This window comes from Peromyscus maniculatus, chromosome 7 (genome assembly GCF_049852395.1).
Source record: "Peromyscus maniculatus bairdii isolate BWxNUB_F1_BW_parent chromosome 7, HU_Pman_BW_mat_3.1, whole genome shotgun sequence".
Taxonomy (NCBI): domain Eukaryota; kingdom Metazoa; phylum Chordata; class Mammalia; order Rodentia; family Cricetidae; genus Peromyscus; species Peromyscus maniculatus.
This window is the reverse complement of record NC_134858.1, coordinates 38,643,288-38,913,757: the sequence shown is the minus strand read 5'-3', so window position 1 is coordinate 38,913,757 and position 270,470 is coordinate 38,643,288. Positions and strand designations below refer to the sequence as shown.

The following is a 270,470-nucleotide window of genomic DNA, read 5'->3' as shown; positions in this document are numbered from 1 at the left end:
GAACCAGCTGTGAAGAAAATACAATAACGGAGAGAATTATAAAGAAAAAAATCCCCATTCCTAAAATCAGAGACACAGTGGCAACATCTTGGGAATGGGCATAGAGTCTTTGCAGCAGCAGACAGCTGTCATATGCAACAGAGTCTGATGGTCATTCCCCTGAGATTGCTGTCCCCATCACAGGCCTCCTTTTCCATATCTACATCCCACCAAGGACACAAGCTGCAGAAAGAGGTGTTTATTTTATCAATCAATAAAATAAATTAATGTCAAGCAAGTTAAGGCACTTTTTCCTCCCTCCAAGTTTAAGCTGATAGAAGAGAGAAAAATGAAATTTCCTTTCTTCCTCACGGGGGTTTGAAAAACAGATAAGTTCAGTCCTCACCTCTCATCGAGGACACTTCTCTTTGCAACAGTCAGAGACCATTATAGAAAACTACAACCAACCAAAAGGCAGAACTGTGGAGCCCACTCCCAATGGAAAAATCTGTAATATAAACTCTTGCACGTAAGGCTCAGGGTCAGTGCAGAAGCGGGGGGCGGGGAGGTTGTGAGAGCCAGAGGATCAGGGGACTCACCGTAGCAATGTCAGAGTTTTCATACCCATAAAGTCTCACCAACACGACTGCCTAAACATGAGCCGAACAAGGACAACAACCATAGACATGTTAATGTGCGTGGGGAGAGGGGCCAGGGAGCATCAACTCTTGCCTAGGGAGCTGCAGACAACTGGGATGCTGGGAGCAGGAGAGAGTCTTCCCCAGGGAGGAGCACACCAATTGGTTATTCAACACCAAATGATCAACTCTGAAAATATATAAATACACATACAAGTATCATTATACAGACTGAGCAGGTTGTACTTAGGTGTTTGGAATATGCTTATATACGTGCATATACATATATGTGTGTGTGTACCTATGTATGTAACAATGATCTTAATAAAAAGAGGCCATGGATTTGAAAGAGAGCAAGGAGGGGTACATGAGAGGGCCTTAAAGGGCGGGGAGGGAGGGGGGAACTGATGTAATTCTAGTAATCTCAAAAAATGAAAGAAAAATTCAAACCTTACATGCACCATTTTTGTTTTGACTTTGATTTTTTTCAATGACGGTAACTCTCAAGCCATAGGTCTGTGCATGGTTGGCAGGCACTGAGCTGCTGGGTAACAGCCACAACCGATGGCTTTTCAGTTAAGAGATGGGGGGAAAAGCCTTTCAAGTGGGAGCACGATATTCTCTCTCTCTCTCTCTCTCTCTCTCTCTCTCTCTCTCTCTCTCTCTCTCTCTCTCTCTCTCTGTCTCTCTGTCTCTCTCTCTCTCTCTCTCTCTCTCTCTGTCTCTGTCTCTCTCTCTCTCTCTCTCTCTCTCCCTCTCCCTCTCTCTCTCACTCTCCCTCTCTCTTTCTGTCTCTCTGTCTCTCTGTGTCTCTCTCTCTCTCTCTGTCTCTCTGTCTCTCTCTCTCTCTCTCTCTCTCTCTCTCTCTCTCTCTCTCTCTCTCACCTCCCTTCCTCAAATCGCTTTGTTCTCAAGTTCAGGACAAACAACACGGCTTGTTGCCGTGTTTCCCAAGTCACAGATACATCCTGATAACTTCCACACTGTGGTCCGAACGGATGCCCCTGTTTAGACTTCTGATGGGACAGGCTGGAAAGCCAGCTCTCTCTCTTGCTTTCCGTTCCTGTTTCCCCCACAGCTGATGTTGACAGCCTGTGGTTTTTCTCTCAGTGGATGTGCCAATGACACCTCTCTCACGCCTCTCTGGTTTTGCAATATCATCTCTGAAATGGAGAATGATTCCCGCCTCGCACTCTGAAAGGGAAACTCATGTATACGGTGTGACCTACAACTCTGAACTCCAACATTTGTGCCAGTGGGGCTGGAGAGATGGCTCAGTGGTTAAAAGCACTGGCTGCTCATCCAGAAGACCTGAGTTGGATTCCCAGCATCCAAAAGTGGCTCACAACCACCTGTAACTCCAGTTTCAGAAGATCTGATACTTCCTCGAGAACAGCTATACAGTTAAAAAGAAAATCTATTCTATTTCAGGGGTAAACACAGTCTTAGGAATCTGTAGCTGTTGCTTTAAACAAACTGAACTGGAGACGGAAAGGCTGAGGACCCAGTAGGTGCTCCGTTGCTCAGTCCATGAGGCAATCTGCTGAATGTGGTTGATTTTAATACTGGGGAAGGAAGTTCTCCATAGCAGGATACCTCAGTAACAGGACAAATGAATTTGCCAGCAACATTGAGGGCAAGCAGGCAAAGAGCTACAGCATGGCAGGGAACCAGGTTTGTTAATACTCTGGTCAATGTTAGTTGACCTGGAAAATACGAGAGCAAGTTGTTAAAATCCACTCCCCTGGGCAGTAGAGAATGATGGAAAGATTGGGGCAGTGGTTGCCACTCTGGGAGATGGACAGATGCATGCAGGTATGTGCTGAAAACCAGATTGCCTCTCTGTGCTATGAGAATAGCTTCTCTGGGATGTATGAAGACTACAAATAGGCTCAATGGATCTATACTATGGGGAAGGGCGCCATCACATGATACACCACAGTCAGGTTAAAGCCTAACATGGAACCCAAACTCCTGTCTGCTAGTCACATCGGCAGGGATTTCGGAGTAAAACCAGTTGGAGACATAAGACATGGGGAGAAGTCACTAAATGCCATCTTGTTGTTCTGGGACTGATAGCTGAGCACCTGACAATCCCAGAAGGTTGTTTAAGAGAGGAGGAGGACAGATGCTCAGTTTTGAAAACGTTAGCTAGGAAATAATTAATTGTGAATTAATCACAACTGTTTATATATTGCCTGTAATTGTATTCAGGTGCTCTGTAACTGTTTTGGCTTTTGAATAATAATATTCCTAGGATAGCTATTGCAAGCACTTGGACTCCATTGCTGATGTCTGGCCTAGATCTGTAAGGGTGCTAAGACAATATTAGAGGGTTTTTCCGAGTTCATACAGATGAGTGAGCTTGTCTAAAGTGTTAGGGCAAAAATACCACCTCTTACTTCAGTAAAATTAATTATGCTAGCCAACAAAGCCTCGCAAATTTGTCATATAAGTTAGCGGTTTAAAAATATATATATATATATCTCATAACAACTAAGCCAGACAAGCCAATCCCCATGTCGGTCACCTCTTTTCTAATTATCACTAAAGCATGACTAAGCTGGGTGAAGCATGGCTCAGAGGGAACATTAAAATCTCAGACATTAACCATGAGAACGAGAATGGAACTGAATTCTCTAAGCTGGGGCAATGGCCTGAAGACATTCCAGGTTTTCAAGAGGATTATCAAGGATGAGGAGAATTGAAGCAGTGTCTGAAGGCCAAGGGAGGGCCTTGGAGCAATGGTGTCACATGATAAGGAACCTTAAGTAAAGCAGTCCAGTTCCACTGTCTTAAAGGCCCAGAGAAACAGAGACCAATAGTGACTGAGCATAGGAACCCTATTTCACACATGAGGGAAAGAAAGGTGGGTAATGAACAAATGGAAAGGAAGAGATTTTTGTGGGAGCCCACAAAGGTTTCCTAGTTGGATCTGAGCTTGCTTTACACAGCAGGGCTGCGTTAGAGGACGGCTTGACCATGGGCATGGTCACCAGGTGTCTGAGATGGTCTGCACTTGGCTGTGCTGGGAGGAAGTCTTTTGCTCCATTCCTTGGCATTCCTTTAAAAAGCCCTTTAGTAGAGACAGAAGGGGCAGGGGGATTAGGATTCAGGCCCTGAGCTATCCTGTGTTTCTTTCTCTATATATACTTCTATCTACACATTCTCACTTCTCCCTTCTAGGAGTACCCTGGGCGGGGGGAGAAGAAGCCGGTCTCCCTCAATTTTTAACTCAAAAGAGGGAGAAGGGGCGAGAAAGCACCTTATCCGGTGTTTTAGATATCCATATGTATTCATGATACCTAGGTTATTGTCATGCATGCAGTTGAGGATGAAGAACTGTAGCTTGGGGTCTAGAGAAATGACTCAGAAGTTAAGAACTCATATTACCCCTACAGAGGACCTGAGTTTGGTTCCTAGAACCCAGAGTGGCATAGCACACAATATGCTGTGACTCCAGCTCCAGGAGATCTGGCCCTCTTCTGGCCTCTGCAGGTACCTGCGCTCATGTGCACATACCACACACACAGCACACACATATGCACCATTTTTAAAATGAAATAAATCTTTTTAAAAGAACTATAGTTTAAGTTGATGACAGATGGAAGAAAAATATTTGGTGATTGAAATGCCTTGAAGGAATAACGAGCCTTTCCTCATTTTCCTTCAATTATGCATCCTCCCTGTCCCCACAAGAACAGAATTGGCCATGAAAGATATCATATCTCAAGCTGCTTTGGGTAACAATATCTTGACTTGGGTAGGAATGGGGATGAGGGTGTTGGCAGCTTTGAAACTCTTAAGGATACATATGTCCCTGCTATCATTTTATTCTTGATCTGTTTCCCATCCTCCCCCCTCCCACCCACCCTCCACCCCTCAACCCCACCCCCACCCAACCCTCCGTTTACCATCTTTGAGTTGCATCTTGTTAGAAAATTCATAATTTAGGGAAGACAGTTACCAATAATAAGGTTTTTTTTATTGTGGTAAACTATTTGCTACCTAAGTACTTCTCAACACGCAGTTCAGCAGTAAGTGTATCTGTATTGCTGTGCAACCGATTTCCAGAAGTTTGCCAACTTTCAAAACAGAAACTTTATTCCTTTGACAACCGCCCCCCCATTCCTTTCTCCCCCAGTCTCTAGCAAAGCAGCGACCTTTTTCCTCTCTGTCTCCATGAACTTGACGATGTTTATGTATTACACATATGTGGAATCACAAAATAACAGAGCTTTTGTGACTGGCTTATTTCATTTAACACGGTGACCTTAAGGTTTATACGGGTTGTAGCTTGTGAATGGATTCCCTCATTTTTAAAGGTCAAATAACACTCTACTGGTTGTTATTTATTTATTTATACATTGATGGATATTTGGTGTTGTTTCCACCTCTGGGCTACTAGGAGTAATAATACTCCTATGGATACAGGTGTGCATATATTTCTTCAAGGTCTTATCTTCAATACTATTGGAGCAAATATTCTGAAATATGCTTCTAGATTATGTTGTAATTGAAACAAAAGTTTTTTTTTTAACACTATAAGAGTCATCCTGATGGGTGAGAGGCATTGGTCTATTTATTCTTCATTTGTAGACTAATTGGGAATGAAATATCTCTTCCTTTAATAGGAACTGGGGGTATAAATGAGACCCTTCAGAGAGTCCTCAAGAAAGGCAGAAACTGGGCAGTGGTTGCACATGTCCTTAATCCCAGCACTCCAGAGACAGATGCAGGCAGATCTCTGTGAGTTCGAGGCCAGCTGGGTACAGAGTGAGTTCCAGGATAGCCAGAGCTACACAAATAAATCCTGTCTCAAAAAGAAAAAGAAAGAAAGAAAGAAAGAAAGAAAGAAAGAAAGAAAGAAAGAAAGAAAGAAAGAAAGAAAGAAAGAAGAGAGAGAGAGAGAGAGAGAAAGAAAGAAAGAAAGAAAGAAAGAAAGAAAGAAAGAAAGAAAGAAAGAAAGAAAGAAAGAGGGGGAGGGAAGAAGGAAAGGAAGGAAGGAAGGAGAGAAAGAAAGAGAGAAAGAAAGAAAGAAAGGAAGGAAGGAAGGAAGGAAGGAAGGAAAGAAGAAAGGCAGAGGCACTCCATTGGTTCCTAACCTTACAGCCAGATTCAAATTTCTTACCCTAAAGCCCTAAGAGACTTGGTCCCACTACCTGTCAAACATCACTTCCCGCTATACCTTTCCGTTGTTATGATGGTTAATGCTGATGGTCAGTTTGATGGGCTCTGGAATCACCTAACAGGCAAACTACCCTTGTGAGTGGCTATTTAGATTAGATTAGCCTCTGAGGATAGCTGGGGTTTGGGGGTGATCTTGATTAGGTCACTGAGGTAGGAAGACCCACGCTGAAGGAGGGCAGCACTACTCCCTGGGCATGGATGGGTTCTGTACCGCATCAAAAGCAGGAGCTAGCTGAGTCTGAACTTCAGACGTCATGTGACCACCTTCCTCGAGCTCCTGTACTCTTCTTCATTTCCCCACCGTGGACTGCAGCTTTGAACCGGGAACACTTCTTTAAGTTGCTTTTGTCAGTTATTTGTTTTTCTTCACAACGGGAAAAGTAACCCTCACTGGAGGAGTCTGGAGGAGGGCCACCGTTTTCTCTGCAGCTCCTGGGGTACAACTGATGAGTCTTTACACTTGCTGTTCCTTTGGCTGGAGTGGCCCCACAAATCCACGTGGCTTGCTTTTTCTTACAGACTTCCATCCCTTGATATCCTATCTGCAACAGTTTGTCCAAACATCATATGAACTATAACAAGTCACCCCCTTCTCATACACACATATTTAACTTTTTGCCCTGATACGCCTTTTAAATTCATAATACTAACCAATTAATGTACCTTTTTTTTTTTTTTTTAAGGCAGGGTCTTGCTATGTAGCTCTGGCTGGCTGGGAACTTTGCTATCTAGACCAAGTTGGCCTTGAGTTCACAAAGGCCTGCCTCTGCTTCTGGAGTCCTGGGATTAAAGGTGTGAACCACCACACCTGGCTTAATGTATTATCTTTGTATACATGTGCATATATACACAGCAAGCAGGAAAACGTTGCATGAAGGCAAGAATTTATGCAATTTCTGAATGCATAAGAGTGTTTAGAACATGACAGATGCCCAACATATATCTGTTGAATGAATGAACGAATGAATGCATAATTCAAATAAAAACACATTCTGTCTTATTCTTTTTCTGTTCTTCTGTTCAAACTAAGAATTTTCAATGGATGAGAGAAACCTGTCTGCCACTGAGACACAGAGAACTGGTGTGCAAGAGGTTGTAACCCAAACCCAGTGTTTCTCCTGGGCAAACAGCACCTTCATCCACACTCCTTTTTCCTAATCTGCACACTCAGGGTACCAGAAAGTTCCATCATGTCAGCCTCTAAGACATATAGCGCTGTCCTTGTCCAGGCCTGTAGCCTGGTAGCCACTCTTCCCTTGACTCCTAACTGCTCTCCTCTCTTCTGTTCTTGACACAGCCTTACCCAGTTTGCATGCAGCAGCCAGAGAGAGATTGAACAAGCTAGCCAAGAGCAAACTGCTATGCTGCCTAAAAGTCCTCCAGTGGCTGACATACATTTCACATCATAGTCTCCGGAGCGCTGTTCAGCCCAGTCCTTCCCATCCTTCCCATCATCACTTTCAACTCATCCTTTGTCATTCTCACTTTGCCCCTGTGTTCAAGCCCCACTAGTATGTGTATAATGTTTTGGGACCCTGAGTTCATTCTGGCCTAAAACTTTCCTACCTGCTTCCTCCTGCCCCCCTTTGTAGACCATTCTCTGTGTGCTGGCCCAAATGCCACCTCATTACAAAGCCATCTGTGTTGGTTTGAATGAGAAGAGCTCCCATAGGCTCATATGTTTGAATGCTTGGTGGGTCCCTTTAGTGGAACTGATTGGGGAGGATTAGGAGGTGTGGCCTTCTAGAGTAGGTGTGTCCTTGTTGGAGGAGGTGTGATACTGGGGGTGGGCTTTGAGGTTTCAAAAGCCCACACCAGGCTTCGTTCCTCTCTCTGTCTGCAAAGTAGGGGTCAGATGTGAGTGCTCAGCTCCTGCTCCAGTGTCATGCCAGCCTGTCATCATGCTTCCCACCATGATGGTCATGGACTAATGCTCTGAAACTCTAAGCAAGCCTCCAGTTACCTTCTTCTTCTTCTTCTTCTTCTTCTTCTTCTTCTTCTTCTTCTTCTTCTTCTTCTTCTTCTTCTTCTTCATCATCATTATTTTTTTTTTGAGAGTTGCTTTGGTAATGGTGTCTCTTCACAGGAATAGAACAGTAACCAAGACATCATCAGTTATGGTCTGAAAATGGAATGTCTCTGTTAAAATTTAAATATAAAATGCCCCTTACAGGTTCCCAGTTTCCCAGCTGGTAATACTACTTTTAGGAGATTTAGAAATTTCTGCAGGAAGTGATCACTATGGGGACACCTTTGAAGGTCATCCCTGGCCTCCAGTGTCTCCTCCTTTGCTTCCCTATTGCAGGAAGGGAGGAAGTTTTGCTGTACCACCGTCCTTGCCGCCATGATGTTCTGCCTAAGTGCATGGGGCTAACCAACCGTGAAATGGACCCTTCAGAACCAGGAGCTGAATGAGCCCCGCCCCTCTTTAGGTGGTCTGGTTGGGTATTTGTCACTGTGACCAGAAATCTTAGAGAAGCATTGCATAACCTCTAGTGTAGCGTAGCTTCACCCTGCTCTTCCTTCCTTCCTTCCTTCCTTCCTTCCTTCCTTCCTTCCTTCCTTCCTTCCTTCCTCTTCTTATTCTTTCTTTCTTTCTTCTGTTTTTTCTTCAAGACAGGGTTCCTCTGTATAGCCTTGGCTGTCCTGGAACTCAGTCTGTAGACCACACTGGCCTCGAACTCACAGAGATCGGCCTGCTTCTGCAGCCAAGTGCTGGGATTAAAGGTGTGCCCCACCAAATGCCCAGCCCTCTTTATTCTTTCTGTTTTCCTCCCTTCTTTCAGTCTTTTTCTTTCTCTTTTCTTTTCCTTCCTTTGTTTTTATTTTCCTTATCAAAATTTATTTTATTTTCTGTCGTTGGGCATTTTTCTTTCACTAACGTGGCCATTTCAAATGATGTCTTTAGACAGCATCTACTGTGTGCCTCTTACTCTGGTATGATTGTTTCCCTAGGATGGCCCTAGAGAGAGAATTACGAGTAGAGATGGCACCTTTTTGTGGCTTTAAGGGGTTGTCCTTAATCCGCATCTATTTTTCATGTTTCTACACACATTGCTATGTGTCTGGGCTCTGGCATTCAGCACAGGTGAAGAAGCCAGTGGTCCCCAGTGAATCCCCCTCACAGGCTGCCAGGGAGTTCAGCGACTCAGGTACTACCCAGAATTCAGAGGTTCTCTTGGCATCCCGGGAGTGATCTGCAACATCCTCCCCTTGATGAATATTTTCACCAGGAATCCAGATGGGGCCAGTCCCTTGGCTGTTAGCTGAGAGTCTGTTCTGGTTCAAGGGCTATTTGATCTTTAAATTTCTAGAAAATTGGGTTTTACCTGGGTTCATATTTTATCCTCCTCAAGTGCCTCTGCTCACCGTGATCTCAGAGTCCTCTTCCTTCTCCCCTTCAGGTATAATCTCTCACTCTATTTCTATTATGGCTTCATGCTCTGCAGAGAATGGTATGATCTACATTATCCAACTGTGCACAAGCTTGCTCCCAAACTCCCAGTGAGCCTCTGATGCTTCTCACTAGATAATGTACCTTGTGGTCCCTCAGCTCTGAACAGGCTCACACCATAGAGACTTAAGAGCAGACTTAAACTGGGGACATGTAGGATCTTATTTCTGGGAGAAAAAGTTGTCTAGAGGAGTGAAGCAGAATAGGTGCTGGTGCAAGGTGTGGGTGCAGCCTTTGTTGTGGGTGGGTGCTATGAACAAATGCAGTGGGAAGCAGCCCAACACATAGTCCATAGGCTGGGTCCTCACCAGCCACATCCCAGGGCCTGGGTACTTCACTGTGCTTGTTACCTGGCCGCCTTGCTGGGAACTCCCATCAGCCTGGAGCCCTTGGCCCAGTTCCACACTGCAAGGGCCTTAGCGGGTGTTCCAGGACATGGGTTTGCAGATACCACCCTCCACAGTCTGTGTCCGCCTGCCATTTTCTACCCCACCACCCTGTTTGTGTCTTCAGGAACTTCACAACCAGTAATTAGCATACTTAGTTGCCTACCTGCCTACTGTCTGTTCCCACAAGGAGGGTGTAGGCCCCTAAAGTGGTATTTACATCTCATTGTTTGTTAGGATAGCCTAAAATCTTAGATATTACTCATAGTTATATGTTTATAGACAATAAAATGAATAGGCAGACAGATTGATGGATGAATCAATGAGTGAAGAATTATTTGTGTGCATAGAGATGTCTTATCTTGGTATGGGTTGAGTACTTCTTGTTCAAAATACTTAGGGCCATCATATTTGAGATGTTAGACTTTTTAATATAGGTAATGAGCTTATGTTCGACACAAGTCTAAATAGAAGATTCGTATGTAACTTTTACATATAGCCAGAGGGTAATTTTACATAATAGTTTTAGTGATTTTTTTTGCATGAAACTTATTTTCATAATATGTAATTTTCCATTAACACTGTCATTTTGTCACTCAAAGGGTTTCAGATATTGGAGCATTTCGGGTTTCAGATTCTTGCATTAGGGTCACTCAACCTGTGGCATCTGCTGTTGAACCCGATAAGAATGAGGTGAAAACAAAAGGCGGGCATAACTATTGAGATCTGAAGCCCTGTGTCACTTCACATGGGGCCCACTCACCGGCATCTTGTTCATTCTTTCCAGAAAAGCACAGAATTAGCAGGGGCTGTGAAGATGATCTGCACTCCTTCAGTTTCTCTCCTTGTTCAGAACAGAAAAACAAGTTGAGCAGAGGACATGTGAGCATGGACACACACAGTTGATTGATAGGTAAGTTGTAACTGGACTGTAAGAACTTCCCCTAAGCAGCAGCATCCCTAAAAGAGTTTGTGATGACATCGCTGTGTTTAACTACCGCTCCTTGAACAGCCTTTTCTAGGTTGGTAAACAAAACAAGGAGGCTCACAATCTTAGTCCGTGGGAGTCCCACTCCGGGCAGGCTGTGCTTCATATGCCCTTTGCCTGAGAACTTTTTATAAAACCCTGAATGTGCAGGTGTATAAAATAGGTATGCAAATTAAACATTTGCTGATAATAATGACAACAAATCACAACAAAGTGTACTTTAAAAAAATTCTGTGATACATGATTTTATCACTAAAATCAAGATAATAATGAGATACATAGGCTTGCTTTATTGATACACAAAGAATGAAATCTTGGCTGAACATTTGACACTGCAAGATGCAGGGCATCATCAACATTTGTCAGAGCTAATCAATATTGTGATATAATTATTGCCAGTGATGAGAACACCACTTTGAAAAATACATAGTACAAAAAACAGAAATGTGTTTAGGGCCACTTCAGAAACTGTCAGAAATTCCATCCTAATCTGAAGCTAAAATTCATTTAATATTTTTTCTTATGAAATTCATGTCATCAATTTTTAGTACCAAGCAATCTAACTCAAACAACCAGAGAGGTAGCAATTTGATGCATCTTGAGGAATGATCGTAGGAAAGTATTAAAAGTCTTTGTTTTCAGTAGTTAAGTCATTAGGTTTCTATGACAACAGAAAATCTGACATGTTCAGTAAAAGGATTGCCATTCACAACAGAAAATAATCTTGGATCTGAGCTTGGGTGTTTCTGGCATCATTCTTTGGTGTACGCCATATGAGGGCCAGCACAGTGCAGAGTCAGAGTGTCATGTGGGAACCAAGGCGACAGTGACATCATGTGATGCAGCCCAGCCAATGTAACACCCGAGAGCATCATAGATTGGATTTTGAATTAAATTTTTTGTGTCTGAGAATAGCGAAACCTTTCACTGTTGCCAAACTTTTATAACCCCCACCTCTTTTCAATTTGTGACCCCATATAGGGTTAAGGGCCTACAGTTTAAGAAGTGGGAGCCCACAGGATCAGTGCATAAGGAGGAAAGCTCCCAGGACTTCCCATGAGGTTACTCGGGCAACCATTTGTGGGTAGTCAATCCAGAAGGGGGAACTGAGTAGAAGAAGAGAGGTTGATGTTAGGAGCATGAAGCCACAGAGTCTCAGAAGGTCTTGAACATGATTTAATTCTTTTCTCCTTTCCAAACTAGGGAATGCATGCACCTTGGGAGAGACAGACAGATTGACATCTACAAACAAAGAAAGGAAGACATACAATTCAGGACTGGGTGAAGAAGCATGCCTGTGGGTCAGTCATTTCAATCGGGACTGTGGAAGAATGAAAGCCTCTATGTGTAGTAGCAGTAGCTTATAAAAGAGGAGGCTAGGGAATTTGTCCTCTCTTCCACAGCCAGCAATAATTGTTTCTTGTTTCTCCTCCTCTAATCCTTCAATCTTATCCTTTAATCAGACTCTGTTCTTTGGGGACAAAAAAGTCAATGCCAGTCTGGGAATAGTGGTGGATATTTATAATCCCAGCACTCAAGAAGTTGAGGCAGGAAGATCATTGTGAGGTCAAGGCCAGCCTAGGATATTATATAGTGGGTACTAGGCCAGTCAGTACTGAATATCAAAATTCCATTTCACACACACACAAATTAGCCACAACATAATGAAATGATGGAAGGAAGGAGGGAGGGAGGGAGAGAGGGAGGGAGGGAGGGAGAGAGGGAGGAAGGAAGGAAGGAAGGAAGGAAGGAAGGAAGGAAGGAAAGAAAGAAATATCTGTCCTGTATGTCTTAGCACAGACAGAACAAAAAGGACTTTATGCCACCTCTCACATCCCATTTAATTTTCATTGTGTGTTTAGAGCCCTGTGTGGATAGTTCTGAAACATACCCCAGGCTGAGTGGGGATGACCAATTAACACTGTCAATCATGGATGAGGGATGCCTAGTTAGCACTGTCAATCACAGGTAAAGGCAGGAGCCATGACTAAATGGTGCACCAAATATCTATGGCATGAGGCAGAGTGAATCCATTTCAATTCTTCAGCACTTGCTTCAGTATCATTTGCAGCTTCAGTTTCATTTCTAATTTCGAATGGAGGGCTCTGTCTTCTGGAAAACAATTTCAGATGTCAACAAAATGAGAAAGATATTTCATAGACTCAGTAGTTTCTACAATTATGTCACTCAGCAAACAAATATGCTTCAAAGGCTTGGCTAGCATCCTTAAGAGGTCTGAACACATATTTCTCTTCCTTCCACGGTTCCTTCCTTCTTTTATTTTCTTTTTGTTTTGTTCTTTGAATTTTTTTTTAAATAGGGTTTTGCTGGGCATGGTGTCTCATACTTTTAATACCAGGACTTTGGAGACAGAGGCATTAGGAGACAGAGGTATATGGGTCTTTCTGAGTTCAAGGCCAGCCTGGTGTAGATAGCAACATCTAGGACATCCAGGGCTATAGAGAGAGACCCTGTCTCAAAAACCAAAGCAGTAAATAATAAATAAAAACAGAGTCTTTTTAGGTATGATAGAATGACCTGCAAATTATGACCCTCCTGACTCCTCTTCTGAGTGCGGGGATAACCAGTGTGCATTACCCTGCCCAGGAAGAATTCTCTGTTTATCTTTTACCCACAGATCCTGTTTATATGTAAGAGAAGCTAGGCTATTAAAAGTGAACTTGCTTCCTGATAGCTAGTAAACAGTGGTACCAGAATTACGCAGTGACAAATTTCAGGAACTCACATTACACTAAGGATGCAGGGATGCATCCTTTGTGCCCTGCCCACTTTCTCTCATCTGTGATGCTAATGTACAGCCCACATTGTAACACATGCCAGATAAATGCTCACCACTGGAAAAAACCTTTGGCCCATCTTTTGTCTTTTCTTTTGAGACAGAAGAATCTTGACATGAAAATCAAGGGTGCAGAGACACATTCATATCCTAAGACTCACGAAACTTCCATTTGTGAACCTGAGTGAAACTGTATCCACAGCTCTTGCATATATGATGAAAAAATGCACAATCAGATCTAGGAGGGACTGGTCAAGAAAGACCTCCTGAAAGGACTAATTCCAAATTAGGTTCCTGAACGATCCAACGGGAGTGGGGGAAAGATTCTGAGAATAGGAACATGAGATTCTGGTTCACAAGTGCAGTTGTTCTAGCTTTTCAGATGAACTGAGTATGTAAATGTCTTTGAACCTGAGAAGCCATATAAAGAAATCACTTTTCATTTCCTGAAGAAATTCTATTATGCTCTGTTTAAATGACCAAAACTCCAGGGGGCCTGCAAAAGATTATTAAAGAGAAATTGGTCATTAAATTGAAGCTCTCTCGTAGATGAATTTAAAAATGGAGCTGTCAAATCCCTCACTGAAAACTAAAGGGTTGTCATAGAACCATCACAGAGGAATTCTGACTGCTACAGTGCGGCTTCTTTTTCTTCTGTCTTTGTGGTTTTGGCCTCGAACAGATTGGGGGACTGAGAGTATGAACAAACACATATGGCAAACACCATGATGTGACTTCTGGTGAAACGCTGTGTCTCACAGGTGTCTCTTTAGCCACCAGCTGAGAAGGCAGAAAGGCAGGCTGGTGAGGTGCAATTGAGTTACCCAGTTTTCAAAATAATTTTTCATTCATTCTTTGACATTTTTATATGTATATACAACATATTTTGTTCTCACCCTCACCCCCTAATACTCCCTCCAGCTCTCCCAGCAACTTCATTTTCTATTACTATTGCTGTTGCTAATTGACCCCCTGAGTCCAGTTAGTTCTGACCACACGTGCATGGGTATAGAACCACCATGGGGTCATGGGTAACCTCCCAAAGAAAAGTGACGTTCCCTCCCCCAATAGCTACCAACTGCCAAGAGCTCCTCCAAAAGGGATGGGGTCTTGGGACCTACTTGTCCATTCATGCTGTGGATATTGTTCTATATAAATAAAACACTGGTGGCCAGTGACGAGGCAGGAAGTAGGTGGGACAAGGAGAGAGGAGAATTCTGGGAAGTGGAAGGCTGAGGAGAGAGACACTGCAGCCACCGCCAGGACAAGCAGCAAGTGAAGATGCTGGGAAGCCACCAGCCACGTGGCAAGGTATAGATTTATAAAAATGGGTTAATATAAGATAAAAGAACAGTTAGCAGGAAGCCTGCCACGGCCATACAGTTTATAAGTGATATAAGCGTCTGAGTGATTATTTTATAAGTGGATTGTGGGACTGCTGGGCTTGGGGAACCTGGAGAGAAGCCCTCCAGCAACAAATGGCGCCCAACGGCTCGAGTTTCCACCTTAAACCTGAGAATATTTAATAACCAATTCTAAACAGAGCCAAAACCAGGTTCCTGCTTCTTGTCTCATATGAGCAGCTAGACGCCGCAAAATGCAGGTTTGAACACTGGCGGGTTCCTGGCGTGTGCGTGTGGCGGGAATGAGGGGTCTGCCAGAGGCACATTATGCTGTGTAGTAGATTTAGTCTTTACTAGTATTTTTTTTAAAAAAGGTTTCTGGGCTACATGCTGCTTTGATAAAAGCTTAGACCCACTATTTCTGAGACTTGATGACTCCCAGAGCTGGCGGAAAACGTACCACTGCCATGTTGGGAAGCTGAAGTGGGCGGAGCCAGCAGCCACAGCGCTGTTTCAGGCTTAGAAGGATGCAGTTTAAACCAACAGGCTCACAAAAAGACTGATTCAGATAACATCGTTTACAATGTGTGTAAAATATACGTAGGCTTGAAAGAGACAAAAAAATTAATGTAAAAAGCCACGTAAAGATGAATATTACACAGACAATCTGGATTGTGTTGTCTTTGGGATTTTTAACTGCAAAAAAACATTTGATCAAAAAAGATGTTGAATTAAACCAATATGTATATTTTAAAGGTAACTTGACTTCAAAATTTAGATTTAAGGATATGTTACTTTGGAAAAGAGGTTTTGCTTTTGTTTCCACAGAAAGCCAGAGACTGTGGATTTGTTCCAGATTAAGATACATCAGGTTTCACCAGCCAAGACCCCCTGAAAGGTCTCCGATGACACCATGGCCCAGATGATCCAACATCCAGAGCGGTTTCAAGGCAACTGGTTCACACAATACAGCCTCAAGGACTACCCCATAGGCTTAAAATTTTCTTTGCTTCCCCATAAGATACAGCGCCCCCCTCCAGCAGGAAGTAGTAAGAGATGCTACGCCCAAATTCCCAAATATACCAAGCTGGCTTTAGAGGTGGAATTGGCTCACTCCCCCTCTAAACCCAGACATATTGCTTTAAAAAAAAAATGGTTAAGAGATTCTTGTGTCCCAAATCAGAAGAGCCCTCTGGTGTGGGACAGAGAAAAACCAATATTTTTATTTAAAATAGGTTGATTATAAATGTGATCTCTTTCTAAAAAAGAAAAGGGGATATGATATAGATATATAGGAGGATATAGAGATGATAAGATAAAAGGATAGATTAATCAACCTACTTTTAAAGAACAACTTGTTTAAAATGTTTTACATTGGTATAGATTTTAGTTTATGCTTAAAATGTTTTACATTGGTATAAATTTTAGTTTATTGATACAAACTTGAAGTTAATTTTGTTGTACTGTATATATATATTTCTATTCTTGTTTGAGGTATTATGTTTATGTAACTCATTTAAAATTGTAATGGATAATTAAAATAGGTTAATAATTAGTCATTTATGATAATCATATTTGTAACCATGTTAGTTAAGTCTTCTAGGTATACATAGATATATTTCAGATAGATAGGTAATCTTCAAACACTTCATAGACCTAGAGAATATGGCATTTAAATAACTTAAAATTCTGTTGATGTGAGACACAATTGCTCCTGGCTGCACCAATTGATCCCGAGAGAATGTTGGGCTTCTAAGACATTTCCATTTGGAAGTTTGTCTTTTGGGCACAAAATGGCCTACTGGGCAAAGAACTGCCCTTGCCTTGATGGCTGACAGTACAAATGCAATGCTGTCCTTTCTGGACAAGCGGGACACAAGAAAAGTGACCACTGTACTCTGCCAAGACAGGGTAAGATGGTCTCTCAAAATTCCTGCTTCTGAAAATGGTCTGTCAGATATTCTAGGCCTGTAGCCAATCTGAATGCACCAACAATGCTGAGAAACATTAGGTGACTGTCCAGGCTGCCAGCTGTCTTGGTCTACTCTTACAAGATTCCCGAAAGTTGCTTGCATCCATCTACCATTTCTCAGGTACCATTATGTTCCTTCTCAGGTCTTTGATGTGGTTGAAAACTAGATAGTTGTAATTTCCTCAGTTATGATAAAAGATAAGTTAGATATAAAACCTTAAACTCACAAATATAAGATAGATAGGACATCTTCTTTAATATTGTAACTATAATTCTTCCTCGGTAATTGTTTTGTTATATATAATTTTACCATGTTAAAGTTAAAACCTTCCTTTTTTAAAAAAAAAAAAAGAAAAAAGGGCAAGTGCTGTGGATATTGTTCTATATAAATAAAACACTGGTGGCCAGTGACGAGGCAGGAAGTAGGTGGGACAAGGAGAGAGGAGAATTCTGGGAAGCGGAAGGCTGAGGAGAGAGACACTGCAGCCACCGCCAGGACAAGCAGCAAGTGAAGATGCTGGGAAGCCACCAGCCACGTGGCAAGGTATAGATTTATAAAAATGGGTTAATATAAGATAAAAGAACAGTTAGCAGGAAGCCTGCCACGGCCATACAGTTTATAAGTGATATAAGCGTCTGAGTGATTATTTTATAAGTGGATTGTGGGACTGCTGGGCTTGGGGAACCTGGAGAGAAGCCCTCCAGCAACACATTCATACTGGGATTTTGACCAACTTGATCTTGTCCAAGTCTTATTTAGGCAACTATACCTGCTGTGTGTTTATGCGTGCATCAGCCATACCACATCTGGAAGACAGCATTTTGCAGCTCTCCTCTCCATCTTCCATCCCTTCTATTCTTTCCATCAACTTTTCCTCCATGTTCCCTGAGCCTTGGATGGGAGGATGGGAGGAGATTGATACAGATGACTCATCTGGACTGAGCACTCGCAGTCACTTATTCTTAGTATTTTGACCAGTTATGATTCTGCATTAACCACTACTCACTGCAAAAAGGAGCTTCTCTGGCCAAGGCTAAGATCGGACAAATCTATGAACATCAGACAAACATAAATATTAAGAATATAGTTTGGCGATGTGTCCATTTAGTAAAACAACATCAGGAGGCTTCTCCCTGGGACCTATGAGTCCCCCATGTCATGTGCGCTTGTCGTGGGTTTATGATACTAGGTACAAAATCCCTCCCTTTGGAGCAGACTTCAAGTCCCACCAGAAAGCACCTGGTTGCCCTCCTCGCAGGCATGCCGCTGCTTCCTCAGCAGGCTCCTCTTTCCTGGCAGATTGGTGTTGTAGCCCGCAGAGTCCAGTGCTGATTAAGATCACTGCTGCTTTTCTCCCTCGGCGGTCTGCACAGCACCTTCCAGCACTATGAAAGCTAGACATCAGGGAGAGAACTTCCCAGTCAGTTTGAGATTCCATCCTTAAACATTTAAGTCTAGATTGCAGCATCTAGGTGGATCATCATCATTCACTATGAAGTGCAGAGAGTTCTGAAAGGATGATCCCCAAGCTATCCATAATGCCCGAGATGATGTTGAACTCCTTTCCCAAACAGACTTCCTATACCAGACTTCACAGATGTGAAAATGGTTCAGTTGAAGAGTTTAGAAAAGTACTCTGCTCAGACAGAGCTGTTTGTTAAGTCTTCCTGTTCGGTGCCTTCTGCCCACACCCTGTGGTAGCCTGAGCATTGGTCTCCAGCTGACCAATCAGAACATGTCATCCTACTGGAAGTAGAAAGATGGACATGCAGCACCAGCGGAGTCTCCTTTGGGGGTTGATAAGTAGAGCAATGGCTGGGGATAGAAGACTCTCTGTTTTTCTATTTCTATAAAGATGCCACAAGCCAGGAATAACCTGGGATCATCCGTGATGGCATATGGAAAAAACATCTCTGTGGAACAACAGAATTAGGTGCTTATGTGACCAAGAGGTGACAGTTTTGTGTTATACTTTGAACCTCTGGATGCAGCCAAGCCTGAAGTCAGTCACTTCTGAGGCCTCTTGATGATTTAAGCTGACAAACTCCCTTTATCCCTTAACCTAGTCTTAGTCCTAGTTTTCCTATCTGAAGGACTAATACCGAGGGAAGGGAATGGGAGAAATCAAGCCTTGTGCCTATTCAAGGTCACGTGTTTCTGAGGACCATCTAAACGCGGTTGGTAGATTGCCGAGGCATTCAGGGGGCATTGCTCATGGACACCCAGTCCTGTGTTTCTAGCCACTTATCTTCCATCTCAGTTTTGTTAGGCTTCTTCCTTTAACCTTGCCTTCTTCAGCTTCCTCATCCAATCCTTTTTTTCTCTTGGAATCCATCATCCTCCCTAGAGAAATAATCTGACTTCAGTCCTGTGGTTTGCTCCTGTAGACTAGACACCACACCACCAGCCTTCATGGGATGGCAGGGGCTTTACTCAAACACCCAGAATGCTTCTCTGCAGCTCCAACAAAGGCCCTAGTACCAGGGTCTCTTGACTCCCCAGAATAGGAGGCAATTAGGTATCTCTTCTAAGGAACGGGAAGTGATTGGTAAGAGAGAAATCCTTCACTATGTACCACAGAAGCCCTCTGTTCTGAGCCACAGGCCTCAAAATCAAAGATTAATTCAGTCATGAAAACATTTATCTGATCTAAATAAGAAATTCATATTCTCTATTATCGTGAATTTGACACCAGAGAACAGTAATTCTGACTCATTTTTAAAAGAAAACATTTATGCCTTCACTGTCCTGAGTTATCATCCAATCAAATGGACATTAAATCTCTAAATTAACAGAGAATCAAGAGCTCCAGGCTCACTTCTGCTTTCTGTCTCTGAGGTGGGGCGAAGGGGAGAGGCTGGATTAGGAAGCATGGCTTCAGCTGCTCTTCCACTGTGCTTAAAAGATAGGGATGCTCCCATGTAAGAGTGTAAGAAATAAAATATTTAGGGAAAGTTACTTAAAATAGCGTTTGGTCATAAGCTGACCTGATGCTAAAAATCAGAAATTAAACCAGGCATGTACTCAAGAAGGTTTTCCCAAAAAACGTCCAAGAGGAAATCAGAAGGTAGTTTGAGAAGTGACTAAGAATCAAGAATCATTTTTTAATTAGGTAGAAATGGATCAAATTGGGTATTTATACTGAAATATTACTTGCATATTAACTGACACCCATGCAGCTTGTAACTATGTGCCAGCAACTTTTTTAGATCCTTTAAAATATTAACCCACTAAATCTATGAGATAATTCAGAGTATGCTATTATTTTAAGCATTTTGCTAGTAGCAACACCATCAAGAACATCAGATGCTGAGCCAAAGGGTAGGCAGGAACATGTTATTTGTAAAGGACATATCTGATATCATATGGTTGTCCAAACACTGCAAAGAATTTGTAGACTCAATGATAAAAATGTCAAGAGCTCAACTAAAAAATGGGCAAAAGATCTAAACAGACACCTTACCAAAGCTGATAAGCAGACGGCAGATGTGCTTGAAAAGGTGCCCATGTTACCAGGAGGCTGTAAATTAAAACTAACAGCAATAATGACAGGTAACACTTTTCAAACGCTTACTGTATTCACGCTGTATGAATCTCATTTAGCCTCCACAACACAGAGAACAAGGAGGTGCTATTGTACCACCTGAACAGTCTGTGTCTCCGATGTATTCAGTTGTTTGTTCCTGGATATTTATACTAAAACTAAAACCCAAAGTCAAAACATCATTGTTAGTTGTCATACATGTATGAAACTGACAAGAAACAAGTAAGTAATGGGGGAAGGGAAATGAGAGCCTTATTTAGAAATCAATTACACTAATAAACTCAGGCAAACGTGAGCTCAGCACATCTCATGGCCTCCTGTTCAGATCTTGCAATTTGTTTTACCCTGTGTTCCAATAAGACTTGGTGCTTGGCAAGTGCATGCCAAGAGGCAAATGCATTGCAAGCCAGGATCATCGCAGTTAATCCAAGCATGTTGGAAACTAAGAAGGGGCTGAACGTTATCTGGGGATTGTGCATTAGACAGGACGAACTGTTCATTGCAAAGTAGTCATCAAAGCTTGGGCAGATATGATGCTAACAATTTCTAAATGACCACTTGCTGGATGATGGTTAGGATGTATGGTATCATAAGACCATAAATCCCTCCTGGGAGAACAATGTCAATCATCCTTGGTTTGGGGAGAATGGCCCTACTACCATGCTGTGTGCTGTTCAAAGCAATGCTTGTACACTGTATGACAGAAATCACAGGTACCAATCACAGCAGGGCCCAAATCCCAGTAGCAATAGTAATTGCTTTCCCTGTGACTTCTGAAGTCTGTAAGAACCGCAGACAGAAGAATCAATAGCAGCGACAAACTGTTCAGTTGATCCCAGGTACATGACTATTTTATGGAGAAGAAAAACCAAGACTTGAAGAGATTAAGTAACTTTCCAGGGCGCACAGTTAAGATTTGTGTCTCCGTGTGTCTAAGCTAAAAGCCTGTGCTCTGAATTACTGCACTCTAATCTATTAATATTTAGTTACTTTCAATAATTCACTATTTCAATACAGCTTTCGTTTTACATTCTTACACAATGGAGCAAAAAAGCAAGTGTGTCTAATAGCTATGTATATTTAACAAGGGTATTATCCAGGTACCACCATCCATGTAAGAGAGCTTATTCACACTGGAGACAGAGAACCCAGGGACAACCAAAGAGCTTGTGAAAGTTCCCTTTGCAACAGTTCACACCGATGAAGCTGTGGGGCAAGGTCATAGCCAGGATAGAAACTTGTTTTTAGGGACAGTTACTCAGAATTTAACTTTAATGCTGTCAGTCTTGCAGGTGACTATTACTGAAGGGTTCTGAGGGCTGGTGACGTAGTTCAGTTGGTAGAGTGCTTGCCTACATAAAACTGGGTAGGGTTAGTGGCACATTCCTGGAATCTCAGCAATAAGGAGGTGGAGGTTAGAGGATCAGAAGTTCAAGGTCGTTCTTGGCTACATAGTAATTTGAGGCCAGTCATTGCTTCATGAAATCCCACCTCAAAAAGAAGGTGTTCCTCAATCGAGTGTACAATCAGGTATTTTAGGAAGCATTTGATGGGCATGGTGATGCACACTTGAAACCTCAGCATTTAGGAGGTAGAAGCAGGAAGATCAGGACTTCATTACTGTTTTTGGCTATGTTGGGAGTTTAAGGTCATCTTGGGCTACATGATACTCTGCATCCAAAGAGCATGGGAAATATACAATGACCGGGCACTATTCAGAGCCAGTCATTAGAGCTAAGAGGGGATATCTGTCCAGAGGAGCATAACCCAAGAGAAGTTGAAGCCATTAGAAAGGGGACTTAGCTAATCTCTGACCATCTGAAAGGAAGGAAGCTAGGGAAAGAACCACCCTGCTCTCCTGGTCACACTATGGCTCCCTACCAGTGCCTCCAATAGACCACAGTCAACCAGAAGTCAGTGCTCCTGGGATCCCAGTGATGCAGCTGGTTCAGCCTCCTCCAACACAGGTGGTGACGGAAAAGGATAAAGACCATGTTACAGGCAAAAGGGCAATGCCCATGGAATTGATGGTAGCTCAGGTAGTTAGATCCTTGATCTAGCTCATGGTTCTGGCAAGCCTCTCCAAGTGTAGTCCAGTACCAACTTAAGCATTTGATCAGTGGGACTCTTGTAATTCTCTCTCAATCCCTCTCTGTCCATGATATTGAAAGAGGCCTCTTAAGCAAATGGACCAGCCCACAGGTTTGGTCTCCTCTATGGTCTTGCTTTGACGGCCTCTCCCAGTCCAAACTCAAGTTCAGCATTTGTACCTGGCCCTGACTTCTAGGGTTGTTCTGCTGTTTAAGCAGAACATTCTGCAGCAGGCTCACTGAAGTTACAGACGATGGCCATATGACAGGGTTCCTGTTTCTGGGCTTTTGCAAGCCTAGGTGGTTGTTGTGTAAGAAACGGGAAGAGATGATTGAGCCTGTGTGTTTATTCAGAGCATCAGGTGAGGAGAAGTGTCAGCATGTTGGCCAAGTTCACAGTTCTCTTTAATTCCTTCTAAAACCCTTGACACTTCAGTTAGGCACAAACGCCTTCACCTGCATAGAGTCACATGGGTCTCGCCTTGATTAAAACATGCAATGGCAATGCTTTGCCCATCCACGTGCTTCCAGAAAATAGCCCGTGAACCACTTCTTGACTCTAGCAAAATAAACTTCTCCCTGTTCTTCTTCTGTACCCGTGACTGTCTTACTGGACAACCACTAAATACAGAAACATGAAAACCCACAACACAGGCCCTTCTTGTCCAAAAGCCTGACCCTCATCCTAGAGAAGAGACAGGGAGAAAGGAGAAATGAGTTCCTGCAAGTTCTCAATATACTAGATGTGGTTTTCGTCTTTTTTTAAAATCCAAAATGTTGGAGACTACTCTGAAAATTCAGCTAATGTTTCCAGCTTCTATTTCTCATGTTGTTCTGATCTGTCCCTTGGGCTTTCCTTGGCTAGGACCACAACTTCATGTTACGGTATGCCCTGTGGGCTGCTGTGTTGGCTCCTTAATGAGGATATATCTCTTTAAGGAACCATTGCTTCTTATCTTTTCCTCTCCCCTCATTAATATTCCACCAAACTACAGGCTATAGAGACCTGACTGACCTTGGACAATCAGAAGATGTGCTGGAATGTGTCAAATTTGTATGTGGTCATTTGGCATGCTCCTCCTGCCACTGAAATGGTTAGGTACCAAGGCTGAAGTTGATCACCAGTGATAACACAGGATTAAGCAGGAAGAATGCCCTGGCTGAAGATGTGAGAAACACTGGCAGGTCACTGCAAGGGCTATGGAAAGGAGTGTTGGAGCTTGGGCTGCTTGACCAACTTCAAACCAAGAGATAGGGCACAGTGCCTTTGCTAATTTCTTTCTGAGACAGGGAATAGCCTAGTGATTCTGGTTGTTGAGTTTGGAGTTAAACACACATGGAAATGGGACTCAGTTCTATTACTCACTAGGTAGGAAATACTGAGTGAGCACTCTAGTTAACCTCTTACAGAGTTCTAATGTAGATTAAGTAAGATTAATGGACACAAAGTATTTAGCATAGAATATGATGTGATAGGAAGCCCTCAGTAAATACATGCCTCTCCATTTAGTCCTGGGTTTTATCCATTCTATTCTTTCAAGCCTCATGTCCATGAAATCCACACAAATCCATTCTCTAGCAATGATTGACTGAGCAAAGTTCCATCCCATCCAGTCCCAGGGTTGCAAGATTCCAACTCTATACAAATTGGAAAGTCTCAACTCTTTCTTCTTCTGTCTGCTGGAAATGGGATTTTCAACTTTATTCTAAGTAACAGGATTTCCACAGGAGAATGCCATAAGTCAGACCCTGTCATTGGCTGCATGTTGTGTAGAAGGAGACGTAGATGCTACTGCTGGTGGCTTGAATGTTTGCATTCCTTCTTCAAGCCTGGAGTTACTTGCTCAAAGAGCTAGAGCATCTCTGAGTTTGAGGGACTCTTAGCATCATTTAGCCGAAGATCAATGCTGGGCACACAGGTAAACCTAGCATGGGGTAGAACTCCAATTTAACCAGAGGAGTATATAGGGAAATGTATGGGTGCCCATGACTTTTCCTTAGAGCCTTCAGGGAAGGGCAGAAATTAATGTGAAGTGGGGGTGAGAGAATGTTGACAATGGAAATGTGCAAACATCCTATGTTCTAAGATATGGGAACAAAGAAGGGCTAAGGGCCTGGGCTTCAGAGGGGAAATAATGTAATTTTAAACAAGAAAGCTTCAGATGGGTCTGGAGAGATGGCTCAGTGGTTAAGAGCATGCACTGCTCTTCCAAAGGGCCATAGTTTGGTTCCTGGCACCCACATCAGGTGGCTCACAACTACCTGTAGCTTCAACTCCAGGGGATCCAGGTCCTCTAGCTCCAGGGACTTCTGCACATACCCCCACAACAGTCACACATAATTAAAAACAGTCCCCTCTATAAAAAAGAAAACTTTAGGCAAAAAAAAAGAAATATATTTTAAAATAGTTGTAAGTTTGTGTGTACGTATATATGAGTATGCATATGTGAGTATGTATGTATAATGAGGTGGGTACTTATATGTAGGCACTTGGGTCAAAGTTACACATACATATTGATGTATGTGGTGGGAAGAGGTAAACTCTGATGTCTTTCTCAATCATTTCTGTAGGTGGACTTTTCTTTCCTGCCTAACAGTTCCCAAATAAACAAAAGGGGGACTTAATTATAAATGCTTGGCCAATAGCTCAGGCTTGTTACTAGCTGACTTTCATATTTTAAATTAACCCGTTTCTATTCATGTATGTGCTACCATGTAGCTCATGGCTTGTTAACTCATTTTGTACATGCCCTTCTCCCTCTGTATCTGGCTGGCAACTCCTGAGCCCTTCTTCTTCCCAGTGCCCTTCTAGACTGGCTCTCATGGCCAACCTCTTCCTGCCCAGCTATAGGCCAGTCAGCTCTTTATCAACCAATACATATTTACAGTGTATGAAGATCATTCCTCAGCACATTTATCGTCTTACTTATTTATCTATCCATCTCTATATTTATCTATTTATTTATGAGACAGGGTCTTTCACTGAATCAGGAGCTCACCAATTGGCAAGACAGGCTGGTCAGCAAGCCCCAGGGACCCTCCTGTCTTCGTGTCCCTGGTGCCATATGATAAACATGAGCTTCCACACCAGCTTTTGACATGGGAGCTGAAGAGCCAAGTTCAGGCTCTTTGGCTGCTCTAGCAAGCACTTTAACAACTGAGCCATCTCCCCATCTCCCATTTCAAGGGTTTAGTAACACAAAGTTCCCACTGTGAGAGCTGAGTTCTCTGAAGCAGAAGGCAGCTTTGTTTTGTTAGTTCAGGATCCTGCATATTTAAAATCTCAAAAGTCCTGGTGTTTTCAGTTACTTAATTTGAACTTTCAATCTGAGCCTCCCAACAATATTTCTGAGAAGCATTAACTTAGTCCAGAAGCTTACGTGCTTAGGGACAAGATGGCATAAGCGGCCACTCCTTTTATTCTTTTATCTATTTTAAATTAACTTTTAGCTGAAATGTGATGACACACGGGGAGATACACAGACCTGAAGTATATCATTCTTTGAGTTGAATGATAGACTAGTGTTTCCAATGGCATAATCAGAAGGTAGAAAATTGGGCTGGTGAAATGGCCAGGTCGGTAGAGACACCTGCCACCAAGCCTGAGGTCCTGAGTTTGATCCCCAAGACGCACGTGGTTGAAGGAGAGAACCAACTCTTGCAAGCTATCTTTGGACCTTCACGTGCATACCATGCCTGCCCCCATACACACACTAGATAATTAAATAAATAAATGTTTTTAAAACTACATCATCCAGAAAATTCTTCCACAGCATTCTCTGGTTAGTAGGCCTCCCTCCACCCTCTGCCAGGCAGCTGTGATCCTGATTTTTCATTCCCATAGATGAGATCTGCATGTTGGATTTCACATAAATGAAGTGATTGGTATGTGTTCTCTTGTGTGTCTGTTTTTTTTTTATTTTTTTATAAATACACTAAACATAGTATTTCTGAGATCCATCTATGTTGCATATTTAAATAATTTGTTCCTTTTGTGGTTGGACAATGTCTCTTTGTATGAAAATACCTCAGTTTGTTTTTCCATTCTCCTCTTGTGAATGAACATTTGTCTTGTTTCCAAAGCTGAGCTTTGGGAAAGAGAGCTACAGTGGACATTCTTATGCAGGATTTTTGGTAGACATACGATTTCATTTATCGTATAAATCCTGAATCATAAAGTAGACTAATAATATTTATATGAAAATGCCGGTTTGGGCCTGGAGCTGCAGCTCAATTGGTGGAATGATTGCTTAATGCACGCACAAGTTTTGATCCTCAGCTCTGCGTGAGTCAGAACGGTGGTCCAAGCCTGTGGTTCCCAGTCATCCTTGGCCACAGGAGACCCTGTCTCAAAAGAACCAAAAAGAAAAAAAGTTAAGTAAGAAAGAAAGGAAAGAAGGAAGGGAAAGGAAAAAAAGAAAGGAAAAAAAGGAGGGCAGAAAACGCAAGCTTTCCAAGTGCCTGAACAATTCTGTGTTTTTCACCATCAGTGTATGAAGATTCAGCTGCTCTTCGGCTCCTCCAACATTTGGCATTGTCGAGTTTTCAAGTTCTATTGTTACCCGTCCAGTGGGTGTGTAGCAACAGCCATTGTGGTTTTGACTTGCATTTCCCTGATAACCAACAATGCTGAGCATCATTTTTATGCACTGTTTGGCTGAGTGAGTCTTCTCCTTTGTAAAGTGTTTACTTGATTCTTTTGCCTATTAAAAAACACTTTGTAGGTTATTCAGACTTTCTGTTTGTGAGTATGCTGGCACTATGGAGACAGTTTCCAGCTTGAAGTCAGACATGTGGGGATGTGTGTATTGACTCTGTGTGTGCATGGGGTGTGTGCAAGCCAGAGGTCAGTGTAGGGTATTTCCCATAGTCATTCGACCTCATTTTTTTGAGACTGGGTTTTTCTCTTAATCCGGAACTCACTTATTGGCTAGACTGACTGGCTACTGAGTTTCAGAGATGCACTTGTCTCTTCCTCTCCAGTTTTCAGATGCCAACACACCTGCCTGGACTTTCCTGGGGGGCTGTGCTTTTGAACACACAGCCTCATGCTTGCGTGACAAGCACTTTCCTGAGTCTCTCCAGCCCTATCTGTATGTCTTTTACAAACAGCCCAATGTCTCTGATCTTCAGCAACTTTGCTCATGAATGAAAATAATTTCTATCACGCAGGCTCGCTTTGAGAGTCTAAGAGAACATATAGGAAGCACTGACCCCAATTCAGGTGTCTGCACGTTGTTGATATTTAAAAGAAACTTTCTTTTAAACTTAAAGTCAGTAGTTTTTATGAATGATTAAATGGGACAGTGGAGTTGTCTCTGCCTCCTCTGCTCTTAGGTTAAAAGTCTCAAGTTCTTCAAGAGTGTCATACATTCTTATTTCTAGACATTGCTGCCATCCTTATATAGTATAGGCTGGTCTCAAACTCATTACGATCCTCCTACCTCATCCTTCCAAGTGCTGGGATGACAGGCAGGAGCCAGCATTTCCAGTCTAGCTCTTATCTCTGAGGCTAGGGGAGTTGTGCTATTTTACACATGTCCATGCAATGGAACAGTGTGTCTTCACTACGGTTTTGACAGGCATTAAGCCTTGAATACTTCTGAATTTACTGAGAGCTCGTTTCTAATGTTCACCCAGCCAATTAGCTAGCCCCTAATGAAGATCATTCTCTATATTGTTATGCCGATTGTAAAAAAAAAAAATCGCTTGTATTGATTGAGATTAGGATACCCAAAGCACTTGTAATAGCTACTTAGGAGTGTGGGCTGTCTTATCTAGCTGACCACAGTGGAGGCATGAATTCCTTATTTGGCTAAATGGCTCCTTTAGGGTGATGCCTAAACTAACACAATGTTATCTAACTGTCGGTGTTAAAGTAGATTCTGGGTATCAGAACTGAAGGCATGAATAATCCCATTCTGGGAATGCCCACTTTCCCACTCATTTTCCAGTTTCAGTGATGCTGGAAGCCTTTCCTTGTTCACAGTTGCCTTACTGTCTGTGATTGACTTTTAAATGCTTTGTTCTAAGCAGTACTGTGTGCGTGTGTATAAATTCTCTATAACCCACACTGAAGGCAGACAACTAACAAGTAAAGGCCCTCATGAGGAATGCATGTTCTTAGGTGTGATCAGCGTGTGAAGCATCTTGGACAGGAATCCGTGCTGGACAGGAGAACATTGGCTATCACAAACCAAGCCTGAACTGTGATCAGTATAAAGGATACCAGAAATTTTCTTTCCATTGGTGAAATCAATGCTGTTTAAGAAGTGTGGCTACCAGGAATGGGTTTGCATGAATGAAACCCATGATTCTAAGGAGTACGGCTGGAGGATGGGATGGCTCAGTGGTTAAGAGCACTGACTGCTTTTCTAGAGGACCTGGATTTGATTCCTAGCACCCACATGGCAGCTCACAGATATCTGTAACTCCAGTTCGAGGGGATCTGATGCCCTCTTCCGGCCTCTGAAAATATCAGAAATGGATGTGACACACAGCCATACATTCAGGCAAAATGCCCATATATATAAAGTAAATAAAATAAGAATAAACCAAATTTATTCAGCAGGCCTGGCAGGCTCAGTCCTTTAGAGCATACACACAGGGTAGAGTTCTTCGGGTCTTTTGTCCCATGCTTAATAAGAAACTGAGGCTGGTTTGTCTTAAAGTTCCAGGAATCCTGTTCTTGGAGCATTATTGCATCTGCCTGCAACCCAGGTTTTCCTAAGAAACATGAAGAAGAGAGTTAATCTGTTCTACACAGACTGTGGTGTTCATGCCTGTGTCTGTTTGCTGGTGTGTGTGTGTGTGTGTGTGTGTGTGTGTGTGTGTGTGTGTGTGCCCCCGTTTAAAACTAGTTTTCTCTTTTGTGTGTGTGTGTGGCTGGGGGCAGGGTGGTTATTAAAGAAAGTGCTGGGAATGAGCTCAGGGCCTTGTGAATGTTAGGCATGTCTTCTACTACTGAATTGCACTCCTTTGCCCCTCCATTAGATTTCTTTTTTGTTCTTTTTGTTTACAGAAACCTATTGCCTGGTATTGAGGTCGAAGAAAACACAAACAAACCCAACTAAAAATCTGCCAGTCACTGAATGGTCAAATTGATGTAACAACTATATCTAAGCTGAACTTCGCAACCAACCCTAGGTATTATTCATTGAACAAGTTGTCTATGCAAGGCTTAGATTTAAACCTCAAGGTGTCTAATCTCATGTTATCTTTTAAAACTGCAGAGGTAGTTTATTCATTTTCCAGATGAAGAAAAGTAGGGTCCTGGGATGAGACAGCTGGTCCAGAGAGAACTGGGATAAAATCCAGGTGACCTGCCTCCTGGATGTCAGGCCTCTAATATCCTGTAATACCATTGCTCTTATAGATTAAGTCCTCTCGACCTCTTGTTCTGTTTTCAGTGAGGAAATGATCCTTGGAAGATGAAATTATAAGGAGGAAGAGGGGAGGATGTGTGGATTAGATCTGATTGACGTTAGTGGGCAAGAAAAAAAAATGAGGACACAGTGGGTGTCCCCCTGCTGGGAGTCTCACAGGGCAGATGGGGGAGCAGGAACCACACACCGTGCTGTGCTCGGCAGACTGTGAAGTGTTCCATGGCGTCATTATCACAGAATAGCAGCCTTTTAGAATTAAGAATAGTCCTAATTTGCACTTCGTTGGGTTTTTCATTTACATAATGTTAGAATGCAAAGAAAATTCATACACAAAACCCACTGCTAATTTAGCACCGAAGTTCTTGTTTAAATACACGCTAAAAAGGAATGCATTTTTCCACTTACCCATCAACGGAGAAGGCCGGCCAGTTTGCTCGTCCGGGTGTGGCAGTCAAACCCCAAATGAGATTATATAGGCCTCTGAGCTGGACTGTTGGTACGATCCAAACCCTAATCGCTGTTTCAATAATTTATTTGGCATAGAGGACTTAATGTCATTTATTTAAGGGCTCTGAGGAAATGTATTCTTTTCTGCAGGTCCTCATTAGAGGCGCTTGCAGCTTTCAGTCTAGTGGGATGACGGGTTTTAACAGGTGTTAATTCAGCTGATGACACCGTGTAAAATTGCCAGGGTGATGGATTTGGAGATGGCAGATGTCTGATCAGTCTGCAGCACACTCTGGTAGATTATGTGCAAGGTAAACAGGTGACACCCTGTGTTCTAGCTGAGGATGGACTGGAGCGGCATCACCGGGAGGGTGCTGGTGCCCCCGGCAGCAGGCCCCACTCTAGCTAATTTCTTTCTTCCCCTTCCTCACCCACACCCTCTACTCCTAAAAACTTTCCTTTTTCTTTTCAGAAACCAAAAATAGCTTCCTGTTTCCTCTTGGAGTATTGCAGTGCTCCCTCCCCGCCTCCCCGCCATGATATACCTGAAATCCCTACTCCAAGGTCGGATGCATCAGGGATAGGCATTGAATTCAGGGCTTTGCACACACTGGACAAGCACCACGACCAATGAGATATGGCCCCAGCCCTTTGTATATCTTTTGTTTTGAGATGACACCTCACTAAAATTGCCCAGGCCGACCTTGAACTTTCAATCTAAGATCTTAGAGCTCTGGAACCTGGGGGTGTAACTCGGTCAGCTGAGAGCACTTACCCATCATGCACCAGGCTCTAGATTTAATACTCAGTACTTCAAGACTCATAGTAGAGCTCTTTCTGGTTTCACATATTTCTGTTAGTCTTGTATTTATCTCTCTTTAAGTCCCTTGCAGGTGCTGTCTATATATATCTGTGTGGACATTTGTACCTTATCAAGTGGCAGATAGTGTGTAGGACATACATGGAAGTACCTTGCAGCAAAAGAACTCATCTTTGACCAGGCTGACTCACTCTGCTCAGGAAAAAGCAAATGCTTCCTCTTTCTAAAAGGTCGAGAGGTTGCATGCTGGCACAAACACGCTTGTGATGCAGGGCTGGAGAGGCTGAGGCAGGAGGATCTCAAGTTCAAAGCCACACTGCAAGACCTTATCTCAGGAAAAAGAAAATTTTCAAAAATCTAGTTCTTGGATGAATAAGAACAAAGCGTAATGTCATATGTGTATGGAAATGTCAGAACCAAACCTGTCAATTAACTGAAAAAGTCAAGCCAAAAAAAAAAAAAAAAAAAACAGTTGATTTTTCTAACGTAGCCATCTCGCTAGAGGAAGGCCAGCACTCAGTGGCAGCTTTCGAAACCCGGGTACTCCCTCACAGGGCTTGAACACTGGAGAACAAATCCCCCCTTAAATGAGTCTTCTAGAAAGTTGGAGAAAACAGGATTGGACAGATGGATCTCTCAGGATTGAACATGGGAGCATGAGAGGACCAAATGACTCAGCATTGCACCTGAGGTGACAGCTGTGATCTGCACAGGAGACCTTGCTGAGGGCTGAGAGGACGGGGATACTCACTGGCTCGTTCTGCCCTGGCGGTTTTGCTGCTACTGCAGTGGATGGTAAGGAAGGCAGTAGAGCTGATGGCCTCTGGCTCACGGTGTTCAACATCTTGTGACTCTCAGAGAAAGACTTCAGATCGCCAGGTTTCTGGCTGGTGTCTCAGGAACCAATGTTAAGGGAGGGGAGGCTTACTCAAGTAAGGAGGGGAAAGGCAGGAAATCCTATGAATGGTAAGAATTTTCCTGGACTAGCATTGACTCCCATTTTCTGGCTTTTCTATGGGGCTTTTCCGGAGGTGTCGCATGCATCACACCCACAGGCAATTTTGCAAGGCTAATGACATGGAAATGTTATTATAATGAAGCTGAGGGCAGTTAGCTGGCTTGACATGAGCTTGTGTCTTCACTGGCGAACAGTCACGTGACACTTCGCTGCAGTACAGCCCTGTGGTGGTGGCCTCAGCCCCTCCATACTGTGCTCTTAGCTTGAATTTTTCCCTGCGCCTATGTAGCCGCCCTGTTTCCTGTGTCCTTTTTTCTAGGACTTGAAACCCCAGCTCTTCCCTTGGTAAGGAGGCTCTCAGCCTTGTTTGTAAGCCCCAGAGAACCTGGGTTTGAATCTGTTCCCTAGTACATGTGCGTTAACAGCCCCGTGTAATTGTAAATCAAGTGCTCTGTCCTCTCCTTTCTGTCTAAAATGGGAGTGGCCGTAATACCGGCTTTGACTCTGTTGAAAGAGTTACAGTGGGTTACAATGGAGCGCATCCTCACGCAAATGTGAACTACTGCTTTGCAAAGGCGAGTTACCTCTATTTCCAGAAGCCTCTTTATGAACTTAGTGTATTCAAAGGTGAGAACTTAAGCTGCTCACTGTGTTCTAAATGTTTCTGTATCCTAAACTTTGTTGATTATCCTGGGCTTCGCCTCTTTATGTGTCTGTATCTTTATTTAATTTTGCTTGCTTGTTTTGAGACAGGGTCTCCCTGCGTAGCTCAGGCTTGCCTCTGAAGCAGAGGTGCTGGGATTACAGGCATGTGCCATCAAGCCCAGCAACACTGGCCACATACCCCGCCATCACCACCAAAGGTGGACGGTGGTGTCATTTCTGCTCCCCATTCATTTGTATGGGTCTGTTGGAGAGCAGAATAGGAAACTCTCAATATGGCAACCAGGCATGCCGAGTGCTTTGGACCGGAAGGCTGAAAAAGCCTGAGAAGCAGCCTGAGCACCAAGGTCTTGCTGACTTCTGTCCCCAGCCCCCACTTTATTTACAGAAGCTAGAAAGGAGCCTTCAGTGAGGTTCCCATATCTGACCGAGGGAAGTTACTCAATAAGAACTCAAGCACTTGTCTTTAGCACCCTTGCTGGATTCTCACCAAGCAATAACCACACAAGAACAGTCCATCAGTCCATTGCACCAGTTCTGGGAAATGCTAGCTAGGGCTCTAGCGCTGCAGAACAAGAACTTCCTTGGCTGGCTGCTTCCTCCACCCCTCTTTCATATAACCTTGGCCATCACCTCCCAGAGTCTACAGGCCCCTGTTCTCTTCCGAAGCTCAGAGGGGTGGGCTAGACAAACATGGAATCCGCCCCTTCTTTGAGTCTTGGATTTTGTGTGGCTCCCATGGCAAGTGCACACTGTGAGTCTGTGTATCTCTTCTGCTACTTGGACTATTGTCAGTTCCTTTCTTAGGCCTTCAAAACTGAACCTTCACAGGGTAAAAGGGCAGCTCCCTCTGCCTCCGTAAGTTCTAGGTCACTGAGCACATCCATGTGCCAGGAGTTTGCTGGACGCAGACTGTAGACGTGATTAACATGGGCTGATGTCACACCTCCTGCTGCTTGAGTCTTAAGACAAAAATGGAGTAAAGTAACCTGACCGGAGAGAAAATGACAAAACCTACATACAGGAGAGGAGAATGGAGCTCTAGAGGCAGGAAAACTACTCGCCTAGGTACAGAGGGGGGCTTCTCTGAAAAGTAAAGGATGGATAAAGCAGGCTAGCCTGGGCCCAGGGAGGAGAGAGGGCACTCACAAAGGCCACCAGGTAGGAAAGGCATCAAATATATTTTCAGGGTTCCCACCCCTGCCTTTGTCTTTACAGCTGTCATTATTGCTGTTTTAAAATTCCTCCTTTCCTGTCTTCCTTCCCTTCTTCCTTTCCCCCTGGGGAGTCAGGGTCTTGTGCATTTTAGTGAATTCTCAATCCACGTGGATATCAGAGAACAACTTGTCAGAGGAGTTTGGTTGTTTCTATCTGCCAGCTGGATCCTAGGGATCGAACTCAGATCCCCAGGCTTGGCTGCAAGCACCTTTCCCTGCTGCACCATCTTGAAGGCCCCATGCACATTGATGCTGTCTAGCACCAAAGCAAGTCCATGGTTAGGGCAGAGGGGCTAGAATACTGCCTCTCCTCTATCCATCGTCCTGAAGGGATGGAGGACAGAGCAAGTCCCTGGTTAGGGCAGAGGGGCTAGAATACTGCCTCCCTCAGCGATAGCCCTACAGGGATGGAGGAAGTGGAGACTCCTTTTCAACCTAGATCTGTTTCTGAAGTCAGGAGTAACACCCTCCTCATATTGCACAATTCAGCTCTGACTCCTGTTTTGGGTGAACTTGCTGTATGGCTGTTCCTGTCTCACATTCTCATAGGGGTCTGGAAGGTAGAGTGGTCAGGACTAGAGGGTCTCTTTGACTGGGACAAAAAAAAAATCCAAAAACCAAAAACCAAAACCATGTAGTAATTTACTGCTATGCCAGAGCCCCAGTGCAGGCCTCTGATGCTGCCTGAACAGTCTTTTCTCTGTGGGGATTTCACAGCTATTTAACACAGCCCATCTCATCTGGTACTGTAACTGTTTAGAGAGGTAGGTAAGAATTAAGATCTTTATTTTATAGAAGAGAAAAACGGAAGCTCCAGGGAGGGCGTTCGGCCCAGTTCCCATAGCTAGAAAGTTGGGCCTTTGACTCAAAATTCAGTCTGCTTTCTCTCCACAGTGCCCTGTGGCTCTGCAGCCCACAGTCTCTCAGGGTGCCGATTATCCACCTGAGAATGGCGAGGGATGTAGATAATGACTGGAGAGGAGGGCGTTCAAGGAGTAAATCAACTGTGCTTGAGCATTCTTGCCAGTTTTATAGCATTGAAATTGCAAACCCAAATTACAACGAGCAAGTAGCTGGTCTTGCCTTACTAATCCTTCCATGCAAACGGCCACCCGAAGCTCAAAGCCAGCAGTTCACAGGAACGGACGGCGTCTCCCTCTTCCACACAACACTGAGAAGACACCTGTCTTTGTTTTCTGTGGAGATGCTAGCTCACAGAAGACTCTTCTCATCAAATATAGGTTGGAAAACAGCTAGCAATGAAATCACACGCAGGGTGTCCTAACCGTAGGCCGTTCCCTTAGCTTTCTACTGGGAGTCAAAGGGGGCAGAAGTGCTGAAGACCCTTGGGTGGGTTCACATCTGGTGACGTGATACTGAGGAGGTAGGGCTGGTTTTAATGGGCCATGGGAGGTGGCCATGGTTCAGTGGCTTTGTGGGGCGAGCTAGGTGGCTCAACGAAGATGTCAAGTTGTATAACAGAAGGACAAACATCTGACCAGGGGCGAGAGGGGAGAGCGGGTGTTTGGAAGGCTGCAGAGCCTGAGCCGGAAGGTCTTCTCAGCAAGTCTCCTATAGAATGCAGCAGGGCAGTGGAACGCTGGATTTATGGAGGTGAAGAAACATTGGCCTTCTTTCCCTTTTCTCTGCTCCTGTAACAGAGGCTAGGAGACATAGAAAGAGCTGAGTTTGGGGCTCATGGTTACGGAGGCAGGCAAGACCATGAACATGGTGCTGGTACCTGCTCAGCTTCTATGAGGGCTTTCTGCGCCTTTAACTCACATGGGAAGCAGGACTAGCCACTGCTTGGGGAAGAGCCCAAACAAGAAGCTGGCCTTGCTTTTTGAGGACTGACTTAAGCTTAAAGCTCAACCGCTCTACCAACTGCTCTTGGGAGAACAAACCGAGTCCACTGAGAAGCGGCAAATCCCTCTCAGTGGTATAACCCACCCTTCAAGGCACCCACCTCCTGCCGCCATCACCGTGCCAATACATTTCAACCTGGGGACAAACCCAGTTCATCTCGTGACAGGTTTTGGCAGGTTGTCAACGGAGGCCTTGGTCGGAGGAAGGGGCTAGACTAAGCTAACTAGAAGGAATTTGAGTGACAGGTGAACGAGAGACAGAGCCAAGCTGCTGGCTTGTTGAAGAGGCAGAAAGTTAGGAGTGGGAGCTGAGGGACCAATGGTTTCAGCCGCTTTGCTCTGCCTTCGGTCATCTCAATAGCCAGGACCTGAGTCCAGAGAGACATGGGATGAAATACAGGGTAATACTTAGCTGCTCCCACCAACTGGAAAACAAAAACAAAACAAAACAAAACAAAACAAAACAAAACAAAACAAAAAAACAGTACAAAAGCAGTCACAGAAAATCCGGCTCTTGAAGCTGCTTTTAGGGTGCATTGAAAGGGAACCTCTTCTTCTCCTCAGGCATCTGCCCCCTCCTGAACAGGTATAATCTTTACAGCCTTTACAATTAGCAGTGTCGGCTGAAGGGACTGGTAGATACAATTATCTTGCCCCTGAGAGTGCCTCAGTGCTGGGACACCTTGGGGGACTCAGAGCAGGAGTCTGCGGTGGGGCCCTGGGCGATGCCTAGGCATCCATGCATGCAGGGCCATACTGCAAAACTGTGTCATAGTTCAGCTGGCGCAAGTTCCTGGTGGGGTGCAGCCCAGGTTTCACTGCTGTGCAGGGTGTTTGTCTGTTATGCTCTGCTGGATGCAGGGATAGTTTAGCTTGATCAAGGGCGGTCTGAGCTGCGGCCACTTCAAGTACATTTCTGTGCCACAGTTGAAACCCTGCAAGTTTCACAACCGGGCAGGTTCATCTCGACTCTTGGTGGCGGTGTGCTCGGGGCTAATTCTGTGATTTGCTGCTCGCCATTGGAGGTGGGCATGGAGCCAAGGCCCAGGAAGGTGGTCCAGTGGCTGCACAGGGGGCGGAGATTGGAGGCGGTTTAGGGTGCTTAGGGTACCCCCAGGAATCCGTGGAGTAGCTAACTCACTCCGAGAAAATGGAGCACAGCGTCCACACAATTCTTCACTGCGGCAGGGAGGGCGAGGTGTGCTCGCCGGGGACCACGGTGCCCAGAGGCCGGCGCTCCCTGCCTTGACTTCCCCATCCCAGGGGGCGGGGCCGCAGTCGCAGCGAGCGAAGAAAGTGCGCGAAGGGGACGCGCTGCGAGCGCACACGTGACGGCGCGGCGCCGAGCGAGCGGGACCCGGCGGCGGCGGTGGCCGTGGCAGCGGTGGCGGGCGCAGCAAAGCGGCCCGGGCGGCTTGGAGCCCCGGGAGCGGCGCGCGCGGCCCCGGCTCTGGCCCGGCGCTGTCCCGGCGCGCGCTGCACATTCTCTCCTGGCGGCGGCGCCACCTGCGGGAGCGTTCGCCTGAACATGGCGACACGGAGCAGCAGGAGGGAGTCGCGACTCCCTTTCCTATTTGCCCTGGTCGCGCTGCTGCCCCCCGGAGCTCTCGGCGGGGGCTGGACGCAGAGATTGTACGGTGGCCGCGTGCCCTTGCCCCAGGACCGGGGCTTCTTCGTGGTGCAGGGCGACCCGCGCGAGCTGCGGCTGGGGACGCACGGGGATGCCTGGGGGGCGAGCCCCGCGGCCGGGAAGCCACTCAGGACGCGGCGGAGCGCTGCTCAGCAGCCCCAGCCCATCCAGGTGTATGGACAGGTGAGCACTTCTGCAAGCCGCCTCCTTCCAGCCCTTTCCTCTCCCAGCACTTCCTCGCCCCCGCACCCATCCTTTGCAGCCGCTTCCCAGGTGCAGGCGCCGCTTGGGGACTTCCCGGCTGGCATGTGTTTCTTTCTCTCTCTCTCTTTCCTTTTTCTTCTCTTTCTCCCCTACATCACATGAGTACATCCGTCAACACTCGGGTCGCACAGACCTTTTCCTTCTTCCTGTCGATTTTCACAAACATATTCCAGGTAACTCGAAGAGTGCAGCGCCTCTTTCCCCCAGGCTGTATGCAGACAGAGCAGTGTAGTTTCCAGCAGGTCTCGAAGGGGTACAGCATCGTTTTTACATCTGGTTAAAAACGGGCACCCCCCTACACACACACACACACACACACACACACACACACACACACACACACACACACACCATCCTTTGGCAACGGGGACGAGAACCTGCAGCTGTAAAGCACTTACACAGAATTGCAGAGGGCTTTCCGTGTTTACCCGTGTGAACCCCAATAAAGATGGGCAACTCTCAAAGCCCCACGATTGTTCCCTGTGTACCAGGTAGATGTGTGCGTGTGTGCTTGTGCATGTGTGTGTGTAAGGCTCGTGGGAGTGTGGCTTACCATCCTACCCCCTTTCTTTCCCACCACTAAAGGTTATGACTTTATTTTAGATAAGAATTATCTCTTACGACACTCGGGGATTTGAAAGGGCTGAAATTTGGTGGACTTTTTATTATTCGTTAAAGGATTAATTTCTGTCCAGGCAATGGGTTTGTTAGGTCATAAGTAACATACATTTCACTCTTACGGCCCCCACTGACTGCTAGGGATGGCAAGCCAAGAGTTTGTCCATTAGTATTAGCAGTGGCAGAATTAATTTACCGGGCGTTATTGTCTCCTGAGAAATTCCCAGTCCTGCGGTTAAGATTGACATCAGCAAAACTAGAAGGTCAGTGGGAGAGAAAAGGTGGACCCAGTGGAGGTGATAAACACGGTCACTTCCCAGAGTGATTGTACCTTTCTAAAGTACGAGTTAAAAGATTAGCCTGGGTTCTGCCCTTCTCCACTGATTTTTGGCCCTGGCAAAGTCTTCCTTCAGGCTATACGTAGAGTTAAATGATCAACTCCCGGAGCCAGAAAGCATCTCATAAAACATGCCACCCTATGGTGTCATGTTTTGGGTGAAGAAATCCAAGCTGGTAAAGGCACGGTGACTAATCCAAGGTCACACAGGCAAGGGCTGCTGGGTGCTTTAGTTCTTGCCTACGTGGTCTCACTGACCTTTGGGTGTTGGGAGTCACCTTGCCAGTCAGTATTCAGTGCTTCCTGAACATCCTCCTTCCAAAATAAAAATGTGTATGGCTCTGTGGATAGAGAGGTGGTGGTGTGTGGGTGGGAGCAGCAGACATCCACCCACCACCAGCCCCTGGGCAGGAATGTATACCAGATGACCTGTAACTGCTTGGGGGTGGGGTGGGGGTGCCAGGCTCAGGCTACTGAAGTCCACCTGCCCTAAACTTCCTTTTTTTTTTTTTTTTTTTTTTTTGTCAGCAAGATTGCTCTTAGAAGGCATGCATGCCAGCATGGAGCTGGTGAGGATGGGTCTCCCCAGCCTGCCTAGCTAGCTAGCTCTACTGTGCTCTTGAGTCAGCAGGCTGAGGGTGGGGGGCGACTCTAGGGGGACCGTCCCTCCAGGAGCTCGGGTCTTCTTAGTTGAAAGAGGCACTTTCTGGTTGATATAATATTCATGTAGGTAGGTGCTGTTTATCTCTTCTTTTCTCCGGGTTTGGTGTGTGAAAATCTCCCCGGGATTTGGAGCAAGCTAGAGATGAATCCTGATCTTGTTGGGAGCGACTCCAAAGCCCGCCTTTTCTTTCATGTCTCCAGGCCAGCCAGACTGGTTCCATTGAAGGGTGCAGATCCAGCCAGCAGTTGAACTCAGAGTGAGGAATTCCCACAGAGCGGCGGGGCGAGGATCCCTTACTGTGCTCCTCCTCGCTGTGGCTGCCTTCCTATGCCCTTGTTCCCTGTTGCCCCAGGTTAATGAAATACAGCATTAACTTTAATTGTTGAGGAGCTGAGTCAGACAGAGGAAGAACTTCATGGTATGGGATTTCTTATCACAAGTTCTGACCTGGTGCAGGAGGCCCTCCGGACTGTAAGCACAGGAGACAGTGGTGGGTGGCTTGGGGCTCTTCTCTGGGTCTCTGGAGTAACTCACATCTATGCGGACTCACCTTTGTAGCAAAGGTGGCTATGTGCCTCCGTTTTTTTCTGGGGCAGATCCAGTTACAAATAGTGCCTCTGCCACCCCCAAATGCATCAGGATGCAGCTGTGCTATTAATTCATAATGCTCTTTTTTTTTTTTTTTTGGTTGTTTGAGACAGGGTTTCTCTCTGTAGTTTTGGTGCCTGTCCTGGATCTCGCTCTATAGACCAGGCTGGCCTCAAACTCACAGAGATCCTCCTGGCTCTGCCTCCCAAGTGCTGGGATTGAAGGCATGGGCCACCACCGCTCGACCATATGCTCATTTTAACTCTTTCCCTGCACTAAGTTTTATAAATTCCCTTCAATTTTTAAACCCAAACAATTACAGTGAGCGGTTGTCTGAAGGGAGTGTGTTTCTCAAAAACAAACAAACAAATAAACAAACAACAACAAATCCATCTGAAGGAGGCAGGAGAGATCATTGTAAATGGACAGGTGGGGACCAGTACACCTGCACCAGCCCTGACCCTGCGGTGGCTGTGTGAGCGAGGCTCTGGGGGCGAAGTGATAGCTGAGGCAGGGGGACTTAGATGCTCTGCAGCTCCTTATCCTTGGACCTTGGTGAGGGTCCAGGGTTACCCAGGAACACTTGTCAGCATTGGAAGCAGAAGCCAGAGAGGTGGCGGGAAGGCCACTAGCCTCAGGGAGGAGAGAAGGAAGGCCTTAGACAGGCAAAGTTTGCCTGAGAAAGGAGTTGTGTTGTCATATCACGTTGGAGTGTCTCTTCCTTTGCCCTCCTGACTCAGGAACTAAAAGGATTTTGTAATTTTGACCATATTCCTTCTTCTTAGGAAGTGTTTCTAATATGGAGTACTGGTTCTGCCATGATCACCCAGAAACACATTTGTAATAGTGGAGACCAATGGACCAGATATTAGGGCTTCTCTACATGAGTTCAAAATGTACAAGGAAAGCCTCCCCCGCCCCCCCCCCCCCAAAAGGTCAAGTTAAAGCTGGGCAGCGGTGGTGCACGCCTTTAATCCCAGCACTTGGGAGGCAGAGGCAGGTGAATCTCTTGAGTTCGAGGCCAGCCTGGGCTACAGAGTGAGCACAACAAGGGCTTACACAGAGAAACCCTGTCTTGAAAAACAAAAACAAAACAAAAACACAAAACAAAACAAAAAAGGTCAAATTAAAGGAGGAAACTAGAGCTTTTAAATTTAAGAATATATAAAAATATATATTTAATTAATTAATTACTTAAAACATGTTTTGAGTAGAGTCTGGCCGTTTAGCCCCAGCTGGCCTGAAACTTACCATGAAGCTCAGGCTGGCCCTTAACTGGTGATCCTCCTGCCCCTGCCTCCAGCATGCTGACATTGCAGGTGTGGATTGCCAAGCCCAGCTTAGTCCATAGTTCTTGCCACACTGACTTCTTATTTATTTATTTATTTATTTATTTATTTATTTATTTATTTATTTATTTATTTTCTTTCTTTCCCTGAGACAGAGTTTCTCTGTGTAGCCCAGGCTGTTCCGGAACTCACTCTGTAGACCAGGTGGAACTTGGAGATCCACCCGCCTCCTCTGCCTCCCAAGTGCTGGGATTAAAGGCATCTGACACCACTCATGTCTCCACCCCCCACGCCTCACCCCCCACCCCTGGTGCCCCGCGGCCTTCTTGCCTGCTCTTTGCCATCACGCTAGTTTTGCCCCCTTCCTCAAAAATCTTCCTCAACTCTTCTCTTTGCACAGAGAACGCTTTTTCAGTTCCCCAATACTCCAGAGTCCCTAGTATTCCCAGCCCTGTGGGAACAGTTCTAAGCTTGCTCCCAGCCCTGCCTTGGGCTCTAATTAATGCTTCATCTTCCTGTGTGCTCCTTTTAAGGCCTGGAGTTGGTCCTTCTCTGTGTTTCACTGCATGGGAGCTCCTTAATAACTATCTGTGGATCAGCGTTCTACCCAGAAGAAGAGGCGTAGAGGGTAGGGAGCACATTAAGTTATATAAAGTCGTGTATAAGGAGGACCACGGGGATCCCACAGACAGACAAACTGCTTTGGTTCACTCCATGGTGCCTAAGCAAATGGCCCGCGGGAGTGTAGCCCTGGTTTTCCTGTGCTATCTGGGAGCTAGTTCGAATAAAGACCTAGGATTCTATTTTTATAGCATCCTCCCTTTTAGGACTCTCATATTGGTTTCTGCTACTGGTATTTTTATTTTTCAGAGGTGGGTGGTGGTGGTGGTGGTGGTGATCCTTTGGAATGAAGCACAAAGCCTAACAAGATTTACAGGTTTATTTTGCTTGCAACAAGCTCTCTGTTCATACTTCTTGCCTTTGAGAGGACAGAGAGGATACAGTGTCCTGATTTGAGACTGAAAACAAAGTGTCCATTACAAAGCAGGGGCCATGGACAAAAGGCCTCCTTTGGGGAGAGAATGCTGTTTGGCTTCAGATCACTCTGGTGTTGATTCTGACACGATAGGCTTCGCTTGGGAAAGAATTGGCTGGCTGATTCTGAAGTTAGGATGCTTGACCTGTGGATGCTTCCAGATAACGTTGAGAAGGGGGCAGCACGTTGGCTGTTACCAGCCGAGTTCTGTGCATGTGAAGACGCAGTTGGCCTCTCGGGTCAGTGAGGGATGTGACCTTGAAAAACCCCTCCTGGTTGTGCCTGTGTCTCTTGCGTCCAGTTCCGGGCTGTGTCTGGCACTGTTTGGCTATTAGTAGCTTGGAGCCTGGAACAGTAGAGGCTTTGAGATGGAAGGAATGGAGGGAAGGAGCCCATGAGGAGAGGCACTGAGGACTGAGGGATGAGACCTCACCGTTTCCTTAGCCTGCAGCCGGTAATGCACGCTAACAGCGCCATTTATAAGAAGGAATGAGTGGTGACAGGTGAATTCTTTCAAGTTCTCATGTGTCACGAGCGAGCCCCTTCTCAGTGGGTAACTATTGTCACCAGGTTTTTGTATATCCTTACAGAAACAGTCTATGTCTATATAACGTGGCTGTACACAGAATCAAGTTATCAGCAGCCTTTTGTTACCTGTAGCCCTTGGTGTCATGAATAATGGGACTAATTTAAACTCTAAAAATATTTGTGGTGTGGTGACCATGGGTAGTCAGATGTTTCCTGAAGTGTCACATATAAAACAGATTGTTACTCTTTTTCTAGGTCAGGTGTAAGGACAGCCCCACCCCCTTTCTCCAGTGTGGGCCAGGAGGGCAGCACTGGGGGGCCCCCTCCAAGCTGGCAGGACATTCAGCAGCCCCTAGAGAAGTGGAACCCCACTTTGTGAAGACATCAGAATAGAGGGACCACATTCCAGATCCTAGCTTTGTACCATCTTTTCTCCGTATTCTGTAAAATGCAGTTAATGGTATGCTTAATAAATTGCTTTAAGACCTGGATCCATGGGGCAGAGCCTAACAACACCGCATATCCCAAGGCAAAGAACAGATGCTGTAGGAACATTGCATCGTCAACTCGAGTCTCCCCCTCCTTAGAGATCTCAGGCATCTTTGTGGCGTCACTGTTTAATCTCAAGGCAGCTGTAGATCAAGCCAGCCCTGTCCAGTCCATTGTAGAGGGATATGGGGCAGACCGGTATTCTGGAAATCACGAAACACCTGAACTAATTTATTTGCCTTTGTATATATTTATCTAGTCTCTCTCTTTCTCTTCAAAAGCATCAGTTTACCTTCTTAATTAAATTTTGCCCAGGTGAATATTAAATGACTTTGCATTCTTTGAGTTGCTGATAGGAGAAATGGCTATATAAATGTATTCAGGGAAAGCCAGTGTGGAGTTTAGAATATTTGACAGTTATGGATAATTGATGGTTGACTACATAGAACTGTATTAAATCTGGGGTGTTACGTGGACCATTCCTTCATTTTTTTTTTTTTTCAGGCTTAAATAAATGGATGGACAGGAGAGTTCACTCTCTTTTGGTTTGAACATGTGGGGATTGATACTTCTCTGGAAATTGTCTGGGGTTTCGGGGAGGAGGTGTTTTCTTTGCTAATGAGAACAGGGGCTTCCTGTGTATTCTCCAGGTAGGCCAGGATCTGCTGGCAGATGGCATATTCAGTCCAGCCACGTACGTTCAGAAATCAATTTCCTCAGTTTAAAATGAGTCACAGTTAATTTCGACCTAATTTATTGGTTTATCGACTTGGGAACCTTAGGCCTTCGAAGAAGTGGCCTGGGTGGCCTTTTAGCATCAAAGCAGCTGATGACGCCAAAAAAGTAAGAAAAACAGGGTGGGCCGCTGGGCGGGGTCAAGGTGTGGCCTGTCTCCTGCTGGGCGGGGTCAAGGTGTGGCCTGTCTCCCGTTACTGTGAGATGCTCGGAGCAGAACTACAAAGACAGGGATTCTCCCTCAACAGTGGAGCGGCCTCCGTGAGAGTGGGACTCGGTAACAGCCGTAACTACAATTGTGAATTAAAGAGTTATTACAAAACGCAGGTACCCACCGGGTGATTGGTAATCGTGTGTGTGTGTGTGTGTGTGTGTGTGTGTGTGTGTGTGTGTGCAGAGTGGTGCTGAGGATTGAACCCAGTGCCTTGTGCACGCCAAGCACATGCTTCTCCGTGAGCTACACCCGCAGCAGCCCTGAGCAGTTGTGAAATACAGTGGTGACTCCTGCCCGGTCAGTGCTGTCAGCAGAGAGCGGTCTGATCCGGTGTGCTGGCCTTGTAACCGATCTTCCAGTGGAACATTGCTGGCTAGGCGATTCTGCGGTGCTGATCCTCATCTGTGTGTGCAGTATGTCTGCGAGGCGTGTGTGTGGCCACTGAACACTTGCACGGAGGCTGGTGTGACTGAAGTGCTGAATGTCTTGTCACCCGATCCTAATGAATTGAAAGCTTAGTAGCCACATGTAGGTCCTGGTTGTGGCTGTCCTTCCTGCCAGCACACCTCTACTGAGTGGAAGGAGGCCTTAGATATCCCAGCTTCTGCTTCACCTGGGAGAGGCGTAGCATAAACAGGGGAAGCGAAAACCAGAACGGAGGCCTTTGAGCGAACCCTCGGTCTTGGAGTTGCAGTGGCTAGGGAGGGCTGCATGGGGCACTGTGGAGGACAGGTGGGTGCTGTGTTCATTTTGGGGGTTTGCCTCTGCACAGTTGCCCTCTTCTGTCAGGCCCTTGGAAGGCTGGCCCTCCAGAAGGACTCCCCCCAGACGTGTGCACCTTCTCTTGTCCTGTGCTTATGCAAAGAGCCCGGGGCTGTCCAGGCTGTGCAGAGGTGTGCAGATCTGACGCGTCCTGCGTAGCAGTGAAATGTAAACAGTGCCTTAACAGTCAGGCTGTCTCTTCGCCCCGCCCTCTGCTTCCTGTACTCTTGTTGACTTACCTCAATGGATCCGGGCCTGTCTTTCATCCCTTCCGCCCTTCAGGCTGGCACAAAGATAAACAATAGAGGCGTGTGGTCTTCATCACTGCGTCTAAAGCTGGCCCTCCTTCCTCGCTGGCCCTTTAACTTAGCATGCCGTTGCTGTTGCTGCCGCTGCAGACTCTTGGCTTGGAAAATCGGGACCCTTCAGGATGATTTATCTCCAGGCCCCTGAATTAGATTAAAAACACAGCTACGAATTCTCAGAAAGGCAGGCTGATGTGATTATATCCCAAATCTGAGTGGCAGACAAGGGCAATAAAAAGATGTACAGATATCAAATACATTTTGTGCCATGTAGAGACCAATGCACTGTGTTACCCCTCCGTTTAAAAAACAAACAAACAAAATGAACAACAACAAAACAACCCGAAGTTGACTACTAGGGCTTTATTTATTGTCAAAGAAGACTTATCTGGTGTGGAGAGCTTTCTCCTCAGACTGCTGATTGAAGGGTGGCCTGGGGAAGGTGGGTGACTAGAGTGAATTTTTATGTGGAGTAAATGGCTAAGGGCCAATGAGGGCTACAGGATGCTAAGGGTAGTGGTGTCTTTCATTTGTAAGCTGAGGAATAGCCCTGATAACACACACACCCTCTCAGGAGCCTTTGCACAAAAGCCGCTTAGGAAAGAAATTGGCGCCAAGTCTCTGACTCTGGATGCTGTTTGGGCCCAGACCCCACAGAACCTGGTCTGTTCACTGAGGTGTTCATGGCAGCTCAGGCTTGACAATCCCGAGAACTGGGAAGGTCAAAGCTGACCTGCGGGGTCCAGGTCCTAGGATTTCAGAAGAAGAAGGGAACCTTGATTCTAGGAAGTGGGGACAGAGCAGAGCTGGGCAAACTATCTGGAATCCAAGGCTGTTTAAAGGAAGTTGAATATTGGAAACCTGTGCCCAATTAATTGAGTAACGTGACACCATCCCTAAAATTTACCTCATTGGTGTATATTTAGTTTCCTGGAAGTCGTTATAAACATCTATCTTGGAGTTAACCGTGCATGGGGTTGAAGTTGGCAAGGTGTGCTAGGGTGGAGGTGACCAAGCCAGAAAAGCATTAGGTGTGGCTGGGCAAAGTTGGGGAGGGGTGACCAGGCTATTAGAACAGCGTTAGTCAGGCAAGCAGGAGAGAGTTGCTGCTAGCTCCTGTCACCAGGCCGAGTCTTTGTTAGTGCCCAGGCCAGCTCCTGTTACTGAGAACTTGGCCTGCCTTGGCTTTCGGGGTTGAGATGCATGTGCCTTGTGGATGAACCATCTTGTTTTCAGTTCTTTTCCAGTGTGGAAAAGCAGCTGCTGGGGAGGCCTTGGGGTCTGTCTTCTGCTCTGGGATGAAAGGTTTACATGCTGTGCCTTTGGGGTGAGGACAGTGTTAGGGATTAGTGTCATCTTAGTGGGAACCTCTTGGGACCTAGACTGTGGGCTTCCCCCAGCTTTCTGAGCGCTGTTGTCAAGCATGGGGGAGGCTGCCTGAAGGTGTCATTGGCCATCAGTTCAAGGGTCAGTGAAGTGTGTGCTGTCTTCCTGCTTGACATGTGTCATGTCTTGCTCTTGGGTTTCTCTTCCAAGCCTGGCGATGCCGATGTTAAGTGTCTACGTGGAGCCATGCTTGTGAAGAATGGCTGCTTTGGGCAGCAAGCTATTTGGATCTGAGAGTAAGTGAGGTTTATGGATGTTGAAGTTTATGAAACACATCCATGGTTTCTATCTTGTTTCTTGCAACAGTCCTGTGGACTTGGGGAGTGTTACTATTCATCTCCATTCCCAGATGAATATCTTGTAGCTCAGAAAGAGAAGCTGCTTCCCCCAGCTTAGACGGCCAGAAAATTGTGGAGGCAAGACCCACAGCAAGCCTTTGACTTGGTTCAAATTTATGGGACACCGTTGCCCCTCATACATAGGTGGGGGTCTTCTTGGGTGGGGATCCTCAGCTTGCTTCCTCTCTCCCTCCGTCCCTCTCTCTCTCCTTCCCTCCCTCCCGCCGTTCTTTCCCTCCCTCCCTCCCTTCCCCCCTCCTCCCTCCCTCCCTCCCTCCCTCCCTCCCTCCCTCCCTCCCTCCTTTCCTCTTTTCCTTTCTTTCTATGAAATCCTTCTGCCTCCTTCCCCTAGAACCCATAGTTCTCATATATAAGCCTCCCTTCCCCTAGGCTTTTCTGGCTACCCTGCTGTTTTAACATTTCAGACACGGCGGAGTTTGGGGCTCTTCAATCCCTGGCTCTTATTCTTCCCTAGGTCTCCGTGTCTCTCTCCTGTCCAAGCCCTCCGTCCCTAATCGCTCCTGTGCCATCTCTGTTTTATTAGCTCTGCCAGGAGGTGCCATTCTCTTCTCCACATGAAGTCAGGGCCCGTGTGACAACTGAGGTTTAAGCACCCATTAAATTTGTTACATGGTGCTTCTTTCCTCGACTAATTTAAGAGAAGCGAGGGAAGACCAACAGGTCCTGCACTTTCCCCGCACCTAGAGTAGCATCTGGTTTACAGTAAATGCTCAATAAACATTTATTGAATGAACAAAGAAAGCAGCTGTTTATAGCAAAGCTGCAGAGTCCAACAGGAGAGTTGGGGAAAGTGGGTGCTGTGGAAGCCCCCCACCCCCCACCAGAGCAGTAGAGGAGTGTAGAAGTGCCTTTAGGGGAAGTGGAAGCAGCAGGATTGAGAGTTCAAGGTCAGCCTGAGCTTCATGGTAGGTTCCAGGGCAGCCTGGGTCGCACCGCTAGACTCTTGTCTCTAAAGGAGTGAATGAATGTCTCTGGGTTTTACAGGGAAATCCTCACAGAAGGCAGGAGAGCATTAGCTTCTGCTGTATAATTCTGGGGACGCTTACTGTGTTTGTGTGCCTGACACTGGGGATCCTGTCACGTCCAAAGGCAGTGTGGAATGTTCCCGTAAGTCTCTCAGAGCAGACCCCCTCCAGTCAGCAGTTGTTAGATGTTCTCCGAGCTTCCTTCTGGTTTTGATGTTTCCATTTTTTTTTTTCCTTACACACTATTAAAGAAAGGGACAGATTGTTTTCCCAGGCTCCTTTTACTCTGGAGCCCTCCTGGAACAAGATGCACCATTATCAGGTGACAGGGTTTGCCTGGAGGGTGTGGCATTTGGCAGTGAATGACAGGTAGGGCTGACGCTGCAAGCCAGTGAGAATGTGGCTATTATCTTTCTGGCATGGTAGGAAGAAAAGCTATCCTTTCTTCCCGCCTTCCCTTCCTCTCTCAATCTTCCCTTCCTCCCTCTCTCCATCACTCCGTCCCATCCATCTATGGCAACCTCATGGCTCTAGTGAGGATGGTTATGAAATGCCAGATTTCAGTTCAAGGTCATTATTTGTTTCCTCATCTACAAAATGGGCAGCATGAATTTGTCAGCTGAGTGGTTAGCAAGTTCTCCTAGTACAGGCTGCATATGGAGCCAGCTCCAAGGTCAAGTGAGTGTGCTGAAGCCATGACCGGGCTGTCTTCAGGGAGCACTCATAAACTGGATTTCAGTTCTCCTGAGGTAGGGAGTCCAGGGAGGGTAATAAGCTTTCTAAATATAGTGGGGACTTGGTCGGAAAAGGGGACACTGGGACCTGATTTGCATACCTCACATTTAGGTCACCTGGTTGGAAAAGCTTGTTGTTGGACATGGGCTGTCCATCTTTGGTTTCCAAGCGCCCCCCTCCCCCATCAGGTACTCGGTGGGGGAAGTTTTAGCTGCTGACTCTATCCTCAGAGTTGAAGGATAAGGTATTTGTTTTATACGTCACTGTTGAATTTTTAAAAATGCTTCCCTGTATTTCACAGTCAGCGAGGCAGAGAACTAAACCAAAGTGCCTTGCTTGTAACACCTCGCAATGCGTTCTAGAAAGAAGCCGTGTAGTGTAGGAGGCATGAGGATGTCAAGCTGGGGTGTCTAGGACATCTTGAGCTTTGTGTTTGGCCAGTGTGAAGGAGGTGATAATGGCGGTAGAAATGAGTGGAGAGAGGTGTGGGGCCATTCCATGAAGCCCCCCCCCCCCCCCCAGTAAGCATCAAAGACCACACAGAATTTAGTGGCTTTCTTGGGAATTCCACATCCTCCCTTCAGACCTGCAACCCCAATTTCTCCCAGAAGCCCTTGGTATGCTCTCAGGTAAGACATGATTAAAGAGCCCACAGGGTGCCTGGCAGCTAACGACCTCAGTGTGTGCTTCCTGGGGATGTGCATCACTCCCTTCATGTAACAGGCCCTTTGCCTCCTCCCTTCTCTTTATAACAACTCAGAGCCTGAGGAGTGGATAGCAGCAGATTCTCCCCCTCCTCTGAATAGTAAGTGAATAATGCAAAGCGAGTCATTGCGTACCTCTGTGGATCACTAGGGCATGGTGGGGGACCAAGGGACAGCCAGAGGGGTGGTGATGTTTGGTAAAGACTTTGAGCTCCGTCAAGGTGTGGGTGGTGACGAGTGCTGGGAGGCTGCTGTGCCAGCCGGGGACAGCAAGGTGGATGAGGATGCTGTGACTCTGCAGATGCTCTTGCGCGGCTTTGAAGGATTGCTCTGGCCCGAGACTCAGACTCCAGCCTGCCTCCTTGATGCCTCATTCTAGCTGCATATTTTGGTAGCATGAGGGTTCACGGTGAGCTGAAAGGAAGCAAGTACTGCTTAGGGGCAGGAGCTCCCAGGTCTTGGATCTGCACTTGAGACTGGAATGTTCTACACAGGTCACAGAAATGCTTTCTTTCAAAAATGAGCTGGAATTTACATGACAACCACTGAGAATGTAGTGGCCTTTGGTACATTCCATGCATTGTGTATCCACTGCCTCTGCTCAGGCCCATAACCTTCTCAGTAAGTCCCAGAGGAAATCAGTTACTCCCTTCTCTCCGCTTCCTCGGCCCCCTGGCAGCCACCCATCTGCTTTCTGTCTTTGGGACTTTACCTGCCTAGGATATTTTATCTGACTTGAGTCATGCAGTATGTGACCTTTGTGTCTGGCATTGTTTTTAAGATTCATCTTTATTAAAGCCTCAAGTTAGCGTCACACGAAGTCTTCATTAACAACGATGCCAAATCCCCAAAGACAGCTCTCCCCCCATGTCCCTATCAAAGACTGTGTAGATCTCTCCTCAACCCCCTAAAAGCAGTATTTTCTTGGCCTCTCACTATCTGGAAGAAAGAGAATAGACCAGATTCATCATCTCCTAAATGAGCTATATGAGACTCTTCGGAGGTTTTCCAAATGCTCATTCATGGGTTACCTCCCGAGGACTTCTGAATAAGTATTTATGGGATGGGGCAGGTGCTTCTGATCTTGGGCCAGTGGATCTTTAGGTCTCTATTTTTCAACCAGGTGAGTTCTGGGGTCCTGATCCTGGGCCAGGTGGCCTCTGGGGTTAAATCCAACAGAGAGTGACCTCTGGAGGTCTAATTCTGGATGGGTGACCTCCAGGGCTCTCGTCTTGGACCAGGTGGGCTCTGGGGCTCTCTTAACGCCTTGCCTGTGAGCCTAACAGAGGTCTGGCAGGCCTACCTGCTTTTGTTTGTCATTTAAGATGCGGTTTTTTGTTCAGAGATCCCTGTAGCATGCAATTTTTCGCCCCTGCCTTCTGAGCAGAGGCATGGGGGGGGGGCTCCCTGCTGCCTTTACGGCCCCAATTAATTGTGTCTCATTTATCAGGCTCCAGCTACGGCCTGTGAGCCAGAGACAAGAGAAGGGAGGTTGCTCACACCCTGGGGTTATGGTTATGACTGACTACATATCAAGGTTATGTTCCTGGAAAGGTCACACTCCCACCTCCTCCCACCCCCTAGCAGGCCAATGTCTCTCCGATCAGTGTGTGGAACTAAGTGGGAGAGACTGGTGGAACCAATCTGCCGGCCTGCAGCTGCCCTAGAGGGCTGCTGTTAGGGAGAGCTGGTTATAGAGAAGGGCAAAAGACCCAGAGAGAAACCACCACTAAGGGGATCCAGTCATGGCCATCTGTGGGTTCTTGATGTTGGGGGCTGTTGGTTTCTTGGTCACAGTCCATGGAGGATGGCAAGAGAGTCCTTTGGGGACTGCTTCCTGCTTATCCCTGTAGGGCTGGCATGGAGAGGAGGAAAATAGACCGCGTGTCTTGACCTTAATAAAATTTATGGCTTGCTTACCTCGCTCTCCTGGCTTCCTTGTCCTTGGGCTGCATTGATTCCTGCTACTGATTCTGGTCCTAGGCCTTGGGGGGATGGGCATCTGGGCTGCCTTGAAGATTAGTAGTGACTCACCAGGGAGTTATTCTCATGACTGGATATGTGTGCCGGCTCTGCCAAGGCAAGGGGCGGAACTGTTTGTGTGAGTGCCTGGTGACCCTTGGACAAGCCTTCGCTTGCCAGAGAGCTTTCTCCTTCCCTCCGCTGGGCTGCCCTTTTCCAGTCTGCTCTCAGACATAAAAGGGACATCAGAGAGAAAAGGCTAAAAAAAAAAAAAAAAAGAAGAAGAAGTCTACCACCAGGCTTGCCCTCCAGAGGCTTTCTTTATAAGAACACCCTGGAATATTTTGATGCCTCCCTTTTGTGTCCATTTCATCCCTCATCCCTTAGGATCAGTTAACAAAACCTACGCCCTCTGCTACAAAGACCTCAGCGAGTGGTGTCAGACCTCTTCTCCACTCTGATCCCTTCCCACTTTGTAGCCTGTTCAAAGTGTCCTCTGATCATTAACCTGCCAGAGGGTTGGCTTTGAGGATGGCCAGGTTGGATATGGGAGGGTCTTTTCATCTCAGACCCCATGTGAACTTCAGGTGATGCTCCTGAGTTCCTCACCCCCTTCCCTAGTGCCGTTCACATAGTTCTCCCTTTGTTCCCCCCTGGTTCCTAGGGTGCAGATGGCTTTGTAGGAGGGAAGATTTCAGCCTGAGCGCCTGAGGTGCCTGTGCTGGTGGGTCCCCGATCCATTAGTATTTCCAGTTTCTTCTTGGAAGCCTAGCTTGGAAGGGAGAAACGGAAGAGGAAGTTAGACGAAGGTCTGAGCTGCTGGGGAGAGTCCCTTAGCAGCTTTTTGAGTTAAATAATTTATTTCTAGTTTTTGATTTGCACGTTTCTGTTGATGCTTGCCTGGACTTATCTTCTGGGAGTGAAAAGTGGAGTTTTGGAATGACATATTTTTCTAAAAAAATATCAAGGGTCCTTTTTATTTGAAGTGGTCTCACTTCAAATTCTTTTTTTTTTTTTTTTTTAAATGGTTGGTTCTTGGATCAAATTAGATGCAGGTGCTTAAAACCCAAAGCAGGGCCGTTACAGATTAGCTCTTCTGTGGAGCTGGCTGCCAAGTCTGAGGCCCAGGTGTTTCTCTTCTCCCTTGTGACATCCGAGAGCACCCCCAAGGATTGGGTGGGGCACATCAAGATGGAGCAGGAAGGGACAGGAAGAGGGAGGGGCTGTGGAGGGGGGTGGGTTCGCTCAACTTGAAACTCTTTATTAGTCTAAGAGTTGGTGTTGGCCAGGTAGGGTGAGCTCTTCAGGCTCAGAGGCAGGTGCTCTGGGATGGGTTGGTCTTTAGATGGCTGGCCGAGCAGGCTTATTCCAGACACTCCTCAGCAGGCACGGTGGGACAGGATGGCTTTGGGTTTGGGGAGGCCTCATCTTGCTTCTCAGTGAGGCACCTGGAGCTTGTTGGTGTCCCCACAGGTCTAGTAACTTGTAGCGCTCCAGTGTTCTGAAAAGTCAGTCTCGGAGCTGGTGCCTGGCCATGCATGGTGAATGAAGCTGAGAACACAGGCGTTCAGAATGCTCCAGTCAGAGGCAGAGAAAGAAAGGGGAAAACCAAAGCCACACGGCTAGTTTTTCTGGGAGGCAAAAGTGACCTGAAAGAATGGCTCCTTACTCAGGAGTTTATATCCTTCCTCAGCTTTAACAAACAAACCGGAAAGCTTAGTGTCAATCTCACTCGCTCTCAATTCTGAGAAGTTCAAAGTGAGTGTTCCTTATCAGTGTTAGGTCTGCCCATCAGGAACCCAGGCTCTTCCTATCCTGTTAACTCTGTTTGCCTGTAGGGCATTGAGATCTGAGTTGCCACCCGTGGATAGGGAAAGAAAACTGGCCTGTGTGGTCTGGGGCTGGAGTGGTCCTTAGGATGTTTTTCAGAGCCTCTGCCTGGAGTCGGTCACAGGGATATGCCTTGCTGTCTCAGTCAGGACAGGAGTCGATGGTGGTCTTCAGGAAGCAGACAGAGACAGTAGCTGGTCACGCTGTGACCTGGTGGCTTATCTATGTCCTTACCAGACAACATAGACATGGCCCCTCAGACCTCGGCTGGCTGTTTATTCTGGTTTTATTTTGCTAGTTTGCGAAACTAAAAGGCTGGGGGGGGGGGGCGGGGGCGACTGCTGCAGTAATCTAAGGGCTGGCTACTTCCTTTAGAACCGGGGAGCGTTTCCGTCTGTGAGACACTTCAAAAATAAACGTGAAGGCCAGGTGACACACTCAGCTGCCTCAGCTCTGAGGCTGGGGCAGGCGGAGCATGAGCGCTAAGGCTCCTTACTCAATGAGACCCTGTCTCAAAAGACCCCAAAGGGCAACCAAAAGTAGAGAAATTGTGTAAGGAAGCCGTCCTTTCGTCTTTCATCCTTACCTGAAGCCGAGTCACGATGTCCCCTCCCCGACACACTTGTTTAGAGAGAAGTTCAAAAAGCATGTGGCCTTTTGGCCTGTGGGTTTAAAAACATATTTTTTAAAATAATTTTAACATACCGGTCCATGTTCCTGAGGCGCAGTCTGATGATGCTTCAGTGTGTGTGTGTGTCCTGGTCAGATAGCAACACATCCCGGTAATGGTCAGGGAACCGGGCGGTCCATCATCACCCTTGAGTATTTAAAATCTTCTCTGTTTTGAATACAACGGACTGTCGTTGTCAACCACCGTTAGTCTACGGTGCTATAGAACATTAGAAGTTGTTCCTTCTGATTGGTGAGGTGGCTCAGGGGGTAAAGTTACTCATGGCCAAGACACACAACCTAAGTTCAATTCCCGGAACCCACGTGGTGAGGGGAGAGGCCTGACTCCAGAAAGCTGTTTGTTCTCTGACCTCCGCACATGCTCTGTAGCACACACACACACACACACACACACACACACACACACACACACACACTACATGTAAATATGAAAAAAGCTGTTCCTTCCATCCATTCCCTGTCCCCCATTAGCTACCTCCTTTCCATGCCACTATTCCTAGCCGATGGTGAATTTTTTTTTGAATGAACGGGAAGTTTCCGGGTTTGGTTTACAGTCTCACAAGTGCACATCACACGTACGGAGTGATGTCACCAGGCATGAAATGAAGCGAAGGAGTCGCTTGTGCAGTCACATCTCAGGGAGATACATCCACAGTGTAACTGAATGTGGGGAGGGTTGGTGTTTCTTCTTGGGGAAGGTGCTAATGGGCGAGTTTGTAGAACAGTGAGAGGAGGCTGTCCTGACTCCCTACCCCATATCTCAGCCTCTGAGTGACAGAGGTGGACAAGGAGTCTTGGTTTGGAATGTGGGTGGCTCTCCCTCACCATGGGTCTTGATTTCCTTTTGCTCTCTTTTAGGTCAGCCTGAATGACTCCCACAATCAGATGGTGGTGCATTGGGCCGGGGAGAAGAGCAACGTGATCGTGGCATTAGCCCGAGACAGCCTGGCGCTGGCGAGGCCCAAGAGCAGTGATGTAAGTATCTCCGTGGTGCTGGGCCCTCCTGGGTGCCATTGACATACCCTTCTGATCCTCCAGGTTGTCATGCCAGAGGGAAAAAAAATAGCGGGTAATTAGAGAATGGATGGTCTGAGCTCTATGACAGTGAAGAGATAAGGAAAATAATGCTTGTGACCCTTGCATACAACACAGGGTGGAGCCGGACAAACAGATGTGCACAGTGTGGGATGGCTTTTGTGACGTCACAGGTAGTCTGCACTGAGAGCTCCACAAAGTGCCAAAGAGCACTCCAGGGCAGAGCAACTTGGAGCTGGTCCAGATCCAGTTAAACTGGTCTGTCTTTTCCATTTGCCAACAAGGTTGATGAGCTGTTGACAAATTCAGTCTCTTTCTCCTTTACTTATATATTATCCCTTTATCAGTATATATATTTATGCTCTACCTATATGTCTTCTATATATCTGTGTATCTATCAATCATCTATCTTATATCATCTATCTTCTCTTTATCATCCTCATCTATCATCTATCTATCTATCTATCTATCTATTTATCATCTATCTATCTATCTATCTATCTATCTATCTATCTATCTATCTATCTATCTATCTATCTATCTATCTATCTATCTTCTATGTCTCTGTATCTATGTATCTGTCTATCTGTTGTGTGTGTGTGTTGTTGCTGTTACAGGGTCACAGTCTCCAGTACAATCTATAGTTTCTGTAGCTGTCTCTTGGCTGGCTTTGAACTCATAGCGGTCCTAAAGCCACAGTCCCTTCAGTGCTGGGATTGAGCATGAACTACCATGGCCAGATGACACAAATTCTCTTACACTCTTAATTTCCACTGTTTTTGTTGATGATGTTGTTTTGGTTAGATGCTTTGAAGAACTGAAAGAACTCCAGATCCAGGATGAGAGAGAAGCCACCCCCAGGGTTTGCTTGTTTGTTTTTGAGACAGGTCTCACAATGTAGCTCTGGCTAGTCTGGAGCTTCCACTGTAGACCAGGCTGGCTTTGAACCCACAGAGATCTACCTTAAACCCACAGAGCTCCGCCTGCCCCTGCCTCCCGAGCCTTGGTATTAAAGGCATGCACTATTATGTTGAGCACTTCCAAGTTCTTTATAAGGAAAAGAATGTCTTTTCCATTTTTCTTAAGTCTGTGGCCTTGGGCAGTAGGCCATTTCTGCACCTTTGAAAGAGACAAAGGCTCAGGAAAGACCGTCTGTCTCTGACTGATGCTTGGTCAGGGGTAGAGAGGCACTAGGAAGCTGCAGAAATACTTCTCAGGGCTGTGGTGAACAGGTCCTTGTTCCTGGAGGCCATGCAGGTTACTGGACCAGTACAGCCAGATCTCCTGACTTCAGCAGAAGGTTATAGGTCTTCTGTTTTATGCTGTGATGCTGGGGATGGAACTCTGGGCTTGGCACATGCTAGGCAACCTCTCTACCATTGAGCCTTTACCCCTCAGCCCAGAGGTCTCTTTGTGTAAAGTTGCTAAGTCTTACCAGTTAGCAGCTAAAGTATAGTTCTTACAAATACCATGTGGCCAAATAAAAATCTAAGACTAGGGTCAGAGCTGGTCCTTGGCTTCAAAATCTGTGGTCCAGGTATCTCTTTGTGGGTAAAGCAACAGCCTCGGAGTGGGTGTCTACCTTCTTCATAAGGGTGAGGCTACGGCTAGAACATGCTGTATCCCGCTCCCCCCTTCCCCTGCATTCTGGTCAGAAGATCCCTATACACTTGTTTTAAAGGTACACTTATGATTCATGGATGTATATTTGGTGTTTGAGAGCCCCCTGTCTATGAATATACTACCTGGGTTGGATGTATTCAGAGGGAGTTTTGGGATGTTTTCTAGAGAAGTTGATTAGGGCAGCCATAGTCAGGGAGGCTTGAAGGAAGACTGGCCATCCGCTGCAGAGCTCTGCCTAGGGAGCATTCTGAGCCATGGAGCATGAGATAATGCAGATAATGGCTAGTCTTGGTGTTTTGCTTTTGAACAAGGCTGGACTTGTTTGGGGCAACAACTTAGGCTGATTTATAAATAAATATATTCAAGGTTTGCAAGCAGTAGCTGTGGTCACACATGGGTGGCTGTGTGTGAATGCCTGCTGCCCTTGGGATGCTCTGTAGCTACCTGTGTACGTGTTTAGTCTAGTACTCGTTACTAGGAGTCCCTTTTAGACACAGAAGCCACCTCTGTGCTATTCTATGTTGAGAAATCTCTAGGATATTTATGCATAAAAATAATCCCTTTTCCAGGAAATATTTGTCATTGCAAAATAGGTAAACATATTTAAGCAATGTTTTGTGTATTTGAAGGACATGTAAATGGGCTTAGGGGCACAAATGAATTCACAACAGGTCACTTAACATGTCAGTGATGGAGTGGGGACGTGTAATGAAAATGTAGGCCCAATCATGACTTAGAATTACCAGAAGGACCCATTTTTTCTGTGTTAAGCACTGAAAGGTCACATCTCAGACCCCCTCAGTCTTGTGTGAACCAGGAGCGTTGACCACCCAAGTACTACTGGCCTATTCAACTCAGCTCTCACTTTGTAGAAATGTTGGACTACGTGTTTTGAAGAGCTTGTTGGCCATTTGAAATCATTATTCTGGAATGACGTATGTATGAGAGAAGACTAAATGGAAAGGAAACTTCATGTCCAGAGTTAATAAATAGAGATGGCAGAATTTTCCTCCATCCGTGTACAAACCGCATTAAAGAATTGGCAGCCGAAACTGAGATGTTCGGATGTGAAAAGTTAGTGCAAAAATAAACTGTGACTCAGAGGCAGAGTCAGTGTCGCTGGTGAGGGAACAATCCAAATGTTCCTTAAAGAGGACTGGAAGCGTGGTTCAGAAAGCCCCCGTCTGAAGGGAAAGAGCTTGCATACAGGTAAGGGCCTGTGTGAAGGACAAAGAATGGCCGAGGTCATGAGTATTCTGTGTGTAAACAAGGGTGGGCCTGGACCCTGAGATCCCTGATGGCTTGCTCTTAAGCCAAACCAAACCAAACCACCTGTCATCAGTAACCAGCAGCTGAGGATCGTCTCCTGCAAAGGCCATCTATTCCTGCCATGGGTTGATGAACCGCACCAGAGGATGTGGTTTATCTTGACTCGTCCCGGATCTTTATTTCTGCTTTCTGATGATGCCTTTTAGAAAGTACTCATGTGCCACCTAGTACGGTGGTGACACAGGCTTGTGACACTAGCACTCAAGAGGCTGAGGCAGGGAGATTGTGAGGTCAAGCCTAATGGGGGCTACAGAGTGAGTTCTGGTCTCAAAACTACCCCCACCCCCAAAAGCCCCAGACAGTCAATCAACTACCAGCAGGAATAATGAAGTATTCAGGTGCAACATAATTAACCAAAAATGCTACCGAGGGACAATGTCCACCAGAGGATCAGAATCAATCAAGATGCCGTGAGTAAGAAGACTCATTCTTCTTGTCCCTACACTAGTGTGATATTGTGATTGGTTCTCTTCTGGATCAATGAGGTGGCAGAACTCCTATCCTTGCTAATAGCACAGAGAGCCTCTGACATCCCAATGCTTGGGTTCAAATCCTGGCTCTGCCTCTTCATAAATAATCTGACTTTGAGCTACATAATTTATATTATCTTAGTCTTTTTTTTGGGGTACTATAACAAAATACTTGGGGCAATGAGCTTGTAAGGAGAAAAAATTACGTTGACTCACAGCTTTAGAGGTTCTAGTTCATGATTATTGATCCCTACTGATTCAATTCTCTGATTGGGGTACAGTGTGCCGCTCAGTTAGGTGTAGTGCAGTGGTTAATTAAACAATTGCCTGGGCATACAAGGTCCTGGGTTTGATTCTCAGTACTGCAAAGCAAACACCCCCCTATTCCCAAACTTTGCTATCTGTGCTGGTTAGATTTTTCGGGAACTTGACATAAGCTAGAGTCATTTGGAAAGAGGGAACCTCAATTGAGAAAATGCTCCCGTCAGGTTGGCTTGAAGGTTCATCTGTGGGTGCATTTTCTTGGTTAGTAATTGATGTGGGAGGGCCAGAACACTGGGCTGGTGGTCCTAGGTTGTATGAAAGGCAGGCTGAGGGGAACCATGGGAAGCAAGCCAGTAAGCAGCATTCCTCCATGGCCTCCGCTTCAGTCTCTGCCTCCAGGTTCTTGCCTTGAATTCCTGCTTTGAAACCCTAACCGTAACTCTTCGTCCCTAAGTTGCTTTTGGTCAGTGTTTTTCTCACGGCAACAGAAAGCAGAGGAGAATGGTGCCCAAAGTATGGTATGTAGGTCATCCACAGGAGGGTTTTCTGGAAGCTGCTTAGAAATTCAGAGCATCAGGTACCATCCCAGATTGTTTTTAATTTTTAAAATTTATTTTTTATTTTTTCATTTCTTTTGCTTTTTTTTTTTCTTTGGGGCATGCTCTCACATTGTGGTCCAGGCTGGCCTGGGACTTTCTATGCAGCCCAGGTTGGTCTTGAACATTTTCTTTCTTCTTGCCTCCGCCTCCCTAGTCCTGGGATTATAGTGTGAGCTACCATGCCAGGTTTAGACTTCTCTCAGAAACTGCGTTTGGCCCGTGTCTTGCTTGGGCATTTGTTAAGCCTGCTAAGATTATAGGAATATTATAAAAGGTTTGAGACAGTGCCAGGGGAGGGGATGCCTTCTGACATTTCCGTGTTTTCTCCTCCTACCCTCCATCATTATTATATAATTTTGAACTACATGGAACTTCACTTCAAAGGACCGTCCTTATGGGTAAGGAAATGATCTAATTGGGACCCTGGGGCACTTGAGTAACCCTCCCACATTAGATTTTTTTTTTTATTGTTGTTCTTTAAGGAATAGTGTCATATTGAGGTCAGAGAGGACTAATTAGTGGAGAAACCGATGTCTGGAAGAACACAGACTGTGCAGGCAGCAGACATCGAGCTCAGAGTGTCTGCTCCAGTTTACCTGGGGATGACAGTGGGCAGTGAGTCAGCAGCAGCATGCTGCTGAGAGCAACAGTCAGCCCCAAATAGAATTTGTAATTGGGGTGCAGAACAGAGACTGCAAAGCCAACAGCGCTCCTTAGAGTTAACTGAGCCCTCGGAGGCTTTCGGTGTGCCGTCAGTGTGGAGGGGTAACTGTGCCCCAGCCCTGAGCGTAGTCTGGGCCTGCTGAAGAGAAGTAAGAAATCGCAAGGACGGGATAAAAATAGCTTGTTGGAATTGTTCAACCTGGACAAGGCAAGGCAGGTCGATGAGTGATCTGTGAGATCTGTGATAGGCTTCAGGCATAGGATGGGTCCTTGTCAACCCCCTCTTAACCTCTATTAAGTGTCAGACCCGTGAGGCAGTCGGGCTTGTTTGCAGGTGTCATGAGGAAGAGGTTTTATTGCCACCTGCGCTGTGGCAGCCCTGCGGCTGAGACTCTCAGGAAGTCTGTGTATTCTGCCTGCCTAGGACTTTTCTCCCCGCTGGCTAGAACTCCCGACATTAAGTGTAGAGGAGTGGACCATTTCCGTGAGGTTTTCACGACTTGCAGAGTGAAAAGACAAGCAGGCTTGGAATCTCAAGAGACTGGCAAGGCCTGAGCACTTACCACCCATGTGACCCTGGACTAGTCATTTCCTCCTGTGAAGCTTAGTTTTTATTATCGCAAAAGGAAACGGTTACAGCAGATCCTCTGTGTCTGCAAGCGCTACATCCACGATCCTACCAACTGTGAGCTGAAAATGTGAGGGCAGAAGGTTGCATCCATTCTGAACATGAACAGACATTTTTTTTCTCCATTGTCATTGCTAAAACAATGCAGTACAAACAAGTATTCATCCACATATTACAAGACATGTTGTCTTAATTATTATAAGCCGTTTAGAGATAGCATAGAGCATATGGGAGAATGCATGTAGGTTCTATGCTATTTTTTTCTCAGAGACTTGAGTGTCCCTGGATTTTAGTATCCATGGGGACTCTGGAACCAATCCAGTGTAGCTACTGAGAACTGTCTTCTCCATGGCTCACCAATGAATTCAGTTCACTCTCTTTGTTCCTTGATTCGGCTCATTCATTTACTCGCTCTTTGGTTTATAATCCTATTTATTCATTACAGATGTCTTTGTTGACTAACTGGCATGCTCTAGGTACCCTGAAGCTGAGATTTCCTTACCAGATTTATAAGGAGGAAGAGGACCAGTGTGTAGGAGGTAATATTACATACCGAAAAAATCCCACTTTGATGTAAATGTAGGATCCCATTTGTGCCTCTCACAGTGGATTATCACATCACAGGATTTGGGATTTGGAAGGGGCCTTGCTTAGGTTCCTTTTAAAGAAGCCATTAGTTTGCACTGTACAACTCCTGAACTTTCCTGGGAAACTCGTGTCTATACTTGGCAAACAGAATGCAAGAAGTTCTACTTGGTCTTTAACCCACTCAGGATAACTATCAACCTGCTAGCTGGTCACAACCGCCTCTGTGGCAGCACCTTCCTGTGAATAGCTTTTTTCTGAGATGACCCAGTTAGAGGCAGAGACACCCTGCCTCCCTTAGCCTTGACCTGTATTAAATGGTAGTGGCCCCTGCCTCTCTGTTCCCTGTGTACAGCCTCCTGCTCTTTACATTTTGCTCATGGCCTCATTAACAAGCAAGCATTCACACATTTACAGGCCCATCCTTGTCTGATGACCATGTCTTTTGTTAGTCTCTGGTGCCCAGTGCTGGACTTGGCTCCTGTTAAACCCTCAAGGCTTATTTGCAGTTGAACCAAATGGGTGGAGAGGGCAACTCAAAAGTGGAGATGGATTCAACTCTGGGTTGAGTCCAGCCAGTCTCTCCTTGGAAATTACCTGCTATTTTTCTCCCATACTTTCCTCCATTATCTTTCCCATAAATAATTGGAAAAAAAATAACAGTGTGATACTCACCTATCAGGTTTTTTTTTTCATCCTTTGATTATATTGATACTCCATATCTATCAGGTAGTAAAGTCTAGGTTGAAAATACCCTACAGTGTCCATCTTATGACGTGAGATAATAGTAGTTTTGAGATTGTTAGCTTGAGGGCAGGCAACCTGGGTCAGGGTCCTGCTCCCCAGGTTTCTTTTTTCTTTCTTTCTTTCTTTCTTTTTTTTTTTTTTTTTTTTTTTTTTTTGTCTTTTCGAGACAGGGTTCAGGTTTCTTTTTGTATTTTTCGTTTAGATTTATTTTATTATTTATTTATGTGTACGCACATGCATGTGCAGGTCCTTGCGGAGGCCAGAAGAGGGTGCTGGAGTTCCGAGGGGTTGAAAGTGAGCTCCCTGATGTGGATGCTGGGAACTGAACTTCTTTTCCTCTGGAAGAGCAGCCAAGTGCTCTTGACCATTGTGCTCCCTTCAGCCCCTTCCCTTGATGACTTTCTAGGCGGTTACCTTGGCAAGTCCCTAATCTAACGAGACCCATGGTCTTCTTTGTGAAATGACTTTGCAATGGTGCTCTCCAGGTAGGGTTGATGTGCAGGTGACCCAAGCTCATTCCCGTGATGGGATCGGCATCATCTCTGTGCATATAGATGGAAGTTATTTTCACATGGTGTCTCTGTGGTCACCACCACGAGCTAGGAGGCTGTGGAGAAGGAAATCTGCTGGCAGGGTCCAGGATCTTGCTGCTGCTGCTGCTGTGGTCTTACAATGCTGTAGAGTCACAGAACCCTAGAGTAGGAGTGGTCTTCTGCTACTGATTGTGTGCATATATATAAATAAATATGTATGTGCATACACTTGTGCTAGGGGTTGAACTAGGACTAGTGTATACTAGACAAGCGCTGCACCACTGAGCCTCCCTGTCCCAGCCTGCTGGCATTTTAACCTCGCTGCACATTTTCTCACTCAGCACCTTCCCCTTTTCATCTCACTGGAGGCCGTAGATGGGTTGCTCTCTTCGGGTACAGAATGCCATCTTCCTGGTGGAAGGAGGAAGAATTCAATTATCCTGATTACCTTTTGGGGGACATTTCAACAGATGCCGAAAACAGATTTTCAGCCCTTTCCTTCTCAGAGTGCATTCTGTCCGCGTCTGGACCAGACCACTCCAGCCAGCAGGAGGAGGATGTTTCAGTGCTGGCCAACTGCTCTTGGGGCTTGATCCTACCTCAGAAGTGAGCAGACTTTGTGCTCCAGGCTCAGGGGTGGCTGCCTGCAGAGTTCTCATGCTTTCTACCTCCCCGGCCCGCCCCAACTTTGAGGACAGTCACAGAAGACCCTGCTTCCCCTTGGTGGGTCATGTGATGTGAATCAGAAGTTCACGATAGCATGGACTCCTGGGGAACCATGGTCTTTCAGGATCAGGAGCGGGAAGCTGGGATGTGGAGGTGTGGTTAGAGGCCGTTCTGTTCAGCATCTCATTGACCCTTTTCTTCTCTTTTCCTTCCGTGTGTTCCAGGTGTACGTGTCTTATGACTACGGAAAATCATTCAGTAGGATTTCAGGGAAGCTGAACTTTGGCGTGGGAAACAACAGTGAGGCAGTGATCTCCCAGTTCTACCACAGCCCTGCCGACAACAAGCGGGTAAGGAGAGCCTCTGGCTTCGGGACACTGCATTCTGGGAAGATGGCGGCACTGAAGGGGGCTGGGCCTTGGAGCCCTTTGCCCTGGCTCTAGCACACACGGGTTGCCAGCTACTGTTCTCTGTCTGACCTGGGACAGAATGCAGTTCTCAAGGTGGATCTTTTGCATAATCAGATCAAATTCTGGTCAGGCAGGATTTCTGGACAAACAAGGTCAGGTTCAACCACGGAAAATCTGCCAGCCAATAAATTGCCTGACACACTGGTGGCTAGAGCATTTCTCAGGTACATGGTGCTGATCCTGGGCCCTCCAGGAGGGGCTGCTGACCTTTTGATTTTGTTGGTGTTATCAACGTCTTCCTGCCTTGGTGTGTGCATGTGCTCATGCACGGGCATTCCTCTTTCCCTCTTTTCTGAACCTGTATGGATCTAGAAAAGAAACTCCAGGAAGCAGGGATGGCTGTGCCTCTGTTGTCCTCCCAATTAGCGGTCTTGCTTCCTTGCCTCTCTGACCCGCACCCCCAGACAGTTGCGTTTGGAGAGAGTGTTGACCTTACTCCTGGGCTACAGGCAGGTGGAGCTGGCAGAGCCTGAAGGGAGCCTGGCAGCCTGCTGGGCTTTCTTGCTGTTTGGTAGCTCTTTCCTCTGGGGCTTCGATTGGACCCTGTGTTTCCAGGGGTGGAGACCTCATAGGTAGAAAAACCCCTCAGCAGTAAGAGCTTCCCGAGGCGAGGGAAGCTGCAGCATTCTGCTTATTCAGAAAAGACCCACTGGGCCCAAACTGGATCTTCCCAAGGTCTTGGTGTTGGTTTCTCAGGTTGCCTTGGGCCTCCCAGCTGAGACTGCATTAAAAATATTAAGCAACCCATGTGGTTACCCTGACCAGTGGGATGGTCTCTTTAGTTGCTGGATTTGTGGAGACGGTGTCCTGTCATTCTCTACCTTCCCAAATCCCTCCCCTCCATGTCCCTTCCCCTCCTCCATGAGGGCATAGCCACTAGTGCTTTAGGAGAAAGCACTTGGATGTTTCCAGGCAGTGGCTGTTTACCAGATGGTACAGACCACTAAAACCAAAAACCCAAAGACTAGTAGAGTCGCTACTGCTACCTGCTGGGTAAATAATCAGTCCTATCTGATGACCTATATATACACTTCCCAAGGGGAAAGCAAGGAGAAACTGCAGGAACTGCACCCAGGCTCAACTTCCTCTGGCCTTTATTTCTCTCCTCCTACCGCTGCCTTGTGACCAGTCAGATTGGTCTTGAGGGCTCCCAGAGGTTCAGAGCAGCCACTTTCTTATGAGATTATAAGAGGAACTGGCTTGCTAGGGAGTTGGCTGCTTCTTCCAGCGAGTTCTCCATGTTCTGTGCTCCCCGAGAATCAAACTACGTTTAGAATTGCTCGTGTTACCAGGGTGTGCTTACCCGATGGTGGTGATTGTCACCACGAGCTTTCCACTGCATCTCAGAGCGGACTCTGGCCCAAGTCTTGGCCTGGAAGCCTCCTTCACCACCCTGGACTCTCCTGTTTTTTCAGTCTTCCCCTTGCAGCTCAGGGCCCAGATGTAGGCAAGTTGTGCCTTCCTACCCTTTCCAGGTTATGTACAGCTGCATAGACCAAAAGGCTAAAGACAGGAAGGGGGCTTTGGGCTCCTGTGAGCACATTTAGAGCAGGCCGGAGACCTGAGCTTTGCAGCATTTGGGTCTGCAGAAGGTGTAGAGCACCTGCCACATTGGGGCAAGAAGGAGGGAGGGAGACCTGAACGACCACAATAAAGAGATTTAGGCATTGCATTGGAAAGGTGTGTTTACAGCTCAGGGGCATGGTGTACATCTTAGGTTTCTTGTGGTGAGCTAGCCATGCGGGCTCTGGAGTTGGCCAGGATATGGACCCAGGAAGTGAAGCAGCTGCCTTTTTGGAGAACGTAATGGCAGTTGGAGGTGAGGTTCATAACACGTCTACTCCCCCAGATGAAGCCGTCAACCTCCCCAGACATCTCCGGAAGGACATGATGACACTGATTGTGCTGGTGGCCCTGTGTACTTTTACCTTTGTTCTCTGGAAGGCAGATATCGCCCTACAAGACTCACCACTTCCTGAGGAAAGTCATGCAAGGCTGGGCGGGCGTCTTGCTGTCAAGAGTGCCATGCTGGGCCCAGGCTCATCGCTGGGCCACTGAAGCGCCCTTGGGCTTCACATCCTAATCTTAGCAGGAGTGCAGATGAATCCTGACCTTCTCCAGGCTGAGAGAGGGGACCTAGAGAAATAGCAAACAGTTTGTTTCCCTTCTTTCCCTGTTTGTCTTCTCTGCTTCTAACTCATCCATCATACCTGGGCTCCTGCATCAAAGCTGGAGAAAGTCCGGTGTGTAGATAATTCTGTAACTGACTGTCTCAGTTAGGCTTTCTATGGCTGTGATGAAACCCCATGACCAAAGCTACTGGGGAGGAAAGGCTTTATTTCACTCACCGTTCCAGACAACAGCTCATCATCAAAAGCAGCGAGAGCAGCAACTCAAGCAGGGCAGGAACGTGGAGGCAGGAGCCGATGCAGAGCCCACGGAGGGATGCTGCGTACTGGCTTGCTTCCCATGGCTTGCTCAGCCTGCTTTCTTATAGAACCCAGGACCACCAGTCCAGGGATGGCACCACCCACCATAGGCCGGGCCCTCTCCCACCAATCACTAATTAAAAAATGCCCTACAGGCTTGCCCACATCTTACGGAGGGAGACATTTTCTCAACTGAGGCTCCCTCCTCTCTGACGACTCCAGCTTGTGACAAGTTGACATAAAACTAGCCAGTACCCTTACTTTATCTTGCCGGAAGTACCCCTGGGATATCAAGTGATTACAAACAGGGTGCTGGAGGTAGTCAGGGATGCTCCTGAGACCTCGCTTTAGGAAGCACCTAGTAGGTCAGGCCTGGTAGCCAATCCATGGGGTTGGCCACCAGGTGCCACAACAGCCAGGCATTTAGAGCAAGGTAGTCATTCTGTTTTTTCCTACCTACGTGTGTGTGATGTGTGAGCTATCACATGTATGAGGTGCTGGGTGATGAGTGAACCCTGTCTCTAAACGGAGCAGGGGGATTAAGTGTTGTATGAGGCCCTTCTGAAGCACTGGGGTTTAGGGATGGGGTTCGAGGATGGATGTTTGCTGTCAGCAGGGGGAGCAGCGTTGGTAGGAGCCTGCAAACAGGAGGAAGGCCTGGGTAGGGGGAGACTCCAGGGAGCTGGCTTATGGCATCTTCAGGACGGCTGCTCCGCATTGCCACCCTGACTGCCATCTGGAGGTGGAGGAGATTGACTTTGACCTTGAGGACTGTGGGGAGCCCCGAGAGAATCTTTGAGTTGGGCAGCAGTGAGCAGGAACATTTTTGGGAAACGGAGCTCCTTCCAATATAGAGGAGAAAGAACAGAGAAAGGCCTGGAAAATGAAGGCCCCAATGGTGGGATTGGAGGGAGGAACCATGACACCTAGCTTTTTCTGTGGCTGCTGAGGATCTGAACTCAGTTCCTCATGCTTGCACAAGTCCTTTGCTGACCGAGGCGTCTCTCCAGTCTCATCACTTAACTCCCCAAGGGTCAAGATTCTAATTTGTAAACCTTTGTGGGACCAAGCACATCCAAACTGTAGCAGGCAGTGTTTATTCTTAAAGGCGGGGGCCGAGGCTGTGTGGAAGAAATACAACACTAGTAGAGGATGTAAGACTAAGCTTCCAAGGTGCCTGTGTGTGTGTAGATGAGGAATCTGCACAGAATCAAGGTCTGAGATTGTCATGTGAGGAGAGCATGGAGGCCTCAGAGGGATGTTGCAGAAGGTGAAGGAAAACACATTTCCAGGGAGAGACTGAGAACCATCTGAGGAGAGGAGGCACACACGTGAGTTAAATCGCACCGTGCAAGGCTTTCAGATCAGGAAGTGCTGCCTTTGCTTGGGAGAGCACTGAGGATTGATGGGCTGTTAAAAATTGGGCTCTGCACCAGCTGGATATGACTCTGCTCCTGCGTCATCTGGAGCATTTAACTGCCGTGAGCTTCAGTGTCCTCGTTATTAAAAGGGGGTGTGACAGGATGGCCCAAAACACTGAGTCACTGTGAATGAGGAACAGCCTGAACAAGACACAGCCTGAGAAACTTCTAGCTCCCTGCTAGTGTTCTTAAAATACAACCAAGCCAAGCCAACCAGACAAACACACCAACAAAAACATTTGGCCTTATCATAATCATGGCTAGCTGTATGGTATTTTAGATTCACAACTGTGATCCCGTAGAAAGAAAGGCATGAAACAGATTTCCGGAGCAGTCCTTTCTAATGAAAGCACCACCTTCCCGTGGAGCCAAGATGGGTTGAGAGCAGGAAGGCAGGCTGTTTCTAAGGGAGACATACATGGCGAAAATTATGATGCTCTTGCTAGGATCATAATTGTTTTTATTGCATTGAGTTTGCTTAGAGTAGTTCTTGCTTTCAAAACATTTACTACCTTTTCCTTAGACTTAATTAGGCTTCTGCAGAGTGTGAGATCTACATTAGATGCTGGGGGAGGAAGTACGGGAGGAACAACACAGGAGAGCCGTGCGAAGGAGAAGAAGGAGGGACAGCCGAGAGCCAGCTGGGAACCAGTGCAGGGGAGCGGCTCCCATGCAGGCCGACGAGAAGGGTTTGGAGCAGGATGCTCATCTGTCGTGAAGGAAAATGTCCTTGGACCGATTCCCTTGAATGGGCTGCCTTCTAGGACGTGAAGGATTGGTTGTGGGTGGTGCTGGGTCCCCGTTGCTCTAGCTCTGATTCATTGCCTGGTTCCCTGGGCCACTCTTGTTCTTTGGGGAGCATGGCTCCCCCCCCACCCGCACCCCCGCACCCCAGGTCCCATCTCATTTGAGCTTCCTAGGCTTGTTCTTTTCTTAGGCCTCGGAGCCTGTCATCAAACCTGTATGGTCCCTAGTCCCCTACTTTCTGCCCAGAGTTACATTTCCCTAGGCATGGGATGTTCTTTCCTTGTGGACGTTATGCCTGCTGTGCTGGGTGGTCTTTGTCAACTTGACACAAACTAGAGTTGTCTGTGAAGGGGGAACCTCAGCTGAGAAATCGCCTCTGTCAGACCGGCCAGCAGTCAACGTCTATGGGGACGTTTTCTTGATTAATAAATTGATATGGGAGGGCCCAGCCCACCGTGGGTGGTGCCACACCTAGGCAGGTGGGTCCTGGGTTGTAGAAGAAAGCAAATGGAACAAGCCATGGGGAGCGAGCCAGCCGCCATGCTTCCTGCCTCTCATCCTGCTTGAGTTTCCGCCCTGGCTTTCCTCAGTGATGAGCTAATAAATCCTTCCCTGCCTGAGTTGGTTTTGGTTGGTGTTTTATCACAGCAACAGAAAGCAAACCAATATACGCACCCTTCAGTGACCACCTCTTATATGGAGTAATCTCTGACACCTCGGACTGGACAGGTTCTCACAGAGCTCTGCCTGTGTCACTGGCCATTTACCCTTCATCTGTGGCTGGCGGTGGGCATGCCTACCTCTCATACTAGGCTGCTGTGGGCATGCCTACCTCTCATACTAGGCTGCTGTGGGCATGCCGACCTCTCATACTAGGCTGCTGTGGGCATGCCTACCTCTCATACTAGGCTGCTCCGCCTAGGGGAGGATTCTTGCTGTGGTACTCCTTGCGTATGACTGATGCTGTCTGTAGTATTCCATGTTAAACTGTACTACCTTGTCTGGTCCCCAAGAAACCTTGAGGTGGCCGCTGCTGCGTCCCAGTGGAACTTGTTTGAAGTCAGTGGCCAATTAGGAAGTAAAATGAGGCATGGCCCCTGCTTCTCACAGCCACTTCCAGCTGTGTCTCAAGAGTCATCTGGCATAATAGCAAAGAGGGGCCGCTTATCTTAGAGGTAGAGATTTGAATGATTTTCCAGGAAAGGCATGGCCTGTGGCTGCTCGGAGGATGGATGGAGTGATGGTACCCCCATCTGGGTTCAGACAATCTGAAGGGCAGGATATCTCTGTCCTGGCTGCCGGTAGCTGCCTTCTGACTGTGACGGAATGGCCTGCCAGTGAGCAAGAATGGCCAAGTCAATTGGAAGGAATAAAAAAACACCAGAAAAGCTGGCCAGCCTTATGACTTGGTAAACAAGCTCCCTTCGTGGCCTCACTGGACCTGTCTCTTCCCTTGTTTCTTTGTGTATGTGTCACGCGAGGACTAGAGAACCTCTGGTATTGGTCCTCAGGTGCGGCTCTACTTCTTTTTTTCTTTTTTCTTTTTTTTTTTTTTTGGTTTTTTCGAGACAGGGTTTCTCTGTGTAGCTTTGCGCCTTTCCTGGAGCTCACTCGGTAGTCCAGGCTGGCCTCGAACTCACAATGATCCACCTGCCTCTGCCTCCCAAGTGCTGGGATTAAAGGCGTGCGCCACCACGCCCGGCTTACTTCTTTTTTTCAAGACCGGTCCTAATGTGTGCAAGGCAAAAACCTTTTCACTGAGCCCCACACCCCTGTCTTAATTGAACCTGGTTTGCTTTATATTTATTTATAAATATTTATATTTAAATATATTTATATATTCAGCCTCTTTTGGTTGCCAGGAGATGTAGAGGAAGAGGATGAGACCCTGTTAGTGCCATGCCCCACAACACAGGGGCACTTGCACATGGTTTAGGGACCTGGCAGGTGGCTCTGGCCAGACGGTGCTCTGAGCTTGCATATTCTCTCTTGCAGTACATCTTTGTAGATGCTTATGCCCAGTACCTCTGGATCACGTTTGACTTCTGCAGCACTATCCATGGCTTCTCCATCCCATTCCGGGCTGCTGACCTTCTCCTCCATAGCAAGGCCTCCAACCTCCTCTTGGGCTTTGACAGATCTCACCCCAACAAGCAGGTAAGAGTTCTCTGGAGCACAGACGTGTGTGTGTGTGTGTGTGTGTGTGTGTGTGTGTGTGTGTGTGTGTGTGTGTGTGTGTGTGTGTGTTTCTTTTGGAATTTTCTGCTCTGCTTGGGTGGATGTGTGTCCTTTTCATGACCTCACCTCCTCCCTCTTCCTCCTCTTCCCTCAGGCTTAGCCTTTGTAGCTACTGTTTCACCTACCACAGCTAAGGAAAAGTATACTCCTCTTGGCACCCTCTCCCTATGTCCCTGCCGTCACTTAGCACCCAACACTTGGCAGGTCCGGTGACTTCAACACTAGGCCTTTCTTGGTGCTCATGCATTTTTATTTTTTTTTATTTTTATTTTTTTTGCAAGCCTGTGGGGTAAGTTGAGGCCCTGAAATTTGACTAGAGAGAGCCACATGAGAAGTCTGGAGCCTGAACTCTGCAGTGACTTCCTGGCGTATGTCTGTGTGATTTTTCTATCCTCTACTATATTTATTTTGTTTGACTTTTGCCAAGCCGGGATCGAACCCAGGCTCTTGCGCCTGCTAGGCCAGAGTGCTTCCACTCGGCTTCATCCTGCCCTGCCGTAAGCACGTCGCACTTACACGTCTTCGCTGTTGTTGTAGACGTGAATACTCTTCTTTGTGTTTGTGCTTGCCTCTGAGTTATAAAGTGCATGGTGCATACTTCCCATTTTGAATCAAGTTCGGAGGAAACTAAGAAGCGAGGGAGAGCCTGCAGAGGATTTCTGTCTCCAGCTTCAAATGTGTCAAGTTGTGAAGACTGGTAGGGCATAAACCTGTGAACTCCGCAGGTCCTTCCATGAGTCCTGGCTGGGGAGACTTGAATGCTTTTGCTCAAAAGGGCCTTGAAACGATTCATCTGCTCTGTGGTTGTTTAACCAAAACAGAGATCTATCTGTTTACCCTGGCAAGCCTGAGGGAGTAACGTAAGCTGAGGAGCAGGGTCAGTTTACCAGGAGAGGTGGACTATTGTTAGTTTGGGTCTCAGGCTTCTTAATCTTTTTGGCTGGGGTCTGTGGAAGCCTCTGGTGTCTACAGGTTGTGGGGCTTTGGTAAAGAGCTGGGAAATCACTCACCAGCCAAGTTCATGCATTCGGTTGATCCCTTTTGCTCTGGGCTTAGGCAGTGCCCTCTGCAGCCAGCTGAAATGACCACTGTGTATTTCTTTATTTAGTGCTGGGTAGCAGACGTAGAGGGCAGATGAGCATTCTGCCACCACCCAGCTATTCCCACAGTCTGCAGATACTGTATTTTTATTCTCTTTTTAGTATACTTTCCTTTTTTACAACATTTTACCACTGTAACTTTTTGTGTGTTTAGTTGATTGATATCGTTACGTTTAAATTGTCTCATATCACCACCATCCAGCTCCAGAACTTTCGTTCTGTCTTGTGGAACTGAAACCTTGTGTGTGTTAACCCCAGACTCCCCATCTCTCCCTCCCCAAATCCCTGCTGACACCATTGTGTTCAGCCTCTGATCTTGCCTCCCCTAGGTCCCTCCTGTAAGTATAATCACATGCTTTGTCTTTTTTCACGAAGAACAGTGTTTTCAGTGTCCTGGACTTCAGTGTGTTCCAGGATCGCTTTCCTTTTGCAAGGGGATCATCCACTGTCGAGTGGATGCCCTGCATTCTTTCCCCATTTTTGCTTTGTTTTTTTTTTTTTTTTTTTTTTTTTTTTGCAGTGCTAGGGAGGGACCCTGGGTGCTGTACATGCTAGGCAAATACTCTCTGCGGACACCTCCTCACTCAAGTGGTGAGACAGTCCACAGATGGAAGGCAGGTTGCCCTCATCTTTCTTCCAGTTGCTGTAGAGAGGTCTGTCCTGCCCTCTCTTTCTGTTTGCTATGGTGTGTCTGAGTGCCTGTCTCACAGTGCCCTGTGGAGGGCGGGGTTTCAGTCATATGCTGGCACACGCATCTCTTCTCATGTCATGGCTGGTTCTTGTCTTTTTGGTCTCTGCAGCTATGGAAGTCAGATGATTTTGGCCAGACCTGGATCATGATTCAGGAGCATGTCAAGTCCTTCTCTTGGTAAGTTGAGCCACAAGGCAAATCCTTGCAACAAAGAAAGCCTCCTGTCTCCCAGCTCCTTCAGCTTGGATTGGTGACTTTGGCATGACTGGGACCCAAACACCTGACAGGAACGAGTTAAGTGAGGATCATTTTAGCTCATGGTGTCCTAGGCTTGTCATGCTGGGAAAAGGTGTTGGTCCAGCCCATGGCTGGATGAGGCTGTCCACATCACAGTAGACCAGGAAACAGAATGAGAAGGAACCAGGAGCAGGCTATGACTTTTGAAGACCTGACTCTCTTCACCTACTTCTGCTAGCCTGGCCCTACCTCCTATAGGTTCCACAGCTTCCAGCTGGGACCAGATGTTCAGACTATGACCCCACGGGGAAAATGGCAGACTCAAACAGTCATAATAGACAGTGGGTGGATATTTTTCTCTCATGTGGAATGTGAGCCATTTGGCTCAAGAAATATGCTGTCCTGATCTGAGAAGCAGAATTGCACAGGGAACATGCTCACCAGTTGGCGGGGAGAAAGGGAGTGTTTTTCTGTTGGTTAGAGGACCTGGGGGAACCTTAAAGCTCCTACATGTCCTCGAGCCCTGAATACCTCCATGTTCAGGGCATTGTATCACAAACGGGATTTCCCTTGGTATAGAAACTCTGGTACATCCATTACATGTTTTTCTTTCTTTCTTTCTTTTTTTTTCAATGCCAGCTAAACAAAATCTGTGGAGACTGTTACAGAGGAGAATGCAGTGTAGGGAGCCAGAAAAGACATTTTGTATACATGCCACACATGTTGTGGGAAATACGAAGCGCCAAAACAGCTTCTGCTGGCCCTTGATCCAGGCTGTGCGTGGCAGGTGGGAACAGGAAATGGCATGCTGTAGAGCGTTGTAGAGGACAGGACTTCCCTACAGGACCTGGATGGCCAGAGGCAGCTGTGTATTATTGTGGTACCCGGGTGGGGAATACTGAGTTTAATGTCTGGACAGTGTAGTGTTGGAAATTTGTGAAGGGAAATTGTGTAAGAATCTGCAGTGTCGAGAGACAGTGAGGTGACGCAGTTGGTAAAGGCACTTGTCACCAAGTCTGTTGACCTGAGTTCAGTTACCAGAAGCCACAGGTGGAGGGAGAACACCAACTCCCATAAGTTGTCCTTTGACCTCCATACAGTGCTTGCATTGTGGTCTGCACATGAATGCATACACGTGTGCACACACACGCATGCGCTTGCGTGCACGCACACAAGGATCTGCAGTATTTGTGGAAGGCATTTGGACTGAATTCTGAGAGCAGTGGGGAGCCACACTATAGGTTGGGAGGTTGATGCTGGCTGTCTTCTTCAATCACGGGCCACTGTATTTTTAAGACAGGGTCTCTCAATGAACCTGGAGCTTATTAATCTGACTAGACTTGCTGGCCAGTGAGTCCCTGGGATCGACCTGTCTCCCTATCCTCCATTAGCATTAGTATTCCAGACAGTAGTCTCCACTCCCATGTTTTACATGGGTGCTGAACTCAGGTCCTCAGTCTTGTATAGGAAGCACCTTACCCACTGCGCTGTCTCCCCAGCCCTCCTTTGAACCATTGAATGCATCATCGTTTACTCAGATGACATGTATATGGACCACAGGGCCCAGGGCCTTTGCGCTTGCTCCGTCCTCTGGCTAGAATGTTCTCTCTTAGCTTGCACTTACTACCTTCCCTCTTGCCTCATTGGTCCTTGAGATTTGCCCGTCAGATCTTACTTACGTACTTCAGTGTTATTGGAGTATACACTAGGTTGTTACAGGAGAGAGCTAGGAAAGTGGCACCCACAGTGAAGCTAGTTATGAGCATCGTCACACACAGCTCTCCTTGTGTGTGCGACAAGAGCAGCTGCAATCTATTCATTTAGTAAAAACCCCAAACACAAGCTACAATTATGATGTCTAATCCTGTTAGCTCTCGAGACTTCTTCATCCTCGACGCCCTCTACTTTTATTTCCTTTTGCTTTCCTCTCCTATACTCACTCCCCATTTGATTTTTTAAAATTGTAACTGGAAGTGAGAACATATGCTTTTTTGTGCGTCTGGCCTGTTTGACTTAACTTCGTCTTCGAGGTTTCTCCATGTTGTCACACAATAGCTCCATTTCAAAGGTCGGTTAATTTTCCATTGTATCTATGTGCCACTTTCCTATGCATTTCGTTTTCTATCAATGAACGCTTAGGTATCTCGGCTCTTGTAAATCGTGCCACAGTAAACATGGGAGCGCAGATCTCAGAGGCAATGATTTCATTTCCTTTGGGGTTTATATCCAGAAAAGAGACTGCTCAGTCATATGGTGGTTCTATTTTTAATTTCCTCAGGATCCTCCCCAGTTCTGGTTCACACAGCGTGCCACACACGGATTCTCCCTTTCTCCACATCCTCCCAACACCCCTGACTATTGTCTTTTAAGTAATAGCCAGTCTTCTGTGGGGAGCCATCCTTCTAAAGGTTCGACTTAGAATTACAGCTGTTACTCTGTTCGTTCGGCTATGTGCTGTCGTTTTTGTGTGCAATCCTGTATTACCTTGTAACATACTGTTGTTTGGCGTATTAACTGTTTGTCTTCAATAGGATGAAGGCATCAAAGGGAAGGGATTTTGTTAGTCTTGCACACTGCTGAGTCCCCAGGGAAACTGTAACGTGGGTAGACATTGCCAAATTTTCCATGGACATTGTCAAATTTGCTTTCATCTCAGTAGCACAGAATAGTGTCTTTCTCTACAGCTAAGGGCACATTGTCTCATTTAGCTTTAATTTGCATTTTCTCATTATGAATGAATTTGACTGTCTTTAATCAAGAACTTTTTTTTAAAGACAGGACTCATGTAAAGATGGATGGCCTGGAACTCTGTATATATTTGGCAATGATCTTGAACTCCTAGTCAAACATGATTTTAAAAAAAAATGCTTTTCTTAACAAGTCTGAGGACAGCTGTGGCTATACAGAGAAACCCTGTCTTTAAAAAATGCTCCTTTTTTTGGACATGTCTTCTAATGCCCCTTTCCCTTTTTTTTGATTGTTAGTCTTCTTGTTGATTTCTGGGAACTCTTTATATAGTTGAGATTGGGCCTTTTCAGTGTGATATAAGACAGGTTGTATGTGTATGCTTGTTTGCCAGTTATTATTTGTCTGCTGAGTTTTATGTTTAGTTTTAGTCTACATTAAATATAGTGGGGCAGTAGGTTGTAGATACTGCCTGTGTTTATTTTAGCTGTTTGTGTGAACTGAATTTTTTTGAGTTGATATTACTTCCTTAGTAATGAAGGATGCTGAAGAAGGAGTAAGGGCAGTAAGGGGCCCTACAGCTAAACATCTTCTAAATCACATCCACTTCCTTTGCACAGCAAGCAGTTTTTCTGATCCTTTGATTATTTTCCTTGGGCAGAGGCTGTGGGTGTCTTAAGAAAATTGTAACCATACTATCGTGTAAGGACAGTCTCCATCCAGGTAGTACCATCATGACTTTCCTTTGCCTTATGGGGACAAATTGATTTCTTTTAAGATTTATTTTATTTTGTATGTATGAGTGTTTTACCTGCATTGATATTTATGCATCACAAGTGTGCCTGGTATGTACAGATGTCAGAAGAAGGCATTGGATGACTGGAGTTGCAGATGGTTGTGAGCTACCATGTGGGTGCTAGGAAATGGACCCTGGTCCTCTGCAAGAGCAGCCAGCACTCTTAACCACTGAGCCACCCCTCCAACCCCCAAACTGACCTTTGATCACTTTAATGAAGAGCATAATGAGAGGGCCAGCCAGCAGGACTTCTGAATGCAGGAGTGTTTAACTTAGAACTTTGTTCTGTAACTTCTGTAGGCACACAGGTGTGTTGGAGAGGTTGGCTTACTTTATTTCAGATGCTTGGACATTTAGGATTGGGATTTTGTGTTTCTTGGGGGCGGGGGATTTCTCCCTAAATTTCCTCCATAGTAAGAGTACAAGCTGATCTTTCAGAGAGTAAGTAACACGGTCTTGATCCACCATGCCTGTCAACCTGGGAGCATCAGCAGGGGAAGTAGGACCAAGGCAGAGAAAGCAAGAAAATACATGTCCAGAGCGAGAGACTGGCAAGGCAGGGCAGGGCAGGAAAAGACCTGTAAAGGGGGTTGGAGTATTCAAGGGTGTCCCACACAGCTTCTCTGCAGGGCTGTGGGTGAGGCACATGGGGCCTAGTGGATGACTATGATTAGACGGAACCAATGGATGGAATTTCTCCATGGAAGACAGAATACGAAGTGTCTAAGAGCCGGGTAGTGGTGGCGCATGCCTTTAATCCCAGCACTCAGGAGGCAGAAGCAGGTGGATCTCTGAGTTTGAGGCCAGCCTGGTCTACAAAGTGAGTTCCTGATCTACAGCGGCAGGTAGATCTCTGAGTTCAAGGGCTAAACAGAGAAACCCTGTCTTTTTTCTTTGAAAAAAAAAGAAAAGAAAGGAAAAAAAGGAAAAGCTGGAAGGTGAGGAGATGCCAGAGTATAGGAGCCTGTAGATGGAGCCAATCCCAGGATGAGGAGGTCCATATATGGATGAGGGAAGAAAGAGGGTTGAGATGAGAGGTATGAGGTGTTCTGACTCTAGACCTTGGCTTCCTCTTTTGGCTGGAGAAAGGGATAATAGAAATGAGCTCATCTCAAAATATGTCAAGGAGGGTTTCTTCCTCTCTGCCTTTTAAAAATACCCAGCAGCCTTCTTTTCATTTGCATATCCTCTAGGCTAGAGGAAGTACTTTAATCAGTACTTCTAATTGTGGAGAAGAGAACATGTCACCAGCCGCCCCCACACGAGCATCTGATCAGGAAGAATGGATTTCTCCCACGCTGGGCCCAGGCTGCCGGCTTCTCCACCACTCTGCTCAGAGTCCAGATTGTAGGGTCGACACAAAGTCTTCCTGAAGTGTGAAATGAGACTCTTTTCTAGTTCTTGTCTTCTTTCTGTATGTGTTCACACAAGCATGTGTGTATGGAGGCCAGTGGTTGACGTGGGGTATCTTCCTCCGCCTCTGTCTTATGTTTTGGAGATAGGGTCTTTCATTGAACTTGGGACTCACTGGCTAGACTTTTCCTCCACCTTCCCCGAGCTGGGAAAAGAAGATACTGGGCCCCACTTTTCACATGGCCACTTCAGCTTCAGGTTCTTCTGCTTGTACTACACCCGCTTAATCAAGTGGACCGTCTCCCGAGTTCTCTTTCTTCCTTTGAAAAGAACCTATTTTCTTTGATGAATGTGGCCTTGACACTCTATCTCAGGAGCAATTAGAAATGATCCTCACCTTCATTATGCTAAGTGCCACAGGGCATGTAGAACTGTGTACAGGCAGCCACATAAATGACACCCTCGGCTCAATGCCAGAGTCATCTCGGCATGGCTACTGTGGGGTTCTTTCTTGACTTCCCAATTAATTTTCCATTCGCGGATTCATCAGCTTTGGTGTTTATTTTTGAGCGTCAGGAAACTGGGGCAGATCAGTGGTCTTCTCAGCTTCTGAGTGGTGCTGCTGTATTTGAGGGTACTAGCTCAGACCTTCTCCAGTGCAATCTGATCTTACCCGGAATTTGCAATTGAGGTTAGTATCTATAGTTGTGGTCCATGCATCCAATGCAGTGAACATCTCTTCAGCCAGGGATTCTGTTATCTCAGCCTCCCCAGGCCAGTGTGACATGCCCAAGAAGATTGTACAAAACCATGTGATGCAGTGGATAAGAGGCGCTATTCTAGTGTAACGAGACTGACCCCAAAATTCACCTAGCCTCAGCATTTTCATATCTTAATTTAAATGAAAACTCCTACAAAAACATTGGTAATAAGTGTTGCAGAGATGTGTGGCTAACATTGGGAGAAGGGAGAGGAGCACTGGGGGAGGCATGTTGGGGGACAGTGATTTGAACTTGATCTCAGAGGAGAGTAGGGTTTGGTGTAAGGACTGGAATTTGTACAGAGGGTACCTCTCCACAGAGATGTTCACAGAAGCATGGAGAGACAAGTGTGCCTACCCTCTCTGGAGGACGCCTAGCATGTCGGCAAAGCAGGTATCTCATGGGAGATGGAATGTCTTGCCAGGATGACTCCAGATGGCGTGGGTTAGTGATGTCAGTGGGGACAGGCAGGGAAAGAGCTGAGGGACAGGCCACTTGTCTCAGAAGGTCCTAATGTGCCCTGTCTACTGCTGTACTTTGTAGGCTACAGCACCTGGGAAAAATGCCTCTCCCCTCTGAAGTTCTGAGCATGGGGCTAGGAACCTACCTAGTGTCTCTGGCTCTCATTTTATTCAGAACCACCCTGCCTTTTGCTTTTTCTTCTCTTTGAAAGTAGGACCAGAGATTGCCTTGAGTTAATCCCAGGATGCTTTGGAAACAGCCATGGCCGAGTAAAACACTTGACAAGTGGCAGTTCCCCAGCTTCTGTCCCTAGCTAAGGAACAAGCAAAGCCGTATGCTTGAGGCAGGGTGCCATTTGTAACTGGCCCCATGGCGTCTTTAGATCCTGGGCAGTTGTCCACACCTCGAAATGTCCGTGACTCTAGTGATGAAATAGGAAATGGTAACAGTTGCTTCTTCTTTTCAGGGGAATCGACCCCTATGACCAGCCAAACACTATCTACATTGAGCGGCACGAACCCTTAGGGTTCTCCACAGTGTTCCGCAGTACAGACTTCTTCCAGTCCCGGGAAAACCAGGAAGTGATCCTGGAGGAAGTGAGGGACTTTCAGCTTCGGGACAAGTACATGTTTGCTACAAAGGTGGCGGTAAGTTGAGGATGCTCGGCAGTACACTGCTCCAGCGGTTTCTTTGCTCTGTCTGACATTCACCTGGGTGAGTTTGCATGACGTCTACTTGGGGTAGCTTAACTGAAGGATCCTGGTTGTCAGTGGACATGCCTGAAGGGCATGGAAGGTGTCGGATCAGAATAGAGAAATCCAGAGGAAGCAGTCAGTGTGTCAGAAGACCTTAGGAATCTGCTTGTCTCCTGGTAACCAAGCATCCCAGACAAAGATTTCATTTTTGTTATATGTGGTTATATGTATGTGTGTGTGTGTGTGTGTGTGTGTGTGTGTGTGTGTGTGTGTGTGTGTGTATGCATGTGTGTATAGACCAAAGGTTGACCTCAGGAGGTTTTCTCCCTCTCTCCACCTTATTTTTTGAGACAGGCTGAGCCTGTAGCTTACCGATTCAGCTAGGCTTGCTGGCCAGTGAACTACCTTCTGTCACAGCTGTCCCAGAGCTGCTGTGGCTGGTTCCTCACCCCACAGTGGGTACTGGGGATTGAACTCAGGTCTGCATGCTTGCCCAGCAAGTGTTTTACCAACTGAGCCATCTCCCTAGCTCCTAAAACCAAATGTCTTCGTAATCTCGATAAAAAGAATACAGACGGGAACCGCTGCACTTGGGAACTATTTTTCTTTGAATCCCACAGCCTGATTGGTTTCTTTTCATTTAGAATCATCTCTTTGAGATTTTGGGGCACTTTTCATTTACATGGCTAATAGGATGAGTAGTCATTGGCTAGTGGGAGCTGATGCTCAAAGACAAGCAGCAATTAAGCTTCCAGCTATCAGTAAGTCACTCAATGCTCAGCCTCCCGAAGTTTGAGGTCCAAGAGCCAGGTGCTGAAATGGAGGCTCGCTCATTTCAAACCAGAGCGGATTACTTAACAAGGACTCTGTGACCCCGTCCAAAGGGACAAAGCAGGCTCTGGCCAGAGCGTCCTGGATCCCTGCTCCTGGGAGCTGCGGCTTTGCTCACTGACTGTGGAAAGTCTCTGGTCCCCGGGAGGGAGATTGTCCTGCTTTCTGTCCCTGCTAAGTTAGGGACTGAAGCCAGATGGAGTGTTTGTCTCCAGGTTCTCATTTATTTCTGCAGTTGGTAGCAGATGGGGCAGACGCAGGCAGGCCAAGCTCCCCGATCGACTCCTAGGGTACTCGCCTGCGGGAAAAGCAGAGTGGAAGGTGGAGGAAGACTACAGGAGGCCGATGGCTGTAGACGTCCCCATTATGGACTTTGCAGAACTGTGTTTTCTGATTTTATCAAAATTTGCATTACATTTATTTAGTGTGTGTGTGTGTGTGTGTGTGTGTGTGTGTGTGGTGGGGTGGGGGAGGATGTGTATGGAGGTCAGAGGACAACTTGTGGGCACTGGTTCTTTCCTCCCACCGTTCCTGTCCCAGGGTTTGAACTTCTGTCATCTGGCTTGACCAGAAGCACCTTTACTCCTGAGCCATCTCACTGGCCCACACGTTTTATTTTTAAAGGTTGTTTTAGGACTGGAGAGATGGCTCTGCAGTTAAGAGCATTGGCTGCTCTTCCAGTTCAATTTCTGGACCTGGGTTCAATTCCCAGCACCCACATGGCAACTCATAACTGTCTGTAATTCCAGTTCTAGGGGATCCCACTCCCTTACACAGACACCCATGCAGGCAAAAACACCATGCGCGTAAATGAAAAAGATGTTTTAAAAAGTGTTTTTACGTTTTTAATCTATCTGTGTCCCTGTGTGGGTATGTGCTCCTGAGTGCAGGTGCCGGTGGAGGCCAGAGCTGTTCAGGCCCCTGGAGCTGGAGTGTTGGGTTAGCGGTGAATCGCTGCTTGACATGAATACTGGCATCGAGCCTATGTCCTCTGAAAGAGCAGTGCGTGCTCTTAACCTCAGAGCCATCTTTTCAGCCCCCACAAATCTTCTTCTTCTCCTCCTCCTCCTCCTCCTCCTTTTTCTTGGGTTTTTCGAGACATAGTTTCTCTGCGTAGTTTTGGTGCCTGTCCTGGATCTCAATCTGTAGACCAGGCTGGCCTCAAACTCACAGAGATCCGCCTGGCTCTGTCTCCTGAGTGCTGGGATTAAAGGCCACCGCCCAGCTCCCACATTTTCCTTGCTTGCATTAACCCCTAGATCATCCCTTTCATGCTTTGCTTGTTTTTTTTCTTAGCCATACCCATGTACACACTCGTACACACATACACATGTGCACACATGCACACACACACATGCTTTCAGGATAGCTCAAGAACATACCTGCCCTAGTAGCCTTGGACATGAGTAGGGGCATTGAAAACAGGTACAAGTGACAATCAGGCCCTAGCATGGATGCTTTGTGACCCAAATTGGATAAGCCTGAGTTCTTTTGCAGCCTGCCACCTCATCTCTGGCTCCCCAGCGGCTATGGGACTTTTCAGTTTGAAGTCGTTGGCTTGGAGTTCCTAGGTGGCTTTAATTTCTCAATTTTCGCACACACTGATGATGTCCTGGCTTGTCCTTGCTTTTGCCTCACTGGGGCCTGAGGTGGACGGCTGTTGTTCCTTCTCTGTCTGTAATTCCTGGATCTCGTGCCAGGGCATTTAAAGGACAAGAGTGGGAACTGTCTGTGTTCCACTCCAGGCCAACAATAGGCGCAGCTACTCTCCAGAGCATCTGTGGAGTTTCTCTTACCCCTGGGGCCATGTCTGTTTTGATGGTCACGGATGTGACACCCGGTAGCGATATGGGGTAGAGTTGAATGTATGTTGCCGTGGACCCACCTGACTGAAAAAAGACGCAGACAAGTTCATTTTTAAATTCTGGAAGGATGTGTGATGGTTGCTCGTGCCGTGTTGATTGCATGGAGAAGTACAGGGGGTTAGTGAAGCACACTTCTGGATGTGTCTGGAAGGATCTTTCCATAGGGGACTGATTAACTGGGGGAGAAGATACCCAGAAAGTGGGGGCCACCATCCTACCCACAGGCTGGGGACCTGGAGGGAATAAAAGTGGAAGAAACATCAAGTTTGGCATTCTCTTTCCTTTTCTGTCCTCTGATGACGTGACCTGCTCTTCTCTGCCATGCTTTTCCTGCCTCTGTAGACCGGATCTCTAAAACTGTGAGCCAAAATTAGTTATTTCTTCCTTCAAGTGGTTGATCTTAGTATTTGCCACAGTGAGAGAAAGTCAAACAGATGCAGTTAGTATTGCTGTCTTGAGCCTCTCTCTACCCAAGATCCTAGTGAGAGGGTGCCTCCTAGTCAAATGGTATTCTCTCTCTCTCTCTCTCTCTCTCTCTCTCTCTCTCTCTCTCTCTCTCTCTCTCTCTCTCTCTCTCTCGTGTGTGTGTGTGTGTGTGTGTGTGTGTGTGTGTGTGTGTGTGTATGCGTGCGCGCACGTGTACAGGTCTCTGGGTTCCCAGGCCAGTGGGTGTGGCTTGCATCTGTGGTTCTAGGTAAGCTGTGCCAGGCCCACACTCTTCTCTGAGGAGCATCTGCAGCATCATTGCTCCGGAGCAGATGTTACCAGTACACATTGCAGGGCCCAAGTGCCCTCTGCCCCCGAGCCCCAAAGAGACTCATCAGAAAGGGGCCAGAGAGATGGCTCAGCAGTTAGGGGTGTTTGCCGCTCTTCCATAGGACTTCAGTTCCCAGCAGCCTAAAGGGAGAACTCGTAACTCCCTGTAACTCCAGCTCTTAGGGAATCTGATGCTTTCCTTTGGCCTCTGTGGGCAGGGCACCTGCATGCTTGTGGCAAGAATGCACCCATCTGAAAACTGAGCTATCAGTTATCTCGTTGCTCTTGACTCCATTACTCTCTGCAGAGTCTCGATGTATATAAGTCGTGGACCCTCTGCCATCCTGCCCGGCTGTCATTTCACTTCCCTATTTATATCCTTTTCAGCAAAAGATATTTTAATGTTGATGAAAGCTAATAGATCTACTGCTCACTTGTTTCATTTGCTGCTGGTATTTCCTTCCTCTTTCTTCCCCTGCTCCATTTTTGTGCTCCTAGGGACTGAACCCAGGATCTTGGGCATGGCAGGCGATGTACCTTACCATTGATCTTACAGTTACCTTAGTGCTTACAATTGATGCAGTCATTTTAAGAGATGACTGCTGCCTCTTTTCTGCCCGTGAAGATCCACGGTTAACGCCTGAACTGCAGTTTTCTTTTCAGTCGGAATACTTTTGTGGAGGTGTGCGCTGGTTTGAACGAGAAACGCTCCGGCAGTCTCGGGCATCTGAACGCTTGGTCCCTGGCTGGTATCATGACTTAGGTGGTGCAGCCTGCTGGAGGAAAGAAGTCCCTGGGGAGCGTGGGCTTTGAGATGGACAGCCCCGTGGCACCTCCAGTTTTCTCCCTCTGCTTCATGCTTGCTGAGGATGTGCCCTCTCAGACTCCTGCTTCTGCAGGACTCCAGTCTACTGTTGGCCTCCTTGCCATGGTGGACTCTTGCCCTGCCTTGGTCATGGTATTTTATCACAGCAACAGGAAAGTGACTCACAGGGTTACATGAATGTCCGCCCGTATGCTATGGGTGGAAGCCAGGGCCTGAGTTTTGACCGAAGAACACTGCTTGCTGGCTTCACTGTTCACAGGCTTGTGCTTAGCTAGCTTTCTTATGTAGCCCAGGGGATGGTGCCACCCACAGTGGGCTGGGCCCCCCTATGTCAGTTCACAGTCAAGACAGTTCCTCATAGACAGGCTCACAGGCCAGTGAGATTGAGGCTGTTCCACAACCTAGGCTTTCGGGTGACTCTAGAGGACACCAAGTTGACAGTTAAAGGTCACCAGGACATTTTGTTGTTGAAGATCACACAGTTGCTGTCAGGCAGTGGCTCTTGATCCCTACCCCTGGGTCTATGTTGTTCTTTGTTGTTGCTGTTTGTTCAACGAGTTTCGTGCGCTGTTTCCGTAAAGACTGTTCTTTATTGTGCATATACCGAATTGTCTGTGGTTTAGTTTAGCAGACAGCCAGTGATGGTTAGAAATTTCCTTGGGTGCTTTGAAGAGGCCAGTCTCTGCCCTTCCTGATGGACTCTGGTGTGGGGTGTGTTGGGGTAAAACTTCCTGTTCTCCGCCTGGTGAGTTGCAGAGCCGTCTTCACCCTCCACTCCCGCCTGATGCCGAGCCCTCCAGGTTAGTTGGAGGTGAGCCAGGCACTGTTTTATTCTTCCTAGGGTGTAGTCATAGCTATTATGTGCTCGGCCTTAAAGATTCCTAGAAATCCTTTCAGAGTTTTTCAAACAATGCCTCTTAGGGCAATTTTCTTTCTGGGTTTTTCTTTTGAAGCTTTGGTTAGCCCTGGCTGTGGATGCTGCCTCTGGCAATCTCGATGTTAAACAGCCTTTTGTCAGTTGCTGTCCCCCAGGCACACCCTGACTGGCTATTGCTCTCTCTCTCTCTCTCTCTCTCTCTCTCTCTCTCTCTCTCTCTCTCTCTCTCTCTGTGTGTGCATGCGCGCGCATGTGCGTGTGCGTGCACGTGAGTGCGTGTGCGTGTTTGTGTGTGTGTGTGTGTGTGTGTGTGTGTGTGTGTGTGTAGGGTCAAGTGTCAGGAAGACGAGTCACCAGGCAGGTGAATTACAGACAGTTTTCTAACTGCATGTTTTTTATGGAGGGGTGGCCTGTTCTCTCCTGCCCAGTAGCCTCTCAGCTATCATGGCTGTGAGGTTGTGTGCTTCCAAGGCTCCTTCAGAGTTAGAGAGCGAGGGGTGAAGCAGGGCGAGTGAAATGCAGCGAAGTTCGCCATGCTTGCTTGCCAAGGTCCAGCTGCTGTTCTTCAATAAATGTGCTTGGAGTTTTGCCAAACCTTCTGTGGTTCTCAGAAACCTGGGAAAGTTGGTTTTTGAGAGTGTTTGTGGTTTTTTTGTTTTTTTTTTTTTCTTTCATGGGGGAGTTCTAGAGCTCCTTACCTTGTCATTCTGGAAATGTTTCCAATTAACACTAACTTTGTAAACTTTATCCTGGTCCTTTTCTGATCTACACAAAGGAACGGTTTCTACTGATCTGACCTCTGAATTGCCCTCATCATCTTCAGCATCCCTTGTAGATGCCAGCCCCACTAACTGTCTAGCTACCATTTGTTTAATTGATCTCTCCTAGGATAGTTTTTCACTTCTTAAAAATGGTATATTTTTGTTAATGCTCTTATATGTTATACCTATAGACAATGTATTTTGATCATAGTCTCCCCCAACTCCTCCTGGATCCATCCCCCCACCTCCACACTCTTTATAATATCATGTCCTTTTTTCCGTATGTTTTGTTTTAATTTATAATCCGCTGAGTCCAACCTGTGATACTCCTGGGTGTGGGATCATCTGCTGGAGCATGGTTGATCCACCAGGGACTGCACTCTTGGAGAAACCCAGCTCTCTCTCCCGGAAGCCATCCACCTCAGTAGCTGATCCACTAGAGGTGGAGGCTGTGATCCCTCCACCCCAGTGCTGGAGTGTTGACTGACTTGTACAGCTCTTGTGCAGGCAGTCATAGCTAGGCGGGTTCGCGTTCTTTGGTCCTGGCATGTCCAGAAGCCATTGTTTTGCCTTCTTGCATTCAAGGTCCTTCTTGACTGCTGGCTCTTAGAATCTTTCTGCTCCTCCTCTGTGATGTTCCCTGAGCCTTGGGAGGATGGGTACGATCCAGATGTCCCAGTCATGACTGACATTTATTCTCTGCACTTTGACCGATTGAGAGTTTCTGTGTAGACCACCGGCTGCTCCATGCAGAAGCTGCTCTGGCGGAAGTCAGAGCTGCACTCATCTGTGGGTGTGGAAATGCCCATTTGGAGGACAGTTCGATACTCTGTCCACTTAGCAAAGTAATAGTGGCAGGTTTGTACCTGTGCCTACACCCCTGCTGTGGGTTCTCGGTCAGGTTTACAGTGCCAGGCAAGTGTTTCCTCTATGGTACAGTCTTCTTGAATCCAAACAGAAGCAATTGGTTACTCCCGTAACATTCATCCCACCATTTGGCATTTCTTGCCATGCTGGTCATTTTGTAGCTCACGGAGTTCACAGCTGGGTTAGTCTGTTGGTGACTTTTCCTCCTTCGTAGCCTGCATAGTTCCTCCCAGTACTGGGAAAGCTAGCCAGCTAGTCATAGTTTATCTATGTTTTATCATGGTCATTTGTTTTTTCTTAGATGAGGTGTTGCTCTGTCACCCAGATTGGTCTCTGATTCCTAGGCTCAAGTGAGTCCCTTGCCTCAGCCTCCTCAGTAGCTAGGATGTAATAATCAGATTAATGTTGTCACTGGGACAAAATATCTGAAGGAAGGAAGGAATTTAAAAGAGAAAGGTTTGTTTTATCCCACGATTTCAGAATTTTCAGTGCAGAAGAGTGAGGAGGGTAGGGGTGGGCGTGGCAGCTCACTTCCCGTTGCCCAGAAGCAGAGAGAAGCCTACACCAGCTGCCTTGCTCCTTTCTCTCTTTTTATTCCACCTAGCCAGCCTGGGGACAGTGCCTTCCTGTGCTCAGAGCAGGTTATTTCCTGTTTGTTAACCCTCTCTGGAAATGCTCCATAGACACGCCCTGAGCGTGCTTTCCTAATCCCTAGGTGTTTTCTTTTTTCTTTTTCATTCTTTTTGGCTTTTCAAGACAGGGTTTCTCTGTGTAGCCCTGGCTATCCCTGTAACTCTGTCTGTAGACCAGGCTGACCTCAAACTCAACAGAGATCCACCTGACTCTGCCTCCTGAGTGCTAGGATTAAAGGTGTGCACCACCACCTTTGGCTCTAGGTGTTTCTTAGTGCCATCAAATTGTCAAGATTAATCATCCACAGCAGGAGAGGCCTGGGCCGCTGGGTTAGGTTTCTGTGTTTTATGACTGATGCTCCCCGCAAGGAGCCGTACACAGTGAAGATTCGCTGAAGCATTGTCATCGTTCCAGAGGGGAATGTGACATTGACTGCTGCAGCTGAAGCTCAGGAGCCTCTTAGCGCTTGTCCTCATGTCACCACACACCTTGGGAGGCCTCCTGCTGTCCCGAAGTCTTTTCCAGCTGAACTGCTAGAGATTTAGAGTTGAAGAGAGCATTGTCGCATCCTTTGGCCTTTGTGGCTAAGAATATGTCATTTCTTAGTTCCTCCTTGATTGTCCATTACTTTGCTTTGACATCATCTCAGATATAAGCTGAAACCCACACCATTTGATCATCAGAACTGAAAACACAAAATTTAAAAAAAAAAGATAACACTCTTCATAAAGTATCAAATTCTGTACCATTCACCGAGATGAATGCATTTAAAGAATTCCTAGTTGTTGTATATGCTGGTGCGTCTAGTAATGGACACAGCCTTTCAGGATATCAATCCAAAATGAAAATTCTGCAAGCTGAGTATGGTGGCTCATGCCTGTAACTCCAGCAGTTAGGAGGTACTAGCAAGAGGGTCAGGGGGTCTATCCTCAACTATACAGTATGTTCAAGGCCAGCCTGGGCTACATGAGATCTTGCTGCAGAAAAAAAAAAATCTGCTTTTTAAAAAAAAGTTTTCATTTTCTTAGAATGTGCTCTACAGATGGTGTACAATTGTAAAAGAGGTAGTATGTACTCATGTCTTTAATTAGAGAGTGCTCTGGAAATCACCTCAGTACCCACCATTAGCTGCGAAATGGAAAGATGTCTGAGATACATGATTAATGAAGAAAGGCTAAATTGTGTCTTGGCGAGATTTACACCCTGTCTTTATGAATAAGTTGTTCAGTCATTTCTCAATTGTGACCCAGTTTGTGTGCAAAACACTGGATTGTACACATCGTATTAGAATTGTATTGGGCCACTGATAAGAGACTAGAAATCGAAGTAACAGTCTCCCATGCTGCTTCAGGTAGACAAGCAAGCTAAGGCTAGGGTTCTAGCTAAGCTAAGGATCATGTCTTTCCATTTCACTATCCTATGGAGTTATTCCTATTCTTTTGTTTTGTTTGGTTTTGTTCTGTTTTATTTTTGTTTGTTTGTTTTTTGAGACAGGGTTTCTCTGTGTAGCTTTGGCGCCTTTCCTGGAACTCACTCTTTAGCCCAGGCTGGCCTCGAACTCACAGAGATCCATCTGGCTCTACCTCCCAAGTGCTGGTATTAAAAGCTTGCACCACCACCACCCAGATCCTATTCTTAATTCAAGTGCCTTCACTGGCCTTTGAGTCTTTACCCAGCTCAGAAGCTGAAGGAAAACCAGAATGGTCAAATGGTTGCAGTACCAGCTGATTTGTACCTTTAAAGTAACTCCCCACAAAGCCAACATGGTATGTCTCTTTGCATCTCATTACCCAGTGCTTGACTATGTGACTACACATGATGAAGAAAACAAAGAATTGAGGAGATCTTTCCTCTGGGCGGTAGTCAGGCCCTGTTATTCAGGAGGGAAGAGAGGCTGGGTATTGGGGGAAGGCAGTGCTGTCCTCACTGTATCAAGATGCTGTGTGTGATAGTGCAGGTGCATAGAGCTGTCTGCCAGTGGACACCCTGGAAGGTGAATGGGTGGTCAGGGCAGTGGTAGCAGAGCTCTTCATTTTATCTTACACTGATTTGTACTGTTCAATCTTTCCATGGGGCTTACTAATAACAGTTAAAAAAAAAAAAGACCAACTCACAAAACCCCGTGGTTTATTAAAGAAGAGCATCAGAGCCTGACAATGCCCTGCACAGTCAGTGGTGTGTCATGATTTAATTGCTAATATTTTTCTTGATGACCAAAAAACAATACAGTGGTGCTGTCAGAATACCTTAGGGTGAACCAGAATTATCTCACTTTAGGAATAATTCTCTCAGAAGCAGAGAAAGGGCACCTTTCGAGACTTTGAAGAAATTGATACAGTGGTCTGTGATGTTGTATTTATGGGGTAAGAGTGGCATGCATATATATGTGTGTATGTGTGTGTATTTGTATGTATGTTTGTATAATATATATGTCTATATTCCCCCAGATTCCTAGGCCACTTTGCAAATAATTGTTGAAAGTGTTTTCCAGCTTCTTTTTCTTTATTTTTTAAAGTTCAAGTGTCTTCCCCTCCCCAGTCCTTAAGCTCTCTTATCTTCTTTCTATTTTCATGACTACACACAGGTGCATGCATGTGTGTGCATGGGTGTATGTGTGTATGTATACACGCACACACACACTTTACTTCGGACTGTACATATGAGAGAAAAAGATGGTATTTGTCATTCTGAGTCAGGCTTATCTTCAGTTGTATGTATTTCTCTACAAATATCATGATGTCAATTGTTCTATAGGGCTGAATGAAATTCCATGTGTACATGTATAACATTTTCTGTATCTGTTCCTTTGCTGATGGGCATCTAGCCTGGTTCCATTTCTTAGCTATTGTGGTTTAAACTTGGTTGTGCAAGGATCGCTGTGGTATGCTGACTTAGAGTCCGTTGAATATGTCCCCAGGTGTGGCTTAGCTGGGCCAGAGCAGGTGTTATGTTCAGACCTCCACACTGACTTCCACAGGTGGCTGTCCAGTTGACATTTCTACAGTTAGGTGAGCTCTTTCTCCACACACTTGCCAGCATTTGTTGTCAGGGGTTTCCTTGGTGATAGCCATTTTGACTGCTGTGAGATGGAATCTCAAAGGTGTTTTAATTCTCATTTCCCTGATGGCTAAGGACATGGAGCACTTTTTAATATATTCTTTGGCCTTTGTGTTTCTTCTGTTGAAACTTTTAGCTAATGTTGGGTCTTTGGTACTGCTGGGAAATATCTTCTTTTAGGGAACAGAGTTTGGAGCAGTGAAAAAAAATATAACATGCAATGTCTTTCATGGATGTTGTCTTCATTGGTAGTCATGAAGATCTTTGCATACATAGGATACCTTAATGTTTTCATGGCCCCAGCAATGGCTTAAAATCTCCCCAATGCAACATGGGATGCTCAGCATTATGCTGAGTGTTCTGTTCTATCAGAGCGTATGTATTCTAGCAAAAGATCCTACTTGAAGGGAAGCAGTCAGAGATTGGCTCATGGAAACACCGAGGAGTCTGTCGAGTCTTGCAAATTGAAGCCTTGTGACTGAATAGCTTTGTGAGCTTTGAATGATGGCAGCTGGTCTAACCTGTGCTAGCTGAAAGCTGCAGGTTCTGCTCTGTCTATATTCCACAGCTTGCTTTCTTTCTTTCTTTCTTTCTTTCTTTCTTTCTTTCTTTCTTTCTTTCTTTCTTTCTTTCTTTCTTTCTTTCTTTCTTTCTTTCTTTCTTTCTTTCTTTCTTCTTCTCTCTCTCTCTCTCTCTCTCTCTCTCTCTCTCTCTCTCTCTCTCTCCCTCCCTCCCTCCCTCCCTCCCTCCCTTCCTTCCTTCCTTCCTTCCTTCCTTCCTTCCTTTCTTCCGCTCTTCTTTACGCATTGGTGACCTCCACTGCCATCCCCATGTTCAAGCTCTCCTGTCACACCACTGTCCCTCCTCATTGGACATCCACAGAGTGTCCGTAGGAGCTGTAGACCGGGTGTTCCTGTACGAAGCAGCTCAGCTCAGGGCTGACAATGTCAATTAGGAACCGAGTCACAGTCTGCTTTGTGTTTTCAGTGGAATCAGACGGGTCCGACTTGTCTCCTTTCCCCGTGTGCTTTGAGGGACCGTCATCTGGCAGAGTTAATTTGTCTCTCTCCTTTTCCTTGGCAGCATCTTCCGGGCAGCCAGCAGCAGTCATCTGTCCAGCTCTGGGTCTCCTTTGGCCGGAAGCCTATGAGAGCAGCCCAGTTTGTCACAAAGCATCCTATTAATGTGAGTGAAGTCTGCTGGGAGGAGGGAGGGGCAGGGCGCTCGTCTCCAAGCATCATGGGAATGTCCTGCTGGCGTGAGCATTTCACATTCTCCCTTGTGGGCACCCTCCAGAGAGGCCTCTGAAGAGACCTGTTATACTCTGGGTCTGTTGGTCTGCTGCTGTGCACTTCACTGTTTGAAGTGGAGCTGAATGGGAGTCCTTTTTCCTGCTTTAAGTGGAGTAGGATTGGTAGAGGGGTTGGTGCCGGTCAGTGGCCTTGTATGCCATTCCTCAAGCAGTGGGAAACTTGTGCGTGGCACTTGCTTATTAACCACATGCTATATTCCCTGTAGAGGGCTAAGGTCCCAAAAGGGGGGTGCATTCAGGCTCTACTTTGTAGAAACAGACAGGTTAGAAAGACCGAGAACTGAGTGGAGAAAGTGTACCTAGTCTGTGCTCCAATGCCTTCAATATCAGGGTACACAGACAGCTAGGGAGGAGCAGTCTGGGTCCCCAGCATAGCGCCTGCAGTGAGGAGGTCTCCTTGGAAGGCTTTGCCATCAGCAGTTGGTTGATAGCTCAGTGGGGTATGTAACAGGAATGATGATCAGTTCTTTCTGGTTTCTAAAGGGTCTCGTAGTCTCCTTAGGGAAAAGATGAGGAAATGAAATACGTGTTAATCTATGTTGTGCCTTGTGCTAATAAAAGGTCTGCTGGGGAAAATGGGGAAGCATCATTACCATAAAGAGGTTTTTGGGTCACTTATGGAGGTTAGAGGCCCGCTCTTCATTGTATCTTACCAGCAAGCTCCATGTGTAGCCCAGCCATGGACACTTGGAAGGGAGAATCATTTCAGGTTCTTTGTTCAGGATGGGCCCTGGCTGCCGCCTTTCTCTGCCTTTTCTTCACGGGGACACTTGGAGTCATTGCTTTCATGTGTGTGTAAGAAGCTCCCAGGGACAACTGGGATTTTGACTGTTTGTTTCCTGACTTTGGCTTCCAAAGGAGTATTACATCGCGGATGCCTCAGAGGACCAGGTGTTCGTGTGTGTGAGTCACAGCAACAACAGTACCAACTTATACATCTCAGAGGCAGAAGGGCTGAAGTTCTCCTTGTCCCTGGAGAATGTGCTGTATTATAGCCCCGGAGGGGTCGGCAGTGACACCCTGGTGAGGTAAGGAGATCATGGGCTCCCCCCTCCCCCGTCTTCCTGGGTCAACAAAGGCCACCAGCCTCTCCCTCCCTCAGTGGTGTGCAGTGTCACTTTGCACACCCGGCCTTGCTTGAGGTGCTTTCCAAGTGTGCCCCACACCCACCCCTGGATCAGGTGTCCTCAGATTGCAATTGAATTGGCCTGGGGTGTGGTTCTGGCTGTCCCCAAGGGTTTTCGTGCACAGCCATGGCTGAGTGCTGCTGTTCTAGGTGACATTTAGGACCTCAGGCACTCTGTTAACCACTCCCTTGGGTTTTCTGGGCCAGTGGGCAAGGCCAGTTGGAAGATACCATCACTTCAGGGAACACAGGGGCCCTGCTTCCAAGTGACTGATGGACAGCCTCTTTTAGAGCTCACTATAAGGTGGCATGTGATAGCAAAGCCCCAGGGTCACTGCCCCTTTAACTGGTAGTCACAAGTGTAGGATGGTTTTGTACCCCTAGTACTGGGTGCTTTTTGAGTACTGCTTTCATTGAGGGCCTTGGGAGCAGCTGAGGACTCTGTGTTTACCTTTTCTGGATATTTGCTATACATGGAATTATGCTGCAATGGTATGTGGCCTTCTGTGTCTGGCTTCTAACATGTATTCAAGGTTCATCCCCATGGGCTGTGTTAGTACCTCATTTCTTTTTGTGGGTGAATAGTGGAGTTTACTTCTTTTAATAATTAAAATTCATGAACCATGGTCCCTCATGTCTTTCACTGACTTTAACAGCAACCCCCCACCTCGCCGCCAACACCTTGGAGACCCCCATGGCTATGGAGTGAATAACATACAGCTTGCTAATGGCTTTTCATCTTTCTCATTGGCCAGATACTAGATGAATTTCTCATGGTAGGACAGAGTGGGAGCCCAACCTGGAGAGGACTACCAAGGAAGTGGTGACCTCGGTTATGTCACCACGGGGGTCTTCACACACACATAGACTGCCTTTTCTGTGTGACAGTTTCCTATGGTGATGTCTGAGTGTCTCATATCCTGTGGAGACATTGAAAATAGATTCATGTTAAGAGGGGTAGACCAACATCCTGTTCAGCTTTCTTCTCATTCTCACATTTTATCTCAGGGTGACAGGGCTTCAGATGTGCCCAGTTCAGTGACCTGTTGTCACCTGGGGCTCAGTCTCAGCCAGATGAAATGGGATAAGGGTGAGTTATCAGATGACGTGGGCAGGCTGGTTTAGAATAAACTTCTCTGAACTGAGTAAGTAGGGCAATGTGGTGTGGAGGAACCGACTCTCATTTCCTTAAAGAAACCGTGTGAGCACGCTTAATAGGGGTCACTCCGGCATTTGGGGGTTGTGCTTGGAGGGATCTTATGGAAAGCCCGGCTAATTGTAGGACTTTCTTGTAGGAACTAACTTGCTAACCACGTGGCAGACCCATTGGGGCAACTAAAGAAGGAACACTTGGCTTAGTCCGTGGGGGTGGCTGCCAGGATGTAGATTTTTGCATGGGAAAAATGGCTGAAGGGGGAACCTGGTGAACTGCCTGGCAAGTTTCAGCCCAGGAAAGAAGGGAAGTGCTTTGGAGTGGGCTGGTGAGGGTGAGATGGGAGAAAATGGGTTCTCAGAAGAGAATACCGACATGAAATCTATTGTTCTTGTGCAAACCAAAGAGGGAAATGAGGCATGGATTGGACCTGGAGCAGAGGAATTGTGAGGGGAAAGCCGACAGGAACTAAATGCTCAAACTCTAGGAAGGTGGGCAGGGAAAAGAACCCGGGTTTGTCTGAGAGAAACCCAGGCCTCCCAGTTGAGCATCACAAGCAGTGAGCCTCAGGCCGGCAGCTTTCAGAGGCAAGAAAATGGAGGGAAGCAGCGGAGAAGGCCAGGGCCCATTCCCTAGTAGAGACCCAAAGAATCCCACGACAGAGGGTTTGGTCTATACTCCAGTATGGTTTGGGTGCCTTTGCTCATTCTGCCAACCAAGAACATCTTCACTAGTACTACTAATTTTTTTTAACCCTTTCCTGCAGCCATGGTTGCTCTGTGTGTCTCCCTGTCTGAAGTGGCCCAATCAGCATACAGTTCAGGGCCATGCAATGGGGTAACAAAATCAATCTTCCACTTTATTTGCAGCCCATAGCTAAGAACCCCTGCAGTAAAGGGCACACTTCAAATTTTAAAAGCCACTCATGAAGCTCGGTGACCTTTCCTTCACAGATGTTACATTTGGAATGGGTGTGCCATGTTAGTGGAAAGCTCCCCTCCCGTGGGCTCTTAGCACAGCAGGTAAAACTTGGGAGATCCTTGTTCTCATGTTAACAAGTGCGGCCTCGGGCTTTGCAGAGCCATCCTGGCTGTCTGTGACGTTGCACTGCAAGGCTGCAATAGATGCTTCTGGAACTCCTGCCAGGTGACCCTGTGGGGTTTAATACTCACTCGTATTTCTTCATATCAGATCAGGCTGTGAGCCACACCCTTGTCACTAGTGTCTTGCATGTCTAGCTCAAGGCTTCCCACTTGTCCAGGCTTCTTAAAGGGTTTGGACCAGTGTTCATAGTGAACTCCATCAACTTCTTCATGGCATCTTCTCCACCCTCCGTGTCTTTTTAGGAGTTGTTGGTTGGCTGAGCATCCTCGCCCTTGAAAATACTTTTTATTTATTTTTTTAAGAGCAGGTTATTTAACTATAAAGAAATGAGGTAGGGTACATGGTACATGGGTAAACTTGGTAAACACGTAGGCGAAAGTAACAAGATATAAAGGGTATTGCATGATTCAATTTGTAGGGAATAGCCAGACCAGGCAATCCATACAGGCAGATCCATAGAAACAGAAAGCAGATCTGTGGTTGCCAAGGCCTGGGAACTGAAGGGAAAACAGACAGTGCCTGCCAATAATGAAAACGCTCTGGAACTCACGTTGCCCAGCATCATGGACATACTTAATGCCGCGGTATTGTGTACTTTACTACGGTGGTTCAATATTGTGCCCCACACAATGCGAAATGGCAAGCAAACCCCAGTCCTGGTGACGGCTGCTGCTGCTTTTCTCTGACTGCAGGTATTTTGCAAATGAGCCGTTTGCTGACTTTCACCGTGTGGAAGGTTTACAAGGAGTCTACATCGCCACCCTGATTAATGGTTCTATGAATGAGGAGAACATGAGGTCGGTCATCACCTTTGACAAAGGGGGAACCTGGGAATTTCTTCAGGCCCCGGCCTTCACAGGATATGGAGAGAAAATCAATTGTGAGGTACAGTTGCTTTAATCGTGTTTGGCTTTTTTTGATACAAAGCAGAGAGCTGTGCTCTGGAGCAGTTTCCTATATTCAATATTTACAGGGAGCATGCAAGATGATAGAACACCCTGGTAACGCCACACGGAACAAACTTCCATATGCACATCTGTCTTTGCAGGTCCCCTGCTCCACGCCTAGGCATGGTGGGGGCTGTGATATATGCAGAGGGGCACCATGGGATATTAAAGAATTTTTCTTGTGGTGTTTCAGAGATTGAACCCAGGGCCTCATACTGGCTAAACAGGTGTTTAACTACTGAACTACACCTTCAGCCCAGTATCTCAAGTTTTGTTGTGTTATGAGATGGACTCTTGCTATGTAGCCCAGGCTGGCCTGGAATTTATTTTGTGGCCCTAGTTGGTCTTGAACTTTCAGTCTTTCTATATTAGGCCCTTAAGTACTTAGAGTGCTGGGATTATGTCCTCTGCGGCCACACCCAGCTTCATTTAAAAGTTTTGAAGCAAGCACATGATCCATAACATCTGCTAGACATTACGTTAATTGCTTGAGTAATGAGCGTGAGTGAGTTCAGGGCTACAACACGAGGGTAGATCATATTTCTTTTGAGGACATCGCATCTTTGGGAAGCTGGAGTTTTGTGAGTCAATTTGATGAAAGAGTCAGTGGGAAAATCAGGGTGGGACAGAAAATGCAAGTGACAGTGTCATATAGGTTTCCAAAATCTGAGAGGCCGTGCCGTGCCGGCAAGGGCAGTTATTCCATTAGCAGGGCTTGCGATTATTGAAACATGGGACCAGAACGGACATGTTTCCTTCCAGCTTATGTGTACTATTGTTTCTAAATGATGCTCTGTTGGTAGTGCACACACGCACATACACACACACACACACACACACACACGCACGCACGCACGCACGCACGCACGCACGCACGCACGCACGCACTCACACACTCTTTAGACTTAACTCTAAAAGACACATGATGGTATTGTATTTCTTCTGGCCTGGAACTACTATAAAAATGGCAATACCAATTTCATTTGAAGCCTGCAGGGTTTAAGAAGGAGTATAGTGTTCCCTGCCTCTGTGCCCATCTGAAAAGCTAAGCATTTTAAGCCATGTCTTGGTCCCAGTAAGAGTTCTCATGAGTTGATTCTTATGCTCCGTGGTCTCCTGTGATGCCCCCCACACTTTTATTTCTTTTTTACCTGAGGGCTCCAGCAGGCAGAAAGAAACTAGAAAAAGAAATTAGGGTTAATTTTTGGTGCAACCATATTTAGTCAGTCACGTAATGTTTTGTATTTTTGAATTGCTTGTTCATGGTAAGCTATGGTGTCTCCCTGCGTTTCTTTATCTGTATTCCTCCCTTTGGGAAAATTCTTTGGGAAACTTGACTTAGCATGTACTTCCAAATTTTTCTTCTTTTTTGGCCACAAGTCTTGATATACTACATGAAATCTAACTCTGGGAAGAGGACGGCTATGAACAGACATGAATAAACACCTAGCCAGTTCCCCCTTCCTCAGTATTTGGGGCCTCAGAAGCTTGGCCTATCTTGATTGGGATTTGTCTAGCAGTTTTGAACGCGCCATTGGAGGGGCGGGAGGGGAAGGAGCTTGGTTAAGCACATTCAGTGACATTGTTATTTCTTAGACTTGTAACTGTAGGATTATCAATCCATCTTAGTTTCTGATTCTTAGTTTAGGTGTTGGTTGGGTCCCTCTCCCTTTGCTATGACCAAATAGCTAATAAGAAACAACGTAAGGAAGAAAGGGATTATTAATCGGCTCAAGAGTCTAAGGCTGCACTCATCGTGGTAGGAAAGGCTCACTGCTGGTGCTGAGCTTGCTTTCGCCTTTATCCCTTTTCATTCAGACAGGGTCCTTAGACCATGGCGTGGTGCTGCCTCAGTCACGGTGGGTCCTCCCTCCTCATCTTCACCTCTCTGGGAACACCCTCACAGGCACACCCAGGGGGGTGTCTACTAGGTGATTTTTAGATCCAATCAAATTGACAATGAACATTCACCATCATAGGTGGTAGATTAGCTTTCTGTCATCATTGCAAAGTGACTGAGGATATCAGTTTGTGAGACAGAAAGACTGACTTTTGGCCCACGGTTTCAGAGGTATCAGTGTTTTTTGTTGGAGCTAGCCTAATTCTGTTGTTTTGGGCCAGTGGCGAGGCTGAATGTCATGGTGGGAGTGTGTAATGGAATAAGTTCGCTTGATCATAGCAGACAGGAAATGAAAAGGGACCCAAAGAGGAAGGGGCCAACATCCCCCTGTCCCCTTCAAAGGCACACCTAATGACATGATTTCCTTGCACTAGGTCCCACCTCCTAAAGATTCTACCACTTCCCAGAAGTACCAAAAGCCTGTGACCAAGTCCTTAGAACAGGACCCCTGGGGGACATTTCAATCCAAACCACTACAGGTGGAGAAAAGACTATTTAGTAATATATATGATTAAAACTTGGACATAAGGTTCCAGAAACACTTCTAAGGATCAACCTCCTTGTAGGCAAAGTAACAGGTGTGAAAAGAAGAATTAGGTAAGGAAAAATTCTTTGAGCCAACCTGATTTCCTCCTGATTTTAATTGACACCAAACTGGGAAGCTAGCAAGATTAGTTTTCTAGAAGGATCTTTTGTGTGTGTGTGTGTGTGTGTGTGTGTGTGTGTGTGTGTGTGTGTGTGTGTGTGTGTGATAAAAGGAGGTAGATTGAATATCCCTGTCATCAATTTCACCTGTGCTATGAACACAGAGGTCCCTTGTTTTGATCCCTGATACGTCTGAAATCTTTTCTGGCTTGGCGATCGAGCGAGAGAGGCAGAGCATTGTGGTGGTCTGCAGATCTGTCAGCATCTGTGCACAGCGAGGAAGCCAGCCTCCATGACATGAAGCCTGCATCTTTGTTCCAGTGTGGGAGGGGCCTTTAAAGATTCCACGTGACCTCTCGGCCATTCCTGTCTCACATGCCATACATCTGGCCACGTGCCGAGGAAACTTTTCGACTACTGATTTTGTTTTTTCTTCTAATGGAACTTCCAGAGTCGTATTTGAGGCACATCTTCACTGACCCAGAAAGTCAAGGCATTATGATACTTCTCTTTGTTTCTGAGCCCCTGGGAAGGGTCTCTGGGTGACAGCAGCAGTGGAATTGTCTTCCTTCTCTGTCTGAGTTGCTGTTGGTTTGTAACTGTTATTCCTGGGAGTCTCGGGGCTTTTAAGTTATTTTTCTCTTTCCTTCAGTGGTAGACATTTACGTTGGTTCAGAAGATGTGCTCTGTCTAGGGAGATTTGGAGACCACTGGGTTGTAAGTCCATTTTCTCCGGGGCCAGACCTTCTTCTGGGTCTTGCTGTGGGGTCCTCGGATAGACTTCTGCATTTGAGGGAGTCCTAGGCATGAGCTGTTGCTGATCCCATCTGGAAATTTCCTTCTAAAGCTTTCCCAGGGCTGTTCCCTCCACCTGGCCCAGCGTCTGAGTCAGCTGCTCAACCTCCAGCTCCGGAGGATGCCTATCCTGTCCAAGGAGTCAGCCCCCGGCCTCATCATTGCCACCGGTAAGTGGACATTGCCTGCTGCCACAGGCGCTTTGGTAGGCTGGTTATGTACAACCAGATAGATGGTGATCCTCCACACCTCCAGCAGTGACTACTCCTCATGGCTTTAAGACATTATCTTGGTGATTAGCTACTACTCGGGATGTCTGGTGGGACCAGATGTATTTCTGGCATGTTCTTGAATGTGTGATTCTTCCCTCTTGTGTTTCAGGCTCAGTGGGAAAGAACTTGGCCAGCAAGACCAATGTGTACATCTCGAGCAGCGCTGGAGCCAGGTGGAGAGAGGTTAGTTCCTGGTCCCAGGGTTCTTCTAAGTGTGAGCATGTGGACTGTGCACCAACATTTCAGGAGCACACTGGTCCCTGGTAGAGGTCTGTGGTGCTGCATATGATCCGTACATTTATACAGAAACCCAAGGCCCCACAGAAGAGCTAGCCACATTCCTGTGTATTCACACCCTATAATGTGCTCATGATTTTTTTGCCAAAATATCACTTTAAATAAAAAACAGTCTTTTTCAGTTTTTATTAGAAACAACTGTGAATTTGACCAAGTTGTCCAGGATGGTGCATTCCATAGGAGGAAATACAGTATCTGTTTTGGTTACTACTTCAGCCCTGGGCGGTAACAGCGTCTGGCATAGAGAGCATGCCCAGTAATATTTGGTGAATGTGTCAGAAATTACAATGCACTTGTGGTGGGTCTGACACTGCTGATTTCTGAGCCATGCTGGCTGCATAATTTTCATCTTCCCCGTGCTCCGGGAGGAGACCATTTTTCTGTCTTAATGCTGTACAACCTGTTTGAATCTTGAGTGCTGACCATGCCCAATTCTCAATGGTCAGCTAGTTCTCCAGCGCAAGTCACTACTTAAGCTCTGGCCTCGGGTGTTAGAGAGTTCTGAAACTTGGAAAAAAGTCTTTTGGCCTCCCATGACTTAGAGAGCCAGAGGGAGTCCATGTGGTCTTATTCTGTAGGGACGAGGAGTCCATGCTGACCGTGGGGATGGTTTCTGACCTCCTCCACAGATCACTGCACAGGAATTTGTGGAGCATCAGGTCAGAGTTGTATGGCTGGCTTCAAGAGTCAGCAGCAGCCAGCTTCCATCCTCACAGTGCTTCCTATGGAGAATGAAGTAGGCACGCTTCCACATTTAAATCTGCAAGATGCAAAGCAGTAATGTTACATTCTGGCTCTGGGTCATTTGTAAACATTGCTCTATATGTTTGCTCATATGTGACCCAGGCTTTATCATCCCACTACATGAGAAATGGAGGGACACAGACACTCTGTGTGTGTGTGTGTGTGCGTGCATGCGTGCGTGTGTGTGTGTGTGTGTGTGTGTGTGTGTGTGTGTGTGTGTGTATGCATCCATGTGCACAAGTTAAGGCTTCTACCCAGGATGATAGAAAATACAAGCCCCCACATTCAGATCAGGACATAGGGAGAGGTCAAACAAGTCTTCCAGGTTTGGAATTTTTGGGTCGTCCTTGTCTATCCCATGGGATAGATGGAACAGCTGCTTCCTCGGGCCACAGAGCTGTTGCTTTCTTTGGAGTGGGGTGTCCTCTCATCGGCAGAGAGGCCTGCAGGCTTTGAGTACCTTCTGCTGCTGGTGACAACAGGGACTGAACATCTGCAAGTGATTTCCTTTGGGTAAGAGAGCCGGGCCTTGCTCCTCCTCCAGTGGAACCGCGTTGCCTGGCTGTTGCCAGGGCAGCTGTCTGAGGCTCCAGGCATACGTCATACCTGCCAGGAAGTAGTCAGCACCCAAGGGACCTTGTTTTGGGAACTAGCAGAGGAGTAACCGGGGGCGGGAGGCAGAGACTACCTGTGAGGAAGCCTCAGAGTCCCTGTGGGTGACCTTCACTGCAGAGGCCCCATGTGGGATATGCATCAGTCATCCCCTACACTGGGGGATGAAAGATACAGGTGACAGATGGCTGCAGGGAACAGAGTGACCATGATCCTGGTTGCCCTCCAACTAGCTGGTTATGCAAATTCTCTGATCCCCACAATTCCTTCTTACTGTCTTCTCTAACAGCTTCCCCGAGAGCTGTGAATGACAGCAAATCTGTTCAAGTGTTCCGTTCGATAAGATCCATCCCTCATCTCTACAAATTCAAATATCAAACATCCCCCAAGTACTCTCGCATCTACTTGTAATATACATCCTCTCTTCACCCTCATCACCGTCTGCAACCACCGCTCCATATTGTTACCGTGTCTAGAATTCTATCTAAGTGCTGTTCTATATCAATACAGTGTTTATCCCGTCTTCCTGGATTCTGTCACTCAGGAGAATGTGAAGCCCATCGGCTAGGCTTCCTTGCCTGTGGCCTGGTCCTGTTTTACTGTGGACTTTCATCCCCACCACAGGGATAAGGGTGGCTTTTTTTTATCCAATCAGATCTTCATTGTTCGGCCCACTTGTCGAGCTGTTTTAATTTCTGACACTTTATTTTCCTGTATTTTCTGTGTGTGTTCTATAGTTTTAAGCTGTGTTTGCACATGTGATTCATTTAGAGCAAATTTCTAAATGTGTCATAAGAGAAAGGTTGCCACCCCACTTTTTCATATTTTAATCTGGTTGAACGACTTTGACATTTCCTTTACTATCCATTTTATTATGCATTTGTTGAGAAGACTGCTTTCTCCTGTTCAGTTGCCCTGGTCCCTCCTTGAAAATCAATTTGTCATGTGTACGTGGGTATATTTTAGGGCTTTCTGTTTTCTTCCATTGAGCTAAGTGTCTGTTTTTCACCACTACCATATTGTCTTGATTACCAAAGCCTTATAGCAAGTGTTGGAATCAATTAGGATAAGTCCTTTGCTTATTTTCAAAATTGCGCTCATTATTCAAAGTCCTTTGTGCTTCCGCATACCCTGTCAGTTCTGCTAGGACTTTCCCTGGGAGTGCATTAAATTTGTAGCTCGGTTTCAGGGTAAATAGACCTCTTAATAACACGGAGTCTTTTGATCTATAATTGTAGTCTATTTCTCCATGTCTTCTTTAATTTCTCTTGGTATCTTTAAGTTTATAATGTAAAAGTCTCGTATGTCATTTCTTTAGGTTGCTGAGGCTGGAACTCATGGTCTTACTGTCTCTGCCTCCTGAGTGCTGGGCTTATGAGCACATGTCACCACGCCTGACTTGAATTCCGTTTTTTTTTTCTCTTTCTTAATTCAATGGGGATTGAATCCAGGGTCTTATACATACTAAACAAGTGCTCCACTGAGCTACAGCCCCAGCAATATCAGTGTGTGTGTGTGTGTGTGTGTGTGTGTGTGTGTGTGTGTGTGTGTGTGTGTGTGTTATTCTTGGATATTTAAACTTGGTATTACTACAAATAGAATTTTTCTTTAAGTTTATTCCTAGATTTTTGTTGTTGTTGATTTTTTTTTCTTGAGATAGGGTCTCTCTGTGTAGCCCTGGTGGTCCTGACTTGTTATATAGAACAGGGTGACTTTGAACTCAGAGATCCATCTGCTTCTGACTCCTGAGTGCTGGGATTAAAGGCATGTACCACCATACCTGGCTTCATTCCTAGATTTTTATACTAATGTATAACAATGCTTTCTGCCTTCTATGTATGGCTTTGCCAAAGGCATGAATTGATTTGAGTTAGTTATCTTGTATGTGGATTTATTATCAACAGTCGTACCAGATGCAGAGGAAGGCAGTTATATTTCTCCTTTTCTGATCTTTTATTAAGTTATTTTCTTTTCCTCTCCTCTGTGCTGTGTTCTCTCTTTCTCTTCTTCTCTCTCCTCTTATTATGGTGACTCTGACCTCCATGTAGTGTTAAATAGATGTAGGAGGAGTGAGTATTCCAGTTTGTTCTCTGTCTCGAGGAGAAACATTTTGTCTACATTTTTTTTTTAAGGCAGAGTCTCTCTTTGTAATCCAGGCAAGCTAGTCTTTTTGTTCTCTGTCTCAGCCTCATGAATAGTGGCATTACAGGTGTGCACCTGTTCAAACAATAGGACTTGATTGTATATGATGTATATGTTTATGTAGATATGTATTTTTTTCCACCAAAATGGAGAAAAATCCCTGTTGTTCATAGTCTATTTATAACTCGTAAAAAATCAGGAACAGGTATTGATTTTGTCAAATGTCACTTTTATATCAATAGAATAATATGGATTTTCTTTGTTACTGTGCTAGATTATATTAACTGATGCTTGCATAGTCAGCTAACTTTTGGTTACAGAATAAATCCCACATGGCCATAATACATTATCCTATTTAAATAGAGCTAGGTTTGATGTGCTAAAAATGGAGAGAATCTCTTTCTGAGAAATACTAGTATGTAATATTCCATTTGCAGTGCCTTTGGCAAGTTTTGGTGTTGGTCTGGCTGGCCTCATAAAATAAGCTGATTGGCCGTCCTTCCTTCGTTTCTGGCTGCCTGTGTTAAGGTTGGTGTTATATCTTGTGCAGTTCACCACTGGGCTGGAATTTTCTTCTTAGAATATTTTTTGGCAAGAAACTCTTTCTCAAGTTGGTGCCTAACTATTTAGATTTCCAAATTTAGTGAGTTTTTCTTGTTACCTTCTTAACATTTATAGAGTCTGTGGTGATAATTTCATTCCTCATATCAATGATTTGTGTGTTTACTATATTATTAAAACTTTCCTTATTTATTGCTCTTTCTGTGTTTTGGTAGGCTATACATTTTAGACATTTTAAAAAATACAAACACGTAAGACTTCAGGTTTCCTCTGGATACATCTACTACTTTTCATTTACTTACTACTTACCTGTGGTTTTGTATTTAAAGAATTTCATGTAGACAACGTGTAGATTCTTGCTTTTTTTAATAAAGTAATTTTTTAAAAAACTTTTGAGGAGCTTGGTAGGTGCTTGTGTAGAGTCAGAGGACAGCTTGTCGGGGCTGGTTCTCTCCTCTGCCATGTGGGTCCTGAGGAGCAAACTCAGGTTGTCAGGCTTGGAGGTAAGCACCCTTCCCTCTGAGATATCTCACTGGCCCAGGTTTTGCTTGTTTAGTTACTTATTTATTTAATGGAATTAAGACTTTAATGTAATATATTTTTGTTACTCATTTCTTTTATATTCATTTGGCTCTCCCCCTGCCCCCGTGTGTGTGTGTGTGTGTGTGTGTGTGTGTGTGTGTGTGTGTATGTGTGTGTGTGTGTGTTTGTGTATGTGTGTGTGTGTCTGTGTGTGTGTCTGTGTCTGTGTCTGTCTGTCTGTCTGTCTGTCTTTTTGTGTTATTTTGATTTTTGTGTTTTGGCAGTGCTGAGGATTGAACTCAGGGCCTTGTGCATGCTTGTGAGGTGCTCTACCTTTAAGCTTTCTCCTCACCCACCAAATATGGTAGACTCTGTCTTTTGGTGTTTCTCTCTTATTTTCTTTCCTTTCAGCGCTTTCCCTGAGGGTTAGAATATACATATCTAGTCTTTCATACTCTTCACCCATTTCACACTGAACTGGTTTAGAAGAGAAAGTTTGCATCACGTGACCTGCCCTCCCCCATCTTTCTGCTTTTGTTATATGTGTCATGTCTATATACTTTGAAAACACTCATTTATTTTTGATAAAATTCTATTTCTGATTTTAAATAACAGCAAAAAATTTTTAAAAAGCAGTTTTGGATTTACCCTCAGGTATTTGCCATTTCCTCTTGGTTGTCTATAGTTTCTGAAGATCTCAGTTTATTCCTGAGTTGATACCCCTCATTTCCTGTCTTTGAGGCAGCGACCCACTGGCTATGGGATCCCTTGGCCTTCCTTCACCCGGGAATCCTTCATTTCACCTTTATTCCCAGCATTGTGTTTGCTCTGTTGCTCAAATCTGGGCCGGTGGTCATCTGGGTTGACAGGACTTTGAATATGTTTTGTTGGCCTCTGTTTCCCCAGGTTCTGATGAGCAACCTGTGGTCACTTCACTTATATCATTTGTACGTATAATAGCCCATTTTCACAAAGCGTATTTTTTTCATGTATGTATATAATACTGTTTTTCTCTAGATGCTTTCAAGATCCCTTCATTTGAATGTAATTTGGGGGTTAGGGAGAGAGGTACATTCCAATTAAGTGATTTACACTCTTGGATTCCTCCCACACTATCCCCAGCCTGCAAGGGGCCATTTCCCAGTTCCTTTTGTAGAAACAGTTTCTATGGATGTTTGAGTTCCCTGCCTGGAACTTAGGGGCTCCATGAATGGGGGCTTTCCTCTGGGGTGAGGCTGCATCAGGAAACTGTAACTGTGCGGGTTACAGGCATGAAGTCCCCTCCGACAGGCTTCAGGGAACTTACATGGTTCGAGTTGAGCAGGATCTCTGGTTGGCTGGCTGTTTATTTATTCCGCGGTGTGGGGATGAACCGAAGGCTTCATGCATCTTAGGCAGTGCTCCCTGTCTGAGATAATCTCAGGTCTGGAGTATGGGAGTTCAGCTCTGCTGGATTCTAGGATTATGTCTGGCGTGAGAGAGAGGATGGAGAAGGACCTGTTCTGAAAACTGGAAGCTGCAGTCTAGTGGATGTCATTGCTGTGTGTGTGTGTGTGTGTGTGTGTGTGTGTGTGTGTGTGTGTGTGCGAGCATGGTTTCTACATTCACCTCTGCAGCAGTGTGTCACCTTTGTTTTTCCTTTTCCTCTTCAGGCCCTTTCTGGACCCCATTACTATACGTGGGGGGACCATGGAGGCATCATCATGGCGATCGCCCAGGGCATGGAGACCAACGAACTGAAGTAAGTGCTTCTGATTTCCCCTCTCTCTCCTCTTCTTTTTTATAAAACAAAATCTTTCCTACCCTTCTCTCTACTCCTTCTTTCCCTTCCTCCCTCCCTCCTTTTTTTTCCCAGATAAGATCTCACCGTGTAGATCTTGAAACGTACTTTGTAGCTCCAGTTGGTGTAGACCTCGCAACCCTCCTGCTTCAGCCTAAGTGCTGGGATTAGAGGCACAGTTACTGGGCCTGCCTCGTCCTTTTCTTTTGACATCAAACTGTTCTCTCAGGCTGGTGTCTATGTTGACCATAGGGTTCTCTCCGCAGCGCAAGGTTCTTGACAGAGAACTTGAGACCTCTGGACATCACTTCAACGTTTCATGTCTATGAAATAACTGGTCCCTTCTGTCATGGGGAGTGGGCTATGAGAAACAAGTGATATGAGATTTATTCCTTTGAATGATGACTTAAAAACTACCTACATTCTTTCTCTTAACAAATTGTTTTGGGTTAACATGTACAGTCAAGGGTCTCATTGTGGTTTTTTATTTATTGATCTATGTTTAACATATGTGACATTATTCCTTTTGCTCAACTCTTTCCTCCCTCCCGCCTTCTCTGTGGTTCCCTTCCCCTTTCTGGCTGCTTCTCTTCTTTCCCCCAGCTAGTTCCCTCTTCTGCTTTCTCGTCACATGTAACTAGGGAGTTTTGAACATGTCTTTGCTTTATAGAGGTGGCGGATCCAAAGGTTTGTACGAAGAATGACTGATAGTTAGATGATAAAAAGCAGTAACGGGAATAGAAGTAGTAACAGGAGGACAGTGATTGCCAAATGCACGTCACGTGGTAACCAGGTAACTTCTGCTGTGCTGCATTTAGTCTTGGGGTTGTCATAGATGGAGCTGGGATGTTAGGGGCAAACTGCTTCATTTTACAGATGGGGAAACTGAGGCTCAGCAAGGTGAAACAACCATTAGCTGATGATAGAGTCTTTGTTGATAGTCTTGGATCATGTCTAAGAAAAAAAAAAAGCGAAGTGTCAGGAGTTTGTAACTTCTTCCCCCGTAAGGCTTGGTTTTACCCAGGATCATTTCTCTGCTTGCTTTCATGAAGCTATTGAACCAGAGTTCCCACTGGGAAGGACCGACTGGCCCTCATTTCTGCTTGTTTTGACCTGAACCCTTTAGCTGGATGGTTGCAGGAGGCAGAGGGGGTTTCTGTAGTCACACTGTGCAGTGGAAGGAAGCAGACGTCCCTTGCCTTTGCTACTTTTAGAACTGGCCAGTAGCAAGAAGTGGGTGCTTTGAAAAGGAGATTGTAACAGATGGTTTGCCCCTGTGCTTAAGTGGACATGTCCTGAGCCTCCAGGAATCAGAGAAACAGAGCTCTGGTCTTGGCTTTCCTCTTGGCTGCTCTTGGCCTTGGGTGGCATGGGGCAGCTGTGGTTCTATAGGAGAAGTTCTCAACCTGTGGGTCACGACCCCTTTGGGGGAATCGAATGACCCTTTCCCAGGGGTCACCTAAGACCATTGGAAAACTCAGATATTTACATTATGATTTGTAACAGTAGCAAAATTACAGTTATGAAGTGGCAATGAAAACAATTTTATGGGTTTTTTTTTTGGGGGGGTCACCACAACTTGGGGAACTGTATTAAGAGTTGCAGCATTAGGAAGGTTGGGAACCACTGTTTTAGAGACTAGCGTCAAGGGGTGCCGTGCTTGTACATGACACCTCACATCCATGTTCAGATTTGCTTTTTGCTCAGAGGATGACATCCACAGAGCACACATCCCACGTATCTGCTGGTGTTTGTGTGTCTAGTCATTTAACTCACACCTCACACACTGAGCAAGGGATAGCTGTGCCAGGTGCTATACATCTAAAGATGAACAGGATGTTGTGGTTCCCCCCACCCCCACCCCCACCAGCATTTCCTCCTCTAGCTGTAAGGTAGGCGAGGAAGTTCATTGCCGTGGTTAGTAAACTGCTATGTGAGGAAGGCATGCAGGGGCCAGGGCTTGGTTTCCTGGGCATGGATGGCATTCTTTGTATAGTTTTCGTGTTCAGGTTTTGGAGTCGGTTCTCAATTTCCCTTGTTTAACTTCTCCGCAGATCGCATTAGCATTCCAAGCTGGCTCCTCTGAAGGAGGAGCCAAGTGTGATTTTAGTCCTCTGACACCATCTGTCGGTGCATATGTGCCCCGGGAACGCAGTGTCATTCGGCACTAGCTGCAACAAAACATGGCCAGGAAAATAAACCTGCTGACAGAAAACCATCATGCCCTCCCCAGGCATCCCATAATGGCTTTGGGGTTTGTAGATGGTGGGCATCGTGGACACAATGGTGTTCTTCTATTGGTGCGGGTCATTTGGATGTGTCTGCAACGCATGGTTCAGATAAAGCATATGCAAACAGGAAAATATGGACTGGCCTCCTTTGGACAGGTACATGCATTCCAAGTGCCAGCTCGAGCTTGGCCCAGATCTCTGTGGCCACGTGGTGTTTACTGGGTGCGTTGTTCTCAGAGGCGTTAGATCCTCCTTGGGTGATTCTGAAAAGCAGGGGATGATAGTGAAGGTTGTCTGCAGCCTCCAGAGACCACAGGGATTCCTTGTGCTGCAGACGAGAGTGAGGCCACATGCTAGGCTTGTGGCTATTGTGAAAAAAATACCCCAAAGAAACAAGGTGAAGAAGGATGAGTTTGTTTTGGGTTCATAGTGTCACAGGTTTCAGCCCCACTTGGCCGCTGCGTTGCCTTTGGGAGGCACATGGCTGAGCAGAGCTGCCCCACAGGAAGGGCAGCGTTGCCTTTGGGAGGCACATGGCTGAGCAGAGCTGCCCCACAGGAAGGGCATGCCGAGGAGGTATAGCTTCCCAGGGCATGCCCTCAGGGGATCTCTTTCCTCCAACCAAGCTCCGTCCTCTACTTTCTGCAAACCCCTCATAAGGCTGTCATGGTACAAACCCATCAAGGGATTACAGATAGATGGGCTCCATCCTCAGGGCACCGCGCCATCCCACCCACACTGACAAAACTGGCCTAGGGATCTTGGCCTCTGCTCAGTCTGAGCTCCTCAGCCATAGCAACCTCTCTGTCCTTGGAGCCTCAGAATTTCTAGGCTGTCCTGTTAATTTGGATGGATTGCGTCCCTGACTTGCTGTGTGTTTTAGTTCCTTTTCACTCTACGCCTGGGTTCTTGAGCTCATTAGTGAGGCTTTTGAAGGCCTCTTTTCCTACTCTATACAAGTCAGTGGGCACTTCGCAAATATTTGATTGATCAATAAATAGGTCATGCAGACTTGGGCATCTGAGATTGCTTTCTTCTTTCTTTTTTTAAACACCGATGTACAAAATGGGAAGGGATCTGGGTAGGGTGCTATTTGCACAGCTCCAAGGGAGAACGCCGTTGCTGTGTTCTTTGTAAATGACAGGCCCCTCAGCAGCAGCGGGGGCTTCCTGAAATGTGTGGAGCCTGGCAGCCAGAGAGAAGAGTCAATCCGCCCTCCTTATCTTCCACATGAGGACGTGGTATGATTTGTGGGAGTTAGCACCCACACTGGAACATGAACAGATTTCTGCGAGAAATCATTTCGGGTCAATTACACAAACATTTGTTGAACATCTACGGTGAACCAGATGTTGTGCTAGACACCAAGGATGGGAGGCGAGTGGGGGCCTGGATCAGGATCGGCCTGTGCCCATGGGAGGATGTCTGAGTCAGTCGGAGGGAGCCTGGGAGGAGGGGCTTGTTTTGAGTTGAGGAAAGGAGGCACCGTGTATCTAAAGATGAATAGGATGTGGTCCCTCACCTTTAAACATGCTCCTCTTCGGCCGGGCGGTGGTGGCGCACGCCTTTAATCCCAGCACTCGGGAGGCAGAGCCAGGTGGATCGCTGTGAGTTCGAGGCCAGCCTGGGCTACCAAGTGAGCTCCAGGAAAGGCGCAAAACTACGCAGAGAAACCCTGTCTCGAAAAACCAAAAAAAAAAAAAAAAAAAAAAAAAACATGCTCCTCTTCAGTTGTACTAGAGTGGAGTGGAGTCTGGAGCTCCAGTCAGAGGGCAGAGGTAGTGGAGATAGGAACACTGGTTAAAGACAGAAAGACGCGTTGGGGGTATTTGTTGCCCTATCCTGGGTGGTTCATTTCCTGCTTTCGTGGTGTTCTTTCTCGGGCCTGGCACAATAACGAAGGTTCCTCCGCCTGCCTTCTGCCTCGCTTCTCCATCGAGACTCTTGCTTTTGCTGGTGTTAATTGAAATGGAGAGCAAGAAGTGGACCGCTTTGCTTGGCCATCGTGTCTGCGTGTCTGAAGGGAGCAAGTTAAGATTCCAGGGGCTGGGCATTCACTTGGGCAGCCGTTCACCACGCTTCCCCAGGAACCTGCCTGCAGGATGCCAAGGAGTGGTTTCCACTTCTTAAGGATGCACAGCCTCATGCAGAGAACGGGCTGTTGGATTTTGTACCCCCAACCAGAGAAGATCCAAGCACAAGTTTGTTGGCTGGGTCCCGAGGGACGAGATCGATTGCCGTTTCTTCTTGGCCGTTCGCCTGTCAGTGTGATGCGAGGTTGATAGTTATTAATATTTTGGACTTGCCCCAGAGCATCTTTTCTGTGAGGAGATCTCCAGTTTCACAGGGCTTCCCTCTGGGAATCCCCCAAACCTCTGCAGAGACTGCGTGCAGCAGCGGAGCTGACTTTTCTGGACCTGCATTCTGGAGGCAGCCTCATGGCTGCAGAGCGTAGGAAGCTGCGGTGGCTTCTTCCTCGGCTTCTAACCTGATGGCTGAATAATACTGCTGTGGTGCAGCTGCAGAGACCCACCCCCACCTCATTCTCACCTTTCCCCCTGCTCCCCAGGCCTGGGTAACAGATGCCCCTGTCACTTTTTAACTCTTACAAAGCTGGGACAGGAAAAAAAAAGAAAAAAGAAAAAGAAAATTCGGTGTGGGTTGTTTAATTTCCTGCAGCAGATGTCAACTACTCTTCTTCCTGGTGGTAGAAGAGGTGTGAGGTGCAGAGATAAGGGAGGTGGGTGGAGGTTTTATTATTGATGAAGCTCGGGATAGAAGACACGGATCTGGTCATGTAAACATGGTAGGGGGAGGCGTGACATCTGAAGCAGGGCCTAGTCTGAGCTGGAGTAAGGCAGAACCCCTGGGAGGCTGGGAAAGGCTTCTCAGAGGAGATGAAACTTGAGGTGAGCTAAAGAGGGAGGTTGGTATACAGTCTCTGTGGTAGGAAGAGCTTAGGGGGCTGGAGAGATGGCTCAGTAGTAAAGAGTGCTTGCTGCTCTTCCAGAGGACCCGGGTTCAGTTCCCAGCATTGGGATCAGGTGGCTCACAACTGCCTACAACTCCAGCTCCAGGGGATCTGATGCCTTGGTGGGGGGGTGCAGGGGTGTGGTGGCGCCCTTACACACCTGGCGTCCATTCACACATACACGTAAAAAAGAGAGATACAGCTTGAGCAAAGGTGGTAGTGTGAATCTGTGATCCCCCGGCCTCCGTGCGAGCAGAGTGTGTGTTGGGAGGTGTAGTGATGAGAAATGAGGGTTGGGTGAGGTGGGCATTTGGCAAGCACCAGTCCCCTGGGCCTTTCCTCACTCTCACTGAACAGACTTTCTTAAATAAAGTTTTATTTTTCTCTGACGATTTCATGTATATGTACACATACATATGTAATGACACGTGACTGTTTTTTATCCCCATTACACTCCCACCCCCTCCCAATCCCACTAAATTGTTCTTTCCATCAGATTACTCTCCTATTCACCTGTCTTTTTGTTTCTTTGCTTTTTTTTTTTTTTCTGAGTTCCGTTAAAGTTGATGACAGGAACAGAGGTGTGGGGGTTATCTGCTAGAGAATGGGCAGCCCAGTAACGAAGACACCACTAAAGAGAAAAATGACATTCACTGCCAATAGCTCCTTCAGGAGGGGCGGGGCCTCACTAGTCCCACCCCCACTCGTGATGAGATATTGACAGGCCCAGTCTCGGGAAGGTAACCACAGCAGTGTGGAGTTCAAGTGAAACGGCCCGAGTATGTCTAGAAGGTAGCTTTCACAGCAGTCCTAGTCATCTCTGGCTCCTACATTCTTTTACCTCCTTCTTTGGTGGTGTTCCCTGGACCTTAGAGGGGGTGAGAGAGATGCTGGACACTCTTAGCGATCTGACTACTTATTAGTCATTATATTGATTGTTGCCCACAGCGAAGAGAAGCTTCTCTGCCCAAGGCTGAGAGCAGCACTAACCTATGGATGTGAGCATCGATATTTATAAAGCAGTTTGACATCCTGTCCATTTAGCAAGGCAACAACAGTATGCTTCCTCCCAGGGCCTTGGACTTCCATCTGTATTTGACCATGTTTGTAGTACCAGGCAGGAATCCCCTCCTGTGGAAGTGGCCTGGTACCTAATCAGAAGGCAACTGGTTCCTCTCCTAAGAGGCATGCCCTTACAGCACCGGTGGGCATGTCTTGCCCTGTAGATCAGAACTTTAGCTTGAAGGGTTTCTAGTAGGGTAAGACTGAAACTTTGGTTTTGAGGCCTTGGACTGGAGGAATGGCATGGCTTTCTGTGGAAGAATGAAGAGGATAAATGTACTTCAGAGAAGATGGTGAGTGAAGGCTCATGGGTTTGAGGACTCATCCTGGGTGAAAAGGATGTGCTTTCTGGTTAACTGGAAGGTGACACTCACAGAAAACAGAGGCATAGAAGGAGCGGGACAGGGCCATGCCATGATGGCAGATCTGGTCAGAGTGAACCAGGTGGCTGTTTCAAGTTCCAAGGTTGAGTCCAGCAGTCATCTGATGGTGCTGCGTCGTGTGGTTCTGCCTTCTGTCACCTGTGATGAATAATCTTCCAGTCTTTCAACCACTGTGGCAATGGGGAACTTGCCATTTCCTTCTGGGACAGTTTGATTCATTTCTTTGCTCATTCACTCATTCATTTGTTTGTGTATTCATTTGTTCATTTGTGAGCATAGTTCTCTGGTAAGAGAAAGTTTGAGTTCTCTGCACTCCAGGTTCCATTCCATGGGTTAGGGTTCTGTTCCCTGGAATCACATGGCAGGTACTTCCTTTTATCTGAAAACCTCAGACATTTGAGGACCCGCCCTTGTAATCCTGAGTGTCTTTTATCCTCTGGGAAATACCCCCATTTCCTTTCCTTGTCTACTGTTGGACCCTGAGTCTTCACATAGACTTTTCTCATCTACCTTATGATATCATTACATTAAGATGTGGGTCTCAGATCTGACTTCCATAGTGTGAACCATGCAAAAGGATTAATACCTACTGATTCTGGACACTTTCTACAAAAAAAAAAAAAAAAAAAAAAAAAAAAAAAAAAAAAAAAAAAAGAAAAAAAAAAAGAGCTTAAGACCAAATTTATACTTTCTTTTGATACTGTTTCTTGATGTGTAACCCATGCTGTCTTCCAACTTGAGAATCCCCTGCCTCAGCCTCTCCAGTGCTGAGATGACAGATGTGCACCAACATTCCTGGAACCTTAAAACTGGTGACTCTCACTCATATTTTTGTTTATTGAGAAAACATGTATATACTACGGTATCTTTGGATCTTAACCAGTTCTTAGTGACTCATATCTAAATGCTTTTCCCACACCCCAAAGGTGCCCATGCGGCATCTCCCTTCAGTGCTTCGCTCCATCCCTCCTGCCTGTTACATGCAGCCGCTGGCTTATTATTGCCCTAAGGCTAGTTTTCAGAGTTGCATCTATTCATTTTTTATAGGGTATATGTATATGTGTGTTCCCATGTGTGAAGTGTGTTTGTGTGCAGGCATGTGTGAACCTGTGTGCATGTGCATGTGAAGGCTCAAGGTCAATATCAGGAATTTTTGTTGTGCTTTTACCGAGTTCTTTGAGGCAAGGTCTCTCAGCCCAGCTCAGAGCTTGCCGACACAGCTTATCTCCTTAGCCATTTTGCTCCATGGATCCCATTTCTCTGTTTGCATTCTGAGGTTAGGATTACAGGAGGGACAGCATGCCAACATGCCATTGACATGGATTCTCTGGATCTAAACTCTGGTCCTCTTGCTTGGATGGCATGAGCGTTAACTGCTGACACCCCCTCACCCAGCATTTCATTTTTAGGATTTGTTCACCATATAACTTTTGTCAGTAGCCAAATTCAGGTCAACTAAACCTCCAGATCTTACTAAAGGGCAGATGTCCAAGTGTCTCCTCTAGTAAATTAGAACAGGTGAGCCTTGAGAACTTCATGTGGAAGTTAATTTTCTCTTTTTGCTTATTCTTTGGATGCCTGAAAGCATTTGGATTTAATTTTAGCACTTTAAAAAATATATTTGTACAATTGGCCTTTTGCCCTTTGCCAGTCCTGTAGAGTCACATTCAAGTTCCCTGTCTAAACTGCTGACCAGAGTGTGGAGCTCTGTGAGAAACTGAAATCTTATTTTGGTTTGTGATGAAATATATGTATCAGCCCACTTCAGATTATTCCACCAGCAATGAATGAATGTTATCTGTGTGGTCCACACAGATCTCCTTAAAAAAATTATTGTTCTCACATCATCATCCTTGTTATGGTTGGTTTTGATTATTAACTTGATGGGATTTGGAATCACCATGGAAACAAATCTCTGAGCATGTAAGAAGGATTAGCTCAATTAGGTTAATTGATGTGGGAGGTACCAGTTCATCGGCTATAGTCTTGGACTGAATAAAGAGGAGAAAGTGAGCTGAGGCCCACGTTCATCGCTCCATGGTGATGCAGTGTGACCAAGTGTCCCCAGGTTCTACCATCTGACCTCTCTTCAGACTGAGCTACAACGAACCCACCCTTGGGTTGCTTCTGTTTGGTGTTGCTTTGTCATAGCAACAAGATCGGTAACTGATAACTATTCTTTTGTTCAAATCAAGAAGAATTGGGAGGAAAGGAAATGGGTCTGCTGGTTGTGACAAGAAATCATTGAGTTCTGAGCTGTGGCTTCCTTTTGCCTAAGCGCTTTTATAACCCTTCTCCAAACTTCCTTTTCTTCTTCTGCTTTTTTTTTTTTTTTTTTTTTTTTTTTTGGTGTTTTGAGACAGGGTTTCTCTCTGTAGCTTCAGAGCCTGTTCTGGACTTGACCTGTAGACCAAGCTGGCCTTGAACTCAGAGAACTCAGAGAACTCAGAGATCAGCCTGCCTCTGCCTCCCATGTGCTGGGATTAAAGGCCTTCGCCACCACCGCCAGCCTACCTTTTCTTTAGGTAGACAGAGTGTTCCTTCCGTCTTTAGGGTCTATTCTGCCTGACTCTTGTAGAAATTATTGAAAAGAACTCTGATTGTTTTCTCTTGATCTCTCCTTGTTCCCTAGTAGGTGTTCATTTTGTTCCTTTTCCTTTAGAAATACAAATTCTTTGTAAAATCTTTTTTAGTTTGTACTATTGGCCATGAGAACAATGATCTTGTTCCTTTATAATCCTCTATAGAAGTTAACTAGCCTTCCAACCAGCCCACTGCCCCACCAGTCTTCTGCCCCTCTGGCTCACTGACCCACCAGCCTCTGGCCTTCCAGCCCACTGACAATAATCTACTCGGTATTTCAGTAATTTGAATCATGAGTCCTGACTCTTGAACTATCTGGTTTCTCTTCCAATAGACTTCTAGCTGTCCAGCATCATGGCAGTAGTGAATTTCCAGGAAGTTGACTTCTGTTAAATCTTCTCATAAATCTTTTGATCGTGATGATATGTCTCTTTTCATCTTGATTGAACATGTTAACTACATACAATTACATACATACAATTACATGCTAGTTACATACAAACCTTTTTCTTTCACTTTTCCTAGAATTTAGGGATTTCAGTTTTACTCCCCCAGGACTCAAAAATTTGACATGAATCTTTTGACAACCTCACTCAATCCCAACACCTCCTCTCATATTGAGATTTGTGAACTAATCTCTCTACACCTGGAGACTAAACCAAGTGATGGGGTCTGCAGCCGCCTGGGTCACTGGAGGACTAAGTAATCTGGCTCTTTCTGTTAACCACATGATAATATGTGTTTAGTAATTACCTTTGCTTCCCCCTTTAACGTATGTAGTTACATGTTCTGTTTTATACTGATGTATATCTGACATTCCTATCCTCTTGGGAGTTTTTAGCCATGTGCCAATATTTTTTTCTAAACAGTTTGTATTGTTCATTAATAAGTAGAATAAGGATCATGATGCAGCATAATCATTTGTAACTTAAAAATATAAAGAGAGAGGCTTGGGAGATGGCTCAGTGAGTACAGTGGTTGTTGCACAAGTGTGAAGACCTGAATTTGGATCCCCAGCATCCATGTAGAATGGCAGGCATGGTGTTGCACCCCTGTAACTTCAGCCCTCTGGAGCCGGGCAGAGATAGAGGATGATCTCATTAGACAGCTAGGCTAGCCCGTTGGTGAGCTCCAGGGTCAGTAAGAAAGTGTCCCTGTGTCAAAAAATAAGGTGGGGAGTAATGGAGACACATGACATCTTCAAGTTGACCTCTTGCCTCCACACATATATGCATGTGTATGCACAGCTCTACACACACACACACACACACACACACACACACACACACACACACACACACAAAGAAAAAAAGGGAAGAAAAAAGATCCGTAATTTTTTCCTTGCCTCTTGTCATTTTAATTTCACTGGTAAGCCCTGTCTTTGGTATGAGAACGTTGCGATCAGTCTGACCTAGATGTTCCCTTAGCTGTTGCTGTTGTTAGATGACCTCCCTTTCTTCAACATCCTGAAAAACGCCATGTTCTGGACGTGGTTGTGCTTGGCCACACACCTGCTGATTTGTCTCCTTCATGACTTACTGTCTGCCTCTTCTGGGAATCTATAAAGAAATGATTCATTTCTTGGGCTTGTCTTTGGTTGGAAGGGCTCTTAAATGGAATTAACTTGGCCATGTTGAAATAATACATGGACTTCCTATGTCCTCATTGAACAGGTGGACCACTCCAAGCATGTCTGATTAATGGTCTGACTCTGAAGGTAGCTTTAGGAGTGGTACTGAGCCTGCATTACTAGCATTAGTAAAAAAGCAAGGGATGAATGGTTAACCATATCTGATTAAACCTCACTTAAACTCCAAGCACGACAGCTGGATGAGAATTTACTCTCACATATGGCCTGTGCTGGATGGGGGGGGGGCACTTAGTTCCCCAGTGACCCGGGTGGCTACAGACCCTGTCACTTGGTTTAGCTTCCAGGTATAGAGAGATCAGTTCATAAATCTCAATATGAGAGGAGGTGTTGGGATTGAGTGAGGTTGTCAAAAGATTCGTGTCAAATTTTTGAGTCCTGGGGGAGTAAAACTGAAATCCCTAAATTCTAGGAAAAGTGAAAGAAAAAGGTTTGTACGTAATTAGAATTTTGTGGAAACCTGGTAGCCCCTGGGTTCTAAAGAAAACTTGAATCCAGTGGTTATCACAGCTCATTGACTAACAAAGGATATTTAAAGTTTGGGGCAAGGGTTCTGGGCTCCTGAATGATACCCTATGCTCTGTGAGACAGTTTAAAGGTAGTGCAATTACTCAAGTGTTGGTTTTTTTTTTTCTTTTATTTGTGGGCTTCTCTTTTTCTGACTCACTACCTGTTTTCCTATTGCCTTTTTAAATTTTTGCAAACGCAGGGAAGCTGGGAACAATGTAAAGAATACTCTGGTGATCTTTACTAAATGCCAGCTTGCTAAGCTTCCTTTATCTGTGTATTTATCTGTCTTCTCCATTATCTTTTTTGAGCTTGAATTGTTTGAAGAGCATTTACAGACACCCGTCCTTCCATGGCTTACTGTGTACATAAACATCTCTGATAAGTAAAGACGTTTTCCTATTTGGTCACATTTAAGAAAACTAAGATGGGCTAAATACCTCTCAGTGGCTATTTGCTCAGTTGTCTGGGATTGCTAATGATGATGGCTTCAGGGTTCAGTCGTTGTACAACTACACCCTAGGCTGGATTTACACATTGCGTTGTGACAAGCCCTCTCCGCTATTTTATTTACTTGGCTTTGATCATATTGAAAATTTGGGGGAAAAATGAATTGTGTGTGTCTGTGTGTGCGCGCATGCTTGGATAGTCATACGTAAGTGGTGCATGCATGTCACAGCATGTGTGGAGGTCAGAAGACAAGCTCTGGAGCTGGCCCTCGCCTTTCACCTTGTTAGAAGCGGGGTCTCCTTGTTGTTCACCAGGCTAGCTGGCCCATGAGCTTCCTGGGATTCTCTTGTCTCCACCTCCTAAGCTGCTGTAGGAGTGCCGGGATTGCAGAAGTGTGCTACTGTGTCCAGCTGAGTTTGGGGGATCTGAACTGAGAGCTGTATATTTACATGTCAAGTGCTTTTCCCCACAGCGCCATCTCCTCAGCCCTGGTAGATGTGTATCTAAGTGTACAAAAGCAGTTTTCGTCAGCGCTGTCTCACGTCCTGGATTTGTTCCGTTGAACTGAATGTCACTGAGAGGTTGTGCTGAGTAAGGATGCATGTGGTATCTGATGGCCACTGTTGGTGGTGCTAAGTGTGGGCAAGGGAGTGGCTCGTTGCTCTCCATGAAGTTGCATTTCCCCCAGCAGTGAATGGTTAGTTTGTGGGGTGATATCTTTAGACCACATGGGCATCCTAGTCCCCTGAGATTTCACACGGTGATTTTAGCATCCAGTGATGATCCTTGTCTGATTTGATTATCCCAGTGGCGATTACAGAAGGATAACACTATACATTCTGTTGTTACTTTTTAATGATATTAGGGGATGTACCAATATAAGAAAAAAAATCTTTCTTCCCCTCCTTCCCTTCTTCCCTCCCCTCTTCCTTCTCTCCCCTTTCTGTCTCTGTCTCTCTGTCTCTCAGCATTGGTAGAGATACATGCCATACTGTTATTCACTATGTCACGTTACCAACATCTTTCTCTTCTGTGTTAAAATTGTCCTAAATTTGGCTGTTCACAGTCCTATCAGCTAGTTCCTGTGTCTTTTTTTTGGGGGGGGCAGGTGGGCATATTGGAGATTGAACCCACCACCGAGTGACACCCCAGTTCTTGTATTCTTTTTAGGCGACAGAATTTGTCCCTAACACTTAACTTATCTTTCTGGCACAGCCATAAACTTACTCTGAGGTGACCAGGTGGTCATTTCCTCTTAGTGGAGTGCTGGTTATGGTCACTAATGATGTGTGTGGAAACTGAGGCCTGCCTTCCAGGAATGTAACCTCAAGCCTCCTCTTGCTTGCATTGGGCAGGTACAGCACCAATGAAGGGGAGACCTGGAAGACATTTGTCTTCTCCGAGAAGCCTGTGTTTGTGTATGGTCTTCTCACAGAACCCGGAGAGAAAAGTACCGTCTTCACCATCTTTGGCTCCAATAAGGAGAATGTCCACAGCTGGCTCATCCTGCAGGTCAATGCCACTGATGCCTTGGGTAAGCCATTCATTGCCTCCTGGGCTCTGGTCACAGACGTAATGACTGACTGTTGGGAGCATACAGAGCAGCAGCGTAGATACGGTGTCTTCGGTTTGTGATTCACCAGGGGTGTTGTGCCCAAGTGAGTGAGCGAAAGACGCTGGGCACAGGTGCTTGCTGGTTTATTCAATTCTAAGGGACTGTTCATGATTCTCTGTGTCTTGATTTCCTTGTGTAGTACCTGGCATGTAGTATGTCTAAATATATATATCTGCTAAAAGTGTGGATGGATAGATGGAAATGAGTTTTCCAAACTAGAGGACCTATCCAGTGGGTATGTCTATATTAGCTCTCTATCAGGGAAAAGGCAGAAAACATTATTTTGGCTTGTGGTTTTGGTCCATAGTTCCTTGACATTTTCACTTAGGATGTGCTAGGAGAAGTCTTCTTATCTCACAGTGTCTGGAAGCAAAGAAAGAGAGAGGAGAGGAGAGGAGAGGCTGGGATGCCAATGCATTCGTTAAGATCACACTCCTGATGACCTTACTTCTCTCCTCTAGGCTCATTTCCTAAAAGCCCCACCACTTACCCATAGTGCCACGGGCCAGGGTCTTCAGGAGCATTCATGATGCACAAATAGTACTGGTTTGATTCAGGGTCTTTTGAAGGCTGTCTGGGGTCCAGTTAGATCGGCTGGTGCCCATGAGATCCTTAGGCAGGGAGGACTGATGGACGGATGCTCTTTCATATTGCCTCATCGACCTCTGCCCTTCCTCACCTCTACTTAGCTGATATTACTCTAGCTGTCCAGAAAGCCTTCTGTGTCTTCTTCCTGCTGTTCAGCCTCGGCCTCAGGATCTAGCCCCTGTGCTGATAGCATCTCAGTCAGAAGATGCCTCTCTTCCTGATGCTCCGACATAAACGTATCCATCACATCTAGAGTTATATATCTGCACCTGCAATCATGTACCATGTTCCATCACCTAGTTATAAGGCTCTTCAAAACACGGACTTCTCCTGTGCACATTTTTATTTCACCCACCGAGTTTCTTTATTGCCTTACAGACGGTAGGGTTTTTAATAATTCCTTGCTAATTTGAATGGCAATGTATTGACAGGTATGCATCAGCTTTGGGTAATATTTAACCTGACACACGTATAAAAAAGATATGAGGCACCAATCTAGACATAAGCATAGAACTCCCATAGGCACACGACTGACATTTTAAATGGATGTGGGCTGGCGGAGTAAGTGTGAAGTTATCTTGTCATTCCCAGTCTGTCTACATAAAGATCTGTACCATCAAGCATGGCAAACACATTCTTCAGTGCTCGCAGCCCATGCTACCAGATGCGCCTTCATCCTAAGGAAGCAGGATGGGCCAGCAGTACCCCTACATCACCTATCCGAGTGTCCCTTTCCCTAGGAGAGAGCTCGGCCCCACCCTCACCCCAGTACCTATTTATAAACTTGGCTAAGTATTGGTGTATTCCAGAATCCCAGGACTGAGGTCGAGGCGTGGGGATCAGGAGTCTGCAGTTTACCCAGACTCTCTCGATAGAGCCTCTCTTTAATAAAGCATGCAAGTAAGCCGGCAAGCCACCCCAGACTCTGGGCCGGTGAGATGGTTCGGCAGGTAAACGTGCTTGCTGTGCAGGCCTGGGGAACTGAGTTCGATCCTGGGAGCCCGTGGAAAGGTGGAAGGAGAGATCTGACCCCACAGAGTTGTCCTCTGACCTCCACATGTACACCAGGGCACACATACACAGAATGAATAAGTTTAAAATAATCCCCAGAACACACCACACACACACACACACACACACACACACACACACACACACACACACACACACACACACATACACACTGCACAAATCAACCAAAATAAATAGCAATCACCCATCCCCCTCTCAAGTGCCTCAAATGTTATGGTTCACAAGTTTGGATAGTGTCAAATGTGACTCACATCTTCACAGCTTTCTCAGGAGCACCTCGGTGATAGTGGTGTTGCCTTAACTCGGGGCTACTGCCCCCCCTCAGCACACGGAAACTAGAAATGGGTAGCTTTGAGCTCTGCACTTGCTGGGTGGCCACAGAGACACCAGAAGTGGAGGTCTGAGCGGTGGGGAGACGGGAATCCCTGCACAGCCTAGATCTGATGCTATGCTCTACCCTTTTCTCTTCTCAGGGGTTCCCTGCACCGAAAACGACTACAAGCTGTGGTCCCCCTCTGATGAGCGGGGAAATGAGTGTTTGCTGGGACACAAGACAGTTTTCAAAAGGAGGACGCCCCACGCAACGTGCTTTAATGGGGAAGACTTTGACCGGCCAGTGGTCGTGTCCAACTGCTCCTGTACCCGGGAGGACTATGAATGGTTTGTTCCTCCTCCGTGGCCGGGACCTTGAGTTGTGCCGTCTCTGCTCTGCAGTGAGAGGCTAAAGGAGGGAGAGCGTGCTCTCTTTCTCTGAGGGAGGGAATAGCATTCACTGAGCATGCTTTCCGAGCCAGGAACTGTGTGAGGCACTTCTTGCTTACGTTGTCTTCTAATTATACAGCCGTGCAGTTCTGTAGAGGTGTGGCTTCCCAAACCTTCAGTCATTTCTATAGGGACTCTTAGTCAGGGTTTGTTTCTAGGAGGATCCCTAAAGGGAATACACTGAAAGACCTGTTTTGGGGAACTTGTTTTCTATATAGATCTCCTTATCTGAAATGGGGTGGTGGTGGTGGTGTTTGTATGTATCATTTTTGCCTCATTTATTATTGCTTGAGGACATTCTCCGAGGCATGTCTGGGAATTGTTAAATGGAGGTGACATCTGCACGAGTCACTGTGACAGGTGACTGTCACGTTAGCGCGAGAGTAACCGCCTTCAGTGTGGAAGGAAAGAGAAGGCTGTGATTTGCAGCAGGAAAATCGGGATTTCTGGAGATGTTGAGCTGGGCTTCAGGGAAGCATCAGGCTATGTGGACAGGGCAGCATCAGGCCATGCAGCAGCAGTGTGGTGAGGTGGGGGAAGAGAGCGCCTGTGATTGTCAGTCTGTTTCGGATGACTGGGTCGGGTGTGTGGAGGTGGCGCCAGGGAGTGGAGATGAGGTGGGAAGGATGACAGGCAGCGGGGGGAAGTGGGGGCCCTGCAGGAGAGGGACCTCATTCTGTAGGCAGGAGGGGCCTCGAAGGCCTCTGGAGAGAGTTGCGCTGAGCAGAGCTTTGCTGTAGATGGTTCTTGCTGTTGAGTGCACAGTATCCAATCCCTTCTGTCAGGTGCAGCTAGAGCGTGGGCTTTCCGCCTACTCCCGGTGTTTGTTTCCATGGTGGTGGAGGCACTAACTACGTTTTACCTTTGGCGTCACTGTACTTGGCCAGCCAAAGCCAGAGCCCTCTGGTATGTGCTAGACCAGAGGTTGGAAGAGGGCCCCATGATGAATGTTCTAGACTTTGTAAGCCATATGGTTCCACGGATGCTACTCAGCTGTGCTTCTGGTAGTGCCTAAAGAGGAAAGAAAGACATCCCTGATGAAGGGCTCTGGTTGTGATCCAGAAAACCCTGGTTTCGTTAAAAACAGCCAACTGGATTTGGCCAAGAACATGTGGGTCTTGATAAAATACAAATGCTGCCCCAGGGGTTCAAGCAGGCTCCAGGTGCTAGACCCTACTCCTTTGCGTTCACTCTTATTTCAGGTTTCAACAGGGGTGCCACCTGCATCTGGAATCCGTAGGGTGTTTTGGAGCTAGCCTCCTCCAGACACGAAGGGTGACTGTACCAAGAAATGAAATTAAGACTAAGTAAAAAGTTACTTGAGGAAATCAAGCAAAGTCTTTGCTTTCCTCCCTGCTGACGGCTGTTTTGCTTTTTGAAAAAGAAATATCAAAGTTCTCCCCCGCAAAACAAGCCAAAGCTCAGTCTTCCAGGAAGACTGGCTAGGCTGCTGCTGCTTTGCCAGAACTTGCTTGGTACTTATGTCTGCTGGGTACTAAGTCTTTATTATAGACCAGGAAAACCACCTCTCTGCCCCTTGTGGCACTGCAGAAATGCTGAAGGGCCCATTGATGTCAGGCCTCCCTCTGTTTGCTGTGGCTCCCAGAAAGGGGCCATTCTGGTCATATGACTGGAGAATATTCTATGGATTGGACATTGAGAGAGGAAATGGTCTCAAGACACCATGAGAGATGAGATGAGGACATGCCAGCTGTGGTGCTACCTGTCCATGGGTTGAGCCACTGGTGGGCCATTGTGTTTGCAAAGCCAGGTGAATTCTGGTAGCCCTTTCAGATCATAGTGGGACACCAAACTATTGGTGGACATGTTCTCTGATTTCAAGAGTGGTTTCTTTGACATCTTTTTATTTCTCCACATTGCCAGGACACGCAGCTTTCAAATTCTTAAGTGCAACCCTTAGTAAGCAATAGAGTTCATGTTGTAATCCATTGTCCACACATATGTGTATATGCAGATCCATGTTTGCTACACATGTAATTAAAACCATTTTTATGGGACAGTTACTTTAAAACATGCGATGGTTTTTGCAGTCTTTTATTATTTGTGGGAAAGTAGGAAGACATTGTGACCAGCAGACCAGGAAACCTGCCTCCCAACTGGGTGCCTTGCTAGGGAGGCAAACAAGCAATGCCCTAATACTCCAGCTCAGGTCCTCATAGAGTAGCCATTCGGTAACAAATGGGTGGACTGAAAGAGAGAGAGAGTGATAAAAATCACTGCCCTTGGAGCGATTCTCCACAGACCACTAAGTGTGGATTTACAATGCAGACTACTTTGCCCTGTAATTTGGTTGTACTTTTAATCTAGGAAATATTTAATTAGTGTTGATGAACTCAACATTGACTATGTTGGGAAATGAAGTTTTTGGGGTCAAGCTCGTGAGCATAATTCCTATGATGTAAAGAACCAGTAGCTTGAATCAAGCCTTGGAAAACACAGTACAGCCTTACTCTCCAAGTTGGGAGTATAGACTGGAGAAGCCATGGAAATGGTGGAAGACTTAGAATTCAGCTAGCATTTGCCTGCTTCACCCACCAGGCTGTGAGTTTGGCTGATGTGGTCTCCAGATCACAGGATGAATTAAACTGTCATCTCCCAAAGTTCAGGGTGAGACATCCAGGTGATTTAGACAGTATGGGAACAGGGTCTTAAGTGACATGGAATTCTTAGTCACAATGATTTTTAAGTCTAGGAAGTTATAGATCACTTCCCTGGCATGGACAAGGTCCTGAGTTTGATCCCCAGCACTTCAAAAAAAAATTTTTTAAAGGTTTTTCTTTTTAAATTCTTTTAATTCTCCCAGTGAACCAAGGAGGAAGTATTGAGGTCTTTAAATATTGGCTAATCTACTGTGTGTGTGTGTGTGTGTGTGTGTGTGTGTGTGTGTGTGTGTGTGTGTGTGTGTGTTTGTGGTGTGCACCTGTCATGGCACATATGTGGGAAGTCAGAAGACAACTTCTGGAAGCTGGTTCTCTCCTACCTTGGTTCCGAGGCAGAGTCTCTTGGCTCTGCTCAGGGTATGCCCGGCTGGCTAGCCCCAAGCTTGTAGCCAATTCTCCTGGCTCCTCCCTTCTTGGAGTAGGAGTGCTGGGATTACAGACAGGCACCACTGCGGCCTGCATTTTACACGGCGCCCCGCTTGTGTTCAGGGGCTTTTATTGCCGTCACCCTGTCTCCATTTTATTTATCTATTTGGAAATACAGTCTTGTATTCCAGACTGGCTTCAAGTCTACTTCAAACCAACTTCTGATTGTCTTGCCTCTACTTCCCAGGTTTGTACCCTCACATCTAGGGCTGGTATTGAACTCAAGGCCTTGTGTGTGCTAGGCAAGCACTCTACCAACAGAGCTATGGCTTCAGTCCCACTGTTGTTCCCTTTTAACCAAGAACAAACAGGCCCTGAGTCTGGATAGGCAGCTGAAAGTAGATGAGATTTTCCTTCGGCATGATGGCTTGCATCCTTTTTGTCTGCTTAGGCTATGTAGCAGTGGCTCTTTGGATGGGGCTCTTATAGACTTTTTTTTTATGCAGATGTAGCTTAGTATAACAAAGTGGATGTTCTTTAAAGTGCCTGTTGAGTAGCCCATATAATGTAAGTACTAGATGGAGTGTAGAGGTGGCAGGGTTGGTTCTGAAGTGCCTGAAGGGTATGTATCCATGGCCTAAATGAACTCCACTTGCCTTTTCAGTGACTTTGGCTTCAAGATGAGTGAAGATCTCTCCTTAGAGGTTTGTGTTCCAGACCCTGAGTTTTCTGGGAAGCCCTACAGTCCTCCTATGCCTTGTCCCGTGGGTTCTACATACAGAAGAACGAGAGGGTATGTACCACACAGTTGGCTGAGCCAGGCTCTCAAGGGCCTGCCAGGGAAAGGAGGGGGCTTTGAGGGCCACATGACTCTGTCCACACCCTAAATTCTCAAACCCCAAGTTACAGACTGCAGGTGGCTGGTCAACTTTGTAAACTAATGGTGTTTGCAGAGTCTCCTATTCCCAGTGAGAGAACACAGTCTGCAAGCTTTCCTCAGCATCCTCAGCTGGGGAAACATCTTCAGAGGCATTTATAGAAGAGAGATATTTTTAAGTGTTTCCCCAAGCAGTGCATTAAATTGTGTGGGTCTGCCCACTCTAAATAATTACAAGCAAAACTGACTCAGAGCAACTAAACACCATCCATCTAACTTTGTGGTTCATGGCCAGGAGTATGCGCTCAATTGGGGGACTTCCATGACCCATATGTAGCCTCTGTGTTTCTGACTTCTTGCTTTGGTGGTGGGGGTAACAGCTATCGGAAGATTTCTGGGGACACCTGCAGTGGAGGAGATGTCGAAGCGCGGCTGGAAGGGGAGCTGGTCCCCTGTCCCCTGGCAGGTAAGACGGGCAGCCTCTTCCCTTTGCCTTCTTGAGCGCTGGTTGGGTCATTCTGGTCTCATCCACCTAGGCATGTGGCTCTTCTTAGAATTCAAGCATCATGGGAGCGCCTTCCCTAAGCTTCACGTGAAACGCATGTGTAGTCTCCCACCTTGAAAGAGGGGAACATTTGGTGGCAGGTCAGGTTTTTTTGGGGTAATCTGTTTAGTGTCTGTTGTATGTTGAACACTGGGAATTGGGGAGCAGTCACAGGCCTTGGTGTGTCTTTTAGTTTGTCGAAGTTGAATGTAAAGAGATTGAAGCTCCTTCTAAGCTAGCTAAGTGGTCTATTTTAATTTTATAACAAATCTTAGTTTTATTAGAATTTTCTACATTTCAATTCCTTTGTCCCTGGGTTGACAGTTGAATCCTCTCTGCAGCCCAGTGACACAGAGGTCACTGGCTCCATTGAAAACTACTGCATGTGTGACTAAGAGGAAGCAAGCAGGTTGAGAGGAAAAGATGTTCCTAGAGTCATGTATCCAGTCATTGACAGTGGTAAGATTCAAACCTGAAGGTCCAGGATCCAAATGGTATCTAAGTGTTAGTCATATTTCCCATGGTCACTGTGCCTGAAGGTTATAAAGATACAGGTGTATTTCAAACACATTTTAAGATGTTTTGTGGTGAAGTAACATGAGCTATTTATAATATAGACACACAATTTGATACATTAAAAAGGAGATTGGGCTGGGGACATGGCTCAGTGGACAAGAGCACTTGCTATATCGGCATGAGGACCTGGGTTCAAGTTCCCTAAATAAAAGCCAGGCATGATTGTATGTGTACTTGCAAGCTCAGTGTTGTAGACGGGTGGAAACAGGAGGCTTGCTGGAGACCAGCTTAGTTCCAGGCTGAGTAAGAGATTCTGTTTAGGGAGTAAGGCTTCGAGGGATGGAACGGGGTATGTGATATTCAGCTGGGCACATAAACACATGCTTATGTGCACCACACAGACGCATACATGCACATACACAGACAGACATACAGACAGACAGACAGACACACACACACACACACACACACACACACACACACACACACACACACACACACACACACAGGAAATAAAAGGGGATTGCTTGCCCTCTTTTCTTCCTTCACTGTTTCCAAGTCTTATTCACTCAGGGCTTCCTTACTCCCTCAGAGGCTCCATCAGGCTCCTCCTTGTCAGTGAGGTCAGGTGAGTGGCTCTGGCTTTCGTCAGCAGCGCTGTTATGATGGAAGCGCCATGGGCACCCAGTGAATCATGCCACGGACACGCCATCTTCCTTCCACAGGCCGGCAGGGCAGGGCAGCCTCTTGCCAGCTTCCTGCTCCTCGGCTTGCCCTGATGTTTTCATGCTAGGCTCATTAGTCCTGTAATTTAATCTTCCATCATTACCAGGGTAATTAGCATACCTCACCGTGGAGACGTAAAAAGAACCACTAATTCAGCAGATTCCTACAAATGAGCAGATAATATTCGAGCGTTTCCTTGACGAGCCGCTGTGCCGAGGGCTTGGGTGAGGAGGCTTTGAGTGGTCCCTCTTAAGGGCCTGGAGTACATGGTTTTGTCATCAACACTTCCAAGGATCATTCAGCAAGGGACACACTTGTTTGTTTAAAGCCATCAGGGTTGGCAAGAAAGCTATTTTCTCTACCCAGAGAAGAGGAGGGAGCCAGGGATAAAGTAAAAAAGTCTCATTTTAGGGTAGGTCATTCCCGAAATACAAGCAAGGACATACTCAGAGGGGAAAAAAAAAAGATGTTTTCTAGGCCTAATGGGAGCCATAACATCTTCGCAAAGATGAGGTAGTGTGTGCATCTGGAAGGATTTTTAAAATGCAGCAATTTTTCTTCTTTATGATTACGGGGACAGTGGATGTTTCTAGGCTGTGCTTATGTGTGGCTGCGCCAGCCAAAGCTGCTATTCCATTTCGGGGTTAGGACTCGTCACGTGTGAAACACTCCACTGTGTGTTACTCCAGGCCTGCCTGCATCCTAAGCGAATTCTTTCGGTCTTTGGCCATGCCGAAAGGGCACCGGTTTCTTAGAAGAAGCGGAGGAGCAGTGAGGGTTCTGGGTGATGGAGAGATGTGGGTTGGAAATCTCAGGGCTGGGCATGTGGCTTTCGTCTTGTGACCCACGTCCTCCTGCCCCCTTCTTGGAATGAATGTCAGCCAAAAGGAGGCATTAGTTACCATGTGGCGGTGCCTTGGGTATTTTTGAGGCAAAGTGAAAATAAAGAAAAAGAGGCCAGTGTACCTTATTCAATATCTAGATCGATATATTTGTTATCTAAAACTTTTGGGGGGGGGCTGTGTTAGGGATCAGCTGAGAACTTTCCACATACTAAACAAGTGCTCTGCCTACCCTCACTTAGTGGATTTATGTTTTCACTGGGTAATCAATATTGAAGTTTTTTTTTAAAGTCACATTGATTTGTGTGTGTGTGTGTGTGTGTGTGTGTGTGTGTGAGGTGGAGAGGGGGGTTGTGTCCCCGAGTGGGTGAGTCGAGGTCAGAGGACATGTCCCAGGAGTTGGTTCTCTTCTTCCTCTGTGTAGGCTCCTGGGGATCGAACACAGGTCACTAGGCTTGGCAGCAGGTACCTTTACCTGCTGAGCCATCTTGCCGGCCCAATATTGAGGCTTTGACAAAGCAGGTGATTCTACGGGTGTGTGAGTTCAGTGAGCTAACAGGATGAGAGAAAGACAAGGAGGGAGACAACCGATTCAAGCGTGTAGCCGAGAAGCCATGTCCGCATCTTGGTCCCACATGTAGCCTAGCATCAGTGGATGCTTTGAATTTGTTTTGTTTTTCTAAAGAGATATTTTTATTATTGGTCTATCTGGAGAGATGACAAGAGTAACAAATATTTGGACAGGCTCAGACTCAAGAAACCGCATCTGGGTGCTGTCCTTGGTTTTGCTCAAGGACCCACACGGGCCGGGCTTCTTCTCATCCCTTCTTCTGAGTGGCATGCTGGTGGTTCCTCTGGGGTTTACCCCAGTGTTTTATTCTCCCCAGCACCTCTAGATTGGGTTTTCAAACAAATCGACTTGCTACACAAGGTATTACAAAGGATGCGGGTGAAGAGCCAGCTGGCAGAGCTGTGTAAGATGCTGAGGGTGAGGGGTGGCTGAAGGGCACTGACTAGCTTGCACGTGCTTCCTGGTCTTGCCACCCTCAGGCATCTCACTGTGTTCAGCTCTCCAGGGGTTCCATGTGTGCTCTCCATAGGGATGCTCCTTGCTCTGCACTCCCGTGGAAGAGTCCTGGTGACTTCTGGGCTATGTTCTAAGTAGAAAAGGAGGGTATTGGACCTTCAGTACTGATCGTCTGACAGTAGCTAACACTCTGAAGCACATTGTTCCTCTATCTGCCTTAAAAAAGAATCATCGTGAGGATCTACACCATTAAAGGCAGCATGGGGTAAAGGCTAAAACACAGACTCTGCGTCCAGACTGCTTGCCTCCTAGCTGTGTGTCCTTGGGTGAATTAGTACTTATTCTTCAATCTCCTGGGTGTTTTGAGGATTAAACGATGCCTGGTACATAGTAAGTACATTGTGCAAGCATTTGCTGAGCAGGAACAGAACCTTTTGTAATTACTCTGTAGAACATTTTGTAATCATTCCCGAACAAATGCATTATTGCTTTGGAAACTAAACAGGTCGACCTAAAGCATAACAGGCCATTGTGAATAGTATGTATGAGTGAACAAATCGGGTGGGGAACTTGGTTAGAAGGCTTTAGTGGTTACCACGTCGTCGTCGCCAAAGATAATGGTGCTCCGTGGCTGGCAGATGGTATGATATGGACTGACCCGTCTGTCACTTATGTTGATGAGTGTGACCAAAGACTGTTAGGCAGAGCTTGGAAATAGGGATGCTGAAATATTTTGTTGTTGCTGTTTTTGCATTGTAGCAAAACAACTGTTAAAGAAATGCAGTCACTGGGTTGGAAGTGTGATTTTGTTCTGTGTCCTGAGTCCAGATTCCTAAGTTCTTGCACTTGATCTATCCTTGTGACAATGAGGTTGGGGTTTGTATGTGAGAAGGACGTAGGCCAGGCCTGCTAGGCAGTCTCCAGCATCCCGGGCTATCACGGTTGCTTTGTGTCTGCAGAAGAGAACGAGTTCATCCTCTACGCCGTGCGGAAGTCCATCTACCGCTATGACCTGGCCTCGGGAGCCACGGAGCAGCTGCCTCTCTCAGGGCTGCGGGCAGCTGTGGCCCTGGACTTTGACTATGAACACAACTGCCTGTACTGGTCTGACCTGGCGCTGGACACTATCCAGGTGAGTCTGTCAGCCCTTGGTTAAGTCCTGAGGCTATTGGTTCTGACTGCCTAGTCCTGACAGGCTTCAAGAGAGGCTTAAGTAGGTGAGCAGCGAGAGGTTTGTACATGGTAAACCCATTCCTGGGTTGCTACACGAAACTGCAGTTTTCTGTCATAATTTTCTTTCACTGCATGGCTCTGCCTCTATGAGAGTGATGAAGGATGCCCTCAATCAGCATCCTTGACCGCTCACTCTTCCTGCTGGGAAGGTTCCGGGGCCAGTGATGTGGGACTGTCAGTTGCCGGCTTTAGCATCCTCCCCTCCAAGACAAAGTGCAGTGACACTCCAGTTATCTTCGGTTCATGTAACAACCCACTCCAGGTCTCCTGAACTCAGACAAGAACCAGGAAGGAGTGGGGCGTGGTGGGAGGCTAGGGTGGGAGATTGGCTTCAGCCCAGAGACTCAGGGGAGATACAGCTCAGTGCTTAAGTGTTTGCCTAGTGTACACAAGATCCCAGGCTCAATTTTCAGGACCACAAAATAAAACAACTACACCTCTCTCTCTCTCTCTCTGAAGGATATAGGTATTAAAGATCTCTTGGTAGGCCAGACACTTGGCCATAGACTCATATGCACAAATATATGCCTTTTAAAGATTTATTTTTTTATTTCACTTTATGTGTAGGGGTGTTTTGTCTGCATGTATGTCTGTGCACCATTGCATGCGTGGTTCCAGGGAAGGCCAGGTGAAGGAGCCCCTGGAACCCTGGTTACAGACTCTTGGCTAGCGGTCATGTGCATGCTGAGAACTGGAATTTCTTCTGTAAGAGCAGGAAGCACTTTAAACTGCTGAACCATCTCTCCATCCCCAAATGAACCTGAGACTGTAGCTCAGTGGTAGATCACTTACCTAGCAAGCAGACCATAGGCTCATAAAAGGCAAAAAGAGAGCTATATTCTTTTGACTCATTGCCACCCTGGTTCCCAAGTCCTGACCTAATGTAATTTTTACATTATGAGGGTTGAGGTTAGGGAAGACCACTGAGTGTAATTGTCCCAACAATGATACCTGATGTCCAAGAGCCTTGCAAAGGATAAAAGACTGTAAAAGGAGACAGGAAAATTAGAAAGTAGCGGAAGTCTGTTTCCCATTTACTTTAAAAGCAGCAGATTCCTTTGTCTCAGTGAAAAGATCATTATTCCGAGACAGGCCATAGTTTAGTAATCTGTGTTTACAATAATAGCAGGCAGTGATAGAAACGATTAAATTCTGCCTGTCATTATGTTTAAAGCAGGGTCCTGAAGATTCTCTTACCTCACCCAGCTTCTTCTATCTGCAAATTTCCTCCTATAAAACCTCGTGCCCTTGGCAAACCTGCTAGCTGACGGCAGGGTTACTGTCCATGGGGCTGACTGGCTGGCCTGAGCCAGCTGCGGAGTTCACAGTGTTGATTACCGCTTTCTCTCCCCAGCGCCTCTGCTTGAATGGGAGCACGGGGCAAGAGGTGATCATCAATTCCGGCCTGGAGACTGTGGAGGCTTTGGCCTTCGAACCCCTCAGCCAATTACTCTACTGGGTGGATGCCGGCTTTAAAAAGATCGAGGTACAAGCATTCCTATGCTCTTCATTAAGCAAACAAGTGGAGGAGCTGGGCTCTGAGCCAGATCTGACACAGAGAGAAAGCAGTGTGTCACGGAACTCTGGAAATTCCCCAGAGCCTAAGCTTACTGCACCTCTGAAGAGATGAAAGGGGGTCCTCGCGTGAGGACACAAAGCCCGAGGTGCCATTTAAGATACATGAGAGTTTGTATTTTGGCTAGCAGAAGCATCATATAATAGCAGTAGTGATGATGATTTCAAAATGTTGCCATCATCATAACAATAACAAAGTCCATTATTTTCTAAAGCAACAATGACTCCGTCATTATCTCTGTCATTATTGATCTCTACCTATCTATTACTTAGCCGCCCAGAAACCTGTTCCACCTTGCATAGCCTCGGTTACGTGAGGGTGATGAAGGGCCTGTAAACTGCCCAGAGTAGTGTGTTGAGGAATCATATGTGCGCCCTGCCCGGCAGGTTCCTGCTGAGGCCCTGGAATACTGGCCCAGCAGCTCTTTGTAGTGGCACCCACCGCAGGGAGGTGTCACGTGCAGGTTAAAGGAGAAAAACCAAGTAGGGAGACACAGAGGGCTAAGTGACATGGTGAGAAGGAGACCCATGGTGAGAGGCTGCCCTGGATTATTCATGTGTCAACCTGCCCGCTCTGGGATATGCAGTAAGGGGCTTCCCGAAACTTACTTTTCTTAATGGTGAGAGTGAAATTCTTCATTTACTTGGCTGTTGAATGAATGCTCCTTGGTGCAGGTTATGCATCAGGCCTGGTCTTAAAGTCTGATGCTGCAGTGAGCAGGGGGTGGGGGGGGACACCCACATTCTTTCCGGTTGGCTTTCAGTTTAACGGAGCGGGTATGATGGTGCATACCTGTAATCCCAGCTGAGATAGGAGGATCAAGATTTTGAGGCCAGCCTGGGCTACATAGTAATGGCCAACCCGAGATACACAGAGATCTTGTCTTAAAACAGCTGGACACCCCTGAAAACCACACAAACAAACCAGCTTAGTGGAAGAAGCAAAGTGATGAGGAGATGCAGAAACCTGTCCTGATGACGGGTTCTGCTTAGAACATGAGTCATGTGACTGTGTGGTCAGGGAGGGGATGGTGTGAAGAGAGGAGAAGTGAATGGGGAAGCTCCCACCCCCCCCACCCCCCCACCCCCGAGCTGAACCTGATGCTGGAGGGGAGTCTCTTCTATACACTGGCAGAAGAATTAATATCGAGTAGTGAGGGTGGTTGGGTACAGCCAGCCCTCCAAATCTGTAGTTTCACATTCATGAATTGGAAATACTCAAAAAAAAAAAAAAAAAAAAAAGCAAGACCAAAATGGTACTGAGTGTGTGAGTGTACAGGCTTCTTTCCTCGTCATCCATTCCGGAACAACTCAGTCACACCTATTTACTTAGCACCAGCACTGCTGTGGGAACTATAAATGGTCTAGGGACGGTTTAAAGTGTGCAGGAAAATGTGGGGGGTGGTGTTGTTGCAAGTACTGAAGAACGATGTATATGGGGCTTCACGGACTTGGAAGGAGCACATCATTTACCTTTGTGCAAGTTGTCCTCCCCGGGGGTTGGGGTCACACACAGTTCTAGCCTCCCCTTCAGCCCACGTGAAGTTTTTCTTAGCCAGGGATATGATCTGTGTCTTTGGGAATCAAGGCAGGCTTCCCAGCGGTTCTAGAATGGTACTCAGGCACAGAATTGAGTGTGGAGGTATGTCTGTAGATGGGGCACAGAGGGGGTGTGCAGGGTGTGTCTGTAGACAGGGCACAGAGGGGGTGTGCAGGGTGTGTCCGTAGGCGGGGCTCGATGGGGGGCTTTTGCGACTTGGGCTTTGTAAGGGACTCAGATTGCTCTCTCTCCCCCACCCACCTCTGTTTCGTCAGGTAGCCAATCCAGATGGTGACTTCCGGCTGACAATCATCAATTCTTCTGTGCTTGATCGGCCCAGGGCTCTAGTCCTTGTGCCCCAAGAGGGGTAAGTGTGTCCCCTCTGGGAAGTCAGTGTTGTGCTCACTGCTACAACAGATGCTCATGAATGTGCAAACTGGGGCAAAATTTCGGCTTCTCAAGATCATGGTGGAAGTAACCGGTTGACTGAGGCTTTTGAAGCCATAGCTTGGTGGTTGTGGTCTGCTAACTCCATGTGGATTTGATTAGCAAGCACCCACCTCTCCTAAGGGCTGCGGATGTGTCCCGTCTGTGTGGTGTTTCTACAGGAAAGGTAATGTTGAAGAACGTCTTTGTAAACCAGGCAGGCCACTGATACATTGTGAGGATTTTTTTTTTTTAATTTTGAGTTTCATGCATCTCACAAACATTTAATCAATCAGTCTTTCTCACACACCCGACTCCCAGCACGTGAGTGTTTTCTTATTTAAATTTAATATGCACTCGGGGTATGTATGACTGCCTTTTATTAGCTCCTTAATCACAGGAAACATGGCTAAGAAGGAGATGCTGTGTTAACTTTCTCTCGGTATACTTACGATTGAGAATTTACACTATTTTTAACAGTAGAGTCTAAAAGAAATGCATGGGCTTGGTTAAAGTTATTAAGAGAGAGCAGGAGATCTTGAAAGGAAACTCCTGTCTGCTCCATTCTCATTCTTCCCCCTTCAATCTCCTCCTCCGTCCCAGGGATGCAGTCACATCACTATGACATAACAGTCACCGTTAGTCATACATAATAGCCGCTGTTAAGTTTTTCCTTGTATTAGTCCGAGTAGCTTCTATTGGTGTTCATTCATGATCTTTAAATAAAGCTAGCGCCCCTTAGTGACCCACACAACACATCACATCAGATAGAATCAGGGTACTTGTATTTCCTGCCTGTCAAAGGACGTGCGGATCGGACAACGATAGTTTATCAGAGCACATGTAGTATTTTAGTTTACTCTCTGTTGCTGGGACTAAAAACACGAATCAGAACTAACCTGGTGGGAGGAAGGAGTTTATTTTGCTTATAGTCCGTCACGGAGGGAAGCCATGGCAGGAACTGAAGCAGAGACCCTACTTTCTGGTTTGCCCTCTGTGCCTTTCTCAGCCTGCTTTCTTATATAACCCAGGACCACCTGCCCAGGGCTGGCACTGCCCACAGTGGTCTGGACCCTCCTGCATCCATCATCAATCGAGATGATCCCCACAGACACGCCCACAGGCCAGTCTGATGGAGGCAGTTCCTCAATTGCGGTGGCTTTTTCTGGGGTGACTAGTTTGTGTCATAGACGGACACTAGCTAGCACATACAAATATGTAGGTTTCAAGGTACTTTGTATGCAACATTTTAGGGGCATTGCAATAGGTATATTCTGTTGTGTAATACTACATCACACTTCCTCTACCAATTAGCATTTAGATACATATATGTCCATTTCTTTGTATTGTATTAGAATAATGTGATTATGGATGGACTTCAAGAGATGAATTTTTGAGTTAAGTTCAACTATTTTAGATTTCTGAATGAAATCTCAAATGGTGTAATGATGGATCACAGTAATACGATCTGAGGTTGATTTTTCTAATGATAATTCTACTACCTCACGGAAATAGAATCAAGACTCTGCTGTGTCATTCTGATGGGACCATGTGACCCCTCTATTGACTAGGGTGATGTTCTGGACCGACTGGGGAGACTTGAAGCCTGGGATTTACCGGAGCAACATGGATGGCTCTGATGCCTACCGCCTTGTGTCGGAGGATGTCAAGTGGCCCAACGGCATCTCTGTGGACGGCCAGTGGATCTACTGGACAGACGCATACCTGGACTGTATCGAGCGCATCACTTTCAGTGGCCAGCAGCGTTCAGTCATCCTGGACAATCTCCCACACCCTTATGCCATTGCTGTCTTTAAGGTGAATCCTTTGTGCCCTGTCATGTGCCCATGTGCTGTAGTCTGCCAGGGTAGGGGAAGACAGTGGTGAGGTGCAGATCTGGGGCCTGTTGGGCTTCTGCAGAGAGTCCATGTAATGTCTTGGAAAGTGACTCTTCTGTCCGCACTAACTTGTCTCCAGCCTTCATGGATGGATGCTAGGCTTCTACCACTGCTCACGTTTTTCAAAAGGGTGAGAGTTCAGGTTCCTTCCTATGAGTGTTGCTTTCTTTTCACTACTGGCGGCCATGTTTCAGTTATGTGTCTTCCTCTCTTGCTTCACTCTCTGCTGACTGAAGATGAGCTGTGTACCACCTACATTACCTTCCGGTTGTCCTCACCTTGGGGAGCAAATGCTTCTGTGCAGCATGGGAAAACATATTTCAAAACCGAGGCACCTCACTGTGGTCCAGCTAAACATGCCCTGGATAGTCTCTTCTAGGCCATTATTTTTCCCCAGTGGGCGGTTGGTGAGATGTCAATAAAGCCTTTGACAGTTGGACTTAAGTGAAATTTTGACCAGGCCTATTATTCAGTAATTATCTGTAGTGCTCACAGAGTGGTGGTGTAGAGTAGCCCTTTTCCTTGTAAAGTCTCCTGAGAGAAGGACCACTGATGTGGTGATATTTTATTTGTGCTTTAATAAAGTTTACCTGGAGATCAGAGGAAATAGCAAGCCTTTTTACGTAAACATAGAAGTCAGGCAGTGGTAGCACATGCCTTTATTCCAATCACTTAACAGGCAGGGTTTCTCTGTGTTGTTTTGGTGCCTGTCCTGGATCTCGCTCTGTAGACCAGGCTGGTTTCGAACTCACAGAGATCCGCCTGGCTCTGCCTCCCAAGTGCTGGGATTAAAGGCGTGCGCCACCACCGCCCGGCTCCCTTTTCTCTTTGCAGAGTAGATTCAATGATCTACCCTTTATTCTGTCACACTGAACTAGACTAACAGGCAAAGGTTTTCTCTTTAGAATGAAATCTACTGGGATGACTGGTCGCAGCTTAGCATCTTCAGAGCTTCGAAATACAGCGGATCCCAGATGGAGATTCTAGCAAGCCAGCTCACCGGCCTGATGGACATGAAGATTTTCTACAAAGGGAAAAATTCTGGTGAGGCAGTCTCCTCTTCGATCTCCCCCCGACTTGGTCTCCAGAAAGGGGCTGCATGTGGGCAATCTCAGCTCAGTGCAAGATCTGGCAGTTTGCCTCTCTGTTGTCACGACAACATGCACATTATTTAATTTCTTCCTAATGACATCTTAATTCCTTTTCTAATGATACACAAACAGCTGGAAGACAGCATGTTCTGCCTGCCTGGAGTGCTGGTGCTCGGTGGGTGACTACACCCCTTTCCTGCCCTCGGCTCCTCACTGATGGGTGGTAGGGGCTTCTGGTTGCAGCTGTGAGAGGGCCAGCATGTGCTTAATCCCTGTTTGACACATTCACAAGGAGGGGTGCCTACTGGGTGCTCAGATGCGTGCTGGCCCAGATGCTTGACTGCCCACTGAACATACCTACCTCTGTGGCCATGCTTTGTGTGGCTGTGTTTGTTTTCGTTCATAGCGCCACCTTGAACGTCTAAACCTCAGGAAATGAATGTCTTATCTTCTCTCCTCAGTGTTTTACCAGTGCATAAGCACTTAGTAGGTGCTCAGTTCTCATTTGTGGAAAGAAGGGATGAGCAGAGAGGGAACAGCTTCCGTTTTCATTTTACTTATTTTTATCTAGAGACAAATTCTCACATCGCAGCTCAGGCTAGCCTGAAACTCACTATGGAGCCCGGGCTGGCCATCCCCCTGCCTCAGCCTTCTAACTGCTGGAATTACAGGCATGAACTGTCATGTCTGCTTCTTTCTGTTGTTTTCTTCTTGAGACAGAGTCTTGTTGCACAAATCTTAAAAGGTCTTCTTAATATAAACACACCCAGAGCCAGGTATGGGGGTGAATGCTGGAAGATCAGAAAAGCAGAACAAGCCACAGCTACCTCACCTCTCCAGTTCCTCGGCTGATCCTGTTTCCTCAGACTGGAAACCTCTGAGTCCTCACCTGAATAGATCTCAGCTGAACTGATGCTCAAAAGCCTAAAAGCTTAACCAGGCTCTAGTTCCTGGTCTTCACACCTTACATACCTTTCTGCTTTCTGCCATTACTTCCTGGGATTAAAGGCATGAGTCACCATGCCTGGCTGTTTCCAGTGTGGCTTTGAACTCACAGAGATCCGAGTGGATCTCTGCCTCCAGAAGGCTAGGATTAAAGGTGTGAGTGCCACCATTTTCTGGCCTCTATGTCTGTCTAGTGGCTGTTCTGTTCTCTGACCCCAGATAAGTTTATTAGGGTATATGATATATTGGGGAACACATTATCACCACAGAGTCTCATTATGTCACCTGGGTTTTCCTGGAACTCTCAATCCTCCTGCCTCAGCTTACTGAGAACGGGGTTTCCAGGTATGCACCACAGCCTCCTGGCTGTGCTTCTTCTTTTAGAATTATTGGCTCAGGGTTGCAGAACCTCCCACCAGGCTTTGCCAGGCTGGTCCTGCAGGCTGAGATTGAGATTGTGGAAGCTTCCGTTCTTCCTTGGCTGCCTTCCTGCTTATCTTGAAGGAGACTCCTGATTCTCCAGGAGAAAGTTGAGGCTTTGCCAGGAATAGTCCCTTTAAGCTTGCCTTCGCTATCTCCACAGGATTAAGTAGCTTCCCGGGTCTGCTGACTTGCCTCTATTGACACGCTACTGGGTTCCCTGTTTTGAACTATAGGGTTGATAGATACTGTTTTGTGCTTCTTGGCTCGCCACATGAGGAGAAAATTGACAAGGAAAATAATAGTTATAGATAACCACTGTTATCTCTTGGGAACTAAGGAAGATTGCATGAGAACTCCCTTCAAAGACTATGAAGCATTGTACAAATATAAGTCAGTATTGTTTATGTGGCTTCACGACTGGTGAGGGGTTGCTATTATGGTCTGTGGTTTGTAGAGCAAAGAAAGAAATCATAGATATCAATTAGTCTTTCCAAAAGTTCTCACCAGTGTGAGAGCTGTCGCTAAATGGAGAAGCCACCGTTTTCTTTTCATTTCTTTTTTTTTTTTTCTCCTTTTTAGTTTTTCAGTGTTCTGAGGCAGGATATTATACAGCTCTAGCTAATCTTGAGAGACATCTGATTTAAAGCAGGATGAGCTGATGAGGCCCTGCTTACCAGCCTCAGTGCCATTCTCTCTAGGCCTGTGATGACAGACACCACCCGCCTCTGTTCCACTTTGCAAGCCACAGATTGTTCTGTAAGGAGCCACCTAGTCCAGCATGGTTCCATTTTTCTGAGTGCTCACAGCCTGCTGGGTGTGTACCCAGCAGTTTCTACGGCACCGTTCAGTGAAGTTGAGGGTCTCAGGTTCTCCACTTCCCATCTTGGCTGCCTGGTAGCCCAGCAACCCAAGCACAGCTAAGGGGCAGTCACATCCAGCCCTGCCTGGGGAGCAGTGGGAGTCTGAACCCCTGTACTGAACCCTGGCTGGGTCTCAGCATAGGTATCATTTTCCCTTCATGTCCTAAAGAGTGACTGTCACTTAAACTAGCTGGAGAAGCATAATTCAAGGGGCTGGGCTAATGTCTATACCTGAGGAAGGTCTGGTTTGAAAGAGAGGTGCTTGTGGGAAGGACACAGACAGGGATGTAAGATCAGTTGTGACTGTCACTTTGACCTGGGGGCACTTAATGTATCTCTTTGCTCTCCATTTGGGATTCTCTCTCTCTCTCTCTCTCTCTCTCTCTCTCTCTCTCTCTTGGTTTTTTCGAGACAGGGTTTCTCTGTGTAGCTTTGCGCCTTTCCTGGAGCTTACTTGGTAGCCCAGGCTGGCCTCGAACTCACAGAGATCCACCTGCCTCTGCCTCCCGAGTGCTGGGATTAAAGGCGTGTGCCACCAACGCCCGGCCGGGATTCTCTTATATCATTCCTTAATACTGAGCAAGACTTTTCCAGGGCCAAAATTTCAAGCTCCCAGCTTTTCAAAGACTTGGAGTTAATGCTTCAGTCTGGCTACCAGTGCTGTGCAAGCCCCTGAGCCATAAGCTTGTTCATTTTGACCTCCCTGCCTCTGTAGCTCCCTGAGAGGGTATCTCAGTGCAGGATGCACACAGCCTGACTGCCAAGCCATCCATATTTATTTATTTATTTATTTATTTATTTATTTATTTATTTATTTATTTATTTATTTATTATTCACTCCTAACACATGTAGGACTTTCTATTAGCCAAGCATAAAGTAACGGTAGGTGCATTTTTAGGGGATAGCTCTGTCACTCACAGCACACCAATGCATTTCATAGGTTTGTGTCACCATCCTTGACCCTTTCCCAAATCCGCATGCCTTCACATACTCCCCTTGTCTTCGCTGCCTATGTGAAAGCCGGGTTCAGTAACTTGTCTGGTGAGAATTTGAGCCAAGTTGCCTCAGAAACTTCAACTTCAGGGAAGCCATCAAGCTTTGCGCCCTCTGCCAGCCATTGCTTGAATGGCAGCGCCCTGGTAATGTGACAGCAGTATAGACCGTTGCCATTTGACAGATGCTAATCTGTAACAAAAATTTAGTTTACCTGGAACGTTCATGGGTTTGAGATCCTTGGTGGCTAGTGAAGAAGGTGTTTCTGGTCTTGATACCTGGCTGGTTTTTTAGGTAGAACCACTGCTGTTTCTCCTGGTAGGAAGTTTCTCTTTCATCCTTTAAAGAGGTCATTTTGCAAGATTATGGGCCTCGTTAGGTGATGCTACCATGGCTTGAAGCATTTTAAAGTCCTTTTAATTCTTCTCCAGGGCCTGCCATAAATACAGACTTCCAAGCATTTGCACTGAGAGTGGATAGCTGTTACTCGAGGCAACATGAATTTGGTAATTCCCAAGTATTTAGATACTTAAGTGAGATGCTGGCAGTTTTTGGCTCCTAAACCTATTCTGGAGGAATTTTCCAAAGAGAGAATCTGAAAATGTCCTGAGTATGCCTTGTGAAGACATGCTGGGCTCAGTCTTCAGAAGGGGCCTTTGTCTGTTATTTACTTGGCTTGGTGGGCATGTTACTGCACATTGTTGGCATCCGGTGTAAAGGGTCTGTGGTGGGTTCTCCCTCCACCTCCATCGGGGCTCTCTCATGTGGCACTCCTGTGTTCTGTGCCATGGCTCTGTGCCCGCTGGAATGCTCTGCCCTGCCCAGTTCCTGTCCTCAGACCTGGTGGCTTACTTAGTCTTGCCCTGCATGACCTCTCATATTGCAGAGCCGTCCAGCTTTGCCTGGGATCAGCATCTATAAATAGGACCCACACGTTTGCTTGTTTGTCTGGGGACGTTCATTCTGCATGTGAAAATGTGTGCCATGTCATTTTATGGACACAGTCCATGTGGAAATGCCATCTTGCAATTGAGCATGTTTAGAGAACTTATTCTGTCAGCCCTCCTTTTCTTGGAACAGAAACAACAACACATTCCATACCTGTTTTGAGTTGTTTGTCGTTAGGAGTGGCCCTGTGTCGATTCCTATAGTGAGGGACATGGGTAGTTGAGGTCTAGGAATCCCTGGATTCCCACAGATGTTGGAGAAAGACGGTGTCTAGGGCTTCTGATCTGGTCGGCTAGCAGTTCTGCACTGGCGATGAGGTTGTTATGGTGGATTGAGTCATTTGCTAGAGTCTTTGAATGTTTTATCATGTGGATAAAACATTTCTCTTTCTGTGTGCACATGTGTATGTGTGTGTGCACATATATTCTTGCATATATGTGTGTGTGTATACTACCTCATATTCTCTTTTTCTTAGCACAAAGATGATGTCATTGTTAAATCACCTTACTTTGTATTTGTAATGCTACTTAAAACTGTCAAGCTGACAGCACCCCAAAACCTTGTCAATACTAATGGTCATCTGTTGTGGTGGTTAGTACTAACTGTCATCCTGACAGTCTAGAATCACAATCCAGATGGGCCTGTAGGCGTCTCTGTTGGGAATTATCTCCATCACGTTAGTTGAGATGGGAAGATCTGCACACTATGGGTTTTACCATACCCTAGCTAGGATCCTGGACTGTATAGATAAACAAAGGGAGCGGAACATCAATGCTACCTCATTCCTCCTCTGCTCCTTGGCTGTGAATGCAAATGGACCAGCTCCTCAAGTTCATTCTTCCCTGACGGACTGTACCCTGTGGCTGGGAGCAGAACCAGCCCTTTCTCCTTGAAGTTGCTTTTGTCAGCAACAGGAAAAGAAACTAAAATATCTACGAGTCTTGTTTCCCAGCCTGTCAGCAGGGCTTGGCCCAGCTTAGCTCAAGTCTTGGGTGCGTGGGAAGAGATCACATGGATTTCTGGGAGGGGTGAGAGGAGATAGGTCTATGAAATGATTCAGCCAAAGAACCAGCAGTTCGAGTGTTACAAAAGGTTTTAGTGTGTGTTTCCACCAGTTTCGTGATTAAAACCTACGAGTGGAAGAAAACAATGCATTCTCTGTATGACTTCGGCGCCTTGTGCCGCTCCATAGCTGTGTCCTGCCTCTAGTTGTGACAAAATAGGTGGTGGCCCCCTCCTCTGCCACTGGCAGAAGGGTAAGGGAGGGCAGGGAAGCAATTTGCCCATGTCTGTCCATCTGTGAGAGCCCAAGAGTGTGGTGTAGCGTTTTGGACATCTTCTCCGGCATTTTTTTTTTTTTTTTTTTTTTTTTTTTTTTTTTTTAGCCAAGCTGACCCAAGGGAAAGATCAGCATAGTGGTTAGATCAGTATAGTGCCTGGCCCTTCTGTGGATTTATTGCAGAATAGTGGCTAATCAGTTCCATGTGTGGTTTCTCACTCAGCCGTTAGCTGTTCTGTGCCACAAAGGACTTGAGAAGGGGAGACCATTATCTATTTCAGTGATATATTTCAATGAAGGGCATTTGCGCAGAAACCCATTCAGGCTGAAGCAGGTAAAAAATGTTACTGAAAGATAAGGGAGGTCGTAAGGAACCCAAAGATGGGAGATCTGCCCAAACCTTCAGGTGACTGTAGACCGGCATGTCAAACCACCGTTCCTTTCGCTGGGGCTGTGAAGAGGAGAGAGGCAAGAGTCTCCATGTCTCCTTCAGTATCCCGAGGAAAGAGTCTCCATGTCTCCTTCAGTATCCCGACTTTGTAGACGGTACCTGCAGATGTGCTCCAGCTGCGGTTTACACACTGGTTAGGCTTCTGTGCACCGCCTTAGGTCCTGATGCCCTGCAGCCCTTCTCCTTGCTCCAACTTCCCGGCTGATTTCTAAGCCTACAGTTGCACACCACCAGGAGGGACATCGGCTTCCCTTGAGCCCCGGCCATCTTTTAAACGTTATGTGTATGAGTGTTTGCCTGCATGTAAGTGTGTGCACCACACATGTGCCCGTCGTACTGACAGAGGCCAGAAGAAGACACCAGAACGGTAGAACTGGAGTCACAGGTGGTTGTGGACCATCTGTGAACCATGTCGGTGCTGGGAATGGAACCCGGGTCTTCTACAGGAGCAACAAGTAATCTTAATCTCTGAGCCATCTTCGCCAGCTCCATGGGCCCAGGCACTTATGGGAACAAGTCATTGAGAAGCCCTCACTGTGAGGAGTAGGCCCCTCAGGAGGGGCTCAGAACGGAGGTTTATCTCTGTGATTGATACTTCAGAGCTTTTCTAGGCTCCTCGCTGCTGCGTCATCCTGTAAGGAGACCTTGGCTCATGTTCTCTGGCTCCCCTATGACACTATTAACCCAAGCCTGACTTTTGTGTTTTCTCTCCAGGAAGCAATGCCTGTGTACCTCAGCCCTGCAGCCTGCTGTGTCTCCCGAAGGCCAACAACAGCAAAAGCTGCAGGTGTCCAGAAGGTGTGACCAGCAGTGTCCTCCCCTCCGGGGACCTGATGTGTGACTGCCCTCAGGGCTATCAGAGGAAGGACAACACCTGTGTCAAAGAAGGTGTGTCCCTGTCCTTAGCCCCCTCCTCCCCCCTCCCTTCTGAGCTCTGTGTTCACACCTCTGTCCCATATGGAAATGATACCTGTGAGATACTGAGAAGTTCAGGGTTGGCCTCTAAGGCCCCTGGCTCTTCAGTCCCCGTCACAAGAATCCTGGGTTCTTTATATAAAGGCCATAGCTGTGCCCCTCGGTTTAATGGCAAATGACATGAGCGTTCTTCACGGCCAGCTTCCTTTGGTTCTGTATATTCCTCTACTCACCCACCCCTCTCATACAAGTTCTCCGTTACGTCACATGCCTTTCTTTAACACATTGGGCCGGCTTGCCCCCCAGTCATACCTGGGTAAACTCCGCCAGAGCGGACTGCTCCCTATCTGCTGTCGCAGAGCTGGGAATGGCCCAGACGTTCAGATTAATGTTGGCCGGGGTCTAGAAGTCTTGACTTCCAAACTGTGAGCAAGTCATCTTTAGCCAGTGTGAACTGAAATCAATGGTTTTCCAATCTTTTCCTCTGAGTCTGACTGCCCCCTGACACCCCACTCCTGTCTCTTTGCCCATTGCCACCTCCTCAGCCCCTAGTGTCATATTCTTACCAACGAGAGCCCGGGAAAGGTTCTTGCCATGAAGGACTTGGACTGCTGGCTGAATTCCTGCGTTTCCTTATTCTCTGGGTCATATTTGCTTTGTAATCTAACCACACTTGTCTGAGGCCAGGGCAGGCGAGTGTACAATGGGAGCCTTATCGTCCAGCTTCCTTAAAAAAATACAAGTGGAGAAGAGATGACTCTCCTCCCTCAGAAACAGGAGACTTCCTTTCATGCTCTGAATGGCGTCTTAAAGCTACTTGGAAAGAAAGTCAACAGTAAATTATAAGAAGAGGGCAAAAAGGTTTCTCCAGTCACCACTGGAATGCTTTTGATGGTCCACGCAGGCCACCGGTGTCCTTGGCCCAGTGTGCTGAACAATGCTTTTATGTCCTATAGAAGTCCTTGCTTTGAAGAAGCCATGGAACTGAAAAAAAGAAAAAAGAAAGAAAGAAAGAAAAAGAAAAAAGAAGGAATATCATATAAGCAAAATCTTAGTAAACGGCTCAGTTATTAGATTAATGTATACATGGATATATAACTGTATTCAACTACATAAAATCACCCCTTCCTAACCCGAGATCCTCAAGTCCTTTATATAAAAGAGCATAGCATTTGCATATAACCTATATCCAACTTGCTGTCTACATCCCTGTCTACATCCTAGGTTGCTAATAATACTTTTACTTGCTAATGATAATAATAATATTGCTAATAACAATAGTTCAGGGAATGATAACCAAGGAGAGCAACGTTTGTTGTGTTCAGCACAGATGCTATTTCCGCTAAATAGTTCTGGTGTTTGGGTAGCTGAACCTTGAATATGGAAGCCGTGAGTGCAGAGAGCCAATAGGTGTGTATTATAGCTGTAGCTGTATCACCTGGGTGTGTCTGATACTCTGTAGACACAGCCTCTTGAAGGCTTATTTGTGTAATTTGTATTTCATTTTTTGCTGATGGTGAGATCTGTCTGCTCCTCACCCCCCACCCCCCCCCAGACCTGGGTGATGTCAGCATTTTCCTTTTCTTTATGGCAGTCACCTCTAACCCTCGCAGGCTGCCTCCTCTTCAGTTTTAAAGGAGAAAAAGAGAGACTCCGGTGGGGTGGGGTGGGGTGGGGTGGGGTGGGATGGGATGGGGTGTTTCCTGCCTCCTACGCATGTGTGCTCGCTGGGCCTTCCCTCTCCACTCCATCCCATAGGCAGCAGGATGGTGTTGGGGGAAGAACACGGAAACTGAAAAGAGAAAGTTTCGTGGCCCAGTGGTGAGAATAACGCTGGTTTCTCCCCACCCCCAACCCCTTGTTTAGAGAACACCTGTCTTCGCAACCAGTACCGCTGTAGCAACGGGAACTGTATCAACAGCATTTGGTGGTGTGATTTTGACAATGACTGTGGAGACATGAGTGACGAGAGGAACTGCCGTGAGTCCCCAGGCGTGGGGGAGTGCCCAGGGGGAGTGCCCAGGCTATTGAACATGCACCATTGCTCAGGAGGCTGGCTGCTCCTTCTGGGTTGTGGCCTGTGCTTTAGGATACCGGCTAGTCACTTTTGTGGTATTTATCTAAATGGGATGGGATTTGGGTGACAGAAAAAAAAATACATGTAAATGTATGTTAGATGTATGGTGTTATTTTATATTACATGTGTAAATTGAAGTCACGTGGCTACTTATATGTAAGCCTTCAAGGCTGAAATGGAGCTGACTTGACAATGTGGCTCATGATCTTGGTGTGTGCACTGTGATACATCTGGTAGCTTATTTGGTTTGTAAATTCAGCACTCAGACATCTCAAAGCCAGGCAATAGGTCCTCTTGTGGTGCTTCAGGTAGCTGGTGCCAGCTGCGGGCCAGGCTGAAGGGAGATTGTTAGAACCCATCAGTAGTGCCAGTTAGCCCGGAATGTGGGGAGATGTTGGTAGGAATACCAAGTAAAAGTGGCCTTTGTATTGCATAGCTTCTAAGGTCCAACTCCATTTCACAGGGCCTAGAGGCAGACGTCTGCTGAGTCTTCTTAGCTCTCCTTTCCTGGCTTAAGCTGTAACGGCTTTGATATCTCTTTATAAAGACATATGCTCCCAGGTGTTTATTTAACACCTCTGTCTCAGGCTCTTTGCTGGATGTCGGTAGGGAATTTTGTGTCTTGAGAAGATGCTGGATGGGGCAGTAGAGTGGTGGGCACTGTGATGGACAGGCCTGATCATCCAGGAAAGACACCCAAATCAACTCCGTTAGGCACCAATGAGGGGTTCTAAGGAGCATGGGGAACGCTGAACAGTGGTGGGGGGAAGAAAGTGATGGGTAAGGGAGCCGCCTACTCCCCACTCCCGTAGATGGTAGGGGAGGTAGCGTGGGTGCATAACCCTGATCAGCAGTTTTATGGGTCTTATTGGAATAGCAGATGTGAGCCACCCATCTGACATGGTAAGAGTTACCTTTGGAAGGATAAATAGTGGGCAGAGTGAACTGGATGAGAGAGAAGCTGACTGTAAGCAGGGAAGCCAGAGACCAAGTCAGGCCTGTCTTTCAAACTGATTACCCCTGGCTACCGAGAGGCTCTCTCCCCTGTGAACTGTAAGAACAGTTGAAGAGAGAAGTCTGTAGGCCCTGGCAGATGGATTTAGGCCTTCCATGGAGCACATGCTGGGGCCCCACGTGCCTTCACCTAGGTAACGACTTTAGAGCGTGGTGATCTGGCTTAAGTCTAGCCTAACTCATCAGGTCCACCCGAGGCTTACCATGCCCTTCCCCGCTCCTTTTGTATGAGCCCCTGTTACACACTTGCTTTGCCTTGGCCTTGGTGCACGCTTTTCCCATCCAGGAAAGGGGTGTCTTGAATGGCAGGCTGGGAGAGGCTTGGGCCTCTGGTGATCGTTTTGCTTACCAGGCCTTTTTTCTTTTATCCAAGTTGTTGTAGGAGGGTGTGGTGCTTGTGAGGGGATAGGCAAGGCTCTTTTCCAACATTAGTAAATATTCTGAAGTACACAGAGGAGATAATGGGAAGGAATTATTCCACACAGGGCTATGGGAAATAGCTCAGACATTAGGCATGGCAGAAGTAAAGAGATGCAAGCTGGTTGCTCGCATGTGTGAGACACGAGGCAGCAGGCCTTCCCTGTGCCCTGGGCTCAGGGTCTGCTAATAGCTCTGCATGTGGACAGAAGTCATGCCTTGTGTGTTTGCGCAGGTGGCTAATGGCCTCAGCACTGCCCTCCCACAGTCCCAGCCGAATGGATGCTCTTCCCCTGTCTCCACAGTTGGAACCCCTGAAGTGGGTGAAATATGGGGATGGCCCCGCCCTCCTCCTGGTTTGATGTGACTATCAGCTGAGGTTGACAGCCCACCCCACCCCCAATCTTGCCCCTAGGCAAGCTTTCTGCTCCCCTCGCTCTCACATGTGTGAACCCACTTGGCTTAGGTCTCCACGCGTCAGATGTGACGGGGTGGGGGTGGGGGTGGGGGGTGTGAGGCGATAAGGCATGTAAAGCCTCCGTCCTGGGACTCAGACCGAGGGGCCAGATCTGTCCCTCACCGCCCCTCCCTATCAGGAGTGACATGCCTATCCAGATGGTGAGCAAAGCCCTGTCCGCAGGCCAGGTTGCAGAACAAGGCTGGTGTGGCAGGGTGCTGTGGCCTGGGGGGACTACAGAGACGTCCCGAGGGGGCGTTGCAGGCGACTTGGGAGGGAGCCTGTCAGTCACTTGCCTCCCGTGAAACAGACTCCTCCAGCTGGGTGGATGTCAGACGCTCAGGTTTTGACGTGAATCCCCTGTAGTCTTGTCATTTCCTATTCATCCCCGGCCTCCTACCACGAGCTCAATTACAGGGAAGAAATGGAACCTCAAATAAGAGCTGCTGGGACGTCTAGCAGCAGCGTTGCCATTTGGAGTGTCATTTTACTGTGCACCTTCAAGCCTCCGTGCCGGGACTCTGTCCCGCTCTTTGGGTCGGCCCCTTAGCAGCTCGGGAGAGCAGCCTTCCTCCCCTGCGTGGCTCCTGAGGGACTTTCCACATTTCCGGATCTGCCAGGACATTTCTGCTTAGGAGAGGGAGTTAATCTATTTCCCTACCCATCGCTATGATGAGGGAGAAAAGAGACACTTATTAGGACCCATTCTCTACAGTCTGCTTGATAGGGTGTGGCCATAACCCTGTATCCCTCGTACTACCGCCAGGTAGCAGGGCTTGGCATGCTTTTCCTTACGTTCACTTTACTGCAGAGGAAAAGGGCACCTGAGGGGGCTTAAAATTACTTGCTTGAGGAAGAGTTAGAGCTAGGATTCGAACCCCTGCTTTCACTGAGTGCAGATACACTCTTCTGTGGTGGGAATCTAGCTACGCTTTCCTTTCCCTGGGGTGGTGTGCCAGCTGCTGGTGTCGGGTTGGGCTTCCCTTGTGGTAGTTCCGTAGACAACGTTGTTTACGTCACCCACTTGGGAAGAGTGCCTCACAGCCTTGAAGGATTTTAGGGGCTGCTTCCGCCCCTCACTCCTCTCCCAGCCAGAATGCAGTCTCGCTTTCGAGGCCCTGTTTCTCTCTCCAGCTGGCCCTGGAAACACATGCCCTTACCTAACTCGCACGTGAGTTTCAGGTTCCTGTGCGGTGGTTTCTGTCCTGAGGTCTGGTTATGGTTACTAATGAAAGTCTCCCTCCCTCCAGCTTTAGCTGCTTGCTGTTCTGGTGGGAGGTTTGTGGGGGGGCAGGATGAACCGGATGTAACGAACGTGTCCCCTCTTTTCCTCTGTAGCCACCACGGTCTGTGATGCAGACACTCAGTTCCGGTGCCAGGAGTCGGGGACTTGTATTCCACTCTCCTATAAGTGCGACCTTGAAGATGACTGTGGCGATAACAGCGACGAGAGTCACTGTGGTAAGGGGGTGCTCTGGGGGAGGGTCCTCTCACTGTGGTAAGGGGGTGCTCTGGGGGAGGGTCCTCTCACTGTGGTAAGGGGGTGCTCTGGGGGAGGGTCCTCTCACTGTGGTAAGGGGGTGCTCTGGGGGAGGGTCCTCTCACTGTGGTAAGGGGGTGCTCTGGGGGAGGGTCCTCTCACTGTGGTAAGGGGTGCTCTGGGGGAGGGTCCTCATGCTGTGGTCAGGGGTGCTCTGGGGGAGGGTCCTCACGCTGTGGTCAGGGGTGCTCTGGGGGAGGGTCCTCTCACTGTGGTAAGGGGTGCTCTGGGGGAGGGTCCTCATGCTGTGGTAAGGGGGTGCTCTTGGGGAGGGTCCTCACGCTGTGGTAAGGGGGTGCTCTGGGGGAGGGTCCTCTCACTGTGGTAAGGGGGTGCTCTGGGGGAGGGTCCTCACGCTGTGGTCAGGGGTGCTCTGGGGGAGGGTCCTCTCACTGTGGTAAGGGGGTGTTCTGGGGGAGGGTCCTCTCACTGTGGTAAGGGGTGCTCTGGGGGAGGGTCCTCATGCTGTGGTAAGGGGGTGCTCTTGGGGAGGGTCCTCACGCTGTGGTAAGGGGGTGCTCTGGGGGAGGGTCCTCTCACTGTGGTCAGGGGTGCTCTGGGGGAGGGTCCTCACGCTGTGGTCAGGGGTGCTCTGGGGGAGGGTCCTCTCACTGGTAAGGGGTGCTCTGGGGGAGGGTCCTCTCACTGGTAAGGGGGTGCTCTGGGGGAGGGTCCTCTCACTGTGGTCAGGGGTGCTCTGGGGGAGGGTCCTCTCACTGTGGTCAGGGGTGCTCTGGGGGAGGGTCCTCTCACTGTGGTCAGGGGTGCTCTGGGGGAGGGTCCTCTCACTGGTAAGGGGGTGCTCTGGGGGAGGGTCCTCTCACTGTGGTCAGGGGTGCTCTGGGGGAGGGTCCTCTCACTGGTAAGGGGGTGCTCTGGGGGAGGGTCCTCTCACTGGTAAGGGGGTGCTCTGGGGGAGGGTCCTCTCACTGTGGTCAGGGGTGCTCTGGGGGAGGGTCCTCTCACTGTGGTCAGGGGTGCTCTGGGGGAGGGTCCTCTCACTGTGGTCAGGGGTGCTCTGGGGGAGGGTCCTCTCACTGTGGTCAGGGGTGCTCTGGGGGAGGGTCCTCTCACTGGTAAGGGGGTGCTCTGGGGGAGGGTCCTCTCACTGTGGTCAGGGGTGCTCTGGGGGAGGGTCCTCTCACTGGTAAGGGGGTGCTCTGGGGGAGGGTCCTCTCACTGGTAAGGGGGTGCTCTGGGGGAGGGTCCTCTCACTGTGGTCAGGGGTGCTCTGGGGGAGGGTCCTCTCACTGTGGTAAGGGGTGCTCTGGGGGAGGGTCCTCTCACTGTGGTCAGGGGTGCTCTGGGGGAGGGTCCTCACGCTGCTCCCAGGGCTGTGTGAGTGCATGGGGTGGGTTGGAGTAGAGGATTTCTGATGGACTCTTGGGGTTTGACGTCTCCCAGCCCCATGCCCACTTCCACCCTCATGGCGGGGTCACTTCTCTCCTCTGCCCAGTTTTTGTTGAGCCCTTCACTTTCTTTCATGGGCATTCAGTTATCTGAAATACTTATCTCTGGAAAGACTTAATCTCTGACTAAATGGGATGTTGGATTCCCGGTTAGGGGATGACACCTAGACTCAGCCTCCACTGCTTGCTTCTTGATAAGCCTTTGTTTTCTAATCTGAAAAATGGGTCCTGCCTTCTCTTTTCGACAAGCTGTGAGATGTGAAAGCAAGGATGTATGTTTTCTGAGTGAATTCAGCGAGTTCTTTGGTTTTTTTTTTTCATTTAATTTATTGTTATTGCATGTGTCCATGATGTCTATGTGAGTGTGTGCGCCATGGTTTGTATGTGTGTGGAGGGGCTGTGTGTGTGTGAGTGTGTGTGGAGGGGGAACAACTCCTCAGAGTCAGTCAATTCTCACTTTCCCACCTTTGCGTGGGTTGTGGGGATTGAACTCGGGTTGACAGTCTTGCATAGTGAGCCCTTCACCCACTGAGTCACCTTTCTGCCCCCCAGAATCACTGGGTCCTTAGTAGCTATAGAGGACCCCCCCCCCTCTTTTGACCAAGTGGGATGATGGCCCCAGGATCTTACCTTTGTGACCGTTAATTTCCATTTTTTGGAGACAGTTTCTCTATATAGTCTATGGTGGCTTAGAACTCCAGGGTAATCCTCCTGCCCCAGGCTCCTGAGTGCTGGGAGTACAGATCCCTGCCTCTGTGCCCAGCGGCACAGATTCACCGTTGTTCTTTTTAAACCAAGCTAAGGTCATAAACTCTGTTAGAGGTCGGCTGGCAGCATTGATTCAGCATGGGCTTTCTAAATGGAGGTTTTTGTATTTGGAAGAACAACGTGCTGCCATCACAGGGACTGGGAGGGCCTGTCGTCTACTCTCTGACTGGGGTCTATCTTAATGGCCTCCTCAGTGGGATTATTCAAGATGACGGGGTCATCTCATGTCAGAATGAGGACCTGGGGCTCACGCCTCCTCTTTTGCAATGCCTTTCTGTGGCGTGGCACTGCCGTGCTCATTCTATGAGCACTGTCTTAACAGGCACTGGTCCCGAGCTGTTACTGTAGAAGGAGATTTAATGCAGTGTGTGTGTGTGTGTGTGTCGTGCACCAGCCTGGGAACCTACCAGACTGGAAGGGAAGTGAGAACGGAGGCCAGACGCCAACCCAGACATGGTGATGAGTTGCTGAGGCCTCGCTGGCCCTCCCTTCTGTCCGCAAGGTCAGGTCCAGCCACGCTGTGTGTGCGCACATGGACAAGGCCTGCTTTGTTTGCTAGGAGCAGGTGGCTTGACTCACAGGGACGAGATCTAGTGGAGCAGGGGCTGACCACAAATCATCTTTTTTTTTTTTTTTTTTTTGGTTTTTCGAGACAGGGTTTCTCTGTGTAGCTTTGCGCCTTTCCTGGAACTCACTTGGTAGCCCAGGCTGGCCTCGAACTCACAGAGATCCGCCTGGCTCTGCCTCCCGAGTGCTGGGATTAAAGGCGTGCGCCACCACCGCCCGGCCACAAATCATCTTAACACATGCAGATTAGTGGACACATTCAGGGCCACTTTTGCATAGAGTGTACCCTGGCCTGCCTAGAGGAGGAATGGGGATTTTTGTTTTATTTTTGTTCCATGATATTCTTTCAGCAAATGCATTTAAAAACAACCTTCGGGTCTACAGTTTTTTTTTTTCTTCATCCTTTCATTTCTGCCCCCAGGACTCAGAAGGCTAAAGCGTGTGGGTAGGGTAGAAATGTACCTTCCTTAGAAGAAATATAACCCCACGTGGTTCCAAGTCTCTGTTGTTGTCTAGGCTCCCTCTCTGGGCAAACTGCTGAGCATTCAAAAGCTTTAGCATCCGTCTTCTCCATCCCATGAACCAGTTTGGGTTCGTGGCCCAGTCCTGCCCCATCACAGGATCCTACTTATTGTAGTTCTCTGTTGCTGGTCCACGTCATGAGTCTCAGCCTCTTTCTTCATGAACGCCTCCTTCACCACCTGTGCTGCTAACCTGCCTTTGAGGAAGGCAACTTGGACAGCTGCCCTGGGTCCCGTGTAGTGTGTGTGTGTGTGTGTGTGTGTGTGTGTGTGTGTGTGTGTGTGTGTGTGTGTATGTGTGTGTGTGTACGCGCATATAGGCACCATGGCACACATGTGGAGGTCAGAAGACAACTTTGGGGAGTTGATTCTCTCCTTCCATTTTTACACGGGTTCTGAGGATGGAACCAAGGGTGTTGGGCTTACATGGCAAGTACCTTCATCTACATTCCTGTTGTTTTGAGGCTTAAGACAATTCCTCTTGGAAGTTCTGTGTCTCAGTCCTTTGAGGATTATGTTAAAAAAAATTAAAATGAGACCATATGACTTATAAGCAATAGAGATTAAATTTTCCTTGTCTTGGAGTCTGGGAATTCCCAGGTCAAGGTCCCAGCAGATTTGCTATCTCATGAGGACCTGGCCTATCCTGTGGTGTCGTCTCTGTGTCCCTAGATGGCAGAAGTAGTGAAGGGTGCCTGCTCCTGCAGTGAGGTCACAGATCCCGCTCTTAATCACCTTCTAAAGGTCCAGTCTCATTCTGCTGCATCGGAGATGGTTTCCATGTAGGGATGTGGGGGTGGGGGCATGTTCAGTCCTCGGTGGGATTTCATGATTTCCCCCAGGACCTAGAAAAGGTATTATAGGGAATCCTTGGTGAAACTATGCTTCATTATTGTCCTCGGGAAACTTTCCTTCTAAAGAACAAAGCCACGAGCATTCCGGAGGAAAGTCCTGAGCTGTGTCTCCTCCGTCAGAGATCTCAGCACTACACCCACTTTCCTTGAGGCGAGCATCTCCCAGTGATCAGCCCACGTAGCCTCTTCCTCAACAGTGTATCTCTGGGATCTTCTGTTTCTTGGAACTTCTGCCCTCTGGCCTCCCTGCTTCCTGCATCCCAACTTTCTTTCCATTACCGTAGCAGGCGAAGAAATATTTGTGGAGTAGGCTAAATGGATGCCATGATAAATGAGCGAGGTTTTTTTTCCCCCCTCGGAGTCCCAAGGTGTCAGTATTGTAGCACATCTAGAACCCATTTCCAGAATGCATGGTAGGAATTATTCTAGATGACCTTATGGCCTTGTTTTGAGGCCTTTCTGTCCAGTGTCTGTGGATGATCCATGATGGATGGCTCCTGGCAAAGGTCTCTGGGTCCACGCTCTCTGAAGGATCAGTGACGTGTGTCTGACTTCTTATGTGCATTGTCCCAGTGGCAGACTTCTGAGTGCGCCCTCCCTGATTCCCCCTGTGCTCTCTCCCCTGCAGAGATGCATCAATGTCGCAGCGATGAGTTCAACTGCAGCTCCGGGATGTGCATCCGCTCCTCCTGGGTTTGCGATGGAGACAACGACTGCAGGGACTGGTCTGATGAAGCCAACTGTACTGGTCAGTACTTCCTAGACCTAGTCAACAGTGCTCATCTACTTGTGTACTAGTTAGCATTGAGGCCTTAAGTTGGCGTAGAAATTAGACGCTGAGAACTAGCGTCTAGAGCAGCCCTCCTCAGAGCTGGTGTGTGATGAGATTATGAGCTAGGAGCAGAACTCACAGTGTCCTGAGGGATTTATATTCTGAATCCATCTTCTTGGTTCTTAGGACCAATAAATAGCAAACCATTCACACAGACTGACTGCAGATCTAGGAACCATGTATTTTTTTTTTTTAAGATTTCCTTTTATTTTATGGGTATTGGGATTTGCCTGCGTGTATATATTTGTGCCATGTGCATGCAGTGCCCTCAGAGGAGGTCAGAGAAGGGCGTCAGATCCCCTAGAACTGAGTTTCAGGTGGATGTGAACCACTAAGTCCATGGTTTGAGTAGCACTAACCCAGGTCATGTCGGTAAAATGGAGCATCCAAGCGTTCACTGAAACAGTTAAAGTGCAAACGGGGCTTGCATTTCTTCGAGGTAAGAGTTCATCAGAAATGAGATTGGAGACCTCATGAGTGGGAAATGAATGTTCAGTGGTGTAAGGTAGGGGCTATGTTCGGATTCCTCTCTTGGTTTCAGTCATGTCTACATTTATTTTTGTGAACGAATGCATGGTATAGTTTATATTATAGTGTGTGTTATTGAGAACTTGGAGTGGTGAACACTGGGTAGTTCAAGGAGTTGGGAAGATTGTGAGAAATAAACACTTTTTATTACTCTTGTTTTGACCCTATGTTTTTATATGACTATAATTTTTCAAAAACTAAAATTATGAGATAGGAAATTTCCTGAATTCCTGGATTCCTCTAAAAGCTGGAATTCTATTTGGTCTTACACACTCCAGAACAATGGCTCTGTGTATGATTAGGATGCTCTACAATGTCCCCAATCTCAGCCCCGTGAAGGCCACATGTGTTTTGGGTGTGGTCTCGGTGTCTGTGCCTCTGCCCTGAGAACGGTGCAGGACAGTGCTCCTGCACAGCATGTGTGGCCCATTGAAGAGGAAAACAAGGCTGTCGAGTGAGCTTGCTGGGAGCCCAGAAGCATGTGGATGCTGTCTGTTGGTCTGAGTTTAGATAGATAATTAGTTAATGTGTTAGAAGGGTGCACCTGGGCATTCAGTATGTAAATTACAGTGTGATGGAACACCTTGTTAGTACTGCCATGTTAGACCAACCCAGCTTCCAGCAGCTTGTACCAGGCTTGCAGAATGAATCAATAGCACTTCAGTGCTACGGGGGAGCGTGTCATAGACTCCAGGCTTTATCTCTGGTTTCCTGTAGGCAGGGCTCACTGGTGGAACTCCAGTTTTGCCATTTAACAGCAACCTTGTGCCAATGGTTCTCCAAATCCTTTTAAGGTTGATTCTCCTTCTTACCATCTCAGAATAGTCGGAGGATGAACCTGAGCTCATTATGCTGTGGCATGACACTTCATTTCCTGACCTGTTGAGTTAAGAAGATGGGTTGGGATGGGCTGCCCTGCTGGTGGTCTCAGCTCTCTGCCCTCTCTGTGTCGTGATACTCCTCATCTGATCCCCTGTGTTGCTACCCAGGCTCTGTTTGAAGTCTTTATTCCTTCCAACACACCTTAATTGTTTGGATGTTCGCTTTAGACGTGTTTTTTTTTTTTTTTTTTTTTTTTTTTTTTTTTTTTTTTTTTGGACTCTCAGCACTTTAAATCCCTGCCCACAATTTCTAAATTAAAATGCATAAATTTTAAGCTATTGAGTACTTAAAATCACTGAATTGTTAATATTTTAACTTTATCTTTTAAAAATTTGAACATTAGGGCTGGGAGTGTAGGTCAGCGACAGAGCATTTGCCCAGCATGCTTGAAACCCTGGGTTTGCGCCCCATCACCTCTAAATAAACAAATAATAAATAAATAAATTCCCAAATTAGTCATTATTACTTGTTTCTACCTATTATATGCCTGCCTGTCTGTCTGTCCATCCATCATGTATCTATCTATCTGTATATCTATCTGTCTATCTATTGTGTGTGCAGCATTAGTGCACACACCTGTGGAGACACCTGAGAAGGTCAGAGGACAACTTTCAGGAGTCACTTCTTTCCTTCTACCGTATCAATCCCAAGGATTGAACTCAGGTCATCAGGATTGACAGCAAGTGTCTTCATCTGCTGAACCCTTTTGCCTGCTTCCATTTTATTACTTTTAATGACCAAATTTATTTGTCAATATGTTGCTTTATCAGGTATCATCTTGTATCCAGTGCCTCCTTCCATGTATGGACCTTCAGGGTCCTTACAACATAAGACTGAGAGTGTTAAACGTTCTCAGGCTTTGTGAGTCTAGTATGTTCCTAGGCCTTAGCCTCGGATTCAAATGAGTCTAGATTTCTAAGTTTATAGTATTTTTCTGTAATTTTATTGATGGAATTATTGTAGTTCTTATAGACTCTTGTGCTGATTTTAATTCTCTTCTCAGATTATCTGTAATAATACCATACTTGTTTCTCTAGTTTTCATTGTTGTAAAATTTCACCTACTTTATTTTGAAACTTGTTTTCTTTTTAAGATCTGAGAATTTAGCCGGGCGGTGGTGGCGCACGCCTTTAATCCCAGCACTCGGGAGGCAGAGGCAGGCGGATCTCTGTGAGTTCGAGGCCAGCCTGGGCTACCAAGTGAGCTCCAGGAAAGGCGCAAAACTACGCAGAGAAACCCTGTCTCGAAAAACCAAAAAAAAAAAAAAAAAAAAAAAAAAAAAAAAAAAAAAAGATCTGAGAATTTATGCTCTTCATCTGTTCTAGGGCCTTACAGTTAGGTAGTTCATCAAGGCCCCTGGTCCTCAGCAGTTACTTTCAGCCCTCTGTTGGACAACATCCTTCTGTGCTCCCTCTCCCTTTTTTTATATTCACTCATTTGGACCCTTTACTGGACTCTGAGTTAACTTCTTTGGAGCTACCTTCCAGTTCATCAGTTCTCTTTTCAGCTAAATCTAATTCTTATTTCCAAGGCTATAGGCATTTCTTTTTTTGTATCTAGAACATCTATTTAGTAATTTTTTTCAGATATAACCTGTAATTCTTTCTAGTTCTCTTTATGCTTTTTTAATATCATTAATTATTCAAATTTAGTTCTAGTAACATGTCTGTCTCCTGATGCACTCCCTAGTAGTTCAGTGCTTTGTAAGAAACAAGACAGTGGTCTTCCTCCTTAGATTTCTGTATTAAACTGTTTAGGCCCACTTACCTTAGGGTAATGATTTTACCAGGTGTTCCAACAGATGTTGATAAGTTGAGGAAAATCAAAGTCAGAGGGCAAGTGGTAGGATGCTTACCTCACTAACCCCATAGTTACAGTGAATCCCATCATGCAACTAGTCCTTAAGTCCCCCAAATCCTGCAGCCCAAATCAATCATTCTCTGCATCTTGGTAATTGAAGGATTATTTTTGAGCACACACTGTTTCTCAAACACTTAAAACCAGAGGACTAGTCAGTGACTCAGAAGATTTTTGTTTTTTAATCCAGAAAAGGAAAGTTATACATTCCAGACGTGCCTGGTCACTTGAGTAAAACTACGCAAACTGATGAATCTTGCTGGTCTCAGCATCTGGCTAAAGACCAGAGATCTCAGACATGCCTTCTGGGGTTGTCATTTGGAAACACCCCCAGCACTTTGAAATTGTTTTCAATTAAAAACAAAGCATACAGGGTGAATAACAAGTAGATTCTTGTGGTAATAGCTTTAGACGACTTTGTGCCAGTGAGCCAGGCTGAAGCTTGTTAGAGGAGGTCAGACTCTCGACATCAATAAATCAAAGAGTCTAGGTAATGGCTGTGACTGGACAAAAACTCAGGTAACACACCCAAGTATATTTTTAAAGATGTTTAATGGATTCTAAGTGCCTGGGATTGCAAACATCAAAAATCTCCATAGACTTACGTGTGTGCTTCTTCCATCTTCAAAGAGATAAAAAGACAGATAATGGATTGTACTTGTTTTAAAGTGCTTTGAAGAACCAGGTTCTGGGTACTTCTTGCCATTACAAAAGAATAGCCTTCCATTCAGTAGAAATTCTGGAGGACACTATAAACCAATTTTTCCAACCTTTCAACAACATATCCCCAGTCATCTCGATTGGATAAAAGTCTATAGCTTGTTTTCCACAGCCCGATCTTACTTGTGTACTCCTCTAGGGAGGACATCTGTTTACAGAGCTGGACCAACAAGGAGCCAGTCTAGGCTGTAGTAGTTCCTTGCCCATGTTTTTGCTCTCTGTGATTTGACTTTGAGTTTTATGCCATATTGTTATGGTTGTTCTATTTTATTATTGGCTATTGTTTATGGTTGCTATTTCTGTGGGTAAACATCATGGGTGTGTATACACTAGAACATATGTGTGTAGTGTTCAGTAGCATCTGAAGTTCTAGTCATCCATGCCTTGGAGTGTGTTCCCTGTAAATCAGGGAAACCAATGTTTTTCTTTATGTCAGTTGTGAACAAGGTCTGGCTTTTCTTCAGCAGGGAACAGATAAAAACAAACAAACAAACAAAGAAACCCAGCTCCCCCTTTCTTCATGAGAGGATGGAAAAGCCTTTTACACTGTTGGCATAAGTAGATTGCAGATATTATCTACTTGAACTGATCTTTGAGATTTGGAGATGTGTTTAATGACTTGTACACAAATGAGGCTGTTAGTATCTAAGAACACCTCTAGGGCCTGGTGTTGTGCACACCTTTAATCCTAGCTCTCAATCCCAGGGAAGAAGAGGCAAGAACATCTCTGCAAGTTCAAAGTCAGCCTGGTGTGCGCAGTGAGTTCCAGGGCAGCCAGGGCTATGTAGAGAGACCCTAAATCAAACTAAAACAAATAAATAAATGGGTAAACCAAAACCAAATAAAGTACTGCATCTCTTTGTCTCACTGGTTTCTTTTTAGATGTTTGTACTGGCTGCTGAGTGTGGCAGATGTCGCTCTTGCCTTGATGGAAGATTTAGATCATTCCACATTCCAGGCTTACTTTCTTTGAGATTCTGCAAGAATTCATTGTGTTCTGTGGCCCTGAAGCTTTCCACATTCAAACCTGGGTAGTGATACTTAGAATTACATGAAGCCATGTCACATTGTAACTTAGCAGAAGCCAGGGTGATGAGATGAAATTGAGGCCTCCACACAGCTGCTGAGGATGGTTTATAACCTTCCCTCCAGAACACACAGTACCTCTTAGCTCATGGGGTCGGTAGAAAGGGGCCTTACGTAAGAGTGGGAAGTAGCAGCACAGTCTGCTACTGTTACACATCAGTGTCTGTTTCCTAATCTCTCCCAGCAGCTTCCCATTTGTGAAATGCTCCATCCATTGTTGGAAAGGGTGCGTCTTTTCTGTGGGTGCCCAGGCCTGTCTACTGGTTTACATAACCCGGCGTAACCCGCAGGTGCCTGTGGACACATTCTCGGTTGACTTCTTGGTGATCTTGCCCTTGTACAAAGGAGCTATTTTTATAACATGCAGTGACTGTTTCTCTAGCACAGCCTCCTCTTTTCTCTTTCCAGGTGGTTGTGGTGGACATGATTCTGTGTGTCAATGGCTGGTAGAGATTGATGGAGGGTGATAGTGCTCCTACTCTCAGTGGCTCCCCGGTCTCCTGTCCCCTGCCCTCACCCGTCTCTTTAGCAGCAAAGAAATTACTTGTATCAGGGAAAACTACTTGTACCTCAAGTTCAGCCCTAGGTATCTAACTCTCCACCAAGGCGAAACTCAGCTGCTCCCAAAGTCCCCACCTTGAGATCTGGTGTAGAACGTTCTTCTGGGACTTGATGGGGGAGGTGGGACAGGAAGAATGACCTTGTTCCTCTTTTCTGTTGACAGCCATCTATCACACCTGTGAGGCCTCCAACTTCCAGTGTCAGAACGGCCACTGCATCCCCCAGCGGTGGGCGTGTGATGGGGATGCAGATTGCCAGGATGGTTCTGATGAGGATCCAGTCAACTGTGGTAAATGCAAATTCCCTGGCCCCTGCTTGGCCCTTCCCGGAGGCGGGGGTGGGGTGGGGTGGGGGGGTGGGGTGGGGGTGTCTCTGTCATTCAGGGGAGGGTCAGCCGATGAGCCAGGCAGGTGAAACTGTTTTCCCACAGTAGCAGTCTTACACATACACACACACACACACACACACGCACGCACGCACGCACGCACGCACGCACGCACGCACGCACGCGCGTGCACACACCCTGCCACTACAGTAATAAAACAACATATACAGCTCTTTTCTACTTGACTGTTAATATTCCTTTTGCTGACATTCTGAATTTTCATAGGAGTGGAGTTCTTGTGGACAAATGTCATTATTGAAGTCCTACACAATCTTCTTTCACTTCCCACAGTTTAAAATTAGCTATTTCCATATACCTGCGTTTCTTGTGGTGAGCATTTTTCTGAGAGATGCATATTCATTTTGTATTAATTATGGTCTTCTGGTTTATCTAATTGATCTGCTGGGCATTTAAGAGCTCCCCATTCTCATTGTTAAGCCAGCACAACCCTCCATGTCCTTCAAAGGCTGGCTTTGCCTTTGAGCTGTGTCCTGGGACACTTTACATAGTGTGGACTTCTGATGGCAGAAGTCCCCATCCTTCCCCATGGTTCCCTTCACCACTAGATTACACCAAGTGCCCGCTCCCCATCCTATGCTGTGTGTTCCCTGTGGTCTCCCTTGATATTAGACCTCATCATCCTGGCTATTTTTAGGACTTAATGACTCTGCCTATTTTATTTTACCTCTTTTCAAAACTGTTTTTCCTTAGCAGCATTAGCATTTTCATGAGACCCATGGACCTTTTCTCTGTTTGAACGATGCTTTTTGACTAATTTTCTAGGGATGGTGACTTTTTGCCAGATTGCAACACTTTCCCTTGCCTTAGAACTAGTCTTTGTAACGTGAACTGCGAGCGCTGGGCTCCCAAAGCCTCCCCCTACCCTGGTAGATCTGGATGCCTTCTTTTTGGCTTCATTTCCACTGGAAATGGCTGTGAACCCCAGGCTCTCAACAGCTCTAAGCAAACGTACTCCAAAAGGGCTCTGCCTTAGGATACCTGAAGAAAAGAATTAAGTGTCTTGTAGAGCATTAAAAATCCAGGATTTGCTGGGCAGTGGTGGTGCACACCTTTAATCCCAGCGCTCGGGAGGCAGAGGCAGGCGGATTTCTGTGAGTTCGAGGCCAGCCTGGGCTACAGAGTGAGTTCCAGGAAAGGTGCAAAGCTACACAGAGAAACCCTGTCTTGAAAAACCAAAAACAAACAAACAAACAAACAAACAAACAAAACCCCAGGATTTAATAACTAGGATTTTGCATCCTTTTCCCCCCTGTTCACCGAAGCTTTTGCTTTTTCTTATAAAAATATAATGAATTTTTAATGGTACAGTCAGGGAGTTGAAAACAAAAAGAACATAAATGGGTCTAGAGTAAACGTTGCCCCCCATCTGCGTGCTTTCTTCCTTGTCCCTGTAGGAAACCCTAATCTAATGGTTTTACATATTGGTTAATATCTTTAAATGTGTGAGAATATTTCTGTGAGTGTATAGCTATATGCTGAGTAAGGACGTTCCAGTCAGTGATGGGCTGTGTTTACCATGGTCCCGTAAGGTGACATGGGAGTTGTAGAGATGTGAAGTTGCTGTCAGGTAATGAGCCTGTAGCCTTCCTAACACCATGATGGGTTGTGTCATTTGTGGGTTTGTAGTGGTGTTGGAGAAATGAGCCTATAAGACTGCTAGCCATATACACACGTAGCACACACAATTACATGGTATATGTGATACTCTGATAGCGATAGCAAACACCTTGCTGTTGTTTGTGTTTACTGTGTGATCTTCATCCTTTTTATCATTGTGATTGGTCCCCATCTCCTCACCGAAGTCAGCCAGCAGGGTCCACCACTGTACCCTGTCTGTCACACCTCTGTCATTTACCTCATCTCTTGGTTGCATCAAGAGAGCATGTGAAGTGAGGGACCCGCACCATGCCATCTAGGTCTGTCTAACTGTGCTCTCAGGATGTTCACACAACAGCCGCTTCGACTACTGACACACTTCTCAGTACTACACACCCTGTTGTTATATAAATATGGATATAAATTCAAAGGCACCATGTGTTAGGCCTCTCGTATACACACAATATGCCATGGATTTTTTTTTGTACCTTGTTTTTTTTTCATTATATAGTTATATATCCTAGATGAAATTTTTCATAGTCGTCTTTTTCAGGGTCTTTATAGCCATTTTCTACCCACACTGTTCAGCCATTTATTGAGGAGTCCCTACATGCAGATGACTTGCCCCGGTACAAAGTGGTACCTTGTAACAATTATACTTACACTAAGTTCAGCTGCAGTTGTGTTCATATATTATTTTTGAGTTGTGTAAATAGAACATACACCTCTTTTGGATATTGCAGGGTCAAAAATACATATCAGTTTGTAGCTTTGCTAGCCATTAGCAAACTACTCTCGAGGCGATATGGGGTTTGCACCCTGTCAACAACAAGTGTGAGTGTCTGCCTGTTTTTCCAACTCTGTCGTTCCTCTGTGACCACTGACTTCAATTTCAGAGAAGAAGTGCAATGGATTCCACTGCCCGAATGGCACTTGCATCCCATCCAGCAAACACTGTGACGGCCTGCGAGACTGCCCCGATGGCTCAGACGAACAGCGCTGTGGTGAGTCCGGTCCCTGCCCTGCCGGCTGCTCCCATCTGCTCATCTCTTCAGGACCTGGCCCCAGAGTTCTTGACCCAGAGGATGAGTTTGGCAAGAAGACAAGGCATGGGGAGAGGGAAGTCTTAAGATAAGCAGGGTGATTGTGGGGTCAGAGCATCCGTAGGTAAACATTGCCATTTGATTGGCGGGTGTGCTGCCAGCCACCTGACTGGTTTCATTAATGTTTATTACTGAATATCACTTGAGGAGTATTATAGGCCAGATGACCCTTTTTCTATCCCCCTTTGCAGTCCTAAAAAGATTGTCAGTGGTACACATATGTGGAGAACGCTGGAAATAGCTGGAGACTTCTAAAAGCCACGGCGTCTGGGAGCTGCCCCAGACATTCTGAGTTAGTCGGTCTAGAGTGTGACTTCGGTGTTGAGGTCTTCCTTACAGTGCTCCGTGCTATTCTGTTGTGCAGTCCAGGGTGAGAGCAAATGTGTTTGTGCAGGTGTCATGCTCTGCCCCCTGGGTGGGATCCAGCCCATCACTCAAAAGCAGATATGTTAGTACAGGCATGGCTGACTGGCCCGTGGCCAAATTCATCCCGTGACCAGTTCTTGTGACTGAAGTCCCGTTGAACACACTAGAGTATCGTTTGTTTATGTGTTGCATGTGACTATTCTTTCTATCGTGGTGAAACTGAGTAGGCAAAAAAGCGCTGTACTTTTAGGCTTCTGTGAAACAAAGCTGAATGGTGTGGGGTTGTCATGGGAACAACATCTTAGGTTAGACATGTTTGTATACACACACACACACACACACATTTGGAGAGAGAGAGGGCATAGTATAAGGAATTGGCTCACAAGATTATAAAGGCTATCAAAGGCAGTTACTACTCAAATCCAGGTTCCTTCTTGCTGTGGGTTCGCATGGTCTCTTCTTTGCATGCATCTCCGATGTCTGTTCTTACAGGGACATCTATCCTATCGTGACTTCTTTCATCCTGGTGACCTTTTTAACCTGAGTGGCTTTGCCAAAGGACCTGTTGTCTCCAGATACAGTTAGTTACCTTGGTCTTAGGGCTTCAACAGAGGGGCTGAAGGCAGAGGTGCAGTCCAGCCCGTAACACTGGTTTCTTGTAGAAAATAATCGCTAACCTCCAAATCAGACAGTCAGTGTCATGCTATCCATGGCTACCGTTCGGGCTTTGTGCCAGGAAGCCCTGGGTTGTAGTGTGGTCTTCTCCCTCGTTAGCCATGTGCCCTTGGTGGAAACAGTACTTGGTGCTGCCATCCTTATTTTCTTGTTCCCTATGCAGAGACAATGAAGTGTCTTCGAACATTGCCTCAGGGGTTTAACAGTGCACTTTATGGCAGGTGCTTTAGCTCAGGACCCTGCATAGACAGGTCCTCCGTCCACAGTGGCTGTCATAGCAGCGGGAATGGTCCGTGTGCCATTGTTCAGGACGGTAGAGCACCCCTGCCAGCCGCAGGCACTCATGGCCCTTCCTCCTCACCCTCGCTCTCTTCCAGAGCCCTTCTGCACGCGCTTCATGGACTTCGTGTGTAAAAACCGCCAGCAGTGTCTCTTCCACTCCATGGTGTGCGACGGGATCGTCCAGTGCCGAGACGGCTCCGACGAGGATGCCGCTTTCGCTGGATGCTGTGAGTGAATGGTGGGGAGCTGGGCCGCTCTGTGGGGCCCCCTAAGACTTGGGTGCAGGTCACGTCTGAGTGCCCCGGCCTGCTCTTTGCTGTTCCATTTCTCACGTAAACACGGATGCCTCGTCTCTGTCACTACACAAATGTGAGGGGGCTGCTGAGTGACTAGGACCTTCGATCCGTATTGAAGAGCCAGTCTCTCTGTAGCACAGCTTTGCTCCAGTGGTCTTCATGGCATAGATCCCCATGCTGTGTACCTGATTGTACAGTCAACCTCTCCTGCTGCAAAATGTCCCTGGTCCTTACGTTTGTGTCACTGTGGCTGTCAGAAACAGCTTTAAAGAGGGGGACTCTCCTTGGCTTCCTAGGGTTTGATCCATGGCTGTTTAGCTTTCTGTACTTGTACAGAGTATTGTGGTGGCAGGAGGGTGGTGAGGAGAGCATTTTACCTCATGGCACACAGGGAGCAGAGTGAAAAGGATGCTGAGGACCCGGGCAACCTTCAAAGGCTGGGCCCCACTGACTACTGTCCCAAGTTAAGTCCCACTTCCGAGGTGCCATAGCCTCCCCAAATAGTGGCACTTGGTAGGGGTCAAGTGTTCACACAGAAGCCTGTTGGGGACGTTTCATATTCAAAGCACAGCACTAGGTCTGTCTGTGCATGTCGTGAACTCATAGCACAGTGCTGTAGACTGGTGACGGGGTGGTTCAGCCGACAGAAACGCTGTCCTTCACTCCTGAGATGTTGGTGGCACTGTCTAGGGCCTCCTCTCTCCCTGGTAGATGCCATCTTTACCAGTGTCTTCCATGATCTTTCTCCTCTAAGGATCTGTCTAAACTTCTTTTGTTGTATTTATTTATTTATTTATTTATTTATTTATTTATTTATTTATTTATTTATTCATTCATTCATTCATTCATTCATTCATTCATTTAGAGAAACAAGGTCCTACTATGTTGCCCGGGTTGGCACTGAAACCCTGGGTTTAAGTGGCAGTCTTTGCCCAGCCTGCTGACGAGGAGGGACTTTCCTTTCTAAGGACACTGCTCTTACTAGATCAGGGCCCACGTTGATGAGCCTGTTTTAATTTACATTTCCTCATTGAAAGCATCATCTCCAAAGGCTGAGGGGTCCAGCCCTGTTTACGGTCCCTGTGAGTGTGTGGAGCAGGTTAGTTAGCACAGTGCGCTCTGCTGAGACGAGTCTGGCCTCCATCTCTCAAGGCTCCCTTAGCTCTGCAGTTTCACAGCAGAGGACCTTCGCTTCCAGGCAGCCCTGCTGCTCCCAACCTGCTGGCATGGACGTGACCTGGGCTTGACCGATGTCTATCACCCTCTAGCTCAAGACCCTGAGTTCCACAAGGAGTGTGATGAGTTCGGCTTCCAGTGTCAGAATGGAGTGTGCATCAGCTTGATTTGGAAATGTGATGGGATGGACGATTGCGGCGATTACTCGGACGAAGCCAACTGTGGTAAGAAGCCAGAAGACCCGCCTCCCTCAGGCAGCCTTCCAGTTACAGGGAGACCTGTAGGCCGGGGATGCAGATCGCAGACATCTCACCTGGATGTCACATTGCCTTTGCCCTCCCCTTCCTCAGCAGCACATGCGGCCAGTTCTGAAATCCCCACAGGAAGGTTGGGAAACCAGCATCCCGTAGATGCTAGGGAGATGTTTATCCCGATTCTCTTCCTTCCCCAGTGGGGAGGGCCACATTACAAGTCAGGACTGCCGTGGGTAAGGAGTCATGGTGTCTGAGGTACTTTTTCTTGTGGCAACATACACAACAAAAACACCTTCAGGAAGGAGTGGATTTTGTTACATAGTGTGAGAGGATATGTAGTCCACCACAGCAAGGGGGCCATGACAAGAACAACCTGAGACAGCCGGTCACATCGTGTAGCCCATTAGGAAGCGGCAAGCAATGAAGGCTGACACTCAGTTCACAAAGGAGAACCTTTGTGTTCAGTCCATGGCTGCAGCCCCTGGAATCTGCTCCCCCGACTCAGGGTGGGTCTTTCCTGCTCTGTTAAATCCTTTTGGAAGCACCCTAAGAGGCACACCCCGAGCTATGTTTCCATGGTGACTCTAAGTCCTACTGTATGTTGACAGGGAAGATTAGCCATGGTGATGGTAAATGCTGCGGAGTGTACCTCCCTCTGAAAGTTACAGATGACACTGTCATCTTTGGACTGTCATCACGAGTTATGTCTTTGGTAAAGTCTCATGATTAAACTCAGAGTGACCATTCTCAGGGTACCAGAGTAGGTCAGAAAACTAGGAGTTGGGGCCTAAGAAGATGGGGTGCCTATTGGTGCAACTATTAAGGCCACTCCACATAGTTAAAAGGATATTTATTTAATGGCGTAACTCACAAATTAAGGGATAGGTAGGTCGCAGGGTCTGGGGAAGGTGTATCACAATCCAGCGGGGTGTTCTCTGGAGCTCTGCTCGGTCCACCTCCACCGTTCAGGGTCCCGGCATAGAAAGAGTGCTCACCTATCCAGCTCTCGGGTCTCCAGGCGCCTCCCCTGGCCCCGCCTCATAGGCGTGACAGTTGCCAGAGTCTCAATGGAGGTTGGAACTTCCAGATCCAAGCTGGAATGGCTACCCACTACAGGTGCCACTGAGTTTGCAGATGTTATTCATCCCTCCTGGGATCCACGAGCACACCTTATCTTCTCTGGGAGAGTAGTGCAGATGTCCCTGGACTTGGCCCTTGGGGAGATGGACAGAGGGGAAGGGCCGCATTCACATCGGTGCCGGGGCAGTGACCTGTGGTGTGTTTGCTCTCTGCAGAAAACCCCACGGAAGCCCCAAACTGCTCTCGCTACTTCCAGTTCCGCTGTGAGAATGGCCGCTGCATCCCCAACAGGTGGAAATGTGACCGAGAGAACGACTGTGAGGACTGGTCTGATGAGAAGGACTGTGGAGGTGAGAGCCCTGGGAAACGGGGTCAGCCCCCAGCCTGGGCGCCAGGACAGGCCAGCGCTGTCGTGGTGCCCAGGCTGGGGGCTGCAGACTCGCCACCTCTAGGCTGCCTGGCTCAGTCCTCACTGTTTGGGCTTACGATGCTGAGTTCTTCCAGGTCATTGTCTCCTTTATTTCCTTTTCATTCTTTGTATGTTGCTTACGAGGCCAGAGGCCAACTCCTGCTGCCACTTTTCAGGCCCTCTCCACCTTGGTTTTTGAGACAATCTCTTACTCGGGGACCTGCGGCTCGACAGTTAAGCGAAGCTGGCTGGCTGGCCAGTGAACTCCAGAGACTCGTGTCTTCTCGCCTGCCGTGGCGTGAATTTCCATGATCTGGGTCTCCTTTGTCTCCAGGGTTCCCCATTCCTGACTCTGAAGGGCCTGGTGACAGTGAGGCGCCTCGGGCCTTGCTTCTCAGAGTTTAGTCTGCAGACCCCCACACCTATGTCCGTCCGCAGAGTATCCTAGGCATGTCCGGGCACCCCGCACCAGGGGCACTTTAATAAGTTCCCAGGTCCCGGTGTGGGACACATGCTCTCTGTTGCCTTTTGCCTGCTCATCCTGGGTCACTGGGATGTTTCAGCTGCAGCAGCAGCTTTAGTGAGAATTCTCCAGCCACTGTGTGCCCCTCCCTGGTCATCGGCCCACCAGCTTCCTCCGGCAGCAGCCAGCCGCCCTTGAGAGGGCAAACTCGTGGGACCATGGCTCTCTTTCAGGTGTTGCAGTGCATTAAGGCTGCTAAGCAGGAGGGAAAGACTGCCGCCTCTTTGGAAACCCCTTACATGCTCCTTATAAATGCGAATTAAGGGGGCTGATATTCAGGCCCGTGTCTGTGTCTGCCACTGGTCTCCTTGGGCTGCTGCAACGGGGACATCAGCATAGGTTTGGGACACTCTTTTTGTAATCTGAGATCTAGCTTCTTTCTGCTAACACTTGGGATCGATCTCCTTGCTTGCTTTTCCTTCAGATGCCCACGTTTTCCCCTCCCCCACCACCGGACCCTCCACGTGTCTGCCCAACTACTTCCGCTGCAGCAGCGGGGCCTGTGTGATGGACACCTGGGTGTGTGATGGCTACAGAGACTGTGCTGATGGCTCGGACGAGGAAGCATGCCCCTCTCTGGGTGAGTCCTAGCCATGGTTTGCTCAGCGGCATTTACTGGCTTTGTGGGCACGGCACCCCAGAATCATGTGGGGACTCCTAGCTTTTAAACTGCCCTGTGTGAATCCTGCCAGAAAAGTCCAGCTACTCTCTGCCTTCTACCTCTGCCTCCCTTCCAGTGAGGAATCACAGCTGGGATAGTAAGAAAGGGTTTTGTGTGTGTACAAGAGGACCCAGTTTTTCTGCTTGCTGACTGGCCGGCATTCCCTCTAAAAGAAGGGTGACCACTGCCATCTAGTGGCTGAACACAGAAACAGCTGAAGGCCTTTGCAACCACCGCGATGCTGCTGGAGGCCAGGGTCCACCTTTGAGACGCCTGTCCCACAGGCAGAACGGGGTTGAGGGGGCTGGGTTCTTCACTGAAGATTGAGGCATTTTCAAGCTTGCTTTTAAGAGGAGAGCCGACACTCGTTTGTCACGCTTCCCACAGCCCTTTCCAGAGCCCACTCTTAGGTCTGCGGTGAGATCTTCCTCCGTGTGCACCCAACCACTTCTCTGCTTAAAAGTCACCAGTGGCTTCTTGCCTGGAAAATAGAAGGGGCCTTAGGGATCAGTGGTGGTGGGGTCTGTGATTATTAAACAAATATCCTAACAACTGGGGCACTTTTAACTGGCGGTTTGCTCATTCATTTTTTTTTTTTATTTTAGTTCTTAAAAATCATTAGTGTATATTCATTGTATAAGATAGTAGTTTTTGTTAGGACATTTTCCTTCATTTATACCTGTGCTTTGCTAACAACCATCCACATTATCTTCCCTTTTCCCTGTGGTCTTATAGAAGGTCAATCATTTTTTTAAATCCCCTGTGTGTGTATCTGAGTTTGCATGCATGCACGCACGTACATGTGCGTGTGCTTTGCCTGTGGATATGTGGAGGTCAGAGGGCAACCACAGCATTGGTCCTCACATTCTGCCTCCTTCGAGACAGGGTCTCTTGCTGCGTATTGCTCCATATGCCAGTCTAGCTGGCCCCCAGCTTCTGGGAATTCCCCATCTTCGTGTTACCCTAGGAACACTGGGATTACAGGTCCTCAGGCCTGTGAGGCAAGCACTTTATCCACTGAGCCATCTTCCCGGCCCAGGAGACCAATTTTTAACACTCCGCCCTTCCTGTTCCCTTCCTTCTCTCTTTCCTTTCCTTACTCTCCCCATCCCTTTCCTCTTCTTCTCCCTTCCCTTTGCCGTTCCCCTCCTCCCTCTGTTTTCCCCCCTTTTCCTCTTTGCTCATTCCCCTCTCTTCTCCCCCTGCTTCTATTCCCTCTCAGTTATTCTTGAGAGAGGCTCTCTGTATACATCCCAGGCTAGCCCAGGAGCTGTTGGCGCTCACCCTGCAGTGGCTCAGATGCTGGGGGCAGGCCGTGGCTGAGCGAGGAGAGCACAGTGCAGTGTCTCTCAGCGTGTTCCTTTCCTGCTGTGTTACTGTGGTTTTTACCAGCTGCCCTTGATCCTCCCGTACAGTCGTCTCTGTGAAGCTATCCACGGTTATCTCTCCCGGTTTCTCTCCTTTCTCTTCTTCGCTGTCATGGTTGGTATAGCACAGTCTAGAAAGTTCCCGGAAGAGAGTATTTAGGAAACTATGTAATATATTATGTATCTGGGGACTGACTTGTTTGGAACTGTTTATGTCCCATCTTCAGGCCTGATTGACATCTGAGCTGGATTTAGAACGCCAGCTTACCAATAGCTTCTCTTTAGAATTGGAAGGTATCTGCTGTTGTTCTTCGAGTAGCTCTTAGGAAAGCCATGGCCAGCTTGAGCTGCTAGTCTGTATGTGATCACATTTCACTTTAAATTTTCTACAAGCTTATCAGATCTTCCCCTTGGCTCCAGTGTCTGGACTTTTGACTACCACGTACATTCTTTTCCATCTAATGTGGGAATCTGTGTGTTTTAGTTTGAGAGAATTTTTTTGAAAAGTTTAGTTAATGATGCGCACCTCCATCTTCTTCTTGTGATCCTGTCTGTCATGTCTATTGATCGGATCCTCCTCATACTTTCTTTGTTATTTTGTCTTTTTTTTTTCCCCCAGAGCTGAGGACCGAACCCAGGGCCTTGCCATTGCTAGGCAAGTGCTCTACCACTGAGCTAAATCCCCAACCCCACGCTCTCTTTGTTGGTTTCAAGCAGACTCTTGCGATGGAGCCCTGCAATCATCTGCGGAGAACAGACTGGCTTCACACTTCTGTACTCCTCCTGCCTCTGTCTCCTGAGTTGCTGGGTATTCAGACCTGAGTCACCACATCTGACCCCCTTATTCTTGCTTTAAAAAAAAAAATCTTGGCCGGGCGGTGGTGGCGCACGCCTTTAATCCCAGCACTTGGGAGGCAGAGCCAGGCGGATCTCTGTGAGTTCGAGGCCAGCCTGGACTACCAAGTGAGTTCCAGGAAAGGCACAAAGCTACACAGAGAAACCCTGTCTCAAAAACCCCCCCCAAAAAAATAAAAATAAAAATAAAATAAATAAATAAATAAAATAAAAAAATCTCTTTTAGGTTTAAAGATTTGCCATTTTCTTCTCACTTTCTGTGACACTTGCTTTACTTTGCCAGCTCTTCCTCCGAGTTTCTTCATTTCTGTTATATGGGATTCAGTCGTTTCTCACTTTTATTACTGTCCCCTTTAGTACTACGCCTGTTCTTATATGTTCTCTGTGAGCATACTAAGGATGTTTGGCTTTGAAGTTCGCTTCTTTGTATGTGTTTGGTGCTGGGGTGTGTATGTACAGGATGTGTGTGTGTGTGTACAAGTTGTGTGCCTATTGGTGTGCGTGCTGAGGCCACAGCAGGACATTAGCATTGGGCAGCTTCCTCTATTACTTTTCAGCTTAATATTTTGAAACGATCCCTCACTGATTCTGTGTGTCTTTTTTTTTCTTTTACAAAGGGGCTGGGAATTCGAACTCAGGTCCTCACATGTGCAGAGTAGTGGCTGTTAGCCACTAAGCCATCCCCAGCCTCCTGTTATTGGCTTCTTACCAAGTCTCTGTTTCTTCCAAACGACCTTTCTTGGAGGCGTGTGTGTGTGTGTGTGTGTGTGTGTGTGTGTGTGTGTGTGTTATATTTCATTTTGTTTTGAGGCTAAAGGTTTTTCTTAGATAATTCTTTGCTGTTGCTTGTGTACCGGGATGGGAACAAAACGCTGCCCAGTGAATTCTGAGTACACAGGTGAGTGTCCCTGCTGCGTGCTTTGTGCTAGCCTGTTTGCTGGGAAACCCCAGGCCTTGGCAATCTCATTGTTTATCCCTGAAACTGGTCAGTGTCCTGAGAGATAATTCTAGGCCCCCTGCCTAAACTGTCAGGGTCTCTTGTCAGGAAGTTACCTGACTTCTCATTGGCTGGCTGTAAGTTCAGTGCCTCTGATTTCATTAGCATCTTCTAGCTCAGTTATCATTAGCATCTTCTTGCTCAGTTATCATTAGCATCTTCTTGCTGAGTTATGGCTGCTTAAACTGTCCCTTTGTTTTGATTCTTTGCAAACCATGATCAGCCAGGCTTCTGACCCTGCTCATGTACAGGGCAGTTGTCTCCTGGGCTGGGGCAAGAAGGGAATATAGTAATGAGGCTGCTTTTGAAACTTCTTCTGGTCCTATTCCCCTTGCCTGACCCTTCCTCAGTCTTCTCTCTCAGGTGAGAGAGACGATTTCTGAGCCTTTGGGGGATCCTGTGATCCTGAGCTGGTTGGCTCAGAGCTTTCTCTTCCAATAGCTTAGGGTAGGATCCAGCCTCCTCTGGCTCCCTTAATCGCTTGGCCTTGCCAGCCTGCTTTCCTTTCTCCTTATCCACACCCATGTCTTTAAAGAGAATCTCTCAAGTGAGTCTGTGGTGGGGCCCTTCGAGGAGCAGCATAAGGCACAGTGTCCTACCTGCTTTCTCTCCACAGCTGGCAGGTGCCTGGGCACCGCACCCCGCTGCCCTGCAGTTCTACAGGCCTGCACTCTCCTAGCACATCCAACAGTTGAAAGGTTGCCCTTTCTGGCAAACTCCCTCCATACCAAAAAGTTATATATATATATATATATATATATATGTGTGTGTGTGTGTGTGTGTGTGTGTGTGTGTGTGTGTGTGTGTGTATGTGTGTGTGTTTTATATATGTGATATATATATGTTTTATATATGTGTTTTATATATGTGTTTTTCTAGCAAACACCACGGCTGCCTCCACCCCCACCCAGCGTGGACGCTGTGACCGATTTGAGTTTGAGTGCCACCAACCAAAGAAATGTATCCCGAACTGGAAGCGCTGTGACGGCCACCAGGATTGCCAGGATGGCCAGGATGAAGCCAACTGCCGTGAGTATCTTCCAAGGCCACTTTCCAGATCTCTGAGTTCCATTCTTCTGCTCCCACCTCTGGGCAGCTGGCTCCCGTGTGTCTCTGTGTAACTGTGTTTACAGTATTCTCTGTGAGGGCATTGCTGAGTGGACAGACAGCATAGTCTATGATAATGATGCTGGATTTAATAAGCTGGCTAAATGTTAAATAATAGGAGCATCCCCACTGGGAAGATTTCTCAATGGAAGAAAAATACCTTAAATGAGTTTTTTTTGTTTTTGTTTTTGTTTTTGTTTTTTTGCTAAAGATGTTTAATTCCTGAAAGCACTGGATGGTAAAGCCATGGCCTTGTGGAAGTATTCAGCAAGCATCATCAAGGCATTTAGAATATACTACTGGGAAGATCACCTACAGCACTCTATTAAGAACCAGGGGCTTTGCTCCTGGAATAATTATATACTTAGGGAGAAACAATAAGCCACACAGGCAACCCAAGTGCCATATGAGGTGACACCGGCATGGTGGCTGTGTTCTGAACCATTGTCTGCTCCCCTGATGTATCCAGGGAAGCCCCTTGGAGTAGGTGATGGATGGACACACAGCTGTCCTGCTGACTGACGCTCAGGGGCCAGGAGAGGAAGCAGGCAGCCTGGATGGGGGAAGACAGAGATCCTAAGGTCACTTGTCTAAGCCTCAGCACCCAGTCAGCACCTGTAGTACTGTCTGTGCTCGGAAACTTTGACCTGTGAAGGGGGAGGGGCTAGAAAGATGCCACTCTACCTGCCCTCAGCCTGCCTCTCTGATGGGGAGGAAGATGCTGCTCCTGCTTGGGCATTTGCCTTAAAGGATCCCCTCCATTGGTCACCTGCTCATTGCAGACACTGATGTCCTTCCCTGTCACATGCTTAGTAGGACCAGGAAGAAAAAATTTTTTCATGCATGTTTCATTTTGCACAGTGAACATATAGTGGAGTGTCCGAGTCTCTTCCACTTCTCCAGCAAGCCTTCAGCTCTAAAGGCTCACAGGAACCTCCACTCCTCATCCGTCACTATTCTGTTCTCTCTCCTCTCTCCTCTCTCTCTCTTCTCGTCTGTCTGTCTGTCTGTCTGTCTGTCTGTCGCTTAAAGATTCTTAAGAAAGGGGAAGTCTGAGTCCCAAAGGGAACCCTACCAAATGTTGCCATTTCCTGATGAATTGGGTCAAAGGTAGTAGAGGAAATAGATGTCACCTAGAAGGATCAAGTTACTTCTCTTTCTTATTTTCATTTGTGAGTTGGTTTTTTTTTTTTTTTTGATATATACTTTATGTCCATTTTTAAAATGTCCTCAGCACCTTGGATGAAAACATAAAGGCATACATGTCACCCCTGCAGGTGACATGGAGCCAACAAAGTAGCTGAGTTTCTGATGAAATAATCAAGACTCAGGAACGTTAGCACTGAGATTTGGCTCAGTTAGCAACATGCTTGCCCTGCAGGCACCATGACCCAAGTTCAGTCCCCAGAACCCTTGGAGAAATGAAAGGGGAGGGAGCCTGAGCTTCTGCTCCTGGCAGTGGGGAGCCAGAGACAGGAGGATCACTGGGGCATGCTCGTGGACCAGCCAGCTTAGGTCAGTTGGTGACCTCTAGGCCTGTGAAAGCTCCTATCTCAAAGGAGGTAGATGGCATTCGTGAGGATGATATTTAAGTTTGTCCTCTGACCTCTGTACTCACACCCATACATCTGCATCCATGTACATCTGCACCCATGTAACAAGGAAGGTAAATTAGCATTTGTTTTATGGTGAGTTTTAATGTGTCATTAAACAGTGTCACTGTTCCCAAGTCCTACACTTACGTTCCTTCGGTCTCCAAATCTCCTTGCGATTTTGGTATTGTCTCCCTTTTAGTAAAAGGAAGATCAAGCTTCCAGGAGGATACCAGACCCCTCACTCCTCACCCCTCACCCCACCCCTAGTCAGTAACACTGCAACAGTTAGTTCCTCAGATAGAAAGCTGAAGCCTTGCTGCCCTGTCGCATGGAAGGTTCCTCTCAGAGGAGATTACACCAAGCTCAACCCAGAGAGATTAAATACTGGTTAGTGTAAAAGCCTACATCTATGTTGAGAGAATGAAGAAGGTACCCCTCCCCCACCCCCACCCTCATACTGACATGGTTAGCCGGACAGGTTCACCTCACACTCACCAAAACCACAGTGGGGTCATCTTAGCCAAGAGCGAGCCACTACATCAGGTGAATGTTAAAAATAATTAACAGGAAAGAAAAGACACAGAACCTCCCACCTGGGTGATTGATGGGAACTCGCTAATTGGCATCCTTTCAATCACTGTTTTGAACCTGGTTCAAATCCAGCTCACTCACAGGGCTGTTGTTTAGCTAAGGGTCTTAAAATCAAGATGTGCTATTACCCACATCCCTTTGGTCCATTTTTGTGATTATCAAACAGAAAATGTGTTTCTAGCACCCCACGTTCTGTGCTCAGTACCCATGAGTCACATGTTTTGTTAATCGGTTTAAATGTTGATGACAGTCTTACCAGTTTTAAAACATTATGTTTTCTTGTTTCCAAAGTGTTAAGACGTGTTTCACAGAGCGGCCTCAGATGCCCAGCTGCCCTACAAGTTGCTTCTGTTGTTGCTTCGAGTTATTACCAACTCGGAGATTTCTGTGTCGGGAATCTTGTGTTTTTCAAGCCAATCCCCTTCAGAACAGCTTGACGCCTTCCTGTGTTAAGGGGTGTCACCCACCCTGCCATTCAGTACCCCCTCCATACACATAACACTTGGGATGTCCCTCTCTGTCTCCTACACTCCCAGAGTGACGGATGTTTGCAGTTCCTCTTGGTGGAGAATACATCGTGCAGGCAATCCTCTGCACTCATGTTGCATGTCTCCATCATAGACAGCAGCGCCTCTCTCATGGGATGCCCATGCGTAGAAGCATGGCGTCCATCTTTGGCTTGCAAGACGATGGCAGCAGTGGTTCTCGACCCCCTTTTTAATATACCTTCACATGCCGCACAGTCCTTGCTCTTCCACTTCCCAAGACAAATCAATTTCTGTGCAGAATATAATAGATACCCGTAATACCATGCTCTCCCTGGAGAAGGGGGATTTAGTTGTAAAAATCTTCCTAAGGGTTGCAGGAGAGATGGCTTCCTGCCTGGGTAAGGCACTTGCCATGCAAGTGGGAGTGAGGACGAGAATTTGGATCCGCTGCACCCACATGAAAGCTGGGCAGATGTGGACGCCTCATCTGTAATTTCAGTATTTGCAAGGTAGAGACAGGGATCTGGAAGTAAGCTGGCTAGCCGGACTCAACCGATCAGTGAACTGAGAGACTGGCCTTAATGAAGAAAGTGGAGAATGATCAAAGAAGACACCCAAGGCCAACCTCGGGCCTCCACGCACAAGCACAAACTCATGCAAACGTGCATACACACCAAGCCACACACACGATTTCTTCATAAACAGTTTTGGCCATTCCCGTTTCCTTGTGTGTCTATGGATTCTGTGCCCGTGTATTTTACTAGCCGTGGCTGGAAGTACTCGAAACTGTGCTTGAGCTGAACATGTCAAGACTCTTTGCTTTCATTATTTCCTAAGCAAAACAGTGTCCTGCTTATTTACATAGAGATTATGCCCAGTCGGGGAACGTAAGTCATCTAGAAATAATGTAAAGTATGTGGGCAGAGGTGCAGAGGTCATGTTTATTTACCTTCACTATGTTATTTCACCGTTTCGTGTGAGAGAGCTTGGTATCCCCAGGGAAACTGGAACCTGGCACAGTGATACTGGAACTAGCCGCTTCCTATTCCCTGTCAGCTCATTTTCTTCAAGTACCCAACAAACCTGCTCCTGTATCCTAGACACCCTTGCAAAGAGGCCTCAGATCTTCCCCGTGAAAAGCCAGTGCTGGAACATGGTTGTTGTAACACTCCTCAACCCCGCCTGCTACTTCCTTCCTTCCTGGCCAATCCTGTGTGTTTTCCCATCTGGAAACATTTCCGGTGTTCTTTATGCCTTCTCTTTGAGCATCTTGACTGCTCCTGAGAACACCACCCATTTTCCTCCCGGGTCTCACACTCTGCTGTCAGTCCAAGTGATGCTCTAGGTGGAAGACTGGATTGTAGCAGTGCTCATTCTAAAGCAGAGACGCTTGGTCCTGTCTGCATCCCGGGAGTCACGTAGAGACGGAAAACGGCGCACACCCCACTGCAGGGCATTTGGAGAAGTCCCAAGAATCTTATTTTTAAGAGAGGGTCATCAGTCAACTGTGGGGAAACAAAATTGTGAATTTGCTATTTTTAGATTGTTCCGCTAGCTAATCTCTTTTGGTGACGTTTTTCAGCGTTGAAATCCTAGCACGGATTAAATCAAACAATTTACTGAAAGTATTTTAGATTAAGGTTGGATTTTTTTTTTTTTAACGCTGAATTCTGTATGCCTGAATGACATTGTGCAGTTACGGAGTGGAAAATGATGTTTTTGTGTACAGGGCGAGGCTCAAGAGCGGGCAGAGGCTTCTCTCTTGGGCCCCATTGGAGAACTTACAGTCTGAGCTCATAAAAACAAGAAAGAGAACCTCCCAAGCAGGAGCTGAGCAGATACCAAGTTTAGAGCACATGCTAGTCTTCTCTGGCCACTGTGATGTGTGGCCCCACGTGTGATGGCTTGAAACAATACATATTCTGAGTCAGAGCTGACTTGGGTGTCACTAGGCTAAAACCTAGGTGTGGTGAGACTGCTGGGGTAGTCTGATTCTTCGCTTTCTCCGGCATCTGGGGGGCCTGTCCTCCAGAAGGTCAGAGCTCCTCCCCCACCTCCAAAGCCAGCAACTTGGCATCTATCTGTCCTTCTGCCTCTGGCCGTCTCTGACAGCAACAGGGAAGGTCTCTGCTCTGAAGGATCCATGGAGTTAGCTGGGGCTTACTTGGTTAGTGTAGGTTGAACTTTCTCCATCATGGTCCTTAACTCAGTTCCATCTTCTAGGTCTCCTGTTGCTATGTAAGGCAACATAGCAGCAGCTTCCATGGGTTAGGATGTGGGAGTCTTTGTCTTAGAGGTTCACAGTTGCCTTCAGAGCCTACTCAGAGGCATGATGTCTCTGACATAGCCCTTTCTTATTCAGGATTGGGTAGGTAGACGTGAGTTTGTATAAGGCAGACCCAACCCCAGACTACCCTGAGACAGGAGAGTTGGGTTCTGTAGCTACCCTCTTCTCTCTTTAGGGTCATTTCCAATGACATTGTCACTCTTCCCTTTTTGACCCTCCTCTAAGATGGAGATCATGTACTTTAGGCTAATAACCTTCTTTGAATTGAGTCACATAACTCTTAGCTCACCCCTTCCTTCCCCTGGCAAAATACTTGGAAGACTCATGCAATTAAAAATGCCATGTGAGCATGCATGCCTCTTCACATTATTGCCATCCATCCAATTATTTTTATTATCCAACGCAGGAAACATAGCTTCTTCCTAGATTGCAAACCAATCAATACTAGGAACAGAACTGTCATCGGTGCAGGGAAATAGCTACAATGTATCAGTGTTGGCCAAGGCCAGGCCTCTTTGCAGGTACTTGAACTCATTAGATCCTCACATATGGGTAGCAGTGAGAATGTTACCCAGCCTTCTAGAGTGGTGTTGAACTTTGGGAGGTGCTTGAGATCACACTGAATAAGGGTTTCAGGCCGTATGTAGGCTGGGAATGGAGTAGATTTGATATAGTACTTGCCTACCTGCTTGCTATCTTAGTTATGGTTTCTACTGCTGTGATAAATACCATGACCAAAGCAGCTTGGGTGGGGAAAAAATGTATTTCAACATACAGTTCTGTATCACAGTATGTCCTCAAAGGAAGTCAGGGCAGGAACTCAAGCAGGGAGGAGCCTGGTAGCAGGAAGGAACCTGGAGGCAGGAACTGAAGCGGAAGCCATGGAGGAGTGCTGCTTCTTGGCTTGCTCAGCCTGCTTTCTCACAGTGCCCAGGACCACAAGCCCAGGAATGGCACTGCTTATGGTGAGCTGGGTCCTCCTACCTCCGTCATCAATCGAGAAAATGTATCATAAACTTTCCCATGGGCTGATCTGATGATGGCATTTTCTCGACTGAGGTTCCGTCTTCCCAAATGATTCTAGCTTTTGTAAAGTTGGCATAAAATTAGCCAGCTCACGTTGCATGCACGAAGCCCTGGGTTTGATCTCTGGCATTGCATAAACTGGGACATAGTTATACATACCTGTAATCCTAGCATGTATGGAGACAGGAGGATCAGAAGTCCAGAGTCATCCTCTGGTATATACCCAGTTGGAAGCAAGAAGTAGTTTTTGAGATTCTGTCTCAAACATAAGCATAACAAAACCTTCATTGAGTCTTTTTGACCCCAAAGCTTCCAGTCTTCCTGAAGGGAGATTGTCATTAATGTTAAGTACAATGCTACCACGTGGCTAGCATCATTCTACTTCCCCTTCCAAAGAATTTTGGAGCAGAAATCAATAGTTTAAAGAAGCCAGCCTACTTTTCTTACACGTGGTGAACCGGGGGCCCAGCCACACCATGCAGCATTTCCTTTTCCCTCTGGGTTCAAGGAGGCCCTTTCTATTTCAGCCACCCACAGCACCTTGACCTGTATGAGCCGGGAGTTCAAGTGTGAGGATGGAGAGGCCTGCATTGTACTCTCCGAACGCTGTGATGGCTTCCTGGACTGCTCAGACGAGAGCGACGAGAAGGCCTGCAGTGGTGAGTGACAGCCCCACTCTCCAGTTACTGTGGGGGCTTCTAGCTAGGACCTTTGGAACTTTGTCTCCGCTGGAAAATGTGCTCAACCTGGGAGTGCCAAGTGAGGGGAGGTGTGGTCCAGTTTTGATGGACCCGCACAGCCAGCTCTTCCCCAGGAGTGAAAGGCCTCCTCGGGGTGTGTTCCCCATGATCTCTACCCTTGCTGATGTACACACCCTTGCTCTCACAGAGCCTCACGCGGCAGGTGGGGTTAGCTCATGCACTGTCTAGAGTGCATGCCGTCCTTCAACCTGCAGCATCTTCTACTGAGGATCAAGTTTAAACTGATCAGGCGCGGGCGGGGGAGGCAAAATGCATAAGTCAATATGATAGGAAATTTGGAAAGGTAGTACGGGGGCTGTAGTCACATTTTCTGGGAGATCTTTCCGTATCATGATTGTGTCCTCTTAACAATTTAGACCGTAGTGGTTCTGCCTCAAAGGAGTCCTTTGAAATTCAAGGATCTGTAAGGCAGAACTTTGATTTCTCTCTCTGTATCTCTGTAGATGAGTTAACGGTATACAAAGTACAGAATCTTCAGTGGACAGCCGACTTCTCTGGGGATGTGACTTTGACCTGGATGCGACCCAAGAAAATGCCCTCTGCTTCTTGTGTATACAATGTCTACTACAGGTGGGTCCCAATTCAGCCACGGTCGCGGTCGACATGGGATGGATGCCCTGTGAGTTCTCCTGTCCTGTGCACGGAGAGCTTCTGCATCTCTGTCACCCCCACCCCCACCTCCTCTCTGTGACACTGTCTTCCTTGCTTTGGTCAGGGTGGTTGGAGAGAGCATATGGAAGACCCTGGAGACTCACAGCAATAAAACAAGCACTGTCCTGAAAGTCTTGAAGCCAGATACCACGTACCACGTCAAAGTCCAGGTCCACTGCCTCAGCAAGGTGCATAACACCAATGACTTTGTGACCCTGAGGACTCCAGAGGGGTGTAAGTATGGTAGCTGATTTGTTCATGTGTATGTACGTGTGATCCTGGAGGCTGAGCCCAGGGCCCTGCGCATGCCTGAAGGCACCCTACCACTGAGCTACACCCTGAGTCCTTTTTAATTTTATTTTGAGAAACTCAACTAATTTGTAGCTGGCCTCAAACTTGCTCTGAAGCCCAAGCAGGCCTAGAATTTGCCATCTTCCTGTCTCTCTTTCCCAGGTAGCTAGGATGACAGATGTGCACTGTCACACCAGTTTATAACGTATTTTTAAGTGTTGTGTATTTGGTGGGTGTGTGGGTATGCACACCCATGTGTGTACACACTTTATATGCTTATGTGGAGACCAGATGCCAATGCTGGATCTCTCTGTCATGTTCTCCATCTTAGTTTTTGAGATAGGCTCTCTCACTGAACGTGGACCTCACTGTTTGGGCTGCCTGGCTGAAGACACTTGCCACCACGGCCAGCTTTACATGGATGCTGGGCATCTGAACTCGGGTCTTCATGCCTGTGCAGGAAACATTTTACCCAGTGAACTGTTTCCTAAGGATGATGTGCACTGAGGATGTGCTTATCCACACTTTACATGTATGAGGTGGAGCGTGCCTGATCCATACATGTGTGGACATGCTGGTCTGAGGTGCTGAAGTTAATCTTCCTTACCATAGTCCAGAATGTTCTTCTTCTTTTTTTAATGTCTTGTCTAGTTTCTGCTTCTGTTTTCCTTTTCTGAGTACTTCCTGATACCCAATGCTTAGGATGTCCTTATCACTTTAATATGAGGCATGTCAGCGTTTTGTTGCTAAGTTTTAAAGAATTCACCAAATGGCTAAGTTTTTAAAAACTTAAATTCTAAGAGGGTTTCCCACCTGTTCCTCCCTTCAGAGCGGATGGCACAGGTCTGCTCTTTCTCCTCATTTTCCCCACTGCCAGAGCATTTTGAACATACAGTCACCGAACTCATGAAGGAGTCTGCTTTAAGTGATCACATTCAGCTGGATGTAAGATTTCTGCGATGGGAAATTCGTCTCCTTCCTTAGTAGTCACACCCTTGGTCCCCTGCTTTGTGGTTTGAGGGTTAGGACACACACGCACACGATGATTCAGCCTGCCTAAGCAATCCATCTTGCAGCCTGGGAAAGCCACAGATTTACAATATATGAGACATTCTGGGAAAAGAGGAGTGTCCAATCAATGCGAAGGCCGAGCTGCCAGCGTTTTTAACAGAAGGGCTCCAGTGTCCTCCAGCATCCTTTCTTGTCCTTGCTTTAAGCTCGGGAAATTGTCCTGAGTTGGCTACTGCGCAGACGGATTTTAACTGTCTGGTTGGTTCCTTTAAATTTTTAAAATATGCTTTTAATTTTTACCTATCATAAAGATTGTACACATGTGTGGGGTACAGTCTGACAGTCTACCACACATGTACAATGTATAATGATTAGATCATGGTTACTAGGCTATCTGATCACTCCACTTGCTTTATATTTCTTTGTATAAGGGGTGTGCAACCTCCTCTCTGCAATCTATTTAAGATGTTCACCTAATCTTTGCCAACTCTTGTCCTGTGCTCTTGAACGTCAGGCCTTCTTCCATGTCCACCCCTGCCCCTCTTCTCTCCAGCCCTCCCCCAGCCCTCCACTCTTGCAGGCTTGGGAATCACTGGTCTCTGCACACCTGTGAGATCATTCTGCCATTTCTTCATGTACATGAAAACATTCAGTATTCATCTCTTGCAACTAGACTTATTTCCCTCAATAGAATGACCTCCAGGTTCATCCATGTTGCCACAAATGGCGGGATATCATTCTTTATGGTTGAGTAATATTACACTGTATGTATGTACCACATTTTCTTTTTTTGTTTGATCCTCTGATGGGTGTCTGTGTTGATCTCACACCATGGCTGCTGTGAAACATGGAATGTAGGAATACGGATTTCCTTGGCTATGTGTACCCAGTAGCACTAATGCCAGAGTTTTAGAAACCACAATGCTGTAGTGGGTGATGGTCTCAGCAGTGGTAAGGTCTGCCATCTCTGCTTTGGTTGACTTCTTGTCCTTCAGATGCTTAGCTGCCGTTACTGGACTGAAGGATATCTCACCTCCCTGTGTTTGCACACCCCACCCCCACCCCCGCCCCCTCCATGAGTAGTGACGGTTTTTTCATAAACTTTTTGGCCATTTGTGCATCAACTCTGGAAATCATTTCTGTGGCGCTCTTGGTGCGTTTAAAGCCAGGCTGTTGTTATTGCTATTGTTCTGCAGGTCTCTCTTCACCCTGTTGCCTGTTCTTCTCTGTAAGGAAACCTCTAAGTGTGCTGCGGTCTCGTTACACAACTTTTGGTTTTGTTGTCTGTGTTGTTGGGGCCACATATAAAGCCAGCCTCTTCCCAGATAAGTGTCCTGAAGCATTTCCCCCAGGTTTTTACATTTTTTTAAAAAAAAAAATTTGAGTACTTTCCTAGTTTGGGGTGGTTTACATTTTAAGGCTTTGATCTGTTATGAGTTGATTTTTATACACAGTGAACCAATAGGCTGCAGTTTTCTTCTTCTGTAGACGAGTCTCCAGGTTTCCCAGCACCATTTGGTGAAGAGGGTCCCCTCTCTCCCGTGTGTGTTCTGGTTGCCTCCGTCCACAGTCTGTGGGCTGCAAACCTGTGGACACGTTTCTGACTTCCTGGTTCTGCTCCGTTGCTTCAGGTCTCTTTGGCTTCTCTGTCTGTGTGGTGTATTTTGAGGTGAGACAGTGTGCTGTCTCCAGCCTTGCACTGTTTTCTCAGGATTGCTTTGACTTTTGGCGTGTAGATGTGTGTATGTATGTGTGGGAGGAGGTGTCTTAGGGTTCTGTGCAGTTCAAAAAAAGTATTCTTCCAAGTCCGTACATGTAAACAATGTATCTTGATTTTATCCACTCCTCACCCCTCCCAGTCTCCAACTCCCCCCACCCAGTGACCATCACGCATTACGTTTTTTCTTTCTTTTTTTTAAGTTGAAAATAGATTTTTTTCATACAACATATTCTGATTTTGATTTCCTCTCCCCTAACTCCTCCCAGTTCCTCCCGACTTCTCCACCCACCCAAATAACCTCTCTCTTTCATTATAGTACAAACAGGCATCTAAAATAATAATAATAATGATGATAATAATAATAATAAAAGCTAAAATAACAAACCAGAATAGAACAAATGAACAACAACAACAAAAAAAGCCAAAGAAAAAGCATAAGAAACACATATAGATACAGAGACACACACATTCACACACACAGAAATCCCATAAAACACAAAAATGGAGACCATAATGCTTACGTAAAAAACCTCTAGGGTACAAAGAACAAAGCCCCAAGAAAGCATTAGGAGACAAAGAACCTCCCCAAATGGCATGGAGTTCATTTTGTGTTGCCATCTATACTGGGCCTGGGGCCTGGCCTTACGAGTGGTTTGTATGGTCTGTTAGAGAAAGCTAATTTTTTATTTGTGAGAGCTTATCAGTCAGAGATGGCTGATGGGTTAGGAATGGGGGCTTGTGTCCACTTCTCCTCCCAGTGCTGGGACCCCACCTGATGCAGACCTGTGCAGGCCCTGTGCACGCCGCACGGTCTCTGTGAGTACGTTCATATGTGTGTCAGCCCTGCTGTGTTTAGAAGGCCTCGTCTCCTTGATGTCCATAACCTCCTCTGGCTCTTGCAATCTTTCTGCTTCCTCTTCTGCACCTTACTTCTAATTAAGAGTGACTTTTTTCTATTCCTGTGGAGAATGTTATTGCTATTCTGGTAGGGATTGCATTGGATATGTGGATTGCTTTGGGTAACAAAACTATATGGATAATAATTTCTTCCTATCCAGTTTCTGGTCTTTTCTTCAACCTCTCTCACCTGTGTTTCAAATGTTTTCATTGTAGAAATCATATACCTCCTTGATTAAATTAATCCTAGCATATTTGGGAACAATTTTAAGCAAGGTTTCTTTTAAACTACTTAGTTGCTGGGAGATAGGTTTGTTTTATTTATCTGTTGATTCTTATACAATTTAATTTGACTAAATTCATATATCAGTCCCAACTGCTTCTTGGTAGAGTCTTTCTTTTTTGTATGCATATGATCAAATGATTTAAATGCAGGGAGAACTTGACTTTTGACTTGTTTTCCAGTGCCGGATGCCCCTCGGAACCTCCAGCTGTCACTCAACAATGAAGAGGAAGGTGTGATCATTGGGCATTGGGCTCCTCCCATGCATACCCATGGCCTCATTCGTGAGTACATTGTAAGTACTGTCCAGACACTGTGTGTGTGTGTGTGTGTGTGTGTGTGTGTGTGTGTGTGTGTGTGTGTGAGAGAGAGAGAGAGAGAGAGAGAGAGAAAGCTAGAGTTTTCTGGGTCCCTTTTGTCACCAGGAGGTGATCTGGTGTTGTGGAAAATGACCCATCCAATAGGACACTGCACATCTGTCCAATTTTTCCCCTGTCGCTGTGGTAAAATATTCCAACAAAGGCAACTTAAGGGACCAAGCTTTACTCACAGTTCAAGTGTGTAGTCCACAATGGCAGGGATTTCAAGGTCGTAAGAGCTGACATGGCTGCTCCCATTGCATCCACAGTCAGGAAGCAGCAATGGGTGCCTGTGTTCAGCACTTCCTCCGTTTATACAGCACCCAGCCCAGGAGAATGCTGTTCCGTCTGTGCCTTAGTTAACCTAATCCAGATACTCACGCATGGGGATGCCCACAGCCTCATCTCCCAGGGGATTCTAGGTCCTCTCAAGTTGACAGTTAATGCTAGCCATCCCAGTGCCCTATCTTTCCCTGTGTGCGTCTTTGCAAGGTATTAGAGGGGCCCGAGCTCTGGTTCCCCTCTACTCAGGCTGAGCTTCCTCCTGTAGGTGGAATGCAGCAGGAGCGGCTCCAAGATGTGGGCCTCCCAGAGAGCCGCCAGCAACTCTACAGAAATAAAGAACTTACTGCCCAACGCCCTCTATACCATCAGAGTGAGTGTCGACACCCTCGTCAGCCACTGGCCAGTCTTAGAACACAGAGAGATGGCTCCCGCTTGTCACCTCCATGTTTACGTTTAAGAAAGGAGTGTTGGTGTTCCTCGAAACACCCAGTGCCTGGTCTTAAAGAGGGAAGTTCAGCTTCCCCCTCACATGGCCATAACTTGCCGTGATGCAGCTCTAACTTCTGCTTCTGGGGTCTGTCTTTTCATGCACACCTCTTTTCTGCTTAACATTACCTGCAGGATGCTACCAGTGCTAAGGGCATTTATAAACCGATTCCATGAGGTTCTTATGAAATTGAGTATTAATATGTTTAGCAGAAAAAAAATAGATTTTGTACAAAGGATGTTTATTAAAGCCGTTCAGACACATCTCCTGGAGACTCCCTTGCACTGATAATTTCTCTAGGACTCCTTTTATATATGTGTCTCTGTATATGGATATAGAGCTTAGAGATCACACACACATGCACACACTCACACCTGCTCTTTAGAAGAATCTGGGTAACAATAGATCAATAGAAATTTTATATTCTTAGGACTATTATAATCCTTCTTGCCTCTTGGTTCTCTTATTTCATTTGCTGGGGCCTCTGAATGTCCTGGGTCACTCTCTATATATATTCTGCCCTCACTGCTGAAGCCTTAGCCGTTTAGCTCATTCAGAATTCTTACTATATGGTGCATTACTTTTATTTCCTATTAACTCACACTCTGATTTGAAAAGGTGGCTGCAGTGACTAGTCGCGGGATAGGAAACTGGAGCGATTCTAAATCCATCACCACCATAAAAGGAAAAGGTAAATGATTCAGTGCTTGCGGATTTAGAGAAGATAGAAGCCCTTTGGAAATGACCTTCACTGAGCTGGAAAGGAGAGGCATAGGTTAGAAAGCTTTTCCGAGCCTCCTCTTCCCCAGCACAGGCACCCTTTGGTGTTACAAAGATGTGAAGTCTTTATGGGCGGCCACTGAGTATATTCTTCCTCCAAGCATTGGTTTCCGAAGGTCATTATGCCAGTCCCTTTGTGCGCTCGTGCGCAGACATCTGTGCCCCTCTCCCTTGGTTACATTGACAAGCTATGTCAGAGTTAGGGAGTGGCACATGGCACCACAGCTGACCCTTGGAGCTTGTCATTCACTGCTCTACACACATGAGCTTATCCACTTGGTCCCTCAGAATAGCTGCAAGACAAGGGAGAGGAGAGTGGTATGTTACTTGCCCTAGAACACACATACATGGCAAAGCTGGGACTAGAACCTCACATACTTGACTCCAGAGCCTCCGCTCCTAGCCATCCTGCTGCACATCTCCCCTGGCCTGAGATCCCTGTACTGGGCTGCTCTGCCTCTCAGGAGGATGCTCCGTATCCTGCATGTGTGTCTCTTGAGGCTGAGAACTTTTGCCATTTGCTTTCACTCCATCCTTGGTATCCAGTGGGAACGAAACGCTCAGATGGAGGGTGGGTGGGTAAATTGAAGCATCTTCATGAAGGGTCCTGACCCCCACTGAGCATTGGATGGAAGTCCATCTTTCTGAGTGGTCTCCTCAGCACAGCTCTGACTCCGGAGACTTTCACCCCACGGCCTGACAGATATTAAAACCAATTGATTGCTGTGGCGTGGGATGCGATTGGGTGACTCTGCTTTCTTTCATCTGAGTCTGGGAGGAGCTCTCCGCGATGAAGATTCGCTTCAGTTACTCTAACTTCTGTGGGATTGTGGCGGTCAGGGTAGAAGGCAGCCAGAGTTAATGCTGCCCGCCAGTCAGTGGGCAGATGCCAGCAGGTAGTGAGGAGGTTGTGAATTCACTCTCCTTGAGACCCTATTGTCTTACCATTTCTCTCTACAAAAATGTGGGCCAAAGTGTACAAGCCATCCAAATCCAAAAAGGAGGGACTTTGGAAATCCCCAATCCAGTAGGCGCAAGTCAAACCTGCATTTGAAAATGACCTTGAGTCTAGTTCCCTTCATTCTCTTCCTTGTGATTTTGCCGAGTCTCAGCTCCTCTCCCGTGTTTTGGTCAGGCTGTGCGCAGAAGGTAGCTCTGTGACCTAGGGTCTTAGTGACTTTGGAGGAAAGATAAAGGACAAAGGCAGTCATGATGCCCCCCAGGTTCATTCACGATGAAGGCAGCAGGTTAATGTTGGCCCCTGTGAGAAGGCCACCCTGTGTGTGTGGAGTGCTTCTTGTGTGCCACACACTGTGCTTTTGGTTTTATGTGAATCCTGTGAGTGAAGAAGTACTGCTGTCCTCATTTTGTACCTGAGGGAACTGGGCTCTGGAGAGTCATGAACTGCCCATGGTCACCATGATTATAGTCCATGCTGGCTTTCCCTCAGCACTGTCTGGCTCTGAGCTGGCTGCCCGAAGCTTCCCAGAGCCTTCCTCCTGGTCCTTGTTTTATTTTTATTTTTTTTTCCAAGCCTGGTTTTAAAACACGCTTGATCATCTGATGGGGCGGGCCTCCCTAGATTTCAACACGTCTTTTACCCGAACTCCCTTGCTTTGCCTTTAGAAGGGCTGTGTCCTGAGAGTTAAATACCCAGTTGTCACGTGTCTTCTGATCATGTTGGATTCTGGGGCTCCTTTAGAAGACACTAGGCTGAGCACTGTCACCTTTCTTGTGGGCAGGCGTTCCAGCTGCTGGGCTGCTGCTCCTCAGGAGGTCACGGGGGCTTTCCTCTTGTGGCCATGCTCTCCTGTGCCCCCAGCTGTCAGCTTGAGCTCCCATGTGTGGAGCATGCTAATTGCTCAGGAAGCAAGACTTTACTGAAGAGGGCAAGGAAGGGGACGGCAGCTGTGCACTTGGCACTGTTACCTTTCCCAGTTCTAGGCTGCAGGAATGGTGTTCCAGTTAGTGTGTGTCAGGGAACAAGAACTCGAACCCAGGTTTGCCAAATTCCAGAGGCCCCCTTCCTTCCCAGCCTACAGCACACACATTTACAACTTACAGTTTCTCCTTCACAAGTCCCATCCTTCAATAGGACGTGGGGGAGCCTGGAGCTTTGTTCCTCGTAAAGACATCACTGACAGGGGTCCTGACCCTTCATGAGCCAGGCCGAAGCTGGCCTATGTGGGGACATTGGCACAGTGAAACTTTTCTGTTCAGCCTAATTGCCAGGTCAGCCGACCAGCTTGCCAAGATTGTGTCTTCAGCAAGCAAGGGTGGAGTCGGGGAAATGGTGGTAGAGGGATGGCTGGATAAAGACAGCCAAGTGTTCTTTATTCTCTGGCTGCAAGGCCACTTTGTCTGTTGAGATGACAGCTGTGAGGTCCCGCCTTCCTCACTCTCCATGGTTTCTCTTCGACCCCCTTTTCTTTTCAGTGATCCAAGCCCCGCATATCCACATTGACAGCTACGATGAAAATTCTCTGAGCTTTACCCTGACCATGGACGGCGACATCAAGGTAATATGGAGTTCTCAGACTGGCAGCTGGGTGGGGCTTTCCTTTGTGTGGGAACTCACGTGTCTTAGTGCAGGGAGATTAGGAGACGTGAAGGACCTGATCTAGTGGAGCTGAAATACCAGACCCGTGTTGTTTCCTTTCCCCCATGAAGAACAACTTGAGTCTCCACATGTAATTACTCTGCCTCGGCCTGGTGCCTTTCTTCTTTAACCATATAATTAAACTATTCACGGCTCCCAGTGTGCAGAAAGACTTGATGTGAACAGACTATGTGTGCCCTATCATTTTCAGCTTTATTGGATTTCCTGGTACTCGGTGCTAATGTTGAAGTTCCCATTGTGGTAGAGCAGGTTTCTTGGGAGAATCAGAGGCCTTGGAAACCCATCTGTCATGTATTTCTTACGTCTCCCCCGTCACCCCTCCTCTGCCACCACTGGTCCCTCTGAGCACCCGTCTGCATAGCCTGCTTATCCGTCCCTGTGATCTTTCCAATTGAAATCCACTTCCATCATTTTGTTTCCCATCTGCTGGTTTCTTATCCCATCCCTCTCCATCCATGATGTTGTGGCAGGGTGGTCTTCAGAGTCCTTGTGCCATTCACCTAAGTACATTTACTATCGTGTTCTTAGCTTCAAAGAGAAGTGTGGAACTTTGTCGGCAGTGTTGGTCATGAAGACATTTTTTTTCTTGTTGTCCCACATGTGATGGTTTTTAGTTAGGAACGTTCTCTAATGGAGAACTCTCGGAGATGGTAGTCTTTCCTGATTCTGTGGGCCTTTGTATTGACCTCTTGACCTTGACTAAGAGGTGAACCTGAGCTGAGGTGTACCCCCTAACTGGCATTTACTATAAACAACTGAATGTATTTAACAGTAGCACAAACAGAAGCTGATGAAAACTCAGAAGGAACACCTGTCCACCGAAAGAGATGAGGAGGCTGTGTCTGGTGTGCCAGGGCGTCCCCTGACTATCAGCTGATCATGTCACACGCTTCCTGGTTCTTGGCAGGTCAATGGCTATGTCGTGAACCTTTTCTGGTCATTTGATGCCCACAAGCAAGAAAAGAAAACCTTGAACTTCCCAGGAAGCTCTCTGTCTCACAAAGGTAACGCCTTGGAACTGCGCTGGTCTGTGAGCAAGGAGGAGTAACCCAGATCAGTGCTTTCCTGGGACCAGGGCTTTGGGGGGTGGGGTGGGGCGGGGGCGCTGGGGGACTGGGAACGGGTGGGGTCCTCTCTGGAGGACATGTGCATGGACAGTCTTTGTCCATTGAGGATGCTGCCTGCATCCTCCTACCTCAGGCAGAGAGAGTCTTGACTTGCTGGCTCCTCGAACCTCCTTCTACACCTGGTGGCCCTCAATGGAAGCTGGGGCAAGAGAGGAGGAGGCGGCGGTAAGGAGTCAGTGTAACTCCTGTAGATGATTCTACACTGTGTAAAAACCTGCCCAGACTCCCATTACCTGCGTTCTTTCTGGTTTTACTCTCCCTCAGCTGGTAAGAGGTAGGGCAAAGCCGGGTGTGTATTGGCGTTCAGTAAAGACTTGTTAACGGCACAGACGAGCAAGCGGATGAGAAGAGGAGGTAGTCCAGTCCTCACTTAGGTCTGTGCAAACTGTGAGAGCCATTAAAATTCTTTTCTCTGAAGTCGGTCTTCCAGGAAGATGTTAATGTATTTCTAAGAGAAAACCTTCAATATCAAGAGCTGCTTGTGAGTGCTGTGAGAGGCTTGGGAGCTTCCTCCTTTCCTCTCCTTCCGGCCTGTGTGAAAAGGACAGTCCATCAGAGTTTTAGTCCCTCCTTGTTAGTCTCGTGAGACAGAAACCACAGACATGCTCTTGTCATCCCGGCCATCATCCTCTTCTATTATTATTTCCTTTTGTCAGTGCTGGAGATTGAACCCAGGGCCTTGTGCATGCTAGGCAGACTCTCTGCAACTGAACTAGATCATAGCCCTTGGTTTTTCATATACCATATAGCCCAGGTTGGCCTGGCACTCACTTTGTAGCTCAGGCTGACCTCATGCTGGCAGCCCTCCCGTCTTAAACCAGCGGAGTGCTTGGCTTGCAGCTATGAGTTTAACTGGGGTTGGTTATGTACTGGGGCAATTTACCAGTGACCGCACCACTGAAGAAAATGACTCCCAGCCCCCAGCACCATTACCTGCCAGCGTTTCCTGTAGTAGACACAGAAATGGGTGTCCTCGTTCCCAGATTTTGAGACCCTCTCTGATTTCCTGCAGTGGTTGGACTGATGGGTGTGAGCCTCAGGCCTCCTGTCACACAAGGCCAAACAAATGCAGGAGTGCTTTGCCAATTGTACACCCACACAGTCAGCTTTAGAAGTTACCTAGTCTCTAAGAGTCACATGTGATAAACAGCAGTAAAATATTAAATGAGATTGCAAACTGTTGAAAGGTAGGGTGTGCAAACCCAAGCAAATTCTTGGCTGTCACACACACACACACACACACACACACACACACACACACACGCCACATATGCACATCCCTGACATTCCCCTTCCTTCTTTTCACAGTTAGCAATCTGACAGCTCACACGTCCTATGAGATTTCCACCTGGGCCAAGACAGACTTGGGGGACAGTCCTCTGGCATTTGAGCACGTCTTGACCAGAGGCGTCCGTCCACCTGCTCCTAGTCTCAAAGCCAAAGCCGTCAACCAGACTGCCGTGGAATGCACGTGGACTGGCCCCAAGAATGTGGTAAGTGGACAAGAATAACCACCCCAAGTTTGTCTGAACCCTTCCTACGTTGAAGCCCCTGGACAGCCACGGGGCTTTCTTCCGCGTCTCTGCTCTTGCTTTTCGTCTCTCCCCAAACACAAGGCACCTGCCAGCTCAGGGTTACCTTCTGAAGGGACCCGGGGTCCCAGCCAGCCCTGCATCCCTGACCTGGCTCTGCTGGCCTCGGAGATAGCTCCTTGATGTTTGTCATTGGGTAGACAGACCACGCATGCGGGGTGCTGTATTCATGCACTAAGGAACTCATCCTGGGTGGTGAGCTTGATTGAATTCTTTAATATAATACGGTTCTGCTCTTCCACATGCCCCACAATGTGATGCTGAGCAAGAGGCAGGGACAAAAGCCCAAGCCTTAGCACTCCCTTTCACCTTGAAGGAGAGTATACATACCCACAAGGAGACATTCATTCTCTGTTAATAGGCTCAACTTGGCGCAGGCCCACTTGTCCCGCTGAGCAGTCCTCCATAGTGAGGTGTGGTCTGCAGAACAAGGGCACGTCACACAATGCTAGAGCCTCTCTTTGCATGCCAGTTTGTAAAAGCCCCCTTGCTTGTGCCTCGCCCTGGCTCGTGCGTTCACTGGTCACACAGCCAGCTTTCGTATGTGATGAGTCCAATGAGGCCCACTGGGGGTGGCCGTCACCTGCTCCTGTCTCTTCGCTGAGTACTCTGGCAGCACTCACGGTGGGCTTCTTCACCATCTCTGAGGGGCTCCTCTTGTCTCCTGACTCCCATGGGCTCTGGGAGCCCTTTCCCACCACTAGCTACCCTACCCCGTGTACCATGGGTTCTGTTATAATGAGACAATCCTACTGAGCACCAAGCCCCTACTGGGACCATGGCCTCCCATTTAAGCCTCGTGTCTCCCTTGTTCCTTCCTTGCTATCCATATGCACTTGCTTTCCAACCTTGGATCCCCTCAACTTCTCTCTTCCCGCCTCCCAGTTAACGGGCCCCAGGAGGCCGCCTTTCCTCTTTCACTGTCCAAGCTCCTCCTTTTCCAGACCTTCTTCTGAGCAGAGTTACAGGAAGTGGCATTGTTGCTGGGACGCTGACATCCCCAGGCAGCCCCCTCTCTATGCCCAGGGTACCTGCAGATGTTACCTTCAGGGACCGGGCCTCCTGCACATATACCCAGGGGAAGAAGTACTTTAATCCTACTTTATCTTCTTCAGTGTGTTCCTTCCCATTTGAACTCACTTGGCTGTCATTCCTTGTTTAGTCCAGCTCCCGGGTTTGAGATCCCCTCAGCTTCCTACATGGACCCCTAGAGTGTGCTTTAAACATGCCCTTGGTCAAGTCAAGTGTAGGGCCTCTATTGTAGCAACACACTTTTCACCCTGGAGAGGACACAGGCCTTGTCATCTCCAGCCAATGGTGTGCATCTGTAAGGTCATCTGGGCAGACAGCCTGCTGGAGCTGCAGTCATGGTCTGAATGCTAGGCTGCAGGAGGGCAAGAATTTAGGCTGTCCTGCCTTTAAAAGAGCCTGCTGGACCCTCCCACTGGGCACTTCTGCTTACATCTCATTGGCTGACACCTGCTTATGTCTCATTGGCTGACACCTGATTACATCACACTGGCTGACACCTGCTTACATCTCACTGGCTGACACCTGCTTACATTTCATTGGCTGACACCTGCTTACGTCTCATTGGCTGACACCAGACTGCATCTCACTGACTGACACCTGCGTACATCTTATTGGCTGATACCTGATTGCATCTCACTGACTAACACCTGCTTACATCTTATTGGCTGATACCTGATTACATCTCATTGGCTGACACCTTGTTTCTGGTTCTTTCAGCTTCCACAGTGGTAGGGAACGCAGACTTCTTCCCACCAGGGTTGCACTAAAGGAAAACCGGGAGGGTTGGGAACCTGGCTGCGCCTGTCCGCCTGTGTCCACTCCACAGGCTGCTGAGACTCCCACACTCACTCGACAACTCCCACCACAGCTTCTGACCCCTCAGTGTAGCCGCCCAGCTCCCCTGTCACTGCTGTTGGGTTGTAGAATGTCACCCCTCTTTGGTAAGCCCTCCTTGCTCTGACCCTTCCTGCAGACTCGGAATGGCAGCCAGCGTTTCTCATTTGCTCTCATGACCAAATTGGTGCTTTTTTCCTTCCCTGGAGCTGCTCATGCTCACCTTTGCAGGTGCACACACACACACACATGCCCGTTCCCAAGTGCGACCGACATAGTAAAGGTTAAAGGAAGATTTCTCTGGGCGCTTTAGAACTACTTCCAAAGTCTCAAGTCGGCAATTTCAACTTGAGGGCATTGACCCATAAGCTGATCACCTTTTCCCTTCTCTGCCTTTACCAGGTTTATGGCATTTTCTATGCCACGTCCTTCCTTGACCTCTACCGAAACCCTAGGAGCGTAACCACTTCGCTCCACAATCAGACAGTCATTGTCAGCAAGGATGAGCAGTATTTGTTTCTGGTAAGCTTTCTGCACCAGGGAGACAGGGGTTCCTGTCTTTAAAGGAGATTTCTTAAGCGTTGGGTCTCCTGAGCACAGCCCTAGTAGAATGGGGACCTGGGGACCTAGAGTCATCTTCTTTGTAAGTTTCCACAGTCAGTTTCCCAAATGCAGCTCAGTGGTGGAGCATGGGTCCCTTGGCAAACGAATCACAATGTCTTTGTCAGAGTCCACTCCTAGCAATTCAGCGTCTGTATTGTTACACGTGTGTGTGCCAAGACGTGGAAGAAGGTATGTGGGCTGCCACACTTTGCTTTCTGCTACGGAGATAAACTCCGTGTCCAAAAGCAACCTGGAGCAGAAAAGGCTGATTTCATCCTACAGGTTAAAGTCCATCACTACAGGAAGTCAGAGCAGGAACCTGGAGACGGGAGCTGATGCAGAGGCCATAGGGGAGTACTACTTGCTGGCTTGCCTCCCGAGGCTTCCTTAGGCTGCTTTCTTATAGAACCCAGGACCACCTGCCTGGGCTGGCACCGCCCACAATGGGCTGGTCCTTACCACGTCAGTCATCAATCAAGAAAATGCCCCACAGACTCTCCCACAGGCCAGTCTGATGGAGGCAGTTCCTCAACTGAGGTTCCCTCTTCCCAGATGGCTCTGGTTTGTGTCCGATTGACAAAAGAAAAAAGAAATAGAAAAGTAGCTAGTACATAAGCCAGTATTATGTGTGAGAACAAAAGATTTGATATAACCTAAATCTTTTGAGAAAAGACTGGTAAAATAAATTATGGCTTATCCATGGAGTAGAATATAGAACTGTCCAAAAGAAGGCAATGCTGAATGTTCCCATATGGAAAAAAATCTGAACCCATCTTATGAATTTTTAGGAGGGGAAGCATAGTTGTGTGAAAAAGATTTTTGAAAGATAGGCTGCATATGCAGAAACATGTGTGTGTGTGTTTATGTGTTTACATATCATGTATATGTATCTATGCTTACATATGTCTAGGGCATTTCTGGATAAACAGGAAAACGGTCTAGGTCAGGCAGGGAACTATTTCATATTATTCTGTGCTAACTGAATTTTAATTGTGGTCATGTGTCATTAGCTTATTGAAAAACAGTATGGCGGAGGTTGCATGAGCCCGTGTGGTATTGTTTTTCCTGTGTGTGCTTGGACCCTAGGTCCGGGTGTTGATCCCTTACCTAGGGCCTTCTTCTGACTACGTCGTAGTGAAGATGATCCCAGACAGCAGGCTTCCACCTCGTCACCTGCACGCGGTCCAAATAGGCAAAACCTCAGCAGTCATCAAGTGGGAATCGCCCTACGACTCTCCTGACCAGGACCTGGTGAGTGGGAAGGCATGCAGCTTGCAGCGTTTACACTTAGCATGCTTTGGGTAAATGGAGTGCGGTGGAAGGGGTCAGGTCATGTGACAGGTGACACAGGTAGGAGCTGAGCTCAGCAGGCCTTATCCCCATTTCTGTGTGGTCAAAGACAGATCTTCACGGGTACCCCTTCAGATCTGCCCCCCTCCATTGTTCCCCTGCCACCCTATTTCTTTGTCCTTCCTCAGCTATCCCAATCTCCTCCATCAGCCAGAGCTCAGCACTTGAAGACCTGCAGGCCAAATCCAGCCTATGGATAATTTTTTAAACTATTGTTTAATTGGAACCACGGCCACCCCTACCTGCGTACATATGGCCTGTGTCTGTTTTTGTGTGATAGAATTATTTGCAGTTGAGATCCTAAGACCCTCAAAGCCTAAAAACAGCTACCATCTCAACTTTTTCAGAGTTTTCTATCCCTTGCCAAAAATTAGGACAGGACGTTGATCCTGGAAATACCCTGCTCTTCCTTGCTCCAGACTGCTTTGACCTCTGTCCCTCCCCCCTACACCTCGGCATGTGGTTTCCTCTTGGCTGCTGAGATACCTCTTGATTCTCAGATTCTCCCTGGTGATCAGGTTTCCTGTGTGTCCTTCGTGTCCCCTTCCTTCCGTACTCCTTATATAAGAAGCAGCCTAGGAGAGCAGTTGGGGCTGTTTGTGCTTTAGAGCTGAGCATCTTCATCCATGTCTCCTCTCTGTCGGTATCCAGACACTGTTGTCATGGTGGAGAGATGGAAGCCTGGATGCTGATGTTACAGTTGGTGTGGCTTTTCCTAGAGTGTTTTGGTTTCCTCCTCTGCTTTCATCCCCTCATCTCCCTTTTCTGCATTCCTGCTTCCCCTTTCTCCCCTTTCTTTCCCTTTCCTTTTCTTCTCTTCTCTTCTCCTCTCCTTCTTTCCCTTTTCCTTTTCCTCCCTTCCCACCCCTTCTCTATGACACTTGTGCATGCAGTTCTGGGAATGTATACTTGTTATAAGATAGACCCTAGCTGCCCTGAAGACTTTCTGAAGGACGTGAGTCAGACTTGGAGGCTCAGAAAAGTCAGCCCCATGCCTGAGTTCCATATCTGTGTATTCTACCAACTGCACATTGAACATACCTGAAAAAGGATTGTGTCTGTATGGAACATGCACACACGTTGTCTCTTGTCATCACTCCCTGAACAAGATGGTATGCTCACTGTTACATAACTGTGGTGCTTTGAATAAAGATGGCCCCGTAGTCTCATAGATTTGAATGCTCAGTTATCAGGGAGAGGAACTGTTCAAAAGGATTAGGAGGATTAGGAGGTGTGGCCTTGTTGGCAGTGTGTCACTTCAGGTGAGCTTTGAGGTGTCCATTCCAGGCCTAGGCTTTCTCTCTCTCTGCCTGTGGATCAGGATGTAAAACTCTCAGCTAGTGTTCCAGTGCTATGCATACAGCCATGCTTCCTGCCATGATGATAATGGACTAACCCTCTGAAACTGTAAGCAAGGCTCCTCTAATTAAACACTTTCTTTTATAAGAGTGGTCTTGGCCATGGTGTCTCTTCACAGCAACAGAACTAAGACAATGGCACTTACACTGTGTAAGGCATTAATAATCAGGAGCTGATTTCACGCCAAAGGCCTTGCCTCTGACCACTACTCAGATCCTCCCTCTGTCTGTCATAGTTCTACGCCATTGCAGTGAAAGATCTGATCAGAAAGACGGATAGGAGCTACAAAGTCAAATCTCGCAACAGTACTGTGGAGTACAGCCTTAACAAGCTGGAGCCTGGAGGAAAATACCACGTTATTGTCCAGCTGGGGAACATGAGCAAGGATTCCAGCATAAAAATCACCACAGGTAAGTGGAAAGGAAGAAAGACCTTCCTGCACACCGAGCAACCTCCTGCCGCAGACCTCGGCACAGAGGAAGGCTGTAGTATCTTTGTAGGACATGCAAGCACGGCTCTTCTCTCTCCATGCTACAGCAGACCAAGGCAGAGATGTGGGGTTTCCTGGGTTTGGGTGAGGGGGCCACGACTCAGTCGTCTGAGCAAGACTCCTATTTTCTGTATTCTCGAAGTTCCTTTGTTTGCTTGTTTTTTTATAATGCAATTCAAGGGCTTGAACTCAGGGTGTCTTTGAGTGCTAGGCAAGCACTCCACCACTGAGCTGCACCCAGTCTCTGTGAGTCTTGTTTCATGCTACCCTCCCTTAGTGTGTCCTACCATGGCTAGGGGAGGAAAGGGGGAGTGCTCAAGAGAGTTAAGAAACTCCACAGTATTTCCCAGTGAGGATCTGCACTGTGTCACGGTGGCCCTCTTGGTGATCAGGCAGATAGAATGGGAGGAGACCATGAGACCGTGGGCTAGAGGATTGGTTAGTCTTCTGCCCAGTGAGTGAGTCATGACTCCACTGCCTAGATTCCAGCAAACAATGTCAACAGTTGCAGGTGGGGGTTCAGGCCCATTAAGGCTGGTGATGCATGTCATGGACCTGGGCCACTCTCCACGCTCTTTGGGGCCCTGTGTTCAGGCATAACTTGTTCTCTGTCCTTGGTCCTTGCTGCCTCTGCCTTATGTCCAGATATCATGGTTAAACGTCTAATAACAACCACCACTAGTGCTATACTGAGCGGTGTTCATGTTTTCTTTTGTTTTGTTTTGTTTTGTTCATTATCCCATCGTTATTGCAGCCCTTGGAGGCTGGGAATATTTTTTTTTTCAGCCTCTTTTTCTAGATGAGGAAGCAAAGGTTCAGATCTGTGTCTACTAACTGTATCTATTTTCAGTTTCATTATCAGCACCCGACGCCTTAAAAATCATCACAGAAAATGACCACGTTCTTCTCTTTTGGAAAAGCCTCGCCTTAAAAGAAAAGCAGTTCAGTGAAACCAGGGTAAGTGCCTCGTGCATCCTCAATGACTTTGGAGCTCTAGCTGAGAGGCTGTTTTAGCCATGAGTTCATTAACAGCAGGCTGGCAGACAGCGTGAAGAAGGAAGGCAGGAAAGCAGTGGGCATGGGCATGAACTTGAGAACTAGAGGACCATTTGCTGATTAGTGAAATGCTCATGCTGCCCATTAAGTGTGAGAACCTCTGTCTTCAGCACTCACGGCCACACGCTTGTCCTTGGAAGGGAGAGATGGGTGGGAGACTGGTGGTACTTCCTGCAGCTGGACCCTGCTCAGCCTTGGGACCAAGCGCCCCGCCCTCCCTTCCCCGACCCTTTGACAGCTAGGCTGTGGTTCCAGTGCCAGGAAGCTGAGCCACACTCTCCATCTAGTACCTTGTCAGCATCCCCTTAGAGTCCTTAGAAGGGGCAAGAAGTCCCTGAAGATACTTTGTTGGCATATGAAAGAAACACCTTTGTTTTGCTATTGGCAGGCCAGTACTCTGACACCATGGGAAGAAAGGGAGAGTGAAATCCAAGAGGTTTGCCCAGGAGGGTGGACTCATTATTCACTGGAACTGGCTTAGTCCCCTTGAAAGCAAAGTAGGGCTGTGATGGTCCAGCTGCGGTCACCTGGAGGAACAGCGTAGGCAGAGAGCCCAAGGGTTTTCTGCAGTGATGTGAGAGCCAGGCTCAGGTACACTTTGAGCCTCCTCACAGCAACCATAGCTGTGATATCTACATGTTGAATGTCCTTAAGAAAATGAAATCTACCCAGGAACACGCCAGTGTTGACAAGGTACTGAACAGTAAAGCACTCTAGCAGCTGGGAGCAGGAAAAGAAAGGCTCCTAGCAAGCTAATGGCAAAGACATGAAGCCTGCAAAGGACTCTGGGAGAGTAATGCCAGTGTGGGAAGTGGCTGGGGAATGACACTGAGAATATAAGTTGGCTCAAATTTCTGGGAGGCTTTTTGATAATACTTATAAAAAAACACATTGAAATGTTCACATTCCCTGATTTAGTTATTCTAAGATTTTACTTTGAGAGAGCAATGCATTAAAGTTGCATATACTCTGCTTCATGATAGAAAGAAAGAGGAAACATAAATGCCTAACAGGAGGACTACGGAAGGAAAGTATTGGTGGTTGATGGTTGTGTACATTGTTTTATTTGTGTCTTTATATATGTGACAGATGTTCTACACTGGATTTACATGATAATAAATAATCATTACTACTTAGAAGGGGTATGGAGGTGGGATGCCAGGCATGTGTTGGGGTGCCAGGCTTGATAGCCATTTGCCACTAGGGGAGCCTGTATGGACAGCAGGAGCTCAGCTTTAGGTTGAGAGTACAGGCTGGTATTCCATTTCTAGTGAAGGATGCTGGCATGGATGTAGTGTGCCCTCCTCTCTTCCTCCTGGCTTAGCATTAGAGACATGTCAGTGGGGTAGGACCAAGAGGCTGATTGCCCGGTGGACTCAGATGTGGACAGAGTTTGACACTGGGGTGTTGGAGGACAGCAGAGAAGCTGGCCACCAGTCTGTTCCCAGCCAGCATCTTGGGTCTGGCCTGTCTGTTTCTTAGCACAACAGTCTGGGACTTCCTGAGGCAGTGGGAGAAGAGATTATCTCATACCGTCCTCTTGTGAATAGGGCCACCCAGCTGCTTACATGCTTCTCTGTCTATACTAGGCTGTTTGACTCTGGGACCAGCCTGCAAAGAGCTAGAATGCTAAGAGACAGGAAGTGAATGGCAGTGGCCTTCCACAGTTTGTCCTAGGGAGACACATGTCTCCTTTCCTGATGGCGTGTTCCCTGGTCTTGCCTGTGTCCACTGCCACCAAGAGGTACCACTAGTCAAATCCCATACTGCAAAGTATTAGTCAAGTGCCAGGTTCTTTGAGGCACTGGTATTGCTGGACACAAGCAGCTACTGCCTGGACCTTTGAGCGTGTGACGGTTGTGATGGTTCTCCTGCAGGCCATGCCTCGCACTTCCTTCTCTGCACGTTGTCAGCAGGGAAAATCCTGTTTTCTGAGTTTAGTATCTCCGTCACATAATCAAAAGAGCTAGCAAGAAACAGCATGGATCATCATCCACAAAACCCCCGCAGTGAGGACTCCCCTATCACTGGAGCCAGTAACAGAAACGGTCAGGCCCCCTGTTCAAGCCTCTGAACGGTCCACTGCGTGCTTTGCTTGCAGGGCTATGAGATCCACATGTTCGACAGTGCTATGAATCTCACCGCATACCTTGGGAACACGACTGACAATTTCTTTAAAGTGTCTAACCTGAAGATGGGTCACAACTACACGTTCACAGTCCAAGCGCGGTGTCTCTTCGGCAGCCAGATCTGCGGGGAGCCCGCGGTGTTACTGTACGATGAGCTGAGCTCAGGTGAGTTGCGGTGGGGCCATCTTGTGTGTGTCCTGCTCCGAGGAAGGAGAGGGATGCGATGGTTTTTTTCCCCGATCATCTTTCTAAGATACATTTCAAGTACTGTCTGTGTGCCTAAGAAAATCACTTAGGTACCAATTCAGTGGCGTACTGATGGAGTTAATAAATACTTCCTGACCGGCCATGGGACTAGTACAGAAAGTACTGTGATTGCAAGGTGCCACGTTGAGTGTACAGTTCAGGAAAGTGCAAGAAGGAGACTGTATTTAGGAAACTCAGTAGGTCTATTAGTTGCTTTTTTTTCTTGTTACTGTGACCAGCTACATAGCAAGAAGCAAATTGAGAGTGGGAGATTGATTTTGCCTGGCTGTTTGAGGAGATAGAGCCCGTCATGGAGGAGAAGGCATGGCAGAAGCAGTCTGGGGCGGCTGCTTAGGCTTCATTAGCAATTAGGAAGCTGAAGTAGAGGAATATTGATCCTTAGCCCTCTCCGTCTCTTCCTTCACTACATCCAAGCCCCAAGCCCATGGGGCTGCCCACATTGAAGGGTGGGTCTTTCCCCCTACTTATTCCCTCAGAAAGACCCTCACATGCACACACCCAGAAATATGCCTCGGTCTTTCACATGATTAAATCCAGTCAAGCTCACCGTGATGATTAACCATCGGGGGCTAGACAAACAAGAGTTTTGGCGGTTTTCATGAGACTTGTCAGAGCCTTGAACGTGCTAATAGACCTGTAACTCACCATGTCCTTAGCTCATCCCACCACCTACAGCTAGCACTTTCTGTGATGACCTGGGATCTCTGTCTTTGGGACACACAGATACTAGCATTAGGTCACATTGCTGCTTTATAAGGAAAGTAGTTGCATTGTGGTAGCTTGGCCAGGATTTCCACAAATATCTTACCACTAGGCTTTTCAAGAGCCAGGCAGGGTTGCTGTTAAGTGTTCCCTCACAATCCTTCCTGGGTTGGGGCAGGGGTAGGGCCTCTGCAGAATAAGCAGTCTCTTAGAGCAGTGGTTCTCAACCAGTGGGTCTCGACCCCTTCAAAAAACTCTATCTCCAAAATTATTACGATTCACAACAGTAGCAAAATTATAGTTATGAAGGAGCAGCAAAAATAATTTTATGGTTGGTGGTCACTACAATATGAGGGACTGTATTAAAGGGTCACAACGTTAGGAAGGTTGAGAACCACTGTCTTCGAGGATGAACACTTCCTTCTTCTACCTCCCCTTAGAGAGTCATGGCGTAGTCAAAGCTCCGGGAAGGTTCTATGGAAAGCAAGCAGCAAAACTCGTGATAATATACTTTTTCCTTAATAACCCTGGTTTAAACAAAACCAGTTATTAGTCTGTGAAATACACCTTGGGAGAAACTGTCATGAGGCCCCTCCCTGGCAGTTGCTTTTAGGGAATCAAGCTGATTAAACCCTCAGAAGTCCAGCCAGGGAGTAGTTCTTTAATTTACCACCTCACCATTGGGGTAGGCTGGGAACTATTCTTTTTTCCTGCTCAGAAAAATGAAAGAAATTTACATAGAGCCATACACACTGAATTGCGAGATTACACCCACAAGAAATGGCTGTTCTCTGGCCCATTTTCATGGCTACTGTGTCTACTTGACTCTCTCTGGGTAGCTATGATGCTTTCTCTGTGAGAGGGGAGCTTGCTCATGCCATCTCCCCCGACACCAGGGAGCAATGCCAAGGTCTATAGTAACTATGCGCAAGGAAAGGTCACTCTGCCTCCTTTGCTAAAAACTGACTGCATAGCTCCATTTTCCTGCCCCTAAGTTCAGGCTAGCTCCAAGACTTATAATGTGAAAATTTTCCTCACTCTCCAGAGGATGACCCCGAGTTGAAGGATGGAGAATGGCCTTTCCCCAGAGCCCCAGTGAGGACCTATCTGTCCATAAGCCATCTAGAGTCATCATTTGCTTATGACCATGAGAAGGCAGCATCTTTGTCAGGTTATAGACAGCCAAGAGGCCTAGCAATGAGCTTTTACAAATGTCAAATGTATATAGAAAGGTTGTTTCTCTTTTTAACTTAAGTGAAAGAGAGGGAGAAAAAAGCCCATAAAACTTGGTGAGCTGTCGAGTCAGTGTTTCAGTGAAGGAATCCGGTTTGCGGAGCTTCAGGTAATTGCAGTGCGGAGTTGACTTTGGTGCCAAGTAGGGGGAAATAATTGCAATCTCGTTAATTAGTGGTCTGATTTCACATCCTCTTATGTAGGCAAGCAAGCGGCCTTAAGTAATAATGCTAATGAAATCAGTGTTGATGTCCCAACAAAGGTCTCCCTTCCAAGAGATTATCTAAATAACCAACAAGGCAGTGATTAGGAATCTAATGTAATTACTGTATTTGCATGTGCAAGGCCCACGGTCTAGGAGCTCATGGCAAGCACTTGGAAAACATCAGGCTTCACGCGTGTGCTGGAACATGTCACACCAGGCAAGCAAGCTGGTTGTGTTGGAACCCTTGCAAACTCTGGGCTGGCTTTCTCTCTCTCTCTCTCTCTCTCTCTCTCTCTCTCTCTCTCTCTCTCTCTCTCTCTCTCTCTCTCTCTCTCTCATCGGCCTGGACAAGTTGCCAGGGCCATCCTTTTCGGGCCCTCAGGTAGGAGGCTCACTGGCAGGACATGTTGCCTCCGCAGGTGGAGACACAGCCGCGGTCCAGGCTGCCAGGTCCACGGACGTTGCCGCTGTGGTGGTTCCTATCTTGTTCCTGATCCTGCTGAGCCTGGGTGTCGGCTTTGCCATCCTCTACACGAAGCACCGCCGCCTACAAAGCAGCTTTACTGCTTTTGCCAACAGCCACTACAGCTCCAGGCTGGGCTCGGCCATCTTCTCCTCTGGGGATGACCTGGGTAAGTAGGCAGAGGTACCAGGGGCAAACACTGTAGAGCCAGGGATGGGATCAGGGAGGATTCTGTCACCCCAGCCTTTCAGGACAGGTGTCACCCCAGTGTCCCCACTGTCTGGGACCTTTCCTTAATCAAAATACCACAGTCTCTTTAATTGTGCAGTTCTGGCCCTAACAGGGAGAAGTGGAAGGGTCCCCTTGGGACAGAGAACACCAGGGCCTAGGTTCGGATGCTCCCCAAATTTCAAAAACAATCCTCAAGTGTGATCGACCGACCCTGGTCTAATCCCCCTCTGGAGGGCTTCCAGAGGTCACATCTCCAGTCAGCGTCTGTGTGAAGCCCTCCAGTCAGCCACACCTCTTTCCATTGCGGGGCGCAGCCTCCTCTTACTCTGTGTGGGGGTGATGGACAGTAAGAGGAAGGGAAACCTTCTGATCCCCGTGAGAAGCCTTGCTGGCTGCAAAGCCCTAAACCGAGAGAGCTGGTAGCCAGGTCATGTCGTAAAGTGAGTATGGGAAAGGCTTCCCCAAACTCAAGGCACCAGATGTGAGTTTCCTATAGACCGCTGATGCTGCTTTTCTCTTTATTAAGCGGTGTGTTTTCCTCCCCAGTCAGTGGCCCTGTGAGATCACCTGTGTCCCCTCGCCTTCTCTGATTTTGTTTTTGCTAATCAGCAAGCACCTGTAGTGCCTTGCATGCATGGCTCCCTTTGGTTGCCCTGTTAGGGTTGCTTTTTAAGCATCACTAAATGCCAAGCAACAGGAACCTCAAAGGGATAGCCGTGAAATCTGGGAAGTTGCCCTCAAAATTCTTAAGCACCACCCACCTACCCATTTCTATGTCCTCAGAGCAATTCAGATTCAAAAGAGAAAGGGGACAGATAATTCAAGCAGGAGAAACCAACCCACCCATTTAGCTCTAGGGGAGGAGATTTACCTTGCTACAGATCTTACTTCAAAATATTAAGTTGGGTCACTTAGGGAAGGGAAGATGGTGACCTGAGCAAAAGAAAGCCAAGCTGGGTTCAGGACTAGTTAGTGTTGGTTCAGGACTAGTTAGTGTTGGTTTAGCTGGGGGTGTTGTAAGGCTGTGGGCATGGGCAGAGCGGTGGGGTCATATAAAACTCCACTGGAACTCACCAAGGCCTGACTGTTTTGTCTTCAGGAGAGGACGATGAAGACGCTCCTATGATAACTGGATTCTCAGACGATGTCCCCATGGTGATAGCGTGAAGGAGCTTCTCATTAGAAACCAAATGGTGTAAATATTTTATTTGATAAAGATAGTCGATGGTTTATTTTAAAAGATGCACTTTGAGTTGCAACATGTTATTTTTATATGGGCCAAAACCACCACCACAACAAAACAAAACAAAAACAAAAACAAAAAAAAAAAGAGAGAAAGGAATGAATAAACTTTGTAGTATCAACTGTGAACTTGAGACCAGGTTGATTTTAGTGACCACGTTGCTTTGATCTGACACTGATGTCGTCTTACAGAGCTGTGCTTGCTGGGCATGCTTTTAAGTCTGTGAGATCATTTTGGTTCATTAAATTGACCATTCTTTTTATTTTTCTAAGACGCAGAAATGTATTTAATAAAAACTTCAAGAGAGAGAGAGTGATGGGCAGAATCACATTTCTCCTTGAAAACTGCTCAGATTTTACCTTTTGTTTGGATTTAGTTTACATAAGTGTGTGGGTGTCTTGTGGGGGAAGGTCCTGTTCTGTTGTTTTTGTTAATTTATTGGGACTCTGTATGAGGCCATATTTTAGTGGCCTTTGAAACCCCCGGTGTGAAGGGCCCCTTGCCCATGGCAGGGGACACAGGAACAGTTTCAGTTTGCTCGTGTCAGGGACAGGTCTTTGGCAGGAGAGAGTTCCGGGTCAGTGCTAGATTCCAATTCAGTGGAACTATAGCCTAGAAAGCCCTGCAAGCCACACCCCCTGTCTTCTAGGAATCTGTGGGCTTTTACTGTGCATGTCTCTGTAGAAAGTGTACCTCTGGAAGCTGCCAAGTGTTGACACTGCTTTCTTATACACTGGGATCATTGTCACTTGAAAAAAAAAAATTACTGTGGTTGTGGGAGAAAGTTCTAGATCTGTGCCATGATAGATATGCATTGCAAATATAATATGCCATGTCTCCATTTTTTTTTTTTTAAATTTGAGTTTTCCTTTTGTTTTTACTCACCACCAAAGAATTTCAAATGTAAAATTTTATATTGGGTTTAAGCCACTGACTTGTCCTCAAACGTCCACACTGATATATGCAGTCATACTGAATTTGGTCAGTGCCTTCTCTGGATCCCCACTCCACCCCTCCTCTACCCCCCACCCCCACTTCCCTAGCCTGTGCCCCCACCCATCCTTACAGAGTGTTGTAGGTATTGCCAGGGATGGAGGTGATCTAAACATTTGCCTTCTCCATCAGCAGATTTGTTCATTTGCTTTCTCTGTGAAACACCATGTGTGTCTAAACACAGCACCCCACCCCCACACCCCACCCCCGCTGCCATGTTTCATGTCACCGGCCACTTGAAAGTTCTGTGGACTTCTTTGTGGCCTCAACCCACCCATCCGTCCAGCGTGTAGGCACCGATGTCCAGCTTGTCGTGACTTGTGATGTATGAACAAACTCACTGAGGATTTCCTCCCAGCGGAAGAGCAGCAAGCTCTGCGAATATTCCAAAGTTATGCCTCTGAACACGTTTTCTATATGCAAGTTTTGTGAAACCTGCCTCCCCTTCCATGCAACGTGTCCCCCCTCACAAGTGCTTGGTTTCTTTTTAGCTAAAAGTATCATTCTTTGATGGGAATAGAGTCTCAATTTACCTGAGGATTGTTTGGAAAATAAGAGCCATTTTTTTTAGGATTAAATGAGCATTTTGACCTGTAGATGATACATAGTGTGCTGTGTGGCTGTAGTTCCTGGCATCAAATGCTAGGAAAAAGGAGTCAGCTGTCTTACAACTTTTTTTTTCTCTTCTTTCCGCTCACCCCCTTTTTCATTATTTTTCCCCCAGACTGGAATTTCTTCTGCTTTGTCTTGTCTTGCTTTGAAGTTTTGCTCAATGTTCCTCCAGCCCCACCACCTCCGCTTAAATGAAGTCTTTAAGTAGCTGAAAGATTAACAGTCTGGTGGGAGGCAAGCCATTGAATTGAACTGCTAGGAAAGTATATTTTCTCCTTTTCTTTTCCTGCCAAGTTTTTGGTGGCATTTGTAGAAGCTGGTGTAAAAGGCTCTGAGGCATTATTGTCTATTATTCTGCAGGCAAGCCTTTCCACAGAGCATATGTCTCCTGCAGGCAACGTGAGCTGTTGCCAAGCATTGAGGCCAGTCTCCAGGGCCTCCCGATGCTGAACCATAGTACTGTACAGACCCACCACAACCCCTCTCCTCGGAAGATGCACTGTGCTGTTTGAAAACATGTAGCCATTTAAGGCTAGAATATTTTATATAAATAGCAGAGCTGAGGTCCCGAAGACTAAGCCAGATAGATGCAGCTATGTGTAAATTGTATATTTTTGTGAACTTTTCAAGCACGCACTCCCGTTCCCCTCTGCTTAGCTTTGTGGAGGTTTCTGATGTATTCACATCATCTGCAAGAGTCCAGAGGTTGGAGTGACAATAGGAAATTAAAACTAAGCTTATGTGTCGTCTTGGAAAGTTTCCACCTCACAGGGAATGGAATACACCGGAACACCATGTACTTGGTTTCCTGTGGACTGTGTGGGAACTGATTTTTTTCTCCTTCCTGTATTGACTACCCTTTGAGCTTTGTGGGATGTAGGTCTATGTGGATGCAGTGACAGAGGAGAGTTCCTCCAAGGGCTGTGGAGAGGCCACAGCTGAGCAGACAGGTGAGACTCTCTATGACTGCTTGATGCCTAGCGAGCCGGAGAGCTTGGCCTGCTGCCGGGCAACTGACTGGCACTCTGGCCTACCTCTGATTGCATCACTAGGTATGTTTGCAGGCTGGCAGGGGACAGTTGCTTGCCTATTCTCTCCTCTCCAGATAAGTGGCCTGCTAGATTAAACTATGCTCTCCAGCTTCTAGAACAGGCCCTTCAGAAGACACTAGGTGTCTAGAAGGGAGCTAGGAAGGCCAGTGGTAATGCCGAGCCCCTTCCAGCTAGCACTAGTGTCTCCTTGGTGGATCCTGCCTTCATATGGCCCCCAGTGGTCAGCACAATTAGTAAGACTATTCCCTGGACCCATCTCGTAGGTCAGTTCTCTGTCCCTTGAAGAGGGCCATGGTGAGTTCCTGAGATTTCTCTTCCTTCAGCAGAGAGGTGAGGAGAGGTTCCCCTCAGGAGAAATTCAGACACATACCGAAATTGAATTCCATCCCCATTGCCGCTGTAAGAATCGACTCTGAACTCTGCAGGCACTTCCTTGTGTTGGGATTGTATTTCAACATTCCAACTATGTTTTTCTTAGCTGGAGTGTGTGCTGCTTTTCAGGTACAACTTTTGTGTAATACAAGCCAGAGCATTAAGTTTATATAGACTACTTCCTATGCAAGACTGGGATACGGGATAAGTCGCAGGAGACGTGCCCTGTGGGCTAGATAGTCGAGAAGTGCATCCTCAGTTGGCATGCCACTGCTGAACGCGGCTGAGGGAGGATCGGTTGCATGTGTTTCTGCCCATATTGTTTTGAGCAGCCATATTATAAATTTAATCATCAGAGCTGAGTGATTTCCCAAGAATGGCACTGGTTTCATGTGTAATAACTTCAGTGGGCTGCGCATGAATGCCGAAGTGGAACATTATTACCCTCAGATATCCCATGTCACTCCTCATTTAAAGACTCTTGTTAAGACTTATTAGACACTTTAGGCAAAGTCAGAAGTATCTGCAGCAAAATAAAGGCCTGTTCTGCTCTTATTTAAAGTGAAACACTGTGTACTTGTTTCTCTCCAAAGTAAAATTAGGTATTTATAACTTCAATTGCCTTGCTAGGTTTCCAAGTCACTGATTTCTGCTGAAGATTTTACTACATTGTTGCACAATTTTAAGATAATTTTTTTTGTCTTGGTGTCAACTTTTTTCACTGAATAAAAATTTAACTGAGTTAAAAAGAATTAAAAACAAAAACAGAAAAACCAACGCCACCACCACCCATTTGAATATCCACTGTGTGTGTCTTAAGTTGTTCTTTTGAGTGCAATAAAGATGGCTAACACAGTCTCTAAGCAGCAGCTGATTTGTCTCTTTGAAAAAAGATATTTATGTCATAGAAGAAAGAACATTAGGGCCTGGGATAATGCTGTTAAGGACCTGGTCTCAGATGGCGGATCCTCAGAGAACACAATGTCTGTGTGCTGGCTGGTGAGTGGGGAGGTGTGGTGGCGACTGTTTTGAACAGAATTATTCTGTAGGCACGTCGACTCAAGTGCTTCCCTGAGCACTGTGACTATGTATGAGACAGTTGGTTAAGGGGGTGAGATTTGGAACCCGAGAGAAGAAAGCACAGCGGTGCGGATGTGTTCTTCTCGAAACACAGGGAGCCCAAGTGGGAAGTGTCACGTTGATCCCTCAAAGGCCATTGAGGGCAAGCATCATAAATTTAGATAGGAATATGGTCAGGGATGAGTTGCTTTCTAAATTTTAGCAAGTTTAGCACGTTGCTTTTGTTTGGACTTTGAGCCAAAGCGAAAGTCTGAAGTAGTTTCAGTTTCATGGATGAGAAAAAAAGAGGCACAGATATGTTGCTTACAGTGTTTCTCAACTAACCTGTGAGACGAACCCTTTTGGGGGCAGGGTCAAATGACCCTTTCACAGGGGTCACCTAAGACCATCGGAAAACACAGATCTTTATATCACGACTTTTTTTTGTTTGTTTGTTTTAGGAGAGAGGAGACAGGGTTTCTTTCTTTGTGTGTAGTCCTGGTTGTCCCGGATCTCCCTTTGTAGAGCTGGCTGACCTCAAGTTCACAGAGATCCGCTTGCCTCTGCCTCCTGATTGCTAGAATTAAAGGCGTGCACCACCACCACACATTATGATTCATAACGGTAGCAAAATGACAGTTATGAAGCAGCAGTGAAAATAGTTTTGCCTGGTGGTAGTGGTGCACGCTTGAGAGGCAGAGGCAGGTGGATCTCTGAGAGCTTAAGGCCAGGCTGGTCTACAGAGTGAGCTCCAGGACAGTCAGCTTATTGGGGCTACACAGAGAAACCCTCTCTTAAAATAATAATAATAATAATAATAGTCATAGTTGGGGTCACCACAACATAAGGAACTTATTCAAGATGCAGTATCCGGAAGGTCGAGAGCCACTGGTTTAGAGGAAAGCAGACAATGAAAGGCAAAGCCAGCCTCAACATTATGTCCTTCTGACCCTGGGTCAGAATCTGTAATCCTGTGCCAACAGTGTCATGCTGTCATTCAGTGTCAGAATGAGCACAATGTTTCAACACACTGTACCAAGAAATCTCAAGGGGAATCCTGTTACCTGGGTGAATTTACCTGGCCATGGCCTAAACTTGAGTTTTCAAGCCTACATAACATGCTTGTGTATTCTTTGCTCGTAGCTAAACACGTCCTAACCTCCCGAGGCTGGCATGCAACATCACACTGTCTAGCTAATGACTGGCCATGGAAAACTTGTCACAGAAGATCACAAAGCCAATATATCTGCCCACTGTGCGGAGAGCTGCCTAGGAAGCCCATCATAGACAGGTCAGGACTTACTGGGCGGGGTGAAGAACAGAGGGAGTAGGAAGGACCTGAGCTTGACTCATGGGTGCCCAATAAATAGCGTACGAGTTATTGACACTATACCAAGAATCACCTCACGCCATTTGGACCCTTCAGGTTGCAGCTTCCTGTAGCCATTTCTTTTGGGAAGGTCCTACCAGTGGGGTCTGAACCTGAAAGTCCATGTGTGATGGAACTGGGATGCCATCGGTCCTCCCACTTTGACTCACGTGTTTTGGTTTGTTCAGTTCGTCCCTCCCATATAACACTGTAGATGATACTAATACATCCAGACCAGGTTAGAATCGAAAGTTCATGCTTGAGAGTCATTTCCTCTCTAGATTATCTCGCCTGCTATGCATTGATTCCCAAATTTAACTCTGAGGAGACACTCAGTGTGTCTCTGAATCCTAGGACACATCTCTACCTACTCCTGACCTGTTCTGACTTCATCTGTCTGCTGTGGTCATGTGATGCTGGCCTCCCACCACCACTGAGCCTACAGCAAATTAAAACCAAGAAGTGCTGAAGGCAAGAATCCCAACAATAATAGAAGGGCCAAGAGCCTTAGAATTCTATGACCAGAACATAGAAGGGCATTCCAGTCAACACAGCTTATTGGGGCAATTTAGCACTGGATGGACAGTCTCATACATTAAGTAGCCTATCTATTTATAATAGTTTTATTAAGATGTAATTGTATGTGTGTGGGTGTTTTGACTGTATTTATGTCTGTGTACCATGTCCACTCAGTGTCTGAGGAAACCAAAAGAACAAATCAGATCCCTTGGAACTGGACTTATAGATGGTTATAAGTTGGCATGCTAGGGGTTGAACCTGGGTCCTCTGGAAAAGCAGCCAGTGCTACTAACAGCTGAGACATCTCTCCAGGGTGGTTCTCTTCTTTTGAATCTGTATTTGTTAGTCATTATACTAAACTATGAAAAGGATTTTAATTCTGAAAATGATCCTTTGATTTAGGTATGAATCTGTGTTTTAAAGAGGACAGTCTTGGCTGGAGAGATGGCTTAGTAACTAAGAACACTGGCCACTCTTCCAGAGTACCTGGGTTCAGTTCCCAATATCCACATGGCAGCTCATAACTGTCTATAACTACATTTCCAGAGGATCTGACACCCTCACAGACAGACATGCAGGCAAAACCCCAGTGCACGTAAAATAAAAAGAAATTTTTTAAAAAGAGGATAATCCAAATTAGCTCCCCCAAGCTGTCACATGCAGTAACATGACAGAGTCAGGATGAGCTAGCTGAACTCCCTTAAACTGTGATGTTAACGGCCATGATGTTTTGTCCCATCTACAAGGGTGATACTGTTTATTTAGGTACTCGAAGAACACAGGTCATATATTTTTAGAAACATTCCAACTAGAAAAATTTTAAAATTCAGAGGCATAAAAATCAACAAACACACCCAGATTCTTTGAAAGCTGTTTAGGCAGTACACAGTCTTTCTTATTGATGGTAGAACAATGAAGCCTTTTTAAAAATTGGTATTTTTGTAGAGATTTTCATGATTAGAAAACAAAAAGATTTTTTTTTTTCTTTGCATGCACTGAGTAAAATTTTATCAAAACCCCTTGCATTGTGGAAGGTTTTCAGTGTCTATTTCGTTCACTAGTGTGGGTACAGTGGTGCACAGGGCTGCTGTTTGTCCCATTAGGGCAGGGACAGTGCTAGCATGAGACCATTCGTGTCCCGGACAAAGGAGGCAACTACCCTTCTCATCATTCAGCCCACTGGCTTTGATGCTAGCACCCCATTCATTTTTTTTTTTTTAAAGATTCTTTGGAGGGTAATATGAGCTGCAACAATTTACAGAAGAACAATGGCGATAGGCTTTTGAAAATGCTAATGTTGCCATTGTAATATCATAACCCCATTGAATGCCAAAATGACAACTGGTAACGCTTGGTAATATCTGTATGAAAACAATGGCATTTCATATTTAAAACTTGGCATCAGCAAACTTTGAGGAGAGGGGAAAAAAGACTTGGATTTAAATGTGAATCTGACTTTTCTGAATTTGCCCTTTGGCTGTACTCAGTTCCTTAAAGCCTTCGGGGATGACCAAGGGAAGACATTCATAATTTCAACCTCTTTGTGGTTGAGACAGAGCCAATTAGTTACCCAGGGTTGAATCCATCCTGGTTTCAGCTGAGCTGTCTGGATGCGTGTGAGCATGTGTGTTTTTCATGGACAGCAAATAAACACACTACCATGCTGTTGGCTTCAGAAGGACACTGAAGGCCTAAACTGCTTGTCTGCTTCCAAGAACCAGCACAATGGAGGAAATTGGGTTCATGGATATTCATGTATAGTTAACAAGATGTGTTTAAGACTGAAAAGAATTCTCCTCTAACATGGGCCAGAAATTTTTTGATCAATGGCAATGCTGCTACAGTGAGCAACAGCATTAAATATGTAATTGCTATCTGCCTGACATTCTTCTGAGGGGGCTTATTTAAAGTCATTTAATTCTCACAACCTTCTACAGAGGGTATTGATATCATCATGGAGAAGAACTCTGAAGCAAGGAATGATCAGGGCATTTGCTATGGTCACATTAGGGAAGAAGAAGAAGGAGAAGGGGAAGGGAAAGATGAAAAGAAAGAAGAGGAAGAAGGAGGAGAAGGAGAAGAAGGAGAAGAAGGAGGAGGAGAAGAAGGAGAAGAAGAAGGAGAAGAAGAAAGAATAATAATAATTATTATTACTATTACTATTACTACTACTACTACTACTACTACTATTATTATTATTATTATTATTATTATTATTATTATGGAGATAGGAGGCCAGGAAGCCTGCTTCCAGACTCCATGTCATTCCTTACTACAGAGCCCTTCCACATGACCCTTTTGATAACAGATTTGGGTGTGCACATCAGGAATTTATTTACCAGCTGGTTTACCTTTTTAAATAATGCTCCTCTGTGAGAAGGGGATTAGACAAGGAATTTGTATCCATTATAGAAATTGGGTGGGGGGGATAAAAGCACCAAGAAGAAAATGAGATTTCCTAGTAATCCGAGAGACAAGCATTGGGAGCATCTGGTGTGTGTGTGTGTGTGTGTGTGTGTGTGTGTGTGTGTGTGTGTGTGTGTGTGTGCGTGCTTCTATCACTTTGTTCTCTAGCAGTGACTACATGCACTGGTGGTTTTGCTGGGAACACATCCATGTGGGGGAGAGGACCAAACCACAGCTACTTCTCTTATTCTTGGTTCAACCAAAAGTCAAGTCTGAGGTCAGATGTCAGAAGCAGAACCACAGCATCTCCCCCTTGGTTTCCATAAGTAGTTTTGATACAGACTTACTTTGAAGACAAGAGGAACCAGGGAACTCTCAGTCACCACGTAGCTAGCTGCTTTACCCTTCTGTCAGTGTAGTCAAGGGCTTAGAGTCAACATCCGCACTGAGGGAGCTCACAGGAGGAATTTTTTAGTCCCTTCCTTTCTAGCTTTACAAACTTTCATTTTGTTTCTCGGGAGATAGGAGGGTCAGCTATGAATGCCTGTCATCAAAGGGAATGGAGAACATTGGCAATCATAAGGGAGTACGGACAATGTGGGCACACGCGTAGTACAGGTCACAGGCATGGTGGTCACATTCACTATTTAGTAAAAGGGAATCTGTACCCCCCAGCTGTGGTTGTATCAGAGTTCTAGACAAAAGAAGCAAACTGCCTAAAAGTTACTGGCAGCTGGGTGGGGACCCTTCTCTATGGGTCTATGTGATGGAATGGGAGGAGGAGATGGAGGAGCTTGGTGGGTACTTAGTGATGGCTGGTGAATGTGCTCTCCATCAACTGCACAGGGACTGTCAATGGTTTTCCTGAGTATTACAGTGTGGTGCAGAGCTTCTCCTGCCAGAGCTAGAGGGAGTAGAGTGTGGAATCTACTTGAGTAGATACGGAATCTCTTATAGGTCTACAGTTTCTAAGACAGAGAGGTATTAAGCAAAAGGGAGGGAAAATCCAAGGATTGTGGTAGCCACTAGGGAAATGAAAGATGAAAGTCATCTCTAATTGCCAAGATACTAGACTTTTCTGGATGATGGAGTCCCTGGGCATGGATCCCATGGCAACATTCATCTAAGAATTTAGGAGCACTCTTCTCTATCCAGTACCCGCTTAACCACTAAGAATATAATGCAAACAAAACTGGCATGATTCCTGCTCCCTGGGACAACTTAAAGCAAATCCTCAGGGCTAAGAGGCCATTGTGAATTCCCTGCAATTCTGTAAAAGAGGAAATGGAGATTAAAGATTTTAAGTGACTTGCATAAGAGCTCAGCTAATGAGCGAATGCATATTCTGATTCCTAAAGGCCTAAAGTCAAGGCTGTGCTTGTGGGTCCTGATTCTGTCTACTGAGGAGGTTGGCTCCAGTGTGATGCCCTGGGAAGGTACAGGCTCCAACTCTACCTCAGTCTCAGGGCAGAAGAGTTTGTTATTTGCTGTTTAACCCAAACCCTGAGACTCTTTTCCATCAGCCATTTTATTGTATGGTAGTTTTTCTCAACTGGAAGGAGGGGTAAGCACAAGAGCCCCAGTGCCCCAATAAACCCTATAGCCTACATGTTTTGCTCAGGAATGGAAAACTGATTTAATCATCTCAGCAAAGTGTACAAAGCTAGAGAATCTTGGTTTATAAAATACACAAAGCGTAGCTGCCCCCGGGATTGATCAGCCCTTCCCCACCTTTTGGTTACAGGGTCTTGTGATATTAAGGTAACACTGTCCTACTGGATTATACCCTCAGACTTCTGGTTCTCTTCCTAAGGGTCTATGGCATGTCTGCCTTAGTCTTCACACCTGGAAATCTGCAGCTCCCACGCAACACAAGCTCTAAAGCGTAAATTAACAAATTGCTTTTTGCTTCTTGCTCTGTATCCCACAGTAAGATTGTTTTCCCTCCTTGCCTCTTCTTTGACATAGTTCTGGAAATATTGGTACCAAGAGCTGTTTCCTGTGTTGACGCGGCTTGAATAGGCGCTGGTGGACCTCTGGGGGCTTACTCTCCTTTAAAAGGCATGCCAAGCTCATCTGAGAAAGCGCTTCATGCAGGAGCTACAAGTGGTTCTGATAGCTGCTGGTGGGCGAATGTTAGCTTGTTTTTTTTCTGTTACTGTGACAAAATAACTGAGATAAGCGACTTCAAAGAAAGGTTTGAGTCACAGTCTCAGATGCTGCAGTCCATGATCAATTGACCCTGATACTTTAACCCTGTAGCAGCTCTGTATGTCAAGGCTGCAGCATGTGGCATGAGGAGAAAGCTCAGCTAGAAGTCAAGAGAGAAAAGGGGCTGAGCTCTCAATACCTCCTCAAAGGATCTCTCCCCACCCCACCCCCACCCCCAACGAACCAATCCTTTTAACAGGATCTGCTTCTCATAGGTTTATCACCTTCCGGATAGCATCACAGGCTAAGGAGCAACTTTTTAATACAGGGACCCTTGGGAGAAGAGATTTAAACCAGCAGGACACTTCTCATTTCAAGAGTGTAAGTCATCTCAAGCGTGATGTTGGCGAGCCTGGTAAAGACAACACAAAAGTCAAGATCCATGAACTCACCAAAAGTGGGGTGCTGTTGTAAAATGAAACCTGTCGTTTATCATCCCTGGATCCCGGGGGAAGGAGTAGACAATGTGGGTCCTTCTCATAGAGTTCTCTGGTTGTTAGATTCCCACGGAGCTTAGGATAGCCTTCGACACTTCGTGAAGTTGTTGAATAAATGAAGGCATGGGTTATCGTGATTTTTATATACTTTAAACATTTTTTGAGATTATACTATAATTACATTTCTCCCTTTCCTTCCCCTTTCTCCTTCCAAATCCTCCCATACACCCTTCCCCATTGTCCTTCAAATTCATGGCCTCTTTTTGTATTATTATTAATTGTTACCGTATTCTTACGTGTATAACCTGCTCTTCAGAAATGAGCCAGTTAGTGTGAAGTTCACCTTCATATAACCCCAAACTCATCCTCCACAGCTGTAGAGGCAAGGTCTGTGTGGTGCTTTCATTGACAAGTTGTCCTAGGCTAGACCCTGAGCGTTCAGGTTTTCCCATCTTTCTGCTCCACTGTCCAGCACTGTTTTCTGCCTTTAGCTTTCTAGCCCGAAGCCCACATGGAGCTCCCATTCCATCCTTCAAGTCTGAGGGCCCAGTATCAAGGAGGAAAAGATGAGGTACCACATCCTGCACAGCTTGGTCCTGAAAAGCTGACTGGGCCAGTAACAGAGTGAAGAAAGGACAAACCCACAGACACGTGTAAAGAGAAGCTAGGATCAGGTGGGCTGTGCTCTCTCTGAAGAGACATGCCTAACACACAAGCCAGAACCACAGCGTTTATTATGTACAACAAAGCTGGTCTCAGGTGGAGGTTTTAGGAAGCAGTCTAAGGTCGCAGCCATCTGGGAGAAGGAAGCCATGCTTGCTATTGACACACTGGTCAATGGTTCAGAAAAGAAAATCTTGCACACACACACACACACACACACACACACACACACACACACACACACACAGTGAGTGTTCACACTTGGACCTGAAGGAGGCTTTTCCATGCCTTTGAGCGTCACTCTGGGGAAAGGCTTGGCTACTCCCATGAGTCTGAGGCTTTGAGTCCTTGACATTGCTGTACCCATGTCAAACACACACACTCACTTCTCAGGACGTCATCAACTCTTCTTAGAATTTCAGCTGCTCTTTACATAGTCACTCAGTGCTTGCTGGGATCCCCAGAGTGAGTGGAAAAGAGAATCTCACAGCAGTGGTACCTCCCTTTTAAAGAGTTCTCCCAGACCACCTAACAGCTTCTGTCCATGTTTCACTGGCCACCTCTTTGTCCAAGAACCTGTTGAATGTAGTTCATTTGGCCTGTATCTCCATCCCTGGGAGAAAGGGGTAGAGGTATGTATCACATATCAGTCAGGCAAGTAGTGACTTCTGCTGCCCAGAGTCCTTGGCAGGCAAAACGAAAAGTTAGGAAACAAAGCGAGTCAACTCATACAGCATGCACACTGGACAGACCCCACTTTGAGAGAGAAATAGTAGAGAGAGGCTAGGCAACGGCTGATGTTGATGGCTATATGATAATTTGCCAAGTATCTCGTGGGTTTATCCTCTTGTCTTTGAAGTGGGATAATTGAAGTGACTCTAGAGAGTGGTGGGAATGCCTGATAGAGACAGAGCTGTAGGAGTTTCCACATGGGAGGATGCTCCGTGGCTGTAGCTTCCAAAGGTTCCCAGCAGCCAACACCATAGTCCACGCCCCTTCCTCCTGCTGGGCTTCACTGCACTGTTTTCCTTTCTGGTCCTGGCACTATTTTAATTCAGCAGTCTCCACTTGTTTCACGGAGGAAGAGTCTCCCCACAAGGTGAGAGAGACGGGGCAAAGATTGTTTTTGCAGAATCCTAGGGACAAAAGCTCAAGTAGCCCCCAGGGCCCCCAGAGGGTGACACGGAGGGCTGGAGAGGTGACATAGTAAAGTCCTTGCCAGGCAAGCACGAGGACCTGAGTTTGATGCCCAGAACCCATTTTGAAAAGCTCATTATCCCTGCTCTGGGGGAGGGGACGGGATTGGGGACAAGAGAATCCCTACAGCTCACTGGCCAGCCATTCTAGCTAATCAGAAAGCTCCGGAGTCAATGAGAGAAACTGTCTCAAAAGAATAAGGGTTGGGAGATACCAAAGAAGACTCCTGACTTGGACCTCTGACCTCCACATGTATTACAAACATGTGCACATCACACATATTTACACACACTTCAATGTGTGCATACACCAGACACACTTATGTACATACATCTCCCTCTGCGCCCCCCCCCAACAAAGGAAGTGATACAGGGCCAGAATAATTCCAATATCCCTGGCTTTTAAGATGGAGTGGGTGACTGATATTGTTAACCTGGGTATGAAGGGAGAGAATAGGACAGGTGTGGAAAGGGTAGTGAATTCTCTTTAGGACATGTGAAGGGCTGGTGGTGTAGCCCAGCAGGTGGGACCATGTGAAAGCTGGCTTCTTTCATTTAGCAAACTTTGACTGGGTACTCTCCAGGTCTAGAAGATGCTTCATTCGTCAAACCAAAAAAACCCCTGTCACAAGGAGGCATAGCCTGAGGCTGAGAGAACAACATAATGAACATAAGAAATGGCTAAATGTATGTGGAGTTCAAAACTTGCCGGACTGGAACTGTGTACTGGAAGTTTCTGTCCAGAGTTACTTGTAGCATGAATCTTAGAAGGTCTTATTAATAAAAAATAAACCCAGGGCCAGGTATCGGGGTGAATACTGGAAGATCAGAGAAACAGAACAAGTCACAGGTAACCTCACCTCGCCAGTCCCCCAGCTGGTCTTGTTTCCTCAGACTGGAAGATTCTGAGTCCTTATCTGGAATGAATCTCAGCTGAACTGCTGCTAAAAGCCTAAAAGCTTAACCAGCTCTAGTTCCTGGTCCTCATGCCTTATATACCTTTCTGCTTTCTGCCATTACTTCCTGTGATTAAAGGCTCACTTCCTGGGATTATGTATGAGTCACCATGCCTGGCTGTTTCCAGTGTGGTTCTAAACTTACAGAGATCCAAATGGATCTCTGCCTCCCAAGTAACAGGATTAAAGGCGTGTGTGCCACCATTTTCTGGCCTCTATATCTAGTGGCTGTTCTGTTCTCTGACCCCAGATAAGTTTATTAGGGTGCACAATATTTTGGGGAACACAATATCACACACATTCAGTTAAATCAGAAACATTTGTTGAAGATGCTTTGATTTTTCCATTGTGTATTTCTGATTTTTTTTTAAATAAAGAATCAGGTGTATCCAAAAGTGTGTGGATTTATGTGTGTGTCTCTGATTTGATTCCATTAATCAACCTGTGTGTTTTTATGTCAATACCATGCAGTTTTTATTATTACAGCTTCATAATACAGCTTAAAATCGGGGATAGTAATATCTCTGGAAGTTTTTTCTTGTATAAGATTGTTTTAGCTGTCCTGGTTCTTTGCTTGTTTAGATATCACCACAGTTACTGGGACAGGGGCAGGCACAACATCTGAAGAGAGATTTCAGAATGATAGAGACTCAAAGTAATACATTTTGGGGAGATTCTTCTGAAGTTAAAAAGCCTTAGAATACTCTGCTTTGGAGAGGTCAAAGTAGTGAGTGGGAATCGGGAGCACACGGGTACTCAGGGCCCAGAGAAAAGAGGATCTACTGGTTCAATACCCGAGCAAGCTTAGGAATGAGGACCGTGAGCTCAGCTGTGGGCCTGCTGTGCTTCTCCATGGTCCTCTTGTGGAATCATGAGGTTTAGGGTCTGGGCTCCGGGGAAGAATCCTGGCTCAGGAGCCTTATGAAAGCGTGCCTCTTAACACGTTACCCACTATTGTCTCCTCCCTGTCAACACAGGTGGGGTAGCATCTAACCCACTGGCTGTGGTGAGGATGCCAGCAGACCATGACATACACAAAACAGTGCATCTCACCCACTACAACTATGGGTGTCACCCATGGGTGTCTTCCTTCCCCTGTAGCCCTGGGTGAGATACGCTTCCTCTCCACAGAGGAGGAAGTCATAGGTGTCCCTGATTTTCAGGATGCAATAGGCATGGAGACTAGTTTGATACAGGATGAACAGAAAAATGGGAAAGGAGAAGTGACTTCAGCTCTCCCCAGCCCCGACACACACACACAAATGTCTGAAAAGATGGAGAAGTCGGACAGTATGCACAAAGCAGATCAAAAGAAGACTGTGCTAGTCTGGAAAGGCTGGAGTGTGACAGTGGAAGTGGCCAAAGGAGAGTGGCTGTACTTAGAGAGCAGGTTGTGACCTTGTGCCTGGTCTGTGGTCCTTTGCCACCTGAGAATTTGTGGTCCTGCTGCTACACACTCATCTGCCATAGAGCACTTCATCTTTACACATGTCCTTTCTCCGGAGCTTGATGGACTTGGGCCAGCTCTTGCCCAGCTTCCAGACAGACACTGGCTCCTTGCTTCAGCTAAGCATGCAAAACAAACAAATCCAATTGCTGCACTCGTCAGGGTGGTTGTAACACAATGCTACAAAGTAGGTGGTTTTTAAACCACATTGTTTCTCAGACTTGAAGGCTGGAAGTTCAAGACAGGGGCTCTGGAGATTGAGGCTGGCAAGGGCTCCTCCTTCCTTGGTCTCTTGCTCTCTCCTTGAATGGAGAAAGGGGAAGGCAGGTCTCTGGCATATCGTTCATGAGTGAACTAATCCTGTTTATGAGGCTTTGATCTCATGACCCAAAGACGCCATCTCCCAATACTATCCCTGTGTGGGAGCATGATCTCTATACATTTGTGGGGACACAGACATCGGTCCTGAGCACAGACCACGATGGCATGAAGGAGATTGGACAGCAGTGCCTGAGGGAGCGGAGGGTGAGGAGGGTAATCTCCATTCTCTCCACCCCTGCCTCACCTCTGCTTCTTCCAGCATCCTGCAGGGATTCAGAATGAGTCAGGACTGAAGGGACTTCATGGAAAGAATTCTCCCTCCCCTCTTTCTACTGTGCTTCCAGGTAACAAAGGTTACAGTAACTAGGGAGCAACACTTCCTAGAAGTCTGTGTCTGACTCCTGTTGTCTACCCTTCCTTTGTTATGCCAGAAGAAACTGAGAGGCATGCCTGCCTGGGTGACATGATGCACTAACTTGTCACCGATCTAGAACTCTTTCTGGAAAACTGGAAGGCTGTCAGGTCCAAAGGAACCATCTGCTTTTTTGAAGCCCTCCAGAAAGTCTCTCTGGGCTCAGACGACCTTGAACTTGCCCCTTCTCTTCTTACCTCACCTCTAAGGACCCTGACCTCCATTTACTTCTGTCTCTCAAGGTCATAGTACTTAGGAGGTTTGCCCAGGTAGAAGGAAAGGTCAGTGGGGGGTCAAGTAGAGCAAGCTCAAGTGCACCCTGTTAGGCTTCACAGATGCATTCTAGAAATTTGCACACACACACACACACACACACACACACACACACACACACCCGTTCAATAGAATCTTAAAAAAAAAAAATAGAGGGAGTTATCGGTTAAAGGAGTTCAAACCTGCCCCTCTTTTATCTCATGAAGGATTCTTTTGTCATGCAAATAACGTCAGCATCCTTCAAGTTGAGATTCTGTCTTGGCTTCCCTTAAGTGAGACACACCTCCATGGAGCAAAATGTGGGCATCCTACTCTGCAGGATTTTCCACACAGGCTGGGGACCACCCTTCTGTCTTTGTTGCAGCACTGGCTTTGGTGCCCTTTGTTTATGGCAGCTATTATTTTGGCCACTGGAGGGCTCTCCAGCTAGCTAGAGAATTCCAGTTCCCGGAGCCCAGTCTGCATGCAGTTCACACCCAGATTTTTGAGCAGGCAGCTTTTCAGCAAAAATCGGATTTAATTGGAAAAACTAGCAGTAGCGGTCGACATTCCTTTTATTTAGGAATTTAAGCATAAAAGAAACCTCTGTTTAAAAGAACGGGGTTTGGATTATGGGTTGTTTGGAGCTGGAAGGGAGACGCTAAGCTTGTGTGTGTAGGGTGATCTTGCAGAATTCTGCCCAGCTTAGGAGAGTAGAGCTTGGAACAAAGGTTATTCCTCTCTGTGAGGAGAATCACAACAAGATGGATGGAGAAAAGGAGGAAACAAATTATTTTTATGTGAGGAAAAGAGAGTCTTGGCCAGGACTAAATGAATGTTTGGGAGGTATGACACTTCACATGGAGGGGGGCACTGTCACCCCTGTTTTTTGTTTTTGTTTTTTTTTCATTGCTGCTCTTCTTCTTCTTCTCTCTGTCTTATTATTGGAACCTCTTTCAGAGATTTTGGTTTTTCTGATGTTGCTAAAAACATCCTCCATCTGAGTTCTGAGATGACAACACAGTGTAAGAAGTTTCATATCCTGATCTCTGTGCATGGAAACACAGACCTGTTGCAGAACCAGGTAGAAATAAAAAAAAGAGGTCAAGAGACCAGAAAAGAAATATGAGACGGTAAGCATTAGGTTCTCTCTGTGAGAAAACAAAGACAATTCAACAAAACTCTCTGTACTAGACCAATATTAAGTCAGACTAAAAGGAAGTTTCATGTTCTAACATTTTACAGCCTGAAACAAGAAAAGAACTTGACTGTACTGGTGGGAAGGGCTCCCTGGGAACTGGTAATGTTCCAACACCAGACCTGAGTGCTGCCGGGCACAGGGGAGCCTGCAGGGACTCGGAGGTTAGCTTGGGCCTCAGCAATATAAGAACTTGGTACCATGGAAACAGATATGGTCAGTAGGGATATGGCTACTCTGCTGAGGATGGGGTTGCTTTTGAGGAAATTTGTGCAACTGTAAAAATGAGGTGTCTTTTTCTGAAATCCATTAGAGAGTACACAGATTCCTGACCCATACAAAAGACAGCTCTTTCTATACTTGTTTGGGAAAGGGGTGGGAAAGGTAGACAGCCTCTGTTTCCTTTTTAAATCTGCAAGTTTGTAGGTTAGAAGACGGTCAGGCTGCACAAACAGACTTACTTCGGGGAATGTGGCCTCAGAGCTGAGGGTGTGCTCAGTAGCCCAGTCTCAAAGGACACAGAAGCCCCTGTCACTTTGTCACCTGTGGTCAGCACTGTTCATACAGCTCCACAGTAAAGCCTTAGGAGCTGCATCTGGAAAGGAAGAGAAGCTTGGGAAGGGAGTCTGAGCCCCAGCTCAGTTCTGACATGGAGTAGTGGGCTGCCACTGATGGTCCTCTGAGATTGTCCTCCCAGCACTGCTGAGAAGGGTGTCTGTGGAAGAGACTGGAGGCCAGGGTGGAGGAAGGCTGAGGGAAGGAATTCTGCATCGAGATGACTGCCTTGAGAGCAAAGGTGGATTCCACATCCTGTCTGCATCTGTAATCCCCTCCTTGCCTCCGAGGTCCCAGATGCCATTGTGTGCAACAGTGATTTGACACAGAGCACACATTTTCCCATGACGTATTTGATATATATATATCATGACAAACAATTGTGCTGAGTGAGACCTGGTAGGCAAGCAATGAATAACTCGGGGAACACTGAAAAACAACAACAACAAAAGAAAAAAAAAACAAAAACGCTAAGGTGGCATGTCATGGCTGCCAGTGTGGCTTCTGTTCAGAGCTTGGATCCAGCACCGGCTTCTTGAGGTTGGGCGAATTACACATAAAGGGTGGACAAGCTCTGCCTGACCAGAATAGTATTCTCTGAATTCTGGAGCATTCTCAGACTTACTGTACAAAACCACCATACCAGGAAAGAGAGCTGGTTGGTGGAAGTGCAGGGCGGGAGCTGGGAAGTGGTTTCTTTGTTCTGGGAGATTTCAGCCGGCAGGAACAGCAAATTTTACTGTCTGCAAACCAAGAGCCCCTCCCCTCCCCCCTTACCTCTTTTCTTTCCAACCTGGCAATTCATTCGCTGCCTCCCTCGGCCTCTTCCTCTGCCCTAGAGCAGTCTCCAGGGACAGATCTTTTTGTTGAGAGCACTTTGAGACAATTCAAAGTTGCAAAGTTCCCGGGACACAGCCAGGCTTGTCCTCTGAAGAGTATGGTCTCCCGGGGAAAGACCCCCACCTGTTGATCTGTCCCTTCCCGGGGGGTGAGCAACCTGCATTGTGCCCGGGACACACGCGTTTCCCGCGTAGGCTCGGCAGATGGCGCGCGTGAGCAAAGCCATCTCGGTCCCTTCCCTGCCCCTCCCCACCGTCGGGGCCTCGCTGGGCTAAAGCAAAAACAGATGTTTTCATCATTTCTGGATCTGGCACGTGACTTGCAGTTCAGCAATGTGCCGACAGAACCCAGAGTTGTGCGTTTCCTTCATCCCCCGCAAAATAAAACATTCTTTCTTAAATGAGCCTTCCTCTAAGTGAGCCGGCGACACACGATCCCCTTTTAGTACAAGGGTTGTGTGCTTAATGGAGCTCCGACTAGTCGCGAGTGCCCTACTAGCCAAGCCTGGCACTATAATTGGGAAATGGCCCTTTTTCAGAGAAGACAGTGAGCAGTCAGACTGGCTATCTTTATCTTAAGGGCTGGGGACAGGCGCTAGCCTTTTAAAATAGCCCTGGTCTGGCTGGCGAGGAACCTGTCTTGCTGTCTTGCGTGGGTGCAGAGGGGTCGGGAACAAAACAGGAAGGCCGGGGCGGCGCGCCCTGTTCCCCGCGCCCACGGCAGGTGGCAGCATTGGCCCGAGCTGGCCTCTGTCTCTGGCCAGGCCCAAAGCGGGGCCCTTTTACTTTCGGTGGCCTCAAAATTATTAGTTCCAGATGAGTTCTTGCGATTGTAATATTTGGTTTAACCCAATAGGCCCGATTACGTCAGTGCGCGCTCACATACAGCCGTCTGAAGTCTAACCAGACATCAGAGGCATGTTTCAAGGGTGTCAACATTCCTCATCCTTTGAAAGAATTAAAACAGAAACGCAAACGGAGGCTGATTTATCCCCAGAGGAAAGGAGGGCTGAACAGGCGTGGGGCTAGGGTGCCACGAGGGAAGGAGTGAACGGAGAGATTCAGGAGGGAGTCAACAGTTGAACTTTGTCGTCTGCTAGAGTAGAATTGGATTTATTTATCGAGCTAGGCAGGGACCTCTGGGTTCTTTGAAGGTTAGGGCCAATAAGCCGAACTGGTGTGTGAAAGACTAGCGGCCTGGAGTCCTGTAGACGGCTATTGTCAGGCGCAGAACAGTCGAAGCCTCTGTTTAACCCTTGGCCTGGCTGCTCCTACCAGAGCCAGACACAGGCTCCTGACAGCTTTCGGGGATTTCTGAACCTCCCTTAAGGATGCAAACTGTGTTTCCTAAGGACAGCAGCCCACGCCCCAGAGGACCTCTTGAAAAGATGAGGCCTCCAGCAGACTTTGCTGAGTGGACGCGCTGGAGTGATCATATGTCTTGTAAACAGCCCTGTCACGGTGTCACACGCCCCACAGGGACACTGGGAACCCACTCTAGTGGCCTCGGTTTTACAGGTATTATTCCACAAAGTTAAAAGACTCTGTGCCCAGGGTCACTAGCTAAAACTGCAAATGCAGCCCCAAATCCAGCTCCATCCGCCAGAGGGGAAAGGGTGCCTGGCCTCCCTTGGCTGGAATGACTTGACCTCAGAAAAAAAAGGTCCGGTCATTGCTATGCAGCCCCCATCCATCCATGTTCCCGGTCTGTGCTCAAATTCTTCAAGTAACTCGCTCGAGGAAGCTAGGAAGACTCCTGCTAGCCAATTCCAGGGAGCCTGCCGGCTTCCCTGCAGGTCTCTGGCTTGACACAGTTCTGATCAAAAGCCAGCACCCGTCTGGCAGATGCTTCAAGTCCTGCATGTGGAGAGCTGGTGGTGGCTGGCTGGGACTGGAATCTGCCAGGCAGGCAGGCTGAGCGGCCATCTTGTTCTTTTTCCCACCTCAGTGGTCGCCCAGCTCTGTGAATCGAGCATGGAAAGAAAGAAAAAAAAAAAAAAAAAAAGTGGTGGTGAGTGAACATCTCCAGAATGTTGCGATCTTCTCTTCCCGGTATCTTCCATTCTCCCTGGAAAACGCATGCGTCTCCACAGTACGCTGCCTCGGCAGCCACTGTTCGGTAATAACGGTGCTCAGCCTGGGGTGAGGAGGAGGGGAATGAGCTAGTTTGGAGACACTGGAGCACACTGCCAGCAACACTCCTCGGGATGGTAGAAGGAGTCCAGTGTACTTTTCTGCCGGCTCACTAACTTGATTCCTTTCTGAGAATCAGCTTTTGAACTTCTTATCGTACCCAGGTTCTCAGTCCTGCCTGCGCTCATCCACACTGGCAATCCCCAAATTCCTGAGGATCAGAAGTTCAAGGGCATCTGCAGCTACTTAATAAATTCAAGGTCGGCCGTGGGCTCCAAGTGACCCTGTAGGGGGTGGGGGCAGAAAGCCAACACACACACACACACACACACACACACACACACACACACGCACACGCCTCCCACTCAGAGCTGCTTTCATCACAGTGGAAAAGGAATGGGTTAAAAAGCCACAGTTGTAAGGCTCCTCCTCACAAGGTGGTTGTAATATACAGACAGAAGTTTTTTATTTTTATTCTTATTTTAAGTAACTGCGATTTAATTCTAACCCAACTTCCTCTGCTTTACCAAGTTCCTAAAAGTTAAGCAGTTCCTAAAAGTTAAGGTCATACAAGTTCAAGTCCCTGCCTGGACTCTCTGTGTAAGTCTCTGGCTCCTCAGAAGTGGCTAAAGCTCTCTTTTCCTTGTCTGTACTCTGACCGAGGCTGCCCCTTCCCTTTGTTTCCTGAGGCCCTTCAATAGCTGTGCTGCTATTGTCTGTGAGAAATTAGGGGGAATCACTACAGCTCTTGAGGGCTTTCAACCAATGCCCACGTCCAGAAAGTTTGATAAGAATCACCCTGTACCCTCGATTTCTCTAATTTATCGGTTATGGTTTCAAAAGGACTTCAGTGCCCATCCATGGTCACCATGGTGGTCATTGCCCTGTAGTGATCTGTTTTTATGGAACACACCCTAGAAAAGTTCAGTGTAGCGTGAAGTGGGTGATTGTAGAGGACAGTAGGAGGCATCCCATCTCCTAGACAGTTGTCCCCTAAGACTCTTCTAGATCAGTGGTTCTCAACCCTCCTAATGCTGCGATCCTTTAATACAGTTCCTCATGGTGTGGTGACCCCCCAACCATACATTATTTCATTGGTACTTCATAACTATACTTTTGCTACTGTTATGAACTGTAATATAAATATCTGATATGCAACCCTTAAAGGGGTCATGACCTGTAGGTTGAGAACCACTGCTCTAGCTGATAGCAGTGACTGTCTTTCTCCATTGGAGGCAGCCGGCATCTTCAGAAATAATCCATGCTTCCTGGTCCAGGAAACTTGACTAGCTCATCTCTGTTTCTGGTAGTAGGTTTTCCTGGAGTCCTTTAAGATTTTTGACACCCAAAGGTTGAGGAAACATTTGACCATCTTAATGTCTTAATAAAAGCAAAAAGGAACCAACTAACACAATGTATCAGTTTGATGGCATCTCCAATCTAAAGAGGGAAGGTTATGATAGACATCTGGGACACCACTGGGGAACTTGTCGATCCCAGGAGATGGGCGATAATTAGATTTGAGGAAATGGCTGTGGTTTTATAGGAAGAAGTCCATATGCTGAAGTACTCGGGCGGCCGGGTATCAGGGTGCTTGCTTGCAACTCAGTTACAAATGATTCAGAAAAAAAAAAAAAAAAAAAAAAAAGGAGTAAACTTACTGGAAGGCTAGCAGTTGGAGAACCAAGGATGTGCGTATCCAAAGTTCACCAGGTACTAACTCAGCTCTTCACAGATGGCACCTTTGTAGTCAAAAGGCTAGGCAAACAGAATGTGCCCCGTCCACAGATAGCTTACCACAATCATAACTTATCAAATAGATTTCCAAGCATTGTGTTTAGTCGAAGTCAGGAGAGAAGCTTGGCCAGTGGGGACCTTGAAGAAATCTAAAGAATGGCTCCTTTCCCTGGGTCATTGGTAATGTGAGAGGAACCCTTCCAAGATGGACTAGTATTTAGGCTAGAGGGTGAAAAAAAAATGCAGTTAGCTGGGTGATGGCAGCACGCACCTCTAATCCCAGCACTTGGGAGACAGAGGTGAGTGAATCTAAGACAACCAGGGCTATACGGAGAAATCCTCAAAAAATCAAAAATAAAATAAAAATAGAAAATAAAGAGACAAATGCACAGTTTTAATCAGAAGAAGGCAAGGCATTTTGGGACAAGGGGACAAAAATAAGTTAAAGAATCAGAGACTACTTGGGGAGCAAAGATGAGCCCCATGTATGTAAATGTGGTGGGGAATGTGCTGGGATGGAAACTTAGGTTGGTGTCTGGGGACAGGTAGCCTTGAATGCCAGGCGAATAGTATTGTGAAGAGGCACATGGAAGGATCAACACTCAATTCCAAGGAATTTTTTTTGCCAGAAACTCCTGCACAGATTTCAAAATCACCACACATGATACCTCTCCAAGGTTTCCCCAGCATCTACCAGTAGGATTATTCGGCTGGGTCTTTTCTGTTTCTGTTCCTGAGCTCATTCACACTCATTGTTGATGTCACAAGGCATCCACAAGGACAGTCACAACAGCTGGCTCTGAGCAGGGTTCTGAGAATTAACTACCACAATTCCATTCTCTGATCCTCTTTGCTTTTCCATGCCCTCCGCTTGACAATTCAGCTCCCACACTTGCCTCAGGCTCTGCTTTGGACCAACCATTGGTCACAGGGTTCTTTGCTTCATGGTAGTTTGCTTTGCTAGTGTCCTGGCTGTAGAGCCACAGGTAAGAGTCTTGGCTTCTGCTCCGTCTATACTGGGAATTCACATCAGCTAAATGGCTGTCAGTGAGACTTCATCGGTGTAGAACTAGTGTTCCCCCTCTGTTCTCTGAGAACTTTGTGCTCATATTTTTGCTGTATCATTTAGTATCTTCTGTCATGTCTTAGTTAGGGTTTCTAGTACTGTGAAGAGACACCATGACCATGGCAACTCCTACAAAGGGAAACATTTAATTGGGTGGCTCACAGTTTCCAAGGTCTATTCCATTATCATCATGATGTGAAACATGGCGGGAAACACGACAGCATGCAGGTAGATATGGTGCTGGAGAAGTAGCTGAGAGTCTTACATCTTGACTCACAGGCAACAGGAAGTGATCTGTCTCACTGGGTATGGCTTGAGCATATATGAGACCTCAAAGTCTGCCTCCATAATGACACACTTTCTCCAGTGAGGCCACACCTCCTAATAGTGCCATTCCCTTTGGGGGCCATTTTCTTTCAACCCACCACGTCATGACCACTTGCCTTGTTCATTTTGCCTACTTGTCTATGACACTGTCACTGCAGTAGTCAGCTCTAAGTCTCCAGGACTCAGCATACCATGTGGTCCACCATGGGTGCTTCATGAATACTTCTGGAAAGAATGAGTGGACCAATGAATGGGGCAGAAAGAGGAGCTGATATCTATATAGATATCTGCACATAGTTTCCACCTGAGTACATAGATGAGAATTTGCTGTTTGGGTAGAAAGCAACAGCTAAAAGTGGGTCCCAGAGTTTCTGTTATTAGGAATCTATCTCTGCAGTTTTCCTCTTTCTCTGTCTCTCTGTCTCTCTGTCTCTGTCTGTTTCTCTCTCTCTCTCTCTCTCTCTCTCTCTCTCTCTCTCTCTCTCTCTCTCTCTCTCTCTCTCTCTCTCTCTGTGTTCACATATGTGTTCTGGTGCATGTCCATCCATACAGAAGCCAGAGGTTGACACTGGCAGTCTTCCTTATCCACCCTCCCTCTTATTTGATTGCTTGGTTGGTTGGTTTGTTGGTTGGTTGAGAAAGGATCTCTCACTGAGCCTGGAGCTCTCTGATTTGGCTAGACAGGCTGGTCAGCAAGCCCTAGGGATCCTCTTGTCTCCAAGACCCAAGTGCTGGGATTGTAGACATGCAGTGGGTGCTAGGACTCAAACTTAGGTCCCCTTTCTCCTCCTCCTCTTCCTCCTTCTCTTCCTTCTATTTTGTTTGTTTTGAGACAAAGTCTCATCTTGAAGCCCTGATTGACCTGGAACTTGCTATGTAGACCAGGCTGGCCTTGAAACTCACAGAGATCTGCCTGCCTCTGTTCCCCAGACCCCAAATGCTGGGTTTTAAGTTGTGTGCCACCATGCCTGGCCTTAGGAACCCTTCTTGCACTGCAAGAAGTTTACAAATGAAGCTTTCTCCACAGCCCTGTCTCAGTTGTTTGTGTGAATGTTTTTAAAAAGTGCAGTTGTCTAAGACCATGAGAAGCTCTGGTGGTTCCTATTAGAAGAGTGGTTCTCAACCCAGATGTCATGACCCACCTGAGTGTAACATATCAGATATCCTGCATGTCAGGTAATTATATTACAATTCATAACAGTAGTGATATTATAGTTATGAAGTAGCAGTGAAAATAATTTTATGGTTGGGGGTCACCACCACGTGAGGAACTGTACTAAAGGGTTGTAGCATTAGGACGTTGGGAACCACTGTCTTAGAAGATTATAAACAATGTGCAAGCGATCAACACTGCCTTTGAAGCTGCAGTGAGATTTTGAAATGTGTCAATGAAGAGCTGGAAAGAGCCATATCCCATAATAACAATGTTCTTCACCTTGTGCTGCCTAGTTTTATGTCAACTTGACACAAGCTAGAGTCATCAGAGAGGAGGGAGCCTCAATTGAGAAAAAGCCTCCATTTCCTCAAATGTAGGGCATTTTCTTCATTAATGACTGATGTGGGAGGGCCCAGCCCATTGTGGTTGAAGCCACCCCTGGACTAGTCCTGAGTTCTATAAGAAAGCAGACTGAGCAAACCATGAGAAGCAAGCCAGTAAGCAACACCTCTCCATGTCCTCTGCATGAGCTCCTGCCTCCAGATTTCTACCCTGCTTGAGTTTGTCCTCATTTCTTTTGATGATGAACTCTTCTACAGAACTGTGAGTGAAATAAATTCTTTCCTCCCAAAATTCCTTTTTTTTTTTTTTTTTTTTTTGGCATGGTGTTTCATCACAGCGACATTAACCCTAACTAAGACCAATTGGTACCGGGATCTGTTGTGAAAGACCTGTGTTGTTTTGGGGAGGATTGTGGATGGATTTTGGAACTTTGGACTAGAAAATCTGTTGAGTGTTCAAAGTTTGGTCATATTTTCTGAGGGAGCCTGAAAGATAAGAATGTTGATGGCAATGCAGATTGTGGAAGCCTGGCTTGTGGAGTTCCAGAGGGAAGTTTAGAGTCACTTAAAGACTGACTCTATAACGTCCCTTGCTATTTTGGGTCAAGAATCTGTGGTTCTGGTCAGCTGGGGCTGATGAATCAGTTGCAATTCACAAGAGAACAGAGCCACTGTAGTAAACCTTTGCTTTGCTGGGGTGCATGATGCTGGTCAGGTGGAGCTGAGAAATTAGTGATTTAAAAGATACCAGTATCACTGCAGTGAAATCTTCTGGAAAGTGTTTCCTCAGAATCAGCACACACAAGCTGTGTTCTGGAGGCGGCCAAAGTTGTACTTGGCATTGGTAGCTGAGCTTGGTAGTGTAGGAATCACTCAGGTGGTACTGGTTTTGAAGGCATGAGGGGGTCATGAGAAGCAGCTGGGCCTGGCACTGTAAGATATCAAGATAAGCCACAAAAGAAGGTGTGGCCACAGTAGCAGTGACATCCCCATGATCCAGAGGTCATGGGGAGAAGTTGAGGATTGGTACCATGAAGTGAGCCCAGAAAAGGCTATTGGTAAAAGTGTAGCCCACTTGCAGCAGAGACCTTAGCATTTTGGAGATGCCAGTACCATGGGATGACCACCGAGAACGGTAGCAGCAGTAGAGTGGAGCTTCCCAGAACCTGGAAGACTAACTGTAGGTCCTGCAGAGGGCAGAGGTGGAGAAGTGACCTAAGACCCTTGGAGGATCCCAGAAGATCGTGAATGAATCCCAGATATGGAACATTGAGTTATATACGCTCTTGGAGTTCGGTTTTGCTCTGTTCAGATTGTGACTGTGCCCTGGTTCTTCCCTCTTGAAATAAGAAAATATTTAACCTAATTTTGATTTTTATAGGAGCCCACAGTTGAGAGACTTTGAACTTTTAAAAGAGATGTTGAATTTTTTTTTTTTTTTTTTTTTTTTTTTTTTTTTTTTTTTTTGGTTTTTCGAGACAGGGTTTCTCTGTGTAGCTTTGCGCCTTTCCTGGGACTCACTTGGTAGCCCAGGCTGGCCTCGAACTCACAGAGATCCGCCTGGCTCTGCCTCCCGAGTGCTGGGATTAAAGGCGTGCGCCACCACCGCCCGGCGAGATGTTGAATTTTTAAAGTGACTGAATATATTAAAGAGACTGTACCACTCTTTAAAATGTGTTTGAATTGATAAAGACTGCAGAACTTTTAACGTTATTTGTATTTTATATTGTGATATTAATATTAAAAGGCTGTCTTGAGGATGAATGAGAAAGGAAAGATTCTAGTTGAAAAGTGGTATGTTTGTAGGTCAAGCAACCAAGGGATCATTTGGGATGGGTAGTTTTATGTGAGTGAAATAAGCTCTTTGCTCCCCAAGTTGCTTTGGTCATGGGGTTTCATCACAGCAATAGTAACCTTAACTAGGACACACCTTGATGTGGCCCTTTTACTAGAAGGTCTCCCCAAATATGCAGCAAATACTCATTAAGTCAAAAGATTTTTCAGAGACCCACTCCAGTCTGGTCTGAGCAGAAAATGCATTTTTGCCACGTCCACAGGGCCATGGCCACTCTATCTCTGAATCCACATGATGAGAGACAGTGGAACTAACTCCAGAGCTCGGAGCTGTTGTTGCCATGAAGATCCCAGGCCAGCAACCACGGGGTCCATTCTGACCACTAAAAAACACCTCTCATTCATAAAACAGACACTGTGTAATTAGATTGGCTGTGTGTTTTGTCCTGGCACTACTTTCTTGATTACTAATTTCCAATATTTTCTCTGTCCCTGATGCCCTTATTCATATTAGAAGAATAAGAAGTCTGTGGTTTGATGGTTCGGGGCCAAGCTAGCCACATCTGTCAGATGCTTGTAAAAATTAAAAGTTCCAGACAGACTCAAATCATAGTTTAAATCCCACTCAGGGTAAACTGAAGGGGTTTGTTAACTGATTCTTCTACCCAAGAATGGACATCTGTTAAGCTGACTGATATAGGGACTTTATCCAATGTGAGGTAGGACTTATCACCTCTTTATCCCAGATCCTCAAAATAGAAGCACCGAGATCCTCCCCACTACAGGTGACCAAGCCTGGGACCAGGAACTCACACAGCATACCCTCTTTGAAGTATTACTCACACAGCCATTTTGGTTCATCTCAACTTGTAAAATTCAGTGATTCTTTATTGAGCAGACTCATAAGTGGGGCCCTTAGCTAGGTGCTATGTACCATGACAAAAATTATGTGTGCTCAAAACTGCCTTGGTCTATACCACCTCTGCTCCCAGCTTCTTGTAGGGCATAGAATTGCCTTTACCTGCAGATTCTTTGTGAGATTCTGTGTAACAAATTGGATATAGAGGGGTGAGAGTCATCCTCTTCACTGGGGAGGTTTAGAGAAGCCAGGAAAATAATGTATGGTAAAATGTACCCCCCCACCCCCCCGCAGACCTGGGAGTGTAGTTCAGCGAGTGGTCGACTTTCGGTTACCATAAGCAAATATTCCCTGGGTTCAGTGCCTGCACTTGCAAAAGATTTGTACTGCAATGATGATAGCCATAATTATGAGTCACTCTCGAAGGGATTTCATCTTGCTAAGAAGCATAACAGATGCCTGGGAAAGCACTTACACATACACAGAGCATGAGTAAGTACCTGAGTACCCCACATCCTCTGTTAGCATTCTGATGTCCCACTTCCTGCAAAGGGGCTCGATAGAACCATTTCCCACCGGCAATATGAAAACAGTAGTAAAAGAGGATTCCTGGAACCTCTCAATGGTTCATGGATTCTGAATGGTGTTGAATTGTCCCACCTGCTAGTGTCTGAGGTGAGGTATGGCTTGAATGTTAATTCCACTACTTTTAATCTCCTGACCTTGGCGGCTACAAAGCCTTTCTAAGACCTCTCAGAGAGTCCTTACATTTCAACAACTCATCTTTACTTCATTCATCTCTCCATCCTTGCTGGACTCTGAAGCTGGAACTCCAACATCCCTTCCTGTCTCTGCTACTCTGTGATTGGTTAGCTTCCTCTTTCTGTTCTATCCAAGTCTTGGTATTTCCCACGAAAACCAGCACAGGGTCCTGCACATGGTATGTGTTCAATAAATATTTATTGGATGAATGGTTCATTTTCTTCTCCATATGATATTCAAAAAGACTTAATTAAGGGATTAAGTGTATGAGGCTCCGTGCCAGGTGCCCTACAGAGATAATTACATGGAGGAGCCCTGTCCCTAAGTAGCTTAACATCTAAAACTATTAAACAGATATAAACACTCATTTATAGCAGCCAATGACCTGGGTTGTTAATCTAGAATCTATTGACGTGCCCCTCCCCCAATGGTTGAGTGTATGAAGCCTCTGAGTTTGTGTGGAATCTGTTGCATGCGAAACAGGAGCCACAGTCACGGAGAGAATTAGAACTACAAACTTGGTAAGAAGCAGGTGATGCTGATTTCCCTTCAGATGTGTTGGTTGGTTGGATGAAGGCTATGAGAGTCAAGATGGAAGCATGGATAATTCTTGTATTTACCATGGGAGCCATTGACCCTGCTGTGGAGTGGGAGGGGGGTAGCTTGGTGGTGACATGACAGAAGACCGAAGGAGAGGAGAGTCAAAAGGCAGGTGCTAAGTGAGTATGGGGTGTCTACCAGGCACAAGTCTCAGGGAGCAGGTGGTAAATGATTTAGAGCTAAGGAGAGAAGTAGGCTGGAGATGTAAAATTGGGAAACTGCTATGTATTTTGATATTTGATACTTAAAGCCAACGGCCGACCAGTGTGGTACCCTCACATGCAGAGTTGACTGTGGTAAGAAGAAAGCAGCGGTCGGTTATGTGAAGTTTTACCCCTAGGAGCTGTATCGTTTCAGCGTGCTGATACAGTGTGTCATTGTCTAAACTGAATTGGAATATAGAAATCATGTCTTATTAATCTTAGAATTTCCAGGGTGCACAATCTTGGGTACAGTAAGCGATAGTCACTCTTATAAGTGCAAAGAAAAGGAAGAAAAAAGAAAGGAAGGAAGAAGGGAAAGAAAATAGAGGGGAAAGGAGAGGAGATGCGAGAAGAGGAGAGGGGAGGGGAGAGGAGGAGAGGGAAGGAGAGAGGAGAGAAGAGGAGAGGAAAATCTCAAAGGCTGAGCAGGAGAATAAAATATCCCTAAATCTGAGGCTTCTGTGGCTAAGATCAGCACTGTCTCCACCAACCTCGGGGTGAAGGGTAGGAATGGGTGTGCCACCATATGTCTCCATCGGGAGCAGGATAGCTGCACTGCTGTGTCAAAGATCTGGAGTCCTTGGTAGGACACGCACCCAACAATGACATCTGTGCACAAGGGCACTTGGCTGGGGAGCAACTGCACTTCCACCTCCACCATCTGCTTAGTGAATTCCCAGCCCACTGGCTACAGTGTTGCTTACCTCTTAATTACCGGCCTTGGCTCCCACCTGGCTCCAGAGAGCAGCCCTGCTTCCCTTCTGCATTTTAAACAGTGACCTGACAAAGCCTGTGTCTCTCGGCTGAGATTGCCTTTGGTCAACTCCAGCCAGCCTTTTCCCCCTTGGATATCCCGACCTTGCCCATTTAGTGCTTTGGAACAGCCTGACATCCTGGTTGCCCTGGCATCTCTGAGCTGATTCTGCTACTCTGAGGCAGTGCCCCACAGGGCAAATTGGCATTTAGAGCTCCTAACAATAGCTGGCAAAGAGAAAACCAATTAAGAGGGCAGTTGAGAGGTGCCTGGACCTATGGCACAATTACCATTGGTAGATTGTCCAAGTGGCCGTGATAGTGATTATCTGATGCTCCCATGCTCTCTTTGAGACTCTGAAATCTTAGGAAAGAACCCAGTTTAATCAGTTTACCTTACTCCAGATGAGGTGTGAGTATGTACTAGCCTCCTAAAAATGCTTGGTCACTTTCCTCTTTTGAGGCTAGGGTCCTGAGGTTAGGGATCCTAGTTCAGAGCAAATACCACAGCTGGAGAGTTCCTCCAGCTTCATTCACCCAACCTGCCACCCTTTCACCCTCTTTGGCTCTCTCTTAAATCCCAATCCCTAGAGAAAGTTCCCAGGTTCAGCCTACCCCTTCTTCAGTGAGTTGCTTTTACCTCTGTGTCAGCTTCCTTGACCATCACAGTGAATGGAGCACAATGCCTCAATTCTGAGATGCCTCTTCTCACCAGCAGTTAGGGCATATCCTAGGTGCTTGCAGAAAAGCATAGGTATTTGCATAAGCATTCTAGGGTCTGAGCTTTTCTTAAGAGGCCAGAAGGAAAATGTTGGTGAATTTTTTTTTTCAAAGCATTTTTTTTTCCATTGTATCCCAATTAGTGTTTACTACAGCAAACCTTTCGGGAATAAAGGCGAGAAAAACAGCTCCCTATCTCCTGCAGATGGAAGAAAGGCAAAAGAAACAGCTTCCTATCTCTTGCAGATGGCTAACCAGACAGGAAGATCTATTTTCTCACTAGGAGGAGCTCTATTTGAACTTGGGTTTTCGGGTTCTGACTACAGGAAGAGTTTCTCTGGGGTGGAAGGCCTTGCATGCATCACCTAGTTCATCCATCTGGGATGAAGATGGCAGAATATTGCTCTGAGATCTGCCCTTCAACTCTGCCCGTACCCGTTTGGTGTCTCATGGTAGTGGGTAGCCATTCCAGCTTTGATCTGGAAGTTCCAACCCCCAGTGAGGCTTCGGTAACTGTCACGCCTACAAGGCGGGGCTGAGAGAGGACTCTGAAGACCCGAAATCCGGATGCACCAGCTCTCTTGGTTCCCGGACCCTGGATGCTGGAGGTAGACCGAGCAGAGTTCTCCAGAGAACACCGCCAGTCTGTGCCACACCTTTCCCAGACCCTGTAACCTATCCCTTCACTTGTAAGTTACCCCACAAAATAAACCTCCCTTTTAACTATGTGGAGTTGCCTTAATAATTTCACCAATAATCTCATGGTATCTTTAGAGTCAGCAAGGGAGGGGAATGTTCAAGTTCAAGTTTAGAAATATGTTCATTATATTTTCTTCTTTATAAGAGAGATACTACCCAATGAAAGCTCTGATACAATCGGGGCCAATGAATACTACCTGAAGTATTAAAAAAGCAGTTCTATCTTTTCAGTCCTCTATCTTCATCAAGAAACTGTGGAGTCCAAGCTGGGATGGCCACTGTACCACGTGACCAGCATCAGACTACACCCCACTGACTGATGGAGTCAGGAGTAGCTGCTGGGAATCCTTCAGATGGCATTCTCCCTGGGCCTTAGATGGAGTAGACTCTGGTACACTAGTCAACTGAGAATGAATCTTCATTCATCAACAGGTCTGACTAAGTGCATGCCCAGAGCTGCTCGATATGGCTCCTTGAACAACTGAGAAAACCCATGAGAGATTTCTATAGCTCAACACTATAGTTCAACAGTCAAAAGCAAATGCTTGAAATTGAGTTGGGCAACATATGTAATCATACGTGTTAGTAAGAGAGTCAGTTATTGAGAGGCAGAGATCTTCTCAATGGGGCTTCCTGGCTAGCCTATTTGGTGAGGCTAGTGAAAGGCACTGTTTCAAAAAAAATGTATTTTAATCTCTTGAGGAATAATACCGGAGGTTTTGTACATCACCTATTCATCATTTGAATATAAGATACTTCCTATGCTCTAAGTTTCCCCCTCACTGTAAAGTTGGCTATTACATCAGTAGAAACAAGATTATGTTTAAGTAATAAAAGTCTACACTTAAAGAATTAGCACAGTGAATGCTTATTTCTTGTTCAAGGAACATTCAGAAAAACGTTGGGACTTGTCTGTTCCATGTGTCACTTGGAACCCATACTCAGGAATGCTTGCCACCTTAGATCTGAGCTTTGCTGTGTGAGCTCCACAGTTCCCACGGAAGGGAAGACAAGGTTGGACAAGGAACACCGACTCACAAACTGTTACCGCTGCTCACAGGCCATTCATCAATCTAAACTAGTCACGTGACTCCAAGACCATGTAGCGGAAGTTGGATAATATATAACACAATTGCTTTCTGCTACAAATGTGAAGTGGATAAAAGGGGAGATGTGCCCTCTCCCCCCATACCATCAAAACCACAGTGCAAAACACAGGGCACTGGTGATCTTCAGGGAGATGGAGACAAGATGCTGAGGAGGGGCTGGGTAGACCAGCAGGGCTGAGTCTGGGAAAGGACTTTGTAGATCATGATGTTTCAGTGAAGCCCGGAGGATTGGGAGGTTTTGATAGGCTTTTGAACAATGGCATATTGGTGGAGAAGCATCAACAAAACAGTGAGAAGTTTGCCCGAGGGGCAGAGCACATGATAAGGAAAAACAGTCCTAGATAGTGATGTCTGATGGGGAAGCGAGCACAAACCAGGCCCGGGTGCTCTTCGTGCGCACTAGCCCATTTAATTACATAGACAGTCTTTGGTCCAAATAAGTTTAGTAACCCAAAGCCATGATAACATATGACAGAGCCAGTGTTTTCTCCAGTGGGGACATTAAACACCCATTGGAGGATTAGGTGAGGGCAGATGTCAGAAGGCCACGGACACCATGTGCTCAGAAGACAGAGGACAAAGTAGACGCTCTCAGAGCAGGAGAACTATAATTGGTCCTGGTCCAAGTGTGAACTCCTAGGAGAGTGGAGCAAAGGAGTTGGAACTGGGTTCTCCCTGTGGCAGAAGCAGAGGCCATGCTCCATTAAGGAATCAAGTGTGCTCCAGCCAGGGCTGAGCCAAGTGAGAACATGGTTTGGAAGCAGACAGATGTGTCTGGAAGGCATAGGTTTCAGAGAGAGGGGAAATAGGGGCCTGTGCAATATGGTGAGTGGTTGTGAGTCGGGCGTCAGTTCAGTCTTATTTAGCCAGAGAAACATGGACACTTTGAAGACACAACTGAGGAATGTTTTGAGCAATGTCTCTTTGTCCTTCACTGTCCTCAGCCTGGCTCTAGTCCTGGACCCACACACCTGTCCTTTCAAAGCCTGGAGACATTTTTAAAGCAAGCCCCAGAGACGCCTTGTCTTCTTTTCAAAAGATCTCCTCTTCTCTATGAGCAATGGAATAATTGAAATGGGGTTGTTGTTTCTCTTCTCTTTCCCCCCTTTTCTTTTTTACAAGAACTATTACAAAGGTGTGAAATATTAGACACTTACGCATCTGTGAATAAGATTGTAGGCTAAAACGTGTGAGTTCCTGTCTCAGCTAATGAACCAGAATATGGTTTTAATTTTTTGAGCAGCAAAAATGTTCTGCCTTTTTTTTTTTTGGTCATCCTGCAGAAGACTTTATATTTTAATAATTCAGTGGAGTCTAATTACTTTAATTAATCACTTTCTTTTGAGAGATGTCAGTGGGCTTCATTATATTTTTGTTGCTGTAGGTACTGCTGGGAATTTTAAGAACATATATATATATATATATACATATATGTATATATATTAACTCTTTCTTGAGGTCCTGCTGGGTTTGGCCTTTTCCTCAAAGTACTTGGTCACTCACAGATGATCTGTTCATAACTGCTGTTTCTCTTGTCGGATTTCTGCCCTATGACTAGTTAACAGAACCATCTCTGGACATTCCGTGCCTTAAAAATTGCTGCCTAGAGAGAAAAGTAAAATGCTATTTCGAGCCAGTCAATATTTTTGCATCTTTCGGAGTCATGATGGATACACTGAGACTGACAATAGCTTTTATTGTACAATCAGTATAATTTGCTTCCCTTCCAACAAAGCGTAATTAGCTTGTAGTTCATGCAGTGGCAACGAAAACGTGTTCATTTCTGAAGTCTGTTGGTGGAGGCCCCTTTCCTCATTCAAATGCAGTGTCCCTGTTCCGTCCTGACCCAGGCTCGCCAGTCATCACCAAATAGGTCTTTTAATTTGTGGGACTCTGTAAGTTCTTTGCACGGAGGAAAGACAGTGCTTTCATAAAGCATTAATAATGTACAAGTTGGATGTTTGGAGGCTCCATATTAGAGGCTGGCTTGGAATGAACCTGTGTGGTTCAAGTGCTAGATTTCTGATATTGCCTGTTCATCTGGCTTCGTGGCCCTTCTATTTACTTATTGATTCTTTTGAGATGGTCTCATGTAGTTCAGTCTGACCTTGAACTCGCTGGGTAGCTGAGGATGGCCTTGAACTTCTGAATCTCCAGTGTCCCCCCTCCCCATTGCTAGACTTGTAGGCTTGTGCCGCTACAATCAGTTTGTGAGACAGAACCTAGGGCTTCATACCTGCTAGGCAAGCACTCCACCAGGCTGCATCCGCAGACCTTTTATTTTTGAAACCATTAAAGAGAGCTCAGATCTTCTGATTTTTCAGTCATTTCCTGCAGTAAACATAAAATAATATCCAACTCATTAATGCACTGAAATATGAAAAGAGGGACAGCACGCTACGCTACCTTTTTTCCTTTAGGGGACCCTGTTCCTCCCCTTAGCAGCTGCATGGCTCTGAACTTCCCACTGCAGGCTGTAATATCTTTCCTATGCATGTTACACTTCTGGCCCTGGTCCTGGGGGCTCTGCTCAGTTGGGAGGGGACAGCCAGCTCTGCTAGGCAGTCAGGTTTTATGAGAACTAAGAACAATGTGCAGTGTACAGCCAGCCTGCCTGCCTGCGCCGTATCAGATTCCTGCAGACTGCAGGGGGACTTCAATTTGAGGCTCAGACTGAATACTTTTATTTTGAAATGCCGACTGTCTGAAATCAGATTTATTCAACCCTGACTTTGGCTTTGAAATGAGGCTCACATGGTACCTGTCACCTGAAGGGTGCAATTAGGGTCCACACATGGAGCTGTGTTTTCCGTCAATGCTGTGGGGTGGACATGAACAGAGCCTCGGCTTTGTTTGCCTGAGAGAGAAAGAAGGCCTGTTTAGAAAGCTTTTTGTCTCACCGTTTCCTATTTTCTGCTACTGCCCCACCCTCCGTCCTCCCAAATCTGCAGCAACTTGGGAGGACCCAGCAATTGACAAGGAAAAAAAAAAATCAATAATCAGATCAATTCCTGTTATGGATCCAGAAAGACTTGTGGTCGAAACCAGTCCCGGTCCTTTTGAGTCCCCTAAAATTTTTGCATTGCGTCCAGAGATGGTAATTGATTGAAACTGCCTGTGGTTTTAGGAAGTGCTCCGGTTACAAGGAAACATCCTTTTATGTTGCTGGACGCCAGCCACAAAATCTCTGAAGTCAGGGATCTGGCAGAGGCTGAGCCTCCTCCAGGGTGTAAATAAACCAGCCTGGTCTATAACCCAATAGAAGTCAATTTATGGTGTGTGTTTTAAATCACTCAGCTCAAAGCCCTGCCCAGTTATTAAAGAAAAGGTGTGGGATACAGCCACAGCTCAGACAATAGGTGAGAGCAAGCTGCAATGTTTGTAAGGTCTGTAGACTTTGTGGAGGAGCAGAGGGGCCCTGTAGGGGTACCCCCCCCCCCGGCCGCCGCCCCTAGTTTTAAAGAACTGCTGGGAACCAAGCGACTAAGCATGATTGGCACCCAGAACTGCTTACTATGCTAGCTGGGAGCCTGGGGCTCAAAAAGCTTCAGTGGGTGACCGTTTTATAACGCTGGTCTGGAAACCCAGTGACTTTTTTTTTTTTTTTTTTTTTCCGCTGCTGCGTTTTGCCACGTGAAAGGCATTAGAACTGGAGATTTGGCTGGACCCGGTCTTACGACCCACTGAGACGCCCATGGCAACATTGGGATGGGAGCCTACTCAAATGCCTTGGGCAGGGAACATGTTGAGTCCCAGTTGACACAGAGAGCCGGCTCACTCACACGGCAGTAGGTTATTTGGGGTTCGGCTCAAGACTAGAGGAAGAACCCCAGCACCACCACCGCAACAGCATTCCTGCCTCGAGGTTTAGCACAATTACGATCCCCAAACGGTGTGTGGCAGCGGGTTAAGGGTGTTAAATGTTCCCAGCCTTGCTTGCATCTTGTTCCAGACTGGCAATGACAGTGAATTATTAGAGAAACCCAGGGTAGTCTGCACAAAGCTGTCTCTTAATTGCTTATTCTCTTCAGGCCTGGTCCGTCGAGTACCACTGCCCATCGACACCCGAAAACACCACGCTAAAAGAGACCCCACCATAACTTCACAATATTCCCCTTCACTTTAACGTAGCAAAGCATTAATAGTCTGGCTGGAGCCTTTTTTTTTTTTTTTTTTGGTGGTGGTGGTGGCCTCCCTCCCAACTCCATCCCCTTCATTCTCATTGGCTCCTGCCAAGTACCAGGGAGCCAATGAGATTCCTCTTCTTCATTCATGTCCTAGCAACAAGCCCAGTTCCAATCTTTCTCTGCCAAACTAACACCTGAAAAATTACATCATGAATAATGGCAAAAAGCAGCAAGGGCCAGAGAAGGGCTTTTTTTTTTTTTCTTCATCTGTCTGCTGCAGAGTTCATTTAAGGTGTTTTTGTCTAGATTCTTAAAGCAACAATGTCCTAGATTTTTGCTGATCTTTTTCAGCACACCAGTTAATATGCATATAAGTATACATACATACATAAAATAAGCAGTCACTAAACTCAGCAACAGCTTTTTAGGCTAAATAAAAGGAAAACATTTTAATGGGGTTCACTGCATAGACCTCACCCCGCCCCCGCCGCGAAGTCTGCATTCAGAGGAGCGGAGAAATAGATTGCTCTCGCTGTATCGTCTTTAGGAAAAAAAAAAAAAAAAAAACTAAACTGGCCCAAACCTCACAAGCAGCCCACCCGCTCTTCAACAAAAATGCAGTCCCCTTCCTGGCGGTTTCTCCTGCTCTAGTTAAATATCCCCAAGGGCCATTTCGTTCCTCTATTGGGATAAAGCCCATTCTTTATGGGGATCATGTAGCCGGGGAATGAGGTACCTGGAGAATCTCCCCCAGAAGTGGAGTTGTAGGGGTACAGGTCCCCAGGATAGGGGTGTTTTAGCACGTGTAGTTCCCTGCATGTTGGGGCAGAGAACGCAAAGCCACAGCTGGGGAACCGCAGCGACAATGACATCCAGATGACCTGGGCGGGGGTGGGTGGGAGAGGAAACAGAGAAAGCGAGGTGAGCTGATGGTGACTGGGCTTGCGCGGGGGTGGGGTGGGGTGGGGTGGGGGGTGGTGATGGGGGTGGGAGTGGAGGCCCTGCAGGGGTCAGGGTTGTGAAAGAAAACGTCCACCCTTCTAGACATTTTTCAAGCCCCAGACGCTGCTTCCGGTTTCCCCCACCCCACCCAGTCTAGAGCAGACGCCCGCTCGAGGAGACTCAGACACAAAGGACCGCAGCCCTGCGCAGGCATCGAGGGGGAGGGGAGGGACACCTGCCTGCGTGCACGTGCATGGATGCAGCCGGCGAAGCCCCAGCGCTCCGTGCCATCTAGGTCTCCCCTGCAGGCTCCGGGACCTGTGGATGGCAGGAACCTGGCAAGGGCCCCCAGGAGCCGGCTCCAGGGGGTGGGTGCTTGGCTGAAGGAGCAGAGAATAGATCCACTGGGTGTCTGACTCCTAGCTGGGGTTTGCTGATCTCCTTCTCAGCCATCGACTTGGCAGCAGGGTAGTTGGTGTCTGTAGACTGTCAGCCTGGGTGCTTGTGAAAGCGAGTAACGGTATAAATCCCGGGCAGGAAAGAAAACCATGCCAGTCAAGGGACTGGGTGGAGGAGGGAGAGAGTGCTGGAGAGCCTGCTCTTGGGAAGGAGGGAGAGACGTGCACCCTTCACCACCCCACACACAGGTGGCAGCGATAACTCAGGGGCGCCAGGCAATGCACGCTTCTTTTCTACCTACCAGAGACTCAGCCTGCCCCTCAGTGGTCCAAGAAAGAGACCCAGACTCGGAAATCTCAAGCATCCCATCCTACTGTGCAGAGAAATTGGACGATTATCCTCAGAGGCTGTTTGGAAGAAACAGGTGGTCACGCAGCTCAGTGGAAAAGCCACCAGGGGAGGGAGCACTACAGAAGGACTCAGTTCTTGTATTGCATCTGCCTTGGGCAGGGAGAGCTAGAGGGTGGGATCCTGTCTCCTACCCAGTGTCCCTGTTTAGTGACAGCAGGAGGTAAGGCTGGCAAAGTGGTAAGCGGAGTGAGGCTTCCACAGTATTCAGTCACATCAGTGTTAGCATGGCACCCTCCTGGTGCCGTGCAGGAGCCTCGTGTTAGGCTTGGTATCCCACCTACATTCTCCTTCCCGGCTTCTGTAGTTCACCTTCTTCCTAGGATTTTTCCCCATGGCCTGGATCCTTCTATTGTCCTTCATGGAACCTGCTTCTTCTGTCCAGACCTTAAGAGTTAGTTTTCTTGAGCTGAGGAGATGGCTGGGCAGGTATGTGTCTAATCCCAGAGGCAGAAGCATCCCTGGGAAGCTCCTGAACCAGCTAGCCCGTCACACATGGCAGCAAGCAAAACAAGGTAGAAAGCACAGGCTGACATCCAAGGTTGTCCTCTAACTCTACATGTGTTTCCTCTATTCTAACATATGAACACACATACCATAGTCACGTTATACTACACATAACACACATGCATACACACACCCTGGGAGGGAGGGAGGGAGAGAGAGAGAGAGAGAGAGAGAGTTAAAAAGTTGGTCGTCGTCCCCCCCCCCCCTCCGCTCTGTTCTGGGTCCCCTCCTTTCCTCCCGTCTCTGCTGCCCTCTCATCCTCCCTAAGGTTTTAATGACCCTTTCTATTCTGATGGCTGTTCTCTACAGTCCCTAAATTTCAGGACCCTGGCTACAGTGGTCTGGAACTTCCCCTTTCTGTGCCCCCTCCCCCATCAAGTTGGACTCAATAGGCCCCTTATCTCCACCCCTCGGTTTAACTTCTTTGCCTGTCTTGCATGCCCAGCGAAGAATGCTTTTCGGAGCAGAGTTGTCCAGGGCAGAAGTTTGACTGTCATTACAGACACATGGTGGCTGCCCCGTACCCTACCACCCCCCCCCCCCCCCCCGTTCACCCCAGAAGAAGCTTCCCTGTCACTGCTTATATTCCCCATGCCACCCCTCTCGCCCCTCCCCACTGCCAGCAGCCTAGGACAAGATGCAAGTTTCCTCAGGCAGCCTTGGCTCAGCCCATGCAGCTCCTGCTTAGGGCCCCTCTGTGGCCTGGACCTGGTTTCCTGCCTTTCATACTTTGTCTCAACTCATTTTTCTTAGGGCTCCAGCACGCTAAATTTCCTTCGGTTCCTTGAAAACTCCTTCCCTCTTCCACAGAGGCTTTGTAATGTGATACACATCCCTCCACCGGGTAAGTACCTCCCAAAGTCCCTCGATTCTTACTTGGACTCGGCCAAGCTCCCTTTCAGAGAATCTCAGGGCTGCCCAGATTCTTTCCCCTTAAGAGCGCACATTCTCCTGCTCAATAAACACTGTCTCCCATAAAGCATTGCTCTGCAGTGAGAACAAGACCCAGTGTCTCCTTTGTCATTATGGTCACAGAGGCCTAGCACGCAGTAGATGCGGGAACGTTCGTCAGAATAACAACAGAACATCTTCCGTCCAACCATGTGCCACCAAATGTTTCGATGAGCAAGATTTATTGCTACATAAAAAACGTCGAATAAGGCGAAGTCAGTGTTTGAATCCAATTTCCACCCCCCCCCTTAGTTATTTAAAGTCAATATTACTGAGATATGATTTGCACGCACATAATGAACATTTAATGAACTCACTCAGGGCTGGGAGCATGGCTCATCTGGTAAAGCGCTTGCCACGCAAGCATGAGGTCCTGAGTTTGATTCCTCAAAACGACCACTGACCACGTACAAAAGCTGGGGACAGTGGAGCATGCCTGAAATCACAGCTCTTAGGGTGGGGGTGGGAGGAGAGAGGAGAGTCCTGGAGCTTGCTGGTCATTCAGTCTAGGTCATGAGTTCTAGGTTCAGTGAGAGACCTTATCTCATGAAAACCAGGCAGAGGATGGCTGTGGGGGTGCATGTTTTTAATCCCAGCACTCAGGAGGCAGAGGCCGGCAGATCTCTGTGAGTTCAAGGCTAACCTGGTCTACCTAGTGAGTTCTAGGACAACCAGGGCTTCATACAGAAAGCTTGTCTCAGAAAAGCCCAAAAGCAAAACAAAACAAAACAAAAAGACAGAATGATTGAAGAAGACATGGGAAATGGATCTGTGACTTCCACATGTACATGTGTACACATACATGTGCACTTGCACACACATGCACATACTGGCAAAGAACTCACTTAAATGTATATTTTGATGAACTTTGATAAATGTGTGTGCTCTAACAAACACTACAAAACTGAGACACGACCATTCCTATCGCCTACCATACCCCTCTAAAAGCCACCAGTGTCCGCTGGTCTGGGTGCTGTCACTTTGTGAGTACAATCATTACTATTGTGCTGGTGTAAAATTTCATGTAAATGGCATCATACAGTTAGTACCATTTGTGTGGGGCCTATTTCTACTCAAGCATCACGTTTTTGAGATTTACTTAGGAAGTAAAATATTGAAGCTGTTCTCTTTAGTACTGAAAAATACTCAATTGTGGAGACTGCCCACGACCACCCACCCATGGAGAGATGTTTGGTTTCTCTCCAGTTGGGAGCTGTTGAGTCAGTATTACACATTTCTTCATGAGACCCTATGTAGACACACCTTTCGTTCTGGGGTAAAGGTGCAAGCGTGGCACTGTTAGATCTTAAGGTAAGAGAATGTGTCCCTAACTTTATTAGACGCCACCACACGCTTTCCTAAAGTTCCAGTCTACCCTCCTATAAAGAAGGAATACGCATTCCTGGGGCCCTGTATACTCACTACGACTCAGCATGTATGCAGCAGTGGCTCATTGTGCAAATACCTTTTATTTGCACGTTTACTACTGAGGGGATCCTCATTTCCTGGATGTTGGTTTCTACTGCTTCTTTCCTCGTCTTCCTCCTCCTCCTGCTCCTCCTCCTTCTCTCTTTCCTCCCTCATCCCCAACACATAAAAGGTTTTTACTTTGGGTACAAATCTTAAAATAAACAAAAACAAAAACCCCAAACTTTGCCCCCCCCATCTCCATTCTGATTTACAGCTTTCCTTTCTTATTTTATTAACAGTGTCTTTCAAGGGACAGAACAGAAGATTTCAATTTGAATGGAATTTTTATCCTTTGGGTAAGTTTTCTTCTTCCAGGGGTTCTGTAGCTGTAAACTTTGGGTCAAAAACCATGACCCATCTTGAGTTGCCTTCTATGCGTGGTGTGGAGTGGAAGTTGAGATTTATAGTTGTCTCTCCTAGGAACCAGTGATTCTTGCACCGTGGTTTGAAATGACTTTCCCGTCTTTAGTCCTTGGCAGTTCAATTGTCTGTTTAACTTTCTGAAATGCTGAAGCTCAACTGACCTGACCACATGTGGGGGGATCCTAAATTCTCCCCTGATTTGGATCACTGTCTGCACACCAACTCCATGACCTGCTGTTTAGTAAGCTGTCTAGTGAATGGAAGATCAGACGGCAGAGTCCTCCATCGTTGCTCTTTGTCAAAATGATGTGGCTATATTAAAATCCCTTTGCATTTCCATGTGGATAGTTAAATTTGATTGTCAAGGGGCTGGAGAGATGGTTCAGCATTTAAGATCACTTGCTGCTTTTTCAGAGAACCCAGGTTCAGTTCCCAAGGCCCACAACCATCTGTACTTCCAGTTCCAGGTGATCTGACACCTTCTTCTGGCCTCCTCATATACCATGTAAGCACATGGTACATATACAAACATACAACTACTCACACATAAAATAAAATTCAAAAACTTTTAATTAATTTGTTGAGCCCACCAATAATTCATATTTTGAATTAAATTATATTGATCATGGAGATTAGTTTGAGAAGGGTCTTTTATTTTAGCATTTAGTTTTTCAATCTACAAACATGGTACATGTTAGTAGCCGAGTCTTTTGCACTGTAGTTGTTAATGTCTCACACGTGTTTTTATACTTATCCCCAATTACTTGATGATTTGGATACTATTGCAGTCATGGTATTTCTAATGTCCTCTCATTTTCATTGGTTCTGTATATAAATAAACTGATGGCGCACATTTGATCTAGCGTGTTGTGATAAGCCAAATTCATTTGTCTTACATACATTAAAGCTCATATCATTTTCTCCCGTGTTTTGTGGTTCTGGTGAGTACCAGTAGTTGATCTTTTGATGTTAAACTAATCATTGCATTCTTGCTGTAAACAGTGTTTGATCACAATCCATTATCTTTTTTAGGCATTGCTAAGCTTAATTTGCTAATGTGCATTTAATGCTTTTGTATTCATATTTATGTAGGGTGTTGATTTGAAGTTTTGTCATTTGGTTTTGGTAGCCTAGCATTATCCTAGAAGATGTAGTGGCAAATGCTCATTTTTCTTTAAAAAGATTGTGAGAACAGTATTTTTCCTTCTTTAAAGTTTTGATAGAACTCAGAATTCCCAGCAATTTCTGAAAGTAGCCCAAAACTCCTGCCATTTTTGTATCAGGTATTCATGTGATAGGACATTATCATCAATAACAATTTAACAATAAAATCAAAGTACCCATCAACTCTGAAAAGCACCAAAGATGCTCTCCATCCTGTATCATCAAATCCATCATCAAGATTTAATTCTCTGTGTAAAAATAAACAGCACAATCATTTCATTGGCATGCAAATTTACCTTAATATTTAATAAGTAAAATTATAGGTATAGGGATTTAAAAATAAATTTCTTTATGATTTATTACCAGCAAACATTTGATTTGTGTGCTTATTTTATGATAGCTGTGTATCTAGGGTTTTATAAAAATGTCTTGAACAAAAAGAGGTTGCAGGTGGATGATGTTTCAGGAGTCTTGCTCCCTTCTGTACTCCTGGCTGTCTGGACCTGTTCAGATTTTGATCTCGGCCTCCAGTGCATCAGGACTTCTGTGCTTCGTTTGGACTCTTCTCCTTCTGCTTACAGACAGAACGCACAGCCTGCTGCAGGAGCCTCCTAATACGTGCATTCTTTCTCTGACAACACAGTTCAGCCCTGTTTGTTCTCCACTTTGTCCAGCTTTTTGACAGTAGTTATTTATTATAGGCAGGCAAATCTGGTATCGAGGCCATTGGTGTGTTCACTGGTAAGACAAATCTATACATAATCTATTTACCAACTCTAACATGCAAAGTTTTTACTTTGTCCACAGTTTTATAGAGAAATCACCAAGAGTAAAAGGAAAAAAATCTAATAAAAATTGAAGATGTGTGGCCTCAATACATTAACCTGCCTGTTAATAATAATAATCCTTTCCAAACATGGAACAAGATTGGTGCCTCTCACTTGGTGATAGTGAAGCTATGCCAGCTAAAGGAATGCATTACCCTTCCTGAGCCAGCCATTGGGGGGCATTCTTCAGGATTCTACCTTTGTAAAGATATGTTCACCGTTAAGTAGTTTTCAGAATTTGATTTTTTTAAGATATATAAACACATTGGTCTATTTCTGGTACTTTGACATAGAACTTACTAATGGATTTTATTGACATACATAGGTCTATCACACACTAATACTGTGCACCATGCCAAGTATTTTATGGATCATCTTTTTTGAGCCTTTATGATGCTGCGAATTAAGATCCTCTATTATCATGTGGTAGGTGCAGAAAATAGGAATTAGAAATAGAAAACAATGTGCCCGAGGCCACTCAACCAGAAAGAGAAGGAGCCAAAATTGGAGTCAAGTCACTTGGACTTTACCACTGGGCTCTCCACAGCCTCTTCTCTCTCGGCCACCATAACTTTTCCCAATTTGTATCATAACTAAACATCTCAGCTCTCTCTTTTTTAAAAAAAGATTCCGAAATGCCATTTGAAGTATTCAAAACATGGTAGATGTGGACCAAATACCATGGGGCTGTAGCAACGTGAGAATGGAACAGCAGCCTGTTATTTCAGCCACAATGCGGAGATGTTCCATAGCAACCTCACATGGATGCTGTGAGGGTAGCAAGATGGGAGCTCATGTCAGATGCCTAAGGTACTAGTGATGGAAATGTGCACTGAAAGTTCAGAGTTATATTTGCTATAGCACTGACTACAGCACCTGCATAGAGCTCTCCAATGCTTTGCCAGTGAGGAACATGAAATGTTGCATATACCGCAGAGTATGGCCATCAATGCTCTTCAGGGTGAGTTACTCAGCAAATAGTACATGTAAGAAGCCCAGGAGATTAAGAGCGAGTATAGAGAGGACTCCAAGGCAGGCCAGGCGAGACTCCTTTTGCCTGACAGATGGAAGCAATGGGAGCAGAAAAAAGGCATCGTAGAGGAATATAACAATGTGTGCAACATCATGGAGGCATGAAACGAACCACAGTCTCTTTGATCAGTTGTTTGACATGCATGTGCCATGTGTGTGGACCATTTGAATGCATTCACGATCCTGGTTTCCTCTTCCAAAGAGTTCCCAATATAATGTAGCAGAGAAGGCACAATTACGGGAAGACAATGTTAATATATTACAGGAACCTGTTATATTCTGTGTGAAATGAAGGGATGTCAGGTAGGGCTTATGTCTGAGTCAGACCTGCAGGAGGGCAGAGAATGTCCCTCTTTGCATGCTGACATTTACAGAGCCCTTGAAGGAAAAGTGGCATTGGCAGATTGGTTTAAGTTGGATACGTGGAAGGGAGTAGATGTGCCAAGGGTGTGAAGAACAGCCATCAATAGTCTAAATAGGAGACAGGCATATTCTTCCTTCTGCAGAGCCGAGTCTTCCTTCTGCAGAGCCGAGTCTTCCTTCTGCAGAGCTGAGGCATTGAACCCAGGCTCTTGAACATTCTTCACAAGGGCTCTACCCCTGAGCTATATCCCTAAGATACATCTCCAAGGCAGGAGGAGATGAACAGCAGGAATAAAAAGGCGGGCGCCAATACTTCGTGCTGCATTTAGACACCTCAACTTTGACTTTTGCATCTGAGTCTACCTAGAAGTTTGGGGGGTGGGGATTCTTAAAGGGCTATCAGCTGGAACTGACAGGATTGACGTGACCTTCTACATTTGTAAACTTGGGAAGTAACCTCCTGAATTTGTAAACTCAGGTGAGTTATAAAGAACTGAACATGTTAAAGCAACACTTCTCACAACTCCCAGGCACCTAAGTATGTGTGCTGTACATAGGGTGTGGCATATAAATATGACCTATTGTGTGCCATGCATAGGGTGTGGCATATAAATATGACCTATTGTGTGCCATACATAGAGTATGGCATATACGTAAGACCCACTCCTGGCTCTGAAGAGACTTCAAAATGTAAGGTAATTGTTGGGAAAGAATGATTTGACAGTGACCAACAGAAATGGTTGTGTGATGGCTGGTCTTGATTGTCAACTTGACGGGATTTAAAATCGCCCTCCAATCATGAAGCAAAATAAGACCCCTCTTTCTCAAATTGCTTCTGTCAGGTATTCCGTCACAGCAAGGCGAGCAACGAGGAGTAAAAGTAACGAGAAAAGGCAGGGTCAGGGAGCAGCTTATGAAGCAAGTAAGTTCGTTTAGGAGCTAAGACCTGGGAATGCGGGCTTTGTTGAGGCAGACGTCATGGGGGATGAAGGGTGGGTATTGGAGTTCTTGCATGGGCGGCATGGCAGCTGTTGGGACCGATCAAAGATGGCAGACAGGAACAGAAGGAGCACCAAGCTTGACCAGAATGTCAATGGCAGCAATTTAGGTGCACATTCTTGAGTGTCCACTGTGCACCAGACACTGTTCTACTACAGGTGTGAGGAGGCATCAGTTGGACAGAAGCCAGCTTCCATGTGCACGGTGCTTATTCTGGTAGAAGATAGCCCACCTTCATTCGAATGTTACATTATTGATCCGCCCATAGGTTGCAATCGGTAGGTTATCAGGTAGAAAACTGGATGCTCCCATTTTTACAGATAGAGAAACCGAGGCTCAGATAGTGAAGAGCAGTGTCCAGTTTTCTGAAAGGAATCAGGGTAAAGACGTGAAAGCCAGATGGATGTCAGTCTGTCCAGCATGGTTCTCAGGTTATAACGCTAGTGCAATTCTCTGTGGCAATCTCCCTTTTCATCTTCCATACTGATATGAGTTAGGGCATGAGGTAGTGTCACAAAATGGCTCTGCTTTTATTTTCTTCCATGTTTAGTTGCTTTCTCTGAATATATCAACATTTCTTAGCCTCACAGAAAATGGGGAATTTGCAAAAACCCCCCAAAAAATTGGTGCTCAGTCATACCCCATTGTTGACAGAAACCCGGTTCCTTCACAATTGCTGGCTTAGTGAGCCCATAAGCAGCTTTGACAGTTTAAATTTGAGATGTTTTTTAACCCCTTCAGAAAGCTGTTGAACTAGCCAGAAACCTTGGAGCCTTTGAGAAACATCACAAACTAAGGACACAGAGGTGGCCTGGAAGGAGCCCAGTAGTGCTCAGGACCCAGGTGTGGGGATGGGGGGATTGGGAGATGGGGGTGGGGGTTGGGGGTGGGAGGAGCAGGAGAGTTGTAGCACCCCAGATTCTAGGGCTCCCCACTTTTGACTCAGCCTTTCTGAGCTTCCACTCACCTTCCTACCTCTTCCTGGTCAGTGGGTCTTTAGAACTTAGACAGTTTCAGAGCGAGCCAAGAGAAAAATGCAGAGGTATTTTGCTGTCTTGTGAGAGATGCACTCGCTTGTCACTTAAGGAGGTACAAGAGCCTGTGCAAGACACAGAATGTACAGAGGGATCAGAAATAGCTCCCAGGGCAGCAGAAAGCGTCTTTACCTCTTTTGTAGGCACATGGCAAGCTCAGAGTGCTGCTGCAGTGAGCCAGACTAGAGATACTGGAGTAAACCCAGGTGCTCCATTCTGATAGTCTGCTTTCCCCCCTCCCCTGCCTTTGTTCATATTTACAGTTAGCTCTTTCTAACCAGCAGGACCCAGGCTTCTAGTCTGCGAAGGGGATAGAGTCAACAACTCCACCTAAGAAGGTAGGAAACAGTTGCAGCTCACATTTCCACACAAGGTTCCTTTCCCGGTCTCTAGGCTTTTTACAGCCCGACTTTAGTTCTGGCCTGTGTTTCTCTAGCCTTCTTGCCAGGAATCAAATGCTGGAACCCATTTTATTAGAGTTGGCTCCTGAAGAGGAGGCATTCGTCCAGCCACTCTCTGAAACACATAATGATTTCCAAACCTTTCTGGGAGATATTCAATGGCTTCGGCCCACTTTAAAAATTCCAACAGGTCAGCTTCGCCCCTTGTATGATGTCTTAAAGGGCGACCCTGACCCTTCATCTCCCCGTAAATTAACAGCTAAAGGACGTGTAGCCCTACAACGTGTGCAAGAGGCCCTGGAACAGGCTCACGTACAGTATATTTTGTTTTACTCATTCACCTACTGGAGTGTTTTGGCAAACAGGTCCTATTTTATGGGTACATTCCCCAGCTTCTCCAGCAAAAATCATCACTCCTTATCCACAAGCTGTTGCTCAGATTATATTTAAGGGAATCAAGATCAGTGTTCAAACTTTTGGTAAGGAGCCAGATATTGTGGTGACCCCATACACCCAGTCTCAAGTAGCATGGTTGCAAGCTAATGATAATGATTGGGCCATATTGACATGCTCCATGCAGGGTCAGTTTGATACTCACTACCCCTCCAATGATGTGTGTCAATTTTTTAAATTGCATCCTGTTATATTTCCCAAGATAGTACAAATGACTCCTATTCCTCAGGCCCGTGTGGTATTTACTGATGGCACTTCACGTGGTTTTGCTGTGGTGGTTTCTGGTAACATAGTAAAGAGAATAAAAGTCCAGGGCACTTCTGCCCAGGTGGCAGAGGTACAGGCGCTGTTGCTTGCTTTACAGATGTTTTCTAATGAGAGTGTAAATATTTATACCGATAGTCAATATGTGGCACATGCCATTATGCCTTTAGAAACAACAGCCTACATACCATCCATTTCTTCCATTCATGAATACTTATTGCAAGTGCAAGGACTTATATGGTCTCGCTCACATAACCTTTATGTGGGCCACATTAGAGCTCATACTCAATTGCCTGGACCTCTAAGTGAAGGTAATCAGAGGGCTGACGCCATTACTCGTATGGCTGTCACATTAGTCTGTTCTGCCTTTGATAAGGCTACTCAGTTGCATCAGCGTTATCATCTTAATGCTGGATCTCTCCGTTATCATACAGGCATAACCCGGGAACAAGCCATCCAGATAGTTAAATCGTGCCCTACTTGTGTGGAATTTTTACCTGTTCCTCATTTGGGAGTTAATCCTCGAGGACTTTTACCTAATCATGTGTGGCAGATGGACGTCACACACGTGCCTTCCTTTGGAAAATTACAACATGTCCATGTGTCTATTGATACATATTCTTCTCTAATTTTTGCTTCTGTCCATTCAGGGGAAAAGGTTAAGGATGTAAAGAATCATTGTCTTCATGCTTTTGCTTACATGGGAGTGCCAAAATGCATAAAGACTGATAATGGTCCTGCCTACAGTAGTACGGGATTTTCAAAATTCTGCCAAGATTTTTCTATTGTTAATAAGACTGGTATTCCTTATAATCCTCAAGGGCAGGCTATAGTAGAACGCTGCCATCGTACCTTAAAAACTTATATTGCTAAAGTAAAAAGGGGGGAGTTAGGGGCTCATCTCTCCTCTCCACATTCTATTCTTTCCCTTGTTTTATATATTTTAAATTTTTTATCGGTGGATTCTGCTGGAGTATCTGCTGCAGATAAGCACTGGAGGGCTCCTGTTGCAAATCATCCTCTGGTGCGATGGAAAGATCTTTCTACTGGCACTTGGAGGGGACCCGATCCAGTGTTGGTGTGGGCCCGGGGATCTGTTTGTGTCTTTCCGCAGGACAATGAAATTCCTCTGTGGGTTCCTGAACGCTGTGTACGCTCTGTGGCTGCTGCTGAATCCCAACATGGCAGAGACCTATTGGGCCTTCGTAAAAAACTCTCCCCTTCTGATGCCAATGGGGATTGAGAGCCCAATATGGCCAGCCTTGGCAAACATTATTGTAAGCCTAGGAACTGTAGCCATGTGGTTGGATTCTTCAGAAGGTAATGTATGGTAACTTTTTTCAAAAAACATTGAGAATGTATCACACCTTGGAGATCAAGGATAACTCTGAAGGTCAATGAACTTCATTTACTAACAGTAGCATGCCAGCTAAGCTTTTCGCATTTTGCAACCCCCCTCAAGCTGGTGTAGTACCTACTTTTCAGGAATGGCTCTGTGCAACATTTATTTGCCTCCTGAAATTCATCTAGCCTTTCTGAAGATACCTCAAAATTTGTGAGCCTGAATGTAGCCATTACTGAGGCCATTAGTTCTGCTCCTTGTTTGCTGTTTTTGTTTTCTGTTTTCTTTATGTTTCTCAGTTGTTCTCTTGCAGATCTGCCAGCCTAAGTAGTGCTGGGATCAAGAAAAATGGGCCTTGGTGGTTCGTGTTCCTGGAGCCGTGTCCATGCCAGTGGACCGTGGCAGCTAGACACAGATGATGCTCACACGCTCTAGAAGAGACTCTGACATCGCTGTTGCCGTTGTTGCTGTTTTAGCAGTGGTGGTCACTGCTGCTATTGTTTCTGGGATTGCTATTTCATAATTGGTTACTACAGCTAGCACAATGGAGACCCTGGCAGCAAAAGTAGCTACCACAGTTAGTTAATCTTTCTTCTTATTGGGCATGATAAATTTAATTCCACTTTTATACATTATAATTGGCTTTGTAAGTTGTAAATTATTTAAAACTCAAGTTCCATTTGCTCAGGATACCACCTTACAGGACTCCTATTTGCGGTAAGGCTCGTTTAAATAGGGAATGGTTCAATTGCCTGTAGCCCTCTGGCTATGGGTGGGTTAGGACTCCTGCTGGTCTTTTCTGTGTCGCACAGATTGCAAGCCCAGTGCCACTTTGAGATCTTTGGCGGCAGTCACTCTACAGCTCACATGGTTGAGTCTGTATGATAATGAGTATTCAGAGACGGGTAATGCTTGGGCCGCTGCCTCCAACCTAAGACAGAGCACTTGTGTGGCCTGGGCAAGTGTCTCTATGACGGGTAAGGTGGTCTGCTGGTCCCACGCAACCTAAGTCAGAAGCTCATTTAATAAAAAGGGGGGACCTGTGGGCGCCATGGGCCCTGACCCCCGACTGTGAGTGGCTGCTGCCTTGCTTGCCTGACCAGGTGTCCTTCCTATTCAGATTCCCTGCCGGTGTCCTTCTCGGCTTAGGATCATCGGAGAGCTTACCGGAGGTTCTTTGTTCCTACATCCTGCTTGTGATGTAAACAACTTAGGTGCATCCTGTATTTGGTGTAAACAACTTAGATGCAAGAATGCAGAACTTTGGGTCTAGAATGTAGACCATTGGTAGCGAACTTCTGCCCTCAGGGGATCCTCCATTTGTGTTGTAAGCCTGTATTTAAGGTTTCCTCCCTCTTTCAATAAAGGGCATTCGACATCCAAACGTACGAATGACTCGCTGTCTCTTGTCTCTATTTTTTAATCCGCAGCCCTTCGCTCAGACATGGTGAACGGTTGGTGGTAACGCAGGCGCTACTGCTACAGTCACCAGAGAGGAAAAACGGAAGGTATCAGCCATGCAGTAAGTTAGCATTGATTGCCTGTAGGGCTTGTCTCCAGGTACTTGCCCTAGAACGGATGTGACCGTAACCTAGAACTCTGTTGCTATGATGGGCTGGACTGTCTAGAATACCCATGGACTCTGTGAACCTCCTTTTTTTTTAAACAAATGAATAAGCAAACAACCCCCAAACTCTTTAGGAGCAGCTTCCAAAGAGTTCAAGTTTCAGGTTTCACTGGGGGATGCACTGGGGTGGTGGGAGGGGGGAGGGGAGGCAGTGCAGGGGGGTGGGGGTGTGTGGGGAAGGGGCTGGGTGGGAGGAGATGTGGAGTTGTCCTGGGTGCCGCTTTAATGAGCCTGGTTTGCTAGGCCAGCTGTGTGGCTCACTGTGGTTGAGAATGATTACAGAACCTGACTTCTATTTGACAGAGGCTTTCTAAGCCCCCAAGATGTCTGCTCATGCCTCCATCTTAGAGGCGAGATTCTCCATAACCTCCCCGAGCCTTGTTGGCTGTTAAGGACAACCAGATGCTGGCTCCTGACCCACTAGGCCTCTGCTCTGACAGAACCTCAAGATCTGGCTCTAGGGTTCAATGCAGGGTCTGAGTGGGTGTTCTCTGCTGCATTTCCAGCGAGACACATCTGTAACGGTTTCCTTTTCTGAAGGCGATATCACCTTGTGGATGCTAGTTAAAGCCTTGCTCTCCTACCTCTAGCCTACCAGCCTCAATGGCTACTTCTTGAGATGAGGTCAGTCCTGGGTCATATTTCTTCTGTGTGCCCATGTATGAAGTGCACATCAAGTCTTGAAGAAGACGAAATATCATATTTAAAAATTTTATCTGAATGGCTCAATGAAATGAGTATATTTAAATATGCTGTAAGCAAAAAATAAAAATGTGAAGTTATAAGACTATCTCTGCCAGCCAGGGAATAGTACCACCCACAGTGGGCAGGTCTCCATACCCATAATCAAGATAATGCCCCATCGGAACGCGCAGAGCCTGATCCCTGAGGGGATCCAGGGTTCTGTCAAGGTGACAGCACTATCCCAGGTCTATTTGGGAACGTGTCCTAGAAGGATAAACCTTGTGCTGCCTCATACACACCATGCGTCCCAGTTGCCAGGAGGTGAACAACGTTGGTCAATGTACACTCGTGCTACCGTGGTGTCCTGCTTTGCCACAGGCCGGAAGCAGTGAAGCAGGCTAACCCCTCCGAACTGAACTCCCCTGAAACCATAAACCCAAACACGCATTTCCTCCCCTCAAGTGGGCTTCTCTTGAGTATTTGTCCCAGTGTCAAAGACTAAAACAGCAATAATCTTTGACAACCTGTTTTCTCTAAAACGCCGGCTCATCGTTGACAAGTTGCTGCACTGTGCTTTCGACCTCCATCAGTGTGTTCTTTATCTTTACTGGAAATTCATAGATGGAAGGAGGCATTTTGAATCTTGTGTCACTGACTGTAGGGGACTGTGGTTAGTTGTTAGTGGCTGTTACTCACCATTGAGTCCTGGGGATGCCTGGGTGGTTAAAATGCTAGTGATATAAAAGTGAGGACCAGAGTTCATATCCTCAGAAACCCACATAAAGCACCAGGTGGGTGTGGTAACCCCCACTGTCATTTCTGCCTCAGAAGAAGGAAACAAGAGGTCCCCAGAACAAGCTGACTAGCAAGAGAGCTCTCTCTGGTTTTGACTGAGAAACCTGCCTCAATGAATCAGGTAGGAGAGCTGCGGCAGAGGATTTCCAGTTTCAACCTCAGACCTCCACATTTGTGAGCACACCCACACACATGTGCAGGTACACATATCCAAACACACTCGAGCGAGTGCGCACACGCGCATGTGCACACACACACATACACACACACACACACACACACACACACACACACACACACACGAAACAGATGAACAAGGAAATTCAGTATGCCCAGAATTATTCTTCATCCTTCACTTGGTGTTTAAAGACACTCTGTCCTCTGGCTCCTGGCTCCTGGAATAGATTTGAGTAGGCGAAGACATAAAGGCGTGGTGGAGCTGGATGAGAGTAGGCTGAAAGCTGCTGGCTGCTCACTTCTTTTGTTCTCTTTTGGTCTTTGGAACAGACACTGATGGGCAGTCGCTGGAGTGGACAGCACCACAAAGTGGCCTGATCAGATTCCTCAGCCTCTAGGTCACCAGGCAGGATGGCGCCTGGCCGGAGTCTCGGTTCCTCTCATGTGACCTTGAGAGGTGTAACAAGTGGAGCCCTACTTGTGACTCTGGAAGCCTGTGTCGTGGGTGTCTGTGACATGCTGCACATGGGCAAAGTACTTGCTGGGCATTCACCAACAACTGGACAAACTAGCAGCAAGTGTGTGTGCTCATGAATACTAGCCCCTTCCCCTGTCTCTCTCTCTCTCTCTCTCTCTCTCTCTCTCTCTCTCTCTCTCTCTCTCTCTCTCTCTCTCTCTTCAGAGACCTTGGTATTTGTGTTCCTCTGGGAAAGAAGAGATGGATGGGTGAGTGAGTTGCTTGTATCAAAATGGAAAATAACCACTTTTAAAATAAAGCTACTTTGGCCATTATGATTTATCTAAGTTCCCCGACAAGCTGCTGAGGTGTTAAGGATTAGTCTGCAGCAAAGAAATTAAAAAAAAAAACAAACCACCTCAGTGGCTTAACAGCAAGTTAACATTGTTAATGTCACAACAGACCCACTCTGCATTTATCTATGTTATAGATCTTTCTTTTGCAACCAAAAACCACAATTTTATCTCAACCCCAGCAGAGGTATCTTTTGTTGCTGATGAGTGGTCTTGCTTCTGTTTCTACATGGCTCCTTCTGACTTTCAGGTTCTTCTCCATCAGTTTCACCTCCTCCTCCGAAGGAACTGTGAACCTCTTTCTATATCTCTTTCCCTGTGCTCATTTAATTATGCCCTCACACCATTACGTACAAATCACATAAGACCTTAGCACATCTTAATTAAGTGGACCACAGTTGCATAACGTTCCTGCTGCTTTCATCATTTAATGGCACTAACTGGAAATCTCACAAAGACATATTCTGGAACACTGGCCCATCCTTTTTCCCCACTGTATAATGTTCCACTGTGTGGAATATTCCCATTTTCCAACCATCTTCTTAGCAAACAGGCATTCTCTGTGTCTCTTTCGTATACTATAAATAATGCCTGCCCATCTGTTCTTTTGTTGTGGTTGGGCTTTTTTGTTTGTTTGGTTTTATTTTGCTTTTTTTTTTTTCTTTTTGGTGTCAGTATTTTCACAGATATAAGCTAAGTATCCAGGAATAAATTATATATATATATATTTGTATTGCTTTCTAAAAAGGCCATGAATTTTTTACTTGAATAAGATCTGCAAGGACACATTTCCTTACTTCCTTACTGCATCTTCTTATAGAAATATCTTGCCTGTATAATAGATACACATTGAAAACACATTACTCTAGACACCAGGTTCCTAACCTGTTTGGGAGGCCAGAGAGACATTCTCCTAAGTATGGTTTTTTTTTTTAACGAACAAAATAGGCTACATAACACTTCAAAGTAGAATCAATTGTACTAGATGTAGTCATCAAATATTAAAAAAAAACGATTTTATATAGAAATGTGTATGTGTCTATTAAGATAATAACTACATCTATTACAGGCTTGATGGCTACCATAAATTCACAGGAGTGTTGACTATAATCCATACTTTAAGACATATACAGCAGCTATAACATACCGTGGTTGGTCACATCCGTTCCTAATTCAAGACTTCATCTCAGTTAGACATTAATGGAAATAAGATGCCACATGCGAATTGATCACAATGCTAAGTAACTCAGCTAGGGGCGGTCATGTCTGTGATCCTGGTGGATCCCAGCTGGGGGAGGACCAGTGGCCTGCTTTTCCTATGGCAGGCTCCCATCCTCTTCCAATATCCTGTGGTGTGTTTTCAATCTGCCGTGGCCGGGGATGGAGCTCTCACTGTCCTTCGTGGCACCAGAGACACCGCATCTCTCTCAGCAAGGCCCCTGAGTGCTGTGCAGCTCCCAGGAGGGCTGGAGAGCTGAGCTGCTCATTGTCTCAGTCTTGAAATGAGAAGAATGGCTAACATCTCTTGGGCACGTCAGCCTTGCTTTTCCCAGGGCCCAGGACATGCTGGGTGTGCCCACTGGGTCCTCTCTCTACCACCCTTGATCTTCAGCTAGCTTTTCTCAGAAAGGTCATTCAGCAGACCTCCTCTGATGTGTTCATTCATCACAGGGAGTCTCTTTTTCCCAGCCCCCCCCCCCCCCATCCAGTCTGTATTCTCACTTTTCCTTGACTCCAGTTTCCCTTTCTCAAGGGTAGATACTGATCTCCTGAGGTGATTTGGCCTTGACCTCTCTGTGTTTCCTCTTTCAGGGCGGCCAGCCCACCTGAGTCTGGATCTTTTGACTCCTCAGGTCACACGTCAGTCTAGCCTATTGGGTTGTATAAATGACCTGTACATAAAGATGGAACCCTAAGCTAAAGCAACGCTTGGAGCATATCAGGGTAGGGAAATTTTGTAAGTAACACACACTTCCCAGCCCACAGGGTGACTTCAAATCCTTTCCTTTCTAGAAAGTGCCACCAGCCCGGAGACAGACTGGGGGGGAATACTTGGCCTCAGGCAATGCTGGAGCCCAGGGAAAGCTTCTCTCGTGATGTGTGTTTTCTCACAGAATTGTAAAGCTGGGCAGCTCTCCGTGCCAGGGGCTGCGGAGTTTGTGTGTTTCTGGACTATTCATTAGTGATTACATACCCCCCGAACACCTGCAAGACCAATTCATAAAGCCAGCATTCATGGGCTTTGGCAAGGGTTTCATGGGAACTGCAGGGTACGGGGGACAGTCATTGTATCTGCAGATAAAACACATTCTCTTACCAAGGAGGCCTCTGAAAACAGGAGCAGGCTGCAATTCCAGTTCGACACCACGGGGTATTCAAAAGCAAAGTGCTACTTCACCTCCGCTCTTTGGGAAGCCAGGTAGCTGTGGGGCTGTGGCATTCCTGGACAGATTCTCTTTCAGGACCCTCTCAGGGTTAGAAGAGAGGAGCTGTGGACACCATGTGGACTGTGACGGGGGAGTGCCAGGCCATCAGGGCAGGGTGGCATGCTCCTCTGCAAGTCACACTGATTTACCTCAGGACAATAGAATGCATGGAGCCTGGGTGGCCTGCTGTATAATTCTGGGTGACAGATTGTTGCTTCCATGTATAAAAATGGCATCATAATTAATCCAAAAAAAAAAAAGACCAAGGATAATAAAAAAATAATACACACACACACACACACACACACACACACACACACACACACACACACAGCATCTTTACACAAAATGCAGTAGCGGTCTGTAGTGCTTGAGGAAAGCCCTGAAGTGCCCAGCTCTTTGAGTTTTGCAGTATTGTTTCATCTCCATGCTTCCGCACAGATATCATCACATACTGAAGCTGGGAAGGGCTTTTAATGGGTCCATCTATCTCTCTCCCACGACTCGGGTGAGGTAGGCTTGCTTGTTGCTACCCTCCCACAGTCGAAAGGAGAGCCAGAGTCTGGGGTTACACAGAAAAGAGCCATTTTGGGGGTGCCTCTTGTGATTGAGTGCACTAGAACAAATGATCAAAAATCAAACAACCCCCACTACGCATGTATCTCTGTGGAGTTGATCTGTGGCATTGTCCTGAAGGATGGGGATGCTGAAATCCTGGGCCACCGAGGCAGCCAGGGCCAACGATGTACAACTGAGGGTGATGTGGCAGTGATGGGACAGTGTGGAATTGCAGTAGCCACCTTGCTCTGCTGGGGAGTGGAAGGGGGCGGTGGCTGAGATGGTAGATTCTGAAGCTAGAAGTCTCGGGTTCAAGTCACAGCTCTCCTACTCACTGCAATGTGACCTCAGACCCGTTCCTATCAACCTCTGCCTTTTTTCAGAGTGGAGGAAATCTCTCCCCTTTGAATGCTGCAATAATAGCTGCTCATATCAGAGTATGATTACAAATATTAATTAAACCCATTAACAGATACAAAGCATTTTTTAACAGTGCCCAGTTAGATTAATGTTAACTGTCCCAAGTTAAATTTATCCAGATCGCTGGCCATTGATGAAGAATCGTGTACATCATTCATCCGGCTTCTCATAATGGCAACAGTGCTCCATGTTTAGTGCTCATGACAGGAGAGATAATATGCACGCCTCAACTGTTTTAATGCAACCCTTCACTTTACAGTGGAGAATACAGATTAGCAAGTCATTAGCTGCACACCACTAAAGGTCACGCTACTGAAAAGCAGCAGATCTAGACTCTGATTCCGGTTGACTCCCTCAACCACGGCTTCCCAATCAGCGAGCCAGCTTACTCTTGAAGAGTTAGAAGTGATCACAAATTTTGTGTTTTGTCCTTCTGTAATGTTCTTAGTATGCTGATTTATAATCTTAAGAAAAATTGGTGTGCGTGGTGGTGTATATATGTACGTGTGTGTGTTAGTCGCTTGTGGAGGCCAGAGGTTGGAGCTGTGTGTCTGCCTCAATCATGACTTATCTTTTGTTATAGGCTCTCTCACTAAACCCAGAGCTCATTGATTGTCCAGAATTGCTGGTCAGTAAACTCAGTGGATCTGTCTCTACCCCACCCCTCAAGCACTGGGGTTACAGACATGTCTAGTTTTTATGTGGGTCCCAGGGATCCGAACTCATGCTTGTGTATGCTGCATGCACTTTACCCAGTTGAGCCATGCCCTCAGCCCTCCTGATGAATACTTTTGTTTTTTGGTTTTCACTTTTTTTTTCTTTTTCCTTTTTTTTTCGAGGCAGGGTTTCTCTGTGTAGTTTTGGTGCCTTTCCTGGAACTCACTCTGTAGCCCAGGCTGGCCTCACACTCATAGAGATCCGCCTGGCTCTGCCTCCCGAGTGCTGGGATTAAAGGCATGCACCACTGCCCGCCTGGCCTGATTAATACTTTTGAAACAGTGATGCTGTTTCAAAATAGATAATGCTGGTAATGAGATTCATGTGTGCACAGTGACTCTATGGGGCTGTCCAGAGCGGCATGTGGAGGAGCTCCATTTGGGATTTATCTCAACCTAAGCCAGGGCCTGATACTGGCCCGCATGGCCCCACGGATGCTCAAAACTGTAGCCTTCCCACCAGAAACAGGGGAATAACAAAGTCTTCCCTGAGGAGCTTTTTCTGTGTTAAAATGACAACGGTCAAGGACCAGGCAACTGCTGGACACTAAGCATCTTCTATTATCATCAGCAGTGGCTAGCTCCTCAAAGAGGTCAATGGATTGTTCTGAGGAAGTAGACATTGATAATCGAAACAGAGTTTCATCAGTAACCGTTTCAATAGCAACAATCATGGCAGCATACACATAAAAGCATGATTTCGGCTAGTCACTATTGAAATCACTCAACCTATGAAAAAAAATCCACCAAATCAGGGGTTCACCCTTTCTAGTCTCTTTTCCTGGTAGGAGTTTTTGTTTCCTGTGGACAGCTCTTTCAGCCTCCTCTGGGCTGTGTGTGGAGGTGCAGGGCTTAAAAAGAGCAACCATGTGAAGCAATTCTCCATGGTCCCCCTCTCATCACCTGTTAGCTCAAGGTTTGATTCAGCCCCATCCAGCACATAAACCTCACATGGTAAGAGCAGGGGAAGGTTGTCAGTTACCTAATAATGATGAAAGTCTGGATAATTTGGGCAGGATAAAGAGCTTGCTCTTTTCTGGCTGATCTGGTTCATTATCTGGTTAAATTAGGTTATAAAACCTTTTTTGTCAGGGTCTCTAATGAACTGGAAAAGCAGGTAACTGTGCCTTTTTAAGAGCTTTCGCCTTGAATTATTCATTGGCCCAGCTCCGGTACCCTGGGAAGATTCCCAATTCTTCACCTGCCTTTTTGTGCAGAGCCTTGGAGTCTGAGTCTCAGGATGGCCTAGTCACAGTTTCCTACGGATGCAAAATATTCAAACCATCTCCGTATTTTTGTTTTTCCTTCGACAAATGAGAGGACCAAGTTGGAGCCGTGGGGGATGGCGGTGCCTGACTGGAAGATGGGTAGCACATTTCCCTGGGAGACACAAACAAACCCGCAGCACATAACTAGAACAGCAAGCAAGGGGCCTTTTTAGAGGCAACACATTAAAATGCAAGGCAGGAGATAATGAGATAATCGGCAACTTACAGGTCTCTTAATTCTGGTGTGAAAGGAGGGAGGGGGACAGAACAGAAAGCCTCCCCAAGGAGCTTAGCAGGGGATCAACAGAGCTCCCCATCAAGTTTGTTGGGGGGGGGATGCTGGGGTGGGAGAGAGTTCTCTCCAGTGACCCCAGTGACATAAATGGAAGTGGAAAAACTCATCTGGGAGGTGACAGGGGGATATGGAATCCACACACAAAAGTCTTTTCCTCAGCTCCTTGTTTATGTGTTTCTCACTTCAACTGGAATCTGCATGAGACAAATACAGGGCACCTCAGATCCGCTTCTGCCTAATTCTCTCTCTCTCTCTCTCTCTCTCTCTCTCTCTCCACCCCCTGCCACCTCTCTCTCTGTTTCTTTATTTCTATTTAATGTATAATGAGTGTTTCTGCCTGTATATATGTATGTGCACCATATGCGTGCAATGCCTGAGGAAGCCAGAAGAGAGCATCTGATCCTCTAGCTACAGACAGTTATTAGCTGCCATGTGGGTTCTGGGAGCTGCACTCTGGTTCTCTGCAAGAGCAGCAAGTGCTTGCTCTTAGCTGCTGGGCCATCTCTTCAGCCCTGTGGTTACTATTTCTTCAGAATAGACTTGAACCAGACAAGACACTGGGGGCTTTGATCTCATTTTACACTTCTCAGTACCCTGTGGGTTGGTCATGCTGTCACCCTCTAGTGACAGATGAAGAGGTTGAAGCTGCAGGGTGTGTGTGTCTGTGGTGCTTGGTGACAGTTCCTGTCCTTCTTTGCATGCCCGTTCCTGTTGGGCTCCTTTCCATGGATCCCTTTCATTGAACTAGTTGCAATTTCAATGTGAATCGTAAGCTGGCCTGCTTTCAGGCCTTTGTGCAGGCCAGTGTGGAACCTGTGGGAGAAATTTTATATTCAAACCACAATGGGTACACTTTCTGTGGTTTGGGCTACCCAGTTTGGTTTAGCAGACAAGCACTGTCTCAGGACTTGAGCAGTCTCTAAACTCCACCTTCAAGAAGCTAATGTTTGGTACTCTTACCGTCTCTACATGTTAGGACGTAATTGGCTTTAAAACAGTCATTTCAATGGATCACCCCAGTGCTGGAGACATCCCCAAGGCCTTGGTCTCATTCCCGTGGCCTCCAATTGGTTTGGAGTACAAAGTTCCTGCTAAAGGGCTGGAAAGACAGCTCAGCAGGGAAGAGTGCCTACCGTGCAAGCATGAAGACCCCAGTTTGCATTCCCGACACCCATGTGAGAAACTGTGCATGCCTGTAACCCAGCACTGGGGGCAGAGACAAACAGACACTGAGAGCTTGATGCCAGGCTGCCCAGCTGAAATGATAGAGCTTCTAGCTCTGTGAGAGACCCTGACTCATAGCAATAAGGTGGAGAGCAATAAAAGAGGGCAGGAAACCTTTGTCCTCTGGTCCCTAAATCTGAGTGCGTGCTCACAAATGTGTGCATTCATGTACATGTATTTTACATACACATATTACACACACACATGAGCACACTGCACACATATACACACATTGCACACACACGTGCATACTGTACCCATGTGTATACACTGCACACACTACACAAATACACACTGCACACACATACACACATTGCACACATGTATACATACACATGCACACACTGTACATGCTGCACACACATATGCACACACTGTACACAAATATACACACTGCACACACATACTGCATATACACACATGAACATACATGCGTGTGCACGCGTGCAATTATACTCTAGCCTCCACACACACAAACACACACACACACACACACACACATACACACACACACACACATACACACACACACACACACACACTTTTTTCTTTTAAAAAAAAGGGTGCTGGGACTTTCTCAAGATCTTCCAGTGATCTCAGCATACAGCCTTGGCTTCCATGGTTTTCCAGTGGTTCATAGGAGATGTTAGCTTTCCTCTGCCCAGGTAGCTGTTCTGAAGCCATATGGAGAAAATCAAAATCAGAACAAAGAGAAAGGAATCTGAGCCATGAGAGAATATGCAGAACGAAGGCACATTATTACCTAAACCCAGCAAAGTGGGGAGGGGAAATATTTTCATTTCTGCAAAGGCCATGTGTGAGTGCCTGCAGGGAAATCGTATCCATAGCCTTGTGACTGAACCAATAACTCATATCTGATTCAGAAGCCGACTTTGTTGGATTACTGTGCTACAGCTGTTCTCAGTCTACGTCCAGCCTCTCCCAATGGGACCGATTGTAGCAACACGTCTCGTTTATAGATCTCATGTGCAGGGGGCTGGAGACCCAAATTAAAACCTCATGGATGTTGCATTAGTGAATCCAACTCCACAGCATTTTGGCTCCTCTGAATAGGTCGTTCTCAATGCAGAGGGGTTCTGGAACACAATGGAAAGGACATATCTTTTGTACTTAGCCTTTCTACTCAGGGGTGCGATCTGACATAAAATTAATAGTGGAATCTATTCTAATGGCGCGCTGGGCTGTGGTCAGGTTTTGTAGGGGTTGCACAGAGAAAGGGGAGGAGGGAGAAGTGAGCAGATGGGGAAATGAGATGGGTAGAACCCGGAAACTCAGGTATTGTTCCTTGGGGAACATCTAGCAGGGACCAGGACAGCAGGACTTATTCTTCAAGGATGTTTTCCAAGGCACTAAGACCCAAAGATGGGAAACATCTCGACCAAAGTTACTCCATGTGCAACAGAGGTGGGACGAAGCACCCCATCTGGATTCATCACTCAACTACATGATCTAAAATTGCCTTGAAGCTGCTATGGCAACCTTAGGAAAACGCGAGGGGAAACACACACTCTGTACTGGCTTCCCAGAGAGCGTTCAGGATCACAGGTCAAGGGAAGTCTTTCAGTTTGTCCCAGGCCAGACATATTCTAGTCAGACATGGCTTAGCCATGGTAGGAAAATGGAAGCAGGTGTGAGGGATGTCTTAGAGAGAGAAAGACCAGGGTGGACTAGATTCTGTAGAAGAGGAAAAGGACACTGAGTGAGAAGCCTAGGTTCATTCTAGAAATACTGTCTTTGTCAATGTTTAGTGTTTGTCTCAACTACTTCCTTTTCATTAATCTCTCATTCCTTGTGATGAACTAGTGGGGAATACAAGGAGGCAGATCTAGCTGCCTCAGAGCTTAAGGGAGGGAAGACTGAGGTTTGAACAGCTTCAACTTACTACAGATGTGTACAAACCTTGTGTGTCTAGTCTCCACCTCTTCAGGGAATAGGCAGGAGACACAGAATGTATGCAAGTCATTGTGGGCCTCTATGAAGAAACTGAGGAAGGATCCAGAGCATCAAGCTAGAGCAATGGTTAAAGAAGTTTCTAGAACAAGAGGTCATTTTTTAATTTTATTTTTATGTGTCTGGGTACCACATACATACCTGGTGCCCACGGAGGCTAGAAGAGGGTGTTGGATCTTCTGGCACTGGAATTACAGATGGTTGGGAACTGCCACATGAGTGCTAAGAATTGAACCTGAGTCTTCTGGAAGAGCAATCTCTTAACTGCTGAGTGTCTCTCTAGTCCAAACTAAGAAAGGACCTTTAAGCTGGTTTAAACTGGACTTTAGGAGAATGAATGGGAGGTAGCAAATCATGGAGGGCAGATGGCAAAGACAAGACCACATGGAAAAATGTGTATATTTGTGTTTTTATCCAGTTAGACATGTCTAGAGATTGGAATACGAGGGTCCACCGGGAGAAAATAAAATGGAGATGTGGTCTGTGGCCAAGCTAGAAGACCATGCTGAGCCGAGACTCAATTCTTGAGGTAATGGCATGGAAGTGGGGAATGTCATGACATAGTAAACCAAGGGATGAGATGCTCAGGTGAACATCTTATGAAGCCCCTGCCAGCGTAGACCAGATTCATTAAAGAAGGGGACAGGCCTGAGGCACAGAGACAAGGTAAGAGATACTTGTCATCAAGATAAGAGATACTTGTCATCGTGAAGATCTTCATTCGATCTAGACGTGGGAGAGGGTTTGGAGGGAGAAGCAACGAGACCTGCTTTTGGAGAAGAGGAACGGGACTGAGTTGGGAGAAGATTATTCCATTTGTCAAAAGCCCCCGTCTAGCTTGTGTGCTCTGTGATGATTTTTTGAGCAAGCCCTTCATTTCCATGGCCTGTTTTTCTCACTGGGAGAGACAAAGGCTTATGTTTTGCTAAGTACTATTAGGAATTCAAGAATTAGCCCATTTATTCTTTTCCTTCTCTAGGTACTTCTACCATTCCCACCATTAATTTTTTAAGCGTGTGTGTGTGTGTGTGTGTGTGTGTGTGTGTGTACATATGCCATGACACACCAGTAGAGGTCAGAAGACAGACAACTTTTAGGAATGGGTGCTTTCCTTCGCCTATATGATTCAGTTCTAGGGAGTGAACCCAGGTCCCTAAGTTTCTTTACCCACTGAGCCATCTTGCTGGCCCCATTCCTGCTATCTGTGGTTGTTCTGCTTAGGAGATAAAATATTTATATCCCAAGTAGATAATCCCAAATAAAAGTTTTAGGCTGTTCTTTCTAGTCATAGTTACTTTCATCCTATATAACTGGAATTAATTCCTGAAATATGCATTTTAAAGGATTTTATTCTGTACCAAGTTCTGCACCAAGTTCAAGGGTATGGTTCTGAGGACTTAAAAGGCTTTATGAGTGTGCCAGGCATCCAGATGATGGGGATGCCAGGAGGGTTGGGACACCAGGAATGGCCTCATAGAGGAAGCAGCAGCTTGGATTTAAGTCTTAAAAAAAAAGGAAAAGGTGAAATGGAAGGCGAAAGGGTCTGGGGCAGGAGAGCTTGAGAATCTGTTATCCAGTGCCTTCTGCAGAGTGGATTACTGAGGCAGAGAGGGGGAGAAGTAGGGACCTGCTTCCCAAGCATCCGCACTTAGTGTTGTTTAGACTAAGCCATGTACACCTTGTTCTGAGCTATCTAGTGATTCATGATGTGAGCCAACAGAATGAATGGATGGGATTTTATAGCTTTCTTCGACTAGATTTTTTTTTGGTGGGGTCTGTGAATGAATGGTTAGGGCTAGGGTTAGTAACCAATTCAAATATGCTCCTCAGCCTTTTCCCTGGGACCCATCCAGTATAGTAGATCCTCTACATAAAAAGACTTTCTTGGCATAGCTGTAGCTAAAGGAACCGTTTTGAGATCAGACATATCTCTTATTTGCTTCTATGTTCTCCACTTGGGGATTAGTTCTCTAACTGGTGTACCCCTATCATCACTTCAGGGAGGGGATACAATCATACAACCATCTTCTCTTTCCATAAGGCACTCTACAGTTTAACAGCCATGGCAAATGTCAATGAGGAGAGTATACTGGTGAAGAGTAAAGAGTCTAGATGGTCTTTGATTGTGGCATCCCAAATGATTCTAAACTGAATCTCCAGGATATGATGGTAGTCGGTTCCCATTCTCCACCAATTTCACCATGTTCTGACTACAAAGAAATTCTGACCTCAGATGCCCTCCCCTAGTAGGCTAGAAGGTTTCTGAATCCTATTCCCTCATGCCTTCTCTTGGTTCAGGTCAGGATTTGGGTCAACTTCAGGGATATCTTATGCTATGTTCATTCTACTCATCCCTGCTATTGTCTGAATGTGACTCTCAAGAGTTCATGTATTGAGAAGTCAATCCATCAGCAAAGTCACATGGTAATAGTCTTTGGAAGTGAGCTATTGAGATTAGATGAGCTCTCCAGGTACCCCTGATGAATTGTTGGTTCTATAAGCAAGAGAGACCCCAGCCACTTGCTCTCATCACCTTGTGATGCCCTTTGCCAGGTTATGACACAGCTAGATGGCCATCAGCAGCCACCATGATCTTGGACTTTCCA

The 270,470-nt window shown here is 46.6% G+C and overlaps 1 protein-coding gene and 3 long non-coding RNA genes across 5 annotated transcripts; 2 read left to right on the top strand and 2 right to left on the bottom strand.

Annotated features, from left to right (window-relative positions):
• Positions 1 to 37,118: 37,118 nt before the first annotated feature.
• Positions 37,119 to 208,606, top strand: Sorl1 (sortilin related receptor 1). Its single transcript, XM_006981235.4, has 48 exons — positions 37,119 to 37,550; positions 54,686 to 54,802; positions 63,194 to 63,319; positions 70,032 to 70,193; positions 72,175 to 72,242; positions 78,826 to 79,006; positions 90,611 to 90,712; positions 91,698 to 91,867; positions 94,915 to 95,107; positions 98,562 to 98,679; positions 98,891 to 98,964; positions 105,312 to 105,400; positions 118,630 to 118,808; positions 120,983 to 121,169; positions 124,983 to 125,111; positions 125,576 to 125,661; positions 129,810 to 129,982; positions 131,438 to 131,569; positions 133,474 to 133,565; positions 135,196 to 135,442; positions 136,428 to 136,566; positions 143,228 to 143,401; positions 145,295 to 145,408; positions 148,732 to 148,854; positions 153,681 to 153,800; positions 159,682 to 159,807; positions 162,417 to 162,524; positions 164,042 to 164,173; positions 165,511 to 165,642; positions 166,968 to 167,102; positions 168,109 to 168,264; positions 172,444 to 172,593; positions 179,186 to 179,317; positions 179,863 to 179,989; positions 180,135 to 180,304; positions 184,455 to 184,567; positions 185,182 to 185,286; positions 186,022 to 186,094; positions 188,620 to 188,702; positions 189,711 to 189,807; positions 191,239 to 191,423; positions 193,791 to 193,910; positions 195,078 to 195,242; positions 196,936 to 197,110; positions 198,041 to 198,147; positions 200,348 to 200,540; positions 203,202 to 203,414; positions 204,576 to 208,606. Exons 1-48 carry the CDS (start codon positions 37,266 to 37,268, stop codon positions 204,641 to 204,643), a joined length of 6,645 nt encoding a protein of 2,214 aa, XP_006981297.3. The 5' UTR covers positions 37,119 to 37,265; the 3' UTR covers positions 204,644 to 208,606.
• On the bottom strand, positions 42,053 to 51,539 carry LOC143274234 (uncharacterized). Of its 2 annotated transcripts, XR_013052713.1 has the most exons (3): positions 51,266 to 51,539; positions 45,131 to 45,340; positions 42,053 to 42,509 (listed from the first exon to the last, which is right to left on the bottom strand). It is a non-coding gene; the product is annotated as an uncharacterized LOC143274234 (long non-coding RNA). The 2 variants fall into 2 exon arrangements; XR_013052712.1 differs by having other exon boundaries at positions 42,053 to 45,340.
• A 30,983-nt stretch (positions 208,607 to 239,589) lies between the features above and the next one.
• On the bottom strand, positions 239,590 to 242,836 carry LOC121830806 (uncharacterized). The gene is made up of 3 exons (XR_006074038.2): positions 242,711 to 242,836; positions 240,609 to 240,704; positions 239,590 to 240,178 (listed from the first exon to the last, which is right to left on the bottom strand). It is a non-coding gene; the product is annotated as an uncharacterized LOC121830806 (long non-coding RNA).
• A 31-nt stretch (positions 242,837 to 242,867) lies between these two features.
• On the top strand, positions 242,868 to 245,066 carry LOC121830805 (uncharacterized). Its single transcript, XR_006074035.2, has 3 exons — positions 242,868 to 242,895; positions 243,620 to 243,739; positions 244,984 to 245,066. It is a non-coding gene; the product is annotated as an uncharacterized LOC121830805 (long non-coding RNA).
• The last annotated feature ends 25,404 nt before the right edge of the window (positions 245,067 to 270,470 follow it).

What these genes read in the sequence shown, in the direction of transcription:
- Sorl1 (XM_006981235.4), top strand. Translation starts at nt 37,266, where the DNA reads ATGGCGACACGGAGCAGCAGGAGGGAGTCGCGACTCCCTTTCCTATTT. An exon ending in TGTTTGCTACAAAGGTGGCG is followed by an intron (nt 79,007 to 90,610) that starts GTAAGTTGAGGA and finishes TTTCCTTGGCAG; the next exon opens with CATCTTCCGGGCAGCCAGCA. An exon ending in ACATACAGAAGAACGAGAGG is followed by an intron (nt 125,112 to 125,575) that starts GTATGTACCACA and finishes TGGGGGTAACAG; the next exon opens with CTATCGGAAGATTTCTGGGG.